The sequence below is a fragment of the Cetorhinus maximus genome, unplaced genomic scaffold (genome assembly GCF_964194155.1).
Source record: "Cetorhinus maximus unplaced genomic scaffold, sCetMax3.hap1.1 HAP1_SCAFFOLD_298, whole genome shotgun sequence".
NCBI lineage: Eukaryota > Metazoa > Chordata > Chondrichthyes > Lamniformes > Cetorhinidae > Cetorhinus > Cetorhinus maximus.
Genome location: NW_027596252.1, coordinates 125581 through 333542, shown reverse-complemented (window position 1 = coordinate 333542; position 207962 = coordinate 125581). Strand labels below are relative to the sequence as shown.

At 48.1% G+C, this 207962-nt stretch overlaps 2 protein-coding genes across 6 annotated transcripts in view; both read left to right on the top strand.

The window, feature by feature from the left end:
- Positions 1–4110: 4110 nt before the first annotated feature.
- Positions 4111–124799, top strand: LOC144673134 (uncharacterized). The gene is made up of 19 exons (XM_078535124.1): positions 4111–4836; positions 21330–21434; positions 25921–25956; positions 33691–33780; positions 33875–34217; positions 36491–36540; positions 53425–53489; positions 57527–57617; positions 73615–73818; positions 75351–75473; positions 75961–76008; positions 81503–81640; positions 93115–93233; positions 97427–97495; positions 106168–106251; positions 110791–110941; positions 113662–113752; positions 119015–119119; positions 124431–124799. Exons 1-19 carry the CDS (start codon positions 4111–4113, stop codon positions 124634–124636), a joined length of 2844 nt encoding a protein of 947 aa, XP_078391250.1. The 3' UTR covers positions 124637–124799.
- Positions 124800–138785: 13986 nt separating this feature from the next.
- The window catches only part of LOC144673132 (E3 ubiquitin ligase RNF157-like), an 80089-nt gene continuing 10912 nt past the window's right edge, over positions 138786–207962 (top strand). For 2 of the 5 annotated variants that reach the window (XM_078535120.1, XM_078535119.1), the window contains exons 1-16: positions 138786–139005; positions 154791–154909; positions 159145–159233; positions 165918–166064; positions 170352–170469; positions 172203–172269; positions 172702–172745; positions 176832–176879; positions 177078–177149; positions 178187–178346; positions 180241–180353; positions 182484–182722; positions 182930–183035; positions 189049–189160; positions 195598–195767; positions 196484–196549. In XM_078535120.1, the coding sequence (XP_078391246.1) occupies positions 138918–139005; positions 154791–154909; positions 159145–159233; positions 165918–166064; positions 170352–170469; positions 172203–172269; positions 172702–172745; positions 176832–176879; positions 177078–177149; positions 178187–178346; positions 180241–180353; positions 182484–182722; positions 182930–183035; positions 189049–189160; positions 195598–195767; positions 196484–196549 (1758 nt within the window). In that variant the 5' untranslated portion in view covers positions 138786–138917. Of the gene's footprint in view, positions 139006–154790; positions 154910–159144; positions 159234–165917; positions 166065–170351; positions 170470–172202; positions 172270–172701; positions 172746–176831; positions 176880–177077; positions 177150–178186; positions 178347–180240; positions 180354–182483; positions 182723–182929; positions 183036–189048; positions 189161–195597; positions 195768–196483; positions 196550–207464; positions 207523–207962 lie in introns of all 5 variants that reach the window. The other 3 variants (XM_078535118.1, XM_078535117.1, XM_078535122.1) reach the window with 3 other exon arrangements.

Sequence of the window (207962 nt, the reverse complement as noted above, 5' to 3'; positions counted from 1 at the left end):
ATACATTTCTATTATTTTTTAAAATTTAATAACGGAAACCTCATCCGCCCTTGGATGAGGTTTCATCAAAAATGCAAAGTCCGCCTGGCAGATTTGCCCGTCTGCCGACTGTGAGGATGGACAGAGCACGAAAAATCAGAGTCAACTGGAACTTTAATGGGCTTAATTTACCCCCTTAATTATCAGCAGGTGCGCTTCTGACTTTTGTGCGCATCCGATGACCGAAATATCACGAGAGCGCGGGATGATGTCGGGATGATGTCGGGATGATATTGGGACACTCGCACCTTAAAACGAACCCTGAACTGGCCTGGATTTTTAGGGTGATTAGTTTCTGACACTGGAACAAAGCCCTTGAACTCACATTCACAGCCGAGTCATCGACAGAAATAGGAGCTTTGCAGGGCTGATGCTGACTCTTGTCTGTTTCTCATTGATGCTGCAGAGAGGAGACTATCGGGAAGATGGAGCCTGAGTTTACCGCTGCCTGTGTAACTACACACAGGCAGGACAGAAGGAGGAGATTGTGACAGAGGTGCCTGGCTCGCCGAAAGGAGGAGCTAAACCCTCGAGACCAGGGGGCAGCAGGGCCCCCTCTGGACGCAGAGGATGAGTCTCACAGAAACGTGTGTAGATGCGTCACAAGACCGAGGGTGCACAGAACTCGCATATCTTATCTGCAGATGAGCGAGAGACAGTGTCGCCAACGCCTCCACATGGCCAGGGATCTGGTGCCACATTCTCCAGGAATTGGCGCCACGGGGACTGGGGGGGGGGCATCCATTGTCAGTGGCTGTGAAAGTAACGGCCGCACTAAACATCCACACCAGTGGCTCCTTCCAGGGCTCCATTGGGGACCTCTGCGGGATCTCTCAAGTGTCCAAGCATAAATGCATTCATGAGGTCACAGACGCCCTTTTTGCCAAGGCCACAATTACGTCAACTTCGACAGAGATTGAGCAAGCCAGGAGAACAGAGCAAGGGGCTTTGCAGCGATTTCCGGATTCCCACAGGTGCAGGGTGCCATCGACTGCACTCGTGGCTATAAAAGCTCCTTGGGAACAGGCATTCCAAATCATAACCCGGAAAGGCTTCCACTTGCTCAATGTACTGCTGCTCAACAACCATCAGATACAGGTTTGCACCAGATACCCAGCAAGCATCCACAACTCATTCATCTTGAGCAGATCACAGATCCCGGACATCTCCGAGGGTCCACACAGGATCCAGGGTTGGCTCCTCGGTGACAAGGGGTACACGCATAGGACGTGGCTGATGATATCTGTGCAGCAGCCATGGAATCTTGCAAACAGGAGGTTCAACAATGCTCATTCCACCACTCAAACATTAGTGGAGCAGACTATTGGCATCTTAATTTCGATTCCGATGCCTGGACAGATCTGGTGGAGCACTCCAATACACTCCCCAGAGGGTCTCCCAGATCACCGTGGCTTGCTGTGCGCTGCACAACCTGGTGCTGCAAAGGGAAGAGGACTTGACAGATGGCAACATGGAGGAGCTACACGTCTCCTCCGATAAGGAGGACATTGAAGAGGATGAGGGTGATGAGTCCAAGGAAGCCGAGGTTACTGGTGAAGAGGCCATAGCACAGGCCAGATGAGGCCGGTGTGAGTGTGAGGCCCTCACAGCCATCAGATTTGAGGAGGAGGATGATGAGTTGCAGTGAGTAGCTGTTTGCCTCAGTCTGTAAAAGCTCCTCAAGGAGATCCACCTCCAGCAGCGGGACAGTGTATTCTGTGGAACATCGATGCGTTTTAAATATGGAGCCGCCCCGCCCCCCACCCCCCTCCCCCACCCAACACCCTCCCCCCACCCAACACCCTCCCCCCCCAACACCCTCCCCCCCAACACCCTCCCCCCTCCCCCCCAACACCCTCCCCCCCAACACCCTCCCCCACCCAACACCCTCCCCCCCCAACACCCTCCCCCCCAACACCCTCCCCCCTCCCCCCCAACACCCTCCCCCCCCAACACCCTCCCCCCCAACACCCTCCCCCCCAACACCCTCCTCTCCCCAACAACACCCTCCCCTCCGCCCCACCCCCAACACCCTCCCCTTCCCCCACAACACCCTCCCCTCCCCCAACACCCTCCCCCCACCCAACACCCTCCCCCCCAACACCCTCCCCCCCAACACCCTCCCCCCACCCAACACCCTCCCCCCCCAACACCCTCCCCCCCAACACCCTCCCCCCTCCAACACCCTCCCCCCAACACCCTCCCCCCCAACACCCTCCCCCCTCCAACACCCTCCCCCCCAACACCCTCCCCCCTCCAACACCCTCCCCCCCAACACCCTCCCCCCCAACACCCTCCCCCCTCCCCCCCAACACCCTCCCCCCTCCAACACCCTCCCCCCCAACACCCTCCCCCCCAACACCCTCCTCTCCCCAACAACACCCTCCCCTCCGCCCCACCCCCAACACCCTCCCCTTCCCCCCACAACACCCTCCCCTCCCCCAACACCCTCCCCCCACCCAACACCCTCCCCCCCAACACCCTCCCCCCTCCCCCCCCAACAACCCCCCAACACCCTCCCCCCCCAACACCCTCCCCCCCAACACCCTCCTCTCCCCAACAACACCCTCCCCTTCGCCCCACCCCCAACACCCTCCCCTTCCCCCCACAACACCCTCCCCTCCCCAACACCCTCCCCTCCCCCCTAACACCCTCCCCTCCCCCCCAACACCCTCCCCTCCCCCCCCAACACCCTCCCCTCCCCCCCCAACACCCTCCCCCCCAACACCCTCCCCTCCCCCCCACAACACCCTCCCCTCCCCCAACACCCTCCCCCCACCCAACACCCTCCCCCCCCAACACCCTCCCCTCCCCCTCCCCCCCAAACACCCTCCCCTCCCCCTCCCCCCAAACACCCTCCCCTCCCCCTCCCCCCCAAACACCCTCCCCTCCCCCTCCCCCCCAAACACCCTCCCCTCCCCCTCCCCCCCAAACACCCTCCCCTCCCCCTCCCCCCCAAACACCCTCCCCTCCCCCTCCCCCCCAAACACCCTCCCCTCCCCCTCCCCCCCAAACACCCTCCCCTCCCCCCCAAACACCCTCCCCTCCCCCTCACCCCCCCCAAACACCCCCCCCCAAACACCCTCCCCCTCCCCAACACCCTCCCCTCCCCCTCACCCCCCCCAAACACCCCCCCCCAAACACCCTCCCCCTCCCCCCCAAACACCCTCCCCCTCCCCCCCAAACACCCTCCCCCTCCCCCCCAAACACCCTCCCACCCCCCCAACACCCTCCCCCTCCCCCCCACACCCTCCCCCTCCCCCCCACACCCTCCCCCTCCCCCCCAACACCCTCCCCCTCCCCCCCAACACCCTCCCCCTCCCCCCCAACACCCTCCCCCTCCCCCCAACACCCTCCCCCTCCCCCCCAACACCCTCCCCCTCCCCCCCAACACCCTCCCCTCCCCCTCCCCCCCAAACACCCTCCCCTCCCCCCCAAACACCCTCCCCTCCCCCCAAACACCCTCCCCTCCCCCCCAAACACCCTCCCCTCCCCCTCCCCTCCCCCTCCCCCCCCTCTCTCCCCCTCCCCCCCTCCCCCTCCCCCCCCTCCCCCCCTCCCCCTCCCCCCCCTCCCCCCCTCCCCCTCCCCCCCTCCCCCTCCCCCCCCTCCCCCCCTCCCCCCCCTCCCCCCCCTCCCCCTCCCCCCCTCCCCCCCCTCCCCCCCTCCCCCCCCTCCCCCCCTCCCCCTCCCCCCCCTCCCCCTCCCCCCCCCAAACACCCTCCCCCCAAACACCCTCCCCCTCCCCCCCCCAAACACCCTCCCCCTCCCCCCCCCAAACACCCTCCCCCTCCCCCCCCCAAACACCCTCCCCCTCCCCCAAACACCCTCCCCCTCCCCCCCAACACCCCCCCCCCGCCCGACCCTCTCCTGTTGTGTTTTTTCAGCCTCGCTTGTTGCCGGGGAACAGGCGGCGCTTCGCTCCCATTGGGTGGCGGCTTCTGACTGATGTGAGCTTCAGCCAATTGTTGTGTGTCGAGCGGGGTCTTTGTGCTGATTGGCCGCTGCCTGGAGACAGTGGTCCTTGGTTACGGTTGCTGTGGGCGGGGTCCGGGGCCGCTCCCGGGGACAATGGGAGCCGCCGGCGCCGGGTGTGCGGGGCTCAGTCTGAGGTGGAGCGGCTCCCGGACTCGGACTGGACCCGGACCCGGAGCCGGACTCGGACCCGGAGACATGTCGGTCACCATCAGCCTCTTCGATTTGGCCAACCTGTCGATCAGCCACCCCGAGCCCGGGATGGTGAACTTCATGGCCCTGCACGCGCTGCTTCACGGCATCATCCAGCACCTGGGCATCCAGGATGTCCAGGCCCGGGAGCCGCCCGAGCTCCTCCGGCCCGCGGACAGCCCGAGCCCCGCGGTCCGGCCCGCGGACAGCCCGAGCCCCGCGGTCCGGCCCGCGGACAGCCCGAGCCCCGCGGTCCGGCCCGCGGACAGCCCGAGCCCCGCGGTCCGGCCCGCGGACAGCCCGAGCCCCGCGGTCCGGCCCGCGGACAGCCCGAGCCCCGCGGTCCGGCCCGCGGACAGCCCGAGCCCCGCGGTCCGGCCCGCGGACAGCCCGAGCCCCGCGGTCCGGCCAGTGGACATCCCGGCCGCTGCGGCCTGGAGCCGGGGCCCCTATCGCCACCTGGAGCAGAAGCTGCGGGATGTGGAGCAGCAGGTGCGGGAGCTGAGCCGGCTGCCCACCGGCCTGGAGCTGCTGGACAGGAGCAAGGCGGATGGCCACTCGGTCCGGGACATGTGGAACCTGCTGCAGCTGAGGAAGAGGACGGAGACCAACAGGGAGGGAGTGGACAAGGTAAAGCGGCCCGGACACTCACAGCTTCCCCCAGCAGCCCCCCCCCCCACCGAAACCGGGCAGCTCCCCCCCCCCCCCCCCCCCCCCCAGCAGCTCCCCCCCCCCCCCCAGCAGCTCCTCCCCCCCCCCCCACCCAGCAGCTCCCCCCCCCCACCCAGCAGCTCCCCCCCCCCACCCAGCAGCTCCCCCCCCCCCACCCAGCAGCTCCCCCCCCCCACCCAGCAGCTCCCCCCCCCCACCCAGCAGCTCCCCCCCCCCACCCAGCAGCTCCCCCCCCCACCCAGCAGCTCCCCCCCCCCACCCAGCAGCTCCCCCCCCCCACCCAGCAGCTCCCCCCCCCCACCCAGCAGCTCCCCCCCCACCCAGCCCCCACCCAGCAGCTCCCCCCCCCCACCCAGCAGCTCCCCCCCCCAACCCAGCAGCTCCCCCCCCCAGCAGCTCTCTCCCCCCCCCCCAAAGCAGCTCCCCCCCCCTCCCAGCAGCTCCCCCCCCACCAAGCAGCTCCCCCCCCCCCAGCAGCTCTCCCCCCCCCCCCCAAAAGCAGCTCCCCCCCCAACCCAGCAGCTCCCCCCCCCAGCAGCTCTCTCCCCCCCCCTCCCAGCAGCTCCCCCCCCCTCCCAGCAGCTCCCCCCCCCTCCCAGCAGCTCCCCCCCCACCCAGCAGCTCCCCCCCCCCCAGCAGCTCTCCCCCCCCCCCCCCCCCAACCTCCCAAGCAGCTCCCCCCCCCCCCCCCCCCCCCCCCCCCCCCCCCCCCCCCCCGGCAGCTTCCCCCCCCCACCCAGCAGCTCCCCCCCCCCCCCCCCCCCCAGCAACTCTCTCCCCCCCCCCCCCCCCCCCCCCCCTCCCAGCAGCTCCCCCCCCCACCCCCCGGCAGCTTCCCCCCCCCCCCCCCCAGCAGCTCCCGTTTCACTTCAACAGGCAGATGGAGCCTGGGTTTACTGTCAAATGAGAGCACCTTCTGAATGCAGCGTTTTCTCTGCTCCATTGAATGGTCACCCTACCTAAAGTGCACAACTTGTGGTTTAAACCGCAAATTTTGGACACGGGGGAGTCTGTTGGCACTGAGCTAGCTTAAGAGATAGTTTTGAAGTCCTGGAAAAGAATAACTTTGAGACCGCACAAGTCTTGCTTTTAACTCAGAGTGTGAATGGAGAAGAAAGAGTTGGACTTGTATGCTGGGTTTAGGAAAAACAAGGAAAATTATCACCAAATGAAGAAAGATTAGCAAGGCTCCGACCTAATGTTGATGGTTGATAAACATGAGAGAATTTATGATGAACTTTTTTTCTGCTGAGAGGGTTGAGAGGAATTTGAAAGGTCTGTCCAGACATGGGAGCTGTATCCCAGTCTTAGTCAAACTTGGATTTCATTAGAAGGGGTCAAACATAAGGATTGGTATCTGCTGAGTAGACTTGCAGGAGACATGAAGAAATTGTAGGGTAAATTCAGCAATGCAAACTGTGCAAAAAGGGAGCACAGGGTACAGATAGGCAGACAATACTCATGCTGTCTTTTTAAATTTGTTATTTTCATGGAACGTAGGCATCGCTAGCAAGGCCAGCATTTGTTGCCCATCCCTAATTGTTGGGCCATTTCAGAGGGCAGTTAAGAGTCAACCACATTGCTGTGGGTCTGGAGTCACATGTAGGCCAGACCAGGACGTCAGATTTCCTTCTCTAAAGGACATTAGTGAACCAGTGGTTTCTGGGATCCGCACTGTCTTTGTGTGAATATGTCAATTAATCATATTAAGAATTGAAGGAAACCAGATTCCATTGCTCGATATTGCCGGAGATATTGTTTAAAAAGTGTTGACATCATTTCAAATCTGGCATTGAGGTTTTAATGAAACTACAACTTAAATTATGTGCTATGAGTGTTGATAAAGTTACTTCACATTTCTAGCATTATAGACTATATTTCCATATTCCACTTGTTCAGCATGCACAACCTGTTTACTGATATATTAGAATGAACTAGTATCCTGCAACACTCAATAAAACCTCTGGTGTAGACTGATTAAGGGCACCAACAAAGCTCATTATGGAGAGCTGAGAATCCTGGTGAACGCGATGTACTTCAGTAGTTTGTAACAATGGGCTTTGTTATTTTACTAGCGTCAACACAAGATGATTCAGACAGAAAACAGCAACGGTGCAATGAATTTATAAACACAACACAACATAACATTCATCTCCATTGCGCTTTGTGTTCTCAGGCAGGGGGGAAACAAGTGATTTGTCATTTGTCACAAGCCCCAGGACTTGAGTGAGGTAGTTCTGCATTGCTGGAAGTGCTGACTTTGGGATGAAATGTTAAACCGAGACCCTGTCTATTAGCTCAGATGGACGCAAGACATTCCATGGTACTATTCAAAGAAAACCACAGCGTTCTCCTGTGTTATGCCCAAAATTTAATCTTCAACAGAAAAATATGTTAATTGGTTCTTCATCTCTGAGCTGTTTATGTGACCTTACTGCACAGAACTTAACAGTTACACTCACTTCTAAAACTGTGATTGTACTTCTTTGACTGTATGTTTATTCTAACCAATATCACTACTGACTCCTTTACTCCTTGGCAGCATTCTCCTCCGTCATGAAGGTGGATACACGTTAATCATTAGTATCTCAGCCATGCCCTCTGCCTCCTTTTTGATCCTTAATTGACCTAATGCTCCCATCGCCTACACTTTTACTATTTATACACTTATAAAAGAGAACACTGAAGTATTTTATATTAGCCACTAATCTATTCACCCACTTTCTTAGTTCTGTACTTCCTGTATTCAGCTTAGTTCCTAGTTTGGACTTGACATTTTTATCTCAATCTTTAGTCATCCAGGGAATTCAGAATTTGGATGCTGCTCCTTTCTCTCTCCAGTCTATTTTTCAACTCCCTGAAATTAGCCCTCCTCCAGTGGAGAATTTTTATATTAAAACTTCAGTGTCTTTATTTTTGCAAAAATCTATGTCAAGCACAGAGCACAAAGAATGCTTCAGTTCAGGTGGTTTGATCACTCCAGTAGTCTGTCTACTTTGGGCTGTATTAGATGACTCAGGCTGACTCTTTCTCCATTTACTCCAGTTCCCCAGGGCTTTGTACACTCTCTAAATCTGCTTATGCTTTTTATCATGGATGATCCCTACTTGTATTCCAGATTTATTTATACTTTTCCTGATTGCGGTGTTCACTCATTAGGTTCCTTTGTAATATTCTTGTGCCTAGGGTTTCCAGTACTTTTGAAGTGTGTTGACTAAATCACTGTTTTGAAACTAATGCCTTTATGATAGGCCCATGTATCTTGAACGTCCTGAATAAGTGTTAGCTGTGGCTCAGTGGGTGGCATTTTCACCTTTGAGCCAAAAGGTTGTGAGTTCACATCCAACTCCAGAAACTTGAGCACCAAGTCTATGCTGACAGTTCAGTGCAGTACTGAGGGAGTGCTGCACTGTTGGAGGTGCCATCCTTTTGATGCGTGTTTAAACCAAGGCCTGTTAGATGGATGTAAAACTTCTCTTTTGAAAAAGAGCAGAAGAATTCTCACCGGTTTCCTGGGTAATATTTATCCCTCAACCAAACCTGAAAAATGATATGTTCATTATCTCATTGCTGTTTGTGGGAGCTTGCTGTGCATAAATTGGCTCCTACAATCCCCTACATTACAACAATGATTACGTTTCAAAGACAGACAATCAGACCTGAATTTATACCTCATCTTACACTACCTCAGAGCATCGCAAAGTGTTTTCTAGTCATTAAGTACTTTTGAAGGGTAGTCACTAATGTAATGTAAGAACAAGTACTTCATTGACTGTAAAGCACAATGGGCCACCCTGGGATTGTGAAAGGCACTATAAATACATCACTTAAACATACCCTGATGCATGTTTATTCTTTTTCCCCATATTACCAAAATAAAATGTCTACCATTGGAACCGATTCTGTGTGCAGAGGGGATAGCATCTGCTGTTAGCAGAAGGGCCTCTGAAGCGGACCTATTACGGGTGACAGGTTTCATGTGTGCAAGAAGTTTTAGCCTAAAAATTCCACTGATATAAATAAGGAATGTTCAATCTTCACCTGCATCTTCCCAATGGTAAAATCAAGAGTCTGCATCACCTTCCACTCGAAATCATTCTACACAGAACTTGAAGCTGTGGAATTCTTTACTTCAGCTCCCCGGCCTTGCAGCTTAAAACCAAATCTTATCTTATCTACTCCAGCTTTTCTCCTCTTTTGGTTGCGTGTTGTTAATGCCCTCAATATAAAGAAACCAATCAGTTTCTCCACTCTCTCCACTCCCATCCCACGCATCCTCCGCCACTCCCCCCTCGATTTGGACCTCACCAACAGTGCAAGGTGATGAACTTTAAGACGTAGAGATCTGTGGCTCTTACCTCACTGCTTTATTATGCTTTATTTTCAGCCTTTTACCCTATCTGTCCAGTTGTATCTAGCAAATCACCTGCAATGGCTTTCCTTCCCACTCTCATGCTGTTACTGCTGGGGTCTCCCAAGGGTCTATCATTGTACCCCTCTTATTTCCCATCCAAATGCCTCTCCTCAAAATACAACATTCGGTTCCACATGTACACTGATGACACCCAGTTCCAGTTCAGCAACACCCTGTTAGATTCTTCCACTACACCCGATTGGTCAGACTGCTCGTCTGACAACTGGATAAGCAAAAATTTCCTCCAATTAAATTTTGAAGAGCGAAGCAATTGTCTTTGGGCCTCACCACAAACTCTGTTCCCTAGCCACTGACTCCAAACCTATCCCTGCTGAACCAGACTGTTCATCTTGTTTGACTCCAAGATGGCCCTGTGTCTTTTCCATTACTTAGGCCGCCTGCTCCCACCTCCATAAGTTGCCCAACTCTGCCCCTGCTTCATTCAACTGCAGCTGAAACCCTCATCCATGCCTTTATTACCTCCAGACTTAACTACTCCAATGCTCTCCTGGCTGGCCTCCCAACTTGTACCTTCTATAAATGTCAGCTCACCCAAAACTCTGCCCATATTTTAACTCACATCTCCTGTTCACCTATCACGCCTATGCTCGCTGACCTGAACTGGCTCCTGGTTCAACAGAGCCTTAATTTTAAAATTCTCATCCTTGTTTTCAACTCTCTCCATTGCCTTTCCCCTCCCTATCTCTATAATCTCCTCCAGCCCCACAACCATATGAGATCTCTGTGTTTGTCTAATTCTAGCCTCTTGTGCATTCCCAATTTTAATTGCTCCACATTGGTAGACTAGCCTTCAGTTGCCTGGCTCTGAAATTCCCTACATAAACCTCTCTGCCTCTGTATCGTTCCCTCCTCCTCTATGATGCTCCTTCAAACCTACCTCTTTCACGAGACATTTAGTCACCTTTTCTAATATCTCATTTGTGGCTTGGTGCCAAATTTTTACTGCATTAAAGATGTTATATAAATGCAAGTTATTGTACATTTACCTAACTGGAACTCTGTCATTCAGTGAACCATCATCTTTGTTTTTCCACATCAAAAACCCCTGAAGGGTCATGAGGACTCGAAACGTCAACTCTTTTCTTCTCCGCCGATGCTGCCAGACCTGCTGAGTTTTTCCAGGTAATTTTGTTTTTGTTTTGAAACAAGTAGCTTTCATACCATCCCCTACCAAAGCTCCCAAGTTTTCTGTCGAATCTATGTGCTATAATTAATGATTCATAGAATCATAGAATGATTACAGCACAGAAGATATCTGGCTGTGCAGCTCTCTGCCAGAGCACCTCAGCCAGTCCCACTTCCCCGCCCTTTTCCTGTAGCTTTGCCATTTTTTTCTTCAGGTACTTATCCTATCCCCATTTGACAGCCACAGTCGTACCTCCACCACATTCTCAGGTAATACGTTCCAGACTCTAATCACTCACTGTGTAAAAACATTTTTCGTAATGTGACTGTGCAAGCTGATGACCTGGAGCTGACTGCCTGTGAGGGTGATGGGAGCGGAGACAATCAGTGATTTCAGTTAGGATGGGCACTTGAGGGAAAAAACTTGCAGGGCTATGGGAATAGAGTAGGGTGAATGGGACTGACTGGATAGCTCTCAATGGGCCAAATGGCCTCCTTCTGTGCCTTATTGACACTATGTCACCATCGATTCTTTTGCCATTTACCTGAAATCGGTGTCCTCTGGTTCTCGAACCTTCAGCCAAGAGGAACATTCATTCATACTCAAATCAGCGGCACCTTCCACCCCAACCTCTTCTCCCCCCCACCCTGCTCCTCCCACCCCCGCAACAATTATGGAGCTCTCTGGGACTTTACCCTCCCTCACGCTCTGTGTCTTCTCATGTTAATGGCTTTCTGCACTCAGTATGAAGTGTATTCACTTTTGGCAATGATTCCATTCTGAATTCAACAACCTCAGTGCTCTCAGTCCTCATCTTACTTTCAGAATTTTGAACAGCTCACAGCATTTTCTGGCCCTTTGCCTGCTGCAATCGGGCTGTAAAATTCCACCTGTTAACTCTATTTCTCTCTCCACAGATGATGCCAGACCTATTTTTATTTCAGATTTCCAGCATCCACAGTATTTTACTTTTGGTTTACTTAAAGAGCTAGTTAAGAAATTATATTAACCACAGTTTTTGTAACAATTTGAATTCTAAGCATTCTGAATGGTGACTGTGAATATTCTGGGATGGCGAAGTTTGTTGAGTCTGAGTTTGAATATACAGTGCAGCAGGTGATCATTGAGTCTGTGAGTATTCAGGGATTGGGTAGCAAGTCGTCCTCAGTGACACCAATGGGATGGTGAAAGGGTCAGGACAATGCATGAATGAAAAAAAGATATACTATTTTGGGGTGTGGGCCTCTCTGATAGGGTGCTATTTTATCACCTTTGAAAAGGTGGGAGTGAGCCATCTCCTTGAACCACTGCAGTCCAGATGGTGGAGGGAGTGAATGTTTAAGGTGTTAGATGGGCTGCCAGTCAACTGGACTGATTTGTACTGAATGGTGTCAAGCTTCTTGAGTGTTGTTGGAATCCAGGCAAATGGAGAATCTTCCATCATTCTCCTGCCATGTGCCTTCTGGGTGGTGGACAGGCTTTGGGGAGTCAGGAGGTGAGTTACTTACCACAGAATTCCCAGCCTCTGAACTGTTTTAGTAGCTGCAGTATTTATGTGGCTGGTCCAACTCAGCTTCTGATGATTCCCGGGATGTTTATGCCATTGAATATCAAGCAGAGGTGGTTAGACTCTCTCCTGGAGCTGGTCATTGCCTGGCACTTGTGTGGCTTGGATGTTATTAATTCACGATCACTGAGTAATTATTTATCTTCAATCATGACTGGATGTTGCAGGACTGCAGAACTTTGATCTAATCAATTGGTTGTGTGATTGCGTAGCTCTGTCTGTAGCATACTGCTTCTGCTGTTCAGCATGAGTATAGTCCTGGGTTGTAGGGTTACCAAGTTGGTACCTCATTTTCAATTGTACCTGGTGCTGTTCTTGGCATGCACTCCTGCACTTCCCATTGAACCAAGGTTGGACTCTTAGCTTGATGGTAATCATGGCATGACCAATATGCCAGGCCACAATGTTGCAGATTGTGGCTGTATACAATCTGCTGTTGTCAATAGTGCACAGCACCTCATAGATACCAAGTTTTGAGTTGCTAGATCTGTTATTATTTTATCCCATTTAGATGGTGGTAATACTACACAACACGATAGAGGGGGTGTCCTCAGCATGAAGGTGGGACTTCGTCTCCACAAGGACTGTGCAGTGGTCACTCCTAACAATATAGTCATGGACAGATGCATCTGCCACAGGTAGATTTTTCCCTTGTGTTGTTTCCCTCACCACCCAATGCAGACCCAGTCTGGCAGCTGTATCCTTCAGGACTCAGCCAGCTTGGTCAGCGATGGTGCTACTGATCCACTCTTGGTAATGGACATTGAAGTCTCCCACCCAGAGTACATTCTGTGCCATTTCCACCCTTAGTGCTTCTTCCAATTGGTGTTCAACATGGAGGAGCACTGATTCATCAGATGAGGGGGGAGCTGTTGGTGGCAATCAGCAGGAGGTTTCCTTGCACATGTTTGACCTGATGCCTTGAGACTTGATTGGGTCTGGAGTCAATGTTGAGGACTCCCAAGGCAACCCCCTCCTGACTGGGACAGGACATACCCATAGGGATTGTGATGGCGGTGCCTGGAACATTGTCAGTGAGGAATGATTCTGTGAGTGTGACTATGTTAGACTGTTGCTTGACTAGTCTGTGGGACAGCTCTCCCAATTTTAGCACGAGCCCCCAGTTTGATGAGGAGAACTTTACAGGATCCACTGGGCTGGTGTGCCTGTGCTGTGTCCAAATGTAATGCCTGCAATACTCTAGGGTTTAGTGAGGTTGGGACTCTGAGCATATATTCTGGGTTTTACTGGGGTATTGTGGCCATTTCTACCTGTGCTATGGCCCTAGTCCATTGTATTAATAGTTGTTGATGGGAGTTGTGTTATTGAGGTGAGGAGCCTAATGTTGCTACTAACTGAGAAGGGACTGAGGTATTTTGTAGCACAGGAAATAGGTTCTCTTGCATTGCATGTTTACGCTTGTTGAGTTTCTGAGCGAGGCAATGATGAATGTTGAAGGCTTGCCACTAGTTCTGATGTGAACATAATGTTCTTGTTTAAATGTTTGTCTGTCAACCTGTCCCAGTGATTGGCTCTTGCACAAAGCAGTTTGAGATGTTGAGACTTGTTTTATTGTTCTGACTAACCGTAACTTTGGGTCAGTGGGTGCTGAGCAGTTGATGTTTCATTTAGTGCCACAGCATGGTCTATTGCTTTTCCATATCTCCCACCCACAGAGGAGATATTAAATCTTGTTCAGCAGGAGTCAGTGAAGCAAATACTAAGCCTGACAGAGCTCCTGCTTTGGCTCACTGACGTTAACATTCCACAGATTGTCGTTACACTTTCAGCCTTAACGTTGTTCCTGAACATGAAAGCACTGTTTCTTTTTTATTCTTTCATGGGCTGTGGGCATTGCTGGCTAGCCCAGCATTTATTGCCCATTTCTAATTGCCCCTTGAGAAGGTGGTGGTGAGCTGCTTTCTTGAACCGCTGCAGTCCATGTGGTGTAGGTACACCCACAGTGCTGTTAGGGAGGGAGCACCAGGATTTTGACCCAGCGACAGTGAAGGAACGGTGATATATTTCCAAGTCAGGATGGCGAGTGGCTTGGAGGGGAACTTCCAGGTGGAAGTTATAACTGACAGAGTCTATTTAGCCATCAGCTTTTATGGAAAGTTCCTGGTATAACTCTGTGCTTTGTTGTGTGTATTATATCCTTGAGTTGTTTATTCCTGATATTATGTACTTTGAGCTTTGTAAGGAGAGCAGGGGATAAAATGAAGCTGTCATAAAGCTCAGTGTGTGTTATACATGAGTTTTCAAGCTGAAGTATGAGGTGGAATCAGTCCTGTCACTTGTTAACTGGTAATGGGGATGATGTGTAAATGATGCCATTACAGCTTTGTCTAGTTCAGCCCCTCTGTGAGGAACCAGCCTCTCTCGATGTTCAGGACTTGAGCAAATCGCAATGTTGCAAAAAAAAACAAGAGCAGTTTAAATATTTCATTGGACTTTCCAATATTTATGCTTTACTTTTAAACATGGATTGCCAGGAAATCTGAATGCAAGTCAGTGAAAAAGGAATATGTAACTTTAACAGATAATAACATTTCTGAGTTATTTACTATTTTTGTACATTTTGCCTTCTCCACATGCCCCAAGTTGCTTCCTCTCAGGGCTCAGAGTCCAGGGTCATTAGTTATTCATGATCCCAGAGGGAGGGATTCCTGTCATTGTCAAGGGGAAGGTTCTCAAATCAAATCCAGCACTGCCTTCACTCTAAGTCATCATATGCACTTTTCTGAGCATATTCCTGGATAATGATCATAGAATAAATAATGATGCAGCACAGACAGAGGCCATTCAGTCCTTCATACCTGTGTCTGCTCTTTGAAAGTGCTATCCTATTAGTCCCACTCTTCATTGCCCTGCAAGTATTTGCCCAATCCCCTTTTGAAATTTATTATTGAATCTGTTTCCAGGGACCTTTCAGGCAGCTCACCCCCAGATTGCAACACCTCACTGTTTAAAAAAAAAAGTTTCCTCAATTCTCCCCCACAACTCTCCCCCACCTCAGCGTTTTTGGCAGTTTTCAATTTGTGTCCTCTGGTTACTGACCCTCCTGCCATTGGAAACAGTTTCTCCCTGTCAGATGCACTGCAGGAATTCACCAAGGCTCCTTAGACTGCACCTTTCAAACCCATGCCCACATGTCCGTCCTTGGCCTGCTGCATTGTTCCAGTGAAGCCCAACACAAACTGGAGGAACAGCACCTCATCTTCCGACTAGGCACTTTACAGCCTTCCGGACTGAATATTGAGTTCAACAATTTTAGATCATGAACTCTCTCCTCCATCCCCACCCCCTTTCTGATTCCCCCCTTTTTTTTCCAATAATTTATATAGATTTTTCTTGTCCCACCTATTTCCATTATTTTTAAATGTATTTTCATCCATTGTTTTATCTCTACCTTTTAGCCTATTTCGATCCCTTCCCTTCACCCCACCCCACCCTCACTAGGGCTATCTGTATCTTGCTCGTCCTGCTTTCTACCCTTAATTAGCACATTCCTTAGATAATATCACCACCTTCAACACCTCTTTGTCCTTTTGTCTGTGACATCTTTTGGTTATCTCCACCTATCACTGGCCCTTTATCCAGCTCTACCCACCCACCCCCCACCTTTAAAACCATCTTATATTTCACCTCTTTTCTATTTTTCCTTAGTTCTGTTGAAGAGTCATACGGACTCGAAACGTTAACTGTGTTCCCCTCCGTAGATGCTGCCAGACCTGCTGAGTTTTTCCAGGTATTTTTATTTTTGTGTTGAGTATTATTTACTGTCTGAACACTCAAAGCTCTTTATAACATCTGTAAATTTTCAGAACATGCTGCAACCACCTGGTGGTGCTGCAGCCTCTGTGTTGTAGGTACATCCAGATTATTAATGCAAATAGCGGAAAATAGCAGTCACAACCAACTTCACTCAATCCCTGCGATCCCCAAACTCAATCCCTGCGATCCCCAAACTCAATCCCTGCGATCCCCAAACTCAATCCCTGCGATCCCCAAACTCAATCCCTGCGATCCCCAAACTCAATCCCTGCGATCCCCAAACTCAATCCCTGCGATCCCCAAACTCAATCCCTGCGATCCCCAAACTCAATCCCTGCGATCCCCAAACTCAATCCCTGCGATCCCCAAACTCAATCCCTGCGATCCCCAAACTCAATCCCTGCGATCCCCAAACTCAATCCCTGCGATCCCCAAACTCAATCCCTGCGATCCCCAAACTCAATCCCTGCGATCCCCAAACTCAATCCCTGCGATCCCCAAACTCAATCCCTGCGATCCCCAAACTCAATCCCTGCGATCCCCAAACTCAATCCCTGTAATCTCTGTTATGGCACAGCAGATGGTAAATGCTGAGCTGTTCAAATCCTAGCGGGAAACTTAGAGCAACTGCCACAACTATTTTACAATTTGTATTTATTTCAAGATGCGTGCCTTGAACTCCGTAGTAATAAGATCGCTGAGTCTTGTAGGTTTCTTACAAAACTAAATTAAAACTTTATTTAAAAAAAAAGATTTTGAGCACATACATAGATTTACAAATTACTACTATGGTAACTCCTAGCTCCCCTAGTTAATCTAACTCCAGTTACACCTCCATTAAGTTAACAGCAAAACACATAGACTTTAAAAGACCCAGGCAAAGTAACACGATACCCTGAACAGGCGAATTCAAAGTGAGTTTTCTTCACTTCAGTTTGTGTAGACAGCAACTTGAGGCTTAGAGGCTGGAGACTTTTCACACTTGTTAGATCTTAGAATGCCTACCTCTTACACATAACCTCATCTCCTTTATACAGGTTTCTCCCTATTCAATGTAAATCCCATTGTTCCAATGTGTCTTTTCAACTCTACTTTTCTAATAATAAACATCTTTCATAAAACCAATTTTATCGGTAAGCTTTGGGTAAAATAAGCACACTGTTGGCTTCTTCTGGCTAGGTGTAACATTTTACCATCTCTCTTGAATTTCAAATGACTAATTATCTAAAAATGCAAATTTTCCCATTATACATCAAAATCTAAAACTCCAGCCACGTTTACCTATTTAACATTTCAAACCTAGCTTCTCTTCTGATGCATCGAAGCCTTCAGACCAGCTGCCTTTAATTCAATTAAGTTACACACACACTCTTCCTACCTTATGTTAAATTCCAATAACATTATGACATCTCATAACTCAATCCTTGCAATTCCCAAACCGGCCCCTGCGACCCCCCGACTCGGCCCCCGCGACCCCCCCGACTCGGCCCCCGCGACCCCCCGACTCGGCCCCCGCGACCCCCCGACTCGGCCCCCGCGACCCCCCCGACTCGGCCCCCGCGACCCCCCCCGACTCGGCCCCGCGACCCCCCGACTCGGCCCCCGCGACCCCCCCGACTCGGCCCCCGCGACCCCCCCGACTCGGCCCCCGCGACCCCCCCGACTCGGCCCCCGCGACCCCCCGGACTCGGCCCCCGCGACCCCCCGACTCGGCCCCCGCGACCCCCCCGACTCGGCCCCCGCGACCCCCCACCGACTCGGCCCCCGCGACCCCCACCGACTCGGCCCCCGCGACCCCCCCGACTCGGCCCCCGCGACCCCCCGACTCGGCCCCCGCGACCCCCCCGACTCGGCCCCCGCGACCCCCCCGACTCGGCCCCCGCGACCCCCCCGACTCGGCCCCCGCGACCCCCCCGACTCGGCCCCCGCGACCCCCCCGACTCGGCCCCCGCGACCCCCCCGACTCGGCCCCCGCGACCCCCCCCGACTCGGCCCCCCGCGACCCCCCCGACTCGGCCCCCGCGACCCCCCCGACTCGGCCCCCGCGACCCCCCCGACTCGGCCCCCGCGACCACCCCCCGACTCGGCCCCCGCGACCCCCCCGACTCGGCCCCCGCGACCCCCCGACTCGGCCCCCGCGACCCCCCCGACTCGGCCCCGCGACCCCCCCGACTCGGCCCCCGCGACCCCCCCGACTCGGCCCCCGCGACCCCCCCGACTCGGCCCCGCGACCCCCCGACTCGGCCCCCGCGGACCCCCCCGACTCGGCCCCCGCGACCCCCCCGACTCGGCCCCCGCGACCCCCCCGACTCGGCCCCCGCGACCCCCCCGACTCGGCCCCGCGACCCCCCCGACTCGGCCCCCGCGACCCCCCGACTCGGCCCCCGCGACCCCCCCGACTCGGCCCCCGCGACCCCCCCGACTCGGCCCCCGCGACCCCCCGACTCGGCCCCCGCGACCCCCCCGACTCGGCCCCCGCGACCCCCCGACTCGGCCCCGCGACCCCCCCGACTCGGCCCCCGCGACCCCCCCGACTCGGCCCCCGCGATGTCTAAACAGATCCAAATTTTCAATTTACATTTCTAAGGTTTGCATCACGTGTGGACTTTGAAATTATTTTGTGTATCCCCCAAACCCAAATCGTTAATCAATAGAGCAGTGGCCCTAATATCAATCCCTGGAGTATAGAATGGAATCAACTTCTGCCAGTGTCTCCAAAACCAATCCTCCAGAGGGCAAGGAAACTCAACCGAGTGAATGACGGAAAAGGTCACAGGGAACATAAAGAAATCGGAACGGGAGTAGAGCAGTCAGCCCCACGGGCTTACTCTGCCATTCAACATGATCATGGCTGATCCTTGACCACAACTTCACACTCCCACCCATCTCCATATCGTGGTTCCCTAACAGTCCAAAATTTATTGATCTCAGCCTTCAATATAGTCAACGATGCAGCCACTGCAGGCTTCTGAGATACTGAACTCCAAATATTCACAACTCTCTGAACAAAGAAATTTCTCCTCTCAGTTCTAAATGATTGACCCTTTATCCTGAGACAGTGGCAATCGTTCTAGCCACGCCAGTCAGGGGAAAACAACATCTCAAAAGCTTTTAGCTTTTTGTTTTTATCTCAGCACCTACCCTGCCTAATCTCATAAAAGCTTATATGTTTCAATGACATCATTCCCCAAAATTCCAGAATTTAGGCCCACTCTTCCACTCAGCTGCTGCATGTAACAATTTCCTTACATGTCTTAATGGGCTCCATCCTGTGCTCAAATTCACCTTTGAAATGAAGCAGTCAAATGAACTCCCTTTCCTTGGTGTACCAGTTGAGAATTCTGAGAGGGGATTCTCTACCATGGTCTACCGCAAGCCTACCTTCACTGGTCAGTATACATGTTTAGATTCTTACAGTTCTATGCTCTATAAGATTTGGCCTTATCAGCAACCTTGTATATAAGGCCCAAGTCATTTATACATATGAACAAGGAGCAGAGTTGGCCATTCAGCCCCTCCAGCCTGCTCCGCCATTTAATAAGATCATGGCTGATCTGATTGTAACCTGAAATCTGCATCCCACCTTCCCCAATAACCTATCACTCCCTTGCTTACCAAGAACCTATCCACCTCTGCCTTAAAAATATTCAAAGATTCTGCTTCCACCACCTTTTCAGGAAGAGAGTTGCAAAGATCCTCAACCCTCTGAATGAAAAAATTTTGCCTCATCTCTGTTCTAAATGGGCGACGCCTTATTTTTAAACAATGACCCCTAGTTCTAGATTAAAAGCAAAATACTGCGGATGCTAGAAATCTGAAACAAAAACAGAAAATGCTGGAAAAACTCACCAGTCTTGACAGCATCTGTGGAGAGAGAAACAGAGATGACGTATCGAGTCCATATGGCTCTGAAGAAGGGTCATACAGACTCGAAACGTTAACTTTGCTTCTCTCTCCACATGCTGCCTGACCTGCTGAGTTTTTCCAGCATTTTCTGTTTCTGTTCTAGTTCTAGATTCTCCCACAAGAGGAAACATCCTCTCCACATCCACCCTGTCAAGACCCCTCAGAATCTTATGTTTCAATCAATTTGCTGACCATGTAAGCTTGATGCTGAAATAGGGGCATCAAAGACATCCTGCAGGATAATGGCTACCCTGATCAGATCATTTCACACTGTATATCACATAAACTCATGATCAGGCCTAAGGCCGTCACTTTTGGCCCTGAAAAGTGCCCAGTCTACCTCAAATTACCCTGGAAGGGTAAAGCATCTCAAAAAATTTGAGCAACAGGTGAAGCTAGCTGTTTCACGCTGCTAATATGCAGTAACAACATGAGTGATATTCGCCACTAACAGGATGCTGCTGTCAAGCCAAAAAGATGTTCTGCCTATCTCACAAATTGAGTGATGTGGTATATGGATTTCAGTGCCAGTGTGATGCTAGGTATGTAGGCCGTACATCCCAAAAACTGGTGGATCGTATGGAACACCACGTCCCTTCCACTGTTCGCAACGGGCAGGGCACAGACCTTAACCAATCAGTCCGTATTTGCAAACTCAAAACACAGTGTCCAACATTAGATGTGATTCCGCGATTGGACAACATTTGCTAAATAATCCTCAGTGTCCTAAAAATTATGTTGACAACCAATTTAAAATTGTCAGTCGGGCTCACAGTGTGGCACATTTGCGTGTACTGGAGCTACATATATTAATACACAGGGCCCTTTTCTTTGCGGACAGAAAGAACATGTACATACAATTGCACCTGTTTCATATAAACAAGATAAGTGACAGCCATTCGCTGGTTCATTCCTCAAGGCACTGCCTTGACCAATCACAGTCAAGCTGCCTGGTTTAAATGTCAAAGAATGCTTGGCAGTTAACTGTCAATCACCATCAATTGGTGCATTCTCCATGGCAACGCCTCTACCAATCAGAGTCCACTTGCCAACAAATCAGCACTCTCATACAGTATAAATTTGTTGTCTTTCTTGGATTTGTATTCTTGTGAAATGTCCTGATGAGTGCAAGAAAAAAGCTTTGACAAAAAATGCCTCTTGTTTTCAGCAATGACCCATTCAATTTGAAATTACTCTTTTACATTCATCTCAGGAAAGGGTGTTAAGTCAATCAGCTTGGAAGGCTCCTTTTGTTCCCTCTTGAGACAGGACTAGTTTCAATCCAAAGAGAAGTCAGGTGATCCTCGGGCAGCCATTTTTTTGTAGTCTTTTGTGGTCAGTATTTATAAAATATAAAAATTAGTCTGAAGTTCAGAATAGACTGGGACATGACAGTGAGCAAAGTATTGATCTGTGGAAGCAGGAACACTGGGCCTGTCCTTGCTCCTTGTGCTCAGTAGGGGCAGAGGATAGTGGTCAGGGAGTTTACCCTGGGACTGTGTGACCAGTTGTAGAATCTTTGCCTGAGATCTCAAACTAAGTGTGGGATGGCTGTCAGTCCCATGATCTGCACTCTCTGTCTTTGACTTGGGATAGTGTTTCAGAAATGGATATTATTCATCGTGCTGACTGTGTTGCAGGTTATGTCTTTGATGGAGGAGATGGTGCAAGAAATGAATAATTTGAAGAACTTCAAAAATACTGTTGAAGATCGCATGAGTGACATTGACAAACATATACATATGGTAAGATACAAGTGGGGAGTAGGGGGAAGTGGAGGAGGGACAGAAAAGGAAAGTGGGGAGCAGCAGGAAAGTGGGTGGGGCAAGTGGGAAGGATGGTGGAGGAGAAGGTGGAGAGGAGGGGGACACTGTCTAAAGATGAAAAGATCATCATCCTGGAGGCTGAATGAATCCTCTCCCCATCCCCCCCACCCGCCAAGGTAACTGGGGAAGTATGTAAGCTGCTGATTGTAGACCAGTATGTCTCTCCCCTCTGGGCGAGCAGCACCTGCTGTACCAGGCTACTGCATTGCTTCATTTATGACTGGATCCTTCCAGTCAACAGCATTGTCACATTTCTTAGGTGAGACTTTACCCTGGAAGGTGATATATGCTCTGTTTAAGAAGGCTCCACAATTCATATTGCTCCCAAAGAAAACTAGGGAAACAGAGAGAGAGCGCAGGTGCTCTCAGTCATGGTCGCATTGAATGACCGAGCAAGCTCAAGGGGCCATACAGTCCACTCCTGTGCCTCTTTTGCTTGTTACAATATCTGGCTGCAGATCAAGCTCCAGACCTGAAAAGCCCCAAATGAAAATCCCCTCAGTTTTATGAATAGGAAGTGCTTTCATAATCAAGATCCAGCTCATGCAGTGTAAATCCTGTCAATACTCAATGATCTGCCTTAACATTTATCCTGCAGTATTGCACAATGCTCCAATTTGGCTTCTGCAGAGAGAGGGGACAACAGAGACCCAATTCCACATCAGGGAAAGGTGCCTTGCAGCAAATAATAGGCATTCTCCAGCCTTCATTCAGGTGCTGGGTAAATCTGGGGGAAGGTTACAATGTAGCTCAGCCCAGCCAGAGTGTCAATAATCATTGGAGCTTGCTGTGCATTACATGACATTTCTACAAGAGAAGATTTGCTTACAGGAAGTTGAAGGTGCTGAAGATGAAGATGGAGGGGATGGTAGAAGCTCCCGACAATAATGAAGAGAGTATACAGGAAGGAGAGGACATAGGGCAGGAAAACCAGCAGCCAAAGAAAGGAGAGAGCGACTGACAGACCAGAGGTTCCAGGGAATTTGGTCATCTCACCAAATGAAACCAATTCATATCCACTTGTTCCTGTTTTCCCTTCTCTCTCTATCTTCACAAAATCTTACACTGACAAATATTTCTGCTATGTGCCTTTTCAAATCATTTACCATGTAATCATTCAACTGCCAGAATGTGAAAGGATTGAAATTTCTACAGTGCCTTTTATGACCACAGGATATCTGAAAGCATCTTACAATCAGTGAAGTCAGGCACTGTTGCAATATAGGAACCAGCAGTCAATTTGTGCACAGCAAGCTCCCACAAACAGCAATGCGATAATGAGCAGATAACTCTGCTTCTGTGATATCGATTTAACAATAAGTATTGGCCAGGACACTGGGGAAAACTCCCCTGTTCTTCTTCCAGTCGTGTCATGGGATCTTCTAGTCCTCTTCAGATGGGACTTTAGTTTAACATCTCATCTGAAAGATAAAAGATAGTAGACAGGAATGAATTCACAGCTCTGTGTTCAAACTATAAATGACATTCACCAAAAATTCTCTAAAACTCCAATCACCTCCTGTGACTCTTTAACACTTTGTTTATACTGCATGTAGCTAGTTTATTCTAATCCACTCCCTTCTGAGCGGGTGTCTATGTGCGGGTGAGAGTGCGTGAAGTGATAGGATTGTGTCTGGATGTGCTGTGGTAATGAGCAGGGTGGCAGGGATAAAAACAAAAAGCTAAAAGCTACTGCGGATGCTGGAAATCCAAAACAAAAACAGAATTACCTGGAAAAACTCAGCAGGTCTGGCAGCATCGGTGGAGAAGAAAACAGTTGACGTTTCGAGTTCTCATGACCCTTCGGCAGAACTGAAGTATAGTTAGGAGAGAGGTGAAATACATATATTTCACCTCTCTCCTAACTATACTTCAGTTCTGCCGAAGGGTCATGAGGACTCGAAACGTCAACTGTTTTCTTCTCCACCGATGCTGCCAGACCTGCTGAGTTTTTCCAGATAATTCTGTTTTTGTGAGGGTGGCAGGGATGTTAAACAGAAAACAATAGCACAAAACCGATTCCTTCTCCCTCCCTGGCAACTGTCTGACACTAATTGTTCACATTCTTGTTGTCATATTTGACCTTGAGATGAGCTTCCAACCACATATTTGTGCCATCACTATGACCGTCTATTTCCACCTTCATAACTTTCATTTAATTTTGTCCCTGTCACAGCTCATCTGCTGCTGAAACCCTCCTCCATGCCTTTGTTACCCTGGACACAACTATTCCACCTCATTCTTGACTAGTCTCCCAGTCCACCCTCTGTAAATTTGAGATCGTCCAAAACTCTACTGCCCATCTTAACTGGCACAAAGTCCCGTTCTCCTATCAGCCCTGTGCTCGCTGGCCCACCCTTGCTCCCAAAGCAAAGCCTTGATTTTCAAATTTTTATCCTTCTTTACAAATTCCCCCCCCCATGGTGGATAGGCAGTGGCGTAGTGGCATTGGTCACTTGATTAGTAATCCAGAGACCCAGGGTAATGCTCAGGGTCGAATCCCACCACAGCAGATGGTGGAATTTGAATTCAATCAAAAATAATCTGGAATTAAAAGTCTAATGATGACCATGAAACCATTGTTGTAAAAACCCATCTGGTTCAATAATGCCCATTAGGGAAGGAAATCTGCCATCCTTACGTGGTCTGGCCTATATGTGACTAGACCCACAGCAATGTGGTTGACTCTTAAATGCCCTCTGAAATGGCCTAGCAAGCCACTCAGTTGTAGCAAACTGCTAGAAAGTCAATAAGGAATGAAACCGGATGGACCACCCGGCATCGACCTAGGCACCAGAAACGACAACGGCAATCTCAGCCCTGTCAACCCTGCAGAGTCCTTACTAACATCCGGGGGCTAGTGCCAAAATTGGGAGAGCTGTCTCAGACTAGTCAAGCAACAGCCTGACATAGTCATCCTCACTGAATCATATCTTGCAGATAATGTCCCAGACACCACCATAACCATCCTCGGGTATGTCCTGTCCCACTGGCAGGACAGACCCAGCAGAGGTGGCGGCACAGTGGTATACAGTTGTGAGGGAGTTGCCCTGGGAGCCCCCAACATCGACTTTGGGCCCCATGAATTCTCATGGCATCAGGTTAAACATGGGCAAGGAAACCTCCTGCTGATTACCACGTACTGCCCTCTCTCGGCTGGTGAATCAATGCTCCTCCATGTTGAACACCACTTGGAGGAAGCACTGAGGGTGGCAAGGGTGCAGAATGTACTCTGGATGGGGGACTTCAGTGCCCATCACCAAGAGTGGCTCAGTAGCACCACCACAGACTGAGCTGGCCAAGTCCTAAAGGACATAGCTGCTAGACTGGGTCTGCGGCAGGTGGTGAGGGAACCAACAAGAGAGAAAAACATACTTGACCTCATCCTCACCAACCTGCCTGCTGCAGATGCATCTGTCCACGACAGTATCAATAGGAGTGAACACCACACAGTCCATGTGGAGACGAAAGTCTCACCTTCACATTGAAGATATCCTCCATCGTGTTGTGTGGCACTACTGCTGTGCTAAATGGGATAGATTTCAAACAGATCTAGCAACTCAAGACTGGGCATCCATGAGGCTCTGTGGGCCATCAGCATCAGCAGAATTGGACACAACCTGTAATCTCATGGCCCAGCATATCCCCCACTCTACCATTACCATCAAGCCAGGGGATCAACCCTGGTTCAGTGAAGAGTGCAGGTGGGCATGCCAGGAGCAGCACCAGACATACCTAAAAATGAGGTGTCAACCTGTGATACGCTAAGAGTTGGCAGTAAATGAGTTGGAGGGGGCGGGGGTGGGGAGGCGGCAGGAGGGTGGTGGGATGGAGGGGGAGGGCGTGGGGGGAGAGTGGGGGGTTGGGGGGATGGGGGGAGGGTGGGGGTGGAGGGGCGAGGGAGGGAGAGTGTGAGCCTGCCGAGCACGAACTTCATGCTTATACGCGAGTGAGCGCTGCCTAATCTCCCTGAGGCAGCTCCGTGCCTCTGCGAGATGAAGAGATATTAAAAAAAATGTAATGAACCATGCCCCCTCACGTGACTGTCATATGAGCATAGACATGTTATTAATGAAAAATTAAAGTATTTATTTTATTTTATTTGCTTTTGGAAACCTCATCCTGCCTGTGGATGAGGTTTCCAAAAAAAATGCAAAGGCCGCTTGGCCTTTTTGCCTGCCCGCCAACCGAACTATTGCGAGTTGACGTTGGCCAAAAACAACGTGTGTCATTTCATGCTTGAGTGGGTCGGGTGTGCGCTTGCCGGCCAAACTAAAATTCCTGCCCTAAGCTTTCTGAGAGAAGCTAAATTTACTGGAATGTTATTGCAATGTTGAAAAAAATGGGGAATTCAGTTTCACGGGCGCGTATTCATTCATATCTGTGTTTCTCTTGTGTATTTCAGGTAACATCTCATGTCAATTTCATAAATGATCTACTGGTGAGAACAGCATTCATATCTGAAAGTTCATTTCACATTCCTCTTATGTTTTTCATACCAGACAATTGGTGATGTTTTCTAGGAATATGAAGGTTAAACACCAACAAATGTGCTCTTGTTTCACCTTTCTCATTTGATTGCATTTCTCATTTGAAGGTTGCAGAGAGCAACAATAAGCAGGAGGAAGCGGAAGCTGGAGCTTGGGGGCTGTAGGTTTGCTGACCCAGTGTAGTGATGTTTCCAGACATGAATGTACAGATGAGCAGCTGGAATAACACATTTATGAAGCCAATGATTTTAGGAACACATAGAATCATAGAAGGATGCAGCAGCACAAAGGAGTAATATTTCACCAAACTGCCCCAAATAAATAATGACAGCAAGTCACTGCAGGTTAGTGGCAGCCACATGCACAGCAGCAGCACTGCTCTGCCTGTCTGCTGCAGGAGAATGGGGGCACTATTGAGACAGACAGGAGAGGGAGTGGGAGACAGTGAGACAGACAGGAGAGGGAGCGGGAGACGGTGAGACAGACAGGAGAGGGAGCAGGAGACAGTGAGACAGGCAGGAGAGGGAGCGGGAGACAGTGAGACAGGCAGGAGAGGGAGCGGGAGACGGTGAGACAGACAGGAGAGGGAGCGGGAGACAGTGAGACAGACAGGAGAGGGAGCAGGAGACAGTGAGACAGACAGGAGAGGGAGCAGGAGACGGTGAGACAGACAGGAGAGGGAGCAGGAGACGGTGAGACAGACAGGAGAGGGAGCGGGAGACGGTGAGACAGACAGGAGAGGGAGCGGGAGACAGTGAGACAGACAGGAGAGGCCCATCGTACCTGTGGTGACTCTTGACAGAGGTATCCAATTAATCATCTGCTGTGTCCTCATAGCCCTGCACATTTTTCCTTTCAAAAATGTTTCCTGTTCCCTTTTGAAACCTACTATTGGATCTGCTCCCAGGTCCTGATCACCCACCATCCCAACATCAACCCCTGATCTCCCAACTTGTATTTCTATAGCACCTTTAACGTTGTAAAACATACTGAGATGCTTCGCATGAATATAAATCAGACAAAAAAAATCACCGAGTCATAGATAGAGATATTTCGACAGGTGATTGGTGTACAGGGCACAATTTTAAAGTTTGTGGATGATACAAAACTTGGAAGACTTGTGAATTGTGAGGAGGATAGTGTAAAACTTCAAAGGCACATGGACGAGTTGGTGGAATGGATGGACAGGTGGCAGATGAAGTTCAATGCAGAGGAAGTGTGAGGTGATTCATTTTGGTAGGAAGAACATGGAGAGACAGTATAAAACAAAGGGTACAATTCTAAAGGGGATGCAGGAACAGAGGGACCTGAGTGTATATGTGCATAAGTCATTGAAGGTGGCAGGACAGGTTGAGGGAGCAGTTTATAACTCAGTGGTGCCCAAACTGCAGCTTGAGAGCTGCATGCAGCTGTTTGATGTTCAGAATACAGCTGATTCCTTGTGTTGTGAAACCCAGTAATTCGCCCATTGGAGGAGGGTAAACAGATGGGTGCAGTCTTGGCTAGGAACAGCTTCACAGAGGGTGAGAACTGCAGGGTGGGAGCAGCACTGGGAGGAGGGAGGGAGCAGAGTTCAGATTAAGGAATTGTTCCAGCACCATTGTGAGATTTCTTTCATAGCTTCCGCTGGTCTTATATAGGGCCACCTGACCCGCAGCACCAATTTCCCTGGCTCCCTAACCCACCTTCTCGCTGCTGACCCTCCAACTTGCAGCCTCTGTCTGGAAAGGGAAGAAACAGCTTAATAAAGAACAGCAATGTAAGAATCCATTGTATTGGGACACAGGGACTCTGGTTCAAATGTGTTGTTTAGTAGGTGGGTACAACGTTTTTTCCAAGTAAAATCAAATAGTGATTAGCTCTGGTAACAGTTAATTTAATTTAAGCTAACACACTGAATACAGGTAAAATGTAACAAATAATTCAGATTTAGAAACGGTGGTATGTAACTTTTGGTTATTGAAGTTAATACATACATTCGTAAACATTCTTGCACGTATACATTTTATCCTATTTGCCCTTACATTCTTTTAAAGTATATTTCCTCACAGAAGAATGTGCAATAATAATAAAAATGTGTCTGTAAAGGAGGTCCAGCTCTCAAATGTCTGAAGATGTGGCTCTAAGGTCCAGAAGGTTTGGCCATTCCTGTAATAAAGCATACCGTATCCTAGGCTTTATTAATAGGGGCATAGAGTACAAGAGCAAGGAGGTTATGTTGAACTTTTATAAGACACTGGCTCGGCCTCAGCTGAAGTATTATGTCCAGTTCTGGGCACTGCACTTTAGGAAGGATGTGAAAGCATTAGAAGGTGCATAAGAGATTCATGAGAATGATCCCAGGGATGAGGAACTTCAGTTATGAAGATAGATTAGAGAAGTTGGGACCATTTTCCTTAGAGAAGAGAAGGTTGAGAGGAGATTTGATAGAGGCATTCAAAATCACAAGGGGTCTGGACAGAGTCGATAGGGAGAAACTGTTACCACTAGTGAAAGGACCAAGAACCAGACGGCACAGATTTAAAGTAATTATTAAAAGGAGCAAAAGCGACATGAGGAAAAATTTTTTCACACAGTGAGTGGTTAAGGTCTGGAATGCACTGCCTGAGAGTGTGGTGGAGGCAGATTCAATGAAAGATTCAAAAGGGAATTAGACTGTTATCTGAAAAGGAAGAATGTGCAGGGTTACAGGGAGAAGGTGTACAAGATTGAGGGGCATGGACAGGGTGGATAGGGAGCAGCTGTTCCCCTTAGTTGAAAGGTCAGTCACAAGGAGGCATTAGTTCAAGGTGAGGGGCAGGAGGTTTAGGGGGATGTGAGGAAAAACTTTTTTACCCAGAGGGTGGTGGCGCTCTGGAATGCGTTGCCTGGGAGGGTGGTGGAGGCGGGTTGCCTCACATCCTTTAAAATGTATCTGGATGAGCCCTTGGCACGTCATAACATTCAAGGCTATGGGCCAAGTGCTGGTAAATGGAATTAGGTAGGTAGGCCAGGTGTTTCTCACGTGTCGGTGCAGACTCGATGGGCCGAAGGGCCTCTTCTGCACTGTGTGACTCTGTGAATGGCACTGAGTGAATTGCTCATTCGGAGAGCCAGTGCAGACACAATGGGCTGAATGGCCTCCTGCGCTGTACCAATTCTATGATTCTGTGTGAAAGCTAAAAGCTTTACCAAAGAAGTGGGTTTAAGCAGTGTCTTAAAGGAGGTAAGTGAGCTATGGGAAGGTTTAGGAGGGAATTCCAGAGGTTAGGACCCAGGCAGCTGAAGGCACAGCCCCAATGGTGGAGCAATTAAAATCAGAGATGCTCAAGAGGCCAGAATTGAAGGGCACAGAAATCTCATAAAGCTGTACGGTTTTCGACCCTGAATATTTGATGCCATCTTAATGCTTGTATCCATGATGTATGAAAAATGTTGCCTCTGTGCAGTTCTTGACAACTTTTTCCAATACCAATTCCAGCCTCTCCATTTTACACTTTCTGCGTAGTTCTGTCATGTTGTAAACTGCACCATTACCAATAGCAACAATGCAGCAGCATCACTGGCAGCATTATGATTACAGAAGGACAAGTTTATCAAAGCTGTTTATATTGTAAATGTTTACATGAAGAAAGATGAAGCCTATCAATATGACTTTGAAATTGGAACTAGATTATGGAGGCATTCTCTGGCCTGATTACTCTCCCAACATCCAACATCCACTTCTCCTGAAGATTCTAGTCTGTCTTATGAACAATATTATAGTAGATTAATTATTATAATAAATAACACTGTGATAATACTGTTTAAAATAGTAAATTAGTGGATTTTGTTTGCAAAAAATGTAGTTTTTATCTTGTATAACATGAGTTGACTATGCTCCCTTTCTCTGTGTGATGTTTAGTTGATTAATTTGTAGCTGTACCTCAATACCGAGCCAGGTCAGTCATCTACCTGCTAAATAGCAGATCAGAAATAACTGATGTCCTAAATCGTCAAGGTGTCTAATACCACCAATTTTCTAACTTCTGTGCATCTCACACTTTGCACATTCACCTTGTTGGGGAAAATTAAAAGTGCTAAAAAGAAGCACACAGTAAGAATGTGCTGAACATACTTAAAATCTCCAAGCAGACATGGCTGCTAAGCATATTAAGAATTGACGATTACCAAATGAACATTGCACAGCCTTGAGAGTCAGGCTGAAGACACAAGGAGGACATAAAATAGATTACGTGTACTCCCCTCTCACATAGGGAAGGGGCAGATGGTTTTAGCTTAGACATGGGAAGACATACAATGGACAAAGAGGGCTTTGATGAAACACAAGCAGTCTTGAGTTGTGAGAACCAAGGTCTTTGCGTACGTGTTTTAATTTTGATTGGATAATATAATTATGTATACACCCTTTAGAATAATTGGTTAGCAAAATCACATGTTTATGTTCAATAGGATAGTTTTAACATGGTACCTGTGTGTCAGTTACCGATTGGATGTATTCAAATGTATTGTGATAAGAAAAAGTACAAAAATAATTAAATGTAATTAATCTGGGAGCTGCTGGGTCGTCCTTCTCAGGAATGATTGTGGCTCCCTTGCATAAGCTTGAATAGAACCAGTTAAAGGAAGCCTGAGTCTCTGTGGTCGCTGTGTGGTCGGGGATTGTAGTTTCTCCACTTCAACTGGCCTATGTGGTAGTTGCAGGATTGGAGGGAATACCCTCTTCAACCTACAATCCTTTGTATTTTTATTCATTCATTTGATGTGGAAGAGGGCATTTATTGTCCTCCCTCCACTTGTCCTTGAGAAGGTGATGGTGAGCCGCCTTCTTGAACCACAGCAGTGTCTGTGGTGTAGATGCAAGCACAGTGCTGTTAGGGACAGAGTTCCAGTGGTGATGAAGGAATTTTATAAGCTATACGGCACAGAAACAGGCCCTTCGGCCCAGCCAGCCCATGCCAATGTTTCTGCTCCATAGAGTCATAGAGTTTTACAGCGCAGAAACAGGCCCTTCGGCCCATCGTGTCCATGCCGGCCATCAAGCACCTATCTATTCTAATCCCATTTTCTGGCACTTGGCCCGTAGCCCTGTATGCTATGGCGTTTCAAGTGCTCATCCAAATACTTCTTAAATGTTGAGGGTTCCTGCCTCTACCGCCCCCTCAGGCAGTGTGTTCCAGATTCCAACCACCCTCTGGGTCAAAAACACATTTCCTCAAATCCCCTCTAAATCTCCTGCCTCTTACCTTAAATCTACGCCCTCTGGTTATTGACACCTCCACTAAGGAGAAAAGTTTCTTCCTATCTACCCTATCTATGCCTCTCATAATTTTGTATATCTCTATCAGGTCCCTCCCTCAGCCTTCTCTGCTCTAAGGAAAACAACCCTAGCCTATCCAGTCTCTCTTCATAGCTGAAACTCTCCAGCCCAGGCAACATCCAGGTGAATTTCCTCTGCACCCTCTCCAGTGCAATCACATCCTTCCTATATTGTGGCAACCAGAACACACAGTACTCCAGTTGTGGCTTAACCAGCATTTTATACAGCTCCAACATAACCTCCCTACTCTTATATTCTATGCCTCGGCTAATAAAGGCAAGTATCCCATATGCCTTCTTAACCACCTTATCTACCTGTGCTGCTGTCTTCAAGGATCTATGGACATGTACACCAAGGTCCCTCTGATCCTCTGTACTTCCTAGGGTCCTACCATTCATTGTATATTCCCTTGCTGTGTTAGTCCTCCCAAAATGCATCACCTCACATTGCTCTGCCCATCTCACCAGCCCATCTATATCACCCTGTAATCTAAGGCTTTCCTCCTCACTATTTACCACACCACCAATTTTCGTGTCGTTTGCGAACTTACTGATCATACCTGCTATACACTCGAGCCTCCTCTCTTCTTTCCCCACTGTTAGGGACAGAGTTCCAGTGGTGATGAAGGAATTTCATAAGCTATACGGCACAGAAACAGGCCCTTCGGCCCAGCCAGCCCATGCCAATGTTTCTGCTCCATAGAGTCATAGAGTTTTACAGCGCAGATTGTAACCCTATATTGTTTCTCTCTCATAGCTTTGCCTGGCTGCTCCTTAAATGTATCTATACTACTGACTTCAACCATTCCCTGCTGTAGTAAGTTCCACATTCTCATCATTCCCTTGGAAAGGAACGGCAATATATTTCCAAGGTTGGATAGCGTGTGACTTGCAGATGGTTGTGTTCCCATGCACCTTCTGCCCTTGTCCTTTTAGGTGGTACAGGTTGCATGTTTGGTTAGTGCTGTCAAAAGAGCCTTGGTAAATTGGATTTAAAATTCCTGTAAATCTAGTAGGTAAGGAGCTGAGATCATTGGACAGATTGGCTTCCCTGAAAGGGCACGGGATTATCACAGGAAAAAGGGGTGTATTAGCACAGCGCTATGAGACCATTCAGGGGCCTGAATCTTCTGAGGAGTGGTGATCAATGTCAGTTTACCAACAATGTCTGCTCCTAATTTTCTGCATCACAACGGAGTCCTGCATTTCTGGCCAGGACTTCTAATCCAGCTTCTCCAAAAATGCAGAGCGTTCCTGCAATGGAACTGCCTCGTCGTAGCGCTGGATCATCAGGGGAAGAGAAACCACTCCCCTTTTTACAGCACTAGCTGCTGTACTCTGGTAAATAAAGAGTTTAAATGTCCCAAAACTTTTTTGAAAAGCTACGGACAGAAGGCAAGTGGGTAAGGTGGTAGGGTGGGTAAGGTAAGGTGGTAGGGTGGGTAAGGTAAGGGGGTAGGGTGGGTAATGTAAGGGGGTAGGTGGGTAATGTAAGGGGGTAGGGTGGGTAATGTAAGGGGGTAGGGTGGGTAAGGTAAGGGGGTAGGGTGGGTAAGGTAAGGGGGTAGGGTGGGTAAGGTAAGGGGGTAGGGTGGGTAAGGTAAAGGGGTAGGGTGGGTAAGGTAAAGGGGTAGGGTGGGTAAGGTAAAGGGGTAGGGTGGGTAAGGTAGGGGGTAGGGTGGGTAAGGTAGGGGTAGGGTGGGTAAGGTAAGTGAGTAGGCTGGGTAAGGGGATAGGGTGGCAGGTGGACGAGTGGGTACGTGGGTTGGGGGTAGTCAGGTCAGGAGGGATTGTCAGGCTCGGGGCGAGTCAGGTTGGGTAGGGGGCTGGTCATGTCAGGTCGGGGGGTGGTGGGTGGTGTGCAGTTGGAGTGACGGGGAGCAGTTGAAGGGTCAGTTTGAGTGATTGGGGGATCAGTTGTATAGTTACCTAGAAGTTAGACTAGGATTTTTCTGTCTCTCATTTCTTGAGTAACTACCCAGGTAAGTGAGTCCGAACCGCCCAAAGTCTTTGACCCTAACTCAGAGTTAGAGCCTTCGTTCTGGAGAGCAGGGGGATTGTCCCTTCGTAGTTCAAATTTCCTGGGCAATTCCCACTGAGTCAGGCACATTGGGACTTTCGAGGGGTCCCATAGTGAATCTTCCCAGGCATGTCCAGTCTCTGACTACCTGGAGATTTGAAGATCTGAGCTGTGATTTCTGAATTGACTCTGTAAGTCATCCCTGTGAATTTCACACCTTGGGTACATGATAATTAAAAAGGTGCAAATGATTAGGGAGAATTTAGAATGTGGTCAAATATTTAGTTAAGATAAGATGGCAACAACAGAGAATGGATATTGACTGCCACTAGTGTGTAACTGAATGATTATTCTGTATTGTCTTCAGGATAAAACTCCCGAACAGTTACAGCAGTTTGTCAGTTGGAAGATTCTCCAGACCACGCTCGTGGGTTCTGATACTGATTCTTCAGATGACGTAAAATAATGTTTTAATTTGTGTTTTTAAGTTTTCTATGCTGGTTAAAAATGTCTAGTTTCTGAAACACTTTTGTTCTTTTCATTTTGGACAGTTTAAAATGTCTGCAACAACGTCTGGTAGTACTGTCCAAGTTGAAACTTCAGATAATACTTCTAATCCCGAAGAGGATGGCAGTGAGACTCCCCCCAGGAAAGACGAGTCTGTTGTTGCTGCAGTCAAAGTTTCAGATCACGCACATGCAACTCAAAAATATGAATCTTTGGAAAAGCCTGAAGTGGAACCGGTGGAAGTAAACTCATCTGTGGTCACTGAAGATGAAGCTCGTCTTCATCCGGAAGCTGTATTAGCTCTTCAACGCATTCGATATGCCACCGAAAACCAACCCGCTTTGGTTCAGCGGGTAGCTGCTATTGAAAAAACCGTATCAGATTTAGGTGAGTTTTAGAGCGGGTCACAGTTTAACAATCACTCTGTGCTGTGCACCTGGAAATCGGACATGGGGTAATTAAGGGCTCTCTGTATTCTTTCAGAATACTGATGCAACATGCTGGAAATCAGCCTGTTTGTGCTCAGCCTTCCCCCTCCCTCCCTCACTCACCTGTCTTGGCTCTGCTGTTTTGGGGGTAAGCATTATGTGCTTCCCCGTAAGGAGGTAAGATCAGCTGTTCAATCACCTTTGGTCACTTCCACATCACAGAGTCACAGAATTGTTGCAATGCAGAAGGAGGCCATTCGGCCCATCGTGTCTGCACTGGCTCTCAGAAGGAGCAATTTACTTAGTGCCATTCTCCTGCCTTTTCTCCGTAACCCTCCACATTCTTCCTTTTCAGGTAACAGCCTAATTCCCTTTTGAATGCTTCAAGCACATTCTCAGGCAGTGCATTCCAGACCTTAACTACTTGCTGTGTGAAAAAACTTTTCCTCATGTTGCTTTTGACTCTTTTGCCAATTACTTTAAATCTGTGCCATCTGGTTCTCAATCCTTTCACGAGTGGGAGCAGTTTCTCCCTCTCTAATCTGCCCAGACCCCTCATGATTTTGAATACCTCTATCAAATCTCCTCTCAGCCTTCTCTTATCAAAGGAAAACAATCCTAACTTCTCCAATCTATCTTAATAACTGAAGTTCCTCATCCCTGGAACCATTGTCGTGAATCTTTTCTACACTTTCTCTGTGCCTTCACACCCTTCCTAAAGTGCGGCACCCACAACTGAATGCAATACTCCCGCTGAGGTCTAACTAGTGTCTTATACAAGTTCAACATAACCTCCTTGCTCTTATACTCTATGCCCCTATTAATGCTTTATTCACTGCTCTCTACCTTCAATGATTTATGCACATATACACCCAGCTGCCCCTGTACCTGTGCCCCCTTTAGAATTTTACCCTTTTATTCTATATTGTCTCTCCATGTTATTCCTATCAAAATGAATCACTTCACATTTCTCTGCACTTGAACTTGATCTGCCACCTACTTGCCCACTCCACCAACTTGTCTATGTCCTCTTGAAGTTTTACTCTGTCCTCCTCACAGTTCACAATGTTTCTGATTTTTGTATCATCCGCAAACTTTGAAAGATGTCTCCACTGTAAGTACTGTGGAATTATTTGTTACCCTTAGGTTGCAATGGTGCATGCTGAGCTGGGACCCAGGAATGAAGGCTAGGAAAGATAACAATAGTAAAAAGATTCTTTTACATTTTCCGTATTTTATTTGTAAATTCTAGTAGATGAGACTTGTAAACATGGCCATTATTCAGGTAAAAAATTCAATTAATTCATTTTTCAAGGGTTTCTGTAGATTAGTGGAGAATTTCTTGGTGCTTTGAAGCTTGACATGAATTGAAACCATCTTTTTGGGTTGGGTTTAGCATTTGATTATTTCCATTCCCATCACCATTTCAAGAAATGAAAGAGTCTCTCTTTATTTGTAACATTGGCATTTCCTTTTAACCTAGATTTTTTCATCAGGCTGATGACTAGTCCAGAGTTGTTGGAGTTTTTCCAGGCGCTGCCAGTGAGCACAGCATCAAAATCAAAATGTCCTTTCTCCTGGATGTTGCACTCTACAAGGCTGAAGTCCTCTCTCCTCTGTCCAATTTTACCAACCTGCCATTATTGAGACAGCCTGGTGTGGAGATCTAATTAAGCTCTTGTCACTAGTTAAAGACCAAACAATCACCACATCCCAAGAGGCAAGTTGTATAGTTCACAACATTTTCAAGAGTTTGAGCAAAGGGGTTTTATGTTCAGTGATGAATGAGGACACTGCCCATTATCCTAGATATATAAAAATGTATCTTATCCTTGTGGAAATAAACTTCAGTATCAGATGACCACCTCCTAATGATTGAAAGATAAAAATATAAAGTGCATCATTTCCACTGCACACTGTTTTAAACATTCCCCACATGAGAGGTTTGAGGGACAGTCTTGGATGTTTAATGATAGTTCATCTCATCTTTATAAATGCAGGAATACTATTTTTATCTTGTTCTTCCTCTCCAAACCCAGTCATATTGTGATGCTGGCCTGGTCATATTTCAATGTACTTTGGCCCCAGGCCATTCTGTGTATGTTTTTGCTGTAAATTTGTCTGTGTACAGGATTACTCAATATGACCACACCCATTAGGTTTGACGGGGTCTGTCTGTTGCATCAATCTGGCTCTGTATAATTGTTTATTTCTGTTTAATCCCCATTGTAGTGTTAGACCATGGAATGATGAAGGGAATTGATTCTCAGCATAGTGTTAAGGTAAGTGAAGATGTTCTGTGAAAAGCTTGGTGTCTCATGTTTGAACATGTTCTCATTTCAGTTTTACAGGGAATTGTAAAGATTGTTCTACCATTATTTGGGTACCTGAAATGTTTTGTTTAAAAATGGCTTGTTTAATTATTTATAGAGAAGCAGCAACAGGAGGTCAGAAACTGGGCAATGCAGAGAGATTATTCTACAGTGAAACAGCATTCCCCTCGTACTACAAATTCTTGCAATACTCATCCACCCCAACTTAGCTTCTTCCTCATCCTTCACTTTGACTCATGCTTGTCACTGACATGATCACAGGTATTGGCAATCTTGAGTTGCTCTGAGGAAATGGTGATGTGCATCTCCACCCCTCCCAAACAGAAGGAGCAAAGCAGAAACTAAGCAATCGAGAAACAGCAGTCAGCAAACTGCTGCCAATAAAAGGAGAAAGGGGGACAATGAAATAGGAACATAAGAAATAGCAGCAGGGAGAAGTAGATCACCAACTCCACTCTCCTCTCCGTCCCCCATAACCCTGACTCCCTTGTAGATCAAAAATCTATCTAATTCAGCCTTGAATATATTCAATGATTCAGCCTCCACTGCTCTCTGGGGAAGAGAATTCCAAAGATTAATGTCCCTCTGAGGGAAGAAATTCCTCCTTACCTCCATCTTAAATGGGAGACTCCTTATTCTTAAACTGTTCCCCCTAGATTCTCCCATGAGAGGACACATCCTTTCACCATCTACCCTGTCAAGCACCCTCAGGATCTCATATATTTCGATAAGATCACCTCTCATTCTTCTAAACTCCAATGAGCATAGGCTCAATCTTTCCTCATGAGACAACCTGTCATCCCAGGAATCAGCCTAATGAACTTTTTCTGATCTTCTAATGCAAATATAATCCCTCCGCAAGGAAGGAGACCAAAACTGCATCAATACTCTAGATGTGGTCTCACCAATGCCCTGTATAGTTGTAGCAAGATTTCCCTACTTTCGTACTCCATTCCCCCTTGCAATAAAGGCCAATGTTCCAGTTGCCTTTCTAGTTACTTTCTGTACCTGCATGCTCATATTTTGTGATTTATGTACCAGGACACAGACATCCCTCTGTACCGCAGCATTCTGCAGTCTCTCTCCATTTAAATAATATTCTGCTTTTCTATTCTTTCAGAGTGGACAACCTCACATTTTTCCCACATCATACTTCATCTGCCAAATTTTCTGCCCACTCACTCAACCTATTTTTATCCCTGTGTTTACCAGGTTGATGTGATACGTCTGGTGTGTGAGTGAAGAGAGTTTACATGTTTTCTGCTTTGCTGTGCTAGTTTGCTTCTCATTTTTAGCCCACACCGCAGGCTAGCAGCAATGCAAAAAACAGAACCAAGTGTGTAAGTCTCTCCCTGTCAGTACACAGCCTCTCCATTAGCAATTCCTCTGCTCTCACACGGAAACTGGGTCCCTCACAGCCCCAGGCTAAAGCTTCAGAGGATCCCAGAGGAGGTTTGACCCCAGACATGTAGTGTGCAGGCCCACCAGCCACTCATGAACCAAACTCCCAGCTCCGGGTGAATAGTTCTGCTGCCTTGTGGATACCTCAGGAGAGTTGAAAACTAAGGGAGTAAACCTTGACAAAAAATCTGGAGTGAACCCCAAAGGCAGACTGATGTCTAAATATGTCATCCTTCCAGGAACTCCTGCATCCAAGCTGGTGCCAAATGTAGTGCTTTGCATTCCTTTGGACTCAAGGGGAGGTCATCAGGGGGACCCAAATGTTTGGGCAGCCCAGAGTCTCCATAAATTATGCCCTAAGTAGAACATCTTTACCTAATGAGGGATTCCCCCCACCCAAACCAGCTTATATTTCACCCCTTTCCTATTTTTACTTAGTTCTGTTGAAGGGTCATGAGGACTTGAAACGTCAACTGTGCTCTTCTCCGCCGATGCTGCCAGACCTGCTGAGTTTTTCCAGGTATTTCTGTTTCTGTTTTTGTTTTGCATTTCCAGCTTCCGCAGTTTTTTGCTTTTATTCCAATGTAAGAGTGGATGGGGACCAGGAGGCATGGCCCCTCCTGCCTTTGATATCATGGCCTGGGAAAGATAAATAAAAATGGACAGAGACTTCTTGAGTTTTGCTGCTACCAGAAGCTTTGTATAACTAACATCTTCTTTCAGAACAAACCATGTCACACGGTGTCCTGGAGACACCCAAGATCAGGGCATTGGCACCAGCCGGATCTGATCATCAGCAGACGGGACTCTCTGAACACCATTCTCAATACACACAGCTACAACAACACTGACTGTGATACAGATCACTCCCTGGTGTCTTCCAGAGTTAGAATGCAGCCCTTGAAGTTTTCTCATTCAAAGCAGAAATGTTGTCTTCATATCAACACGACAATACTACCTACCCAGATAAAAAGATGCTCTCTGACATTCCCACTGAATGCAGAATCAAAATGGAACATACTTAGAGATACCATCTTTAATACCACATTCTGAATATATGGGAAGCAAGAGTGGAAAAGTGCTGACTGGCTTGAGGTTAAATGGAATCTGTCATTGAAACTAAGTGACCGACTCTCATAATTGCAAGAGAGACCTGAGTGGGAAGACTTTGAATGCACTAAGAGCCACTCAAAGTAAAGTCCAACAGATTGCTCGGCAGTGCACCAGTGTCCACTGGTTCCAACTCTCCCAGAATATCCAGATGTCCTTGAGACTGGGAATGTTAGGAAGGGTCAAAATGGCAACAGGTCCATCAGCAAAGAAAACGGCTCTGTTAAAAACAAAGGCAGGAGAGGCCATTGGCGATTGCAATAAACAGTTGGAGAGATGGGTGGAACACTACCTTGAGTTATACTCTAGGGAGAACACGATCACCAAGGAAGTTCCAGACACCATAGAGAGCTTGCCTGTCACAGCAGAGCTGGATATCAAACCCGCAGTGGAGGAGCTTAGCAAAGCTATTGACTAGCTTGCCAAGGGCAAAATCCAGGTGCTGATGCTCTCCCACCTGAACTCACCAAACATGGGAAACTGGCACTCCTGCAGCACCTACACAAACTTTTATCTCTGTCAGAGGGTGGGGGCAGTGCTCCAGGATATGCGTAATGCAAAGATTGTGACTCTGTATAAGAACAAGTGCAATTGAAGTGATTGCAACAACTATCAAGGCATCTCCCTGCTGAGCATCATAGGAAAGGTATTTGCCAGTGTTGCCATTGTCAGACTGCAGATCTTGGCTGAACATATCTATCCTGAATCGCAGTGTGGTTTCAGAACTGGAAGATTCATAATTGAAATGATCTCAATCCAGAAGCTACGAGGGAAATGCCATGAACAAAGGAGACCACTATATATATTGCCTTCATCGATCTCACCAAGGGATTCAGCCATGTGAGCAGAGTCAGTTTATTTAAACTGTTGGAGAAAACTGGCTACCTGCTGAAGCCACTCAATGTGATCTCCTCTTTCCATGACAACATGATGGGTAAGATCAGCAACGACTGGTCAACATCGGCATGAGATCCGCACTGGTGTCACACAGGGTTGTGTTCTGGCACTGACACTCTTCTTCTCTTTGCTACATCATATGTCTTTAAGTCATCTACGGAGGGGTCTGTTTACATACCAGAACTGACAGAAAGCTGTTCAACCTTGCTCACCTTAGATCCAAAACAAAGGTGCACTAAGTCCTCATCAGAGAGTTGCTATACGCTGATGATGCTGCACCAGCAAAGCATACTGAGGAACACCTTCAGTGGCAAATGGACAGACTCTGTCGTGATGGCTGTATACCCAAAGATCTGTATGATGAATTGGCCTCAGGATCATGACCTCCTGGGTGTCCATACCTCCAATACAAGGACAATCTACAAGTGAGGTGTGAAGATGGTGGACACTGACAGCGAGGAGCTATTCTCTTTTTTATGTACTTGTACAATCTATTACTGTCGGTCTTAATATTTCTTTGCCATTTTACTCTCACAAATTCTAATTTCTCCCTCTTGAGTATTTTTTGGCTCCTCCTTTGCTGGTTTCTAAAATGTTCCCGATGTTCTGGCCAACCCCTAATCTTCACAGCATTGTACACCTTTTCTTTCAATTCCATACCCTCCTTCACTCCCTTGGTTAGCCACAGATGGTGCATCCTTTTTGTAGAGTTGTTCTTTCTCAATGGAATATATCTTTGCGAAATGAAAACCTTGTCTAGATTTTCAAAAAAAGTTCAACCCTTAAAACACTTTGAATTCCCTCCCTCACCAGGTCTCGGGCTAAGTGCCCTGACAAAGTGCACTCTCTGTTGGGTTGGCTTCTGTGCCACTTTGTTCAGCTTTTTCCTTTAGGGAGCATCTTATTTGTGAGTCACCTGAGGGGCACGAGAAATTACCCAGTTGAATATCCATAAGCTTGGGGCACAGTAAAGGCACTCCCACATGTAGAAGCTCGGGTTTTGGGGCTTGAGTTTTTAGAGCTAGGGTTGTATCCTCATTCCATTTCCAGTCGGAATTAAAGAAACAATTTCCTGCACCATGTGGAGAACCGGGCGTTTCGGCAGCGAGCGGGGAACCGGGACGTTTCGGCAGCGCGCGGGGAACCGGGGCGTTTCGGCAGCGCGCGGGGAACCGGGGCGTTTCGGCAGCGCGCGGGGAACCGGGGCGTTTCGGCACTGTGTTCGTGGCCAGATGATGTTTGCTTCAGTTGCGTAGACCTTGCCAGTACCTGAATGGACTTCTGGAAATTCCGGAATTTAAACTAAAACTAAAGCAGTCCATGTCCATATGCAGCAAGACCTCAATAACGTTCAGGCTTGGGCTGATAAGTGACAAGTAACATTCTCAGCACCACACCAGTTGCCAGGTAATGAACATCTCCAACAAGGGAGAAGCCAACCTTCACCCCTTGACATTCAATGGCATTACCATCACTGAATCCCCCACTGTCAACATCCTGGGGGGGTTACCATTACCAGAAACTGAACTGAACTAGCCATATAAATACTGTGGCTAAAGAGCAGGTCAGAGGCTGGGAATCCTGTGGAGAGTAACTCCTGACTCCCCAAAGCCTGTCCACCATCTACAAGGCACAAGTCAGGAGTGTGATGGAATACTACCCACTTGCCTGGAGGGATGCAGCTCCAACAACACTCATGAATACCATACAGGACAAAGAAGCCCACTTGATTTGCACCTAATTCAGCGCCTTAAACATTCACTCCCTCCACCACCAACACACAGTAGCAGCAGTGTACGCCATCTGCAAGATGCACTGCAGGAATTCACCAAGGCTCCTTAGGCAGCACCGTCCAAACCCATGGCCACTACCATCTAGAAGGACAAGGGCAGCAGATACATGGGAACACCACCACCTGGAAGCTCCCCTCTAAGCTATTCCCCATCCTGACTTGGAAATATATCGCTGTTCCTTCACTGTCGCTGGGTCAAAATCCTGGAACTCCCTTCATAACAGCACTGTGGGTGTACCTGGGCCACATGGACTGCACCAACTCAAGAAGGCAGCTCACCATCACTTTCTCAAGGGCAATTAGGGACGGGCAATAAATGCTGGCCTAGCCAGCGAAGCCCATGTCCGTGAAAAAGTAAAAAAGAAATTGGACAAACAGAGTGACTGTACCATGGTCCTCAGATGTGTCACTGGATATCATGCTGCAGGTTGTAAGAACCTAGAGGGAGGTTCTGTTCCCCACGGACAGGAAGAAGTCATTGTCCTCAGAACGAGCAGGCAAGGCTGTAGGTGGCAGAGGGAGTCAGCCACAGACGTGTGTTGCCATGCTCCTGGATACAGTGCTAGAAGAACTTCAGTAACCCGATCAGGGCTGTAAAGAGCACTTTGCAGGTGATCCATCCTTCTCTTTCGTGGTACCTCCCATCTGACCAGCCAGCACAACACTCAACCTCATCTGGCTGCAGCATACATCCCTGACAGTGACTCTCCACAGATGTTAATTCAGCCGTCTCAAAACATTCCACGGCTCGGAGAGATCTCTTTATCTCATTGCAGATAAAAAGAGCACAAAACCCCAGGAAGAGGTAAAAGCTGATGGTCACCTTCCAGCCATAACCATCCTGACACCCACAGAGGAAGGAATACTAGAGATAAGGCAGGTCTTCGCATGCCATGCCATTTGTGGTGATGACAGAATTAAGTATCACCCGGCCACATCCACTCATGTGGACTTGATATCACCAGACATTGAAATATCATGACTTAGAACATTCTCCAGAGAGATTAACTGTACCCCTTGCCCTCACAGATTGTGACCCCCACTTTCACTGAGCAGGGCCCATTTCTTAACATGATCAGTCACTGATAGAAGCTCTAAAGAGAAGGTTTTGGGCCTTGATGGATTGGAAGAGACCCTGTAGTGTTCACTCACATCATGGCTGATTATTTGTGCCTTTATAACTTTGCTGTTCAAAAATGACTTACAGAGGCAGGGGGAAGTGGGCTGAATACAGTGGACGAACCTTAGTCTTGTGGGATTCAATAGTCGGCAGACCCTGTGTGCCAGCTGCAAGGCAACTTCTTGGACAGATCAATACCTACACCCTCCTCTGATTAAACTTTGAAATCTTCCATGACTACATCTCCACAGCTTTCCTTACAGCTTATTCTATTTTCTGACCCTCCCCATTAATCAATATTTCAAGTCACATCACATCATCCCAAGCAGATCTCATGATACCTCTGGTACTCTTGTAATGGAGTCAAGTAACTGCAACATAAAACAATAAACCTGGAGGCCCAGACATGTTTTTTAATGTTACTTGTTGAGGTGTCAGCTGAGATCTAGTGTTATGATCCCAGCTTGTGTTACTCCTGGAGAAGTCAGATCCCAGGGTGGAACCTTTCTTGAGGATTCCTTAGGTGTTCCTAGAACTGCAATAGGTCTCCTGTTTAATTTCCAGCAATTAGCTTTAGTATGTCCAGGTTTACTACACTAGAAACATATTATTTCTTTGCATCACTTCTAGGTTCTAGCCCATCTCCTCTATTATTTTGTTGTCCATTCTGTCTGCTCTCTAGAACTATTATCTTTCCCATTATCAGATTTTCTATTCCTCCAATTTTCTTGTTGATTTTCATATGACCATTTCCCCACATGTAACTGTCTTTGTGAGATATCATAGGTATCAGCCAAAACTGCCACTTCTCGTGTCTTTGGTACTTGACGCTCATCGAAATAAGTCTTAATTGTTATTGGAATGATACTTCAGGATTCTTCCACAATCACAATTTCCCTCACATTCTCAAAGTTTTCTCTAACTTCAGTGATTGAAACCATTGATCCCATAGCATTTCTCTTTCCCTTGCCAATTCTACAAATGTCTAATTAGATTTCTTTCTTATGGTACTAAAGTTTAATTGATAAGCTTTAGGAACAAGCTTATAAGCATTTAATATTATTGCCTTTTAACAACTTCATAGTCTGCAGATTGTTCCTCTGAGAAAATAATGTACACATTCATAGCTGTACCTGACAGGCTACTTTGTAACATTAGGTTCCAAGCATCTTTTGGCCAATTCAACTTCATAGCTACCTTTTCAAATGAGGTGAAATATCTTTCAACTCCATCCTCTGAAAATTTAGGCATAGAACGAAGATTAAATCAAAATCCTCAGTGGAATCAGAATCATCCTCTGAAGTACTATCTCCTCTTTCTTCCTTTATTTTAAGCTTTTCCCTAGCCCAAGGTATGTTTTCTAATTTCTTTCTCTCTGAAACTCAAGCGCAATATTTTTCATTTCCATTTCTTTCTCTCTTTCTACCAATTCAAGCCTCTGCCTTCCTCTATGTCTTTCTACCTCAAGCTGCTTCATTTGTAACTGAATATTTGCTACCTCTACATGCCAATTTCAGATGTCACCTCTTTTAATTTTAAATGCTGGGTAAGTACTATAATCAGAAATACCTGGAAAAACTCAGCAGGTCTGCAGCATCGGCGAAGAAGAGCAAAGTTGACGTTTCGAGTCTTCATGACCCTTCAACAGAACTAAGTAAAAATAGGAGAGGGGTGAAATATAAGCTGGTTTAAGAGGAGGGGGGGGGGGAAGAGAGAGAGAGAAGGGGGAGGGGTGGTTGTTGGGATGAGCAAGCAGTGATAGGAGGAGATAACCAAAAGATGTCACAGACAAAAGAACAAAGAGGTGTTGAAGGTGGTGATATTATCTAAAAGAATGTGCTAATTAAGAATGGATAGCAGGACAAGCAAGGTACAGATGGCTCTAGTGGGGGTGGGGTGAAATAAGTCTAAAAGGGCATAAAAAGTATAGATAAATGATCGGTGGAATACATTAAAAATAATGGAAATAGGTGGGAAAAGAAAAATCTATATAAATTATTGGAAAAAACAAAAAGGAGGGGGAAGAAACGGAAAGGGGGTGGGGATGGAGGAGGGAGTTTAAGATCTAAAATTGTTGAACTCAGTATTCAGTCCGGAAGGCTGTAAAGTGCCTAGTCGGAAGATGAGGTGCTGTTCCTCCAGTTTGCATTGAGCTTCACTGGAACAATGCAGCAAGCCAAGGACAGACATGTGGGCAAGAGAGCAGGGTGGAGTGTTGAAATGGCAAGCGACAGGGAGGTCTGGGTAATGCTTGCGGACAGACCGAAGGTGTTCTGCAAAGCGGTCACCCAGTCTGCGTTTGGTCTCTCCAATGTAGAGGAAACCGCATTGGGAGCAACGAATGCAGTAGACTAAATTGAAGGAAATGCAAGTGAAATGCTGCTTCACTTGAAAGGAGTGTTTGGGCCCTTGGACGATGAGGAGAGAGGAAGTGAAGGGGCAGGTGTTGCATATCTTGCGTTCGCATGGGGAGGTGCTGTAGGAGGGGGTTGAGGAGTAGGGGGTAATGGAGGAGTGGACCAGGGTGTCACGGAGGGAACGATCCCTACGGAATGCCGCCGTGGGGGTGAAGGGAAGATGTGTTTGGTGGTGGCATGATGCTGGAGTTGGCAGAAATGGCGGAGGATGATCCTGGGGTGATAAGTGAGGACAAGGGGGACCCTATCATGTTTCTGGGAGGGAGGAGAAGGCGTGAGGGCGGATGTGCGGGAGATGGGCTGGACACGGTTGAGGGCCCTGTCAACTACCGTGGGTGGAAAACCTCGGTTAAGGAAGAAGGAGGACATGTCAGAGGAACTGTTTTTGAAGGTAGCGTCATCAGAACAGATGCGACGGAGGCGAAGGAACTGAGAGAATGGGATGGAGTCCTTACAGGAAGCGTGGTGCGAGGAGCTGTAGTCGAGGTAGCTGTGGGAGTCGGTAGGCTTGTAATGGATATTGGTGGACAGTCTATCTTCAGAAATTGAGACAGAGAGGTCAAGGAAGGGAAGGGAAGTGTCAGAGATGGACCATGTGAAAATGATGGAGGGGTGGAGTTTGGAAGCAAAATTAATAAATTTTTCCAGGTCCCGACGAGAGCATGAAGCAGCACCGAAGTAATCATCAATGTACCGGAGAAAGAGTTGTGGGAGGGGGCCGGAGTAGGACTGGAACAAGGAATGTTCCACATACCCCATAAAGAGACAGGCATAGCTGGGGCCCATGCGGGTACCCATAGCCACACCTTTTATTTGGAGGAAGTGAGAGGAGTTAAAGGAGAAATTGTTCAGTGTGAGAACAAGTTCAGCCAGACAGAGGAGAGTAGCGATGGATGGGGATTGTTCGGGCCTCTGTTTGAGGAAGAAGCTAAGGGCCCTCAGAACATCCTGGTGGGGGATGGAGGTGTAGAGGGATTGGATGTCCATGGTGAAGAGGAGGCGGTTGGGGCCAGGGAGCTGGAAATTGTTGATGTGACGTAAGGTGTCAGAGGAATCACGGATGTAGGTGGGAAGGGACTGGACAAGGGGAGAGAGAAGGGAGTCAAGATAGCGAGAAATGACCTCTGTCTCAATTTCTGGTGATAGACTGTCCACCAATATCCATTACAAGCCTACCGACTCCCACAGCTACCTCGACTACAGCTCCTCACACCCTGCTTCCTGTAAGGACTCCATCCCATTCTCTCAGTTCCTTTGCCTCCGTTGCATCTGTTCTGATGATGCTACCTTCAAAAACAGTTCCTCTGACATGTCCTCCTTCTTCCTTAACCGAGGTTTTCCACCCACGGTAGTTGACAACTCAACCATGTCCGGCCCATCTCCCGCGCATCCACCCTCACGCCTTCTCCTCCCTCCCAGAAACATGATAGGGTCCCCCTTGTCCTCACTTATCACCCCACCAGCCTCCGCATTCAAAGGATCATTCTCTGCCATTTCTGCCAACTCCAGCATGATGCCACCACCAAACACATCTTCCCTTCACCCCCCCCCAGGCGGCATTCCGTAGGGATCGTTCCCTCTGTGACACCCTGGTCCACTCCTCCATTACCCCCTACTCCTCAACCCCCTCCTACAGCACCTCCCCATGCGAACGCAAGATATGCAACACCTGCCCCTTCACTTCCTCTCTTCTCACCGTCCAAGGGCCCAAACACTCCTTTCAAGTGAAGCAGCATTTCACTTGCATTTCCCCTAACTTAGTCTACTGCATTCGTTGCTCCCAATGCGGTTTCCTCTACATTGGAGAGACAAACGCAGACTGGGTGACCGCTTTGCAGAACACCTTCGGTCTGTCCGCAAGCATCACCCAGACTTCCCTGTCGCTTGCCATTTCAACACTCCACCCTGCTCTCTTGCCCACATGTCTGTCCTTGGCTTGCTGCATTGTTCCAGTGAAGCTCAATGCAAACTGGAGGAACAGCACCTCATCTTCCGACTAGGCACTTTACAGCCTTCCGGACTGAATATTGAGTTCAACAATTTTAGATCTTAAACTCCCTCCTCCATCCCCACCCCCTTTCTGTTTCTTCCCCCTCCTTTTTGTTTTTTCCAATAATTTATATAGATTTTTCTTTTCCCACCTATTTCCATTATTTTTAATGTATTCCACCGATCATTTATCTATACCTTTTATGCCCTTTTAGTCTTATTTCACCCCACCCCCACTAGAGCCATCTGTACCTTGCTTGTCCTGCTATCCATTCTTAATTAGCACATTCCTTAGATAATATCACCACCTTCAACACCTCTTTGTTCTTTTGTCTGTGACATCTTTTAGTTATCTCCTCCTATCACTGCTTGCTCGTCCCAACAACCACCTCTCCCCTTTCTTTCTCTCTCTCTCTCTCTCTCTCTCTCTCTCTCTCTCTCTCTCTCTCTCTCCCCCCCCCCCCCCCCCCCCCCCCCCCCTGCCCTTAAACCAGCTTATATTTCACCCCTCTCCTATTTTTACTTAGTTCTCTTGAAGGGTCATGAGGACTCGAAACGTCAACTTTGCTCTTCTCTGCCGATGCTGCCAGACCTGCTGAGTTTTTCCAGGTATTTCTGTTTCTGTTTTGGATTTCCAGCATCTGCAGGTTTTTGTTTTTGTTTTTAAGTACTATAATCATATCATCCTTATGAGATCTTGCTTTTATTTCTACCTTTACTTTATCAGCTAACTCTCTCAATTTAGCCGTAATCAAGGATTTTAAATCATCCACTGTTATATTTTCTACTCACAGAAAAGCAACAGTCAAAGCCATTTTGAAATCCAACCCATGTAATATACCTCACAGCAAACCCAGTTTCAATGCCCAGTACCTCAGTATCTCCACGTACTCATTTATTTAAGGATTCACAGATCCCACTTAAATTTAAGGATTTACAAAATCTATCTTGTACTTAACGTTCACGATAAATATAAAGTCCATGGTAACCAATAGGTGAACTCCAGTTGGACACACCACTCCAAAACCAGGCTCCTGTGGATTTCTCATCAACCCTCCAGACCCTCGTCACACTGTGAGTCAACCAGTCTCCCTGAAACCCTGTCTTCCTCACGAGGGCTTCCAATCTCTACGTTTGAAGAACTCGCCTTGGAACTATCTCCCAAACGATGCTTCCACTTGGGCGTCTTCCACAAGGATCTACTTCCAAGGTTTTGAACTCTTCTTCCGATGTTCCTTTTCCATGGATCTCTCTACATGCATTCAGGCTTCACCCTCCACACACACTCCCAGATGTTCAGCTGTGCCAAGCAGGACACCACTGCTCCAAAGCCTGTGGTAAGGAGTCACAGACCTTCAGTTGGTCTCCTTGGACCTTCTGGCTTCTCGCAAGCCCACTTTGTTCTAAGTCTACTCTCTGTCATTCTGTCTCTTTAATTTGGAGCCTTTCCTTCTGCTCCCTACTTTCAATTCCACTGAACTGGACCTCTTTCCGATTTCTGTTCACGTTCCTTGAATTAACTGTCTTTCTGGACTTCTTCTTGTCCCATGCCCTGGTTTTTGGAATTTTCTTCTTTTCTTTGGAACCTGCTCCCTGCAGTGCCTGTCCTGCATCTTCTGGCACTCTTTGCAGAATCGCGCTCCTCTATGGAGATGTAGAAGGTCACCTGATCTTTTTAGGCTATTTCCATTTCTTCTGCTCTTCTTCTGTGCAGTTTTCTCCAGCAGTTTTCTGCTGGAGAAACAAAAGAAACAAACTGCGCATGTGGGCCCTTTTCGGAGCCAGCGCATTTGTAGAGACCGCTGGGGCCTGCTGGGAACTGTAGTTCTCAGCCTCCAAGGGCCCAATCTCCATTTTGAAAGGTAGGTTTTTCTTCCTTTGGGTTGATCACACGAGTCCCAGGCTGGACAGCATTGGGAGAGAGACTCAAAGAGAGAGAGAAATCCAGAGAGATAGACCCAGAAAGAAAGGAGAGAGGGAGACAGACAAAGCAAGATAGAGAGACACACAGATAGAGGTTGTCATCCAGAGGAGCAAGAGAGACCCAGGGAGAAAGGGAGCGACAAGCAGAGAGAGTGAGAGAAACCCTGGGAAAGAGAGAGAGACAGAGAAAGCATGCCATTGCGGTGGGTGCTTCAGTCTCACTCCAATCATTAGTGATTCTGTAGCAATACCCTGCACACACAGCCTGTCCCCCACAGCATTCATCAAACTAGCTGAACCAGCCCATGCCTACTTGGACCCTCTCCCACTCACCAGCCCATGTCAGAACACAATTCCAGGATGCAACAGGATCTCCAGTCCATGTGGTCCATATTGAACAACCAACAGACCAGTTGCCCCCCCCCACTCATAGGACTTGATTGAGGCATTAGGGTTAGGGCATGTGAGATACACGTTTGCTAGATAATATAATAGAAAAACTCTGACATATTCAAATATTGTTACAAATGGCTGCCTTTAACTGTTTCATGCAGATGTTTTTTTGTGCGGGTCTGTGTTAAGGTAAGCTGATGTAAGATGGCAGCAAGTTACAGAAAATGGAAAGGTTTGTGTTTCATTCATGTGCAGGAGCTGGTACTGAGTGCCTTCCACATCAGTTTTTGAGGCTACATTTTGGCTCCCTCCAGTTTTTCTTCTTCTTGCTTGTTTTGTTTCAAATTGTAAAATAATGGCTTAAGCAGACCATCAGGGATTGCCTTGGTGATCCTTTGCTGAGGTTTGCTAGTTGCTCCATTTGAGAGGTTGTCCCTGGGAGATCTGTTTTTTAGCATACCCCACAATGTGTTTACTGAAATGCTGCTTGGAAACTCTTTCGAGTTATCAACAGTCACAGATTGCAACTCTTTCGAGTACATTCACAGTTCTTGGTTTCCGGGAGTGGGACATGAACCCACAACCCTCTGATTCAAAGGCAAGGGTGCTATGAACTGAGCCACAGCTGACACCTTGGACACGTACCTCATTAGATCTCACTGGCATTTCACAGTGGGGTCAGCTGCAGAAGATAGCCATGGTCTCCTAGCAACTATCCACCCAGTCAGACTCTGAACCTTGTGATAATATAGACACGCTGGGCTGCATAATAAAGGCATTGGTGTTGGAGGGATTCGGAGACAGAATAATTTCTCTGTGCCCAGCATCAGGAATCATGAGACAGGAAAAGATCAGCCTCATTGAGTTTACCTTTTACCATCCTGATAGTCACACGATACAATGATAATGAAGTTATTGATCAATCACAGTGATTAATCTCTATCAATGAGTCGACAACAGACCCCGACATGAGGTGAGGAAAGCCCCAGTGGGGGAGAGAGTTCGGTCCAAAGTCACCAGTTAGGCTGACACATTGTGCCAAAATGGTTCCTTGAAAGAGCTGTCTAGTTAATCCCACTGTCCCTGCACCTCCCCATAATCCTGCAAGTTGTTCTCTTCAGCTATATTATGTGCTTCTGTTCACTTACCTTTTGAAAGTTCATGTGGAATCAGCTTTCACCATCCTTTCGAGTAATAACCATCTTCGTGGAAAAATATTCTCCTCATTTACCTCATGTTCTTTTGGCAACTAGTTTAAAACTCTGACTTCTGGTTCAACTAGTTTAAATCTCTGACTCCTGGTTAAACTAGTTTAAGGGCAGAATCTTCCGGTTGATGTGCAGGGGTGGGCACGACACACTGACACATGAAATGACGCACGATAACGTTGGGCGTGTGCGACCGCCGAAATGTCAACAGCCTATTAAGGCCATTTGAAAGCTAATTAATTCAATTTAATGAGCTGCCCGTCCAACCTTAAGGCCAGCGGCAGGCGACAAGCCCAAGCAGCCTTCGCGTTTTTCAGGAAACCTCATCCACGGGCGGGATGAAGTTTCCTGAAGCTTTTTATAAAATAAATAAATAAAATTTCCCACCTTTACAAATATGTCCCAACACTGTCACAGAAGGGGACATGTTTGAATAAATTTTTAAATCCATTCTTTATTACTTTTCACAACTATTCAATCTCCCTGAGGCAGCTCCGTGCATCAGGGAGATTGCTGCACTCTTTAGCGCGCATGCATGAAAAAGCGCAGGCCCTGACTCTCCCTCCTCCCTCCGCTCGCACAGGTAGCACTGAGCGCTATCGGCCGCGCGTTACGCTAGGCGGGCCTTAATTGGCTTGCCTGCGTAAAATGGCGGCATGCAGCTGATCGTGCGTGGCGATCGGCTCCACGCCTGCCCCTGCCCCTGCCCACTCCCACCCAGCCCACCTGCCATAGGAAAAATCCAGGCCTAAATCTCTGACTTCTGGTTACCGACCTTCTCAGAAGAAATAGTTTCTCCCTGCTTGCATTATCAAAACCCTTCATAATTTTGAATACCTCTATCATGTCTCCCCTTAATTGTCTCTGCTGTAAGGAGAACAAGGAAATGGCTTTGAACAAATAATTTGTACCCGGGTTCACAGTAGAAGACACAAAAAAGCATCCCAGGAATAGTTGAAAATCAAGAAGCCATAAGGGAGGGAGGGACTTAAAACTATCACTCGAGGAAAAGTAATTGGAATACTAATGGGACTGAAGGCTGGCAAGTCCCCTGGACCTGATGGTCTGCAACCTACTATCTTAAAAGAAGTGGCTGCAAAGATAGTGGATGCATTGGTTGTAATCTTCCAAAATTCCCTAAATTCCGGAAAGGTCCCAGCAGATTGGAAAACTGCATATGTAACACCTCTGTTCAAGAAAGGAAAGGGACATTTCAACAATTGGTCAATGTCCTCCTGAAGTTTGCTATTACCCCCACACTATTTAACAAGTTTTGTATTATGAACTTCAGAATTGCACTCCCTACACCTGTTCCTCAAAAGCATCTACACTCACCATATGTCAGAATTAAATTTCTCATATAATGTATCTCAAGCACCTAGACATGCATGGAACACCCCTATGTGGGCCTTTCTGTCAATGCAGGTCATAAAAAGAACACTTAAGACTACACAGATACTACTTTCCATGTCTTACTAAACAGTAAAAGTTCAGGTCCCTCTTGATCTGATACTTGCTTCCCAGCAAAAGTGTGATGTGGAGCTTCATGACTCCTTCATCTCCCAGGCCACAGCTAACTATGAAGCCTCCGTCCTTTCATTCCTCTCACCAACTTGCGGTGTTTCACGCAATGTCAAACTGTCAGCTTCCCGTCCTCCCCACCTCCCCTCCCTGTGTCCTCAAAGTACAAGGGAGTCAAGGGTTATGCGAGGCATGTAGGAGTGAATTGAGGCCACAATCAGATCAGCCATGATCTTATTGAATGACAGAACAGGTTCAAGTGGCCAAATGGTCTCTGACTCATATTTCTTCTGTTTTTATATTGGGCAGTACTCTCTCTGCCCTGACCCTCTGACAGAGTAGCACTCCCTCAGTACTGACCCTCTGACAGTGCAGTGCTCCCTCAGTACTGACCCTCGGATAGTGCGGTGCTCCCTCAGTACTGACCCTCGGACAGTGCGGTGCTCCCTCAGTACTGACCCTCGGACAGTGCGGCGCTCCCTCAGTACTGACCCTCGGACAGTGCGGCGCTCCCTCAGCACTGACCCTCGGACAGTGCGGCGCTCCGTCAGTACTGACCCTTGGACAGTGCGGCGCTCCCACAGTACTGACCCTCGGACAGTGCGGCGCTCCCTCAGTACTGACCCTCGGACAGTGCGGTGCTCCCTCAGTACTGACCCTCCAACAATGCAGTGCTCCTTCAGTATTGCACTTGGAATTTCAGCCCAGTGTACCTGATCAGATTACTTGAGTGGTGCTTGAAGCTACACTATCTGAGTTTGAGTTGGAGTGTTAATGTTTGTGGGGAGGAGTAGAATGTTTGGAGGGGTGGGAAAGTGGGTAGAATTATTGGGGAAGGGAGGACGGGTAGGATGTTTGCAGGAAGTGGGGAGGGAGAAGAATTTTGGAGGGGGTGCTAGTGGGGAAGATATTGTTTTATAGTATTGTTAATATTGTCTCTATTGTTTATAAAGAGCACTCTATATTTCTTATGTGAGATGAGGAGGATTCTGCTGCTTATGGCCCTCAGCCACTGAGTCCTGCTCTGGCTGTGACACCTTTAACCTTTGCCTTTGTCCTTAGACTCCAGGGGATGCTGATGGCCTGAAGTTAGGGGAAGATGTGAGATCACAGGTATCATCTCTCAGGTAAGGGCACAGCATGGGAGAGGGCCAAGGATATAGATCACATGGTAAGAACATGGATCATGTGATAAGGGCATTCACCACATGGTAGGATAGTCTATATTGAACATGCAGGATTGTAGAATAATATTGGATTTCCAAAAGTCATGGGAATTTCACTGACATAGATGGAAGGTGGGTAAATGGAGTTAAGGTGCGGATCAGATGAGCCTCATTAAATGACAAAACAATTTCTCAGGCACTGAATGGCCTCTTTGTGTTCCTCTCAATGTATCTGAGAAGAGGATATAACCATTTTTCTTTTTTTTGCCAAAGGAAACTGCAAAGGCATATAAGGTTCTGAGAGGGTTTGACAAGGTAAATGTTTCCTCTCCTGGGGGAATCTCGAACTTGGGGGAACAGTTTCAAAATAAGGTTTAATACTGAGGTGAGGAGGGTCATCAGAGGGTCGTTAGTCTTTGGAATTCTCTTCCCCAGAGAGCGGTGGAGGCCGGGTCACTGAATATATTCAAGGCTGAGTCAGACAGAATTTCGAACTATCAGTGAGTTTATGGGCGCAAGGCAGGAAAGTGGAGTTAAGATCCCAATCCGACTGACCAGGACCTTATAGAATGGGGGAGCACGCTCCCGGGAACTGAAAGGCCCCTTCTCTTCCTATTTCTTATTGACCTTATGAACATTGAGACCCCAGTCTAGAGTGACCCAAAGGGTCCCTGTGTTTAAAAACTGCCTCCCTCAATGGATCCAGCGGGAATTCCATCAGATGCTGATGGCTTCTTTGTAACAGATGAATTTTAGAAATTTTGGCCAAAGAAGAATTTAGTTTCAGTTTGCTATGTTGACCAGTAGTTTGTTTTAGACAGAGGCTGAAGTCTGTATATTAGCACAGCTCCAGTGTCAGAGTTGGACATGTGTAGGGTGGGGAACCCACTCACAGTGGGAAATTGTGTGAGTGAAATTTAAAGGGATGAATAATTGAAAGGACAGAAATTAAGAATGGGATGGTGGACAATGATGGAATAGAAACCTAAGGTTTAGGCTTGAATCTGCAACAAATCCTGTGGTTTCCAAATGTATTACGATCCCCTGAGAGACAGATAACATTCTAAAAAGGAAGGAATCCCCATGATGCCAAGGGAAAGAAAACCGATGGACAAGGTTTCACTTTTTAAAACTTTTACTGTAACAAACCAACTAAAATCAACATAACTCAAACATTAATTAACTGGCGAAGGATTTTTCAAATAAAAATGTAAATTTCACTTTAAAAAGTTGATACAACAAAGATACGCCTCAAATAGTTACAAGCACATGCATTACTTCGCGCACAAATGTGGAGCCACTTGCAATCTCAGCCTTTTCAACTCAGTTTTGTAGGATTTCTCTCTCCCCATCCAATTGCCTTGGCTCTTGAGCTGCATTCGCCAGCAGCCAAATTCCACCTGAAATTCCCAAACACAGTTATTACCGACAAGGCGCACATCTATGATCCCTCAGTCATTCAGGACACCTGAATCCCTAGAGCCTCCCTTCTAATACTCCTTTAAATGGCCTGGTGGGGTCTGGCAACACTTCAAAAGCAGCAGCGGATATTGTGCAACCCACAGTCCCTCACTCTTCCTGTCTTCAGTTTTCTATCCTTTCCAACTGTATAGCACATATGGCAACATCTCTCCTCTATTCCAAGGGACCTGCTTCAACACTAAGATCTGTTTGAAGACTGTCAAACAAACAGTTCCATTCAGAGAGCCTTGCTTGTTTTCTCTTTGCCTGAATTCTCAGTGAATACTCAGGTCCTAGCTGTGGTCACTTTGCAGCCATGTCTCTGTAATGGCTATCAGATCATACTCATTTATTTCTATTTCTGCTATCAATTCATCCATCTTGTTATGTATGCTGCTTGAATTCAGATAAAGAGCCTTTAATTCTGCCTTTTTACCATTTTTCCCTACTCTGACCTTATTTGCTGGTGACTGTTATATCTGTAGGCTTCCTGTCACACTCTGGTTATCATTACCCACATCGCTAACCTGCACTATTGCCTTTTCCTATTCTTTAACTTTCTAAATCTCCCCTCACGTGAACCCACCACCACCACCACCCCCACCCCCCCAAACAACTTTTTAGTTTAAAGCTCTCCCTTCTGCCCTAGTTATACAATTTGCCAGAACATTGGCCCTGGTGCAGTTCAGGTGTAGACCGTCCTAACGGTACAGCTCCCTCTTTCCCCAGTACTGGTGCCAGTGCCCCATGGATCAAAACTCATTTCTCCTACACCGATCTTTGAGCCACGCATTCAACTCTCTGATCTTTAGATGTGCCAATTTGCTCAGGGCTCAGGTAGTAATCCAGAGATAGTACCTTTGTGGGTTGCTTTTTATTTTAGCTTCTGGCTGCTCATATCCCCTTAGCAGAACCACTTTCTTAGGTCCTACCTATGTCATTCATACCCATGTGGACACGACTGGACCCTTCCTCTCCCACTCCCAAGTTCCTGTTCAGCCCTGAGGAGACATCCTTAACCCTGGCGTTGGGCAGGCAGCACAGCCTTCAGCAATGACGCTCTCCAAGTTGTCCCAGTACAGCTACAACACTGGCATCTACCCGGCTATGTGGAAAATTGCCCAGGTATGTCCTGTACACTAAAAGCAGGACAAATCCAACCCAGCAATTACCGCCCCATCAGTCTACTTTCAATCATCAGCAAAGTGATGGAAGGGGTCGTTGACAGTGCTATCATGTGGCACATACCTGCTGAACAATATCCTGCTCACTGACGCCCAGTTTGGGTTCCACCAGGGTCGCTCAGCTCCTGACCTCATTACAGCCTTGGTTCAAACATGAGCAAAAGAGCAGAATTCAAGACATGAGGTGAGAGCGACTGCCCTTGACATCAAGGCCGCATTTGACTGAGTGTGACATCAAGGAGCCCGAGCAAAACTGGAGTAAATGGGAATCAGGGGGAAAACTTTCCACTGGTTGGAGTCATACTTAGCACAAAGGAAGATGGTTGTGGTTGTTGGATGTCAATCATCTCAGCTCCAGGACATCACTGCAGGAGTTCCTCAGGGTAGTGTCCTAGGCCCAACCACCTTCAGCTGCTTCATCAATGACCATCCCTCCATCATAAGGTTAGAAGTGGCAATGCTTGCTGCTGATTGCATAATGTTCAGCACCATTCGTGAAGACTCAGATACTGAAATAAAAACAAAGCAAAATACTGTGGATGCTGGAGATCTGAAATAAGACAAAGTGCTGGAAATACTCAGCAAGTCTGGCAGTATCTCGAGAGAGAGAAGCAGCTGATGTTTTGAGTCAAAAATTACTTTTCTAAAGAACTTCTGAGCTGTGCTGGTTCAAACCTCCAATTGCCAGGCCCTGCCTGTCTAGTCTGGCACACTGAGAACATTTCTTACCTGCCCTTTGAAGGTGCCTCAAGATGGACGTGCCCTCTCTTCCTGCTGCCTTAGCAGTGACCACCTGTGCCGGTAATCCACCTGTGCCAGTAATCCACCTGTGCCGGTAATCCACCTGTGCCGGTAATCCACCTCTGCCGGTAATCCACCTCATTGGTAATGGTACTGAGTTAGCCAATCCTCTGATTGGCCTCTCAGCTCTGAAAGGCAGGTCGCCATTATCAGTTGGACAACAAATCCTGCAGACGGCCTCTCAATTGACCACCACCAGCCAACACAGCTCCTCCCCAACCTCTTAACCACCTCCTCCCCTCCCTCTGGCCCCACTGCCAGTAAAACAGCACCCCCCACCCCCCCCATTCAAACCTCTCACCCCAGCCCCATCACCAGTAAACACCAGCTACCAGCCCCTTCCCCACCCGGGTCCCAGAGGTGGAACCTCCTCAGTTCATGTAAAATTCCGGCCTATGTCTCTCCATGTTAAAGGTGCTATATAAATTCAAGCTATTCTGGTTGTGTGTATTTTAGATTTTAGACCCACCTTTATCTGGTATTTTTTGGTTGTTTGAAAAAGTCTCTGCTGGAAGCGTTGTTTAATCATTTAATCTCCATTTCCCTGATCAGGGACATGGTGAAGAAAATTGATGAAGAATTGAAAGAGATGAGGAAATTCCAGGAGATAAGTAGTGAAGGTGGAGGGCGGATGCAGCAACAGGTCAGCAATTGAACCAATTTTCGAGAAAACTACAAATTTTATGAACTAGAAATTTAACACAACTGGAAGAGTGGGATACATGGGGGGAGTGTGGGATATGGTGGTTTTATATTGTATGTTTATCTGCGTATATATCACATCAATTCTTAAACTCCCTTTTTCCACACATATAGGTTTATTCCACTACCTCATTCTCCAGTTTATGGTTGTTCTTCAACTTAGATGACAGGGTTCGATTTAGTTGCCAACTCACTGTCAGGGTCCTGTGAGCACCACTGAGAGGGTGAAAGGTTTTCCATTTATACCCGGGAGATGCTGCATCCCGTGGCTAGGCGCTGTAGAATTGTGAATGAACTGTGTATACATTTCCACAGTCCCTAACTCTCCGACCACACGGTGTGGGACAGCAGAACAGTGCTCAAACTAGCTGGTAGCACTAACAACATCAGAAAATTCCATGGGTCTGAAACCCCAGCGGCAGAATTTTTCGTTCTGTGGGTGGGCGCGTGCCCAACCCGAACAGGAGTAAAATAGATAATGTCAGGTGAGTCTCCCGACGTCATCGCGCACTGTGCACGTGCCGCAGCAGCACCCGACATTAATTAATGGGCCACTTAAGGCCCTTAACAGTCCAATTGGCTGTGATTTTTCCCTGGCCCATGAGGTTTCCTGCTCATCGCATGGGCAAAACGGGCAGGTGGCCAGCTGACATTTTCACAAACCTCATCCAAGGGTGGATAAAAAGGGTCAGCAGCATTGCCAGTGTGAGGAGTAAGGAGTTTTGGAGATAGTTTGCTGCTGGTTGCCTACTGTACTTGGCAGCTTCATCTCTGTTTGGGGCTTCATTCTTAACATTTCCCGGCTTCATTTCAGGACTCAATCTCTCTGCCAGGCCCCCTGAGGATTCAGACAGTGTGGATCCTTCCAGGTATCAGACAGCCTTCCCTTACCCTGGTGATGGGGGTTGTGCTCTCCGCTGGAGACCCCTCGAGGAGGAAGAGAGGGGGGCAGAAGGGAGAGGAGGCCGGGTGTCCCTATGCAGCTTCCAGGGGAGGGTCCTGTGGGAGGAGAGGCGCAGGCACAAGGGGCGCAGGGCCAGCAGGAAGCCCAAGGTGGAAGGGACTGCAGAAGACGCCACTATCCTGCTGCTAGGGTTTACAGGCGGTGATGCAGCTACCTCAGTATGTCTGAGGTGCAATGCCAAAGGAGGCTCCACCTCTGCAGGGAGACCGTGACCTCCATCTGCCAGATGATTGGGCCTGAGATCAGCTCCGACATGTGGGTGGACACCCCATGCCAGTGGCTCTGAAGGTCACAGTGGCTCTCAGCTTCTATGCCTCTGGCTCTTTCCAGGGCTCAGTTGGGAATCTGTGTGGAGTCTCCCAATCAGCTGTCCACAGTTGTGTGAAGCTGGTGACAGAAGCTCTGTTCAGGCGGGTACTGATCTTTATTCTTCACCGTACGGACAAGGCCAGCCAGGCTGTGCGAGCCAGAGGCTTTGCAGCAATTGCTGGGTTCCCCTGTGTCCAGGGTGCAATCGACTGCACACATGCGGCCATCAAGGCACCAGCAGGTGAGCCCGGTGCCTTCGTCAACAGGAAGGGCTTCCACTCCATGAACGTGCAGATAGTGTGTGATCACAGGATGCTGATTCTACAAGTCTGTGCAAGGTACCCAGGCAGCTCCCATGACGCCTGCATCCTCAGACACTCCCAGGTGCCGGGGCTCTTCAGTGCTCCAGCCCGACTGGATGGATGGCTGCTGGGTGACAAGGGCTATCCCTTGAAGAGGTGGCTCATGATGCCTCCCTGCCACCCAAGAACAGAGGCAGAGCAGCGTTATAATACGAGTCATGCCTCCACAAGGATGGTGGTAGAGAGGACCATAGGTCTTCTCGAGATGTGCTTCTGATGCCTGGACCGTTCAGGGGAACACTACAATACCCCCCAGAGCGGGTGTCACTGATAGTGGTTGCATGCTGCACTCTCCACAATCTGGCACTGGCAAGGGGGGACCCACTGGAGGAAGAGGATCTTGAAGCAGCCGCACAGGCAACAGATGATGAGTCCAGGGGTGAGTCCAAAGATGAGCACAGTGAGGAGAACGCTAAGGGCGTGAAACCAGACCTCGGTCACCTGCAGAGAGGCAGGGACAGCAGGGATGCCTTGATCCAACGCTCTTTCAGCTAGGGTATCAAAGATCAGCTTCAACCGCATGCCCAGGCTGCTGCCTTCATCCCAAATGTCTGAAAGGACCCTTTCATCTGAACCCAAAGAACACTCAGTGCCTGTGCAATAAAGCGCAGAGCCACCTATGTCCAGCATTATATACTGGCGTACCCCACACCAATCAAATAAAAAGCTGAAGCACACTCAGGCCATGGTGACAAATACACAATTTTTCTCATTCTGACAGTTCAATAATATTTACATAAGCGTTTCTGGTGTTCAACATTGAACCAGTATACATAAAGTGAACAAAAATGAACATTAAATCACCTGGGAACTGTCCCTCTTGTGCTCATGGTGCCTTTAACTAATGTTTGTGAGTGCTGCATCTTGGTGCTCCCCCCTCACTGACACTGGCATTGGAGACAGCCTGCTGACTCTGCTGTCCTGTTGGCCTTGATGACCTTGGCAATCATCCTCTGGCCAGTGGAGCCTGTGCGAGCCCTGCCTGGGAGGGAGTGGCCAGTGCCACGACTGGCATCTCCCCAGTCGCCGTAGCCACATCAGATGCCATGGTCACTGGCGGAGGAGCTGCTGCCCTCACCCGGAGCTCCCTGAGAGGAGCCCGCAGAGACAACAGGCAGCTGGTGCACCAACATGAGGTCGCTCTGGACCTCCCTGCTCGCCACTGATGGACAGGCACCTAGCTGGGATACTGGGTGCCTCACCCATCTCCCACACTGACACTGACCACCTGAAGTCATTACCTGTGAGGGCTGCAGGTCCAAGCGCAATCCTGTCCCTGGAACTGCCTCTCCATGAGAATCGCCACTCTCTCAATGGGGGAGGCAGTGTGCTCGGCCATGAGGGTCAATGCAGTGCTCACGCTCCACATGGACTCCTCCGTCACGGAGACCATGGCACGCAGACCCTCAAGGATCTGCACTAGATCCTCACATCTCGCGGGACATCCAGCATCTGCTGCCTAATGGACGACTCCAGAGGCTCATCATCAGCCTTCGACTGAGCATTCCCCTGGTCTCTAGCAGTCCCCTGACTGCCGGCACCCTGGGCACTCTCTGCCTCCAGCTGCACCTCAAGCGAGTGTGAAGTGCCCTCACCAGTGTGCACCGAGATACTAGCCGCTGACCTAACGCCCACCGAGGTGCTGGTATCTGCGCTGGTGCCTGGTTCAGAGAGCGGATGTGATGCAGGTGCAAATGACGCCCGGTGGTCCTCCATTATCAGGGGCGGCCCTTCGGGGTCTGGAGATCGAACGCCTGCTGGTGAACCTAAAAGGGAGAAGATGGACATGTCATTAGTTAAAGTCATCACACTGTCACTGTGCCAGGCACCCTGGTGAGACAATGGAGATCTGCTTTGATGGTGCCATCGTCTTCCAATGATCAATGGGGTCTCCAGGTTCGAGGCTCATATCAATGAAGAGGCTACACTAGAATGGTTGTACAATCCGAAACACTCACCTCTGTGCAGCGCGCTCTTACTTTCGTCTGACACCCCTGCCTCTCCATGCCCAATTGCACATGGGGCGTGCTGGCTCTCGAGCTCTAGGGCGTCTTGCTCAAACCCCAAGAGGATTAGGAGGCTAGCAGGACCTCCGCCAGTCTGCGACCTTTCTATATTGTTGTGGGTTTCTTCTCCTGAAAGGACAGAGGAGCATTGATTAGTCCACTCTACCTGCAGCACCATTGCAGCCTGGCCAACCCCAGCTGAGGAGCATCTGGCAGGGTACACGTGAGCCGCAAGGCACTGAGTCCAAGCAGCCAGGGCTCACCCACTTGGCCAGCTCCAGTGTCATTGACAGTTGGTACTCAGACTCTAGCACCCCTGAGGTCCATGGGGCAGGAACGGCCAGACCTTAACACATCTGCTCACTGACCCATGCCAACACGGTACTCACCCTCCCTGAGCGCAGCAGGCCATTGAAGCACTTCTGGCACTGCACCCAGGAGCACCACACCATGGCACGGCTGCTGACCAGCCAGTGCCACCTCCTCCCATGCCCTCTTGGTGAAGTGCAGTAGCCTCCTCCTCCCATCCCTGGGGACAGTGGTGTCCCTCCTGGCAGCCACCTCCTCCAGGAGGACGGCGAGGCACTCATCAGAGAAGCCAGGGGCCGAGTGACCTGTTGCTCTCACCTGCCGTGTCCAGCTGCACTGGGGTCCATCGTACCGGCTCAGGGAACGTCCTCCATGGCAGACTTCCAGGGGTTGCCCCTTGTCTGCTTTTAAACCAGCCACTGGGCCACCATTGGACCTGCAGCCAACAGGCCCCCGCCCCCGCACAGCCTTCCCAAGGCCCGCCCAGCGTGAAATCGTGGTCAGGACCCGATCGTGGGCAGTGGTTTGTTTCATGGCCGCTCCCAGGCCCGCCCACTGCACTGCCCGATGAAGGGAAAATCTTGCCCCAGGAAGCTGAATTGGGAACAACTTCTCCCCTATTTGTTATCTGAGGTGAAATCAGCCAGGGTTCCTGCTCCTGATCACTGTCCAGTGGTCCCTGGGCTAGAGAGAGAGAGGGGAAATCAGCCAGGGTTCCTTCTCCTGATCACTGTCCAGTGGTCCCTGGGATAGAGAGAGAGAGGGGAAATCAGCCAGGGTTCCTGCTCCTGATCACTGTCCAGTGGTCCCTGGGATAGAGAGAGAGAGGGGAAATCAGCCAAGGTTCCTTCTCCTGATCACTGTTCAGTGACCCCTGGGCTAGAGAGAGAGAGGGGAAATCAGCCAGGGTTCCTGCTCCTGATCGCTGTCCAGTGGTCCCTGGGATAGAGAGAGAGAGGGGAAATCAGCTGGGGTTCCTTTTCCTGATCACTGTCCAGTGACCCCCTGGGAGAGAGAGAGAGAGAAATCAGCCAGGGTTCCTGCTCCTGATCACTGTCCAGTGACCCCTGGGATAGAGAGAGAGAGGGGAAATCAGCCAGGGTTCCTGCTCCTGATCACTGTCCAGTGACCCCTGGGATAGAGAGAGAGAGGGGAAATCAGCCAGGGTTCCTGCTCCTGATCACTGTCCAGTGGCCCCTGGGTTAGAGAGAGAGAGAGAGAGAGAGAGGGGAAATCAGCCAGGGTTCCTGCTCCTGATCACTGTCCAGTGGTCCCTGGGTTAGAGAGAGAGAGAGGGGGGGGGGAAAGCAGCCAGGGTTCCTGCTCCTGATCACTGTCCAGTGGTCCCTGGGCTAGAGAGAGGGAGGGGAAATCAGCCAGAGTTCCTGCTCTTGATCACTGTCCAGTGGTCCCTGGGTTAGAGAGAGAGAGAGAGAGGGGAAATCAGCCAGGGGTTCCTGCTCCTGATCACTGTCCACTGGTCCCTGGGTTAGAGAGAGAGAGAGAGAGAGAGGGGAAATCAGCCAGGGTTCCTGCTCCTGATCACTGTCCAGTGGTCCCTGGGCTAGAGAGAGGGAGGGGAAATCAGCCAGGGTTCCTGCTCTTGATCACTGTCCAGTGGTCCCTGGGTTAGAGAGAGAGAGGGGAAATCAGCCAGGGTTCCTGCTCCTGATCACTGCCCAGTGACCCCTGGGCTAGAGAGAGAGAGGGGGGAAATCAGCCAGGGTTCCTGCTCCTGATCACTGTCCAGTGGCCCCTGGGATAGAGAGAGAGAGAGGGGAAATCAGCTGGGGTTCCTTTTCCTGATCACTGTCCAGTGATCCCCTGTGATAGAGAGAGAGAGAGGGGAAATCAGCTGGGGTTCCTTTTCCTGATCACTGTCCAGTGACCCCCTGGGAGAGAGAGAGAGAGAAATCAGCTGGGGTTCCTTTTCCTGATCACTGTCCAGCGACCCCCTGGGAGAGAGAGAGAGAGAAATCAGCTGGGGTTCCTTTTCCTGATCACTGTCCAGCGACCCCCTGGGAGAGAGAGAGAGAGAAATCAGCTGGGGTTCCTTTTCCTGATCACTGTCCAGTGATCCCTGGGATAGAGAGAGAGAGGAGAAATCAGCCAGGGTTCCTGCTCCTGATCGCTGTCCAGTGATCCCTGGGATAGAGAGAGAGAGGGGAAATCAGCCAGGGTTCCTGCTCCTGATTGCTGTCCAGTGATCCCTGGGTTGGAGAGGAGAAATCAGTCATGGTTCCTGCTTGTTTCGAGTTCAAAGACAACAGTGCTTCTTAGTGTCTTTCTCAGTGTGAGGACTTTATTGAACTGATGTAAAATGGCAGCTTCCGGAGAGAGTCCCTCATGGTAGAGGTCACATGACTAGCCAGATAGGGCATGTAGTAAAGTTGAATTTCAAAAACCAACCATCCACTTTTTCCTAATGTACAGAAGACAAATTTGCATGAACTATTATGTGTAACTGTGAGTTACCCAAGTTACCCATTATACTCTCTGTTCTCATGCACTATCAACTGTTTGTTCTACTGGTCAGTAGCCGTGCTGACCTCTTAATGTTATGCATGCTTGTTTTCAGTAGCTTTTCGTCTGAGTAATGTCCCTTGTTCAGAGAGTGTCATTCCCATGGCACTTGTTGCCATGGTGACTGTTGTTCCATTGCGGTTGTTGGGGACATATTGACCTCTGGGAGTGAAGGTAGTTCTATACTCAGTACACCTGGTGAGATCCCTTCTCCCTGACCAGCCGATTACTGTGAAGGAACAGCTACACTAGTTGTGCATATATGCCTGCGGCTGCACCGGTATATTTGGTTGTTCATTTCCACCACGTTTGATTGAAGTTACAGCTGTTCTACACGTGTCCCACGTTGCTACATGGGCTGACTCATGTTAGGAGCATTGATGGTTTGTACCCTCGTTTGACAGTTTTGTCAAAATGAAATTTGACTTTCTGCCATTTCGCCCATTACTACTTCCGGTTTCGGTAGCTTTTTTGCTATTGGAGGAGTAATTTATGCGCGATGTGACTAGTTTTTGGATTGGACTACTTTCCATGCCCTCAGTCGGTGTGTTTCTCCACTCGAGGATTGCCTTGTATACATCTGTGCTGGATTTGCTCGATTTCTTGATTCCTCTGGCGATTTTCACTGTTGCCTCAACCTTTCATTCAACTGGGGATAGTGTGGAGATGATGTGTTGTGTTGAATTTCCCAGTGCTTTGTGAAGTGGCTGAATTCTTCACTCATGAACTGAGGGCCATTGTCACTCGTCACAATGTCTGGATTGCCATAATGACTGAAGTGTGCTTTCAGGCATTCCACAAACTCACTGCTCACCGCTGAAGTCAGCTGCTCTAATTCCCAGTAGTCAGAATTGTAGTCGACAGTGACAAGATAATCAGTTCCTGCTGGAGTGAAGAGGTCTACTCCTAGCTTTATCCATGACCTGTCTGGGATGCCATGCATCATCAGCAGCTCTCTCGCTTGTTCAGTTTGATATTCGTTACAAGCGCCGCACTGGCCGATGTGGTCTATCATTTCATTGTTCATGTTTGGCCATAGAGCGCTTCTCTTGACTTCTCAGACTTGATTCAATTACTTGTTGGCTTGCATGGATGTGCTTGAGCCTCTCTCCTCTCATTTGCTTAGGGATGCTGACTCTATTTCCTTTGTACAAGATACCATCTTGGGCTATCAATTTGCCTCAGTGTGCCCAATATGTTCTTATGACCACAAGTGTGTCCTTGATGCTCTCAGGCCATCCTTTCATCACTACTTGCAGCTCTTGGCGAATTGCACCTTGTTGGGTAATTTGCTTGATGTGAGAAAGGCGCTTGTCTGTCAGGTTCAATGTCCCTGCTGGGTTGATGACTTCCAGAACATGTCGAGCTGCTGCTTCACATTGAACCTGGAAGATTTCACATTCTGCTGTAGCATCCTCAACTTTCTGCATGGGAAGTGCTGCTCTCGATAGCCTGTCTGTGATGTACATCTGTGTCCCTTGCCTGTATGTCATGTCCAGATGATATCTTTGTAAACAAAGTAACATTCTTTGCAAACGCTTTGGAGCAAATAGTAACAGTTTGAGAAAAATGCTTTGAAGTGGCTTGTGGTCGGATTCCACTGTTACTTTGTCTCTCCCAAGCAGGTATTGATGAAAATGCTCACAGGCAAAGACAGTTGCCAGGCACTCAATCTGAGCATAGTGTAGTTCCATTTGCTTTAATGTCCTGAATGCAGATGCAACTGGTTGTCCTTGCTGCATTAGAGTTGCTCCAAGACCAGTCTCACTGACATCACACTGCAAGGTGACCTCATCATTGACCTATGTACTTGACTTCAGGCATCTTCAGTTACAATGTTTTCTTGTTCAGCTTCAGGTTCATCTTGTGACCTTTCTCTAGCAGTCACACTAGATTCTGATCATGGTCAGCTATGGCTTCTTTCATTGTTTCTTCCATTCTTTCACATCCATAGACTCGCAGATCATCTACTATGGCATGCACTCTGGGAAGATCACTGACTATCTCATGCTCTCTGCGTTGATATTCTTCTGGAGCTGTGGAAATGTCAAACAACATGTGCAACCACCTGTATCTCCCAAACAGCGTCCAGAATGTAGTTAGAAAACTGCTGATTTAGTCAACTTCACTCACCAGTAACCATCCTTTGCATCTAAAGACCTTTGCCTTAGCAAGTTGTGGCAAAATTCCTTCGATGGTCGGCATGAGGCAGTGAGATTTCTTCAGTGCTTTATTTCGATCCTCTGGGTCTAAGCATACTCACAGCTTTCCAGGTAGTTTAACTGCTCCCATGCTGCTAATCCTGTCTGTCGGAGTTGTCACTTTCTTGATCACTCCCTTCCTTTCCAGCTCTTCTATCTTGTCTTTTAGGCTGGACTTGAGGGCAGCTGGAACTCGTCTCAGCAGATGCTGAATTGGTCTTACACGCTCATCTACTCTAGATGATATCCTCCAGGTAGATATCCCAACTCTGTAAGCACATCTATGTATATTCTTCGCGGATCTGTTCAACAGTTAACAGTTTAGTCATGCTGCGACACATTGTAAATCTCTTTTGGCACATTTAGGGTTACCTGTTCAAGCTTTAGCCTTGCTTTGGCTGAGATGAATGGCTGTTGCGCGCCGTCTATGATCTGGAACTTCAGATCTTCGTTCTTGCCATTGCATTGGGCTCTCAGACTAATTTGTCCTTTCGGTGTGAGTATTGTGCTATCATATAGCCTCAACCTCACTTTCGAGGGCTTCATTTTCAGATCAGTATGTTGAGCCACTTTGCACAGGTCTGTGAAGGTCATATAAAAGCAAAATACTGTGGATGCTGGAAATCTGAAATAAAACAAAATGCTGGAAAAACTCAGCAGGACTGACAGCATCAATGGAGAGAGAAACAGGGTTAACGTTTTGAGTCTGTATGACTGTTCTTCAGAACTCTGAAGAAGGCTCATTCAGACTTGAAATGTTAACTCTTGTTTCTCTCTCCATAGATGCTGTCAGACCTGCTGAGTTTTTCCAGCATTTTCTGTTTTTATATCTGTGAAGGTCATATTGCTGCATGACGCACCACTGTCTATCTTCATTTGATACTCACTTTCTGCAGTCATCATTATAACAGTAACAAACCATTTATCACCTCTCGATTTGATGGATCCAACCTGTTGTATCATGTATAGTGGTTCATTAGACTCTTCTGCTGATATCTCTCCAGTGGCCATCTGTATCGGTTTGTTTTGCTTCTTTCTAGCCAAACACTTGCGTGCAAAATGATTCGTCTTCTTGCAGTTAAAACTCTACTTTCCCCACGCTGGGCAATCCATTTTTCCCTTTGTATGATGTCGTTCATGATATTTGCATCCTGCCCTTTGTCCAAGATTGCTTTGCTCTTTCAACCTGGAATGTGTCTCAGCGTAATGTGTCACCTGCTCTGCTCTGTCATACTTGCATTCTAGCTGACCTTTCACAAGCTCCACATTTCTAAACATGCCTATCGCTTCCCTGAGTATAAACTTCTCCTCTTTCAGTAGTCTTGCTCTCACTGAGGGGCCTTGTATGCCTAAGACTATTCGATCTTTAATCATATTATCTTTTAGCTGTCCGAATTCACATGATTCTGCAAGCTGTGTTACTGCAGTCATATATTGATTAATGGCTTGTTTTCACCTTGAGCTCTAGTGTTGAGTACTTAGCGTTCATAAGTAACATTCACTGGGAGTTCAAAACGTGTGTTCTAGGCTTTTAAAATCTCTGCTCTCTGTTTTCTTTGTTCATTGGTTAGATTTAGGGTGGAATGCAACTTGTAGCAGTTCCTCCCCAGCAGTGTTAGAAGTGTGGCTGCTCATATCGGTTCCGGTTTGTTAATTAAATCTGTTGCAAGCTCGTAGTTTTGCCATTGCAAGCGTAAAAACTGCCAGTTCTGCAACATATCACTTTTCATTTCTACCGGAGTATGATGGGAAAGGGTACGGCCATGTTCACTCACCCAGTATTTTATTTGCGGCCTTCGGTTTGAGTTTGCTTTTCCTTGTCCTTTTTCAGCAGCTTTTAGCAAATTTGAACATTTCTGTACGCCTTTCTGAGCTGTGGCTTCTCTGTGGGAATTTCCGGGGTTTAAAAACTCTATTTTATCTCCACTTCTGACACCACATGTTTCGAGTTCAAAGACAGTAGTGCTCCTTAGTGTCTTTTTTGAACTGTTGTAAAGTGATAGCTTCCAGAGAGAGTCCCTCATGGCTCAGACTGGTGAGGGAGAAGTGAATTCCAGTTCGTGGGGCACTGGCGCCAGTACTGGAGAAAGTGGGGCCTGTACCATTGGGATGGCCTACACCTGAACTGTGCCAGGGCTGTGTTCTAGCGAGCCATATAACCAAGGAAGTAGAGAGGGCTTTAAAATAAATAGTGGGGGCAAGGGGTCAAATGTGGGAAGATTGGTAAATCAAAGAATGGAGACAAGGCAAGAGAGACAGGTATTAATATGGGAAATGATAAACAGACCATGACATGAAAGGACAGGAAATACAAATCTAAGAGTAAACCAATAGATCAGGTTAAAGGTTGTAAAAATATTAAAAGGACAAAACTAAAGTCTCCGTATCTAAATGCACTTAGCATTTGAAACAAAACATGTGAATGCATAGTGCAAATAGAAATAAATAAGTACAATCAGATGGCCATTACAAAGACATGGTTACAGGATGACATAGACTGAGACCTGAATATTTGGAGGATATGTGATATTTATGAAAGACAGGAAGCGAGGAAAAGATGCAGGGGTGGTTCTGTTAATTAATGATGGTATTAGCACATTAGAGAGGGATGACCTAAGTTCAGGAAACCGGGATGTAGAAGCAGTTTGGGAGAGATGAGAAATGATGAAGGCAAAAAGTCAGTTGTGGGAGTGGTGTACAGGCCCCCTAATTGTAAATATACAGTAGGACAGAGTATAAAAGAAGAGATAATGAGAGCTTGTCAGAAAGATACAGCGATAATCATGGAGGATTTTAATCTACATAGAGACTGGAAAAATCAGATGGGCAAAGGTGGCGTAGATGAGGAGTTCATAGAATGTTTTCGGGATAGTTTCTTAGAACAGCATATTTTGGAGCCAAACAGAGAACAGACTATACTAGACCAATGAGATAGGATTAATTGATAACCTCAAAATGAAGGTACCCCCAGGTAGCAGTGATCATAATATGATTGAATTTTGCATTCAGTTTGAGGGGAGAAGTGTGGGTCCAGGATTAGTATTTTAAGCTAAAATAAGGGCAATTATGAGGGCATGAAAGTAGAGCCTGGTAAAGTGAACTGGCAAATGAGGTTACGGGATAGGTCAATAGAGATGTAGTGGTAGATAGTTAAAGGGATATTTCAAAATACACAGGGCAGAATTTTACCCTTGGCGTGTGGGAACGGTGGGGGTGGTGGGGAAGCTGACCGCTGCCTGTGATCGGCAGCGCTCCATAAGGCCCGCCCAGCGTGATACGTGAGTAGCAGCGCTGAGCACTGCCTGTGCAGACGGGGCAGGGGTGCGCGAGCAGGCCTAGTGTGAACCTCGCGCATGTACGCAAGAGAACACAGAATAATCTCCCCGACGGACAGAGCTGCCTCGGGGAGATGAAGAATTTTCAAAAAAAAATAAAGAGCAGAAAAATGTAAGGAAACATGTCCCTTCATGTGACTTTGTCATATGAGCAGGGACATGTTTTTGATAACAAAATGAAGTTTTTGTTTCATTTTATTTGCTTTTGGAAACCTCATCCCGCCCGTGGATGAGGTTTCCAAAAAAATGCAAAGGCTGCTTGGCCTTTTTGCCTGCCTGCCAACCGTTAAGTTGAACAGGCAGTGAAAAATTCCAGACAGTTGATTACTTAATGGCCTTAATAGGCCTTTTAATTGTCGGCGGGCGTGCTGCTGGCTCCAGCGCACATTTGCCAACCGAACTATTGCGCAACTGCACATTGGCGTTGGCACATTCGGCCAAAGTCAATGCGTGTCATTTCACACTCGGTCGGGTCGGGTTGGCTCTCGCCCGCCAAGCTAAAGATTCTGCCCACAGAATATATACATTCTAATGAGAGAGAAAAATTTCATGGGGAGGACCCACTCTCTGATTAATATAAAAAGTTAAAGACAGTATCAAGTTAAAGAAAAAGCATATAATTGCACAAAGATGGGTGGCAGGTCAGAAGATTGGACAGAATATAAAGAACAGCAAAGAATGACAAAAAGATTAATGAGGGAAAAATTAGAATACAAGAGAAAGCTAGCTAGAAATATAAAGATGAATAGTATGAGTTTCTATAGATGTTTAAATAAGAAAAGAGTTAACAAAGTGAGAATTGGTCCTATAGAAATGGAGTCTGGGGAATTGATCATGGAAAATAAGGAGATGGCAGATGAATTGAACAGGTGTTTTGTATCGGTCTTCACTATAAAGGGTACAAGTAACATCCTAGAAGTAGCTGTAGATCAGGAAATGGAAGGGAGGGAGGAACTCAAGAAAATTACAATCATCAAGGAATTGGTACTGATCAAATTGTTGGGGCTACAGGCTGACAGGTCCCCAGGTTCAGATGGACTTCATCCTAGGACCTTAAAAGAAGTGGCGAGTGAGTGTGTTAGTTTTAATTTTCTAAAATACCCCAGATTCAAGGAAGGCTCCATGAGATTGAAAAATAGCAAATGTAACTCCTTTCTTCAAAGAGGGAAGGAGGCAGAAAGCAGGAAACTACAGGCCAGTTAGCTTAACATCTGTCATAGGGAAAATGTTTAGATTTAAATTGTTATAGATGTTATAGCAGGGCACTTAGAAAAATTCAAGGCAATCAGGCAGAGTCAACATGGTTTTGTGAAAGAGAAATCATGTTTAACCAATTTATTGGAGTTTTTCGAAGGAGTCACATGTGCTGTGGATAAAGGGGAACCGGTGGATGTGCTGTACTTAGATTTCCAGAAGGCACTTGATAAAGTGCCACATCAAAGGTTATTGCAGAAAATAAAGGCTCATGGCATAGGGGGTAACATATTGGCATGGATAGAAGATTGGCTAGCTAACAGGAAACAGAGTTGGCTTAAACGGCAGGATATAACGAGTGGTGTGCCACAGGGATCCGTGCTGGAGCTTCAACTTTTTACACTTTATATAAATGACTTAGATGAAGGGACCGAAGGAATGGTGGCTAAATCTGTAGACAACGCAAAGATACATAGGAAAGTAAGCTGTGAAGAGGACATAAGGAGGCTACAAAATGACTTAGATAGGTTAAGTGAGTGGGCAAAGACCTGGCAAATGGAGTATAATGTGGGTAAATGTGAAATCGTTCATTTTGACAGGAAGAATTATAAAGAAGCTTATTATCTAAATGGTGAGAGATTGCAGAGCTCTGAGATTCAGAGGGATCTGGGTGTCCTAGTACATGAATCACAAAAGGCTAGTGTGCAGGTACAGCAAGTAATTAGGAAAGCTAATAGAATGTTATCATTTATTGTGAGGGGAATTGAATACAAAAGAAGGGAGGTTATGCTTCAGTTGTACAGGGCATTGGTATGACCACATCTGGAATATTGTGCACATGTTACGAAAGTATAATAATTTTCATAATATTTTTCTGGTTTATTGTAAAGTAGATTTATGGGTTTCAGTATAGCTGGGTCTGTCTATGTGCTTTAATTACATTTGGAGCCAGGTAGACTGCAAGTTTAGAATATCAAAAGAAGCTAGGTGTAGCAATGTGCTTGAAATGTTAATGAGTAAAAATGGATGCTGGCTTAGCATGTAAGGTGTGAAGGGAATTTGTAATTTTAGATAAGTGAAGGGATTGTTTGGATTTCAAAGGGACATTAGTCTCTTTGCAACTAGCCAGATAAGCAAAGCTAAGGAGGGTGTTTATTTTTCCCCAAAGGTTACTGACAATATTGGCAACATGAAAATTGTTATATTATGAGAAAGATACAGTTTCAAAGACATATGGAACAATAGAATTTACATATTAAAGAGAGAGAAGCATATATAAAGGGAGAATGAAAGACTATGAGAGGAGAGGGCCATGTAAGATTTAATAAGTGCGTGAAACAGCCTTCAAGAAGCCTCCAGCCATTTGTCATAAGTCTGCTATGTAAAGAAACTGAAGTTGGGGAAAGCTATTTGGAATTCCACTGTCAACTGGGTACTGTGTTAACCTGCTGCTTTGTCCTTTAATCTAAAATCTATTTTGGACAGTTGTCTTAAAGGGAATATGTAACTGGGAGTCAGGTTAATTAGGAATTTTAGGATATGTTATAGTATTAAGTAATTGTAGTTTTATGTATGTGCTTGAAATCTTTTATTTTGTTGATAAATATTTTAATTTAATTTTTTAAATCTCTAAAGGTCTTGGCGGACTCATTTCTTCTGAATTCAGTGCACACATCTTTTTGTAGTAAATACAAATTGCAAAACCACTGTAATAGTTGGGACCAAGCTTCCCTTGTGGATTTGGTCCACCTGGCAGACATCATCTGCCATGTCATAACAGTACCTTATTTTAGGAAAGGTGTAAATAAGAAGCAGTTCAGAGAAGGTTTACCAGACTAATACCAAGAATGGGCAGGTTGTCTCATGAGGAAAGGTTGGACAGGTTAGGCTTATATCCACTGGAGTTTAGAAGAGTAAGAGGTGACTTGATTGAAACTTTTAAGATCCTGAGGGGTCTTGACAGGGTGGATGTGGAGAGGATGTTTCCTCTTGTGGGAGAATCTAGAACTAGAGTCACTGTTTATAAATAAGGGGTCGCTTATTTAAGACAGAAATAAGGAGAAATGTTTTCTCTGAGGTCATGAGTCTTTGGAACTCTCTTCCTCAAAAGGTGATGGAAGCAAAGTCTTTGAATGTTTTTAGGGCAGAGGTAGATAGATTCTGATAAGCAAGGGGGTGAAAGATTATCAGGGGTAGGCAGAGATGTGGGGTTGAGGTTACAATCAGATCAGCCATGATCTTATTGAATGGCAGAGCAGGCTCGAAGGGTCGTGTGGCCTACTCCTCCTAATTTGTATGCTAGTATATTCATATATATGTCGGCAGAGGTCACATGACTACAGCAAGCCAGATAGGACATGTAGTAATGTTGCATTTCAAAACTCAAACATCCCCCTTTTCATTATGAACAAAAGACACAAACACTGCTCCTGATCACTGTCCAGTGACCCCTGGGTTAGAATTCAAAGAGAAATTTGGATGTACACTTGAACAATGTTGTCTGGGTCCTGAGCAGCTCTCAGTCTTTATCCAATGCCTGCACGTGACTGGCATAATCATCTGTCTAACCCCTTCTGCCTTTGACATGTAGCAACTAGAGAGGATTGAAGAATCTGAGTGTCCAGACTCTCAATACCAGACTGGACACCGTCTATTCTGTTGCAGTTACCGCACCTGTGTTTAACTACTGCACCATTGCAGAATGAGGGCATAACCTGTTTCTGTTTTTTCCACAGTTAGACAAGCTAGCGCCAGTCCTGGAGAAAATCATGAGCTCTTCCTGTGCTCTGCTTGGAATGAGCCTCGGTCTCGAGACTGAGGCCACCTGTCCTGTCTGCAGTTTAGATGTCAGTCAAGATGCCAGCAATCTGTGTCAGCGATTTCAGAAACTGCAGGACACGGTTAACACCCTGGTTGATTCAACAGGAGACAGTGCTAAGGTAGAGTATTGTGATGGAGGAGAGGAACTGAGCTAAGGAAGGAACGCTCCAAACAGTATTGGTTGTTACACTTGCCTCAGACTATAGGCAACACAACTGCTGTTATTTCTCCCCCAACCAAGTCCGGATACCTGAGCAAAGGCCAGGAATTTTACTATTGAAGGGGAACTCTGTTACAGCAGGACTGTAGAAATATTCTGAAGGCAATTAATCAGGAATGCTGTGATGGAATTCTGTTGGAGATTCGCTCACTGTGTAGTGAGCTGTACTGGAACAAAGCCATCAAACGTCCCAGCACAGGAGGAGGTCACTTGGCCCAATGTACCTATGCTGACTCCTAGAAAAAGCTATCCAATTAGTCCCACTTCACCCTGCTCTTTCCCCATAATCCTGCAAGTTTCTCCCCTCAAAGTATTTATCCAATTCCCTATTGAAAGTCGAACCTGCTTCCACTGCCCTTTCAGGCAGCACCTGCTAGATCACAACAAATCGCTGCATGATAAGGAATCTCCTCATCTCCCCCTCTGATTCTTTATTTTAAACTTCTGCCCTCTGATAATTGATCTTGCTGCTAATGTAAACAGTTTCTCCTTATTTACTGGATCAGACTGATTCATTATTTAAACACGTCTATCAAATCTTTACTTAATCTTTTCTGCTCCAAGGAGAAAATTCCCAGTCTCTCCATGTTTGACAAACCTTAGCATAATTTCCTTGATTTTGCACTCGAACCTCTGTTAAGAAAGCCGAAGACCTGCATTGTTTTTACCGGCTTTTTAACTTCTCCTGCTAGCTTCAAGGATTTCTGCAGAAATCCCCATGTCTCTTCATTCCAGCGCACCCTTCAAAATTGTATTGTTTAATTTATATTATCTCCTTATTCTTCTGAACAAAAAGCACCACTTCACATTTCACTGTGTTCTTTTTCATTTGCCATGTGTTCACTCATCTGTCTGTCTCGTCTGTCCATGTCCTCCTGAAGTTCGTTGACTATCTTCCACATTGTTTCTACATCTCCATGTCACCTGCAAACTGTGAAATCGTGTCTTGTGCCCTAAGTCCTGATCATTAATACAGCAAAAAGAGCAGTTACCCTAAAACTGGACACCAGTGGACACTTGCATCTAGTCAGATAAAGAGCTATTCAACACGATTGTCTGCTTTCTGTGCCTTACTCAGTTATCTATCATGCTGCACTGTCTATTGAATCACTGATAAATAAATTGAGTGGCATTTTACCATCTGCTAATAAAGCATTTTAACTGGATTTTTAGTGCCATGTTTCTGGATTTTCTGTTCCCGATAGATAACCAGATACAAGTCAGAGTAGGGTGGAGCAGGGAGATGAGCCAGCACTGGGGAGTGGAATCCATTTACCACATTACCATCCAGTTTCCAGTCCCCTATCCACACACCCCCTCACTCCCAAATCTACACCCTCCTCTCTCCCCGCTCCCTCCTCTTCACCCCTCCAGCCGCTTCTCTGCACAATGCTGCCATGTGTACAGTTAGACATCTTTCCATTGTTGCAGGATCTGGAATTGCAGAACCAGCTGCAGAATCACATTCTACAGCTGCAGGGAGAATGTGAGAGGCTCAATGCAGCCACCAGCCAACTGTTACAGGATGATCAACTCCACCAGAAGAATATCGAGGTAGGTGACTCGGAGTCAATCTGCACTCAGCTCAATGCCCTCATCAGCTACGGGCGCAAAGAATTCTTGGCCATGGAGGCACAGGAACAGCTCGGATGAGGGTGAAATGGTGTGCACCACTACAGGGATCCCTGTGGAGGGCATGCACTGTTTTTATGGAACTGAATGTGATGACTGGGAGTCCAGCTTGCTGTGCACTTGACCCAAACGCAGCTGTGTGGGGAATTTCACACCATTGCATGCAGCTATTCTGCAGTTCAGATCAGATGCTGTCACTGACTGGGACTCATGGTACGTACATTGACTGGTGATTATTATCGACAGTGGGTGCCGATTATTATCCTCAGTGGGGGCCGATTATTATCCTCATTTTATTATCCTCAGTGGGTGCTGATTATTGTTCTCAATGAGTGCTGATTATTTTTCTCAGATTGTGCTGTGAGATGAGTTATTTGGATTCACTCTAACTCCTCTTCTCTATTTTCAGGCTTTGTTTGAATCTATGAACCGTTTGGAGAGGAAATGCTGTGATGGGGTGAGTGTTTGATCAGAACCTGCTGATTTGGGTTTGTTTATGTGGTTTGCCTGATAAATCCAGGGTTGTTTGGTACAGTCAGGCTGTGGAAATGAAAGTCAATGTTGGAATTGTGAAAGCTGGCACGTGGAAAGCAGCGAGTGGCAGTAATGGTGTTGGGGGTGATTATGTGGGTCCTGACTGTGTTGGGGATGGTTATGTGGGTGCTGATTGTGTTGGGGGTGATTATGTGGGTCCTGATTGTGTTGGGGGTGGTTATGTGGGGCCTGATTGTGTTGGGGGTGGTTATGTGGGGCCTGATTGTGTTGGGGGTGGTTATGTGGGTCCTGATTGTGTTGGGGGTGGTTATGTGGGTCCTGACTGTGTTGGGGATGGTTATGTGGGGCCTGATTGTGTTGGGGGTGGTTATGTGGGTCCTGATTGTGTTGGGGGTGGTTATGTGGGGCCTGATTGTGTTGGGGGTGGTTATGTGGGTCCTGACTGTGTTGGGGATGGTTATGTGGGGCCTGATTGTGTTGGGGGTGGTTATGTGGGGCCTGATTGTGTTGGGGGTGGTTATGTGGGTCCTGACTGTGTTGGGGATGGTTATGTGGGGCCTGATTGTGTTGGGGGTGGTTATGTGGGTCCTGATTGTGTTGGGGGTGGTTATGTGGGGCCTGATTGTGTTGGGGATGGTTATGTGGAGCCTGATTGTGTTGGGGGTGGTTATGTGGGTCCTGATTGTGTTGGGGGTGGTTATGTGGGGCCTGATTGTGTTGGGGGTGGTTATGTGGGGCCTGATTGTGTTGGGGGTGGTTATGTGGGGCCTGATTGTGTTGGGGGTGGTTATGTGGGGCCTGATTGTGTTGGGGGTGGTTATGTGGGGCCTGATTGTGTTGGGGGTGGTTATGTGGGGCCTGATTGTGTTGGGGGTGGTTATGTGGGGCCTGATTGTGTTGGGGGTGGTTATGTGGGGCCTGATTGTGTTGGGGGTGGTTATGTGGGTCCTGATTGTGTTGGGGGTGGTTATGTGGGTCCTGATTGTGTTGGGGGTGGTTATGTGGGTCCTGATTGTGTTGGGGGTGGTTATGTGGGTCCTGATTGTGTTGGGGGTGGTTATGTGGGGCCTGATTGTGTTGGGGGTGGTTATGTGGGGCCTGATTGTGTTGGGGGTGGTTATGTGGGTCCTGATTGTGTTGGGGATGGTTATGTGGGTCCTGACTGTGTTGGGGGTGGTTATGTGGGTCCTGACTGTGTTGGGGGTGGTTATGTGGGTCCTGATTGTGTTGGGGGTGGTTATGTGGGTCCTGACTGTGTTGGGGGTGGTTTTGTTGGTCCTGACTGTGTTGGGGGTGGTTATGTGGGTCCTGACTGTGTTGGGGATGGTTATGTGGGTCCTGATTGTGTTGGGGGTGGTTATGTGGGGCCTGATTGTACCAGCTATTTGAAAGTACTACCCGTTTCATCTCATTTCCTTTGTTCTTTCCCCAAAGTCCTGGAATCTTTTCCTGTTCAAATATTTATCCATTTCTCTTTCTGAAAGCTACTGATCAATTGTCCTGTCATGAAACTATCATAGTTTTCCTCATATTATTGTGGGATATTTTAAAGCAGGCTTGTGTGTGTGTGTGTGTGTCTAATTTAATTAAACTAGAGATGATTAGATTGCAAGGTTTAAGTATCGAAGAAGTGAGGTGCAAAACAGGCGTTTGAAATGGAGATGAGTTAGCTAGGGTGAAGTCTGTGCAGAGACGGTGTGAATGAAATTTACATTTTTAGATAAGTGGGAAAGGCGTTTGATTTTCAAGGGGACGGGGAAAATATTTACAACTGGCAAGATAAATAAGGCAAGGGCATTATGTTGATTTTTCCCAAAAGTGTTGGCCATAATGATAACATGAAAGATTTTTATATCCTGGGACAAGTCTCTTCTAAAGGCAAGTCAGAACAACGGGATTTACAGATCAAAAAGGGGGGAGAATATTTAAAGAAGGGTGGAAGGCTGTGTGAGGTGTGGCCGTGTGAGACCTTGAAAGGTGACTGTGTGAAACAGACTTGGGGAGAAAGCCTGGAGCCACCCTGCAGACATTTTGCTGTCTGAGTAACCAAAGTTGTCCTTTGGATGTCCGTTGTCCAGTGGATGCTTGTGGTGAAATTGCTGGATGACTTTATGAACTTGGAATCTATTTGGACTGTTGCCTTAAAGTGGGTGTGGAGTTGGGAGTCTGGTTAAGTATAAACTAAGTAGAAGTAGAATCTTATAACTGTGTAACTGTAGTCTTGTGTGTCTGTTTAAGTTTGTTCTTTTGTTAATAAATATTTTAATTTAATCTTTAAAATCTCTAAAGGTGGTAGTGGACTTATTACTTTTGACTTCAATGCACAAACCTTATCGTAATAAATACAAATAACAAAATCGTTGTGATAGTGTGACCAGGATTTGGTCAGCCTGGCAAATACCACCTGTCACATCATAACAGTTCCCAACGCTCTTTCAGGCAGCACATTTTAGATCATCATAATGCACTGTGTTTAAGAATAAATCTCATCTCCCCTTCTGGCTCCCCTACCAATCGCCTTAAAGCTCTCATTGATCGTCCTGTCAATGGAGAGCTTGTCCCCTCCTGTTCTATCAAAATCTCTCATCATTTTCATCATGTACAAACATACGAACTAGGAACAGGAGTAGGCCACTCAGCCCCTCAAGCCTGCTGTGCCATTCAATAAGATCGTGGTTGATCTGAATGTAACCTCAACTCCCCATTCCCGCCTACCCCCTGATAACCTTTCATCCCCTTGCTATCCACCTCTGCCTTAAGAACATTCAAAGACTCTGCTTCCATCACCTTTTGAGGAAGAGAGTTCCGAAGACGGATGACCCTCTGAGAGAAAACATTTTTCCATACCCCGGTCTTAAATGAGCGAGCCCTTATTTTTAAACAGTGACCCCTAGTTCTAGATTCTCCCACAAGAGGAAACATCATCTCCACATCCACCATGTCAAGACCCTTCAGGATCTTAAAGGTTTCAATTAAGTTGCCTCTTACTCTTCTAAATTCCAGCAGATACAGGCCTAACCTGTCCAGCCTTTCCTCATAAGACAACCCACCCATTCCAGGTATTAGTCTAGTAAACCTTCTCTAAACTGCTTCAACGCATTTACATCTTTCTTTAAATAAGGAGACTAGTACTGTACACAATGTTCCAGATGTGGTCTCACCAGTGCCCTGTACAACTGAAGTATAACCTCCCTATTTTTGTAACCAATTCCCCTCCCAATAAATTATAACATTCTATTAGCTTTCCTAATTACTTGCTGTACCTGCATAGTAACCTTTTGAGATTTATGCACTAGGACACCCAGATCCCTCTGAATCTCAGAGCTCTGCAATCTCTCACCATTTAGATAATAAGCTTGTTTTTTATTTTTCTTGCCAAAATTAACAATTTCACATTTGCCCACATTATACTCCATTTGCCAGATCTTTGCCAACTCATTTAACCTATCTATGTCACTTTGTAGCCTCCTTACATCCTCTTCACAATTTACTTTCCTACCTATCTTTGGGTCATCAACAAATTTAACAGCCATTCCTTCAGTCCCTTCATCCAAGTCATTTATATAAATTGTAAAGAGTTGAGGTCCCAGCACTGATCCCTGTGGCACACCACGCATCACATCCTGCCAACCTGAAAAAGACCCTTTTATGCCTACTCTCTGCTTCCTGTTAGCTAGCCAATCTTATATCCATGCCAATATGTTACCCCCTACACCATGAGCTTTTATTTTTTGCAATAACCTTTGATGTGGCACTTCATCAAATGCCTTCTGGAAATCTAAGTACAGCACATCCACCTTTATCCCCAGTACCAGTGACTCCTCCAAAGAACACCAATAAATTGGTTAAACATGATTTCCCTTTTACAAAACCATGTTGACCCTGCCTGATTGCCTTGAATTTTTCTAAGGGCCCTGTTATAACATCTTTAATAATAGCTTCTAACATTTTCCCTATGACAGATGTTAAGCTAACTGGCCTATAGTTTCCTGCTTTCTGTCTTCCTTTTTGAATAAAGGAGTTATAATTGCTATTTTCCAATCTGATGGAACCTTCCCCGAATCTAGGGAAATTTGGAAAATTAAAACCAGTGCATCACCTATCTCACTAGCTACTTCTTTTAAGACCTTAGGGTGAAGTCCATCCTGACCTGGGGATTTGTCAGCCCCGCAGCCCCAACAATTTGCTCAATACCACTTCCCTGGTGATTGTAATTTTCCCGAGTTCCTCCCTCCCTTCTGTTTCCTGACTTACAACTATTTCTTGATGTTACTTGTATCCTTGATAGTGAAGACTGATGCAAAATACCTGTTCAGTTCATCTGCCATCTTCTGATTTTCCATTATTAATTCCCCAGACTCACTTTCAATAGGATCAACGCTCACTTTGTTAACTCTTTCCCTCTTTAAATATCTATAGAAACTCTATCTGTCTTTATATTTCTAGCTAGCTTTCTCTCGTACTCATATTTTTCCCTCCTTATTAATCTTTTTCTCATTCTTTGCTGTTCTTTATATGCTTTCCAATCTTCTGACCTTTGTGTAATTATATGCTTTTCTTTAAGTTTGATACTGTCTTTAACTTTTTTAGCTAACCGTGGATGGTGGGCCCTCCCCTTGGAATTTTTCTTTCTCATTGGAATGTATCTATTCTGTGTATTCTGAAATATCCCTTGAAATGTCTGCCACTGAACTTCTATTGAACTATCCCTTAAACTCATTTGCCTGTTCACTTTAGCTAGTTCTGCTTTCATGCCCTAATAATTGTCCTTATTTAAGTTTAAATTATTAGTCTTGTACTCTTCTCTCCTGCAAACTGAATGTAATATTCAATCATATTATGATCACTGCAAATAGGGGCGCCTTCACTATGAGGTCATTAATTAATCCTATTTCATTGCTCAATACCAGGTCCAGTGCAGGCCAGTACAGTGCTGTTCTAAGAAACTATCCCGGAATATTCTATGAATTCCTCATCTATGCTACTTTTGCCCATCTGATTTTTCCAGTCTATATGTAGATTAAAACCCCCCATGATTATTGCTGTACCTTTCTGTAAGCTCCCATTATCATCTTTTATACTCTGTCCTACAGTGTAGTTACAATTAGGAAGCTGTATGCCACCCCCACAAGTGACTTTTTGCCTTTATCATTCCTCATCTCAACCCAAACCGCTTCTACATCCTGATTTCCTGAACTAAGGTCATCCCTCTGTATTGTGCTACTATCATCTTTAATCAATAGACCAGCCTTTCTGTCCTTCCTGAATGTCACATACACTTCAATATTCAGGAGTATGGTTGTGTGTGGGAGTCGGGGGGGTCGTTGCTGAGGGAATCAATGTGTGGGGTTAACAGCGAATGATGTTGGGGGTGTGGTCAGGTCAGGGGGTGATGCGTGGGTCTCGATTCAGCTTGTGGGGGACAGGATAACAGATGCAAATCATTTTTCTGTTAGAATATCAGCCACACACAGTTTGATGCTGTAACAGATCAGATCAACAAAATGGTTCAAGGCCTCCTGAACAAGATCTGCATTCAGGAGAAGGACTGGGGCTGCATTCTCGAACAGCTTACAGCAGAAATGGACTGCAAGGTGATGCCACTCATTTCTCAAATTCTATTTCCTAAAATGTTTCTGGTTGCATCCGTCAGTTTGTAGCATTGATGTGTTATGATTAATAAAACAGGTCAACTTGTAATCACTGCTGGTTTTTATAATCTCTGCTGGTTTTTATAATCTCTGCTGGTTTCTGTCATCTCTGCTGGTTTCTGTCACCTCTGCTGGTTTTTATAACCTCTGCTGGTTTTTATAATCTCTGCTGGTTTCTGTAATTGCTGCTGGTTTCTGTAATTGCTGCTGGTTTCTGTAATTGCTGCTGGTTTCTGTAATTGCTGCTGGTTTCTGTAATCGCTGCTGGTTTCTGTAATCGCTGCTGGTTTTTTATTATCACTGGTTTTTATAATCACTGCTGGTTTCTGTAACCACTGGTAGTTTCTGTAACCACTGGTAGTTTCTGTAACCACTGGTAGTTTCTGTAACCACTGCTGGTTTCTGTAATCACTGCTGGTTTCTGTAATCACTGCTGGTTTCTGTAATCACTGCTGGTTTCTATAATCACTGCTGGTTTCTATAATCACTGCTAGTTTCTATTATCACTGGTTTTTATAATCACTGCTGGTTTCTGTAACCACTGGTAGTTTCTGTAACCACTGCTGGTTTCTGTAACCACTGGTAGTTTCTGTAACCACTGGTAGTTTCTGTAATCACTGCTGGTTTCTGTAATCACTGCTGGTTTCTGTAATCACTGCTGGTTTCTATAATCACTGCTGGTTTCTGTAATCACTGCTGGTTTCTATAATCACTGCTGGTTTCTATTATCACTGGTTTTTATAATCACTGCTGGTTTCTGTAACCACTGGTAGTTTCTGTAACCACTGGTGGTTTCTGTAACCACTGCTGGTTTCTGTAATCACTGCTGGTTTCTGTAATCACTGCTGGTTTCTGTAACCACTGGTAGTTTCTGTAATCACTGCTGGTTTCTGTAAACACTGCTGGTTTCTATAATCACTGCTGGTTTCTGTAATCACTGCTGGTTTCTGTAACCACTGCTGGTTTCTGTAATCACTGCTGGTTTCTGTAACCACTGGTAGTTTCTGTAACCACTGGTGGTTTCTGTAATCACTGGTGGTTTCTGTAATCACTGCTGGCTTTTATAATCACTGCTGGTTTCTATAATCACTGCTGGTTTTTATAATCACTGCTGGTTTTTATAATCACTGCTGGTTTTTATAATCACGGCTGGTTTCTGTAATCACTGCTGGTTTCTGTAATCACTGCTGGTTTCTGTAATCACTGCTGGTTTCTGCAATCACTGCTGGTTTCTGTAATCACTGCTGGTTTCTGTAATCACTGCTGGTTTCTGTAATCACTGCTGGTTTCTGTAATCACTGCTGGTTTTTGCAATCACTGCTGGTTTCTGTAATCACTGCTGGTTTCTGTAATCACTGCTGGTTTCTGTAATCACTGCTGGTTTCTGTAATCACTGCTGGTTTTTATAATCACTGCTGGTTTCTGTAATCACTGCTGGTTTCTGTAATCACTGCTGGTTTCTGTAATCACTGCTGGTTTCTGTAATCACTGCTGGTTTCTGTAATCACTGCTGGTTTCTATAATCACTGCTGGTTTCTATAATCACTGCTGGTTTCTGTAAGCACTGGTTTTTATAATAAAAACAGAATTACCTGGAAAAACTCAGCAGGTCTGGCAGCATCGGTGGAGAAGAAAAGAGTTGACATTTCGAGTTTACTCTTCTTCTCCACCGATGCTGCCAGACCTGCTGAGTTTTTCCAGGTAATTCTGTTTTTGTTTTGGATTTCCAGCATCCGCAGTAGCTTTTTGTTTTTATCTCTGGTTTTTATAATCACTGCTGGTTTCTGTAATCACTGCTGGTTTTTATAATCTGCTGGTTTCTGTAATCACTGCTGGTTTCTGTAATCACTGCTGGTTTTTATAATCACTGCTGGTTTCTGTAATCACTGCTGGTTTCTGTAATCACTGCTGGTTTTTATAATCTGCTGGTTTCTGTAATCACTGCTGGTTTCTGTAATCACTGCTGGTTTTTATAATCACTGCTGGTATCTGTAATCACTGCTGGTTTCTGTAATCACTGCTGGTTTCTGTGATCACTGCTGGTTTCTGTGATCACTGCTGGTTTCTGTGATCACTGCTGGTTTCTGTGATCACTGCTGGTTTCTGTAATCACTGCTGGTTTCTATAATCACTGCTGGTTTCTGTAATCACTGCTGGTTTCTGTAATCACTGCTGGTTTCTGCAATCACTGGTGGTTTCTGTAATCACTGCTGGTTTCTGTAATCACTGCTGGTTTCTATAATCACTGCTGGTTTCTGTGATCACTGCTGGTTTCTGTGATCACTGCTGGTTTCTGTGATCACTGCTGGTTTCTGTGATCACTGCTGGTTTCTGTGATCACTGCTGGTTTCTGTGATCACTGCTGGTTTTTATAATCATTGCTGGTTTTTATAATCACTGCTGGTTTCTGTAATCACTGCTGATTTCTGTAATCACTGCTGGTTTCTGTAATCACTGCTGGTTTTTATAATCACTGGTTTCTGTAATCACTGCTGATTTTTTATTATCACTGGTTTTTATAATCACTGCTGGTTTCTGTAACCACTGGTTTCTGTAACCACTGGTAGTTTCTGTAACCACTGCTGGTTTTGTAATCACTGCTGGTACTGTAATCACTGCTGGTTTCTATAATCACTACTGGTTTCTGTGATCACTGCTTGTTTCTGTAACCACTGCTGGTATTTATAATCACTGCTGGTTTCTGTAATCACTGCTGGTTTCTGTAATCACTGCTGGTTTCTGTAATCACTGCTGGTTTCTGTAACCACTGCTGGTATTTATAATCACTGCTGGCTTTTAAAATCACTGCTGGTTTATGCAATCACTGCTGGTTTCTGTAATCACTGCTGGTTTCTGTAATCACTGCTGGTTTTTATAATCACTGCTGGCTTTTAAAATCACTGCTGGTTTCTGTAATCACTGCTAGTTTCTGTAATCACTGCTGGTTTTTATAATCACTGCTGGCTTTTAAAATCACTGCTGGTTTCTGTAATCACTGCTGGTTTTTATAATCACTGCTGGTTTCTGTAATCACTGCTGGTTTCTGTAATCACTGCTGGTTTCTGTAATCACTGCTGGTATCTGTAATCACTGCTGGTTTCTGTAATCACTGCTGGTTTCTGTAATCACTGCTGGTTTCTGTAATCACTGCTGGTTTCTGTGATCACTGCTGGTTTCTGTGATCACTGCTGGTTTTTATAATCACTGCTGGTTTGTATAATCACTGCTGGTTTGTATAATCACTGCTGGTTTTTATAATCACTGCTGGTTTTTGTAATCACTGCTGGTTTTTATAATCACTGCTGGTTTCTGTGATCACTGCTGGTTTCTATGATCACTGCTGGTTTTTATAATCACTGCTGGTTTCTGTAATCACTGCTGGTTTTTGTAATCACTGCTGGCTTTTAAAATCACTGCTGGTTTCTGTAATCACTGCTGGTTTCTGTAATCACTGCTGGTTTTTATAATCACTGCTGGTTTCTGTAATCACTGCTGGTTTCTGTAATCACTGCTGGTTTCTGTAATCACTGCTGGTTTCTGTAATCACTGCTGGTTTTTATAATCACTGCTGGTTTCTGTAATCACTGCTGATTTCTGTAATCACTGCTGGTTTCTGTAATCACTGCTGTTTTTTATAATCACTGGTTTCTGTAATCACTGCTGATTTTTTATTATCACTGGTTTTTATAATCACTGCTGGTTTCTGTAATCACTGCTGGTTTCTGTAACCACTGCTGGTTTCTGTAATCACTGCTGGTTTCTGTAATCACTGCTGGTTTTTATAATCACTGCTGGTTTCTGTAATCACTGGTGGTTTCTGTAATCACTGCTGGTTTCTGTAATCACTGCTGGTTTTTATAATCACTGCTGGTTTTTGTAATCACTGCTGGTTTCTGTAAGCACTGCTGGTTTCTGTAATCACTGCTGATTTCTGTAATCACTGCTGGTTTCTGTAATCACTGCTGGTTTTTATAATCACTGGTTTCTGTAATCACTGCTGATTTTTTACTATCACTGGTTTTTATAATCACTGCTGGTTTCTGTAACCACTGGTTTCTGTAACCACTGGTAGTTTCTGTAACCACTGCTGGTTTTGTAATCACTGCTGGTACTGTAATCACTGCTGGTTTCTGTAATCACTACTGGTTTCTGTGATCACTGCTTGTTTCTGTAACCACTGCTGGTATTTATAATCACTGCTGGTTTCTGTAATCACTGCTGGTTTCTGTAACCACTGCTGGTTTCTGTAATCACTGCTGATTTCTGTAATCACTGCTGGTATTTATAATCACTGTTGTTTTTTATAATCACTGGTTTCTGTAATCACTGCTGATTTTTTATTATCACTGGTTTTTATAATCACTGCTGGTTTCTGTAACCACTGGTAGTTTCTGTAACCACTACTGGTTTCTGTAATCACTGCTTGTTTCTGTAACCACTGCTGGTATTTATAATCACTGCTGGTTTCTGTAATCACTGCTGGTTTCTGTAACCACTGCTGGTTTCTGTAATTACTGCTGATTTCTGTAATCACTGCTGGTATTTATAATCACTGCTGTTTTTTATAATCACTGGTTTCTGTAATCACTGCTGATTTTTTATTATCACTGGTTTTTATAATCACTGCTGGTTTCTGTAACCACTGGTAGTTTCTGTAACCACTTCTGGTTTCTGTAATCACTGCTGTTTTCTGTAATCACTGCTGGTTTTTATAATCACTGCTGGTTTTTGTAATCACTGCTGGTTTCTGTAATCACTGGTTTTTATAATAAAAATAGAATTACCTGGAAAAACTCAGCAGGTCTGGCAGCATCGGTGGAGAAGAAAAGAGTTGACGTTTCGAGTTTACTCTTCTTCTCCAACGATGCTGCCAGACCTGCTGAGTTTTTCCAGGTAATTCTGTTTTTGTTTTGGATTTCCAGCATCCGCAGTAGCTTTTTGTTTTTATCTCTGGTTTTTATAATCACTGCTGGTTTCTGTAATCACTGCTGGTTTTTATAATCTGCTGGTTTCTGTAATCACTGCTGGTTTCTGTAATCACTGCTGGTTTTTATAATCACTGCTGGTTTCTATAATCACTGCTGGTTTCTATAATCACTGCTGGTTTCTATAATCACTGCTGGTTTCTGTAATCACTGCTGGTTTCTGTAATCACTGCTGGTTTTTATAATCACTGGTTTCTGTAATCACTGCTGATTTTTATAATCACTGCTGGTTTCTATAATCACTGCTGGTTTCTGTAATCACTGCTGGTTTCTGTAATCACTGCTGGTTTCTATAATCACTGCTGGTTTCTATAATCACTGCTGGTTTCTATAATCACTGCTGGTTTCTATAATCACTGCTGGTTTCTATAATCACTGCTGGTTTCTGTAATCACTGCTGGTTTCTGTAATCACTGCTGGTTTTTATAATCACTGGTTTCTGTAATCACTGCTGGTTTCTGTAATCACTGCTGGTTTCTGTAATCACTGCTGGTTTTTATAATCACTGGTTTCTGTAATCACTGCTGATTTTTAAAATCACTGCTGGTTTCTATAATCACTGCTGGTTTCTGTAATCACTGCTGGTTTCTATAATCACTGCTGGTTTCTGTAATCACTGGTTTCTATGATCACTGCTGGTTTTTATGATCACTGCTGGTTTCTGTAATCAATGTTTTTTATGATCACTGCTGGTTTCTGTAATCAATGGTTTTTATGATCACTGCTGGTTTCTGTAATCAATGGTTTCTATAATCACTGCTGGTTTTTATAATCACTGCTGGTTTTTATAATCACTGCTGGTTTCTATAATCACTGCTGGTTTCTATAATCACTGCTGGTTTCTGTAATCACTGCTGGTTTCTGTAATCACTGCTGGTTTCTGTAATCACTGCTGGTTTCTGTAATCACTGCTGGTATATGTAAGCACTGCTGGGGCACAATTTTCCCATTGTCACACGGGGGTGGGCCCCGCATGTCCACACGTAAAATGACGCGTGGTGACTTCGGGCGAGCGTCCTGACGTCGCCACGCACCAACGCGATATTTCGCTGGGCAGGCGCACAATGATGTCGAACGCGTGCCCGCTATTAATTAACAGGCCACTTAAGGCCCTTGAGGGTTCGATCACCGATTTTTCAATGCCCGTGCAATCTTCGGGTCAATGCACGGGCACAGCAGGCAGGTGGGTAGGACACATTTGTATTAACCTCATCAACGGGTGGCATAAGAGGTCTCAATGGGGTCGCCAGTGTGCACAGTCAAGTATTTATTTTTGAAAGTTTTTCAAACTTGCCTGTGTGATCTGCAGTACTTCAAAACGCATCCCAGTTGCTTTTTCAGGACTCTTAACCTCCAGGCCAGCACTCTGCAGTGAGGAATCTTTTCCAGGCCTGCAGGTTTTAGGAAGCCTTCCCTTAGCCTGGGTATGGGATCTGATCTGCCCACTGGAGGCAGCTCCTCTGAGGAGGAAGGGAGGGCTAGAAGGGGGAGGAGGCCAGGAGTAGCACATTCAGCCTCCAGGGGAGCCACCTTTGGGAGGACAGGCGCAGGCACAAGGGGCGCAGGGCCAAGAGGTAGACCAAGGCAGAAGGGGCCGCAGAAGATGCCACTATCCTGCTGCCAGGGTAAACAGGCGGCGAAGTAGCTACCTCAATATGTCTGAGGTGCAGTGCCGAAGGAGGCTCTGACTGTCAAGGGAGACAGTCAACTATATCTGTCAGATGATTGGGCCTGAGATCAGCTCCGACTGTGTGGGTGGACACCCCATGCCAGTGGCTCTAAAGATCACAGCTGCCCTCAGCTTCTATGCCTCCGACTCCTTCCAGGGTGATCTCCTGCTGTGTCTTCCAGTGAGCTGTACACACTTGTGTCAAGCAGGTTACAGACGCTCTGTTCAGACAGGCATTGACCTTCATCCACTTTCATTGGAACCAGGCAAGCCAGACACAGTGAGCCAGAGGCTTCGCGGCCATTGCTGGCTTCCCCCGTGTCCAGGGTGCTATAGACTGTACACATGTGGCCATCAAGGCACCAGCAGGTGAGCCCGGTGCCTTCATCAACAGGAAGGGCTTCCACTCCATGAACGTGCAGATAGTGTGTGATCACAGGATGCTGACTCTACAAGTCTGTGCAAGGTACCCAGGCAGCTCCCACGATGCCTCCATCCTCAGACACTCCCAGGTGCCGGGGCTCTTCAGTGCTCCAGCCCGGCTGGATGGATGGCTGCTGGGTGACAAGGGCTATCCCCTCAGAAGGTGGCACATGACACTTCTCCGCCATCCAAGAACAGAAGCTGAGCAGCGGTACAATAGGAGCCACGGCTCTACAAGGGCTGTGGTGGAGAGAACCATCGGTCTTCTCAAGATGCACTTCTCAAGATTGCTTGGACCGCTCAAGGGGCCGCACTCCAGTACCCCCCAGATCGTGTGTCGGTGATAGTGGTTGCATGCTGTGCTCTCCACAATCTTGCGCTGGAAAGGACGTTGACGCAGTGTCTGCGGCTGCACACGATGAGTCCAGCAGTGAGTCCGAGGATGAGCACCCACAGGGAAATGCTGAGGGGGTAGACGCTGACCCGGGACTACTCCAGGGAGGTAGGGACACCCGAGAGGCTTTAATCCAACCAACCTTCAGCTAGAACACCACAGATGGATATCAGGACAATCCTGGGTTGTCGACTCGATACTCAATGCCTAAGTGCAAAATCTGCCGGGTTAGCAACAGTTACTTAGGGCCTTGTTAATAAAGCTGAATGTCCAACAAAGCACTCATTTCAGTTTTGGAAACCATACACATGCAGAAGAAAAGAGGCACCCTCAGCCACGGTGACATGTCTGAATTTAATGTGTCAAGCAAACCAACTTATTCCAAAAAAAAGACACTAGTGTTACAAATCAAATAAAATCATAAAGACCTCATCTTGGGCCAACACAAAAGCACCAGTGATAAACCCGGGGTGTGCCTAAGGCGCCTTATGTTTCCGTTTCCGGGTGCTACGTCTTGGTGCTGCCCCATCGCTGGGAGTGGTATCTGAGACAGCTGCTGACTCTGCTGTCCTGTTGGCCTCGATGACCTTGGCGGTCGTCCTCTGACCCATGGAGCCTGTGCTGGCCCTGCCTGGGAGGGAGCTGCCAGTTCCACAGCTGGTATCTCCCCAGTTGTCGCAGCCTCACCGGATAAGACGGTGACTGGGAGAGAGGCAGAGGAGCTGCCACCCTCACCTGGAGCACCCTGAGAGGAGCCCGCAGAGATGACAGGCAGCTGCTGCGCTGACGTGAGGTTGCTTCGGACCTCCCTGCTCACCGTGGATGGATGGGCACCGAGCTGGGAAACTTGATGCCCAGACCATCTCCCACACTGGCAGTGACCAGCTGAGGTCAATGCCGATGTGAGGGCTTGCTGGTCCGAGCACATCCCCAGGAAGCCCTGATGGGTCTCCTGGAGGAGCCTCTCCACAAGAGTCGCCACTCTCTCCATGGAGGACGCATGGCGCTGGTACATGTGGCTCATTGCTTCAGCGAGCGTCTGCGTAGACTCCTCCACCACGGAGACCAAGCCAAGCATAGCCTCATGTATCTCCCCCAGATGCTCCCGCACACCCGGCCGCATTTCCTGCACCTGCTGCATCGCGGACAACTCCAGAGGCTCATCATCAGGCACCGACTGGGCATGTGCCTGGTCCCCTGCAGCCCTCCAACTGCTGGCACCATGGGCACTCTCTGTCTCCGCCAGCTCCTCCAGCGACTGTGAAGTGTCCTCACCGCTGTGCCCCAGGACACTAGCCAATGTTCTAACTGCCACCGAGGTGCTAGTATCTGTGCTGGTGCCTGCCTGGCAGAGATGGCGTGACGCTGGTGAGACTTCAGGGCCCTCAGGTGTGAGAGGGGCCTCTGCTGCTCCTCCTCCCGGCCCTGCTCCGCTGATGCTGAAAGGAAGAACAAGGACATTGGATCAGTTAACGTGGAGACAATGTCAATGTGTATCCCTGTCCCCCGGATCATTATGTGCTCATCCTTCCATAAGCAATGGTCAAGCCATGTTGCAAAATTAAATCAATTAACATTCAGCACTGCCATGGCTGTTGGGTGAACAATGCTGACCTCACTGTTGGACATAAATACCTGGCTGTGGCACCCCAGCCTCACCGACACCAGTAGACCTGGGTGCCTGGCGCCTCTCCAGTTCAAGGGCCTCCTGCTTGAAACGGCTTAGAATGGCGATCAGCGCCTGGCCGCCGCCAGTCCTCACCCGCTGTGCCGCGCTATGAGCATTCTCCTCCTGAAAATAAGAGACGAGCATTGATTAGTGCAAATTGCACATGGACTCTCTTCACACACAGCCCACCCCAACCAGAGTGGGACATATCAGGCCTCCAGTGCCTCCTCACCCCGCTGCTGCCGATCACTCACACAAAGATGCTAGGCCTGTTCCCCACCCCCCCATGGACACATGCTACCTACATCACATTAGGAACCACATGGTATAGGAAGGAGGCGCAAGCATGTGGAGCACAGAGGGCAGCAGATGGTTCATTGCCAACGCCACCTTGAAGCTCCCCTCCCAGCATCTCATCACCCTGACCTGGACATGTCCTGGAGTTCAAACACAGCACCTGGGTGCAGCTCCTCCAGGCTGCATGTGGGTCTCAGTGTAACGCATGCTGCGGGCACAAAACCCATCTCTTCACCACCTGACCTCAGCATAGGCAATATCTACCGGCCCACCCAGCGAAGGACACAGGCCGCCAGTGATTCAATGCAGTCACTACACTCGGAATTGGGGGTGGGGGGGGGAAGCCAACCTGCTGGGTTAAGTGACCAATGCCAACATGGTGCTCACCCTGCCAGAACGCAACAAGTCATTGAAGCGCTTGCGACACTGGATCCAGGTGCAGCCGCACCACATCGCGGGAGCTCAGCACCTCCGCCACCTCCTCCCAGGCACGTTTCATCATGTCGGGGGGTCTCCTCCTTCCATCTTGGGGAACCAGCACCTCCCGATGTGCTGCACCTCCTCGAGGAGGGCAGCAAGGCACTCATCCGAGAAACGAGGGGCACACTGGCCCCCTGCCCTACCCTCCGGCCTGTCCCCCTGCCCTACCCTCCGGCCTGCCCCCTGCCCTACCCTCCGGCCTGTCCCCCTGCCCTACCCTCCGGCCTGTCCCCCTGCCCTACCCTCCGGCCTGTCCCCCTGCCCTACCCTCCGGCCTGTCCCCCTGCCCTATCCTCCGGCCTGTCCCCCTGCCCTACCTTCCGGCCTGTCCCCCTGCCCTACCCTCCGGCCTGTCCCCCTGCCCTACCCTCCGGCCTGTCCCCCTGCCCTACCCTCCGGCCTGTCCCCCTGCCCTACCCTCCGGCCTGTCCCCCTGCCCTACCCTCCGGCCTGTCCCCCTGCCCTACCCTCCGGCCTGTCCCCCTGCCCTACCCTCCGGCCTGTCCCCCTGCCCTACCCTCCGGCCTGTCCCCCTGCCCTACCCTCCGGCCTGTCCCCCTGCCCTACCCTCCGGCCTGTCCCACTGCCCTACCCTCCGGCCTGTCCCACTGCCCTACCCTCCGGCCTGTCCCACTGCCCTACCCTCCGGCCTGTCCCCCTGCCCTACCCTCCGGCCTGTCCCCCTGCCCTACCCTCAGGCCTGTCCCACTGCCCTACCCTCCGGCCTGTCCCACTGCCCTACCCTCCGGCCTGTCCCACTGCCCTACCCTCCGGCCTGTCCCCCTGCCCTACCCTCCGGCCTGTCCCCCTGCCCTACCCTCCGGCCTGTCCCCCTGCCCTACCCTCCGGCCTGTCCCGCTGCCCTACCCTCCGGCCTGTCCCGCTGCCCTACCCTCTGGCCTGGCCTGCCCCGCTGACCTACCCTCCGGCCTGGCCACTGCCCTACCCTCCGGCCTGGCCACTGCCCTACCCTCCGGCCTGGCCACTGCCCTACCCTCCGGCCTGGCCACTGCCCTACCCTCTGGCCTGGCCTGGCCTGGCCCACTGACCTACCCTCCAGCCTGGCCTGCTCACCAGAAGCCCTCTGCTGTGGCCTTGCACTTGCCATTATGAGCAGTCTAGAAAAGGCTGCCAGGCCTTCATTTAAACAGGCTGCCGGACTCCGGTCTGTGCACACCCGCCGCCCACACACTCCCGCTATCATCGGGAGCCGCAATTCACGCTGGGCGGGCCTTAATTGGCCTGCCCGCGTAAAATGGTGGCATGGACCTGATTGCGGTCCACCCCCATTCCTGTTCCGCCTCCCCGCCAACCGGAAAATTCAGGCACTGGTCTATAATCGCTCCCGGTTTCTATCGTCGCTGCCGGTTTCTATCGTCGCTGCCGGTTTCTATCGTCGCTGCCGGTTTCTATCGTCGCTGCCGGTTTCTATCGTCGCTGCCGGTTTCTATCGTCGCTGCTGGTTATGTGGTTTGTAACACTTCTAGTTTGATTTTTCAGCTCGACCGCATTGAACTGGATCCATTGAAGAAGCAACTAGAAGATAGATGGAGATCGATTCGGAAACTGTTGTTGAAGCATAAAGATTCTGAACATGAAGGAGCTGCAGGTCTAAAGAAGTGAGTTCGCCAGAGTCCCCCAAGACAGTCTGAGGCACATGCGCACACACGAGACCGCTTGTCCCACTCACACTGACAACTTCGGAACAGCAATTGCTGCAAATAATGAAACTCAGAGCTCACAATGAGTGTTCTATTCTAGAAAGCCATGTGGAAAAGGATAGAACTAGAGCCAATCTTTATGCACTTTTATATTTATTTACAGGATTACACATTACAAGCATATACAACCTAACCCAATTTTTATAAAGGCTCAAGTGAATACCTACCACATGCAAACATTTTTTTGATTCTTTCATGGGATGTGGGTGTCGCTGGCAAGGTCAGCAATTGTCGACCCCTAATTGCCCTTGAACTGAGTGGCTTTCTAGGCCATTTCAGAGGACAGTTAGGAATTAACCACATTACTGTGGGTCTGGAGGGTCCAGATTTTTTTTCTACAATCTATGATAGCTTCATGGTCACCGTTACAGAGACTAGCTTTGAATTCCAGATTTTATTAATTGAATTTAAATCCCACCAGCTGCCATAGTGGGATTTGAACCCACATCCCCCAGAGCATTAGGCTGGGCCTCTGGGTCACTAGTCCAGCGACTGCACCACCATCTAACCTTTATAGAAAATTATACAATTAACAGATTCCCTTCTCTCTCTCGAAATAAAAATTTGAATTTATACATACAGCCAAAATTTCAAAACAAAGTATATCAAAAACCTTTATATTCTGTACAAAGCATTACATTGTGAAATGCCCCTCCTCTAGGATCACTGAATCCCCCACTATCAACATCCTGGGGGTTAGCATTGACCAGAAATTGAACTGGACCAGCCATATAAATACTGTGGCTACAAGAGCAGGTCAGAGGCTGGGAATCCTGCGGTGAGTAACTCACCTCCTGACTCCCCAAAGCCTGTCCACAAGGCACAAGTAAGGAGTGGGATGGAATACTCCCCACTTGCCTGGATGAGTGCAGCTCCCACAACACTCAAGAAGCTCAACACCATCCAGGACAAAGCAGCCCCGCTTGATTGGCACCACATCCACAAACATTCACCCCCTCCACCACCAACGCACAGTACCATCTACAAGATGCACTGCAGGAACTCACCTCCTTAGACAGCACCTTCCAAACCCATGACCACAACCATCTAGAAGGACAAGGGCAGCAGATAGATGGGAACACCACCACCTGGATGTTCCCCTTCAACTCACCATCCTGACTTGGAAATATATCGCCGTTCCTTCACTGTCGCTAGGTCAAAATCCTGGAACTCCCTAACAGCACTGTGGGTGTACCTACACCACATGGACTGCAGTGGTTCAAGAAGGTGACTCACCACCACCTTCTCAAGGACAATTAGGGATGGGCAATAATGATGGCCTTGCTAGTGACGCCCATGTTGCATGAATGAGTTTTAAAAAAAAAGAAACATTATTGAAACAGCTGCGCTGGAAAACCCATCAGGAAAAGTAGCATGTGGACCATCACTTAAAATGACTACTTCCATGTTCTTTCGGTCACTCAAGGATGGGAACTTTAAGTGCATATATCTGCCAAGTTTAATTTTTTCAATATTTTATTTACCCTTAAAATATTCTCTATGGATTTCCTCATAGCATTTAACTCCAACTTCAAAGCTAGCATCTGGTCTAGTCTGAGTGTCCAACCAGTTCAACTAATCAATCAATCTTCACAATTGATCTTTTTTTTCCTTCATTCACGGGATGTGGGCTTCATTGGCTGGGCCAGCATTTATCCCCCATCCCTAATTGCCCTTGAGAAGGTGGTGGTGAACTGCCTTCTTGAACTGCTGCAGTCCATGTGGTGTAGGTACACCCACAGTGCTGTTAGGATAGGATGGTGAGCGACTTGGAGGGGAACTTCCAGGTGGTGGTGTTCCCATCTGTCTGCTGCCCTTGTCCTTCTAGATGGTAGTGGTCGTGGGTTTGGAAGGTGCTGTCGAAGGAGCCTCGGTGAATTCCTGCAGCGCATCTTGTAGATGGTACACACACTGCTGCCACTGTGCGTCGGTGGTGGAGGGAGTGAATGTGGATGTGGTGAGTTAATCATCGCAGGATCCCTAGCCTCTGACCTGCTGTTGTAGCCACAATATTTATTTGGCTAATCCAGTTCAGTTTCTGGTCCATGGTAACCTCCAGGATGTTGATAGTGGGGATTCAGTGATGGTAATGCCATTGAATGTCAAGGGGAAATGGTTAGATTCTTTCTTTTTGGAGCTGGTCATTCCCTGGCACTTGTGTTGCATGAATGTTACTTGCCACTTGTCAGGACATTGTCCAGATCTTGCTGCATTTGGACATGGACTGCTTCACTATCTGAAGAGTCACGAATGGTGCTGGACATTGTGCAACCTTCTTTGGATATAACCTCATCTTTCTGTGAGTAATGATTAACCAAGATGGGAGTAACCTTCTCCAAATAAGATTGTTGATTTGAAGTTATTCCAGATCTACTCTGATATTAAAACCAATATATTTAAAGGCCCCACGAGCCTGACTCCCAATTTTAAATTCTACTCTAATTTTATTAATAACTAATTTCTCAAATTCTGCACTGTCACCATCAACATGCATCATGAAGATGCCAGAAAGTTTCTCTTTATGCTGTCAGTTAAACATTGTCAGATCTGCACAGCCTATTTCAGCAAAACAGATCTCGCCGAAAAATGCCCACACCCTGGAAACACCATTCAGGCCAGAGATTCATTTGTTTAGTTTCCATAGTTTTCCTTCTACATCTGTTGCCTCTTTATGCGATTTGAGAAACACTTCTTGTTGAAAAATATCACCCTGCTGACATGGGCCTTTAATGTCGATTGATCTACACTCCTGTGAATATGTGGCCAGAGTTTGTGAAAAGCTTAAAATATTTTCAGGGTTCCTTTTCCAGCTGTGGGAGGGTCCACACCAACATCTGTCTCACCCAGTCACTATTCAAAACCTCTAGCAACTAGCCTCGCTATATAAGTTCCATCTGCAAGGACTTTTTCTGTCCGACTCCACCCACGTGACAAGGCTGCCTGCCCCTTATCTGGTAGGTCAGAATAAACTCCAAACTCTTTCCAACTATTTAATTCCTTTGTTTTGCCCCTCATTACTTTACCCTCAGGTCTATTGGCTGCCATCAAAACTTCAGTCATGAGCACTCCTGCTCCTTAGTTCTGTTCCGAGGTTGTTCTGTGACCTTCACTTCATTGTGTAACCTATTCAAGCTATGGCCTTTGCTGACACCTTTATACCTGTAGGGACTCTGACTGTGAGTTCTCTCTTTTGCACTATCTGTGGGTCTTGTCCCATACATTTATATCCATGGCAACCATCTTGTTCAAATTACGTGCCAATGGAAGACTTACATGGGATGGGATGGAGTACCCTCTGACATTTTGTACAGATTTCACTCTTCTCTCTAATCTCTCCTATTAGTCTGGTCTTCAATCAAACCTACACCTTTTAGTAGGATTTCTAACCTTTGACAAGTTGGATGAGCAAATTGTCTATGTAACTTTAAGATTATTTGCTTTTTTTCTCTTTGATTCTTATTACCTGATCCCATTAATACTTTTCAAACACCAGGTTTTATTCGGGTGATACAATAAAAACCCTGACTAGTAAACAGTGTGCAGATCCACTGAATTTCCAAAAATAGTTGCCTTATATGCTCCATGTCAAATTTCAGGCTTTTTCGTACACAGTCAATAACATAGATATCTCACTGGAGACAATGTAGATATCTCACTAGAGACAATGTAGATATCTAGATATCATAGATCATAGATATCTCACTGGAGACAATGTAGATATCTCACTAGAGACAACATCAGTACTCATCAAATGTTTCACCCAGCTATCTTACATAGAATTGCAACTCACTTCAGAGGCCTCAATGTCATCATCAAATCTAAAGCCATTTGGACTCCAATATTCCTTAACCTTACATTGATCCTCAGTACTTGGTGAATCAAGGTAACATTTTAGCTAATAATGACAATAGAAAATGTTGGAAATACTCAGCAGATCAGGCAGCATCTGTAGAGAGAGAAACAGAGCTAACGTTTCAGGTCTGTGTTCTTTCATCAGAACTGTGGAGAGTTAGAAATGTAACTGTTTGCTGCTTCACACTTTTGAGCTGAATTCAATGCTCCATCACTGATCTGCTCTTCCTATCTGACAGACAGCTCATCAGCCATTTCCACTGTCTCTCCTGTGATCGACCACTGGATATCAAGATGCCCACTGGCTTGTAAGTATCAACTTGTCCTTTCCTAGGTGGATTGGGCAGCCTCTGTGGGACAGCCAATGAGTGGGCAGCCTCTGTGGGACAGCCAATGAGTGGGCAGCCTCTGTGGGACAGCCAATGAGTGGGCAGCCTCTGTGGGACAGCCAATGAGTGGGCAGCCTCTGTGGGACAGCCAATGAGTGGGCAGCCTCTGTGGGACAGCCAATGAGTGGGCAGCCTCTGTGGGACAGCCAATGAGTAGGCAGCCTCTGTGGGACAGCCAATGAGTGGGCAGCCTCTGTGGGACAGCCAATGAGTGGGCAGCCTCTGTGGGACAGCCAATGAGTGGGCAGCCTCTGTGGAAAAGCCCAATCAGTTGACTCTTTTGAGGAAGCCTTTAAAATGGTGGATTGATGACTGAATATGGAAATCAATTATATGGGCTTTTAGAAGGTATTTGATAAAAAATAGGACTTACATTTATATAGCACCTTTCACAACCTAAGAACATCCCAAAGTGCTTCACAACTAATGAAGTACTTTTCTTGAAGTGTAGTCATTGTTATAATATAGGAAATGTGGCAAACAATGTGCAGACTGCAAAATCCCAGAAAAAACAATAAGATAAAAATCAAATAATCCATTATTTTAGTGCTCATTGTGGAGGGATAAATATTGGTCAGGACACTAATCTTCAAATTAGTGCCTTTGAGACTTTTACATCTGCCCGAGAGATCAGATAGCAACTCAGTTAAACATCTCATCCAAATGATAACTTGCCAACAGTGCAACGTTCCCTCAGTACTGACCCTGTGACAGTGCGGCACTCCCTCAGTACTGACCCTCTGACAGTGCGGCACTCCCTCAGTACTGACCCTCTGACAGTGCGGCACTCCCTCAGTACTGACCCTCTGACAGTGCGGCACTCCCTCAGTACTGACCCTGTGACAGTGCGGCACTCCCTCAGTACTGACCCTCCGACAGTGCGGCACTCCCTCAGTACTGACCCTCCGACAGTGCGGCACTCCCTCAGTACTGACCCTCCGACAGTGCAACATTCCCTCAGTACTGACCCTCCGACAGTGCGGCACTCCCTCAGTACTGACCCTCCGACAGTGCGGCACTCCCTCAGTACTGACGCTCCGACAGTGCGGCACTCCCTCAGTACTGACGCTCCGACAGTGCGGCACTCCCTCAGTACTGACGCTCCGACAGTGCGGCACTCCCTCAGTACTGACGCTCCGACAGTGCGGCACTCCCTCAGTACTGACGCTCCGACAGTGCGGCACTCCCTCAGTACTGACGCTCCGACAGTGCGGCACTCCCTCAGTACTGACGCTCCGACAGTGCGGCACTCCCTCAGTACTGACGCTCCGACAGTGCGGCACTCCCTCAGTACTGACGCTCCGACAGTGCGGCACTCCCTCAGTACTGACGCTCCGACAGTGCGGCACTCCCTCAGTACTGACGCTCCGACAGTGCGGCACTCCCTCAGTACTGACGCTCCGACAGTGCGGCACTCCCTCAGTACTGACGCTCCGACAGTGCGGCACTCCCTCAGTACTGACCCTCTGACAGTGCGGCACTCCCTCAGTACGGACCTTCCGACAGTGCGGCACTCCCTCAGTACTGACCCTCCGACAGTGCGGCACTCCCTCAGTACTGACCCTCCGACAGTGCGGCACTCCCTCAGTACTGACCCCCCTGACAGTGCAGCACTCCCTCAGTACTGACCCCCCTGACAGTGCAGCACTCCCTCAGCCCTGACGCGCCGACAGTGCAGCGCTCCCTCCGCACTGCTCTATAAGTTTCAGGTTAGACTGTGCTTAGGCCTCTGGAGTGAGGTTTGAAATGACAATTTTCTGACTCCGAAATGAGCATGTGGCCCATTGACCCATCGCTGACAGTGACCCGGAACGTTCCACATCAGGGACTGTGAGCAGAAAAAAACCCAAAAAACCCCCTGACCCCGCCGCCCCCTGACCCCGCCGCCCCCTGACCCCGCCGCCCCCTGACCCCGCCGCCCCCTGACCCCGCCGCCCCCTGACCCCGCCGCCCCCTGACCCCGCCGCCCCCTGACCCCGCCGCCCCCTGACCCCGCCGCCCCCTGACTCCGCCGCCCCCTGACCCCGCCGCCCCCACCACCCTCTGCCCCCTCAGTTTCTTGCTATTTTATAAGACACTGGGCTGGAGGAGTAGGTGGTATATTTAATATTTCTGATGACACTAAGTTAGAGAATACAGTAAATATTGTGGATGGCAGCAGAAGGAACATTGATTGAGTGGACAAAAGAAATCAACCTTATAACAATACAACATTGTAAACACAACAAGGAGTTTCACAAAATCGAACACCAAGCCACACAAGGAAATATTCAGTCAGATGCCCAGAACTTCATCGAAAAGGCATTTCTTAAAAGGGGAAATTGAGGTCAAGGTGGGGAGAAGCTGTAGGGAGGGAATTGCAGAGCTTGGGGCCCAGGCAGCTGAAGGCACAGCCACCAGTGGTGGAGCAGCTAAAATCGGGATGTGCAAAGTGTCAGAATGAGATGAGTGCTGTTGTACCCGATGGTTGTGGAGCTAGAGGACAGAACAGATATAACTAGGATCGAGCCAGGAAGGGACCTTCAAAACAAAAAGGAGGATGAGAAAATAGAACTAGTAAATTGAAAGAGGGTTAACGTCAATGGAATGAGACGAGCTCTAGCCAGAGTAAGATGGAAACAGATTGAGGAGAAAACTGGTAAGGGAACAATGGATGATCTTTTAGGAGGAGATGTTTCAGGGACAGGCGGGGTACATTCCAACATACACTCAGCAACCATCAGACATTCATGCTTCAGTTGTTTAAAACTCTGCTCAGACCCCACCTGGAGTAACTGGGTTCAGTTCTGGGCCCCGCACCTCAGGAAGAGACTGGCCATGGAGGGGATGCAGTGCAGATTCACCAGAATGGGACCGGAGCTAAAAAGGTTAATTTACGAGGAAGGCTGCAGAGACTAGGCTTGTATTCCCTCGAGTTTAGAAAATTAAAGGTGATCTAATTGAGGTTTAAGGTGATTAAAGGAGTTGATAGGGTCAATAAAGAGAAACTATTTGCTCTGGTGGGAGGGTGCCGGTGGGGAGAATCTTCAAATTGGAGTCAGGCCGTTCAGGGGTGATCTCAGGAAGCCCTTCCTCACACAAAGGGGAACGGAAATCTGGAACTCACTCCTCAAAAAGGTCTTGAATATTCAGTCGATTAAAAATATCAAAACTGAAAACAATATGTTTTTGTTTGGTAAGGGGATTGAGGGTTACAGAACCAAGGTAAGTAAATAGATTTAATTACCGTACAGACCAGGCATGATTTAATGAATGACAGTCTTTTGGGGCTGAATGGCCTCCTTATTGCTTGGTCAGTGACTGAATGGTCAGCTCTGATTGGTCACCTGGGGCATGGTCTAATGTGAGTGGTCACGAGGAAATCCACTGAGCATTTCCTTCACCTTCTGGAATGAATGTCTGCAGTAGAATTTTGAGGATTAGCACTGAGCAATGTCACTGAGAAACCTTCATTTCTCACAGTGACGCATTTCAACATCTCTCTGAGCATCAGCAAAACGTTCATCCTGTCATCTCTACCTCTATATTAACATCAATTGATTTGTATTATATATGACCCCCAGATGTAATATTTGTGATATAGTATAGTACAGAGCGTATGGTATAGAATGTAATGTTTATAATTCTGTATAGTACAGAGTGTATGGTATAGAATGTAATGTTTATAATTCTGTATAGTACAGAGCGTATGGTATAGAATGTAATGTTTATAATTCTATATAGTACAGAGCGTATGGTATAGAATGTAATGTTTATAATTCTGTATAGTACAGAGTGTATGGTATAGAATGTAATGTTTATAATTCTATATAGTACAGAGCGTATGGTATAGAATGTAATGTTTATAATTTTGTATAGTACAGAGTGTATGGTATAGAATGTAATGTTTATAATTCTGTATAGTACAGAGTGTATGGTATAGAATGTAATGTTTATAATTTTGTATAGTACAGAGTGTATGGTATAGAATGTAATGTTTATAATTTTGTATAGTACAGAGTGTATGGTATAGAATGTAATGTTTATAATTCTGTATAGTACAGTGTATGGTATAGAATGTAATGTTTATAATTTTGTATAGTAGTGTATGGTATAGAATGTAATGTTTATAATTCTGTATAGTACAGAGTGTATGGTATAGAATGTAATGTTTATAATTTTGTATGGTATAGAATGGAGATTTGAAATGGTGGAGCTGGGATTAGTGGGGGCAGTAATGTCACACTTGGGGGAAGATGGGAAATGGTGTGTTTGAGTGAGTGTAGGAGACATACGCCATTCCCTCAGTACTACGTGAGAATGCTGAGGGTGCGGGGTATATGTGAGAATGCTGAGGGTGCGGGGTATATGTGAGAATGCTGAGGGTGCGGGGTATATGTGAGAATACTGAGGGTGTGGGGCCCCTACTTGAGGAAGGATGTAGTTGCATTGGACGTGGCTCAGAGGAGGTTCACTAGATTGATTCCAGAGATGCGGAGCTTGTCTTATGAGGAGAGATTGAGCAGTTTAGGCCTATACTCACTCGAGTTTAGAAGGATGAGAGGAGATCTAATTGAGGCATATAAGATGCTAAATGGGAAAAGAAAAAGTAGATGTGAAGTGGATGTTTCCCCTTGTGGGGTATTCTAGAACGAGAGGCCATAGTTTTAGGCTAAGGGGTGGTAGATTTAAATCAGAGATGAGGAGGAATTACTTTTCTCAAAGGGTCGTGAATCTGTGGAATTCACTGCCTCAGAGTGCAGGGGATGCCGGGACGCTGAATAAATTTAAGGAGGAGATAGACAGATTTTTAATTAGTAATGGGTTGAAAGGTTATGGGGAGAGGGCAGGAAATTGGATTTGAGGCCGAAATGAGATCAGCCATGATCGTATTGAATGATGGGGCAGGCTTGAGGGGTTGAATTGCCGACTCCTGCTCCTAGTTCTTATGTTCTTATGTTTTTATGTATATGTGACAGCACTGAGGGTGTGGGATATATGTGACAGCACTGAGGGTGTGGGATATATGTGACAGCACTGAGGGTGTGAGATATATGTGACAGCACTGAGGGTGTGAGATATATGTGACAGCACTGAGGGTGAGGGGTATATGTGACAGCACTGAGGGTGTGGGATATATGTGACAGCACTGAGGGTGAGGGGTATATGTGACAGCACTGAGGGTATGGGATATATGTGACAGCACTGAGGGTGTGGGATATATGTGACAGCACTGAGGGTATGGGATATATGTGACAGCACTGAGGGTGTGAGATATATGTGACAGCACTGAGGGTGAGGGGTATATGTGACAGCACTGAGGGTGTGGGATATATGTGACAGCACTGAGGGTGAGGGGTATATGTGACAGCACTGAGGGTATGGGATATATGTGACAGCACTGAGGGTGTGGGATATATGTGACAGCACTGAGGGTATGGGATATATGTGACAGCACTGAGGGTGTGGGATATATGTGACAGCACTGAGGGTGTGGGATATATGTGACAGCACTGAGGGTGAGGGGTATATGTGACAGCACTGAGGGTATGGGATATATGTGACAGCACTGAGGGTGTGGGATATATGTGACAGCACTGAGGGTGAGGGGTATATGTGACAGCACTGAGGGTATGGGATATATGTGACAGCACTGAGGGTGTGGGATATATGTGACAGCACTGAGGGTATGGGATATATGTGACAGCACTGAGGGTGTGGGATATATGTGACAGCACTGAGGGTGAGGGGTATATGTGACAGCACTGAGGGTGAGGGGTATATGTGACAGCACTGAGGGTGAGGGGTATATGTGACAGCACTGAGGGTATGGGATATATGTGACAGCACTGAGGGTGAGGGGTATATGTGACAGCACTGAGGGTGAGGGGTATATGTGACAGCACTGAGGGTGAGGGGTATATGTGACAGCACTGAGGGTGAGGGGTATATGTGACAGCACTGAGGGTATGGGATATATGTGACAGCACTGAGGGTGTGGGGTATATGTGACAGCACTGAGGGTATGGGATATATGTGACAGCACTGAGGGTGTGGGATATATGTGACAGCACTGAGGGTATGGGATATATGTGACAGCACTGAGGGTGAGGGATATATGTGACAGCACTGAGGGTGTGGGATATATGTGACAGCACTGAGGGTGAGGGGTATATGTGACAGCACTGAGGGTGAGGGGTATATGTGACAGCACTGAGGGTGAGGGGTATAAGTGACAGCACTGAGGGTGTGGGATATATGTGACAGCACTGAGGGTGAGGGGTATATGTGACAGCACTGAGGGTATGGGATATATGTGACAGCACTGAGGGTGTGGGATATATGTGACAGCACTGAGGGTATGGGATATATGTGACAGCACTGAGGGTGTGGGATATATGTGACAGCACTGAGGGTGTGGGATATATGTGACAGCACTGAGGGTGTGGGATATATGTGACAGCACTGAGGGTGAGGGGTATATGTGACAGCACTGAGGGTGAGGGGTATATGTGACAGCACTGAGGGTGAGGGGTATAAGTGACAGCACTGAGGGTGAGGGGTATATGTGACAGTTCTGAGGGTGCGGGGTATATGTGACTGTACTGTGGGTGCGGGGTATATGTGACTGTACTGTGGGTGCGGGGTATGTGTGACTGTACTGTGGGTGCGGGGTATATGTGACAGTACTGTGGGTGCGGGGTATATGTGACAGTACTGTGGGTGCGGGGTATGTGTGACTGTACTGTGGGTGCGGGGTATATGTGACAGTACTGTGGGTGCGGGGTATATGTGACAGTACTGTGGGTGCAGGGTATATGTGACAGCACTGAGGGTGCGGGGTATGTGTGACAGCGCTGAGGGTGCGGGGTATGTGTGACAGCGCTGAGGGTGCGGGGTATGTGTGACAGCGCTGAGGGTGCGGGGTATGTGTGACAGCGCTGAGGGTGCGGGGTATAAGTGACAGCGCTGAGGGTGCGGGGTATAAGTGACAGCGCTGAGGGTGCGGGGTATAAGTGACAGCGCTGAGGGTGCGGGGTATAAGTGACAGCGCTGAGGTTGCGGGGTATAAGTGACAGCACTGAGGGTGCGGGGTATAAGTGACAGCACTGAGGGTGTGGGGTATAAGTGACAGCACTGAGGGTGTGGGGTATGTGTGACAGCGCTGAGGGTGTGGGGTATGTGTGACAGCGCTGAGGGTGTGGGGTATAAGTGACAACGCTGAGGGTGCGGGGTATAAGTGACAGCACTGAGGGTGCGGGGTATGTGTGACAGCGCTGAGGGTGTGGGGTATAAGTGACAGTATGAGGGTGTGGGGTATGTGTGACAGCGCTGAGGGTGAGGGGTATGTGTGACAGCACTGAGGGTGTGGGGTATGTGTGACAGCGCTGAGGGTGTGGGGTATAAGTGACAGTATGAGGGTGTGGGGTATGTGTGACAGCGCTGAGGGTGAGGGGTATGTGTGACAGCACTGAGGGTGCGGGGTATGTGTGACAGCGCTGAGGGTGTGGGGTATAAGTGACAGTATGAGGGTGTGGGGTATGTGTGACAGCGCTGAGGGTGAGGGGTATGTGTGACAGCACTGAGGGTGTGGGGTATAAGTGACAGTACTGAGGGTGTGGGGTATATGTGACAGCGCTGAGGGTGTGGGGTATGTGTGACAGCACTGAGAGTGCAGGGTATAAGTGACAGCGCTGAGGGTGTGGGGTATGTGTGACAGCGCTGAGGGTGAGGGGTATGTGTGACAGCGCTGAGGGTGTGGGGTATAAGTGACAGTACTGAGGGTGCGGGGTATGTGTGACAGCGCTGAGGGTGTGGGGTATAAGTGACAGCGCTGAGGGTGTGGGGTATATGTGCCAGCGCTGAGGGTGCGGGGTATATGTGACAGCGCTGAGGGTGCGGGGTATAAGTGATAGCACTGAGGGTGCGGGGTATAAGTGACAGCGCTGAGGGTGCGGGGTATATGTGACAGCGCTGAGGGTGCGGGGTATATGTGCCAGTGCTGAGGGTGTGGGTAACATACTAAGCGATGAATTAGGAACAGGCCTTGGCCCTTGAAACCTGCTTTGCTATTTAACAATGTCATGGCTGATCTGATTGTAGCATTTACTTTGCCTTCTACCCCTCATAGCCAATGACTCCTGTGTCAGTCAAGAATCTTTCTAACTCAGCTTAAAAATATTCATCGACCCAACTTCCACTGCTCTCTGGGGAAAAGAATTGCACAGATTCACGACCCTCTGAGAGTAAAAATTTCTCCTCACCTCCATCTCAAATTGGGGACCCTAATTTATAAACTGCTGCTCCCTGGTTCTAGACTCCTGCACAAGGGAAACGTTCTCTCAACATTTACCCTGTCAAGTCTTCTCAGAATCTTATATGTTTCAGTAAGATCACCTCTCATTCTTCTAAACTCCAATGGGTACAGGCCCAACCTACTCAACCCCCTCCTCATAAGACAAACCCCTTCATCCCGGGAATCAGCTGAGTGAACCAGGTTATCATGTGCCATTGCTGAAGGTGTGGGTTACATGTCATTCTGCTGAAGGTGTGAGTTATGCCTGAACCTGTTTGTCACTGGTAAGGTGCTTACACTTCCCCCTTCTCTCTAGGAATGTAATCCCGTTACCGATACCAACCCAGGGTTACCGCTCCCAGCGTAACGATGTTGACCATTCGCGGCGATGGAGTAAAGGGTAAGTGGTTGTGGCAGCCTCTGTGTAGTCACAACCTTAATATCCCATGTGTTACAGTTAGTTCCTGTCGTATTACAGAATAGCTGCAGTTCAGCCAGGTGTAACCTTCCACCTTTACTGACCCTCGCGGCAGAAGCTGAGTGAACCATTTTTACCCCCAATAGATGGTATCATGTCCAGATTCTGAAGATATCATGTGCACCAGCCTTTCTGGACTCTAGTCTCAGGAAAGAGGATTGAATGTGAAGTGTTGTGTTCAGAGAATGCTGAGCTCAGCAGCCAGTTTGAGCCTGTCTAACCTGAAGCTCTGCTGCACTGAGATCCAATTGGTCAGATTTGGGTTGTAAGGGTCATGCTGTTTTTCCACAAGCTGATGGAGGTTAAGAGGTGATGTCCTGCTGCCTTCACCCGTTCTGAGCCCAGGTCAGAAAACCCAGAAGGGACCGTTCACTAAAGTGCAGAGAAGCAGATTTCGGCAGATCTTTCTTGACAAAATCTGCTCTTCGAGAATTTTGGCAAAGGTGGTGAACAATGAGAATCGCCCCCTGTTTTAGTATTACTGTCGGATGTGTTCAGGGAAAAGGCTACAATCCCTCTGAGGCCGGACAAATCAGCTCCTCAATTCATTTAGGTCCCTCTTTATAAGAACTTTTAACAGGAGTTTAATGTACAGATGAGGTTGGGACTCACCAACTAATTATTTTAATGCATTGAAATAGTTTTTAATACATTAACATATTTTTAATTAAAGTCGGATCGCTGCGATCGGGAACTTTTCTTTTTATTGTTATTATACATTTATATGTAATTTTTTAACAATCAAACAATTTACCCAAAATGAATTTCCTGTGTGGATAATAAAGTGAAATTAAACTGAACTGAGTGATCTCCGTGATCAAGGCTGTGAATCTGGGGTAGGCAGTAGCCCCACACTTTGTCTGAAGCAGAATGACATGGAATGGAAGCTGGGCTTGTGGAACTTAGTAACGGTCTGGCCGGAGCTGTTCCACTCACCCTGCATCTCGTGCTGTTTAGTGATTGCGCTGGAATATTAACACAATTTTTCCCCTGTTAACAGCCAGACAACAGGCAGAGCCCATGCCCGGAGGCAACAGGAACAGAACATCATGTGCATGCGGCGTCTGCACATTAGCTTATGCAGGCAGATAGTGAAGGTGCAAAGCCACTTTAAGGGATCAGTCAAGGCAGTGAGTCCATTTATGAGGCCTCTTCTTCATATAGGCTGTCCGATAGCAACACCTCCCCCTCGCAAAGTGTATGAGAATATCATCAAATCGTGAGTATCAGGAGCACTAGAGGAAGCAGATTTAAACTGAAAGTATGAGGTGCAGAGAGACACAAAGGCTTGGGTAATGCAGTGACTGTGGGACTTGACCACAGATTGAGAACACATGAATAAACTGTGACACCCACACACCCACCTGGGTCGCTGCTGTCTCAGCCAGCCTGACCCAACCTGACCCCCTGTCCCAGCCCGACCCAGCCTGTCCCCCTGACCCAGCCTGTCCCCCTTGACCCAGCCTGTCCCCCTTGACCCAGCCTGTCCCCCTGACCCAGCCTGTCCCCCTTGACCCAGCCTGTCCCCCTTGACCCAGCCTGTCCCCCTTGACCCAGCCCAACCTCAACTGGTTACAATTTATGTAAATGACTCAGATGAAGGGAGGGATGGGATGGTTGCCAAATTTGCTGCTGACAAAGAAAGGTAGGAAAGTAAGTTGTGAAGAGGACACAGGGAGGTTCCAGAGGATATAGAGAGGTTAAGCGAGTGGGCACAGATTTGGCAAATGGAGTAAAATGGGGGAAAATGTAAAACTGTCCATTTTGGCAGGAAGAATAAAAGAGAAGCAGATTATCTAAATGGTGAGAGATTGCAGAGCTCTGAGGTGCAGAGGGATCTGGGTGTCCTAGTGCATAAATCACAAAAGGCTAGTATGCAAGTACAGCAAATCATTAGGAAAGCTAATAGAATGTTAACATTTATTGTGAGGGGAATTGAAAAGTAGGGAGGTTATGCTTCAAAACAAAAACAGAATTACCTGGAAAAAGTCAGCAGGTCTGGCAGCATCGGCGGAGAAGAAAAGAGTTGACGTTTCGAGTCCTCAGGACCCTTCAACAGAACTGAGTAAAATTAGGAGAGGGGTGAAATATAAGCTGGTTTAAGGTGAGGAGAGAGAAGTTGTGGGGTGGGGGGGGGTGGTTGTAGGGACAAGCAAGCAGTGATAGGAGCAGGAGCAGTGATAGCGCTCCTATCACTGCTTGCTTGTCCCTACAACCACCACCCCCCAACTTCTCTCTACCCCCCCCCCCCCCCACCCCCCCCCGCCCACCTTAAACCAGCTTATATTTCACCCCTCGCCTATTTTTACTCAGCTCTGTTGAAGGGTCATGAGGACTCGAAACGTCAACTCTTTTCTTCTCCACCGATGCTGCCAGACCTGCTGAGTTTTTCCAGGTAATTCTGTTTTTGTTTTGGATTTCCAGCATCCGTTTTTTGTTTTTAGCTTGTGCTTCAGTTGTGCAGGGCACTAGTGAGACCACATTTGGTGTACTGTGTACAGTATTGGTCACTTTATTTAAGGAAGGATGTAAATGCGTGGAAGCAGTTCAGGGAAAGTTTACCTGACTAATACCTGGAATGGGTGGGTTGTCCTATGAGGAAAGGCTGGACAGACAAGGCTTGTATCCACTGGAGTTTAGAAGAGTAAGAGGCGACTTGATTCACTGAGTGCGCGCGCTGGCCCCTCGCCGACCGAGCTCATGCATTCACCACTAGCACATTGACAGCATGTGTTGTCTGCTCGTGGTCTGAGATAGTTGGAAGTGCTCTTGGTTAACACTGTGAGCTGGACTGAAGACAATTAGTGGCAGGAATAGTCTCTCAGAGGGAATAACATTGTTTGCTATGAAATTTCTCCAAGTGCAGCACAAAAATCAACATCCTTTGTGTATAGAGCATGTTTCATGTGGAAAAGCATCTCATGGTGTCTCATAGAGGCCTCAGGTCAAGCCAACGAAATCAGTTGATGAAAAGCTTGTTGAAAGAAGCGTGTGTTAAGGAGGAGAGTGTTATGGAGAGATGGAGGATTTTAGGAATGGAATTTCTGCATGCAGGGCCTAATTGGTTGAATTACAGCCACCAATGGTTATGAGAAGGAATGGGAAAATGTACAAAAGTCTAGTCAGAGCCAAGGAAAGTTTTGTTGGAGGCATTGAGGTATCGGTTATTGGGGGATCAGGGTTATTGAGGTATTGGGGTATCGGAGGAAACTGGGTATCAGGGGAATCACAGATATCGGGGTATTGGGATATCGGGGGAATGGGTGTATCGAGGTATTAGAGTGGGGTGTGTGGTGGCTGTAGGACTGGTGGAGGTTGCACAGATAGAGAGGGATGAGTCTACGGATTTTGACACAAGGATGAAGATTTTAAACTGGAAGCTTTGGACGACCGGAAGGTGAACATAGGTCAGTGAGAACAGGCATGATGGGCTAACAGAACTTACCACAAGTTAAGACACGGGCAGCAGAGTTTTGGATGAGCTCATGTTTACAGAGGATGAAGATGGGGGTCCAACCAGGAGTGTAGGATAAGGGCTTCAACAGCAGATGAACTGGGGCAGGAATGGAGTCAGGTGCTGTTTCAAGGGTGGAAATAATTTTAGTGATGGATAAGTTACGGGGTTAGATGCTCAGCTCAGAGTCAGAGAAGATGCTGCGATTGTGAGTGGTCTGATTCTACATCAGACAGTAATCGAGGAAGGAAATCAAGTCAGCGATGAGAGAGTGGAGTTTATAAAATCTTCCATTGCATTAGGGGAAATTATAAGTCATCCCAGATGAATATTGAACAAATAGATGACAGCCCTGAGGCAGAAGAGTGGGTGAGAGGCGCTGGATGTCACCGGTATACAAACCTGATGTATGGATGGTGTCACCTTGGGACAGCAGATTGATGATGAAGAAGAGGGGGCTGAGGATAGGGGTTTAGCCCCAGCAGGGCTGAGGATAGACCCGGGCATTAGCTCCAGAGGTAGCAGTGTGGGAATGAGAAGAGAAGCCATTGCTGGAGATGCTCAGATTGGAATCAAGTGTGAACAGTGGCTCCGAGCGGCACGACCTGTCTCCACCCTTTGGACTGTAAAGTGACGACAGGGCCAGACTGAGATGATGCCATGAAGATTTTGGTGCCAACAAGGCTCTCAAAGGATAGAGGGAGAGAGTACTTGAGCATTTCCACAGCTGCTGATCATCATGAATGGAGGTCAAAGACTCGGAGTTTGGAATTGCCATTGTATGTGATTTGGGAGACTTTTCCCAGGAGTGGGACTGACAGATGTACAATTGGAAGGGGGTTGGGGATGCAGTGATAATGGCCATAAAGGACCACAAGAAGCCAAGGTTAAGAACGTAGCTGGGAATAAGGTCAGGAGAGTATCACTCCAGTCATTCTATAGGGACCTTTTTAATCATTGGATCATTTTGTAGGACGCTCTTAATCACCTGTTTCCCTTTCTCCCAGGGAACGCATTTCAGAGCTCATTGAGAACTTCCCGGTTAATGCACGGAGCTGTGGTGGTAGTCACACATTGACCTATGGTTACCATCGGCGTGGCCTAAAGGGATACGACCACCATCTGTCCATGATGCTGGATGAAAACAATGCTGCAAAGGTCTGAACTGAAAGTGGGTATGCTCGAGATAGAGAGATCTGAGGACCCAAGAGGTGGATTAGAATGAACTTAATGTTCCACCTCCTCTCAGATTAATGGCTGCATTTGCTTCTGCAGACCAAGGTCCTTGATTAGCTAAATCATGTACAGCTGCTGAGCAAGAAACAATATTCCTTAACTGGACTATCGCAATATAGGGCCGGACACAGGACTATCGCAATATAGGGCCAGACACAGGACTATCGCAATATAGGGCCAGACACCGGACTATCGCAATATAGGGCCAGACACCGGACTATCGCAATATAGGGCCAGACACCGGACTATCGCAATATAGGGCCAGAGAACGGACTATCGCAATATAGGGCCAGACACCGGACTATCGCAATATAGGGCCAGACACCGGACTATCGCAATATAGGGCCAGACACCGGACTATCGCAATATAGGGCCAGACACCGGACTATCGCAATATAGGGCCAGACACCGGACTATCGCAATATAGGGCCAGACACCGGACTATCGCAATATAGGGCCAGACACCGGACTATCGCAATATAGGGCCAGACACCGGACTATCGCAATATAGGGCCAGACACCGGACTATCGCAATATAGGGCCAGACACCGGACTATCGCAATATAGGGCCAGACACCGGACTATCGCAATATAGGGCCAGACACCGGACTATCGCAATATAGGGCCAGACACCGGACTATCGCAATATAGGGCCAGAGAACGGACTATCGCAATATAGGGCCAGACACCGGACTATCGCAATATAGGGCCAGACACCGGACTATCGCAATATAGGGCCAGACACCGGACTATCGCAATATAGGGCCAGACACCGGACTATCGCAATATAGGGCCAGACACCGGACTATCGCAATATAGGGCCAGACACCGGACTATCGCAATATAGGGCCAGACACCGGACTATCGCAATATAGGGCCAGACACCGGACTATCGCAATATAGGGCCAGACACCGGACTATCGCAATATAGGGCCAGACACCGGACTATCGTAATATAGGGCCAGACACTGGACTATTGCACTATAGGGCCAGACACTGGACTATTGCACTATAGGGTCAGACACTGGACTATTGCACTATAGGGTCAGACACTGGACTATTGCACTATAGGGTCAGACACTGGACTATTGCACTATAGGGTCAGACATTGGACTATTGCACTATAGGGTCAGACATTGGACTATTGCACTATAGGGTCAGACATTGGACTATTGCACTATAGGGTCAGACATTGGACTATTGCACTATAGGGTCAGACATTGGACTATTGCACTATAGGGTCAGACATTGGACTATTGCACTATAGGGTCAGACATTGGACTATTGCACTATAGGGTCAGACATTGGACTATTGCACTATAGGGTCAGACATTGGACTATTGCACTATAGGGTCAGACATTGGACTATTGCACTATAGGGTCAGACATTGGACTATTGCACTATAGGGTCAGACATTGGACTATTGCACTATAGGGTCAGACATTGGACTATTGCACTATAGGGTCAGACATTGGACTATTGCACTATAGGGTCAGACATTGGACTATTGCACTATAGGGTCAGACATTGGACTATTGCACTATAGGGTCAGACATTGGACTATTGCACTATAGGGTCAGACACGACTATTGCAATTTTGGGTCACACACTGGACTGTCACATCAGAGGGTCCGACACTGGACCGCTGCACTTTAGGGTCCGACGCTGGATAGTTGTCCATCTCTGCTCCAGTATGAGACAGAGTTGGGTATGTAAATGTTTCTCCCCAGGGACTGACAACATGGGCTACAGTGGAACCATTATCTGACGGTATCCACACATGTGCATATGTCCTAACAGCACTGTGGGTGTACCTACACCACATGGACTGCCCCTGTTCAAGACAGCAGCTCACCACCACCTTCTCAAGGACTAATAGGGATTTTTTAAATTTATCGGATGTGGGTGTCGCTGGCTAAGCCAGCGTTTATTGTTCAGAGGGCATTAAGAGTCAGCCACATTGCTGTGGGCCTGGAGTCACATGTAGGCCAGACTGGGTAAGGACGGCAAATTTCCTTCCCTTTGTGAACCAGATGGGTTTTTACAACAATCGACAATGGTTTCATGGTCATCATCAGACTTCTAATTCCTGATTTTTATTGCATTCAAATTTCACCATCTGCCGGTTGGGATTTGAACCCCGATCTCCAGACCATTACCCTGGGTCTCTGGATTACTAGCCCAGTGACAATGCCACTATACCATCGCCTCCCCCAGTAAATGCTCACCTAACCAGCAACACCCACATCCTGTGAAAGAGTAAAACTCAACTATGTACAGTATCTACATATCTAGTGTCTATATATGTACAGTATACATATTTGTACAATGTCCATAAATATGAGCCCATTTGCCCATCTGAGTTCCTGATAATCCTTTTATCAAAAATATTTGAAGATATTTTAGCCCAGCTCTGTGCTAACCTTGTCCATACAAGCAGTTATTTGAGAGCAGCCCTTTAACTACACATCGGGCATGCAGCTAATGTCCCCTGGTATAATGTGATGACTGGATGTGCACCTCAGTATACAGGTGATCATTGACACTCACCTCTCTCTTTGCACTGTGAGTCCACTACCTAATGCCAGGAATCTTCTTCCGAATGCCAGCAAACTGGTTGTAATATCTCTTCATTCTCCAGCAGTGGACAGACTCCGTTGTGGCCAGCACTAACACACAGACACCCAAAGCAAGGATCAACACAAAGCTGCCATCTATTGGAGGAAAGGACGGTATGTGGTCTGAAAGCTCCAGAGTCTGACATCACTGACATCCCAGATAGGAATGTGTCTTTTGTCTTTCAGAGTGTGGTGGACCCACTGGGACTCTCCAGCATTTCCTTGTGTTATTTTGGAGTTTAGCTTGAGCCATTCTGCTGGGCAGCCAATTCTGGAGCTGCTTTCCCCAGTACCTGGAAGTTGTACTCATGATTCTGCGGCTCAGCACCATGCCCACTAGCCCCCCGCCCAACATTCCTGCCCGCAACACTCACTCCTCAATCTAAAATCTACCTTCAGGCACATTCATGTATTGCTAGAGATTTATGGCTTAGGCTGAGACTATTCGGCCATTGAGTCCATGCTGGTTCTTTAGAGAAACCTAGTCAGTCCCATTCCCCCACTCTATCCCTGCTCTATCCCTGTATCCCTGCTCTATCCCTGTATCCCTGCAAGTTTATTTTCTTTGGCCATTCTTCCGATCTCTTTTTGAAATCATTGATCGTCTCTGCTTCCACCACCCTCGTTGGCAGCGAGTTCCAGGCCATTACAGCTCACTGCATAAAAAAGGTTTTTCCTCACATTCCCCCTGCATCTCTTGCCCAAGACTTTAAATCTGTGTCCCCCTAATCCTTTTCTTTGTCTCCTTTACCTATGCCTGACATTCTCTCTATCAATTTTTCTTTTATTCATCCATGGGATGTGGGCATCGCTGGCTGGGTCAGCATTTATTGCCCATCCCTAATTGCCCTTGTTCAGAGGGCATTTAAGAACCAACCACATTGCTGTGGGTCTGGAGTCACATGTAGACCAGACCAGGTAAGGACGGCAGATTTCCTTCCCTAAAGGACATTAGTTGAACCAGATGAGTTATTATGACAATTGGCAATGGTTTCATGGTCATCATCAGATTTTTAATTGTAGATTTTTATTTAATTCAGATTCCACCATCTGCCGTGGTGGGATTCGACCCCAGGTCCCCCGAGTATTACCCTGGATCTCCGCAATACTGGTCCAGTGACAAAACTGCTCTGCTACCACCTCCCCTTGATTTCCCTCCCTCAATCTCCTTTGCTCCAACCCCAGCTTATCCAATCTAATGCTGTAACTAAAATCCCTCACCCCTGGAACAGTTCTGGTAAACAAGGACAAACAAGGCACGGTCATACACGATGAATGGTAGGACCCTGGGAAGTACCGAGGATCAGAGGGTCCTTGGTGTGCATGTCCACCGGTCCCTTAAGGTAGCGGGACAGGTAGATGAGGTGGTTAAGAAGGCATATGGGATACTTGCCTTTATTAGCCGAGGCATAGAATATAAGAGCAGGGAGGTTATGCTGGAACTATATAAAACGCTGGTTAGGCCACAGCTAGAGTATTAATGCAGTTCTGGAATCCGCGTTATAGGAAAGATGTGATTGCACTAGGCGGAGTGCAGAGGAGATTTACCAGGATGTTGCCTGGGCTGGAGAGTTTTAGTTATGAGGTGAGATTGGACAAACAAGGGTTATTTTCCCTGGAGCAGAGGAGATTGAGGGGGGACATGATTGAGGTGTATAAAATTATGAGAGGCATAGATAGGGCAGACAGGAAGGAACTTTTCCCCTTGGTGGAGGGATCAATAACCAGGGGGCAAAGATTTGAGGCAAAGGGCAGGAGGTTTAGAGGGGATGTGAGGAAGAATTTTTTCACTCAGAGTGGTGGGAATCTGGAACTCACTGCCTGAAAGGGTGGTAGAGGCAGAAACCCTCGTAACATTGAAGAAGTATTTGGATGTGCACTTGCGATGCCATGGCATACAAGGCTATGGGCCTAGTGCTGGAAAATGGGATTAGAATAGTTAGGTACTTGTTTGACCGGCGCAGACCCGATGGGCCGAAGGGCCTTTTTCTGTGCTGTAGACCTCTATGACTCTATAAACCTCCTCTGCATCTTCTCAAGGACCCTCACATCCTTTCTAAAGTGTGGTGACCAGAACTTGATGCAATACTCTAATTAGGGTCTCACCAGAGCTTTATAAAGGTTCAGTATAACCTCCCTGCTTTTGTACTCAATACGTCTATTTATGAAGCCCAAGATCCCATTCTCTCAATATGTCCTGCCTCCTTCAAAGTTCGATGCATATGCACCTCCAGGTGCCTCTGTTCCAGCTGGCTCTTTAGAACTGTGCCTCTCCCTATCCCTTCTGCCGAAATGCATCACCTCACACTTCTCTGTATTAAACTCCCTCTGCCACTGCTCTGCCCATTCTCCTAGCCTATGTCCTGTTGCAGTCAGATTATATCATCCTCACAGTTTGCCACTCCTCCAAATTTAGTATTCCCTGTAATTTTTGAAATTTTACTCTGTATTCCAATATCCAAGTTATTTATATTTATATCAGGAAAAGCAGTGATCCTTGGGGAACACCACTGCCTACCATCCATCTGAAAATTAACCATTTACCACAACTCACTGTTTTCTGTCCTTAAATCATTTCTTTAATCCAATTTGACATTGACCCTCCTACGCCATAAGCCTTAACTTCGTTAACCAGCGTTTTATGTGGTACTTTGTCAAAAACTTTCTTGAAATCCATATAGACAACATCCACTGCATTCCCTTCATCAACCTTCTCTGTTACTGAATCAAAACATTCAATGAGATTAGTCGAGCACAATCTGCCGTTTACAAATCAGTGCTGGCTCTCCTTAATGAACTCAAACCTCTCCAAATGCCCTGTTGATTTTTTTCCCTGATTATTGTTTCTCAAACCTTACCCACCACTGATGTTACACTGACCACTCTGTAGTTACTCGGACTGTCCTTACACCCTTTCTTGAATAAAGGTGTCACATTTGCCACTCTCCAATCCTCTGGCACCTCTCCCGTATCCAGGGGAGATTGGAAGATTATGGCAAGTCCTTCCGCTATCTCCACCCCCACTTCCTTTGGCAACCTGGCATGCAAACCATCCGGACCAGGCGAATTATCCACTCTAAGCTTTGCCAGCCTTTCCAGTACCTCCTGCCCATCAATTTTCACCCCATCTATTACCTCTTCATCTCCATTTCTACTGATATTTTATCATCATCCTCTTCCTTAGTGAACACTGATACAGCCTTGCCCTGCGCCTCTCAGCACATACCATTCACTTCGTCTTTAATAGGAGCCACGCTTTTTATTACTACCTGTGTACTATTTACAAGCCAGTAGAAGATTATTTGATGTGTGTGAAGTTCAGGGAGAAAGTAGCAACCAGACTCCTGCTATCACTCTTCCCTCGAGCTGTTTTGTGCAGATTATTCGTTTGGCTGCACCCCTCATTGATTCAAACCTATTTTACAGGAGGCTGTGTATTTCACCTCAAGGCAAGGCTGTGACGTGTATTGTCCAACCCTCGATGCCATTGAGAAATAAAAGGATTCACAGTATTGAATATCAGGGAGTCACCAAATTACTAAACATACAATAATTAAACTTAACAGCAACACTTAGATCAAAAACCTTGTATGTTTCATGTGGAGAGCCGCCTGCTATATTAGTCTGAGCTTGCTTTACAGTTTAATCAGGACCAAGTGAATCCAGTGCCCCTATTCCAACACCTTTTTCTCAGCTCTTTGGTCTGACATTCCAGCTGTTAAAAGGTGCATTGAAGAAGCATCTTCCCTTGACACTTATCAATAAGTTTAGTTTTAATATGTTGTTTATCAATAGCCCAGACCTACTTCCCAGATTGGTTTCTAATTTCTTAGATTCTATGGTCTTGAGGCAGGTGTTGACCTTTAACACATTCCTTTCAATAAATGAACAAAGGAGAATTTCCTGCATCTTTATAGTCACTGAAATGGTTTTTCACCAGCTTTATTGTCTAAACTGATCATTCCTTTGAGGTCAGAGATTATTCAATATTTCAGTGCTCATGGCGCCGATAATGATTTATAATGTTGCACTCAACAGGAAAAAAGCTAATATTGTCCAATCTTAAGAGGAATAGATGGGCGCAAAACTCAGCAGAGCCCCCGACAGAATAAACCATTTCTCAGACACTCCTGCACCACAATCTTTCACAGACGCCAAATCTTCAAAGAGAGAATACCTGTATGTCTGCACTTGTTTCCCTGAAAGATTGAAAACACAGTAACTTAAAATTAGACAAGAGTAAGGAATGAAGGAGAAAAAAACCAAAAATGCTGGAAAAACTCAGGTCTGACAGCATCTGTGGTGAGAAAGACAGAGTTAACGTTTTGAGTCCTTATGACTCTTCATCAGAGCTAAAGAGCAGTAAAAATGTGATGAAATTTATACCGTTTAAGGGGGTGGGGCAGGTGGAGCTGGGTAGAGGGCCAGTGATAGGTGGAGGCAAAGGAGAGATTGCCAGAGATGTCATAAACAAAAGGTCAAAGGGGATGTTAATGATACTGATACTAGCTAAAGGAGGTGCTGATGGTGGCGTTAAAGTCAGAAAGCAGAATGTGATAATAGCAGGACAAGGGTAAGCACTCTGGAAAGAACAACATGAACAAGTGACAGGTGGGCCATGTGGGGGGTGGGGTGAGAGGGAGGGGACAGTATTGGGGAAAAAGATTGAAAATAGGATAAAAGGTGGGGATAAAACAATGAATAAAAGTGAAAATAAATAAAACTAAAAATAAGTGGATAAAAAATAATTTAAAAATAAAAATGAATATTGAAAAAAGGGGATAAAAACAGGAGTGAGGGTGGAGGAGAGAGTTCATGATCTAAAGTTGGTGCTGTTAGAGCTGCTGAGCTTTTCCAGCATTTTCTGTTTTGGTTTCAGATTTCCAGCGTCCGCAGTATTTTGCCTTTATCTAAGGAATGAAGGGAACTGATTTAAATGTAAATTTTTGAAACATGTGTTAGGTTTCTATGTGGCAGGCAGACACCCCACTCTCCCCGACGCTCACCCACTCTCCCCGACGCTCACCCATTCTCCCCGACGCTCGCCCACTCTCCCCGACGCTCGCCCACTCTCCCCGACGCTCGCCCACTCTCCCCGACGCTCGCCCACTCTCCCCGACGCTCGCCCAATCTCCCCGACGCTCGCCCAATCTCCCCGACGCTCGCCCACTCTCCCCGACGCTCGCCCACTCTCCCCGACGCTCGCCCACTCTCCCCGACACTCGCCCACGCTCTCTCCCCGACGCTCGCCCACGCTCTCTCCCCGACGCTCGCCCACGCTCTCTCCCCGACGCTCGCCCACGCTCTCCCTGTCGCCTACTCCCCGTCACTATCTGGCAATGCTGCTGCTCACTCAAGCTCCTTGTTCTGTTGCAGTGCCCAAGTACAAACCAACTCGCTGTCTCTCACGGAAAAGCTCTTCATCCAAACTCTCCTCCTGTCAATCATACTCTGCATATCTACCCTCTCTCACACAGCCAGGTAAGGACTGTCACATTTGAATGGCTTTTGCTCCCTGGGGCACGAACCAGCAAACTTATACATAACTGCCTGAGATTAAGCTACCCACTCACAGGGTGCCAGGGAGCTCGCCCGCCGGGTGCCCGGGAGCTCGCCCGCCGGGTGCCCGGGAGCTCGCCCGCCGGGTGCCCGGGAGCTCGCCCGCCGGGTGCCCGGGAGCTCGCCCGCCGGGTGCCCGGGAGCTCGCCCGCCGGGTGCCCGGGAGCTCGCCCGCCGGGTGCCCGGGAGCTCGCCCGCCGGGTGCCCGGGAGCTCGCCCGCCGGGTGCCCGGGAGCTCGCCCGCCGGGTGCCCGGGAGCTCGCCCGCCGGGTGCCCGGGAGCTCGCCCGCCGGGTGCCCGGGAGCTCGCCCGCCGGGTGCCCGGGAGCTCGCCCGCCGGGTGCCCGGGAGCTCGCCCGCCGGGTGCCCGGGAGCTCGCCCGCCCGCCGGGTGCCCGGGAGCTCGCCCGCCCGCCGGGTGCCCGGGAGCTCGCCCGCCCGCCAGGTGCCGGTCTGGGGGCTGTAACTGTGCTGCATATTTCCCCAGCATTCCAAAGCTGACAAGCCAGATCTCAAAGGATCGTCTGCTGCCAGTTCTATTGGGCTGCAGGTATTAAGAGATTGAAAAGTGACTCTGGGTCCTGTACATAGTTTGGGGATCCCATTGAGAAAGAAAAATCACAGCAGCCCCTTTCCAACAGATACAGGAGGGTTAAAGTACAACAAGGTCAGTACTGAGGGAGTGCTGCACTGTCAGAGGGTCAGTACTGAGGGAGTGCTGCACTGTCAGAGGGTCAGTACTGAGGGAGTGCTGCACTGTTGGAGGGTCAGTACTGAGGGAGTGCTGCACTGTTGGAGGGTCAGTACTGAGGGAGTGCTGCACTGTTGGAGGGTCAGTACTGAGGGAGTGCTGCACTGTTGGAGGGTCAGTACTGAGGGAGTGCTGCACTGTCGGAGGGTCAGTACTGTGGGAGTGCTGCACTGTCGGAGGGTCAGTACTGAGGGAGTGCTGCACTGTTGGAGGGTCAGTACTGAGGGAGTGCTGCACTGTCGGAGGGTCAGTACTGTGGGAGTGCTGCACTGTCGGAGGGTCAGTACTGAGGGAGTGCTGCACTGTCGGAGGGTCAGTACTGAGGGAGTGCTGCACTGTCGGAGGGTCAGTACTGAGGGAGTGCTGCACTGTCGGAGGGTCAGTACTGAGGGAGTGCTGCACTGTCGGAGGGTCAGTAGTGCGGGAGTGTATGTGATTATTGGGCACCCTAGCTACATGACCAGCCCGACTCAGCTGTGACTCTCAGTATTGGTGTGGAAGTTTGATGTGTTAGCTCGGGCGAGCACCTCAGTGTCGGGTAATTTGTCCTCCCATCTGATCTTCAGAAGCTTCTGAAGTTGCTGATGTGAAAGTGGTTGAGCTCCTTGGCCTGACATTGGGCATGCGAGATTTGGACTGTGTACCAGAGTGGGCAGGACATAGCTCTGTAGAATTTCAGTTTGGCGGGCAGACTTCCTCCTCTTCATTCTCAGACTGATGTTCAAAGTCTGCCGAAGGCAACACTTGCTTTGGCAATTCTTGCATGTGTCTCGCCATCAACACAGACAGCTCGAGAAAGTGTACAGCTGAGATGGGTGACCCTTTCCACTGCTGAGTTTCTGGCCATAGACTGAAATCTTGGGCTCAAGATAGAGTTTTCCTGGAGCAGGCCGGTATGTTACTTCAGTTTTCTTTGTACTGATCATAAGGCCGAAGTTGTCAAATGCATCGTAGAACAAGTCAATGATACATTGCATGTCCACCACCTCTGAACCGGAAGCTAGTGCACAGTCAAAGGCAAATAGGTAATTGCGAAGTATTTTCTTAAAGACTTGACCTTCGAATGGAGCCATCCTAGATTGAGCAGCTTCCCACCCATACGTACCTGATTTCGATGGCAATATCACCAGAGTGGAAGACATCAGAGAGCATGGCAGAGAAAAACATGCTGAAGATTGTTGGCACTAGCACACAGCCCTGTTTAACTTCATTAGTGACTGGGAATGGGTCAGAAGACTCGCCATCATTCAGGAAACACGCGAGCAAGCCTTCTTGGAACTGTCAAACCATTGTGATGAATTTGTCAAGGCAGCTGAATTTCTCCATTGCCTTCCCAAGGCCCTCATGGCCTACTATGTCAAAGGCCTTGGTCAGGTCAGCAAATGTGGTATAGAGGTCCATGCACCGTTCTTGGCATTTCTCCTGTAGCTGTCTAATTGCAAAAGCCTTATCGGTTGTTTCTTGACTTTTTCTGAAATCAGTGTCTCTGGCAGCAGATCTTGGTTGAGTTGTTGCACTTAACAGTTCAGAAGGTTTCTGGCAAAGGATTTTCCGGTGATGGAGAGAAGTGAGATTCCTCTATGCTTGTCACAAGATTGGCGAGTTCCTTTCTGCTTGTACAGGTGGACAATGGAGGCATCGTTGCATTCTTGTGGGATGATTCCTTGTTCCCACAGAGGCTGAAAGAGTTCAGTGAGCTTGTTGACCAGGCATTGACCTCTAGCTTTGTAGACCTCAGCTGGGATACCATCAGCTCCTGGAACTTGGCCACTAGACAAGGAGTTCGTTTGCGTTTGTCGTTTCTAACATCGTGGGAGGGTCATCAAGAGACTGGTGATGACAACCTGTGGCAGCTTGTTTAATGCTTTCTCATTGATGGATGAAGCCAAGTGAGGATGTGGTTTCTGCCCATCCTTCTAGAATTTTGGCTTTTTCTGTGAGCAGTGTTGACCCGACAGCTTTGAGGATTGTGGATGAACCTGTGGACGGATTTTGGAGCATAATAGAACCTCTTCCAGTCTTTGTGGTCAACATATTACTGAAGTTTGTCTGCTTTCTGATTCAGCCAAGTGTCTAGCATCTCTCTGAGCTTACATTGGATAGTCCTACGGATCTTTTGGTAGGCATCGTGCTTGGATACTGATGACTTGTCATTGAGGTAAACCCTGTAGAGAAGATGTTTCTCCTCCAGTAGTTTCTGGATTATTCATTGTTTTCATCAAACTGATCTTGGTGCTTATGAGAGGTAGGGCCAAGGGCCCTCGAGTAGTGGAGTTCATTGTCTCCTTGTGTAGCACCTCTCACAGATCGGTTCACTGCACTTGAGTGGCACATCCTGTATTGGTCCTCATCTTCACCCAACTCGCACTTGTGGCACCAAGTAGTTGTTAGCATAAGACAACAAGCGCACCCCGGTGACTACTTCGACAGGTGGGTCTAACCAGGTGAAGGTAGCTATCATGTCTCAGCGGTTCAAGAAGGCAGCTCACCACCACCTTCTCAACGGCAATTAGGGATGGACAATAAATGCCGGTCTAACCAGTGATGCCCATATCCCATCAATGAATGAAAAAAATAATTGATTACCCTGGTATGCAAAGACTGATTCCTGCAGATTCCTGGGCAGATGAGACCAATCTAAAGTCCAAAGTCCAACGCTCTTGAAGGCGGATCAGCATCGTGTTGTGGAACACGCAGAGTTCAACAAGACACAGGAGATGTCCAGGTCACCCATTGCATCCGGATTTAACGCCAGCTGTCTATACTCGAATAGAAGATGGACGATTCTCTTCTGTCTCATGTTTTGCTTTGAAGAATGCTCAAATGGATTATTGGGAGACTCGTGGTCACAGGATGAGGGGATGGGGGAGTGGGGATGGGGATTGGAAATTGGGGAGGTTGGGGAGATTTGCAGCCACTGCATGTGACACATTCACATGGTTATAGTATGAAATGTGTGTTGGAAAGGATGGTGGGAGCAGAATTCAACAGTAAAAAAGAATTGGATATAAACCTAAAGCCAAAAATTTGAAGGGCTATGGGGAAAGGGAAGGAGTGAGTAAGACTAATTTGAGAACCCTTTCAGAGAGATGGTATTGGCACACTCTTCCCCAGGCAGCAGTGGAGGCTGGCTCATTGCCGATATTCAAGGCTGAGTTAGACAAGTTTTTGATTGATAAGGGAGTTATTGTTATGGGGACAGGCAGGAAAGTGGAGTTAAAGCCACCATCAGATCAGTCATGATCTTGTTGAATGGCAGAGCAGGCTCGAGAGGCTGAATGGCCCACCCCAGCTCCTATTTCTTTTGACCTTATTCAAATCCTGCCCCAATAATGGCCGCCTCTTCGCCGCCCCTCCCTCCCTCCCTCCCTCCCTCCTTCACTCACTCACTCACTCACTCATTCCTGGGCAGGGCCTGAGGCTCCACTCTGTTCTCCATCTCCAGCCTCCTTATCCCTGACCCCGGATGGGACATGTTTAAACTCTTCTTTCCTGGAGACAGACACCACCCACATGGCTCTGAGCTTAACTCAATTGAGATTCTGCTTCACCCTATTTGGGGAATGGTTTCTTCCATTCTGCTCACAAACTTCCTGAAATGTATTTTCCCTCTGATTATTTCAGTAAAACAGTTGGCCTTTCCAGATTTTCTGTTTTTATTTCAGATTTCAAGATTTTCTGGTTTTGATTTTTAAAAATTTTTCTTCTTTTTTATTTCCTTTCATTTAATTTTGATTGGTCTATTGGTTGGGTTATTCTGATTGGCTAATTGTCAGGCTGGAAATTTTCACAAAATACATTATAATGGGCAAGGTGTACGTAAAACAATTAAACCGCTAATCGTTTTAAAATATGTTTTAACACAACTATGCTATTTGGGACTACTTAAAATAGGGTATAGCTGTCCGACATGTTTGTCCTTGAGAAGGTGGTGGTGAGCTGCCTTCCTGACCCGCTGCAGTCCATGTGGTGTAGGCACACCCACAGTGCTGTTAGGGAGGGAGTTCCAGGATTTTGACCCAGCGACAGTGAAGGAACGGTGATATATTTCCCAGTCAGGATGGTGTGTGACTTGGAGGGGAACTTCCAGGTGGTGGTGTTCCCATGTGTCTGCTGCCCTTGTCCTTCTAGATGATAGAGGTCGTGGGTTTGGAAGGTACTGTCTAAGGAGCCTTGGTGAATTCCTGCAATGCATCTTGTAGATGGTACACACACTGCTGCTACTGTGCGTCGGTGGTGCTGGAGGGGGTGCTAATGAATTTCCACATCTCAGATCCAGATGTGAGCTATTCTATACAGTTGTGACCCATTGATCATTCTGCGTGGGCGGCTGTGTTGGAGCAATTGCTGCTAGGACTGAGGTTGGTTTACCTGGGAGGATCTGTGCTCTGAGATGCCTCTCTTTCTAGCAGTAGCAGTATCATTACAAGACACTACACAGGCAGCCGAGGGAAAATCTAATTGTCTTTCATGCCCCCTTTCAGGTTCAGTAATGCCAGAGCAAAGTTTGTCTTCAGAGGCTGACCGTCAGTCCTTGACCGATCCATCACTCCTGTGTCCTTGCCCTGGGAACCAGATGTCTGGGCAGCCTTCACTCTCGTGCCCCTCGATGGAGCCTGTGGAAACTCTGGACCTACCGAGGCACTCGGGGGTTGAACAGCCAGCACCAGTCAAACCTGTTAATATTTAAAACTCAACTATTAATACATGTGGAAAAGTTTTGTAAAGAATCCATTTGTGTGTCTTTGACTCTTGAGGGAGGCGAGAGGAGTTAGTGGGGATCTTAAAGTGACCAAGATTTACTTGTAATGGAAGGTGTTCTGGGCACTTTTGTCACAATGACTGAATAGGTACAAAGCCATTTCCTCCACATTGTGCTTCCTGAGGGAGGGACCACTTCTCCATGTGCCCTCTGAGCGCAGTAGCCCAGAGTTCAAGGCCCAGTTTCCCATTACTGCCTGGCTGTGAGAGCAGTGAAGTCCATGATACAGGATTCTGGTGAGAGGCAGCTCCATTTCCCAGATTCAGTTCCCTAACTCTCATGTCGGTTGAGTGCCAGGGGGATTAGTTTGGAAACAAGCTACTGCTGAGTTCAGTGGGTTAGTGATCCGCTCCCAGTGACCTGCTGTTCTAGTCCATAGGCATCCATTTCCCTTCCTAATCAGGGAACGCTGAGCTCTACATAATACCAGACAGTATTCCTGGCCTGCACTCAGTTCGTTAATGGATTGGGTTGGATGACAAGGCAAAGTGGGAGCATGGATTCAGGACTGGGGGTGTAGGACAGTTTGCGTTTGGAGGATGGGGGAGTGTCAGGGCGGGGGAGGATGGTGTCAGGGCGGGAGGAGTGTCGGAGGGGGAGTGACCGGGCAGGGCGGTCAAAGCAGGGATGCAGGAAGGGTGGAGATGGAAGGGGAGGGTCTGGGGGTTGGGTGGAGAAGGGAGGGTTAGTGGGGGAGGGGGAGGGTCTGGGGATTGGGTGGAGAGGGGAGGGTTAGTGGGGGAGGGGGAGGGTCTGGGGGTTGGGTGGAGTGAGGAGGGTTAGGGGTAGAAGGGGAGGGTCTGGGGATTGGGTGGAGAGGGGAGGGTTAGTGGGGGAGGGGGAGGGTCTGGGGGTTGGGTGGAGTGGGGAGGGTCTGGGGGTTGGGTGGAGTGGGGAGGGTCTGGGGGTTGGGTGGAGTGGGGAGGGTCTGGGGATTGGGTGGAGTGGGGAGGGTCTGGGGGTTGGGTGGAGGGGGAGGGTCTGGGGGTTGAGGTGGAGAGGGGAGGGTTAGGGGTGGAAGGGGAGGGTCTGGGGGTTGGGTGGAGAGGGGAGGGTTAGGGGGGAGGGTCTGGGGGTTGGGTGGAGTGGGGAGGGTCTGGGGGTTGGGTGGGGTGGGGAGGGTTAGGGGTGGAGGGGGAGGGTCTGGGGGTTGAGGTGGAGTGGGGAGGGTCTGGGGGTTGGGTGGAGGGGGAGGGTCTGGGGGTTGAGGTGGAGTGGGGAGGGTCTGGGGGTTGGGTGGAGGGGGAGGGTCTGGGGGTTGAGGTGGAGGGGGAGGGTCTGGGGTTGAGGTGGAGGGGGAGGGTCTAGGGGTGGAGGGGAGGGTCTAGGGGTGGAGGGGGAGGGTTAGGGGTGGAGGGGAGGGTCTGGGGGTTGGGTGGAGGGGGAGGGATAGGGGTGGAGGGGGAGGGTCTGGGGGTGGAGGGTTAGGGGTGGAGGGGGAGGGTCTGGGGGTTGGGTGGAGGGGGAGGGTTAGGGGTGGAGGGGGAGGGTCTGGGGGTGGAGGGGGAGGGTCGGGGGGTTGAGGGGGAGGGTCTGGGGGTTGAGGGGGAGGGTTAGGGGTGGAGGGGGAGGGTTAGGGGTGGAGGGGGAGGGTTAGGAGTGGAGGGGGAGGGACTGGGGGTTGAGGTGGAGGGGGAGGGTTGGGGTGGAGGGTCTTGGGGTGGGGTGGAGGGGGAGGGTCTGGGGGTTGAGGTGGAGAGGGAGGGTTAGGAGTGGAGGTGGAGGGGGAGGGTCTGGGGGTTGGGTGGAGGGGGAGGGTTAGGGGTGGAGGGAGAGGGTGAGGGGTGAGGGTCTGGGGGTTGGGGTGAGGGTCTGGGGGTTGATGTGAGGGTTTGGGGGTTGGTATGAGGGTCTGGGGGTTGGGGTGAGGGTCTGGGGGTTGGGGTGAGGGTCTGGGGGTTGGTATGAGGGTCTGGGGGTTGGGGTGAGGGTCTGGGGGTTGGGGTGAGGGTCTGGGGGTTGGGGTGAGGGGTGAGGGTCTGGGTGTTGGGGTGAGGGGGCCGGGGGTTCTATCTAAAGAAGCTGCCAATGAGCCTTCAACTATTCAATATCCAGGTTTGGGACTCAGCCCCCCTGCTCCTCGCCCAGCGCCTCCCCACCACCCCCTTGCCCCCCAGTCCCCCACCACCCATCACCCCACCCCCCCACCCTCCCCCTCCCCATTGCTACTAAGAGTCAGAGCCTCTGCTAAAGGACAGACTCAAAAAAATCCATCCTGCGGGAGAAACTTTGTCCAGCATTTTCTGACTGTATTTATGGGGAACAGTTATTGTTGGGGGTGGGGGGAGAGCTGAGGGTGGGGATTGCTAGCGGAGTTGTAACCCTTGGGATTAATAATAACGGAGTGACCAACCAGCACCTTTCCTCCAATAATGATCATAAGCAAACTCCCCTCGACAGTTCAACCACCCCCTACTCACCCCGGTCACCGATAGTGAGCGAATGATCAACTCGCTCCCCCGCACTCCATCACACTCCCTCACACTCCACTGGGACATCGTCACACACGGCCCCAGTTTCACTTGTCTCTCTCTCAGTGATGATGTCGGAAATGGATTTGTGCACAATTGTATTCATTGTCTTTCTGCAGTTTTAATGTAAGGTATAATACATCCTATTCACTGTATGAAATGTCAAGCTACTGATTCTGCACTTTGTTAATCTGAATATATTTCAATTAAAAGAGAAAATTTCACTTTGAGATGGACTGTGGTTTGTGTGAGATATTCAGCGTTTAACTCCATGTGTAAGATTTTGGGATTCAGGCCCACAAATCCCTAAGACAGTTGACTATTCATAAGTAATTTTAAGATAGTTTACTTATGTTTATTAAGAAGCAACAGTTCAGATATGATGCATTAACTAATTAGACAAAGTATACATTGACATGGAGCACGGTTTACTGATCCCAGAGGACAGACAGTGTGTGTGGATCTCAGTAGCTTGTGATAACAGTATTCTGCTCTCTAGTCGAAGTGTGAGGGAACTCTTCCCTCAGTCTTCCTCCTTCTCCTTGTCCATCTGAAGAAGGCAGCTGCCTGACAAGCACTGCCCCCTCACCAGGACCCCACACCAGTAGGCTACCCCTGTGCCTGAGTATTTGTTAATATACCCTTTTTCTGAGGGCTGGTAGCTAATCCAGTGTCAATCATCTATCCAAACCCTTCTGACCAACAGATACAGGACAGGTACCCAAACTGTCAAAGTGGGTGCCTTGCTTCACATTGAGAATGAGAAAACTCCCTGGGAGTTTGTCATAGTCGGATAAGATGCCATTTGTGACTTTATGGCAGAAATCTGATCACAGGGTCTCAAACATGGAGTTCTGGGAGAGATAGATTTGGATTTGGGAGGAAAGAGAGGGTTGAAGAGGGGGTGCTGGAAGATGGGGCGGTTGAGAGGGTTGAAGAGGGGGCGGTTGAGAGGGTTGAAAAGGGGGCGGTTGAGAGGGTTGAAGAGGGGGCGGTTGAGAGGGTTGAAGAGGGGGCGGTTGAGAGGGTTGAAGAGGGGGCGGTTGAAGCTGGGGTTGAAGACGGGGCGGTTGAGAGAGTTGAAGAGGGGGCGGTTGAGAGAGTTGAAGACGGGGCGGTTGAAAGGGTTGAAGACGGGGCGGTTGAAGAGGGGGTGGTTGAGAGGGTTGAAGAGGGGGTGGTTGAGAGGGTTGAAGAGGGGGTGGTTGAGAGGGTTGAAGAGGGGGTGGTTGAGAGGGTTGAAGACAGGGCGGTTGAAGAGGGGGTGATTGAGAGGGTTGAAGAGGGGGTGGTTGAGAGGGTTGAAGAGGGGGAGGTTGAGAGGGTTGAAGAGGGGGCGGTTGAGAGGGTTGAAGAGGGGGCGGTTGAGAGGGTTGAAGAGGGGGCGGTTGAGAGGGTTGAAGAGGGGGCGGTTGAGAGGGTTGAAGACGGGGCGGTTGAGAGGGTTGAAGACGGGGCGGTTGAAGATGGGGTTGAAGAGGGGGCGGTTGAGAGGGTTGAAGACGGGGCGGTTGAGAGGGTTGAAGACGGGGCGGTTGAGAGGGTTGAAGACGGGGTGGTTGAGAGGGTTGAAGACGGGGCGGTTGAAGATGAGGAGTTTGAAGATGAGGGGGTTGAAGATGGGGTGGTTGAGGGGTTTGAAGATGAAGAGGTAGTTTACAAGGACTGAGAGGGTCAAGAATTTGTTTTTTGAAAATAGGGATGATTTAAAGGATTTTGAGAAGGTGATGATTTAAAGGATTGAAGAAGAATACCTAAAGAGAAATACAATATTGGCTAATGTGGGGATCAGGAAGGAAGTTGGCTGATCAGCTGTTTAGTGGGAACAGGATCGAGGGAACAGGAGGTGGGTCTCATGGACAAATGAGCTCAGAGTGGGCATGAGGGGAGATTGGAGAGAAACTGGAGAAGGATGAGTGAGATGTGGCTAGGTAGACTAGTGGAATTGAGGGATGCGACAGAGACAGCTGATTAGATTGTCTCAATCTTAGCAATGAAGAATTCCATGTGCTCCTCACACTTTATTGTTGGAAATGAGGGTGGAAGAGACAGGGGAGAGTGGTTTAAGAAGACAGACTGCAGCAGAGAAAAGGAACTGGGAGTTATCTTTGCATTCCAGGATGACCCAAGAATATTGAATAGTTTTAACAGCTGAGAGTAGAACCCATTAATGTTTTAAGTCGTCTAGCCAGATCTGGCGATGGATAGCTAAACAAGCTGGTTAATATCCTTTATGGGGTGTGTCCCCTGGGCTTAAGGAAGTGAAGATGAGAACTGAACCAGTGGGAACGGCGAGGGTGAGAGGAAGTAATGGTTTTATTCGGAGGTGAGGGTGTAGTTGAGCAAATCAGTAGCTGCAGAAATATTGTAGCAACTGGAGGGTCAAAGACTGGAGAGAATTGCAATTTTGAAAGTGCAGTTTTAAGTGAATTGGAGGTGAGATTTTTCCAGGGGGATGTAGGGTTGGTGATGTGGAAGGGCGAGTGGGGGGTGATTGTTACAAGGAAGTGATCAGAGATGGCCTTATCTGTGATTGATACAATGGGAGTAGAAATAACATGTGAGATCACACATCAAACATCAAAAGCGAAAACAAGATTAGGGCTGAAACAGAAGAGCCTGTAGTAATTATGGTTTTATTTAGTGTAATGTACCTTTAAGAATAATACTTGTTAGGGAAGATCACATGATCTGTAGTAACCAATAGGAGAGTAGTATGGGCTACATCTGCAGTCAGTGTAGAGATAGAGTTGGAGTTGAAAGCACATGTGTACTTGCTGCTGAGTATATTGTAAATAAACTTAACGGGCAGAATATTGCGCTCGTGGGTGTGCGCGCACCCAACTCAAACGAACGTAGAATGACACGCGATGACATTGGGTGAGCGTCCCAACGCCATTGCGCACACGCGTGATATTTCAGTTGATGGGCGGCACGTCCACCGACAATTAACAGGCCCATTGAGGCCATTAAAGTTCTACTTAAATGAAATTTTTCGCTGCCCGTCCAACCTTATGGCTGGTGGGCAGGTGAAAAAGCCAAGCGACCTTTGGATTTTTTGCAAAATCTCATTCACGGTCGGGATGAGGTTTCACTCATTGATTGAAAAAAATTAAAATTTTTCAAACTAATTTCTAACATGTTCCTGCTTATGTGACAGGGTCACATGAGGGGACATGTTTTTAACATTTGTAAATTCTTTATTTTGATTTAAAACTCTTCAGCTCCCTGAAGCAGCTCTGTGTCTCGGAGCTTTTACTGTGCGCACCCCCGGACATGTGTGAAGTTCAGCACTCGCACTCCTCCCGCCCCCACCCTGGAAGCACTGAGCACTGCAGCGCGGGTTTCACGCTGGCCGGCCGTTAGTTGGTTTAAATTAATTAAATCAACCTCCAGCCACTGAAATCAGTTTCTCTTTCATTACTCTATCAAAACCCTTCATAATTTTGAACACCTCTATTAAATCCCCCCTTAACCTTCTCTGCTCAAAGGAGAACAATCCCAGCTTCTCCATATTAACTGAAGTCCCTCATCCCTGGAACCGTTAGAGTAAATCTCCACTGCACCCTCTCAAATTCCTTCACATCCTTCCTAAAACGCAGTGCCCACACCCCATAAGACAGGAGTAGGTCATTCGGCTCCACCATTCATTGAGATCATGGCTGATCTGATAACCCTCAACTCCGTTTACCTACCTTTTCCCCATAACCCTTGATTCCCTTACTGATTGAAAATCTTTCTATCTCAGCCTTGAATATACTTAATGACCCAGTCTCTACAGCTCTTTATGGTAAAGAATTCCACAGATTCACTACCCTCTGAGAGAAGAAATTCCTCCTCATCACTGTTTTAAGTGGGCGCCCCCTTACTCTGAGATTATGCCCTCTGGTCCTAGACTCTCCCACAAGGGGAAACAACCTCTCAGCATCTACCCTGTCAAGTCCCCTAAGAATCTTATATGTTTCAATAAGGTCGCCTCTCATTCTTCTAAACTCCAATGAGTACAGACCCAACCTACTCAACCTCTCCTCATGAAAAAATCCTTCCATTCCCGGCATCAACCTAGTGAACGTTCTCTGGACTGTCTCCAATGCCAGTATATCTTTCCTTAGATAAAGGGGCCAAATCTATTCACAGTATTCTAGGTGTGGTCTAACTAGTGCCTTGTATAGTTTTAGCAAGACTTCCCTATTTTTATACTCCATTCCATTTGCCTTCCTTATTACCTGTTGAACTCGTATGTTAGCTTTTTGGGATTTGTGCATGAGGACTCCCAAATCCCTCTGTGATGTAGCTTTCTGCAGTCTTTCTCCATTGAAATAATATTCCGCTCCTCTATTCTTCCTGCCAAAGTGCATAACCTCACACTTTCCCACATTATATTCCATCTGCCAAGTTTTTGCTCACTCACTTAACCTGTCTATATCCCTCTGTAGACTCTTTGTGTCATCCTCACTACTTGCCTCCCACCTATTTTTGTGTCATCCACAAACTTGGCTATGGTACATTCACTTCCATCATCTAAGTCATTGATAGATATATTGTAAATAATTGTGGCCCCAGCACTGATCTCTGAGGCCCTCCACTAGTTACAGGTTGCCAGCCTGAAAATGCCCCCCTTATCCCAACTCTCTGTTTTCTATTAGTTAGCCAATCCTCTATCCATGCTAATATATTACCCCCAACACCATGGTCTCTTATCTTATTAAGTAGCCTGATGTACGGTACCTTATTGAACACCTTTTGGAAATTCAAATGTATTACACCTACTGGTTCCCCTTTATCTTCCTGCTTGTTACCTCCTCAAAGAATTCTAATAAATTTGTCAGGCATGATTTCCTCTTCATGAAGCCATGCTGACTCTGCTTGATTAGATTATGTATTTCTAAATGCTCTGCTATTACATCCTTTAAAATAGAGTCTAACATTTTCCCAATGACAGGTGTTAAGCTAACTGGCCTATAGTTACCTGTTTTTTGTTTCCCTCCCTTTTTGAATAAGGGCGTTACATTGGCCGCTCTCCAATCCTCTGGGACTTTTCTAGAGTCTAAGGATTCTTGGAAGATTACTACCAGTGCATCCACTATCTCTGTAGCTACTTCCTTTAATATCCTAGGATGTAACCCATCAGGTCCAGGGGACTTATCGGCCTTTAGACCCATCAGTTTCCCTAATACTTTTTCTCTAGTGATAGTTATTGTATTTATTTCCTCCCCACCTTTTGCCCCTTGATTATTTAGTATTTTTGGAATGCTATTAGTGTCTTCTACCTTGAAATCTGATGCAAAGTATTTATTTAACTCCTCTGCCATTTCCTGGTTCCCCATTATTATTTCCCCAGCCTCATTCTCTAAGGGGCCTATATTCACTTTGGCCTCTCTTCCTTTTTATATATTTAAAGAAGCTCTTACTGTCTGTTTTTATATTACTTGCTAGTTTACCCTCAAAGTTTATTTTCTCCCTCTTTATTATTTTTTGGTCATCTTTTGTTGGTTTTTAAAACTTTGCCAATCCTCTGGTTTACCACTAATCTTTGTCACATTGTATATTTTTTCTTTCAATTTGATACAATCCTTAACTTCCTTGGTTAACCTTGGTTGGTTTATCCCCTTCCTAGAATCCTTCTTCCTCATTGCGATATATCTTTGTTGTGAGTCATGAACTATTTCCTTAAACATCTACCATTGTTCATCAACTGTCTTTTCTGCTAAACTCCTTCCCCAGTCCACTCCAGCCAACTCTGCCCTCGTTCCTTTGTAATTACCCTTATTTAAGTTTAACACAATTCCTGCCTGATATATTTCCACTCCACCCACCCCCATTTTTGACCCAACATCATGAGACTCGGGCTCCAGAGTTGATGTTGAGGACTCCCAGGGTAACTCCCTCCTGACTGTATACCACTGTGCCCCCACTTCTGCTGGGTCCGTCCTGCCGGTGGGACAGTGAGAAGTTTTCACATGGCCAAATTTCCCTCCAACACCAATTCCAAGGAGTCAGCGGTGAACATTGCCTGCCCCACGGCCATTTAATGCTCCAACAAGTGTTAATTAACTGCAGGCAGGAATTCTGCCCCTCAGGAAATCCCGCCTCAGAGAGCTACCAGCTAATCAGATTGGCCGGCGGGTCTCGAGTTCCTGCAGTGTCAGAAGTTGCAGTGGACAGGACAGGGACTGCAAACAGCGCCCACAGCCTAAGCTCCAGGAATCTGGAACCAGGTAAGTTTTGGGGATATCAGGGTAGGGAGGGGTGTTGAACCCAGGGGCCTGGGCAGAGGAGGGTAGGGGTGTTGATGAGAGGCTGTGGGTGCAAGCACCCACATGGACCTTCTGGAGGGGGTACCCAATGTTGGAAGGAGTCTGTTGGTGGAGGAGCCCCCACCCCTCACTGTTTGAGGCCTGAGCAGGGTCACTTTCCGGCTTCCCCCTGACCCTGGACTCCTCCTGCCAGCCTGACAATTGAGGCTGGGTGGGAAATGGCCCTTAAGTGGTCATTAATTGGCCACTTAAGGACCTCAGCCAGGGGGAAGGATTGCCGAGGTGGGGGGTGCCGGCCTGGGCTTCACCCAGCTCATTGTAAAATTGCGGAGAGGTTCAGGCAGGTGGGAGCCCAGGGAAGGCCATCTGAGGAAGGAGTGAGCCCTGCGCACAGAGCCAGCACCAGGGGAACTCTACATTCTGCCTGAGCTTTCCACCAACATCACAAAAACAGATGTCTTGCTCAGTTATCTCGTGGGGTTTGTGGGTCCTGCTCTCTCTGTTGCAGTGTGCGAGTTCCGACATTCGTGATTCCATTCCAATAAACTCCCACCCGGAACTGAAAAATGTCATCAACTTATTTTCCAATTTCCCTCTCTCACCTTCACATCTTTGACACTTCCCTCCTCTTCCTCAATTTCTCTGTCACCATTTCTAGTGGCAACTATCTAATAATATTCCCTATAAATCCACCGACTCCCACAGCTACCTCGACTACAGCTCCTTACACCCTGCTTCCTGTAAGGACTCCATCCCATTCTCCCAGTTTTCCATCTCTGTCACATCTGTTCCGATGATGTTGCCCTTCCAGAACAGCACTTCTGACATGTCCTCCTTTTCCCTCAGCCGAGAATTCCTCCCCACTGAGGTTGACAGGACCCTTGACCATGTCCGACACGTTTCTCGGACTTCTGACCTCACACCTTCCCCTCCCTCCCAGAACCATGATAGGGTCCCCCTTGTCCTCACTTTTCGCCCCACCAGCCTCCGCATTAAAGGATCATCCTCTGTCATTTCCGCCAACTCCAGCATGATGACCACCGCCAAACACATCTTCCCTTCACCACCCACCCTCTCCGTCGGCATTCTGTAGGGATTGTTCCTTCTGGGACACCCTGGTCTGCTCCTCCATCACCCACAACCCCTCATCCCCTTCCCAAGGCACCTTCCCATGCAACCGCAGGAGGTGTAACACCTGCCCCTTTACCTCCTCCCCCCCTCCTCACTGTTCAAGGCCACGATCACCCCTCCCAGGTGAGGCAGAGATATATTTGTACTTCTTTAAGTTTAGGGACTGTGTTCGCTGCTCACAATACCGTCTGCTCCACACTGGGGACTGGGCGTCTGTTCACAATACCGTCTGCTCCACACTGGGGACTGGGTGTCTGCTCACAATACCGTCTGCTCCACACAGGGGACTGGGCGTCTGTTCACAATACCGTCTGCTCCACACTGGGGACTGGGCGTCTGTTCACAATACCGTCTGCTCCACACAGGGGACTGGGCGTCTGTTCACAATACCGTCTGCTCCACACTGGGGACTGGGTGTCTGTTCACAATACCGTCTGCTCCACACTGGGGACTGGGCGTCTGTTCACAATACCGTCTGCTCCACACTGGGGACTGGGTGTCTGTTCACAATACCGTCTGCTCCACACTGGGGACTGGGTGTCTGTTCACAATACCGTCTGCTCCACAGTGGGGACTGGGCGTCTGTTCACAATACCGTCTGCTCCACAGTGGGGACTGGGCGTCTGTTCACAATACCGTCTGCTCCACAGTGGGGACTGGGCGTCTGTTCACAATACCGTCTGCTCCACACAGGGGACTGGGCGTCTGTTCACAATACCGTCTGCTCCACACTGGGGACTGGGCGTCTGTTCACAATACCGTCTGCTCCACACTGGGGACTGGGCGTCTGTTCACAATACCGTCTGCTCCACACAGGGGACTGGGCGTCTGTTCACAATACCGTCTGCTCCACACTGGGGACTGGGCGTCTGTTCACAATACCGTCTGCTCCACACTGGGGACTGGGCGTCTGTTCACAATACCGTCTGCTCCACACTGGGGACTGGGCGTCTGCTCACAATACCGTCTGCTCCACACTGGGGACTGGGCGTCTGTTCACAATACCGTCTGCTCCACACTGGGGACTGGGCGTCTGTTCACAATACCGTCTGCTCCACACTGGGGACTGGGCGTCTGTTCACAATACCGTCTGCTCCACACTGGGGACTGGGCGTCTGTTCACAATACCGTCTGCTCCACACAGGGGACTGGGCGTCTGTTCACAATACCGTCTGCTCCACACAGGGGACTGGGCGTCTGTTCACAATACCGTCTGCTCCACACTGGGGACTGGGCGTCTGTTCACAATACCGTCTGCTCCACACTGGGGACTGGGCGTCTGTTCTGTGGGACACCTTTGCTCAATCTGACATGTGATATATTCCCAACTTCCCATTCCCCCCCCTACCCCCTTCTTTAAAACCTATTACATTTCTAACTTTTCCCAATTCTGATGGAAGGTTATTGACCTGAAACATTGACTCTGTTTCTCTCTCCTCAGAGTTTGCCAGACCTGCTGAGTTTTTCCAGAATTTCCTGTTTTGTCAGATTTCCCTATCATTGGGATAAAAACAAAAAGCTAAAAGCTACTGCGGATGCTGGAAATCCAAAGGGTTGTGGGAGGGGGCCGGAGTAGGACTGGAACAACTCTTTCTCCGGTACATCGATGATTACTTCGGTGCTGCTTCATGCTCTCGTTGGGACCTGGAAAAATTTATTAATTTTGCTTCCAATCTCCACCCCTCCATCATTTTCACATGGTCCATCTCTGACACTTCTCTTCCCTTCCTTGACCTCTCTGTCTCAATTTCTGATGATAGACTGTCCACCAATATCCATTACAAGCCTACGGACTCCCACAGCTACCTCGACTACAGCTCCTCACACCCCGCTTCCTGTAAGGACTCCATCCCATTCTCTCAGTTCCTTCGCCTCCGTCGCATCTGTTCTGATGATGCTACCTTCAAAAACAGCTCCTCTGACATGTCCTCCTTCTTCCTTAACCGAGGTTTTCCACGCACGGTCGTTGACAGGGCCCTCAACCATGTCCGGCCCATATCCCGCGCATCCGCCCTCACGCCTTCTCCTCCCTCTCAGAAACATGATAGGGTCCCCCTTGTCCTCACTTATCACCCCACCAGCCTCCGCATTCAAAGGATCATCCTCCGCCATTTCCGCCAACTCCAGCATGATGCCACCACCAAACACATCTTCCCTTCACCCCCCCGGCGGCATTCCGTAGGGATCGTTCCCTCCGGGACACCCTGGTCCACTCCTCCATCACCCCCTACTCCTCAACCCCCACCTATGGCACCTTCCCATGCCCACGCAGAAGATGCAACACCTGCCCCTTCACCTCCTCTCTCCTCACTGTCCAAGGGCCCAAACACTCCTTTCAAGTGAAGCAGCATTTCACTTGCATTTCCCCTAACTTAGTCTACTGCATTCGTTGCTCCCAATGCGGTCTCCTCTACATTGGAGAGACCAAACGCAAACTGGGCGACCGCTTTGCAGAATACCTTCGGTCTGTCCGCAAGCATGACCCAAACCTCCCTGTCGCTTGCCATTTTAACACTCCACCCTTCTCTCTTGCCCACATGTCTGTCCTTGGCTTGCTGCATTGTTCCAGTGAAGCCCAACGCAAACTGGAGGAACAGCACCTCATCTTCCGACTAGGCACTTTACAGCCTTCCGGGCTGAATATTGAATTCAACAACTTTAGATCTTAAACTCCCTCCCCCATCCCCACCCCGTTTCTCCCCCCTCCCCCTTTTCTTTTCAATAATTTATATAGATTCTTCTTTTCCCACCTATTTCCATTATTTTTAAATCTAAAACTAAAACTTTGTTAGTCTGTCCACCTTCTTAATTAGCACATTCTCTTAGATAATATCACCACCTTCAACACCTCTTTGATCCTTTTGTCTGTGACATCTTTTGATTATCTGCTCCTATCACTGCTTGCTTATCTCCACAATCATCCCACCCTCCACTTCTCTCTCCCCCCGCCCCCCACCTTAAACCAGCTTATAGTTCACCCCTCTCCTAACTATACTTCAGTTCTGCCGAAGGGTCGTGAGGACTCGAAACGTCAACTCTTTTCTTCTCCGCCGATGCTGCCAGACCTGCTGAGTTTTTCCAGGTAATTCTGTTTTTGTTTCCCTATCATTGGGATCTGTTTTATTAATGAGGCACTTTGACACATCCCAAGGTGATGAAATGGGAATTCCTGGTAGATCCTGCTGAATTCTTGCTTAACCCTGGTAGATTCCTGGTGGATGTCAGTAGATCATAGAGGATTCCTGGTGGATCTTGGTGGATTCCTGATGGATTCTGAAATTGCTGGGATATGGAATTCCAGGGAATTCCGGTGTTTTTCATGGTTTGCAGCGGATTTTATTGCAGGAATTCCTCCTCCCCCCCCCCCACCCCCGCTCAGACTCCAGGATCACTGGGGCGGAGGGGGGGATCCGGGATCCCTGGGGTTGGGGGGGGGGATCCGGGATCACTTGGTGGAGGGGGGATCCGGGATCGGTGGGGGGGGGGATCACTGGAGGGGGGGGGGGGGGGGATCCGGGATCACTGGGGGGGGGGGGGGGGATCCGGGATCACTGGGGGGGGGGGGGGGGGAATCCGGGATCACTGGGGGGGGGGGGGGGAATCCGGGATCACTGGGGGGGGGGGGGGGGGGGATCCGGGATCACTGTGGGGGGGGGGGGGGATCCGGGATCACTGTGGGGGGGGGGGGGGGATCCGGGATCACTGGGGGGGGGGGGGGGGTTCCGGGATCACTGGGGTGGGGGGGATCCGGGATCACTGGGGGGGGGGGGGGGGGGATCCGGGATCACTGTGGGGGGGGGGGGGAGATCCGGGATCACTGTGGGGGGGGGGGGGGGATCCGGGATCACTGTGGGGGGGGGGGGGGGATCCGGGATCACTGTGGGGGGGGGGGGGATTCCCGGGGGGGATCCGGGATCACTGTGGGGGGGGGGGGGATTCCCGGGGGGGATCCGGGATCACTGTGGGGGGGGGGGGGGATCCGGGATCACTGTGGGGGGGGGGGGGGGATCCGGGATCACTGGGCGGGGGGGGGGGATCCGGGATCACTGGGCGGGGGGGGGGATCCGGGATCACTGGGCGGGGGGGGGATCCGGGATCACTGGGGGGGGGGGGGATCCGGGATCACTGGGGGGGGGGGGGATTCCCGGGGGGGGGGGTGGAATTTCCCATCTCCCTTTCGCCCAGGTTCAGATGGAAATGAGTTTGGGATAAATTTAATCCGGATTAAAACGCGTGACGGGGACGCGCCGCGGCTGCAGCCTCGGGAACGCGCTTTGCGGACACTCGCCTGAGAAGCCGGTTTGGGATCGGGATCGGGATCCGGGGCGGACACTCGGTCCGGGACCGGGAATGGGAGCGTTAAGCAGCCGCCAGGAGGCCGGAGTGGAGGAGCTGGACATCCCGGCGGGGTCAGTCTACAGATACCCCCCCAAATCCGGTAAGAGACCAGAGAAAAACCCCCAAATCCGGTAAGAGACCAGAGAAAACCCCCCAAATCCGGTAAGAGACCAGAGAAAACCCCCCAAATCCGGTAAGAGACCAGAGAAAACCCCCCAAATCCGGTAAGAATCTACAGATACCCCCCCAAATCCGGTAAGAGACCAGAGAAAACCCCCCAAATCCGGTAAGAGTCTACAGATACCCCCCCAAATCCGGTAAGAGACCAGAGAAAACCCCCCAAATCCGGTAAGAGTCTACAGATACCCCCCCAAATCCGGTAAGGGACCAGAGAAAACCCCCCAAATCCGGTAAGGGACCAGAGAAAACCCCCCAAATCCGGTAAGAGACCAGAGAAAAACCCCCAAATCCGGTAAGAGACCAGAGAAAACCCCCCAAATCCGGTAAGAGTCTACAGATACCCCCCCAAATCCGGTAAGAGACCAGAGAAAACCCCCCAAATCCGGTAAGAGTCTACAGATACCCCCCCAAATCCGGTAAGGGACCAGAGAAAACCCCCCAAATCCGGTAAGGGACCAGAGAAAACCCCCCAAATCCGGTAAGAGACCAGAGAAAAACCCCCAAATCCGGTAAGAGACCAGAGAAAACCCCCCAAATCCGGTAAGAGACCAGAGAAAACCCCCCAAATCCGGTAAGAGACCAGAGAAAACCCCCCAACTCCGGTAAGAGACCAGAGAAAACCCCCCAAATCCGGTAAGGGACCAGAGAAAACCCCCCAAATCCGGTAAGAGACCAGAGAAAAACCCCCAAATCCGGTAAGAATCTACAGATACCCCCCCAAATCCGGTAAGAGACCAGAGAAAACCCCCCAAATCCGGTAAGAGTCCATAGATACCCCCCCAAATCTGGTAAGAATCTACAGATACCCCCCCAAATCCGGTAAGAATCTACAGATACCCCCCCAAATCCGGTAAGAGACCATAGATACCCCCCCAAATCCGGTAAGAATCTACAGATACCCCCCCAAATCCGGTAAGAGACCAGAGAAAACCCCCCAAATCCGGTAAGAGTCTACAGATACCCCCCCAAATCCGGTAAGAGACCATAGATACCCCCCCAAATCCGGTAAGAATCTACAGATACCCCCCCAAATCCGGTAAGAATCTACAGATACCCCCCCAAATCCGGTAAGAGACCAGAGAAAACCCCCCAAATCCGGTAAGAATCTACAGATACCCCCCCAAATCCGGTAAGAGACCAGAGAAAACCCCCCAAATCCGGTAAGAGACCAGAGAAAACCCCCCAAATCCGGTAAGAGACCAGAGAAAACCCCCCAAATCCGGTAAGAGACCAGAGAAAACCCCCCAAATCCGGTAAGAATCTACAGATACCCCCCCAAATCCGGTAAGAGACCAGAGAAAACCCCCCAAATCCGGTAAGAGTCCATAGATACCCCCCCAAATCCGGTAAGAATCTACAGATACCCCCCCAAATCCGGTACGAATCTACAGATACCCCCCCAAATCCGGTAAGAGACCATAGATACCCCCCCAAATCCGGTAAGAATCTACAGATACCCCCCCAAATCCGGTAAGAGACCAGAGAAAACCCCCCAAATCCGGTAAGAGTCTACAGATACCCCCCCAAATCCGGTAAGAGACCATAGATACCCCCCCAAATCCGGTAAGAATCTACAGATACCCCCCCAAATCCGGTAAGAATCTACAGATACCCCCCCAAATCCGGTAAGAGACCAGAGAAAACCCCCCAAATCCGGTAAGAGTCTACAGATACCCTCCCAAATCCGGTAAGAGACCAGAGAAAACCCCCCAAATCCGGTAAGAGTCTACAGATACCCCCCCAAATCCGGTAAGAGACCAGAGAAAACCCCCCAAATCCGGTAAGGGACCAGAGAAAACCCCCCAAATCCGATAAGAATCTACAGATACCCCCCCAAATCCGGTAAGAGACCAGAGAAAACCCCCCAAATCCGGTAAGGGACCAGAGAAAACCCCCCAAATCCGGTAAGAATCTACAGATACCCCCCCAAATCCGGTAAGAATCTACAGATACCCCCCCAAATCCGGTAAGAATCTACAGATACCCCCCAAATCCGGTAAGAATCTACAGATACCCCCCCAAATCCGGTAAGAGACCAGAGAAAACCCCCCAAATCCGGTAAGGGACCATAGATACCCCCCCAAATCCGGTAAGAGACCAGAGAAAACCCCCCAAATCCGGTAAGAATCTACAGATACCCCCCAAATCCGGTAAGAGACCATAGATACCCCCCCAAATCCGGTAAGAATCTACAGATACCCCCCCAAATCCGGTAAGAATCTACAGATACCCCCCCAAATCCGGTAAGAGACCAGAGAAAACCCCCCAAATCCGGTAAGAGTCTACAGATACCCCCCCAAATCCGGTAAGAGACCATAGATACCCCCCAAATCCGGTAAGAGTCCATAGATACCCCCCCAAATCCGGTAAGAGACCATATATACCCCCCCAAATCCGGTAAGAGACCAGAGAAAACCCCCCAAATCCGGTAAGAGTCTAGATACCCCCCAAATCCGGTAAGAGACCATAGATACCCCCCCCCAAATCCGGTAAGAATCTACAGATACCCCCCAAATCCGGTAAGAGTCTACAGATACCCCCCCAAATCCGGTAAGAGTCTACAGATACCCCCCAAATCCGGTAAGAATCTACAGATACCCCCCCAAATCCGGTAAGAGTCTACAGATACCCCCCAAATCCGGTAAGAGTCTACAGATACCCCCCCAAATCCGGTAAGAGTCTACAAAAAAAAACCCCAAATCCTGTAAGAGTCTACAGTAACCCCCCCCTCCACATCCGGTAAGAGTCTACAGCTGCCCATCCAAATCTGGTAAGAGTCTACAGATACCCCCCAAATCTGGTAAGAGTCTACGGATACCCCCCCAAATCCAGTAAGAGTCTACAGAAACCGCCCCCCAAATCCGGTAAGAGTCTACGGATACCCCAAATCCTTTACGATTCTACAGATACTCCCCCAAATCTAGTAAAAGTCTATGGATACCCCCCCAAATCCAGTAAGAGTCTACAGATACCCCCCAAATCCGGTAAGAGTCTACAAAAAAAAACCCATTCCGGTAAGAGTCTACAAAAAAACCCCCAAATCCTGTAAGAGTCTACAGATACCTCCCAAATCCGGTAAGAGTCTACAGATACCCTCAAATCCGGTAAGAATCTACAGATACCCACCCAAATCCGGTAAGAGTCTACAAAAAAAACCCCATTCCGGTAAGAGTCTACAAAAAAAACCCCATTCCGATAAGAGTCTACAAAAAAAAACCCAAATCCGGTAAGAGTCTACAGATACCTCCCAAATCCGGTAAGAGTCTACAGATACCCACCCAAATCCGGTAAGAGTCTACAGATACCCCCCAAATCTGGTAAGAGTCTTCAGATACCCCCCAAATCCGGTAAGAGTCTACAGATACCCCCAAATCAGGTAAGAGTCTACAGATACCCCCCAAATCCGGTAAGAGTCTACAGATACCCACCCAAATCCGGTAAGAGTCTACAGATACCCCCCAAATCCGGTAAGAGTCTACAGATACCCCCCCAAACCCGGTAAGAGTCTACAGATACCCCCCCAAATCCGGTAAGAGTCTACAGATACCCCCAAAATCCAGTAAGAGTCTACAGATACCCCGCCAAATCCGGTAAGAGTCTACAGATACTCCCCCAAATCCGGTAAGAGTCTACAGATACCCCCCCAAACCCGGTAAGAGTCTACAGATACCCCCCAAATCCGGTAAGAGTCTACAGATACCCCCAAAATCCAGTAAGAGTCTACAGATACCCCGCCAAATCTGGTAAGAGTCTACAGATACCCGCCCAAATCCAGTAAGAGTCTACAGATACCTCCCAAATCCGGTAAGAGTCTACAGATACCCCCCAAATCCGGTAAGAGTCTACAGATACCCCCCAAATCCGGTAAGAGTCTACAAAAAAAACCCCAATCCGGTAAGAGTCTGCACAAAAAAACCCAAATCCTGTAAGAGTCTAAAGATACCCTCCCAAATTCGGTAAGAGTCTATAGATACCTCCCAAATCTGTTAAGAGTCAACAGTTACCCCCCCAAATCTGGTATGAGTCTACAGATACCCACCCAAATCTAGTAAGAGTCTACAGATACCTCCCAAATCCGGTAAGAGTCTACAGATACCCCCCAAATCCGGTAAGAGTCTACAGATACCCCCCAAATCCGGTAAGAGTCTACAAAAAAAACCCCAATCCGGTAAGAGTCTGCACAAAAAAACCCAAATCCTGTAAGAGTCTAAAGATACCCTCCCAAATTCGGTAAGAGTCTATAAATACCTCCCAAATCCGGTAAGAGTCTACAGATACCCCCCAAATCTGGTAAGAGTCTACAAATACCCCCCCAAATCTGGTAAGAGTCTACAGATACCCCCCCAAAATCCGGTAAGAGTCTACAGATACCCCGCCAAATCCGGTAAGAGTCTACAGATACCCCCCCAAAATCCGGTAAGAATCTATAGATACCCCTAACTCTACTCCAGTAAGACAGAGTCTACAGATACCCCCCAAATCTGGTAAGAGGCTGCAGATACTCCCCACATCTGGTAAGGGATTCTACAAATAGCCCCCACCACCACCCACCCCACTCATACCAGTAACAGAGGCTTCAAAATCAGACTCCCTGTACCAGTTAATGAATGGTCGGGATGAGATACACTGGGCTGTATTCTCACTGAGTCAGGTTGACTTGGGCGATTTTTTAGAAATGGCCGGCTGCATCTGATTCCGGGATTCCCAATTCCATTTTCAGGCTGTGTGATTTTTTTTTTTCATTCACGGGATGTGGGCTTCCCTGGCTGGGCCAGCATTTATTGCCCATCCCTAATTGCCCCTTGAGAAGGTGGTGGTGAGCTGCCTTCTTGAACCGCTGCAGTCCATGTGGTGTAGGTACACCCACAGTGCTGTTAGGGAGGGAGTTCCAGGATTTTGACCCAGTGACAGTGAAGGAACGGCGATATATTTCCAAGTCAGGATGGTGAGTGACTTGTAGGGGAACCTCCAGGTGGTGGTGTTCCCATGTGTCTGCTGCCCTTGTCCTTCCAGATGGTAGTGCTCATGGGTTTGGAAGGTGCTGCTGAAGGAGCCTTGGTGAATCCCTACAGTGCATCTTGCTGATGGTACACACTGCTGCTACTGTGCGTCGGTGGTAGAGGGAGTGAATGTTTGTGGTTGTGGTGCCAATCAGGTAGGACTGCTTTGTCCTGGATGGTGTTGAGCTTCTTGAGTATTGTGGGAGCTGCACTCATCCAGGCAAGTGGGGAGTATTCCATCACACTCCTGATTTGTGCCTTGTAGATGATGGACAGGCTTTGGATAGTGGGAGATTCAGTGATGGTAATGCCATTGAACATCAAGGGACGATGGTTAGATTCCCTCTTGTTGGAGATGGTCATTGCCTGACTCTTGTGTGGTGCGAATGTTACTTGCCACTTGTCAGCCCAAGCTTGGATATTGTCCAGGTCTTGCTGCATTTGGACATGGACTGCTTCAGTATCTGAGGAGTCTCAAATGGTGCTGAACATTGTGCAACCATCAGCGAACATTCCCACTTCTGACCTTATGATGGAAGGAAGGTCATTGATGAAGCAGCTGAAGATGGTTGGGCCCAGGACACTACCCTGAGGAACTCCTACAGTGATGTTCTGGAACTGAGATGACTGACCTCCAACAACCACAACCATCTTCCTTTGTGCTGGGTATGACTCCAACCAGCAGAGAGTTTTCCCCCTGATCTCCATTGACTCCAGTTTTGCTAGGGCTCCTTGATGCCACACTCTGTCAAATGCTGCCTTGATGTCAAGGGCAGTCACTCTCACTTCACCTCAGGAGTTCAGCTCTTTTGTCCATGTTTGAACCAAGGCTGTAATGAGGTCAGGAGCTGAGTGGCCCTGGCGGTACCCAAACTGGGTGTCAGTGAGCAGGTTATTGCTAAGCAAGTACCGCTTGATAGCACTGTTCATGACCCTTTCCATTACTGATAATCAAGAGTAGACTGATGGGGCAGTAATTGGCCAGGTTGGATTTGTCCTGTTTTTTGTGTACAGGTCATACCTGGGCAATTTTCCACATAGTCGGGTAGATGCCAGTGTTGTAGCTGTACTGGAACAGCTTGGCCAGGGACGTGGCAAGTTCTGGAGCACAAATCTTCAGTACTATTGCCAGAATATTGTCAGGGCCCATAGCTGTTGCAATATCCAGTGCCTTCAGCTGTTTCTTGATATCAGATGGAGTGAATCAAATTGGCTGAAGACTGACATCTGTGATGCTGGGGACCTCCGGAGGAGGCCGAGATGGATCATCCACTTGGCACTTTTGGCTGAAGATTGTTGCAAATTCTTCAGCCTTATCTTTTGCACTGCTGTGCTGGGCTCCCCTATCGTCGAGGATGGGGATATTTGTGGAGTCTCCTCCTCCAGTGAGTTGTTTAATTGTCCACCACCTTTCATAACTGGATGTGACAGGACTGCAGAGCTTAGATCTGATCCATTGGTTGTGGGATCGCTTAGCTCTGCCTATCACTTGCTGCTTATGCTGTTTGGCACGCAAGTAACTCTGTGTTATAGCTTCACCAGGTTGCTATATTTTGCTATATATACCTCATTTTTAGGTATGCCCGGTGCTGCTCCTGGCATGTCCTCCTGCACTCATCAATGAACCAGGGTTGACCCCCTGGCTTGATGGTAAGTGCAGAGTGGGGGATATGCTGGGCCATGAGGTTACAGATTGTGTTCGAGTACAATTCTGCTGCTGCTGATGGCCCACAGTGCCTCATGGATGCTCAGTCTTGAGTTGCTAGATCTGTTCGAAATCTATCCCATTTAGCATGGTGGTAGTACCACACGATGGAGGGTATCCTCAATGTGAAGGTGGGACTTCGTCTCCACAACGACTGTGTGGTGGTCACTCCTACCGATACTGTCATGGACAGATGTATCTGCAGCAGACAGGTTGGTGAGGATGAGGTCAGGTATGTTTTTCCCTCTTGTTGGTTCCCTCACCACCTGCCGCAGACCCAGTCTAGTCTTTTAGGACTCAGCCAGCTCGGTCAGTAGTGGTGCTACCAAGCCACTCTTGGTGATGGACATTGAAGTTCCCCACCCAGAGTACATTCTGCGCCCTTGTCACCCTCAGTGCCTCCTCCAAGTGGTGTTCAACATGGAGGAGCATTGATTCATCAGCTGAGGGAGGGCGGTACGTGGTAATTAGCAGGAGGTTTCCTTGCCTATGTTTGACCTGATGCCATGAGACTGCATGGGGTTGGAGTCAATGTTGAGGACTCTCAGGGCAACTCCCTCCCGACTGTATACCACTGTGCTGCCACCTCTGCTGGGTCTGTCCTGCTGGTGGGACAGGACATATCCAGGGATGGTTATGGTGGTGTCTGGGACATTGTCTGTAAGGTATGATTCTGTGAGGATGACTATGTCAGGCTGTTGCTTGACTACTCGGTGAGACAGCTCTCCCAATTTTGGCATAGCCTCCAGATATTAGTAAGGAGGACTCTGCAGGGTCGACAGGGCTGCGATTGCCATTGTCGTTTACAGTGCCTTGGTCAATGCTGGGTGGTCCGTCCAGTTTTTCCTTTTTTGTAACTTTGTTTGTTACAACTGAACAGTTTGCTAGGCCATTTCAGAGGACATTTAAGAGTCAACCACATTGTCATATGTAGGCCGGACCAGGTAAGGACGATAGATTTCCTTCCCTAAAGGGCATCAGTGAACCAGATGGGTTTTTATAACAATCAATAATGGTTTCATGGTCATCATTAGACTTTTAATTCCACATTTTTATTGAACTCAAATTCCACCATCTGCTGTGGCAGATTCGAACCTGGGTCCCCAGAGCATTACCCTGGGTCTCTGGATTACCAGTCCAGTGACAATACCACTATGCCATTGCGTATTTCCTACTCCTCCACAATTTTCATGAAGTCAGGCCAGGGCTTTGGCTTCTTACAGGAGTTGTGAACCTGAGTCTGTATGAAGGGACCTTTCAAAAAGTATGTTCCCTATGCCAAGTTACACCCCCATCCATCACCTATGTCCCCTCATGCCCCCTAGGCCAAACTATGGCACTTCCATCCGCATTGACCCACTACAGACTTTGTAGAATCAATGAACCCTGTCCTGAAATGTGTAAAAAAACCTTGCGGAGAAAAAAGTCATTCAGTGAGAAGTTTCTCCTATTGAAGAAGAAGTACAAACTAATAACAGTGTCAATCATCCAGTTTTGAACTCTCAAAGACTACAAACCCTTGAAACCACTTAACATTGTGTAAATAAGCATTGGGAAATCGAGCACAGAGATGGGAAGGCCTGAGCTGTCAATCAAACAATGTTTCCCCTGAGGAACAGGTGTTTGTCTAATATTATTGCTGTCTGGGCTCTCAGCCAACAATTTATAATGAGGTTTCAAAAGCACTCCTCTTTGAAAACTTTCACCCTGCAAAAATGCAGTTTTTATATCAATCGACCTACATTCCCATGAATATGTGGCTAAGAGAGCTAAGAAAACCTTCAAGATGACTTTTCCTGCTGTGGGAGAGTCCACCTTAACATCCCGATCTCCAAGTCTCTCTTCGAAACCCCAAACCACTCGTCCCACTTTCACCTTATATGTCCCATCTGGATGTATTTTTTCCATACATATTATATTTACAGAGAGAGGGGGAGGATGGTGGAGAGAGACTAAGACAGTGAAGACCCCCTTTTGGAACCTCAGAAAATCTGAGTGATTTTCAGTGAATGAATGAATTTTAAAAATAAACTCATTGTTAGTTAGTCACTTGCTTCACTGTCCCTGGATTAATTTTTGCAATTCGGCCTTTTCAAAAGGATGTGACTGGGAGCTGGGCAGAGTCTACACATCGGAGACCACCAGATCCTGAGTCTATTCACCCCCATCCACTCCTCTGTTTTACTATCTCTACCCCTCTGTTTCCCCTCACTCACTCCCCCCGCCCCTCTCTCTCTCTCTCTTCACCCATCTCTCTTATTGAGGGAGAAAGATGGAGAGACTGAGGAAGAGAGAAGAGACTGAGAATTTTACAGTCAGAGATCAGTGAAGTGAATTAAATTGGCTGTCGGGCCTTTACATTTAACCCTTACATCACTTGCTCTCAGACACAGGCCCTGTGTTCTTGGTGATTTAGACCCGGGTCCAAGTTCTGGCCTTTTGAATTGCGCTCTGGAAAGTTCCTGCCTCCCTTTTTATATAATGATGCGCTGTGGCCATGTTTTATATTTATCAATGATTTACTGAGAGAAATGGGGGCTGTGGTTGGGGGGGTGGAAATGGGAGCAATCCTCACTCAGCCCATCAGTAAACTGAATTCAGGGAGTGTAGCCACGGCTGCAGGCCACATAGGCACAGCAAGATCCCACGTTCAAGGTGATGTGAGCCAGTTATACTTCCCCCAGACCCAGAAAAGGCTAATCTCCCTCTTCAAAACTTGGGAGGGGGTGAGGGTCTGATTGTTTTGCAAAATTTTGGAAGGCTTCAGAGAAATGAGTGAGTGCAATTCGACCCCCCCACCCCTCACTCTGCTCCTGTCCAATTGATCATCTGACCTTCAACACTGTAAACATAACAATAAATAAACAATATAAAAAAATACATGCCTTTACACAGCGTCACATTGAGAAAATCAATTCCAGGACCTCAGAAACATTGGAAAGTCAATACATCAATGTTGACAATTGCACTGCACAGCAGGATCCCACAAACATCCCCACCATGGCCACACTGGAGAAACCCCAAATCCTGTCTCTTCCCCTTTCAGAAACACCAGACCACACCCCCCACCACTATTTCCCGCAATATATCCTCTTTCCCAGCTCTCTCTCTCTCCCTCTCTCTCTGTTTCTCACATGCCAGAATATGGAGAAGCAGAGAGAGAGAGAGAGAACTAAAGTCAGGACCTCAATAAACTCCATTCAAAATGGTTCCCGCACATTTCATTAAAGCCTCAATTCATCGCAGTGTCTAAAACAGCAGCATTATTCGGGGAAACATCCTCACGTGAACAAGTTTCACTTCAGGCCCTCCCACCAGCTTCACCAGTCGCTGAATTAATTTTCAAAGTGTGCTCACTGCTGGTCACTTAGGAAACCCTGTTTGGTATTTGCGCACAGAAAGATCCCACACACTGCAACGTGCTCACAGTCAGGTCAAAGTATTTTAGGGTTGAGAATTGATGAAAAAGGCAAGGCAGGGAAATATATTTAAACAAAATGGCACAGATTGGCCCCTCAGTGACACAGTTTCTTTTCACAAATCCAAACTTCTGGGAGGCTGGGAGTGAGGGTCTTTTCTCCAGAGGCTGGGAGCTGGGCAGTGACTGCACGCCGGAGACCCCCAGATCCTCGTCTCTCCCCTCCCTGTCCCTCTCTCTCCTGTTTCCCTCCCTCTCCCCTTTCTCTCTCCCTCCCTCCCTGATAACTCACAATGGAAGTAGAAAGACGGGAGAGAGTGAGAGAGAGACAGCAAGAAAACGCACAATCATATCTCAAATCAAATGAATTCAAGTGGCTGCTGCACATTTTGTTTCACCGTCACATTCATGGCCTAAAACACAGGCCTTATTGGGGAGTTCAGACAATGCACAGCCCCTCCCGAGGGGCTTGAAATTAGGCCTTGAATTGGGCCTAGTCGCAGAGGCTGCATTAAAACTCAGGGACAGGAACAGGCCCCAGTCTAACAACATTCCTCTCCCCCCACAGCTCAGCTCAACCCTCACAGACAGGGCTGGAAGGAGTGAGAGGGAAATGGGACCCACTCCCCCTGACCTGGATAGAGTGGATGTGGGGAAGATGTTTCCATTAGTAGGAGAGACTAGGACCCGAGGGCACAGCCTCAGAGTAAAGGGAAGACCTTTTAGAACAGAGATGAGGAGAAACTTCTTTAGCCAGAGAGTGGTGAATCTATGGAATTCATTGCCACAGAAGGCTGTGGAGGCCAGGTCATTGAGTGTATTTAAGACCGAGATAGATAGGTTCTTAATTGGTAAGGGGATCAAAGGTTACGGGGAGAAGGCAGGAGAATGGGGTTGAGAAACTTAACAGTCCTGATTGAATGGCGGAGCAGACTCGATGGGCTGAAGGGCCTAATTTCTGCTCCTATGTCTTATGGTCTAACATTTTACCTGCCCGCCACCGCACTTAGTGCAAATCTGGGATGATTCTGTCAAGGAGACCAAAACTGTACACAGTATTCCAGATATGATCTCACTAATGCCTGTAGAACTGTAGTAAAACATCCCTCCTTTTATACTTGATTCCTATTGCAATAAATACCAATATTCCATTTGCCTTCCTAATCATTTGCTGTTCCTGCATATTAACCTTTTGTGGTTCATGTACCAGGACATCCTGATCCCTCTGTACCGGAGAGTTCTGCAAACCCTTTCATTTAAATAATTTGCTGCTTTTCTATTCTTCCTGACACAGTGGACAAGTTCACATTTTCCCACATTATATTCCATCTGCCACATTTTTGCCCACTCACTTAACCTATCTATATCCCTTTGCAGACTCTCTACCTCCTCTTCACAACTTACTTTCCTACCTATCTTTATGTCATCAGCAAATTTAGCAACCATACCTTCAGTCCCTTCATCCAAGTCATTGATGTAGATTGTAAATAGTTGAGAACCCAGCACTGATCCCTGTGGTTCTCCACTAGTTTTAGTTTGCCAACCTGAAAATTACCCATTTATTCCTACTCTCTGCTTCCTGTTAGCTAACCAATACTCTATCCACGCTAACATGTTACCCCCTATACCATGAGCTTTTATTTTGTGAAGTAACCTTTCATGTGGCACCTTATTGAATGCCTTTTGGAAATCCAAGTACACCACATCTACAGGTTCCCTTTATCCATGTTGCTTGTTACTTCCTCAAAGAATTCTAATAAATTAATCAAATATGATTTTCCTTTCACAAAACCATGTTGACTCTGCCTGATTGCATTGAGATTTTCTAAATGTTTCTCCTTAATAATAGATTCTAGCATTTTCCCTATAACAGATGTTAGGCTAACTGTTCTTTCACACAGGCCCCTGTAGTTCTTCCTGTATACCCCACCCTACCATGTGGTTACTGTTAGGGGGCCTATAAACCACTACCACAAGTGACTTCCTACCTTTGCTATTTCTTATCTCTACTCAACCTGAAACTGCATCTTGATCTTTAGAACTAAGATCATCTCTCTCTATTGCACTAATTTCATCCTTAATTAACAGAGTTACCCTTCCTGGCTTCCTGTCCTTCTGAAATGTCATGTATCCTTGAATGTTTAGGTCCCAGCCATGGTCACCTTGCAGCCACATCTCAGTAACAACTATCAGATCATGCATATTTATTTCTATTTGAACTGAAATTCATCCATTATGAATGCTATGTGCATTCAGATGCAAAGCCTTTAGTTCTGTCTTTTTACTATTTTTGCAAACTTTGGCCTTATTTGCTGGTGCACTCTTTAGTTTGTACACTCTGTCCCTTCCTGCCATGCTCTGATTATCATTCCCTTATTACTACCTTTCTCTCTTGTTTTGTCCTTTCCCTTTAATTTACCACATGCTCCCTCACATGATCCTTCCCCCCACCCCACTATTTAGATTAAAGCCCTCTCTACTGCCCTAGTTATATGACTCGCCAGAACACTGGTCTCAGGGTAATCTCTTCAATGAGCTTTGTGTCCTCATCATCAACTACTCCTGTATCCTTTAGTAGGATTTTTAATCCATGACAAGAGGGATGAGCAAATTGTCCATGTAACTTTTGCTCTTTTCTCTCAAAACTCCTATTGCCTGGAGCCATTAACAATCTGAGAATCTAAACTCCAGTTAAGACCAGGAGCCTGTCCACATGCGACACTTCAGCACAATCCAACAATTTGAAAGTGAACACTGAACAAGGAATTTCTGCAATCTTTGATATAGTCTATTAACGTCCATGATACATTCCTCTCTGGGATAACCATCTGTCTTCCCAAATTTACCAAAATCTGACCATGTCTCGTCGGCATTTAACAGATCATCTTTCATATAAATACTATCCATGAAACTTAATAGAATATCCAAACCTTGATCGTGTATCCAACTGACGGGAATCCAGTTCACAAAAATACTTTGCTGCTGATTTGACATCAGGAGGTGACAATGCCAAGACTATAACTTGTTTTCTCTTGGGTAAAGCTATGACCCGTATACTCATTTTTCCACTGGTTATAAAGTTTGGATTTGGAGAACAATGGTAGATAATCATATCTGACACTTTTTAACCTGCCTTCAGCATTTTCTTTCACAAAGGTAATTCAGATTACTTATTATGTCTGAAACAAAATCTTAGTTTCCAATTGGGATTTTAAAAATTAAAGGTAAAAGTTTTATTAACAAGAAGAAAAGAAAACTTAAGCACTGAAGATTACAGTTACACAATTAAACTTAGTCTTACAAAACATTCCCCCAAAAGACTCCCTACTTGGTCAGACCCACAAGTAAACAACTTCCAGGCAACACTCCATTGTAGATGTTTAACTATAAAAATCCAGTAATATTACTCAAGGGAAACTGCTGTAGCTTCATTAAAGGCAAACCACATGACCTCTTAACCTCTCTTCCATTCTGCTGTGGAAATCCAAGACTTCAGAACAAGACTGCTTTTTGCAGTCTAAGACTTTTCTGGCTTGACTGGGTGGCTGATTCAAACTGCATCTTCTCCCAGCCTAGCGCTGTTTCCAGGAGATATTCCTCACACGGCCAACAGCCAACCGCTAAGCTCTCCAAAGTAACTCAAAAATACCTTTCCCTCCTTTCACCTCAGGTTCCATTGTTCTCACACCTCTTTGAAACTCAGACCCTTCCAGATATAAAATCTTTCATGTTTCTATTTTATCTCTGCTTTCGGGTCAATGAAATGTAATATACCCTCTTCTGTTTACCCATGGAACTCCTGTAATATGCAGAAATGTTTCTTGTCTGACTTCCCTTTGATAGTCAAATGAACTCTCAACTTATCTAAAAGTGCAAATGTTAGATCCAACCTATTAACTTGTACCTCAAACACCCCATTATAACTCATTACAAATCCACAAACCTTACATCTCTATCCTTTCATGTCTTAAACCTTCCAGACAACCTGTCTCTAGTAACCTTCCCCAAGTTTAATTAAATCATTTATACTGACACACAACCTTCCTCACAGAATAACACAATATTCCTCAAAAATATTAAAAAGCATCCATTCTCATGCCATGTTTTCTGGTCCTAAGCCAGTTGGTGAAGTATGAAATTAGACTTAGTAATGGATTTCTTCACATGGGTGTTATGTTTGACTCCAAGATTTTAACCACATACCCACCCTAAACTAAGACCACTTACTTTCACCTCTGTAACATTGTCTGACCCCACCCCTGTTTTAGCTCATCTGCCGCTGAAACCCTTAGTCAAGATTTTGTTACCTGTAGACTCAACTATTCCAATGCTCTCCTGGCTGGTCTCTCACATTCCACATTCTACCCTCTGTAAACATGAGATCATCCTGTGTCCTGATTCACACCGCATGCCATTCACCCCTCATCTCTGTGCTCACTGACATGTACTGGCTCCTGGTTAAAAACACTTCATTTTAAAATTCTCTTCCTTGTTTTTAAATCCCTCCATGACTTAATCACCCAACTTTGTAACCTCCTCAAGCCCCACAACCCTTTGAGATATCTCTACTCCTCTAATTCATGTCACTTGATTTCAATCATTGATTTTAATCCCTTCACCACTGGCGGCCATGCCTTCAGTGGCCTGGGCCCTAGGCTCTGGAATTTCCTCCCTGCATCTCTCCACCTCTCTACCTCACTTTCCTCCTTTTGGGCAATCCTTAAAACCTACTCACAACTTTTGGTCACCTGATCTAATGCCTTCTTATGTGGCTTGGTGTCATATTTTGTTTTATAAACCTCTTTAAGCGCCTTGGGATATTCTGTTACGTTAAATACAAGTTATTGCTGACAAATCAAGAGGATCACCAGGCATCCAGCAGCAATGATGTCAGCAAGCGGGGAGGCAGCCAATCACATTGAAGTGTTTTTACACAGCAAATTGGGAAGTTAAAAATGTTGATTATCCTTAATTTTTAATTTAAATTTTCAGATAGTGGGATCAATGATCATGATTGGATTATTGTAGAGGTAACATAAAGATAAAAAAAGCTTCCAAAAGATGTCTATATTTTTTCAAACTGGTTTTTATCATTCTGGAGAAATTTGGCATTCCACAAATATAAAACCAGGTTTTCAGGGCCAGAAAGGTGTTTGTTAGTAACTATGAAGTCAACACATTTTTAAAACCCAGATACACCTCACCTAACAAGGTGTAACATTTTGAAGGGTTTTTTCTGCAGTGGAAGGTTCTCATCGATTCTATTGATTGCAACCTTGGGGATGTATCATCAGGACTATCTCAGGGAAAGTGTAGAAACACTACAGCAACTTTTGGATTTCTGCACAGAATACCTTGTTGTGCATGTGTAAACTTCCAATGTTGCTGTCAGCCTCAGTGAATCAATGATCGTGAACACTGACAGTATCACTCTCATTATTAAAGCAAAACCAATGGGACTGGGAGAGCAGTCACACTACAACCAGGACCTGGGCACCTTTTCTTCTAACCCTGAGGCGCGTGTTTGCCACATGACCCTCACTTTGTTTCCCCCTGAGCTATATATTCTCTGTCTCATTCAGGTAATTACTTTGCCAGTCATTTCATCATGGGAGGAGAAACATTTGACTCAACTCATCCTGAAGGTTACTTGTTTGGAGAGAACAGTGACCTGAATTTCCTGGGGATCCGCCCAGTAGCTGTAAGTATTGTATGTTGCATGTACTGTATGTAGTGTGTGCACTGTATGTAGTGTGTGCACTGTATGTACAAACACATAGGTATAAACATAGCTACACTGCAGGTACAAACACACCCACACAGGTACAAACACACTCACACCTGTACAAACACACCCACACTGGTACAAACACACCCACACCTGTACAAACACACCCACACCTGTACAAACACACCCACACGATAAAAACACACCCACACCTGTACAAACATACCTACACCTGTACAAACACAGCCACACAGGTACAAACACACTCACACCTGTACAAACACACCCACACAGGTACAAACACACCCACACCTGTACAAACACACCTACACCTGTACAAACACACCCACACAGGTACAAACACACTCACACCTGTACAAACACACCCACACAGGTACAAACACACCCACACCTGTACAAACACACCCGCACTGGTAAAAACACACCCACACCTGTACAAACACACCCATACCGGTAAAAACACACCCACACCTGTACAAATGCATCCATACCTGTACAAACACACCCACACTGGTACAAACACACCCACACCTGTATAAACACACCCACACCTGTACAAACACACCCACACCTGTACAAACACACCCACACCTATACAAACACACCCACAAGTACAAACACACCCACACCGGTACAAACACACCCACACCGGTAAAAACACACCCAAAACCGTACAAATGCATCCATACCTGTACAAACACACCCACAAGTACAAACACACCCACACTGGTACAAACACACCCACACCTATACAAACACACCCACACCGGTACAAATACACCCACACCTGTACAAACACACCCACACAGGTACAAACACACTCACACCTGTACAAACACACCCACACTGGTACAAACACACCCACACTGTCAGTTCACACAGCCTTCTTTGAGAATAATAAACTAAAAACTCAAGAAATAGGAGCAGGAGTAGACCATTCAGCCCATTGAGCCTGCTCCACCATTCAATACGATCATGGCCAATCTTAGGCTTCAACTCCACTTTCCTGCCCGCACCCCATATCCTTTGATTTCCTGAGAAACCAAAATTCTGTCTATCCCAGCCTTAAATATATTCGACAATGGAGCATCCACAACCCTCTGGGGTAGAGAATTCCAAAGATTCACAACCCTTTGAGTGAAGGAATTTCACCTCATCTCAGTCCTAAACGATTGGTTCCTTATCTTGAGACTGTGCCCGCGTGTTTTAAACTCCCCAACCAGTGGAAACAATCTCTCAGCATCTAGCCTATCAAGCCCCTTCAGAATTTTGTAGGTTTTAGTGAGATTGCCTTGCATTCTTCTAAACTCCAGAGAATATCAGCCCCATTTAGCCTCTCATCATAGAACATGCCTCAACAATAATAAAAGAATGACATTTTGACCTCAGTAAGTGGGTGGTTTTTCACTTTGAGCTCTTCCCCGTTCAGTGATTCATCAACTGGGCCTATCAGTCATAGTCACTTCCAGATTCTCTGATAGCTGATTCTCTACAATCACTGACCTGGCTTCAGCGATTAGATTAGGTAAACAGCAATCCTGTGGATGTTAGCGGGAAACTTGAGGTGAAGTAACAAATTATATATTGTCCTTAGGAAACATAGAATGATACAGCAGAGACAGAGGCCATTCGGCCCATTGTGTCTGTGCCAGCTCATTAACAGAGCTATCTATTTAATCCCACTCTCTTGCCCTTTCCCCACATCCCTGCATTTTCTTTCTTTTTCAGATATTTATACAATTCCCTTTTGGAAATTACTATTAAATCTGCTTCCATCACCCAGTTCCAGTTTGTCCTGCGCCAGTGTGACCTGTTTCACAGTTGTGCCAGTGTGACCTGTTCCAGTGTTGTACCAGTGTGTCCTGTGCCAATGTGCCCTGTGCCAGTGTTGTGCTGGTGTGTCCTGTGGGTTGTGCGAGGCTTATACACGCTGATTGATTCTGATGTCTACAGTACGATTCAGCAGAATACCAGTTCTCTCCTGGTGTTTCTATGTGTGAAGTGCTCCATTGCAGTGAACCTTGTTTCCTGTCATTATAGCTGTGCCCAAAGCTGTCACTCACTCTCTGTATGACTGTTATGGCAACCTCTCACCAACAACCTCTCACCAACTACCTCTCACCAACAGCCTCTCACCCTCTCACCTCACCACTGCCTGAAAGGGTGGTAGAGGCAGAAACATCATAACATTTAAGAAGTATTTGGATGTGCATTTGTGATGCCATGGCATACAAGACTATGGGCCTAGTGCTGGAAAATGGGATTAGAATAGTTAGATACTTGTTTGACCGGCACAGACTCGATGGGCCGAAGGGCCTTTTTCTGTGCTGTAGACCTCTATGACTCTCACCAACAGCCTCTCACCCTCTGCCTCTCACCAACAACCTCTGCAAAAATGTGTCTCTAATCCTGGAAGAACTGAGTTATCTAATACTGCTAAATTATTTAAGTGTTTATGTCCAGTGAATTCTGCACTCTCTGTTTAATGTCAGACCTTTTCAGGTTCATTCAAATGTGATGTTTGAGTTAGTGAGAATTATAATAATAATTAAAATGCTGTGACTTGTTAGTTCAGCCAATTTGCTGTGTGAGAGGTCACGGAGATGAGCAGACAGTGAGTGAGGTGGGACACCAAGGAGCTGGCTTCAATATTCTGTGTGTAGACAGTAGGCTGGCAATGCGGTTACCCTGGTAACAATGCTAAGCTGAGATCCCGGCAAATGGCATTTCATAACAAGTGTGCAGAGGTCACAAATATGGATGTTAAAAATAACAAACTGACTCAATGTAGGGAAAGAATACCATTGTGAGTGAGCAGGTCTCTCCTGGTGTGATACTGAACACAGATTTCGGACTCAATCTCCTGCCCATCTCACTCTGATCTGACCCGGTGCAATCATTAAACCTCAGTGTTCCTCGGGTGAGAAGGGCAAAGACCAACCAACCTAACCACTAGGGTGAACTTGTCAATGGGATTGTCCTGTGATATCTCCATTACTAACACCCTATATCCACCAAAAATGGCCAGAGGTCTGCAAACCTTTGGCGCAAACAGCCAGTCCTGAAGAGCAGTGAAAAAGATCATTTTAAATTTATTCCTGGGATGTGAGCAAGGCTGGCATTTATTACAATTCCCTCGTTACCCTGAGATGTTGGAGTTTCTCATTGAACCATTTGTTGTTTGTTAGTGGGTTTTCCAACTGGGTGACCATTTCAGGAGGGCAATTAAGAGCAACCAAATTGCAAGTGGTCTGGAATCACATGTAGGCCAGACCAGGTACAGATAGCAGATTTCCTTCCCTAAAGGACATTTGTGAACCATTTGGGTTTTTACATGGTCAAAAGTTTTAAAAACTGAATTCATGCTTTCCGACTGCCCTAATGAGATTTAGAATCCAAATCTCATAGCGCAGGAGAAGGCCCTTCAGTCCATCGTGTCTCTGACAGCTCCTTGAAAGAGCTATGCAATTAGGCCCTCTCCTCCTTTCTCCCATAATCCAGTCAATCTTTCCCCCACACAAATTTATCTAATTCCTTTTTGAAAGTTCCTATTGAACCTGCTTCCACCGCCCCTTCAGGCAGCGCCTTCCAGATCACAACAACTCACTGCGGAAAAAAACTTCCCTTGTTTTGCCTCTGGTCCTTTTGCCAATCATCTTTAATCTGGGTCCCTCTGGTTACCGACCCTCCTGCCACTGGAAACAGTTCCACCCTATTTACTTTATCAAAATCCTGCAAAATCTTAAACATGTCTGTTAAATCTCCACAAAAATTGAAGAATATGACCAGCTTCTCTAGCCTCTTTAGCAAACTTTACCATAACTTCTGGCTTTTGTACTCAATGCCTAAAGGTAAGAATCCCAATCATTTTTTTAATCAGCTCCTCAACTTGTCAGAGGTTTCTGTAACTATACCCGCAGGTTCGTTTCTGCTGCCCTGCAACATTGGACTATTTAGTTTGTTGTCTCTCCATGTCTGAATCACGAGTCATATTATGACGGTACTGATGTATCTGAATATTATTGCTGTTGAGCAGATGGTAATGAGCTGAATGAGTTACTGCTGTCTGTTGGTGAAGGTCCTCCCACAGTCTTAGATCAGGAGTCCAGCATCAGAATTCAATTTGAAAATCTGTTCTCTGATCAATTGAACCATTGGAACCATTTTTGCTTCTTGTACTTTTGCAGTTTCCTTATGCTGCCCCACCACCTCAGGATCCAGTGAAGACACTGCGGAGCCTGATAAACATCCGGAAAGACACTTTGCGATTGGTCAAGTAAGTGAACTTGAATGGGGAGTGTATTTGATGCACAGTGATTGCCAGGATAACTCAGCTATCAGAATAATAGAGAGAGCTGTGAGGAGTACTGAGAGGGTGAGAGACTAATGAATTCTCCACACACAAGGCACTGTACATAGCATGGTATAGGAAGCAACATGTGCTGCAATGGTATAGGAACCAGAATATGCTGCATGGTATACAAATCCGCTCTGTGCTGCATTGCATAGAAACCTGCATTGTGCTGCAATGTATAGGAACCTGCTTGTCCTACAAGGTACAGGAGCCTGCATTGTGTTGCATGGCATAGGAATCTGCAATGTGCTGCAGTGTACAGGAACATGCATTCTCATGCATGGTATGGGAACCTGCATTGTGCTGCATGCTATAGGAAACTGCATTGTGCTGCATGGTATAGGAAACTGCATTGTGCCGCAGTGTATAGAAACCTGCACTGCCCTGCAATGTATAGGAACCTGGGTTATGCTGCATGGTATAGGAACCTGAGTTGTGTTGTATGGTATTGGAACCTGCATTGTGCTGCATAGTATAGGAACCTGCATTGCGCTGCATGGTTTAGGAACCTGCATTCTGCTGTGATGTATGGGAACCTGGATTGTGCTGCAATGTATAGAAACCTGGATTGTGCTGCATGATATAGGAATCTGCATTGTGCTGCATTGCACAGGAAACTGCATTGTCCTGCAATCTATAGGAACCTGCAGTGTGCGGCACGGTATAGGAACCTGCATTGTGTAGCATGGTTTAGGAGCCTGCACTGTGCTGCAATGTATAGAAACATGGATTGTGCCGCATGGTATAGAGAAATTCATTGCGCTTAATGGTATAAGAACCTGCATTGCGCTGCATGGTATAGGAACCTGCACTGCGCTGCAATGTGTAGGAACCTGCATTGTGCTGAATGGTTTAGGAACCTGCATCGTGCTGCCATGTATAAGAACCTGCACTCTGCTGCAATGTATAGGAACCTGTATTGTGCTGCATGGTACAGAAACCTGCATTGTGCTGCATGGTATAGGAACCTGCACTGTGCTGCAATGTATACGAACCTGGATTGTGCTGCCATGTATAGGAATCTGCACGGTGCTGCATTGCATAGGAATCCGCATCGTCCTGCATTCTATAGGAATCTGTTTTGTGCTGCATAGTATCAGAACCTGCATTGTACTGCAATGCACAGGAACCTGCAGTGTGCTGCATGGTATAGGAAACTGCATTGTGTAGCATGATTTAGGAGCCTGAAATGTGCTGCATGGTATAGAAACCTGCATTGTGCTGCATGGTATAGGAACCTGCACTTTGCTGCAATGTATAGGAACCTGCATTGTCATGCAATCTAAAGAAACATGGATTGTGTTGCATAGTATATAAACCTGCATTGTGCTGAATGGTATAGGAACCTGCATTGTGTTGCATGGTATAGGAACCTGCACTATGCTGCAATGTATAGGAACCTGGATTGTGTTGCATGGTATAGGAGCCTGCATTGTGCTGCAATGTATAGGAACCTGCATTGTGCTGCATGGTATAGACACCTGGATTGTGCTGCATGGTATAGAAATCTGGATTTTGCTGCATGGTATAGGAACTGGCATTGTGCTGAGTGGTATAGGAACCTGCATTGTGCTGCATGGTATAGGAATCTGCACTCTGCTACAATGTATAGGAACCTGTATTGTGCCGAATGGTATAGGAACCTGCATTGTGTTGCATGGTATAGGAACCTGCACTTTGCTGCAATGTATAGGAACCTGCATTGTCATGCAATCTAAAGAAACATGGATTGTGTTGCATAGTATATAAACCTGCATTGTGCTGAATGGTATAGGAACCTGCATTGTGTTGCATGGTATAGGAACCTGCACTATGCTGCAATGTATAGGAACCTGGATTGTGTTGCATGGTATAGGAGCCTGCATTGTGCTGCAATGTATAGGAACCTGCATTGTGCTGCATGGTATAGACACCTGGATTGTGCTGCATGGTATAGAAACCTGGATTTTGCTGCATGGTATAGGAACCGGCATTGTGCTGAGTGGTATAGGAACCTGCATTGTGCTGCATGGTATAGGAATCTGCACTCTGCTACAATGTATAGGAACCTGTATTGTGCTGCATGGTACAGAAACCTGCATTGTGCTGCATGGTATAGGAACCTGCACTGTGCTGCAATGTATAGGAACCTGGATTGTGCTGCCACGTATAGGAATCTGCACTGTGCTGCATTGCATAGGAATCCGTATTGTCCTGCAATCTATAGGAATCTGCTTTGTGCTGCATGGTATTAGAACCTGCATTGTATAGGAACCCACATTGTGCTGAATGGTATAGGAACCTGCATTGTTCAGCATGGTATAGGAACCTGCACTGTGCTGCAATGTATAGGAACCTGCATTGTCATGCAATCTAAAGAAACATGGATTGTGTAGCATGGTATAGAAACCTGCATTGTGCTGAATGGTATAGGAACCTGCATTGTGCTGCATGGTATAGGAACATGCACTGTGCTGCAATGTATACGAACCTATATTGTGCTGCATGGTATAGAAACCTGGGTTGTGCTGCATGTTATAGGAACCTGCATTTTTCTGCAGTGCATAGCAACCTGGATTGTGCTGCATGGTATAGGAACCTGCATTGTGCTGCATGGTATAGAAACCTGGAATGTGCTGCATGTTATAGGAACCTGCATTTTGCTGCAGTGCATAGCAACTTGCTTTGTGTTGCATGGTATAAGAACATGCATTGTACCGCAGTGCATAGGAAGCTGCAGTGTGCTGCATGGTATAGGAACCTGCATTCTGTTGCATGGTATAGAAACCTGTATTGTACTGCAATGTACAGGAACCTGCAATGTGCTGAATGGTATAGGAACCTGCATTGTGCTGCAATGTATAGAAACATGGATTGTGCTGCATGGTATAGAAACCTGCATTGTGCCGCATGGTATAGAAACCTGCATTGTGCTGCAATGTATAGAAACACGGATTGTGCTGCATGGTATAGGAACCTGCATTGTGCTGCATGGTAGAGGAACCTGGATTGTGCTGCATGGTATAGGAACCTGCATTGTGCTGCAATGTATAGGAACCTGCATTGTGCTGCATGGTATAGGAACCTGCATTGTGTTGCATGGTATAGGAACCTGGATTGTGCTGCACGGTATAGAAACCTGGATTGTGCTGCATGGTATAGGAACCTGGATTGTGCTGCACGGTATAGAAACCTGGATTGTGCTGCATGGTATAGGAACCTGCATTGTACTGCAATGTATAGGAACCTGCATTGTGCTGCATGGTATAGGAACCTGCATTGTGTTGCATGGTATAGGAGCCTGCATTGTGCTGCAATGTATAGGAACCTGCATTGTGCTGCATGGTATAGACACCTGGATTGTGCTGCATGGTATAGAAACCTGGATTTTGCTGCATGGTATAGGAACCGGTATTGTGCTGAGTGGTATAGGAACCTGCATTGTGCTGCATGGTATAGGAATCTGCACTCTGCTACAATGTATAGGAACCTGTATTGTGCTGCATGGTACAGAAACCTGCATTGTGCTGCATGGTATAGGAACCTGCACTGTGCTGCAATGTATAGGAACCTGGATTGTGCTGCCACGTATAGGAATCTGCACTGTGCTGCATTGCATAGGAATCCGTATTGTCCTGCAATCTATAGGAATCTGCTTTGTGCTGCATGGTATTAGAACCTGCATTGTATAGGAACCCACATTGTGCTGAATGGTATAGGAACCTGCATTGTTCAGCATGGTATAGGAACCTGCACTGTGCTGCAATGTATAGGAACCTGCATTGTCATGCAATCTAAAGAAACATGGATTGTGTAGCATGGTATAGAAACCTGCATTGTGCTGAATGGTATAGGAACCTGCATTGTGCTGCATGGTATAGGAACATGCACTGTGCTGCAATGTATACGAACCTATATTGTGCTGCATGGTATAGAAACCTGGGTTGTGCTGCATGTTATAGGAACCTGCATTTTTCTGCAGTGCATAGCAACCTGGATTGTGCTGCATGGTATAGGAACCTGCATTGTGCTGCATGGTATAGAAACCTGGAATGTGCTGCATGTTATAGGAACCTGCATTTTGCTGCAGTGCATAGCAACTTGCTTTGTGTTGCATGGTATAAGAACATGCATTGTACCGCAGTGCATAGGAAGCTGCAGTGTGCTGCATGGTATAGAAACCTGTATTGTACTGCAATGTACAGGAACCTGCAATGTGCTGAATGGTATAGGAACCTGCATTGTGCTGCAATGTATAGAAACATGGATTGTGCTGCATGGTATAGAAACCTGCATTGTGCCGCATGGTATAGAAACCTGCATTGTGCTGCAATGTATAGAAACACGGATTGTGCTGCATGGTATAGGAACCTGCATTGTGCTGCATGGTAGAGGAACCTGGATTGTGCTGCATGGTATAGGAACCTGCATTGTGCTGCAATGTATAGGAACCTGCATTGTGCTGCATGGTATAGGAACCTGCATTGTGTTGCATGGTATAGGAACCTGGATTGTGCTGCACGGTATAGAAACCTGGATTGTGCTGCATGGTATAGGAACCTGGATTGTGCTGCACGGTATAGAAACCTGGATTGTGCTGCATGGTATAGGAACCTGCATTGTACTGCAATGTATAGGAACCTGCATTGTGCTGCAATGTATAGGAACCTGCATTGTGCTGCATGGTATAGCAGCCTCTGCCAGGTTGTTTCTACACTGATGATTCTGGAGCAGCTTGATCTTGCTCACCCTCTGCCTAACTGGCTTCACTATGGGTCAGACTATTACCATAAGACGTAGGAGCAGAGGTAGGCTATTTGGTCCATTGAGTCTGCTCCGCCATTTAATGAGATCATGGTTGATCTGATAATCCTCAACTCCACATTCCTGCCTTTTCCCCATAACCCTTGATCCCCTTACTGATTCAAAATCTGTCTATCTCAGCCTTGAGTATACTTAACAACTCAGCCTCTACAGCCCTCTGTGGTAAAGAATTCCACAGATTCACAGAAGAAATTCCTCCTCATCTCTGATAAAGGCAAAATACTGTGGATGCTGGAAATCTGAAACAAAAACAAAAATTGCTGGAAAAACTCAGCAGGTCTGACAGCATCTGTGGAGAGAAAGACAGAGTTAACGTTTTGAGTCCGTATGACTCTTCTTCAGAACTGATCTCCTCATCTCTGTTTTCTTTTCTTACTCTGAGATTATCCCCTCTGTTCCTAGACTCTTCCACAAGGGGAAACAACCTCTCAGCATCCACCCTGTCAAGCCCCCTAAGAATCTTATATGTTTCAATAAGGTCACCACTCATTCTTCTAACCTCCAATGGGTACAGATCCAACCTACTCAACCTCTCCTCATAAGAAAATCCCTCCATCCCCAGGATCAACCTAGTGAATCTTCTCTGGACTGTCTCCAATGCCAGTATTTCTTTCCTTAGATAAGGGGACCAAAACTGTTCACAGTATTCTAGGACTGGTGTAACTAATACCTTGTATAGTTTTAGCAAGACTTCCCTATTTTTATACTCCATTCTCTTTGAAATAAAGGCCAACATTCCATTTGCCTTCCCTATTACCTGCTGAACTTGTATGTTAGCTTTTTGTGATTCATTCACAAAGACTCTCAAATCCCTCTGTGCTGCAGCTTTCTGCAGTCTTTCTCAATTTAAATAATATTCAGTTCCTCTATTCTTCCTGCCAAAGTGCATAACCTCACACTTTCCCGCATTGTATTCCATCTGCCAAGGTTTTACCCACTCACTTAACCTGTCTATATCCCTCTGTAGACTCTTTGTGTCATCCTCACCACTTGCCTCCCACCTATTTTTGTGTCATCTGCAAACTTGGCGATGGTACATTCACTTCCATCATCTAAGTCATTATTATATATCGTAAATAATTGTGGCCCCAGCACTGACCCCTGTGGCAATCCACTAGTTACAGGTTGCCATCCTGAAAATGCCCCCCTTATCCCAACTCTCTGTTTTCTATTAGTTAGCCAATCCTCTATCCATGCTAATATACTACCCCCAACACCATGAGCTCTTATCTTATTAAGTAGCCTGATGTGCAGTACCTTATTGAAAGCCTTTTGGAAATCCAAATATATTACATCTACTAGTTCCCCTTTATCTATTTTGCTTGTTACCTCCTCAAAGAATTCTAATAAATTTGTCAGGCATGATTTCCCCTTCATGAAGCCATGCTGACTCTGCTTGATTAGATTATGTATTTCTAAATGCTCTGCTATTACATCCTTTACAATAGACTCTAACATTTTCCCAATGACAGGTGTTAAGTTAACTGGCCTATAGTTTCCTGTTTTTTGTTTCCCTCCCTTTTTAAATAAGAACGTTACATTGGCCGTTCTCCAATCCTCTGGGACTTTTCCAGAGTCTAAGGATTCTTGGAAGATTACTACCAGCGCATCCACTATCTCTGTAGCTACTTCCTTTAATATCCTAGGATGCAACCCATCAGGTCCAGGGGACTTATTGGCCTTTAGCCCCATTAATTTCCCTAATACTTTTTCTCTAGTGATAGTTATTGTATTTATTTCCTCCTTTTTTGCCCCAGGCAGGAAGTTTGATGATGAGTCTCAAAGATCTTTTCCTCATTACAGATGCACCGAGGAGGTGAAGACCCCTGGAGAAGAGATTCCCAGACCAAAGATCTGTTACAATGTGGAATTTACCTTTGATGCTGATGCACGTGTTGCCATCACAATCTATTACCAGGCAACGGAGGAATTTCAAAATGGTTGTGCGAGGTGAGTGTCATTGTGCGAGGTGATTATGTTGTTGTGCGAGGTGAGTGTGTCATTGTGCGAGGTGAGTGTGTCGTTGTGCGAGGTGAGTGTGTCGTGCGAGGTGAGTGTGTCATTGTGCGAGGTGAGTGTGTCATTGTGCGAGGTGAGTGTCATTGTGCGAGGTGAGTGTGTCGTTGTGCGAGGTGAGCGTGTCGTTGTGCGAGGTGAGTGTCATTGTGCGAGGTGAGTGTGTCGTTGTGCGAGGTGAGTGTCATTGTGCGAGGTGAGTGTGTCGTTGTGCGAGGTGAGCGTGTCGTTGTGCGAGGTGAGCGTGTCGTTGTGCGAGGTGAGCGTGTCGTTGTGCGAGATGAGCGTGTCATTGTGTGAGGTGAGTGTGTCGTTGTGCAAGGTGAGTGTGGTTGTGCGAGGTGAGTGTGTGGTTGTGCGAGGTGAGTGTGTGGTTGTGCGAGGTGCGCGTGTCGTGCGAGGTGAGCGTGTCGTGCGAGGTGAGTGTGTGGTTGTGCGAGGTGTGCGTGTGGTTGTGCGAGGTGAGCGTGTGGTTGTGCGAGGTGAGCGTGTCATTGTGCGAGGTGAGCGTGTCATTGTGCGAGGTGAGCGTGTCGTTGTGCGAGGTGAGTGTCATTGTGCGAGGTGAGTGTCATTGTGCGAGGTGAGTGTGTCGTGCGAGGTGAGTGTGTCGTTGTGCGAGGTGAGTGTCATTGTGCAAGGTGAGTGTGTCGTTGTGCGAGGTGAGCGTGTCGTTGTGCGAGGTGAGCGTGTCGTTGTGCGAGGTGAGTGTCATTGTGCGAGGTGAGTGTGTCATTGTGCGAGGTGAGTGTGTCGTTGTGCGAGGTGAGTGTCATTGTGCGAGGTGAGTGTGTCGTTGTGCGAGGTGTCATTGTGCGAGGTGAGTGTGTCGTGCGAGGTGAGCGTGTCGTTGTGCGAGGTGAGCGTGTCGTTGTGCGAGGTGAGTGTGTCGTGCGAGGTGAGTGTGTCGTGCGAGGTGAGTGTGTCATTGTGCGAGGTGAGTGTCATTGTGCGAGGCGAGTGTGTCGTGCGAGGTGAGCGTGTCGTTGTGCGAGGTGAGTGTGTCATTGTGCGAGGTGAGTGTGTCGTGCGAGGTGAGTGTGTCATTGTGCGAGGTGAGTGTGTCGTTGTGCGAGGTGAGTGTGTCGTTGGGGTTTAACCTGATACAACACACACTCTGGACTGGGGACTCCTGACTTTGCCAATATTTTGGGATGGATTTGGGGTGGTTAGATCAATGCAAGTGTGTTCTTAAAGGCCACAGGCTGAGGAGATGTGTTCCTGAACCCAGAATGTCATCTCCTTAGTGCTTCAGTTGACACTTTTGCTGCTAGTTTCACACAGGCTCTCCCAACATTGCCCCTCGCATTCTAGACCTGGGTTTCACTATAGGGCGGAGAGGGGAGTGGAGAGGAAGGTGGAGAGTGGAGTGGAGAGGGGAGTGGAGAGCGTAGGGTGCAGAGGAGAGTGAAGGTGAGGAAGGTGGAGAGGGGAGTGAAGGTGGAGAGGGGAGTGAAGGTGAGGAAGGTGGAGAGGGGAGTGAAGGTGGAGAGGGGAGTGAAGGTGGAGAGAGGAGTGAAGGTGAGGAAGGTGGAGAGGGGAGTGAAGGTGGAGAGGGGAGTGAAGGTGGAGAGGGGAGTGAAGGGGAGGATGCATAGGGGGACCATGAAGGGGAGTGAGTGCAGAGGACGAGGGTGAAAGAGTAAAGGGAGGAGAGGGAGAGGATGAAGAGGAGGAAGAGGTTGGTTTGGAGGTGCTTTAGACATCAGTAGTCAGGCCCCAGGATGCACAGACAGACAAAGTCTTCCTGAGGCACGAGGAAGATAGAGAAGGAGCAGAAGGGAAACGTCAGCGAGACACGCCAGAAAAACATGACTAGAACTTTAGCTTGATGTGTGATTCTGACAGTGCACTGCCTCTCTCGGATATGTGTGTGCTGTGTGTTACTCTGTGGTGTTTACTCTGGGTCTCTCGGATATGTATGTGCTGTGTGTTACTCTGTGATGTTTACTGTGGGTCTCTCAGATATGTGTGTGCTGTGTGTTACTCTGTGATGTTTACTGTGGGTCACACGGATATGTGTGTGCTGTGTGTTACTCTCTGATATTTACTCTGGGTCGCTCGGTTATGTGTGTGCTGTGTGTTACTCTGTGATGTTTACTGTGGGTCACACGGATATGTGTGTGCTGTGTGTTACTCTCTGATATTTACTCTGGGTCGCTCGGTTATGTGTGTGCTGTGTGTTACTCTGTGATGTTTACTGTGGGTCTCTCGGATATGTGTGCTGTGTGTTACTCTGTGATGTTTACTGTGGGTCACACGGATATGTGTGTGCTGTGTGTTACTCTGTGATGTTTACTCTGGGTCGCTCGGATATGTGTGTGCTGTGTGTTACTCTGTGATGTTTACTGTGGGTCACACGGATATGTGTGTGCTGTGTGTTACTCTCTGATATTTACTCTGGGTCGCTCGGTTATGTGTATGCTGTGTGTTACTCTGTGATGTTTACTGTGGGTCACACGGATATGTGTGTGCTGTGTGTTACTCTCTGATGTTTACTGTGGGTCACACGGATATGTGTGTGCTGTGTGTTACTCTGTGATGTTTACTCTGGGTCGCTCGGATATGTGTGTGCTGTGTGTTACTCTGTGATGTTTACTCTGGGTCTCGGATATGTATGTGCTGTGTGTTACTCTGTGATGTTTACTCTGGGTCTCTCGGATATGTGTGTGCTGTGTGTTACTCTGTGATTTTTACTCTGGGTCTCTCGGATATGTGTGTGCTGTGTGTTACTCTGTGATGTTTACTCTGGGTCTCTCGGATATGTATGTGCTGTGTGTTACTCTGTGATGTTTACTCTGGGTCTCTCGGATATGTGTGTGCTGTGTGTTACTCTGTGATGTTTACGCTGGGTCGCTCAGATATGTGTGTGCTGTGTGTTACTCTGTGATGTTTACTCTGGGTCGCTCAGATATGTGCGTGCTGTGTGTTACTCTGTGATGTTTACTGTGGGTCGCTCGGTTATGTGTGTGCTGTGTGTTACTCTGTGATGTTTACTGTGGGTCGCTCGGTTATGTGTGTGCTGTGTGTTACTCTGTGATGTTTACTGTGGGTCACACGGTTATGTGTGTGCTGTGTGTTACTCTGTGATGTTTACTGTGGGTCACACGGATATGTGTGTGCTGTGTGTTACTCTGTGATGTTTACTGTGGGTCACACGGATATGTGTGTGCTGTGTGTTACTCTGTGATGTTTACTCTGGGTCGCTCGGATATGTGTGTGCTGTGTGTTACTCTGTGATGTTTACTGTGGGTCACACGGATATGTGTGTGCTGTGTGTTACTCTCTGATGTTTACTGTGGGTCACACGGATATGTGTGTGCTGTGTGTTACTCTGTGATGTTTACTCTGGGTCGCTCGGATATGTGTGTGCTGTGTGTTACTCTGTGATGTTTACTCTGGGTCTCGGATATGTATGTGCTGTGTGTTACTCTGTGATGTTTACTCTGGGTCTCTCGGATATGTGTGTGCTGTGTGTTACTCTGTGATTTTTACTCTGGGTCTCTCGGATATGTGTGTGCTGTGTGTTACTCTGTGATGTTTACTCTGGGTCTCTCGGATATGTGTGTGCTGTGTGTTACTCTGTGATGTTTACTCTGGGTCTCTCGGATATGTGTGTGCTGTGTGTTACTCTGTGATGTTTACGCTGGGTCGCTCAGATATGTGTGTGCTGTGTGTTACTCTGTGATGTTTACTCTGGGTCGCTCAGATATGTGCGTGCTGTGTGTTACTCTGTGATGTTTACTGTGGGTCGCTCGGTTATGTGTGTGCTGTGTGTTACTCTGTGATGTTTACTGTGGGTCGCTCGGTTATGTGTGTGCTGTGTGTTACTCTGTGATGTTTACTGTGGGTCACACGGTTATGTGTGTGCTGTGTGTTACTCTGTGATGTTTACTGTGGGTCACACGGATATGTGTGTGCTGTGTGTTACTCTGTGATGTTTACTGTGGGTCACACGGATATGTGTGTGCTGTGTGTTACCCTGTGATGTTTACTCTGGGTCGCTCGGATATGTGTGTGCTGTGTGTTACTCTGTGATGTTTACTCTGGGTCTCGGATATGTATGTGCTGTGTGTTACTCTGTGATGTTTACTCTGGGTCTCTCGGATATGTGTGTGCTGTGTGTTACTCTGTGATGTTTACTGTGGGTCGCTCGGTTAAGTGTGTGCTGTGTGTTACTCTGTGATGTTTACTCTGCTTTTCTCATCTGGATCTTTTCAGTTACACAGCTAAGGACTGCTCGCTGCAATCAGAAACTGTGCATTTTAAACGAGGTGTGTGTCAGCAGTTCTGTTTGCCCTCTCACACCATTGACCCATCTGATTGGATGGAGGAGGAGGTAATAATTACCAGTCAGTCGTGTCAGTTGGGGTGGTTGGGCCGAGTTGGGGTGGGATGGGGCACGGTGGGGCTGGGTTAGGGTCGGGGGGAGTGGGGCAGGGCAGGGAGGGGGAGTTGGAGTGGGTCAGGTGTGGTGGGGTGAGGCCAGGGTTTGGGACGAGGCGTGTGGGGTGAGGCTGGGGGGTTGGGGCAGGGCGGGGAGCTGAGGTGGGTCAGGTGTGGTGGGGTGAGGCTGGCTGGTGGGACAGGGGTGTGTGGGGTGAGGCTGGGGGGGTTGGTGTCAGGGGGTTGGGATGGGGGACTGTGGGGTGAGGCAGGGGCTGGGATGGGGGGGGATGGTTGGGGTGGGGCGATTTGGGACCCAGGCAGCAGAATTTTGAGTGAGCAGAAGTTTAGGGAGGATGGAATGAAAAGTGAATCAGGTGTAGAGGGAACGAAGATGAGGGTTTCAGCAGCGGATCAGCTAAGATGGGGAGGAGTCAGGCAATGTTCCTGAGGTAGAAATAAGCAGTCTCCCTGCTGGAGCAGATATGAGATCAGAAACTCAACTTGGGGTCAAATAGGACACCCGGGTGGTGAAGCATCACTGTGGTCAAACCAAGGGAGGTGATGTACTCGCAATGACAGACTTTTATTCCCTCTCTCTCTCTCTCTGCTCTTCCTCCCACTTGTAGCTCTCACCTTCTCCCTCATTCCTCATTTCCCTTTCTCTCTCATTTCTTTCCTCTCCATTTCCCTCTTGCTTTTTCTTGCTCCTTCTCCCTCAAACCCTCTCTTTTTGCCTTTCCTTAACGCTGTGTAGATATTTGAATGCTGCTTTAGAGTTTAGATTTTTGCTGTTTTGAGGTTATTGTGATTCTGTATGGGAGCTGATAGATACCAGTTTATATATTGACATTTAGAATCAGAGAGTTTCAGTCTCTCCGCTTTGGGAATCACTGACTGACTGCACTCGAGTCAGAAGTTTGCAGCACACTGTGAGGCCATTTGGCCCATTTTGCCTGCGCTATCCCCTTCCATCCATTCCCCTACCCTTTATCCACCCACAGAGAAAAGTCAGGAAACAAAAAAGCTGCTGTCAGTAAAAGTAACCATGAAACCATTGCCGATTGTTGTAAAAACCCATCTGGTTCACTAATGCCCTTTAGGGAGGGAAACCTGCCGTCCTTACCTGGTCTGGCCCACATGTGACTCCAGACCCACAGCAACGTGGTTGACTCTGAACTGCCCCCTGAAATGATCTAGTGAGATGCTAGGTTTGTACGTAAACCTTAACAGACTCAGTAAAACCCTCTCGAGGGCAATTAGCAATGGTGATAAATGCCAGTGACACCCACAATCTATGAAGGAATGAAATAAAATGTTTATATTTCTCCCTTTTTTAATTGAAGTTGTTATTGATTCTGTTTCTGTCTGTGATGCTGTTGGGGGATATTCCATGCCTTAGCAAAACCTTTAAGTAAATGTTTTTAAATTTTCTTCCCTCCCTCACACTCTTTCAGTGAGAGACAGTGTCTGAATTTGAAAGTTTTCCCCATTTTCCTGAGTGAATCCCTCTGTTATACCTCCCGTCTATCCAACTCCTTCAGGGTCCTAGCAATGGGCACACTCACATGGTGCCAGGATTGGGGGGGTCAGAGCAGGTGGACACAGGGTTTAAACCCCCCAGCTAACCTGAGCTTTCAGGCAGGAATGCTCTGACCACTCTCTGTCCTGTCCTTTTCCCATTAGCTGGCCATGGATGGTGATCGGACTGTCTACCCAATGGTGATTCACGCTGTGGTGGATGAAGGAGAAGGTAAGAACATCAGGAACCAAACATCAACCAGCACCAAGCCAGCCTCACAACCCCAAAATACTGGGGCAGGGGCCATGTCCCCAGGGGGAGGGACCTTGTCCCCAGGGGGTGGGGCCTGGTCCCCAGGGGGAGGGACCTTGTCCCCAGGGGGTGGGGCCTGGTCTCCAGGGGGAGGGACCTTGTCTCTGGGGCAGTGGGGGGGAGAGAGACACCTTGTCTCCAAGGGAGGGGCCTGGTCTCTAAGTGGGGGACCTTTTCACCAGGAGGTGGGACATGGTCTCCTGAGGACGGGCCTAGTCTCCAGGGGGAGGGGCTTGGTCTCTGGTCCAGGGGGGGTTGTCCTTGTCTTCACAGGGAGGGGCTCTTGTCTCTGGGGGAGGTTCACTCGCTGTCTTTTGGTCTCACTCAATCTTGTTGATGTCTCCTCTCCAGAACATCTTGGACACTCCCATGTGCTGCTGACGACGTTTGATAAGGTAAACAGTTCAAACACAGCTCAGGCTCCAGCCTGGGCCTCCATAGCAATTCACAGAGAGAAGCCATTTGGCCCATTGTGTGTATGTTGGCTCTTTACCTGAGATATTTAATTCTTGGCAGCACCGTCCTAATGAGGACAGATTCATTTAGAATCTCAGCCATGTCCTCTGGCTCTACCAGATGGAATCTTTTTTTTATATATTCATTCTCGGGATGTGGGCTGCGCTGGCTGGCCCAACATTTATTGCCCATCCCTAGTTGCCCTTGAGAAGGTGGTGGTGAGCTGCCTTCTTGAGCCGCTGCAGTCTATGTGGTGTAGGTACACCCACAGTGCTGTTAGGGAGGGAGTTCCAGGATTTTGACCCAGCGACAGTGAAGGAACAGCAATATATTTCCAAGTCAGGATGGTGAGTGACTTGGAGGGGAACTTCCAGGTGGTGATGTTCCCATGTGTCTGCTGCCCTTGTCCTTCTAGATGGTAGTGGTCGTGGGTTTGGAAGGTGCTGTCGAAGGAGCCTTGGTGAGTTTCTGCAGTGCATCTCGTAGGTGGTACACACACTGCTGCTACTGTGTGTCGGTGGTGGAGGGAGTGAATGTTTGTGGATGTGGTGCTAATCAAGCGGGGCTGCTTTGTCCTGGGCATTGTCGAGCTTCTTGAGTGTTGTGGGAGCTGCACTCATCCAGGCAAGTGGGGAGTATTCCATCACACTCCTGACTTGTGCCTTGTAGATTGTGGACAGGCTTTGGGGAGTCAGGAGGTGAGTTACTCATCACACGATTACTATCCTCTGACCTGCTGTTGTAGCCACAGTATTTATATGGCTGGGTCCAGTTCAGTTTCTGGTCAATGGTAACCCCCAGGATATTGATAGTGGGGGATTCAGTGATGGTAATGACATTGAATATCAAGGGGCGATGGTTAGATTCTCTCTTGTTGGAGATGGTCATTGCCTGACACTTGTGTAGTCCGAATGTTACTTTTCACTTGTCAGCCCAAGCCTGGACATTGTCCAGGTCTTGCTGCATTTGAACATGGACTGCTTCAGTATCTGAGGAGTTGTGAATGGTGCTGAACATTGTGCAATCATCAGCGAATATCCCCACTCCTAACCTTATGATGGAAGGAAGGTCATTGATGAAGCAGCTGAAGATGATTCGGCCAAAATCTCCTTCATGATCCTTTCATTCCTCTGACAGTGGGTAAAAAACGAGTTATATTAATCTGTGTCTGAGGTTAAAACACAAGAAAAGATCTGAAATAGTCACCCAGTCTGCTCTTGGGACGCAGGTTTATAATTTAAATATTATTCTGAAGCTGTGAGCCTTTGTTTGAACAGCAATTCCATTTTAACCACTAACAGCCAAAATTCGAGAATCATGGCAGCTGGACGGAGGCGAAAGGGACTGAATTCCTGGTAAAGCAGCTTTACAACTGTTTGTGGGACAAGAGGAGCTGAAGTGCTCTTAGCAACTCAAACACCTGCCCAGGAAGCCTCCACTCCCTCCCCCCTCCACCCTGCACTCCCTCCACTCCCTCCGCCCTCCACTCCCTCCCCCCTCCACCCCCTCCGACCTTCACTCCCTCCCCCCTCCACTCCCTCCAACCTGCACTCCCACCCCACCTCCACTCCCTCCAACCTGCACTCCCACCCCCCCTCCACTCCCTCCCCCCCTCCACTCCCTCCCCCCTCCACCCCCTCCGACCTGCACTCCCACCCTCTCCACTCCCTCCCCCCTCCACTCCCTCCGCCCTGCACTCCCTCCCCCCTCCGCCCTGCACTCCCTCCCCCCTCCGCCCTGCACTCCCTCCCTCCTCCACCCTGTCCTCTTTCCCCTGCTCCCCTCTCCCTTCCCCCCAGCTCCCCTCTTCCGTCCCCTCTCAACTTTCTGCCCTTCCCCCTATCCCCTTCCTCCCCCCTGCTCTCAGCTGGTTTTATTCTTATCAATCTAATCGTAGCCAGAGATTTGCAGTCAACTCCCATCATTCGCGGGGGTTCCATTCCTGTGAAATCTCATGAAGGCTGAAATTGCAAATGGTGAACTTGCACATGTGCGGAGACAGCACATACGCAGTGTGCACTTTCTACATGGGAAAGGTGAGAGTTTAACATTCTAAATCACAGGTAAACAACTTTTTGGGTCCGTGAACCATGATTTGGTGTACATATACATCGCACAAGTAAACAAATTCACAATGGAGGGAGTTGTGAATAGTGGGAGTTGACTGTACTTACAATGGCTTCTCTTCCTGCTCCCATATCGTTACCTCTGGTGTCTTCCAAGGATCTGCCCTTGGTTGTCTCCTATTTCTCATCTGCATGCTGCCTTTTGACGACATCATCCAAAAGCACAGAGTTTTTAATGTATTTGTTGACAACACCAGCTCTACATTCCACCACCCCACCTCAGCTCTCTCGATTTCCTCCTAAATTATCTGACATTCAGTACTGGATGAGCAGAAATTTCCTCCAATTAAATATTGGGAAGATAAGAGCCATTGTTTTCAGTATCCACTTCAAGCTCCATTCCCTAGCTACTGATTCCATCCCTCTCCCTGACAATGGTCTGAGATTTAAGCCAGTATGTTTGTAACTTTAGTGTCACATTTGACCCCAAGACAAGCTTCCGACCTCATTTGTGCCATCACTAAAATTACCTATTTCCACCCGACTTTGCCTCTGTCTCAGCTCATCTGCTGTGGAAACCCTCGTTCATGACTTTGTTACCCCTAGACTCAACAGTTCCAGCACACTCGTGGCTGGTCTCCCACATTCTACCCTCTGTAAACTTGAGCTCATCCGAAACTCTGCTGGCATATCTTAACTCAGAGCAAGTCCCATTCCCCTATCACCCCTGTGCTTGCTGATCTGGGTCAAGCAACATGTTGATTTTAAAGTTCTTATCCTTGCTGTCAAACCTGCCCATGGTCTTGCCCCTCCCTAACTCAGCAATCCCTCCAGTCACACAGGCCCTCGCGATATCTGCGCTCCTCTGAATCTGGCCTTTTGTGCATCCCTGATTTTAATTGCCCCTCCATTGATGGGGATACCTTGAGTTGCCCAGCCCCAAGCTCTGGACTTCCCTGCCTACACCTCACGGCCTCTCTACCTCAAGTTTTTTTCCTTTAAAACATGCCTTAAATCCTACTTCTTTGACCAAACATTTGGTCATCTGACCTAATATTTCCTTATGTGCCTTGGTGTCATGCTTTGTTTTTAATGGCCCTGCGAAACACCTTGGAACATTTCATCAGCAGTAGCAGCAGTGTATGTACCATCTACAAGATGCACTGTAGAAATTCATAAAGGCTCCTTCGACAGCACCTTCCAAACACATGATCACTACCATCCAGAAGGACAGTGGCAGCAGACACATGGGAACATCACCACCTGGAAGTTCCCCTCCAAGCCACACACCTTCCTGACTTGGAAATATATCGCCCGTTCCTTCACTGTCGCTGGGTCAAAATCCTGGAACTCCCTCCCTAACAGCACTGTGGGTGTACCTACACCACATGGACTGCAGCGGCTCAAGAAGGCAGCTCACCACCACCTTCTCAAGGGCAACTAGGGATGGGCAATAAATGCTGGCCTAGCCAGCGAAGCCCACATCCCGTGAATGAAAGAAAAAACTTTCATTACATTAAAACGCAATATAAGTATAAGTAGTTGGTGATTGGTGAGTTATGTCGGTGAGTTATATCAGTGATTGATAAGTTATATCGGTGATTGGTGTGTTATGTTGGTGAGTGATATCGGTGATTGATGAGTTATGTTGGTGAGTGATATCAGTGATTGGTGAGTTATGTCGGTGAGTTATATCGTGATTGGTGAGTAATGTCGATGAGTTATGTCAGTGATTGATAGGTTATATCGGTGATTGGTGAGCTATGTCGGTGAGTGATATTGGTGATTGATATTGTTGATTGGTGAGTTATATTGGTGATTGGTAAGCTATATCGGTGATTGGGTGATTGGTGAGCTATGTCGGTGAGTGATATTGGTGATTGGTAAGTTAGGTCCGTGAGTTATATTGGTGATTGGTGATTGATGTCAGTGACCGCTCTATTCTTTTCTCATTTACAGAATGTAGACGGTAACTGCTCAGTGAAACCTCTCAAACAGAAACAGGTGGTGAGTCACCCCTCACCTCTCATCTTTCACCCCTCACCTTTCACCCCTCACCTCACATCTTTCACCCCTCACCTCTCATCTTTCACCCCTCACCTCACATCTTTCACCCCTCACCTCTCATCTTTCCCTTGTACTCAGGACGAACCCTCACCTTTCACATCCTATTTTTATTCATTATCAGATTTCTCTCTCTCCCAGGTTGATGGTGTCAGTTACCTGCTGCAGGAAATCTATGGAATTGAGAATAAATATAACTGTGAGCAATCGAAGGTAGGAGATTATACAAACTGAAAACCTTCACATTTATAGAAAAGGCCTTCAGCAGGAGCCGGGGGTGTGGGGGGATTAGTTACCCCTTGCAACCTGAATTCCTCTATCTGCCCTCTCCCTTCCCCACCCCCTCCCCTTCCCCAGCCCCTCACCCTTCTCCACTCCTCACCCTCGCTTTCCCCTTCCCCTCCTCCTCATCTTCCTCTCCCCCTCACCTTTCCCCCCCTTCCTGATCCCCTCACTCTCCCCTCCCCTTTCCCCACTCCTTCACTCTCCCCTCCCCCAAACCCTCACCTTCTCCACCCCCTCCCCCTTCTCCACCCCCTCCCCCTTTTCCACCCCCACCCCCTCCTCCATCCCTCCCCCTTCTCCACCTTCTCCACCCCCACCCCCTCCTCCATCCCTCCCCCTCCTCCCCCTTCTCCATCCCTCCCCCTTCTCCACCCCTCCTCCATCCCTCCCCGTTCCATCCCTCCCCCTCCTCCATCCCTCCCCCTTCTCCATCCCTCCCCCTTCTCCACCCCTCCTCCATCCCTCCCCCTTCTCCACCCCTCCTCCATCCCTCCCTTCTCCATCCCTCCCCCTCCTCCATCCCTCCCCCTTCTCCATCCCTCCCCCTTCTCCATCCCTCCCCCTTCTCCACCCCCTCCCCCTTCTCCATCCCTCCCCCTTCTCTATCCCTCCCCCTTCTCCACTCCCTCACCTTCCCCTCCCCCTCCCCTCACTCTCCCATCCCCCTTCTCCACCCCTCACTCTCCTCTCCCCTTCCCCACACGCTTCCCTCCAACATCCCCTCCCCTCATCCTTCCCTCCCTCCCTCTCCCCTTTCCCCTCGCCCTCTCATCATCCTTCCCTCCCCCTCCTCTAACCTACCCCCCTTCACTTCCCCTTCCTCCTGCTCTTTTCTTTCCCTCTCCCCTCCCCTTCATCACCCCCTTTCCTCCCCCTGCCCCTCTCTCTTCCCTCACCCTTTCCCCCACCGACCCCTCTCCCAGTCCATGTCTCCACCTTCTCACTGTCCTTTTCTGCTTGTGCAGGGGGCTGATGATCAGCACAGTGATAACAGCGCTGAATGTGTCGTGTGTCTCTCTGATGTCCGGGATACTCTCATCCTACCATGTCGACACCTGTGTCTGTGCAATGCCTGTGCAGACACCCTGCGATACCAGGCCAACAACTGCCCAATCTGCCGTCTACGTAAGATTAACCAGTGTGTCCCCCTCGGTAACCAGCGTGTTCCCCTCGGTAACCAGTGTGTTCTCCTCAGTAACCAGTGTGTCCCCCTCGGTAACCGGTGTGTTCCCCCTCGGTAACCATTGTGTTCCCCCTCGGTAACCAGTGTGTCCCCCTCGGTAACCATTGTGTTCCCCCTCGGTAACCAGTGTGTTCCCCCTCGGTAACCAGTGTGTCCCCCTCGGTAACCGGTGTGTTCCCCCTCGGTAACCATTGTGTTCCCCCTCGGTAACCAGTGTGTCCCCCTCGGTAACCATTGTGTTCCCCCTCGGTAACCAGTGTGTTCCCCCTCGGTAACCAGTGTGTCCCCCTCGGTAACCGGTGTGTTCCCCCTCGGTAACCAGTGTGTCCCCCTCGGTAACCATTGTGTTCCCTCTCGGTAACCAGTGTGTTCCCCCTCGGTAACCAGTGTGTCCCCCTCGGTAACCAGTGTGTTCCCCCTCGGTAACTAGTGTGTTCCCCCTCGGTAACCAGTGTGTTCCCCCTCAGTAACCAGTGTCTTCCCCCTCGGTAATCAATGTATTCTCCTCGGTAACCAGCGTGACCCCCTCAGCCCTCAGTAACCAGCGTGTTCCCCTTGGTAACCAGTATGTTCACGTCAGTAACCAGTGTGTTCCCCTCGGTAACCAGTGTGTTCACGTCAGTAACCAGCGTGTCCCCCTCAGCCCTCAGTAACCAGCGTGTTCCCCTCGGTAACCAGCGTGTTCCCCTCTATAACCAGTGTGTTCACATCAGTAACCAGTGTGTTCCCCTCAGTAACCAGTGTGTTCCCCTCAGTAACCAGTGTGTTCCCCTCAGTAACCAGTATGTTCCCCTCAGTAACCAGTATGTTCCCCTCAGTAACCAGTGTGTTCACATCAGTAACCAGTGTGTTCCCCTCGGTAACCAGTATGTTCCCCTCAGTAACCAGTATATTCCCCTCAGTAACCAGTATATTCCCCTCAGTAACCAGTGTGTTCCCCTCAGTAACCAGTATGTTCCCCTCAGTAACCAGTGTGTTCCCCTCAGTAACGAGTATGTTCCCCTCAGTAACCAGTGTGTTCCCCTCAGTAACCAGTGTGTTCCCCTCAGTAACCAGTGTGTTCCCCTCAGTAACCAGTGTGTTCTCCTCTGTAACCAGTGTGTTCACGTCAGTAACCAGTGTGTTCTCCCTCGGTAACCAGTGTGTTCCCCCTCGGTAACCAGTGTGTTCCCCCTCGGTAACCAGTGTGTTCCCCTCAGTAACCAGTGTGTTCCCCTCAGTAACCAGTGTGTTCACGTCAGTAACCAGTGTGTTCACGTCAGTAACCAGTGTGTTCTCCCTCGGTAACCAGTGTGTTCCCCCTCGGTAACCAGTGTGTTCCCCCTCGGTAACCAGTGTGTTCCCCTCGGTAACCAGTGTGTTCCCCTCGGTAACCAGTGTGTTCCCCCTCGGTAACCAGTGTGTTCCCCCTCGGTAACCAGTGTGTTCCCCCTCGGTAACCAGTGTGTTCCCCCTCGGTAACCAGTGTGTTCCCCCTCGGTAACCAGTGTGTTCCCCCTCGGTAACCACTGTGTTCCCCCTCGGTAACCACTGTGTTCCCCTCGGTAACCAGCGTGTTCACGTCAGTAACCAGCGTGTTCACGTCAGTAACCAGCGTGTCCCCCTGTGTAACCAGCGTGTCCCCCTGTGTAACCAGCGTGTTCCTCTTAGTAATCCAGGTGTCCCTCCTCATTCCCTCCCAGTTGAAGGGAGTCCCTGGGGTAGTGTTCTCTGGGGCAGTGGATGTTGATGTAAAGGTGAGGTGGGAGTGGAAAGAACCTCGAGCTGGGGTTTCAAGGGCCCAGCAAGGGGTACCATTCACCGACTCCTTTCTCTCTCTCTCTTTCTCACACACAGCGTTCCGCGCTCTCCTGCAGATTCGAGCCATGAGGAAGAAAGTGGACCCTCTGACCCCGAGTGGCTACAACCCAATGATCGCATCACAGATTTCTGAGCCTGATGATCATTCGGTGGGTTGTGGTTATGGCAGCACAGAGGGACAGGTGTACAGATCCACCAGCTTGAACCAAGCCTGGGGTGGCAGGAGTTGAGGACGTGTGCTGGTGGGGAGTGGGTTTGGAGGAGGTTCCTGACCATGAGGCAACCTGCTGCTCGAGGGAATGGACTGATATTTGTCATTATGGGGGACTGAAATGAAACCAAATCATACAGAATATAGTAGCAGTAGAATTGGTGACAATTAAAAAGACCCATGTTACCTGCAATCAGAACCTTGCAGCTGGTGGTGAAGTCTGGGTACAGGTGGGTTTGACACAGAGAAGAACAGGACATTCTGATCAATGAGAATCAGTACCCCTCAGCCCACTGAAACCAGTCTCTACTACCGCCAGCAAGCTAGGGGTCAATGTCATTTTGCCTCTTGGGTTAAAATTATTAACTGGCTTGGTTTGGTGTGGTTTGGATCGGGTTCGGATGTTTTGGGTTGAGTCGCGTTGGGTTGGATCGGGTCGGGCCTGGTTGGGGAGGGTTGGGCCAGGTTGGGTTGGGTTGGGCTGGGTTGGGCCGGGTTGGTTTGGGTTGGGTTGGGCCGGGCCGGGTTGGTTTGGGTTGGGCCGGACCGGGTTGGGTTGGGCTGGGCCGGGTTGGGTTGGGCCGGGTTGGTTTGGGTTGGGTTGGGCCGGGTTGGTTTGGGTTGGGTTGGGTTTGGGTTGGGCCGGGCCGGACTGGGCCACGTTGGGTTGGGCCAGGTTGGGTTGGGTTGAGCCGGGTTGGGTTGGTTTGGGTTCGGCTGGGTTGGGTTGGGTTGGGCTGGGCCGGGTTGGGTTGGTTTGGGTAGGGTTGGGTTAGTTTGGATTGGACTGGGTTGGGTTGGGCTGGGTTGGGTTGGGTTGGGTTGGGCCGGGCCGGGTTGGGTTGGGCCGGGTTGGGTTGGGTTGGGCCGGATTGGTTTGGGTTGGACCGCGTTGGTTTGGGTTGGGCCGGGCCGGGTTGGGTTAGACCGGGTTGGGTTGGGCCGGGTTGGGTTGGGCCGGGCCGGGTTGGGCCGGGCCGGGTTGGGTTGGGTTGGGCCGTGTTGGGTTGGGCCAGGCCGGGTTGGGTTGGACCGGGTTGGGTTGGGCCGGACCGGGTTGGGTTGGACCGGGCCGGGTCGGGGTTTGATTCAATTTAGTTTGGTTGTTCTGATCAAGGGCCATCACTGACCTGAAATGTTGGGCAGAATTTGCTGGAGCAGGCAAGATGGTGGGTAAGGTCTGAGAAACACACGGGGGTCCATCTGTCTGTCTTCTGGCAACAGAAAAACTGTCCCGCATTTAGTTCGAGGTGGGTAGGGGTGAATGCGGGAAATCCAACTGCTTGTGGTGGGAAGGTAATGAGGCTTGTTAATGAGCCACTTGAAATCAATTATCCCTGAGCCTAACTGGATTTAATACAGGCTCAGGATTTACTGGGACTCACGTGGGTCTCCCATGCCTCCAGAGAGCCCCCCCAGCAAACTCTGCCTGGTTTGCCGATGGCCCACCAAGGGGTATCTTGTTCAAAGGCACACAGTGCTCAATTGAGGGACCCAGCAGTGGGAAGGATGAGACCCACTGAAAGCTCCCACCCTCCATTGCATCGGAAACCCCTCCCCCCACTTGCTAGGGTGTCCCCCATCCTGATCCGCTTAATTCTCTCCAGGGATCCAGCTATGATCGCTGGTGAAAACCCCAGTGTGTTACTGGCATTGGCCTCCATTCCCTCTGATTGGCCAGTCGCTTTCGGGGGAGGGATTTCTGCCCCCACTGGGGTCTTGATTGAGTGGAAGGCCTGATGCTGTCCAGCTAAGTGCCTGATTACCTTATAATTGCATCCTACCTCCCATGGAAAAGCAACAAGGAGCCCCTCCCCAATTCTCCAACCCGTGGGTAGCACCTCTGTCACTGCAACTAAATTCCACCCGTTAACTCTGGGCAGAATCCTCCGGCCCAGCCGCCATTGGCAGGGCTGGAAAATCCCAGCCTCTCTCTCTCTCTCCACAGCTGCTACCTGACCTGCTGAGCCATTCCAGTATTTTCTGCGTTTTATTTCAGATTTCCAACATCTGCAGGATTTTGCTGTCGGTTTGGTAACTGATTGTAAATCTATTCTCCTTTCTCTAGTCCTCTGACCACATCCCCTTGGGATATGAGGCTGTCTCATTGCTGGAGGCCCTGAATGGCCCCCTTGTTCCTTCACCGTCAGCCCCTCCCATTCACCTGATTAGAGATGGCCATACACCCAGTCCTCTGTCTTCTTTTGGGCCTGATGGACGGACTCTTTCTGTGCGCACCTTGTCTCCGCTGGACAGAGCATGTGACAGTGCCAACCCAGGCTTCAAGCTGAAGAAAAGCACTTCCAAGTAAGTAAAACCTTCACTCCCAACATAAAAGTATGAGTATTCTCTCTGTCTTTCTCTCTTTTTCTTTCTCTCTTTCTCCCTCTATCTGTCTTTCTCTGTCTCTTGTGCTGCCTCTATCTCCTTTTCTCTCTCTCTCTCTCTCTCTCTCTCACTTTTTCTTTCTCTGTCTCTGTCTCTCTGCTGACAGGATTCACTCTTTCTCTCAAGGTCGCTCTCACAGAACTCCTCCATTCTTCACGAGGAAGACGAAGAGAAATCCTTCAGCGATGGGGAGCTAGTGTCCCCCAGAAAACCAAACAATCAGGAACTTGAGGTACTGTCCCTAAACACTTGGCTCAGTTTTATTTGCTTACATACAGTAAAATAAACACAGGCCCCTCTAAGCCCCATGATAAACACAGGCCCTTCTAAACCCCATGATAAACACAGGCCCCTCTAAGCCCCATGATAAACACAGGCCCTTCTAAACCCCATGATAAACACAGGCCCTTCTAAACCCCGTGATAAACACAGGCCCCTCTAAACCCCGTGATAAACACAGGCCCCTCTAAACCCCATGATAAACACAGGCCTCTCTAAACCCCATGATAAACACAGGCCCCCCCTAAACCTGAAGATAAATACAGGAAACTTTAAACTCCAAAATCAACACAAGCCCCACAAGATAAAGCATTCCAAATATACCCCAAGATAGCGTAGGGCTCTCTAAACCCCAAAGTAAACACAGGTTCCGCAATAATCCAAGTTAATCACTGGCCCCTCCAAATCCAAAGATAAGCGCAGACACCTCAAAATCTTACGGTAAACGAGGCCCCTCTAAACCCCAGGATTAACGCAGGCCACACTGATCAAAAAATAAACACAGCGGAACTGACCCTGAGTTAAACACAGGCCCCTCTAAACCCCAATATAAACAGATTCCCTTGTGATGATATGTGTATATTTTTATATTTGTGTTTATGTATCTATTCTGTGTAGGTACGGGTAAGTTGTGTCTGTATGTGGCCAGGGTTAGTCAAAGGCAAGGCTGTTGGAGACAGATTGTCTGTAGAACACAAACATAAGAATTAGGAGCAGGAGTAGGCCATTCGGCCCCTCAAGCCTGCTTTGCCATTCAATAAGATTATGGCTGATCTGCCCCAGGCCTCAACTCCTCTTTCGTGCCAATTCCTCATAGCCCTCAACTCTCCAATATTTCAAAAATCTATCTACCCCCTCTTTAAATGCTTTCAGTGATCTAGCCTCCACAACTCTCTGGGTTAGAGAATTACAGACATTCACCACCCACTGAGATAAGAAATTCCTTCGCATCTCAGTTTTAAATGAGTGTCCCCTTATTCTGTAACTATGTTCCCTAGTTTGAGATACCCCTACTAGGGGAAACATCTTCTCAACATCTACCCTGTCAAGCCCCCTCAGAATCTTGTACGTTTCAATAAGATCACCCCTCATTCTTCTAATCTCTAATGAATAAAGGCCTAACCTGTTTAACTGTTCTCGATAAGTCAACACCTTCACCCCAGGAATTAGCTTAGTGAATCTGTTTTGAACTGCCTCCAATGCCAGTATATCCTTTCTTAAATACAGGGACCAAAACGATACACAGTACTCCAGGTGTGGCCTCACCATCACCCTGTACAGTTGTAACAAGACTTCCCTATTTTTAAACTCCAACCCCCTAGCAATACAGGCCAAAATTCCATTTGCCTTCTGAATCACTTGCTGCACCTGCATGCTAACTTTTTGTGTTTCATGCACAAGAACACCCAGATCCCTCTGTGTAGGAAGGAGTTATCTTGTATTTTGTAATGAGGTCATACAGTGGGTTTTAACCTATAAGTAAAGAGTAGATTTGAAATTTGCATCTGATGTTAAGTGTTGAAATTGATGTGTAACTATTGCATTTCAAAGGAGTTTCAACGGTAGAAAGAACATTTGCATTTTACAGGAGATTCAGTGAGTAAACAGGAGCATTTAAAAATGTTATTGACTCAAAAATAGTGGGGAAATTGGAACATGAAAGGTTTCAATATTTGGGAAACTGAGTTTTCAAAGAGATATTTGAAGACAGTGGAGGGCTAAGATGAAAGGGGTGAAAAGGGTATTTATGACAACAGGATTTCAGCTGCAGGGAGTTGCTGTGGGGAATTCCCACTGAAGGCCAACGTGTGTGGAATTTGCTGGAAAAGCCGGCAAAGTCTTTGAATTGAAGAAAAGCAACTCAAGTTTTGGGCCAGGAGAATATTTGTCCTGAGAAACAAATTGTTCCAAATCTCCCTTTGGAAAACCCACATCAGTGTGGAGTTGTTCTGGGAAATTGTGGATCGTACCTTCTGTTTAAAGTGAAAGCAATTTTTCTAGGTTTGGGTAATATTTCCTGCAATTTATGGTTAAGTTAGATAAGAATCTATAAGGGCTGTTTCGAAAAAGGTATTTTTATTGCATACCTAAAAGTATTTTGGGGTTTTGTAAGATTTTTCTAACCGTGTATCTTTTATCTTGTGTGTTTAAGCTTTCCCTTTCCTATCTTTGAATAAACATTTTAATTCTTCAAATTATAAAAAAGTTATCACTCGAGTTCTGTGCTTTTGTGTTCAGTGGCTTTCCCTCTTCGTTCCTACAATACTAGAATAAGATCACGATCCGATGAGATAGATTTCAACCTGAGTTCTGGCTTGTTCAGCTTTAACTTCAGCTGCAGTCATAACACCCCTCTAAACCCCATGATAAACACAGGCCCCTCTAAACCCCATGATAAACACAGGCCCCTCTAAACCCCATGATAAACACAGGCCCCTCTAAACCCCATGATAAACACAGGCCCCTCTAAACCCCATGATAAACACAGGCCCCTCTAAACCCCATGATAAACACAGGCCCCTCTAAACCCCATGATAAACACAGGCCTCTCTAAACCCCGTGATAAACACAGGCCCCTCTAAACCCCATGATAAACACAGGCCTCTCTAAACCCCATGATAAACACAGGCCTCTCTAAACCCCATGATAAACACAGGCCCCTCTAAACCCCATGATAAACACAGGCCTCTCTAAACCCCGTGATAAACACAGGCCCCTCTAAACCCCATGATAAACACAGGCCCCTCTAAACCCCATGATAAACACAGGCACCTCTAAACCCCATGATAAACATAGGCCTCTCTAAACCCCATGATAAACACAGGCCCCTTTAAACCCCATGATAAACACAGGCCCGTCTAAACCCCATGATAACACAGGCCCCTCTAAACCCCATGATAAACACAGGCCCCTCTAAACCCCATGATAAACACAGGCCCCTCTAAACACCATGATAAACACAGGCCTCTCTAAACCCCATGATAAAACAGGCCCCTCTAAACCCCATGATAAACACAGGCCCCTCTAAACCCCATGATAAACACAGGCCTCTCTAAACGCCGTGATAAACACAGGCCCCTCTAAACTACATGATAAACACAGGCCCCTCTAAACCCCATGATAAACACAGGGCTCTCAAAACCCCATGATAAACACAGGCCTCTCTAAACCCCATGATAAACATAGGCCTCTCTAAACCCCATGATAAACACAGGCCCCTCTAAACGCCAAGATAAACACAGGCCCCTCTAAACCACATGATAAACACAGGCCCCTTTAAACCCCATGATAAACACAGGCCCCTCTAAACCACATGATAAACACAGGCCCCTCTAAACCACATGATAAACACAGGCCCCTTTAAACACCATGATAAACACAGGGCCCTCTAAACCACATGATAAACACAGGCACCTCTCAACCCGCAGATACACGCAGACAACACTGAGCTCAAGATAAGTGCTGGCCTCTTTAATCCCCAAGATAAACACAGGTTCCTTTAAACCCCATGATAAACACAGGCCTCTCTAAACCCCATGATAAACACAGGCCCCTCTAAACCCCATGATAAACACAGGCCTCTCTAAACCCCGTGATAAACACAGGCCCCTCTAAACCCCATGATAAACACAAGCCCCTCTAAACCCCATGATAAACACAGGCACGTCTAAACCCCATGATAAACATAGGCCTCTCTAAACCCCATGATAAACACAGGCCCCTTTAAACCCCATGATAAACACAGGCCTCTCTAAACCCCATGATAAAACAGGCCCCTCTAAACCCCATGATAAAACAGGCCCCTCTAAACCCCATGATAAACACAGGGCTCTCAAAACCCCATGATAAACACAGGCCCCTCTAAACCCCATGATAAACACAGGCCTCTCTAAACCCCATGACAAACACAGGCCCCTTTAAACCCCATGATAAACAAAGGCCCCTCTAAACCCCATGATAAACACAGGCCTCTCTAAACCCCATGATAAACACAGGCTTCTCTAAACCCCATGATAAACACAGGCCTCTCTAAACCCCATGATAAACACAGGCCTCTCTAACTCCCATGATAAACACAGGCCCCTCTAAACCCCATGATAAACACAGGCCTCTCTAACTCCCATGATAAACACAGGCCCCTCTAAACCCCATGATAAACACAAGCCCCTCTAAACCCCATGATAAACACAGGCCTCTCTAACTCCCATGATAAACACAGGCTTCTCTAACCCCTGTGATAAACACAGGCCCTTCTAAACCCCATAATAAACACAGGCCCCACGAAACTCCATGACAAACGCAGGCCCCTCTAAACCCCATGATAAACGCAGGCCTCTCTAAACCACGTGATAAACACAGGCCCCTCTCAACCCGCAGATAAACGCAGACAACACTGACCCCAAGATAAGTTCTGGCCTCTTTAAACCCCATGATAAACACAGGTTCCTTTAAACCCCATGGTAAACACAGGCCTCTCTAAACCCCATGATAAACACAGGCCTCTCTAAACCCCATGATAAACATAGGCCTCTCTAAACCCCATGATAAACGCAGGCCTCTCTAAACCACGTGATAAACACAGGCCCCTCTCAACCCACAGATGAACGCAGACAACACTGACCCCAAGATAAGTTCTGGCCTCTTTAAACCCCATGATAAACACAGGTTCCTTTAAACCCCATGGTAAACACAGGCCTCTCTAAACCCCATGATAAACACAGGCCTCTCTAAACCCCATGATAAACATAGGCCTCTCTAAACCCCATGATAAACACAGGCCCCTCTAAACGCCAAGATAAACACAGGCCCCTCTAAACCACATGATAAACACAGGCCCCTTTAAACCCCATGATAAACACAGGCCCCTCTAAACCACATGATAAACACAGGGCCCTCTAAACCACATGATAAACACAGGCACCTCTCAACCCGCAGATAAACGCAGACAACACTGAGCTCAAGATAAGTGCTGGCCTCTTTAATCCCCAAGATAAACACAGGTTCCTTTAAACCCCATGATAAACACAGGCCTCTCTAAACCCCATGATAAACACAGGCCTCTCTAAACCCCATGATAAACACAGGCCCCTCTAAATGCCAAGATAAACACAGGCCCCTCTAAACCACATGATAAACACAGGCCCCTTTAAACCCCATGATAAACACAGGCCCCTCTAAACCACATGATAAACACAGGCCCCTTTAAACCCCATGATAAACACAGGCCCCTCTAAACCACATGATAAACACAGGCCCCTCTCAACCCACAGATAAACGCAGACAACACTGACCTCAAGATAAGTGCTGGCCTCTTTAAACCCCCAAGATAAACACAGGTTCCTTTAAACCCCATGATAAATACAGGCCTCTCTAAACCCCATGATAAACACAGGCCTCTCTAAACCCCATGATAAACATAGGCCTCTTTAAACCCCATGATAAACACAGGGCCCTCTAAACCACATGATAAACACAGGCACCTCTCAACCCGCAGATACACGCAGACAACACTGAGCTCAAGATAAGTGCTGGCCTCTTTAATCCCCATGATAAACATAGGCCTCTCTAAACCCCATGATAAACACAGGCCCCTCTAATCCCCATGATAGACACAGGCCCCTTTAAACCCCATGATAAACACAGGCCCCTCTAAACCCCATGATAAACACAAGCCCCTCTAAACCCCATGATAAACACAGGCCTCTCTAAACCTCATGATAAATGCAGGCCCTTCTAAATCCCGAGATAAAGACAGGCACCTCAAAACCCCACAATAAACAGACGCTACACTGACCTCAAGATAAACGGAGCCCATACCAAACCCTAAGATAAACACAGGCCACAATGACTCCAAATGACTTTGTGTTTAGTATTGAGTTTAGCAGTGGATTTAAATTTGTGTTTGTCTGTATGTTCAAGCCTGGATCTTTGATGCACTGTCCTTGATTTGATCTCTTTTTCCTCAGGATTCTGGTGTAACTCCTGAGAGCGAGAACCTGACACTGTCATCTTCTGGAGCTGTCGACCAGTCCTCGTGTACAGGAACCCCGCTTTCCTCCACCATCACATCACCTGAAGGTAATCCACAGAAACTCTGAGCTGATTCTGTTCCTCGAAAATTTCACATTTGGATCATGGGAATTGCACTGTATCATGAACCGTGTTGAACACTAGAAATAGGAGCAGGAGTCGACCATTTGGCCCGTCAAACCTGCTCCACCACCCAATACAATCATGGCTGATCTTGAGCTTCAGCTCCATTGTCCCGCCTGCTCCCCATGTCGCTTAATTCCCTGAGAGACCAAAAACTTGTCTATCCCAGTCTTAAATATATTCAACATTGGAGCAACCACAACACTCTGGGATAGAGAATTCCAAAGATTCACAACCCTTTGAGTTAAGTAATTTCTCCTCCCCTCAGCCCTAAATGATCAGCCCCTTATCCTGAGACTGGGCCCCTGTGTTTTAGATTCGCCGACCAGCAGGAACAATCTCCCAGCATCCACCCTATCAATGAGATCACCTCATTCTTCTAAACTCCAGAGAAAATAGACCCAATTTGCTCAGCCTCTCATCATAGGACAACACCCTCATCCCAGGGACCGATCCAGTGAACCTGCTCCAATGGAAGTATATCTTTTCTTAAATGTGGAGACCAAAACTGCACACAGTATTCCAGATGTGGCCTCACCAAAACCCTGTACATCTCGAGCAAGACTTCTTTATTCCTGTACTCCAATCCCCTTGCAATAAAGGCCAACATGCCATTTACCTTTCTAATTACTTTCTGTACCCATATGTTAACTTTTTGCATTCCTTGTATGAGCTAACCCAAGTCTCTTTGAACATCAACGCTTAGAAATTTCTCACCTTTTAAAAAAATATTCAGCTCTTCGATTCTTTCAACCAAAGTGAATGACCTTCCACTCCCCCACATTACACTCCATCTGCCATCTCGTTGCCCACTCACTTAACCTGTCTATATCTCTTTGCTGCCTCTCTGTGTCCTCCCCACAGCTTGCCTTTCCACCCAGCTTGGTATCATGAAGCAAACTTAGATACATTACTCTCTGTCTCTTCATCTAAGTCATTAATATAGATTGTAAATAGCTGAGGCCCCAGCACTGATACTTGTGGCACTCCACTATTCACTACCTGTCAACTTGGAAAAGCCACGTTTATATCCACTCTCTGCTTCCTATCTGTTAACCAATCTTCCATCCATGCTAATGTATTACCCCCAACTCTACACCTATGAATCTTTTGTTTGACACCTTATTGAATGCATTTTGGAAATTCAGATATACTACATCTACTGGTTCCCCTTTATCTACTTTACTGGTTACATCCTCAAAAAACTCCAATAAATTTGTGAAGCGGGATTTCCCTTTAGTTGGCGGGATCTTCCAGTCCTGCCCACAGGCGGGATTTACCAGTGCTGCCAAAGTCAATGGACATTTGGCTGGCTTGCCGCATTTTTGGGCTTTACCCACCACAGCAAGGCCAGAAAATCCTAGCCAGTAAAACATAAGAACATAAGAAATAGGAACAGGAGTTGACCATTCGGCCCCTCGAGCCTGCTCCGCCATTGAATAAGATCATGGCTGATCTTCTTGTGTTTCGATTTCCACGTTCCCATCTAACCCCGATAACCTTTGATTCCCTTGCCTAACAAGAATCTATCTACCTCTGCCTCAAAAATATTCAATGACCCCTCCTCCACCGCCTTCTGAGGCAGAGAGTTCCAGAGTCACACAACCCTCTGAGAGAAAAAAAATCTTCTTATCTCTGTCCTAAAAGGGCGACCCCTAATTTTAAAACAGTGCCCCCTAGTTCTGGACTCACCTACAAGAGGAAACATCCTTTCGCCGTCCACCTTGTCAAGGCCTTTCAGGATCTTGTATGCTTCAATCAAATCACCCCTCACTCTTCTAAACTCCAGTGGAAACAAGCCCAGTCTGTCCAACCTTTCCTCATAAGATATCCCACTCATTCCAGATATCAAACTAGTAAACCTCCTTTAAACTACCTCCAATGCATTTACATCCATCCTTAATATTAAATAAGGAGACTAAAACTGCACACTTTATCCATCTGTAACGTCCTCATGTCCTCTTCATGACATACTTTCCTATCTTTGTGTCATTTACAAATTGAGCAACCATGTCTTCACTCCCCTCATCTAAGTCATTGATGTAAATCCTAAAAAGCTGAGGCCCCAATACAGATGTCATCACATCCTGCCAATCAGAAGACCCATTTATGCATACTCTCTGCTTTCTGCCAGCCAACCAATCTTCAATCCTTGCTGTTACTCCCTACACCATGCGCTTTTATTTTCCATAATAATCTTTGATGTGGCACCTTATCAAATGCCTTCTAGAAATCCAAGTACAGCACGTCTACAGGCTCCCCTTTATCCACTGTGCATGTTACTCCTTCAAAAAACTCCAATAAATTGGTTAAACATGATTTTCCTTTCACAAAACCAGGCTGACGGTTCTCAATAGTCTTGAGCTCTTCTAAGTGCCCAGCTATAACCTCCATAATGATCGATTATAATATCTTGCCCATGACAGACGTCAAGCTAACTGACCTATAGTTTCGTGTTTTCTGCCTCCCTCCCTTCTTGAATAGAGGGGTTATATTCGCTACTTTCCAATCTGATGAAACCTTTCCAGAATCTAGCGAATTTTGGAAAATTAACACCAGCTCATCAACTACCTCATTAGTCACCTCTTATAAGACCCTAGGATGTAGTCCATCGGGTCCTGGAGACTTGTCAGCCGCAGCTCCATCAATTTGCTCAGTACCATTTCCCTAGTGAATTCAATTTCACTGAGTTCCTTTCTCCCGTTCACCTCCTGATTTGCAACTATTACTGGAATGTTTTTTGTATCCACTATAGTGAATACAGAAGCAAAATCTTTGTTGTTTCTTCTGCCGTTTTCTTATTATCTACTATTAACTTCCCACTGTCGCTCTCCAAAGGACCACCCACTTACTTTACTTACTCTTTTCCTTTTTAAATACCTACAGAAACTCTTGCTATCCGTTTTTACATTTCTAGCTAGTTTCCTCTCATACTCTAATTTCTTTCTCCTGATTAACCTTTTAGTAATTCTCTGCCATTTGTTCTATTCTGTCCAATCATCTGTCCTGCCACTCATCTTTGCGGAGTTGTATGCTTTTTCTTACATCTGATGCTTTCCTTAACATCTTTAGTTAACCATGGATGGTGGATCATCCCCTTAGAGTTTTTCTTTATAGTGGGAATGTACTTACTCTGAATGCTCTGAAATATTCCCTTAAATGCCTGTCGCAGCTTCTCTATTGATCTATCCTCGAGCCTAGTTTCCCAGTTTACTTCAGCTAGCTCAGCTTTCATCACCACATAGTTGCCCTTATTTAAGTTTAAGATACTAGTCTAAGACCCGCTCTTCTCTCTTTCAAACTGGATGTAAAATTCAATCATATTGTGGTTGCTGCTACCTAGGGGTGCCTTTACTCTGAGGTCATTAGTCAATCCTGTCATGTTACACTATACCAAGTCTAACATAACCTACTCTCTGGTTGGTTCCAGAATGTGTTGCTCTAAGAAACTATCTCGAAAGCATTCTAAGAACTCCTCATCCAGGCTACTATTGCCAATCTGATTTTTCCACTTTATGTGTAGATTAAAATCACCCATGATTATTGCCGTCCCTTTATCACAAGCACAATATTTTCTCTTGAATATTCTCTTCTACTCAGTGGCTATGTTGTCAACCATGTTGGCTTGTTCTAACCATACTATGCTTTTCTAAGCATATTGTTAACACTTCCTTAATAATAGATTCCAGCATTTTCCCAATAACTGATGTTAGGCTAACTGGCCTCACTCCCTCCTTTCTTGAAAAGCGGAGTAATACTTGCCAACTTCCACTCCACAGAAACCCTTACCGAATCTAAGGAATTTTGGAAAATCATAGCGCATCCACTATCTCTGTAGCCGTCTCTTTTAGAATGCTAGGGTGTGGGCCATCACGTCCTGGGGATTTGTCAGATTTTAGTCCCTTATTTTCTCCAATACTTTTTCTCTGCTGATATTAATTTCCTCACTCTTTTTACCCCCTAGGCTACTGTGTATTTCTGTATGGAACTTGTGTCTTGCACTGTGAAGACAGACACAAAATATTTGTTCAATGTCTCTGCCATCTTCTCATTCCCCTGATAATTTCTCCTGTTTCTGCTTCAAATGGACCCCTCCCCACCGTGTACCCAGAGCGACCCCCACCGTGTGCACAGAGCGACCCCCACCGTGTGCCCAGAGCGACCCCCACCGTGTGCACAGAGCGACCCCCACCGTGTACCCAGAGCGACCCCCACCGTGTGCACAGAGCGACCCCCGCCGTGTACCCAGAGCGACCCCCGCCATGTACCCAGAGCGACCCCCACCGTGTGCACAGAGCGACCCCCACCGTGTGCACAGAGCGACCCCCACCGTGTGCACAGAGCGACCCCCACCGTGTGCACAGAGCGACCTCCACCGTGTACACAGAGCGACCCCCACCGTGTACACAGAGCGAACCCCACCGTGTACCCAGAGCGACCCCCACCGTGTGCCCAGAGCGACCCCCACCGTGTGCCCAGAGCGACCCCCACCGTGTACCCAGAGCGACCCCCACCGTGTACCCAGAGCGACCCCCACCGTGTACCCAGAGCGACCCCCACCGTGTACCCAGAGCGACCCCCGTGTACCCAGAGCGACCCCCACCGTGTACCCAGAGCGACCCCCACCGTGTACCCAGAGCGACCCCCACCGTGTACCCAGAGCGACCCCCACCGTGTACCCAGAGCGACCCCCCCCCCGCCGTGTGCACAGAGCGACCCCCACCGTGTACCCAGAGCGACCCCCACCGTGTACCCAGAGCGACCCCCACCGTGTGCACAGAGCGACCCCCACCGTGTACCCAGAGCGACCCCCACCGTGTACCCAGAGCGACCCCCACCGTGTGCACAGAGCGACCCCCACCGTGTGCACAGAGCGACCCCCACCGTGTACCCAGAGCGACCCCCACCGTGTACCCAGAGCGACCCCCACCGTGTACCCAGAGCGACCCCCACCGTGTACCCAGAGCGACCCCCACCGTGTACCCAGAGCGACCCCCGTGTGCACAGAGCGACCCCCACCGTGTACCCAGAGCGACCTCCACCGTGTTCCCAGAGCGACCCCCACCGTGTGCACAGAGCGACCCCCACCGTGTACCCAGAGCGACCCCCACCGTGTACACGGAGTGACCCTCCTGTGTATAGAGTCTTGTCCCCACCCTGGGGCGCTCTGTACGTTTGGAGCGATGATTGTGTTTCTGAAATAGTTATTTATCTCTGACTGCTCTGATCCTGCTGTCTCTCTCTCTCTATTTCTTTCTCTCTCTCAAATCCCTCTCTCTTTCCTTCTATCTCTTTCCCCCTTCTCCCACTCTCCCTTTCTCTCTCTCCCCATCTCTCTTTCCCCTTTCTCTCTATTCCTCCCTCTCTCTCCTTCTCCCTCTCTTCATCCCTCTCTCTTCCTCCCTCCCTCTCTCTCTTCTCCCTCTCTCTCTTCTCCTCTCTCTCTTCCCCCCTCTCTCTCTTCCCCCCTCTCTCTCTTCTCCTTTCTCTCCTTCCTCCTCTCTCTCTTTCCTCCTCTCTCTCTCTTCCCCCCCTCTTTCCCTCCCCCCTCTCTCTCTTTCCCTCTCTCCCCCCCTTTCTCTCTCCCTCCTCTCTCTCCCTTTCCTCCTCTCTTGCTCTTCCCCCCCTCTCTCTCTCCCCTCTTTCTCTCTTCCTTCCCTCCCTCTCTCTCTTTCTTCCACTCTCTCTCCGCACCTCTCTCTCTCTCCCTTTCCTCCTCTCTCTCTTTCCCCCTCTCTCTCTCCCCCCCTCTCTCCCCTTTCTCTCTCTTTTCCCCTTCTCTTTCTTCCTTCCCCTCCCTCTCTCTCTCTTCCCACCTCTCTTTCCCTCTCTCGAATCTCTCTCTTTCCCCTTCTCCCCTCTCCCTTTCTCTCTCTCCCTCTTTCTCTCCCTATTCCCATCTCTCTCTCCCCCTCTCTCTCTACATCTCCCCTTCTCTCTCTCTTCCTTCTCTACCCCTCTCTCGCTTTCTTCCTCCCTCTCTCTCTTCTCCTGTCTCCTTTTCCTCCTCTCTCTCTTTCCTTCCCCTCTCTCTTCCCCCCTCTCTCTCTCTTCCCCCCTCTCTCTCTTCCCCCCTCTCTCTCTTCCCCCCCTCTCTCTCTTCCCCCCCTCTCTCTCTTCCCCCTCTCTCTCTTCCCCTCTCTCTCTCTCTCTTCCCCTCTCTGTTTACCCCTCTCTCTCTCTCCCCTCACTCTCCCCCTCTCTCTCCCTCCCTCTCTCTCTTACCTCCTCTCTCTCTCTTTCCTCCTCTCTCTCTCCCTTTCCATCTCTCTCTCTCTCTTACCTCCTCTCTCTCTCTTTCCTCTCCCTTTCCATCTCTCTCTCTCTCTTTCCTCCTCTGTCTCTCTTTCCCTCTCTCTCAGATGCCAGCAGCAGTCTAGCACAGTCTGTGATGTCAATGACCTCCTCCCAGGTCAGTACCGACACCATCTCCTCGATGTCTGGTTCCTATGTGGCGACAGGAGCTGATGAGCGTTTGGATTGTGTTACTGATGACCATGTGCCACTGCCTGTGACAGAGGAGGATGTGGAGGTGAGGCTCCTTCAAGTTTCAGTCTTGCAACTGCTTGTCTTTGTCTCTTCTGGGTGTGAGTGTGAATGATTGTGGGGCTGCATTGGGAAGTGAGTGGAGGAAGGGATTGCGCTGTAAGCCATGTTCTGCTCACTGGCCGACTGTTCCAGGGGCTTGTGGCTGGATTCTCCACACCTGCAAAACTGTGAGTGACAAAGACCAGAATCAGCTGAAAGATTTCATCTGGAAACCTGAAGTCCAATAAATGTCAGAGAGAGAACGGAGTCTCTGGCCCCACCGTGTGGATACTGAGCACAGGACATAGTGAGGCCCATTCTGCTGATTACTGAATCGTGAGCCCCCGCACTCAAATAACGAGAGAATCCCAGCCCCGAGTAATGGGTGGACTGATTCTGCATCAGCTGGTGAGGTCAGCGTTTCCACACTGCTACCACTGACCATTACAGGGGAGAATGGCTCCTTTACCTCCAGTGTTGATATCTCAGCTATGTCAGAATTGAGCTGGGTCAGGTGTGTATCTCTGCAGGCAGCAGGACTAAGCTACTGCTTGTCTCTCAGTGAGAGGCCATGGGGTGGAGTTGGTGCTGTGGGCAGGAGTAGGGGCGTAGGTCTGAGAGAGCGATGGGGATCCAGTGCAGGGGAGAGCTGTTTGCCAGCTGCATGCAGTGTTTGGCATGACTCTACTGGGGCCTCACCTGCTCTCATCCTCTTTACAGGCACCACCAGCAGAGGCTGCGGACCCCATGTGTGTCACAACCCACCCTACAGATCAGGATGCTGAGGTAAGGCCGGGGACTTTTTTTAATTCATTCTCGGGACTTCACTGGCTGGGCCAGCATTTATTACCCATCCCTAATTGCCCCTTGAGAAGGTGGTGGTGAGCTGCCTTCTTGAATCGCTGCAGTCTATGTGGTGTAGGTACAGCCACAGTGCTGTTAGGGCGGGAGTTCCAGGATTTTGACCCAGCGACAGTGAAGGAACGGGCGATATATTTCCAAGTCAGGATGGTGAGTGACTTGGAGGGGAACTTCCAGGTGCTGGTGTTCCCATCTATCTGCTGCCCTTGTCCTTCTAGATGGTAGCGGTTGTGGGTTTGGAAGGTGCTGTCGAAGGAACCTTGGTGAGTTACTGCAGTGCATCTTGTAGATGGTACACACACTGCTGCTACTGTGTGTCGGTGGTGGAGGGAGTGAATGTTTGTGGATGTGGTGTCAATCAAGCGGCTGCTTTGTCCTGGATGGTGTCAAACTTCTTCAGTCTTGTGGGAGCTGCACTCATCCAGGCAAGTGGGGAGTATTCCATCACACTCCTGACTTGTGCCTTGTAGATTGTGGACAGACTTTGGGGAGTCGGGAGGTGAGTTACTCGCCACAGGATTCCTACCCTCTGCCCTGCTCTGGTAGCCACAGTATTTATATGGCTGGTCCAGTTCAGTTTCTGGTCAATGGTAACCCCCAGGATATTGATAGTGGGGGATTCATTGATGGTAATGACATTGAATATCAAGGGGAGATGGTTAGATTCTCTCTTGTTGGAGATGGTCATTGCCTGACACTTGTGTAGTCCGAATGTTACTTGCCATTTGTCAGCCCAAGCCTGGATATTGTCCAGGTCTTGCTGCATTTGGACTTGGAGTTTGGGAGGTATTGGAGTAAGGACATAGTAATAGGAAAAGGCCATTCAGCCCCTTGAGCATATCCTGCCATTCAGTGAGATGATGGCTGATCCGTAGCCTCGGGTAGGAGCTTTAGGTTGGTGTGCAGATGCGATGGGTGGGCCTGGGAACGGAGCGCTGCCCACGCTCGGCACCCGACTGCGATCTCTGATTAACGGCCAGCCAGCCAGCCAGCGTGAAGCAGGCACTGAAATGCTCAGCGCTGCCAGGGTGGAGGCAGGAGGAGGGTGAGCGCTGAAGTTGGTGCAAGCGTGGGGGTGGCGCAGAATGAAAGCTCCCTGAAGGCAGAGAGCTGCCTCAGGGAACTGAAGACTTCAAAAGTTTTAAATAAAGGTTTAAAATCAGAACAAACATGGTCCAAGCATCACAAACAATCACCTGAACATATACATTGTAAAAATTCTGTCCATGGATTTTTATTTTTTTATTCAGTAACAGAAACGTCATTCTTCCGTGGATGAGGTTTCCTGGAAAATCTAAAGGCCACCTGGCCAATTTGCCCGCCCGTGAACTGTAACATTAGATGGGCAACGAAAAATCTCCCTTAATTGTGCCATTAATGGGCTTAGCTGCCCTCATAACTGTCGGCGGGCACGCTTCTGAGTTTAGCACCTGCCAACTGAAATATCGTGAGAGTGCGCAATGACATCACAACGCTCACCCAACACCATCACGCAATGTTTTACACTCGAGTGGGTCAGGCACGATCCCACATACTGAGCTAAAAATTCTCTCTTTGCCCCATATCCCTGAATAGCTTTAGTTGTGAACATTCAAATTAGGAGCAGACCATGTTTTACAAACCCCGGTGGTAACGAAGATCTACCAATCTCAGATTTAAAATGAACATTGATCCAGAATCAATTCCCATTTGTGGAAGAGAGTTCCAAACTCCCCCCACCCTTTGTGTGTAGAAGCGTTTCCTAATCTCACTCCTCAAAGGTCTGGTTCTAATTTTTAGACACTGCCCCCTAGTCCTAGTCTCCCCAACCAGTGGAAATAGTTTCTCTCTATCTACCCTATCCATCCCCATTAACATCCTGAAAATTTCAGTCAACTGCACAACCAACTGATCAGATCTCAGCTTTGCAGTCCTCCCACATCCAGTTGTGAAATCGTGGAGGACAATTAAACAAATCATTGGAGGAGGAGGCTCCACAAATATCCCCCTCCTCACTGATGGGGGAGCCCAGCACATTAGTTTTAGGGGAAACAGAGCAATTGGCTGACTGGGCCAGTTGTAGAATCCCCTTGCGAAAGGTGACCATGGTGCAGTCACTGCTGGAGGTGCTCACAGACCCTTGCAATGTCTTTATTAAAGTTTTGACCAATATCCCTGACAGTTCAAGCTAACAGCACAGCCTTGCAGTGTGGGTTAGGAGAATGCCTGAGCTGAGAGCACAATGTGCAGTCCAATGGCCGAAGCTGCTGCCAATTGGTCAAGTGGAGTGGGGCGGAGGTGGGTGAGGTTTCAGATGGCCAATGAGAGAACTACACACTAGCCATTCAAGTGGTGGCCAGCACTGTCCTGCATGCATGAAGGGGCCTTCACACTTAACCAAGAGAGGCTCTTAAGACAGACATGCTAACCCATGCATCTCTCTCTTTGATCCTGCAGGATCATGCAGCCTGGTGATTTAGCGAATGACTCATGGCTTACAGAGAGCAGAGAAGAAGAAGAGAGCGGCGGAGGCGCCTGGCTTGGCAAAGGGAGGAGCACCTTGCTCAAGATGAAGGGGTGACAGGGCCTGTTGCATACAGAGCTGATGATCCACAGCGAGTCGTTGCTTGTCGGTGCTTCGTTAGACCCAGGTCTATAGACAGCGCCTATCATTCCTGCAGATGACTGAGAACCAGTGTCGCCGAAGACTGCGCCACGGGGACATGGAGGGCATCCACTGCCAGTGGCTGTGAAAGTGACCACGGCGCTCTGTTTTTACACCAGTAGCTCCTTCCAGGGCTCCACAGGTGATCTGTGCAGGATCTCACAACCCTCTACACACAAGTGTTTCCAGGAGGTCATCAACACCATCTTTGTGAAGCCACAGAACTTTGTGCGTTTTGCCCGGGATCAGGAATGTCAGAAAGCAAGAGCACTGGGATTTGCACAGAGCTCGGGTTTCCCACAGGTGCAGGGTGCCATCCACTGCCTTCACATGGCGCTTAGATCCCCCTGGCAACAAGCGATCAACTACATCAACCACAAGGGCTTCCACTCGCTGAGTGTTTAGCTAGTGTGTGACCACCACAAACACATCCCGCAGGTCTGCACATGATTCCCAAGGAATGTCCATGATTCCTACATCTTTAGTGTGTCTCAGATCCCTGACATCTTCCTGGGTCCAGAGAGGCTGCAGGGTTGGCTCCTTGCGGACAAGGGTTACCCACAGAGGGCGTAGCTGATGATGCCCATGCAGCGGCTTCAGACTGCAACAAAGTGACGGTATAACAAGGTTCATGCCAAGACCCGGATGTTGGTAGAGTAAACGATAGGCATCTTGAAAATGAGGTTCCGGTGCCACCACAGGTCTGGTGGAATCTACAATACACTCCCCAGAGGGTGACGTGCATCATCGTCGCTTGCTGCTCAACCTGGCCCTCCAAAGAGGGGGAACTTGGCTGAGGAGGAGATGGAGCAGCTGCACGTCTCTTCCAATGAGAAGGATGTGGAAGGCGATGATGATGATGAGGTCCTGGAAGGAGAGGATGCTGGTGATGAGGCCATCGCACTGACCAGACGAGGCAGGCACGCTCATGCAGGATGATGATGAGATGCAGTGAGGACAGTCCTGACATCCTCACCTTGCTTCTTCTGAACGTTTGACTCCTGTGTGGCTGATGGCAGCGCACATACTCTCAGTGCTCAGGCTCATGTTATGGAGACACAGCGGAGACCCTAATAGTTGCTAGATTCCAGGAGGATGATGACAACATGCAGTGAGGACTCTCCATAGATCTTCAATTTGCCTCTGTGAATGTCTGACTCCTGTCTGGCTGAGGGTAGCTCACTTGCACTCTGTGATCAGGGTCATATCATAGAGACGCAGCTGTGAAACTTTAAAAGCACCTGACCCTTTGTCAGCCTTCAGCACCTGACCCCTTCAGGAGCACTGTGTCACCCGTCACAGATGCTGAAGAGATAGGAGGTCAGCCCCACCTCAAAGGTGCTGAGAGCACACGGAGAGAATGATGGAACCCTGTGACGCCTGACAGTGACATTCTGGCAGCAATGACCAGCACCATCGAGGCGCAGGTATCAGTAATGTGTCCAGTGAGTGTGAAGCTGGGCCTTCACTCTACTCTGAAGGTTACACACTGCACAGGGAAGAGGCCCTGGACTGAGACACCTGCCTTTGTCTTGGGCAGGAACCAAAGTTTCAAATTTCAGTTACACGAAAACTGCTCATCAGAACAAGGAGCCATTGGCAGGGAGATATTCTTCGGACTTTATTTACACAAGTGAACATTATGTACAAGTGAATAACGCCCATGCCCAGGCTGTGCAACTACATCTTCTTAACCTTCCTAACCCAGCCGCTACATCTTGGTGCTCCCCGGACATCCACGGCGGAGGTGGGGGCAGCCTGCTGACTGTGACGCCCTGCCTGTGATGACCTTGACAGGCGTCCTCTGGAGGGCGGAGACCTGGAGGGCCCGGCCTGCTTTCGGGGTCCTGCTGTGTGGCAGTGGCCCCCTCCTCGGCCTGTGGAGCTGGAGTTGCTGAGGTCAATGAAGAGGGGATTCGGATGGGCCGGACAGTCCCAGAGTCACCTGGGTGGATGGCCCCGGGGTATGCACCTGCTGAACCTCCTCCCTATGGGTGTCCGAGGGCCCCTGGCTGACTCCTCGAGGAGCAGGAGTAGCTGGAGTGAGATTGAGTGGCCCAGCACCCCTCTCACGTACACACTGTTGGAGGCCAACTATGGTATCAGCAATGGAGTTCAGCCTGCGCAGCAGTGCAGGAGCAATGCTCTGGACCAAGGTTTCCATGGCAGCCGCCATCCTACCAGTGTTGACCTTGGTGCGTTGACATGCCAACGCTATCACCTCAGTCTGAATGTGGACAGACTCCTCCATTGTGCCTTGCAATCTGAGGAGTGCAGCGGACATCCCTTCCTGATGTTCCCGAGCTTGCTTTGCAGCTCCAGCAACTGTGACACGACCGAGTCCAGAGGCTCCTCATCTGACTCGGACTCAGCAGATTTCTGGCCTCCAGCAGCCCTCTGAGTGCCATAAAGCTGGGAAGTCCCTGCCCCCACCTGCTGTGGATCAGACAGCGCGATGTGCTCATCAGATTGTGAGCCCGAGGCTACTCTAGAACTAGGTCCCACTGAGATGTGTGTCTCTGCGCTGGTGGAGGGTGTGGGTGACACTGTGACGGGTCTTCAATTAGGGTGTCATCAGATTCTTCTTCTGAGGTGTCTTCGCAGCTTGAGTCAAGGACCTGGGTCGAGGACCCCTCGGCTGCTTCCCAGATGTGCCTGTGAGAGCAAGGAGAGATAATCAGTGCATGGCCGGGGACTGCGGAACAGGGGAACTCACTCACTGCATTGGTTGTCTGATGGATGTTGTACTGCTGGATCCTCACTTGGTTGAGCACCACTGACCTCACCGTCAGCACAGGAATGGTCCAGATCGACCCCGGCCAGCTGGATGACTCTATTTGCAAAGTCTGTGAGGACCTTGATGTCAGGCATTCCTCCTCCAGTCTGCAACCTCTCCCTTTTGTTGGGTTTATGAGTGTTTGAGTCGAGAGTGATGAGAAGAGTGACTTACCCTGGTGGAATGGAGGAGATCATTCATCCTCTTTGGGCACTGGGTGGCTGTCCTCTGTTGCAGGGCGTTGGCGCTGACCACCACTGCCACCGCCTCTCATGCTGGATTGGTGGCCTTGCTTGCTGGTCTTCACCCTGAGCGGGAATGGAGGACTTCCCGGTGGGTCTCCACTGCATCCAGTAGGTGCCCGAGGGAGACGTTGCTGAATTTGGGGGCAGCACGTTTCCTCTCTTTGACAGCCACGACTTTACAGCAGGTTCTGACCCCTCAGAGAGTGTTAGCTCTGTGTAGGGGCACCTTTCAAAATGGTGCCCAGATTACTGAGGTGACGGCAGGGCGGGCAAATCGGAGGCTGCCCTGCCAGTGATCCGGTTTGTTTCCCGGGAATGCATTATTAATGAGGCAGGACACACCGGGAATGGGACGATACGGCGCGAATACCCGCCATTGCGGCCAGCGGGTAAAACGTCCTTTTTCTCACCCGCTACCGTGGTTTGTGCAAATCTGTGACGATTCTTCCCTTGTGCTCCAGAACTTACCGCGCCCCTAGCCAAGCTGTTCCAGTACAGCTACAACACTGGCATCTACCCAGCTATGTGGAAAATTGCCCAGGTACGTCCTGTACACAAAAAGCAGGACAAATCCAACCTGACCAATTACCGCCCCATCAGTCTACTCTCAATCATCAGTAAAGTAATGGAAGGTGTCGTCGACAGTGCTATCAAGCAGCACTTATCAGCAATAACCTGCTCACTGACGCCCAGTTTGGGTTCTGCCAGGGCCACTCAGCTCCTGACCTCATTACAGCCTTGGTTCAAACATGGACAAAAGAGCTGAACTCCCAAGGTGAGGTGAGAGTGATGGCCCTTGACATCAAGGCAGCATTTGACCAAGTGTGGCATCAAGGAGCCCTAGCAAAACTGGAGTCAATGGGAATCGGGGGGGGAAAGCTTTCCACTGGTTGGAGTCATACCCAGCACAAAGCAAGATAGTTGTGGTTGTTGGAGGTCAATCATCTCAGCTCCAGGACATCACTGCAGGAGTTCCTCAGGGTAGTGTCCTCGGCCCAACCATCTTCAGCTGTTTCATCAATGCTCTTCCTTCCATCATCTGGTCAGAAGTGGGGATGTTCGCTGATGATTGCACAATGTTCAGCACCATTCACGACTCCTGAGATACTGAAGCAGTCCATGTCCAAATGCAGCAAGACCTGGACAATATCCAGACTTGGGCTGACAAGTGGCAAGTAACATTCATGCCACACAAGTGCCAGGCAATGACCATCTCCAACAAGAGAGAATCTAACCATCTTTCCTTGATATTCAATGGCATTACCATTGCTGAACCCCCCACTATCAACATAGAAACATAGAAAATAGGAGCAGGGGTAGGTCATTTGACCCTTTGAGTCTGCTCCGACATTCAATATGATCATGGCTGATCCTGTATGTCAACACCATACTCTCGCTCTCTCCCCATACCCCTTGATGCCTTCAGAGTCCGGAAATCTATTTCCTTCTTAAATATATTCAGTGACTTGGTCTCCACAGCCTCTGTGATAGAGAATTCCACAGGTTCACCACCCTCTGAGTGAAGAAGTTTCTCCTCATCTCAGTCCTAAATGGTCTACCCCGCATCTGGAGATTGAGACCCCTTGTTCTAGACCCCCCCAGCCAGAGGAAACATCATCCCTGCATCCAGTCTGTCCAGCCCTGTCAGAATTTTATATGTTTCAATGAGATTCCCTCTCATTCTTCTAAACCCCAGTGAATACAGGGCCTAGTCGGCCCAACCTCTCCTCATACAACAATCCTGCCATCCCAGGAATCAGTTTGGTGAACCTTCACTGCACTCCCTCTATGGCAAGTATATCTTTCTTAGGTAAGGAGACCAAAACTGCGCACAATACTCCAGGTGTGGTCTCTCTAAGGCCCTGTACAGCTGCAGTAAGACATTCTTGATCCTGTGCTCAAGTCCTCTCGCAATGAAGGTCAACATACCATTTGCCTTCTCAACTGCTTGCTGCACCTCCATGCTTGCTTTCAGTGTTTGGTGTACAAGGACACCCAGGTCCCTTTGTACATCAACATTTCCCGATTTATCACCATTTAAATAATACTCTGCCATTCTGTTTTTCCTACCAAAGTGGATAACTTCACACTTATCCACGTTACACTGCATCTGCCATGTATTTGCCCACTCACTCAACCTGCCTAAATCACCTTGAAGCCTCTTAACCCCCTCCTCACCGCTCACATTCCCACCAAGTTTCATGTTGTCAGCAAACTTGGAAATATTACATTTGGTTACCTCACCCAAATCATTGATATATATTGTGAATAGCTGGGGCACAAGCACTGATCGCTGAGATACCCCAGTAGTCACTGCCTGCCACTCTGAAAAAGACCCATTTATTCCTACTGTCTGCTAACCAATTCTCAATCCATGTCAATATATTACCTCCAATCCCATGTGCTTTAATTTTACACACTAACCTCTTATGTGGGACCTAATCAAAAGCTTTCTGAAAATTCAAATACACCACATCCACTGGTTCTCCCATATCTATTCTGCTAGTTACATCCTGGGGGGTTACCATTGACCAGAAACTGAACTGGACTAGCCATATAAATACTGTGGCTACAAGAGTAGGTCAGAGCCTAGGAATCCTGCGGTGAGTAACTCACCTCCTGACTCCCCAAAGCCTGTCCGCCATCTATAAGGCACAAGACAGGAGTGTGATGGAATACTCCCCACTTGCCTGGATGAGTGCAGCTCCAACAACACTCAAGAAGCTTAACACCATCCAGGACAAAGCAGCCCGCTTGATTGACACCCTATGCACAAACATTCACTCCCTCCACCACCGACGCACAGTAGCAGCAGTGTGTACCATCTGCAAGATGCACTACAGTAACTCAACAAGGCTCCTTAGACAGCACCTTCCAAACCCATGACCACTACCATCTAGAAGGACAAGGGCAGCAGATAGATGGGAACACCACCACCACCTGGAAGTTCCCCTCCAAGTCACTAACCATCCTGACTTGGAAATATATCGCCGTTCCTTCACTGTCGCTAGGTCAAAATCCTGGAACTCCCTCCCTAACAGCACTGTGGGTGTACCTACATCACATGGACTGCAGCAGTTCAAGAAGGCAGCTCACCACCACCTTCTCAAGGGCAATTAGGGATGGGCAATAAATGCTGGCCCAGCCAGCGAAGCCCACATCCCGTGAATGAATAAAAAAACACATGCATAGGCATCCCGCTGTCCACTGCTTTGATCACCTCTTCAAAAAAATTTGATCAGGTTCATCAGGCATGACCTGCCCTTTACAAATCCACACTGGCTCTCTCTGATCAGCTGAACATTTTCAAGGTGTTCAGCCATCTTATCCTTAATTATAGACTCTCGTAATTACCCAACAACAGATCTTAGAGGGTTGGAATTGGGTGGGATGGGTTCGAGTCACAGGTTTTGGAGTGGAGGGTTTTGGAGTGGGGGGGTGGTTTGGATTGAACGGTTTTTAAAGAGGGGGGTTAGAGTGGTGGGGTTGGAGTGGGATTTTTTGGGTTGTTGGAGTCGGGTGGTTTGGAGCAGGGTTTTTGGGAGGGTTAGAGTGGGGGGTGGGGTGGGTGGATTTGGAGTTGGATTCGGGAGTGTGGAGTCAGAGGTTTGGAGTGGGGCTTTTTGGGGGGTTTGGAGTGGGGCTTTTTGGGGGGTTTGGAGTGGGGCTTTTTGGGGGGTTTGGAGTGAGGATTTTTGGGAGGATTGGAGTGGGCTTTTTGGGGGGTTTGGAGTGGGGCTTTTTGGGGGGTTTGGAGTGGGGCTTTTTGGGGGGTTTGGAGGGGGGCTTTTTGGGGGGTTTGGAGTGGGGCTTTTTGGGGGGTTTGGAGTGGGGCTTTTTGGGAGATTTGGAGTGGGAGTTTTGTCGGGGTTTGGAGTGGGGGTTTTGGGGTGGGGGTTTTTGGGGGCTTTGGGGTGGGGGTTTTGTGGGGGCTTTGGAGTGGGGGTTTTGTGGGGGGTTTGGAGTGGGGCTTTTGTGGGGGGTTTGGAGTGGGGCTTTTGTGGGGGGTTTGTAGTGGGGCTTTTGTGGGGGTTTTGGAGTGGGGATTTTGTGGGGGTTTTGGAGTGGGGGTTTTTGGGGCGTTTGGAGTGGGGTTTTTTGGGGGGTTTGGAGTGGGGTTTTTCGGGGGCATGGAGTTGGGGAGTGGAGTGGTAGGGGTTAGAGTGGCGGAGTTGGAGTCAAGGGTTTTTGGAGTGAGGTTTTTGGGGTGTTGGAGTCGGGCGCGGTTAGAGTCAGCGGGGGTTGGGGTCGGCAGGGGTTAGGGTGGGCGGGGGTTAGAGTCAGCGGGGGTTGTGTTTGGGGGGGTTGGAGTCCGAGGAGATTGGGGTCGGCGGGGGTTGGGGTCGGGGGGGTTTAGAATCGGCGGGGGTTGTGTTTGGGGGGGGTTGGGGTCCGGGGGTTGTGTTTGGGGGGGGTTGGGGTCCGGGGGTTGTGTTTGGGGGGGTGTTGGGGTCTGGGGCTTGTGTTTGGGGGGTTGGGGTCTGGGGGTTGTGTTTGGGGGGGTTGGGGTCCAGGGGTTGTGTTTGGGGGGGTTGGGGTCCGGAGGTTGTGTTTGGGGGGGGGGGTTGGGGTCCGGGGGTTGTGTTTGGTGGGTTTGGGGTCCGGGAGTTGTGTTTGGGGGGTTTGGGGTTCGGGGGTTGTGTTTGGGGGGTTGTGTTTGGGGGGTTGGGGTTTGGGTCGGCGGGGGTTTTGGTTGAGGTGGGGTTGGGGTTGTGTTTGGGGGGTTGGAGTCGGAGGGGGTGGTGTCAGGGGGGGGGGGTTGTGTTGGGGGGGGGGGTTGGTGTCCGGGAGGTGGTGTCGGGGGGGGGGGGGGGGGGTTGTGTTGGTGCGGGGTGGGGTTGGGGGGTTTGTGTGTCGGGGGGGGGGGGGGGGGTGTTGTGTTTCAGGGGGCTTGTGTCGGGGGGGTTGTGTGTTTGTGGGGGGAGGGGGGGTTGTGTGTCGGGGCGGGGGGGTTGTGTGTCGGGGCGGGGGGGTTGTGTGTCGGGGCGGGGGTGGGTGTTGTGTTTCAGGGGGCTTGTGTGTCGGGGGGGTTGTGTGTTTGGGGGGGGGGGTGTTGTGTGTCAGGGGGGGGGGGGCGGGGTTGTGTGTCGGGGGGAGCGGCTGTGTGTCGGGGTGGGGGGAGTTTGTGTATTTGGGGAGTGTGTCCAATGATGTCACTGTCCTGTCTGTTTCCAGGGGAACGCGGTTAGTGAGGAAGTTTCCGCATCGACTGAGGTGGAATCGGAGAGTGATGGTAAAAACTGTTCATCCCCCCCTCTTATAGAATGGTTCAGTCAGCAGGATGACCTCACCACCACCTTCATAAAGGCACCGGAATTAGACTATAAATTAACCCAATCAAATAGAAATTTAAGCAAAACCCTGCGGATGCTGGAAATCTGAAACAAAAATAGCTGGAAAAACTCCGCAGGTCTGACAGGGTCTGTGGGGAGGAAGAGTTAATGTTTCGGGTCCATCTGACTCTCCGTCAGGGGCACAAATAGAAATTGATTTGGTTTGGGGGGGATTTGCTATTGGATGTTATCAGCTGGAACAAGCAGCCAATCATTGATTGCGATATTGCACCATGTGACCTTCACACCTGCAATTCCCGGCATCGTTGGCCAATCACGAAGTAGCATCATGTCCCAGATTGGCAGCAGGGGGGGTCCACAAAACAACTTAGACCCTCCC

What these genes read in the sequence shown, in the direction of transcription:
- LOC144673134 (XM_078535124.1), top strand. Translation starts at nt 4,111, where the DNA reads ATGGGAGCCGCCGGCGCCGGGTGTGCGGGGCTCAGTCTGAGGTGGAGC. An exon ending in ATTTCATAAATGATCTACTG is followed by an intron (nt 25,957 to 33,690) that starts GTGAGAACAGCA and finishes TATTGTCTTCAG; the next exon opens with GATAAAACTCCCGAACAGTT. An exon ending in CAGCAGAAATGGACTGCAAG is followed by an intron (nt 81,641 to 93,114) that starts GTGATGCCACTC and finishes TTGATTTTTCAG; the next exon opens with CTCGACCGCATTGAACTGGA.